At 45.2% G+C, this 257,574-nt stretch overlaps 2 protein-coding genes across 2 annotated transcripts; both read left to right on the top strand.

Moving 5' to 3' along the window:
• The first annotated feature begins 21,014 nt into the window (after positions 1–21,014).
• LOC145407183 (queuine tRNA-ribosyltransferase accessory subunit 2-like) lies at positions 21,015–144,633 on the top strand. The gene is made up of 10 exons (XM_080278215.1): positions 21,015–21,234; positions 34,485–34,647; positions 56,186–56,308; positions 56,760–56,878; positions 81,216–81,372; positions 81,652–81,849; positions 82,430–82,599; positions 106,197–106,409; positions 142,735–142,860; positions 144,194–144,633. The coding sequence occupies exons 2-10, from the start codon at positions 34,504–34,506 to the stop codon at positions 144,342–144,344; spliced, it is 1,401 nt and encodes a 466-aa protein (XP_080134341.1). The 5' UTR covers positions 21,015–21,234; positions 34,485–34,503; the 3' UTR covers positions 144,345–144,633.
• Positions 144,634–174,748: 30,115 nt separating this feature from the next.
• LOC145407070 (uncharacterized) lies at positions 174,749–176,413 on the top strand. Its single transcript, XM_080278094.1, has 2 exons — positions 174,749–175,167; positions 176,170–176,413. Exons 1-2 carry the CDS (start codon positions 174,749–174,751, stop codon positions 176,411–176,413), a joined length of 663 nt encoding a protein of 220 aa, XP_080134220.1.
• Positions 176,414–257,574: the final 81,161 nt, after the last annotated feature.

The raw sequence follows: 257,574 nt of genomic DNA, 5'->3' as shown, positions 1-257,574 counted from the left end.
ATAGACGTTTCCCTTATTGTGATCGGCGCTGTGCTGGCGCAAGTCCAAGAGGGCCACGAGCACATCATCGCCTGCACCAGCCATACCCTCAATCAGGCAGAAAAAAATTATGCCGCCACCAAGATGGAGTGCCTGGGCCTCATCTGGGCACTTGAGGACTTACGGGCGTATCTATCAAGGACCCAAGCTACCATCATCACTGATCACCAGTCCCTCAAGTGCCTGCGGAAGTCTGACACCCACAATGCCCAGCTCATCCAATGGTGCGAGATCCTGAAGGAGTTCAACTATGAAATCTTGTACCACTCCAGCAAACTCCACACCAACGCGGACGTTCTCTCTCGGCTCCCAATCCACACCGCCCAGCCAGAGCCAGATCTCCTCCAGCAGTGGCATTGCAAGGAGCGACTCCCCTGGATCCCCTAGCACCTTTTCAAAAAATTGTATCGCCAGGGTGACCACCTGCTTACCCCGTCCGGGCATATCCTCCTAGACCCCAACGCCACCCTCAATACCCTCCGACACCTGCACACCCACAACGGCATTCACCTGAGCACGAAAAAACTCCTGCAGGATTTTAACGACACTTACTGGGCACCCAATCCTTCTGCCCTCGCCATGGAAATTATCCAATCCTGCCGAGCATGCGCCCTAGGTAAAGACATCAACCATACCGCTGGTCCATCGGACCAGATTACCGCCCACAAACCTTGGCAGCTATTGGCGATCGACGTATTGGGACCCTTACCCCTGAAATCAGGCTATAAGTACGTGATCACGTTCGTCGACACATACTCCAAATTCGTCGTAGCCTGCCCAGTGAAGGAACATCACGCTGTCGCAGTGGCTGACGCCCTGATTCAGCACATATTCCTGTACTTTGGTACCCCACAAGTGATCCACTCAGATAACGCACCCAAGTTTACTAGTAAGATCTGGGAGGAGCTGGCCCACATATTCAGCAATAACATCTCCCACTCATCCTCTTACTGGCCCCAAGGAAATGCCATATGCGAGTGAAGCCATTGTACGCTGATGATTCAACTCCACACCCAGATAGAAGCCACCAAAGACGATGACTGGCCAGCACATGTAAAAATCATGCAATGGGGCATCAACTCCTGCCCCCAGGAAGACGGAATTTCACCATACGAACGAGTGTTTGGGGAAACACCCCTCCTTCTGCCCCTTCAGCAGCATTTGCAACCCCCCACTTCAACCCCAACGTCAGACCCATTACACCATCTCAAACGTCGGCTAACCCACCTCCAAAACAATCAGGACCTCCACCCCGACACTGCCTCCAACCCCTACAAGCCGGGCGACGCTATTATGATAATGCAGCTCCCCATCCCTCACAAGCTCGTGCCGCGCTTCACTGGGCCCCACACCATCATCCGCGTCCCTAACCCCTATCAGGTAATCGTCGAGTACCATGGCACTCCCCGCATTCTCCGAAACCAGCATGTACACCCTTTTCGCACTCCTGCCCCCACCGCCCCGGCCCTGCGCCACTTCCCTCTACCTCCTACGATTGCTACATCTCCCCCTCGCCGTCTCTCTCTCCCTCCCCCTCCCCCGCTGCCTCCACCTCACCTTCCGTCACACTGCATCGCACTTCACCTGACAACCCACCGACACCACCAACTCCCCGCCACTCCCCCACCTCCTCACCAGCCGCCACCTCCTCTCCCATGCCCAGCACCACATGTCCCGCCCACATCCCCTCTGCCCACCACACCCCCTCTGCCCACCACACCCCCACACCAACTGTCACCCACCACTGCCACCGCATCTCCCAGCCTGCTGCCCCCACACACCCTCTCGACCCTGCCTGCCCTGTCCCCTGCCCCCAACTCCACCTGCACTGCCCACGTCCCCATGATGCCACCACCCACTCACCCTACACCCCGCTCCCCGCGCCGTGCCACCCATACTCCTACCACCCCACAGCTGCCCTTGCGTGCCCTGCGCACCTCACACACACACGCCGACACTGCACAGCCACATCACCACCTCCACCCACCCTTAAAACAACCATCACACGCTCCAGCTGCCTCTCCCGCCCACCCACCTGATACACCCACTCTCCCACCCCACCCGCCTCACTGCAGAATCACACCCCTATCCCTGCCCTAAATAATCTCACACTCATGATACACCAGGCACAAATCCCGGCCACCTACACTCCCCAAAGACGCCACGCCACATTATCCTGGCATAAATTCCCACACTCACCATCCATCTCCAGCATTCAACACAGCCCTGCACATTGGATAACACCTAGCGCCATGAAGATTCGACGAGCCATATGGGCGCCACCCTTTGGATGGAAACAGGACCCCACCACCTCCTACGACTCCTCTACCGACTCATCCACCCTCTTCATCACCTGTGACAAGCAGCTAGATGAGAACTCAGCCACCACAGCCTGGCACGCCCTCCTCCAACACCTACAGCCAGTCTACCACACCTACGACACCAAAGTTTACCGCCTCCAGTCACAGGGATGTGACTTTTTCCCAGCAGACGGTGTTAAAATGCAGCATAGTGCCACGGGGGGCGACCTAACACCCCCAGAAGGAGCCCACATAGGAGCAACAACAGCGCACTGGGACTCAGGGTGACAATGATATAAGTCCACCCGGGCTGCGTGCCCCTATGACCCGGAGCTCGCCCGCCGCCACCATAGCAGGAATACAAGACTACCTTCCGGGTGAACCTTCCCCAACCAACATCAGGGTGGAGCTGTTACTCCAGCTCCAGTCAGCACCCCTGAGACGGCCGGTAGCCGCTCAACCCTCCTGAAGGAGACGGCCTGTAGCCACTCTGAGGGAAAACTGGAGACGGCCTGCAGCTGCTCCTGCCTTCGTCAGGAGACGGCCTGTAGCTGCTCTGAAGGTGTCCTTTCCGAGACGGCCTGTAGCCGCTCAACCCTCCTGAAGGAGACAGCCTGCAGCCGCTCTGAGGGAAAACAGGAGACGGTCTGTAGCTGTTCTGAAGGTGCCTTTCTGAGACGGCCTGTAGCTGCTCTACCATCTTCAAGGAGACGGCCTGAAGCCACTCTGAGGGAAAACAGGAGACAGCCTGCAACCACTCAACCCTCCTGAAGGAGACGGCCTGTAGCCGCTCTGAGGAAAATCAGGAGATGGCCTGTAGCCTCTCTTAGGTGCCCCTGAGTCGGCTTGTAGCTGCTCCCTTCCCCAAGCCATGGCCAGTAGCCGGGCCTTAGCGACGGCCTGTTGCCGCGCCCCTAGAAGGCCACAGACAGTAGCCAGGCCTTAGTGACGGCCTGTAGCTGCGCCCCTAGAAGACCAAGGCCAGTTGCCGGGCCCTATGGCAGGGGACGGCCTGTAGCCGCTCATTCATCAGATGCTGACTCCTGTTCACCAACCTACGACTCAGAGGGAGTTCCCAGCCTGGAGGAGTACTGGAGAGGCCCCGTGACTTCCCCTGGCCTCTTCTCCCTGCAGCTGGATCTGGAGAGGACTCACCTGACAGACCCCACCGTAGGCCGGTGCCGCAGCCCCTTCCTGACGGCACCACCGAGCACTGGGTACTGCAACCCTCAGGACCCCCAGACTGCCTCCATGACCCCCAGGCGGGACCTCCCTGTACCCAGACACTGGAGATCGTCCTCTGTCTCTGTCAGGTGCCTGAGCGAGAAGTTCAGGCAGTTATTCAGCCCCAGCCCTGAGGGCTGTACTCCCACCCCAAGCCCCAAAAGCGTGGGGCCTTTCGCCACCCACAGCCCCGGACGACAGAGGACGCCCCTGAGCGTGATCCCATGGCCCCTGAACACAGAGGCCCCCGGCGTAATCCAGCCCCGTCAGTAGTGAGGGTGGGTCACTTCCGTCGCCCTTGTACCTTACCACCACAACAACCAGACCTGAAAAGAATGATAGTGAAAGCACGGTGTCCATAACTTAGTGGTGTGAAGCCAGAGCAATGAATTAACCATATAAAGGAAGTCAGTGAGAGAAGCACCAGTGACCATATAAAAGTGGTGGAGTGAATAAAAGTAACAGTGAAACCGTGAACACGGCCAAGCAGTGAAATACGGGTCTATTACAATGAATATTCTACCATCTGATAATGCCGCATCATACTAAAATCATTCACAGACCCCAGTGTTAAAGTAATAATTGCCAACAGTGAAATAGTGCCACCCACTCCACAAATGTATAAAACTTGAACTTCCTGCAATAATAGTATATAAGCCTCTGCCCTAAGTGCTATTCACCTTGCCTGACCTTGACCTGGGTAGTATCCTGTGCGATACTAATAACCCATACCTAGGCCTTCCAACAACTCAAGGACAAACTCGATTCCACCCCAGTTGTGGCCTTCCCCGACTACTCCCTCCCATTCCGACTCTACATCGATGTCTCCTTGATTGCAATAGGCACTGTGCTAGCCATGAACACATCATCGCCTGCTCCAGCCGCACCCTCAACCAGGCAGAAAAAACTACGCTGCCACAAAGAGGGAATGCCTGGGCATCATCTGGCCACTAGAGCATTTCCGGGCATACCTGTTGGGGACTCAAGTCACCATCTTTACTGATCGCCAGTCCCTGCAATGGCTGCAGCAGTCTGACATTCACAACATCCAGCTCATCAGATGGTGCAAGACACTAGAGGAGTTCAAGTATGAGATCTCCTACCGCCCCAGCAAACTCCATACAAATGCAGAAGCTCTCTCCTGGCTCCCAATCAGTGCCGTACAACCAGAGCCAGGTCTCCTCCAACAGTGGCATTGTACGGAATGACCCCCCTGGATTCCCCAACACCTCTTCAAAAAGCTGTATCACCAGGGCGACCATCTGCTCATTCCATCCGGGCATATCATCCTCACCCCCGACACCGCCCTTGACACCTTCCGGCACCTGCACAACAACGGAATCCACCTGGGCACAAAGAAACTCCTGCAGGTCTTTAACAACACTTACTGGGCGCCCAATCACTCCACCCTAGCCAAGGATATTATCCAATCCCGGCGGGTGTGCGCCTTGGGTAAACACATCACCCGTACCACCGGTCCATCAGGACACATTACCTCCCACAAACCTTGGCAGTTATTGGCGATTGACGTAGTGGGACCCTTACCTCCGAAATCAGGCTTTCAGTACGTCATCACTTTCTTCGATCCGTACTCAAAATTCATCATAGCCTGCCTGGCAAAAGAACACCATGCTATTGCAGTCGCTGATGCCCTGATTCGGCATGTTTTCCCCTACTTTGGCATCCTACAGGCAATCCACTCTGACAACTCACCAGAGTTCACCAGCAAAATCTGGGAGGAGCTAGCCCAAATCTTTGGCTACCACATATCACACTCGTCCCCTTACTGGCCCCAGGGAAATGCTATCTGTGAACGAAGCCATTGTACACTAATGAACCAACTCCGCACCCGGATAGAAGCCACCAAAGATGACGACTGGCCCGCCCATGTCAAAATCATGCAATGGGGCATAAACTCCTGCCCCTGAGAGGACGGCATTTCACCCTACGAACGAGTGTTTGGGGAAACACCTCTCCTCCTACCCCTGCGACAACACTTACAGTCCCCCACCTCTTCTCTCACATCTGACCCCCTCCACCACCTTGAGCGGCGACTATCCCACCTTCAGAATAACCTGGACCTTCGGCCCGATACCGCCTCTAACCCTTACATGCCAGGCGACACTGTCATGATAGTGCAGCTCCCTACCCCCCCCACAAGCTCACACCACGGTTCACGGGACCCTATGCCATCACCCACGTCCTCAACCCTTACCAAGTGATGGTTGAATATCACGGCACCTCTCGCACTCTCAGAAACCATCACGTACGCCCATTTCGTGCCCCTGCATCACCCGCCCCCGCCCCATGCCCCACCCCACCCATTGCCCCCACTCCATTTCCCTCTGCCTCACATGACTGCTACATCTCCCCCTCACCGTCTCTCTCCTCCTCTCCCCCCCGCCGCCTCCACCTCGCCCCCCGCCACGCCACCTCACACCTCACCTGAAGATTCGCCAACACCACCAAGCCACGGACTTCTCCCTCCACCCCCTTGCCACCAGCTGCCCCATCTCCCACACCCAACACCACATGTCCTGCCCACACACCCACACCCCCTCCAACTGCCACACCCCCACCCCAACCATCGTCCACAACCACCCTCAACCCACCTTATCTGTCTCTTTCTCCCACCCCCTTGCCCCTGCCTGCCCCATCCCCCGCACCCAACCCTGCCTGCACCACCCACACACCCACGACACCACCACCCACCAGGCCTACACCCTGCTCAGCACCTCGCGCCACCCCCAACCCCGCCGCCACACGTCCGCCCCCATACACCCCACCCACCTCCCAAATACACCAACACCGCATGTCCACATCACCTCCCACACCCACCCTTAAAACAACCATCACTCGCTCCGGCTGCCTCTCCCGCCCGATACACCCACACTCCCACCTCACTGCAAAATCACACCCCACCTCCTACCCTAAATCATCTCACATTCATGCTACACCAAGCACAAATCCCAGCCACCTACACTCCCCAGGGACTTCATGCCACATCACTCCGGCATAGAACCCCACACTCGTTGGCCATCTCCAGCATTCAGCACAGCTCTCTACAGCAGACAACACCTACCACCAACCCATCCACCCTCATCGTCACCTGCGACACCCAGCTGGATGAAAACCCTGCCACCACAGCCTGGGACGCCCTCCTCCAACACTTGCAGCCAGTGTACCACACCTAGAACACCAAAGTCTACAACCTCCAGTCACAGGGATGTGACTTTTTCCCCGAAGACGGTGATAAAATGAGTAGTTTTGCTGAGGGCATCTCATCACCCTCAGAAGAAGCCTACGGAGGGGTAAACAGAGCACAACCTGACTCCGGGTGACAGGAACATAAGTCCGCCTGGGCCACGCGCCCCTGTGACCCGGAACTCACCCGCCGCCGCCAAAGCAGGAAAAAGAGACTACCTTCTGGGCAAGCTGACCTCCAACAGGATCGGGGTGGAGCTATTACTCTAGTTCCAGGCAGCACCCCTGAGACGGCTGGTAGCCACTCAACCCTCCTACAGGAGACGGCCAGTAGCTGCTTGACCCTCCTACAGGAGATGGCTGGTAGCCGCTCTGGAGGTAATCGGGAGATGGCCGGTAGCCGCTCCCACCTTCGTCAGGAGACGGCTGGTAACCACTCCCACCTTCGTCAGAAGATGGCCATAACCCGCTCCGAAGGGGCTCTACAAGAATGGCCAGTAGCCGCTCGACCCTCCTGCAGGAGACGGCCGGTAGCTGCTCTGAAGGTAATCAGGAGATGGCTGGTAGCTGCTCCCACCTTCGTCAAGAGACGGCTGGTAGCCGCTCTGAAGGTGCCCTAGAGACAGCCGATGGCTGCTCGACCCTCCTACAGTAGACGACCGGTAGCCGCTCCGGAGGTAGTCAGGAGACGGCCAGTAGCCACTCTGAAGATGCCCTCGAGTCGGCCTGCAGCTGCTCCCCCACACAAGCCACAGCCAATAGCCGAGCCCTTGCGACGGCCGGTAGCCGCGCCCTTAGAAGGCCATAACCAGTAGCCGGGCATTAAGAGAGGAGATGGCCGGTAGCTGCTCCTCCATCAGGTGCTGCCTCCTCTCCACGCGACTACTACCCAGAGAGAGGTCCCAGCCTTGAGGACTGCTGGAGAGGCCCTGTGACCCCCACCGGGCTCTTCTCTCTACAGCTGGTCCCTGTTCGCCTGACAGACTCCGATGGAGGCCAAAGCTGCAGCCAGCTCCTGACGGCATCACCGACCACCAGAGACCGCAGCCCGCAGGTCCTCAGGACCGCCCCCAGGACCCCTGGGCAGGACATCCCCACACCTCGACACCGGAGACCCTAGTCCTTCATCAGGCGCCTGAGTGAACGATTCAGGCAGCTATTCGGCCCCAGTCCAGAGGGCCAGACTCCAGCCCCGAGCCCTGAGAGCGTGGGGTCCTTCACCGCACTCACAGAACATAAAGGGATTAATCCCCAAGCTAGACTTCATCAGATCATATAGCCTTGCTAGGGTTACAAGAGAGCACTACCCCTCCCAGCACAGCAGCCACCAGGCAGGGCGCAAACTCGCAACCTCACGATTATGAGCCCAACACCCTACCAACGAGCTACCGCGCTCCCTTTGCCACACACAGCCCTGAACGAGAGAGGATGCCCCTATGAGTGATCCCGTGGCCCCTGAATACAGAGGCCCCTAGCGGAACTCAGCCCCGTCAGTAGCGGGGCTGAGCTGTTCCCTGCCGCCCTTTTCCTGGCCGCTACTATGCCCAGTCCCGATAGTGAATGACAGTGAAAGTACAGTGATAGTGATACAGTGAAGCGAGGGCAGAGCAGTGAGTTACTAGAAACATGAGGAGTCAGAAATAAAACCTGTCAGTGTTAATGTAAAACAAAGGTAACAGCGAGACAGTGAATGTGGCCAAGCAGTGAATAAAGTGTCTGTAATATGCACACCCCTGCAGCCGGACCCCCCACCCTGCTGCCAAGCTGCAGCCCTACCCCCACCCCAGGAGGACACCACGGTGAGCCAGGTGAGTGCGGGACTGGCCCAGAGCAAGATGGGTGCTGGGGCACCCCGACCTTGTGTCCCTCTTCCCCTCAACCTACCCAACCACGACGTCACAGGAATGCCACACTACTTCTTGGCCGGACCAACCCTCGTCAGGATCGGGGTGAGACTCCTTCAGATACAGTCCCAGGCGGCACCACGGTAATGGCCACTGTACATACCAGGGAGGGAACGGCCACTGTACATCCCTCAGCTGTTTCCCCCTGCAGCCCGGCGATGACGGCCACTGTACTCATCGGGGAAGGAACGGCCACTCTATGCCCTTCTGATGCAGCCACATCTGGAGACCGCCTCAGTGTGGTAGCTATTGAGCACACACCGACAGGCAAAGGCAGGAGTGGAGCCGCGACGATGGCCACTGTACGCGTCAGGGAGGGAACAGCCACTGTATGTCCCTCCTCCACTTCCTCCTCCTCCACGGGAGTAGCCCCGCGGCAACAGCTACTGTATGTGCCAGGGAGGGAACGGCCACTGTACATCCCTCATCTGCCTCTTCCTCCTTCGGGAGCAGTGCCGCGGTAACGGCCACTGTACATACTGGGGAAGGAACGGCCACTGTACGTCCTTCTGCTACTACCCCAAGGGGCTGTGGAACCGCGACAACGGCCACTGTATGCCCTTCATCCACAGTCTCGAGGGTTCTCCCGGAGGGGAAGGTCTCTTGCATGACCAGCTCACTACCTCTCGACTGAGTGGGACGCCCTTCTCTCTCTCCCTCCAGGTATGGTTCCCTGGAGTTGCTGCCATCCCAGGAGTCGTGGCGAGGTCCTGTTTCTGAAGGCAGGGTTCACGCCCTACAGTCTGCCCCTGGACGACGCCGGATCCTGACGGACACCCCCCGGGAGAGGTGCCGCAGTCAACCCCTGATGGCACCCCAACCTAGAGGCGACCGCAGCTCCAGGCCTCCCAGGGCCAGCCGCGGACCCCAGGGTGGGACCGCTCCGGCCCCACTCTCCGTCAGCCCTCCACCAGGAATAAGAATCGGCAGGCCCGACTCCTGACACTGTTTGGCCCCAGTCCCAAGAGCCCCTTACCAGGTCGAGGCCCACACAGGAAAGAGCCTCCCTGCACCCCAGACCAGACACGTGCCCGGGCCACGACGCCCCCGAGAGCTGTCCCTTGCCTTCTACAGGAGGGCTCCCCAGAAGGACCCCCTCCCACTCCTGGGTGCCATCTCAGTTAAACCCAGGCCTCTGTAGCCCAGTGACGACGCCTCCAACTTCCAGAGTCGTGCTAAAGACTTGAACAGTGAAAGTGACTGTAAGTGATACAAACAGTGAGACAGAAACAATACACAAAGATCTCTACTCTAGATTATTCAAAGTACTGTGTTTATGCCTAAGCTCTCCTGAACCAGGGTAATGTACTAGTGTGCGGCCAAGAGACTTACCTAAGTGCAGTCCAAAAGACAGGGTATGTGAACAGTGTCGCCACGGCTATGTGATATTCCCTCGTACATTGACCCAGGCATAATTACCGTGCCCATGTGATATGTTATGCTAGTATTGATTAACTTGTCACTTTACCCTATTCGTGTTCAGTGTATCTTGATATGTATATTGAAAGGAAATTGTGCACTGACTCAGGCATCAATACCGTGCCCATGTGACATGTTATATATATGTATTGAAAGGAAATTGTACACTGACTCAGGCATCAATACCGTGCCCCTGTGATATGGCATGCTAGCATTAGTCACCCTGCCACTTTACCCCATCCATATTCAGTGTATCTTTGTATGTATATTGGAATAAGATAGATGTGTTAAGGTATACTGCTGAGTGTAATGCTAGGTGTTTTAGGTTAGGCTTCCCGTTCCTTAAACGCCTAACGTGTAGCGGGGTTCTCTTTCGAGACCGGGGTTTAGACAAATAAGAGAGAGGCAGGACACAAAAACTCCAGGCAATAACCTTACACGTGTATTACTCAGTCAGACAGGGGAATCAGCAGATGTTACAGACACGATATACTGGGCGATTATAAACTCTTATAACTAGACAGGGTTAATAGTATCTCGCAGGATACTGTTTGGGAATACAGTGAAACCAACACTTGAGGCAGAGTATTCTAAATTGGTATAGTCCAGGGTCTCTAAGCGAGTGGAGATGCTAGAGCTATTTCTCACTGGGGGGGGGGGTGTAAGGCACTGGGATCTAATTATGATTATGGTAGTATGAGGTAGAGTCTAATGGTAGCGTGTTCACTTTGTTATTTTCTACTCATAGGTTGCTTTTGATCAATTACTGTCACTCACTCCACTGCTTTGGTGTATATCTTATTACTGCATGGTAGTTCACTGTGTCTATTCTTCTCACTGACACTTTGGTCTATCACTGTTAGTTCACTATTTCGCCTCATCACTGCTTGATTCCTATTACTGCACAGTCACAGTCACTATGGTTCATCTGGCGCCAAGGGTGAGGCTGAGGGGCAGCACGGCTCCGCTACTGACAGGGCTGGGCACCACCAGGAGACTCCATGCTCAGGAGGCATGGGATCACGCACAGGGGCGTCTGCTCTCATCCGGGGCTGTGGGTGGCGAAGGGGCCTGTACTCTCAGGGCTAGGGACAGGAGTGCAGCCCTCAGGACTGGGGCCGAACAATTGCCTGAACCGGTCGTTCAGGCTCCTGACGGAGGGGAAAGTCCTCCGCCGTCGAGGTGTAGGGAGTTCCCGCCTGGGTGTTCTGGGGAGGGTCTGGGATCCCGAGGACTGCGGTCCCCAGGGCTGGGCGGCGCTGACGGAGGGGCTGTGGCACCGGTCTACATCAGGGTCCGTCAGGTGGGTCTCCTCCAGAGCCAGTCGTAAGGAGCAGATGCACGGGGAGACTACAGGGCCTCTCCAAAACTCCTCTATGCCCTCTGTGCTGGGGGTCGGGGAACAGGCGTCAAGCTTAGGTGGGTGGCTCTCAGCCACTTCCTGCCTTAGGGCCCGGGTACTGGCCGTAGCTTCCTAGGGGTATGGCTACAAGTCGCCAAGGCCTGGCTACTGGCCATAGCCTGAGAGGGTGAGTGACTACCAGCAAACCCAGGGAAACCTTCGGAGCGGCTACAGGCCGTCTGACGAAGGCGGGAGCAGCTACCGGCCATCTCCTCATTACCCTCAGAGCGGCTACCAGCCGTCTCCTTCAGGGGGGGTGAGCGACTACCGGCCGTCTCAGGGAGAACACCTTCGGAGCGGCTACAGGCCGTCTGACGAAGGCGGGAGCAGCTACCAGCCAACTCCTTCAGGAGGGGTTTGGAGCGGCTACAGGCCGTCTCAAGGGGAACACCTTAGGAGTGACTACAGGCCGTCTGATGAAGGCAGGAGTAGCTACTGGCCGTCTCCTCATTACCCTCAGAGCGGCTACCAGCCATCTCCTTAGCGAGGAGCAAGCGGCTACCGGCCGTCTCGGGGAACACCTTTGGAGCAGCTACAGGCCGTTTGACGAAGGTGGGAGCTGCTACAGGCCGACTCCTTCAGGAGGGGCTTGGAGCAGCTACCCGCTGTCTCCGGAAGGACACCTTCAGAGCGACCACAGGTCATCTCTTGGTGAAGGCGGGAGCGGCTACTAGCCGTCTCCTGATTACCCTCAGGACGGCTACTGGCCGTTTCCATAGCAAGAGGCGAGCGGCTACTGGCCATCTCAAAGAGGAAAACACCTTCATAGAGGCTACTGGCCGTCTCCTTTGGGGTGCTGGCAGAAGCTGGATAGGCAGCTCCACCCCATAGCTGGTTGGTGAAGGCTTGCCCAGAAGGTAGTGCAGTATTCCTGCTATGGCGACGGCGGGCGGGCTCCGGGTCATAGGGGCATGTGGCCCGGGCTGACTTAGGTCGTTGTTGCACTGAGTCCCGGCGCGCTGCTGCTGCTCCTCCGTGGGCTCCTTGCGGGGGTGTCCAGGAGTTCATGGGGGCCCTATGCTGTATTCCTTGTGGGGGTGGCTGAGTGTTCCAGGGGCCACTATGCTGTATTCCTTGTGGGGATGGCTGAGTGTTCCAGGAGGCACTATGCTGTATTTTACCACCGTCTGCTGGGAAAAAGTCACGTCCTCGTGACTGGAGGTGGTAGACTTGTGTATCGTGTGTGGTGTAGATCGGCTGTAGATGTTGGAGGAGGGCGTGCCAGGCTGTGGTGGCGGCGTTGTCATCCTGCTCTGCGTCACAGGTGAGGAAGAGGGTGGATGTGGTGGTGGAGGAGCGAAGGAGTTGGAGGAGGTGGTGTGGTCCTCGGACTCGTTGGTTGCATCTGAGTGACGGTGCCCATACAGCTTGCCGTATCTTCATGATGGTAGTTGTTGCCCAAGGTGTGGTGTGGTGCTGAATGCTTGAGACGGCTGGTAGGGGTCGGGTTTTATGCCGGGATAATTGGGCATAGTGTATCAGGGGAGTATAGGTGGCTGGGATTTGGGCTTATAGCATGAGGGTGGGATACTTTAGGGCATGAGTGGGAGTGTGATTTTGTGGTGAGGAGGGTGGGGTGGGGGAGTGGGTGTATCAGGCAGGTGGGCGGGAGAGGCGCCCGGAGAGGGGGGGTGGTTGTTTTGAGGATTGGTGTGGGTGGTGACGTGGGTGTGCGGGGTTGGTGTGGGCGTGAGGCGCATGGGGCACGTGCGGTTGGGTGGGGGGTGGTTGAGGCAGGGTGGGGGGAGTTAGGAGTGAGGGAGTGGGGGTGCAGTGGGTTGGAGGGGGTGGGGGCGGTGGTGGATGAGGGCGGAGGTCGAGGTGTGGGGGTGAGGGCGGGACATGTGGTGGTGGGCGCAGGGGAGGGGGTGGTGGGTAGGGAAGGGGTGGGGGAGAGGCGGGGTGTTGGTGGTGCAGGTGAGTTGTCAGGTGAGATGTTCTGTGGCGTGGGGGCCAGGGAGGCAGAAGTGGCAGCAGAGGGGGAGAGGGAGGGGAAGGGGGATGGGGAGGAGATGTAGTATTCATAGGTAGGAGGGCGGGGTGGCGCCGGGGTAGGGGCGGGATGGGGCATGAGGCCGGGGCGGTGGGGGCAGGAGCGCGGAAGGGGCACACGTGCTGGTTTCGGAGGGTGCGAGGGGAGCCGTGGTAGTTAACAATGACTTGATAGGGGATGGGGACGCGAGTGATGGTGTGGGGTCCTGTGAAGCGGGGTGCGAGTTTGTGAGGGGTAGGGAGCTGGGCGATCATGACAATGTTGCCTGGTTTGCAGGGGTTGGATGCTGTGTTGGGGCTGAGATCTAGGTTGTGTTGGAGGTGGGTCAAACGGCGCTTGAGGTGGTGTAGGGGGTCCGTCATGGGAGCGGAGGTGGGTGGTTGCAGATGCTCCCGAAGGGGCAGCAGGAGGGATGTCTCTCCGAATACTCGCTCATATGGCGAAATTCCTTCCTCTCAGGGGCAGGAGTTGATGCCCCATTGTACGATTTTTACATGGGCGGGCCAGTCATTTTCCTAAGTGGCTTCTATTCGTGTGTGGAGCTGATTCATGAGGGTACGATGGCTGCACTTGCACACTGCATTTCCCTGTGGCCAGTAGGGGGAGGAGTGGGAAATGTTGTACCAAAAAATATTGGCTAGTTCCTCCCAGATCTTACTGGTGAATTCAGGCACATTATCTGAGTGGATCGCTTGGGGAATGCCAAAGTAGGGAAAAACGTGCCGAAGAAGGGCGTCGGCTACTGTGACAGCATGGTGTTCCTTCGCTGGGCAGGCCACGATGAACTTGGAATACGTGTCTATGAACGTGATGATGTATCTATAGCCCGATTTTGGAGGCAGAGGCCCTACCACGTCAATTGCTAACAGCTGCCAGGGTTTGTGGGCTGTGATATGGCCCGAGGGTCCTGTGGTACGTGTGATGTCTTTACCAAGGGCGCAGGCAGGGCAGCTTTGGATGAATTCTTTGGCTAGGGCGGAAGGGTTGGGCACCCAGTAGGCATCACTGAGAGCTTGCAGCAGTTTTTTTGTACCCAGGTAAATGCCGTTGTGGGTATGAAGGTGTTGCAGGGCGTTGAGGGCGGTGTCAGGGGCGAGGAAAATATGACCGGAGGGGGTCAGGAGGTGATTGCCCTGCCGATACAGTTTTTTGAAAAGGTGGTGAGGAATCCAAGGGGGTCGCTCCTTGCGGTGCCATTGCTGGAGAAGGTCTGGTTTCAGCTGGGCTGCGTGGATGGGGAGCCGAGAGAGTGTCCGTGTTGGTATGGAGATTGACAGGGCAGTAGGAAATCTCATAACTGAATTCCTCCAGGATTTCACACCATCTGATGAGCTAGGCATTGTCGGTGTCGGACTGTCGTAACCACAGGAGGGATTGGTGGTCCATAATGATGGTGACTTGGGTCCTGGAGAGATATGCCCGGAAGTGTTCAAGGGCCCAGATTATGCCAAAGCATTCTAACTTGGTGGCGGCATATAATTTTTCTCCGCCTGATTCAGGGTACGGCTGGCACAGGCGATGATGTTCTCGCGGCCCTCTTGGACTTGTGCCAACACAGGGCCTATGGCAAGGAGGGAGACGTTGGTATAGAGGTGGAAGGGGAGGGCATAGCCGGGAAAAGCCACGATGGGGGCAGAAATGAGTTTGTCTTTAAGCTTCTGGAAGGTAGATCGTCTCTCATCCGTCCAAAGGAACGGTTCCCCCTTATGGGTCAGGTCGTGGAGGGGTTTGGCATATAGGCAAACCCCTTTACAAGATGGCGGTAATAGGACATCAAGCCGAGGGAAGCTCTGATGCCGTGAACGTCCTGCGGTGGGGTATATCCACGATGGTGCGGAGTTTGTCAGGGTCAGGAGATATTCCTGCCTGGGAGATGATGTGCCCCAGGAACGAGACGGTTCTGGCGGCTAGGACGCACTTGGTGGGCCAGAGTTTGAGGCCTGCCTGTCGGATCCTGGTAAAAACCGGGCAGAGGTACTGCAAGTGGTCGGTCCAGGTTTGGCTGAAAACAATGACGTCATCCAAGTTCGCGAGACATATTTCCCACATGAGACTGCTGAGGATGGACTCCATCAACCTGGAGAAGGTGGTGGGGGCATTGCAGAGACCGAACAGCAGGACTTTAAGCTCGTAATGTTTCCCGTTGCTAGTCAAGAAAGCAGTTTTGCCTTGATCTTCCTGTCGCATGGGGACCTGCCAATACTCCGACTGGAGGTCCAGGGCAGAGAACCAGGATGCTCCATACAGGGAATCCAGGGAATCGTCTATACGTGGGAGTGGAGTGGCGTCTTTGGTAGTTACGTCGTTAAGTCGGCGGTAGTCGACGCAGAACCGCATCGTGCTGTCCTTTTTTACGAGGATGACAGGGGAGGACCAGGGGCTGGTGGAGAGGGAGACAACTCCGGCTTCGATCATCTCCTACACCTGGCGGTCTTCCTCTTCCTGCTGTTTGGAATTCTTTCGTTGGGATGGCTGTCAAATCGGCGGGCCTGTCATACAAATTTCGTGAGCCAGGTAGATGGTGTGTCCGATGTCCACTGGCCCTGCCACAAACAGATCCTGGAAATCCAGGAGGAGGGGGCGGAGGGTGTCTGACTGATGGGCGGAGAGATGGTTGGGAATGGGGGGGAGGGGGGCAGGGGAGTAGGAGGGGGAAGGGGCACAGGGCTCGGCTTCCTCCATCCCTCTGATTACAAGGCCTTTAGGGAGGGTGAGGGGTGAAGGAGCAAGGTTGGGAATTTGTACTGCCATATGATGCGGGGGGAGGAAAGTCGGAGCCAGAAGGCAGGCCGAGAGGGTTCCCGGTGGCAGGAGTGGGGAGAATAGGCTGGAGGGGCCGGAGGGCCTGTTGAAGGGTACCCAGGCTTCATGATGGGAATGGTGACGGCAGTGGAAACGGTGGTGGGAAAAGAGGGAGAGGGGGGTGGTGGGGCGAATGAGGGGAGGGGGGGAAGGGGAAGGAAGGGGGGGCGGAGTCTTCCGGCCGGGTCCGTGGCGTGCAGGTGCAGACAGCCCGAGGGGGAGGGTCGGGCAGTGCACGGAACTGGAGCTGTCTGTTGCAGCAATCTATGGTGGCCCCTAGCTTCTGCAATAGGTCCAGCCTCAGGTACCCGTCATAATTCCGGCAGGAAGAGTGGAAAATTATAATCTGGTGCTTGGTTGACACCGGTTGGTGTGTGTTGACTCTTATGGCCCGTGTCTCCCCATGGATGGGCAGGGGGGCCATCCCCCGCGTTCACAAGGTGAGTAGCTGTGGGGCGGAGCGGGCCAAATGTCGATTTGTGGCGGAAGAAGTAATGGCTATAAACGCAGGATCTGGCAGCTCCCATATTGACCAGAAGTCTGGCTTTCACCCCATTCAGCTTCATCTTGTGGTAAACTGGGGGGCAATATTTGGGGGAAATGGCCCCCGCCACCGTGGGATGGTGTGGGGGCGGGCCTAAAAATCCAGCTTTCTGGGGCCTCCTTCTTCTTGCTCCAGCTCCTGTTCCCCACGATCGGTCTCCTCCACAGGTGGAGGTTCGTCCTCTGTTGCCTTGTCCTCTAGAGAGGAGACTTTGTGCTGGCCTGGGGTGTTAGTTTTCCGACGTGCAGCCTTCAACTGGTCCCGGATATCGTGCAGTGGGCACCTGGAGCTGCATGCCGAGAATTCCCAGGGATTCACTAGGATAAGGTTGGGGTTCTCCCTGTGAGCGGGGCGCCGGTGTGTGGGGTGTGCCCTGGGTGGGGCACTGGGGTGGGGCTGGTGCAGGGCATGGGCGGACGTGGCTTGACTGGGGGAGCCGGAATTTTGGTGGGAAACTTTTTCACCACATTGATCTGCTGGGGTGCAAAGCAGGAGGTCAGGAGGCGCCATATTAGTTGAATGTCTATCCATGTCTCCAGTCGGGTCATGGATCATAAAGTGTTCTTTTACAACACTAGGGAGCACTCTCAGGAGAGTGTTAAAGGTATGTTGTTCTCGGGTTTCGTCATCTGCCTCCGGGTTGGGAGCGGTGACCAGGCGTCTTGCCCGAATTAGGGTATCGTCTAGATTCCCGTCGAAAGTCAAACTATCCAGTTGGGATAGTGCCACCACTTTCCCTAGTGATGGGGTGATGGCTTGGATCACTAGTTTCGTGAAATTCTGCCGGGTGAGCTCCGGAGCGATTTTTGGTGCTATATTAGGCACCGCTTTGCCCAACAGTGGAAATGTAACTGCAATCTTTTGTTGGTCATTTTCAAAACCGATATCTAGTAAAGGTTTGATGATCGCCAGATATGTGTGAACATCGTACTGTTTGGGGTCGAACTTAGGCAATTGCACGTGCGATTTGGTTGCCAATTTTCCGGTATTTCCTGACTACCTCTGTCGTATGCCCGGGTCAAGAACCATCACTGTCCATCAATGTAATGCTAGGTGTTTTTGGTTCAGTTTCCCGTTCCTTAAACGCCTAACGTGTAGCGGGGTTCTGTTTCGAGACCGGGGCTTAGGCAAATAAGAAAGGCAGGACACAAAAACTCCTCGCAGTAGCCTTACACGTGTATTACTCAGTCAGACAGGGGAATCAGCAGATGTTACAGACACGACATACTGGGCGATTATAAACTCTTATAACTAGACAGGGTTAATAGTATCTCGCAGGATACTGTTTGGGAATACAGTGAAAACAACACTTGAGGCAGAATATTCTAAATTGGTATAGTCCAGGGTCTCTAATCAAGTGGAGATGTTAGAGCTATTTCTCACTGGGGGGGTATAAGGCACTGGGGTCTAATTATGATTATGGTAGTATGAGGTAAAGTCTAATGGTAGCGTGTTCACTTTGTTATTTTCTACTCATAGGTTGCTTTTGATCAATTACTGTCACTCACTCCACTGCTTTGGTGTATATTTTATTACTGTATGGTAGTTCACTGTGTCTATTCTTCTCACTAACACTTTAGTCTATCACTGTTAATTCACTATTCCGCCTCATCACTGCTTGATCACTATTATTGCAGTCACAGTCACTATGGTTCACCTGACGCCAAGGGTGAGGCTGAGGGGCAGCACGGCTCTGCTACTGATGGGGCTGGGCACCACCAGGAGACTCTGTGCTCAGGGGGCACGGGATCACGCGAAGGGGTGTCTGCTTTCGTCCGGGGCTGTGAGTGGCGAAGGGGCCCGTACTCTCAGGGCTGGGGACAGGAGTGCGGCCCTCAGGACTGGGGCTGAACAATTGCCTGAACTGGTTATTCAGGCTCCTGACGGAAAGGGAGGTTCTCTGCCGTCGAGGTGTAGGGAGTTCCTGCCCGGGCGTTCTGGGGAGGGTTTGGGGTCCCAAGGACTGTGGTCCCCAGGGCTGGGCGGCGCCGGGGCTGCGGCACTGGTCTGTGTCAGGGTCCATCAGGTGGGTCTCCTCCAGAGCCAGTCGTAGGGAGCAGAGGCCGGGGGAGACTACAGGGCCTCTCCAATACTCCTCTATGCCATCTGCGCTGGGGGGGTCGGGGAACAGGCGTCAAGCTTAGGTGGCGGGGTGGCTCTCGGCCACTTCCTGCCATAGGACCCAGCTACTGGCCGTGGCTTCCTAGGGGTGCAGCTACAAGCCGCCAAGGCCAGCTACTGGCCATGGCCTGAGAGGGTGAGTGACTACCAGCAAACCTAGGGACACCTTCGGAGCAGCTACAGGCCGTCTGACGAAGGTGGGAGCAGTTACAGGCCTACTCCTGCAGGAGGGGTGCAGAGCAGCTACAGGCCAACTCAGGGGGAACATCGGAGCGGCTACTGGCTGTCTGACGAAGGCGGGAGCGGCTAACGGCCGTCACCTCATTACCCTCAGAGCGGCTACTGGCCATCTCCTTCAGGAGGAGTGAGTGGCTACCGGCCGTCTCAGGGGGAACACCTTTGGAGCAGCTACAGGCCGTCTGATGAAGGCGGGAGCTGCTACAGGCCAACTTCTTCAGGAGGGGTTTGGAGCGGCTACTGGCCGTCTTAAGGGGAACACCTTTGGAGCAGCTACAGGCCATCTGACAAAGGCGGGAGAAGCTAATGGCTGTCTCCTCATTACCCTCAGAGCAGCTACTGGCTGTCTCCTTAGCGAGGGGCGAGCAGCTAGCGGCTGTCTCAGGGGGAATGCCTTCGGAGCGGCTACAGGCCGTCTGACGAAGGTGGGAGCGGCTACAGGCCGACTGCTTCAGGTTTTGGAGCGGCTACTGGCCATCTCCGGAAGGACACCTTCAGAGCAACCACAGGCCATCTCTTGGCGAAGGCGGGAGTGGCTACCGCCCATCTCCGGAAGGACACCTTCAGAGCAACCACAGGCCATCTCTTGGCGAAGGCGGGAGTGGCTACCGGCCGTCTCCTGATTACCCTCAGGACGGCTACTGACCTTTTCCTTAGCGAGAGGCGAGCGGCTACTGGCCCTCTCAAAGAGGAAGACACCTTCAGAGAGGCTACTGGCCGTCTCCTAATGAAGGAGGGAGCGGCTACTGGCCGTCTCCTTTAGGGTGCTGGCAGGAGCTGGATAGGCAGCTCCACCCCTTAGCTGGTTGGTGAAGGCTCGCCCGGAAGGTAGTGCAGTATTCCTGCTATGGCGACGGCGGGCGGGCTCCGGGTCATAGGGGCGGTCGGCCCGGGCTGACTTAGGTCGTTGTTGCACTGAGTCCCGGCGCGCTTCTGCTGCTCCTCCGTGGGCTCCTTGCGGGGGTGTCCGGGAGTTCAAGGGGGCACTATGCTGTATTCCTTGTGGGGGTGGCTGAGTGTTCCAGGGGGCATTATGTTGCATTTTATCGAGTTTTTAAGCCCAGTTCCTTTGTAAGTGTTCTACTTTCGGTCTAGAAAGAGGACCCCGCTCAGCCGCTGTTGTCTATAGAGCGAGAAGTCGGTCTAAAAACATCCAGCATAACAGTCTGAGTGAACATAATTCCATCACAGTGACGTAGCCTCACGCTAAGACCAATCGGGGCTCCCAGAACCAAAGTAATGATTAATAACAGTGAACTCAAGTAGACAGCCCAACAGTGGTAACATTGCCTCAGCCCCAGTGAAAATGAGCTCTGGTTCAACAGATTAAAGTCTAGACTTCCCACGAGCGACTGATTGATTTCTTGGCCCTAGGACTCCTGGTATTAAATAATGTGCTATTCACTTTGTGCCTGATCTTGTCCCGAATAATATCCTGCGTGATACTACTCCCCGCACTCTGGACATATGGTTTATAATTGCCTAGAATAATTACTCTTGTGACATCTGCCCGTTCCACTTGTAGAATTTGACAATACACGTGTAAGGTTGTTGCCTTGAGTTTTTGCTTTTTGTGTCCTTCCTCTGTCTTATTTGTCTAAGCTCCGGTCTAGAAAGAGAACCCAGCTGCACAGTAGGCGTTAGAGGGACGGGAAGCCGACCCTAAAACACCTAGCATTACAAATCTTTTGTATGCAACTTTAATGTGGTTAATGATGATGTCTAAAGGTTTATATAGGCAGTGTTAATTGACCTACCTCACTACTTAGTAACCACGTAGTCCTTGCATGAAAGCGTGGCTGCGTGGTGTCAAATGTAAACAAACGCTGCAATAATAAGCGTGGTCGGTGACACAGCACTCAAACCTGCATCAAGGCTATGACCAATATCAAGAGTGTAAAATATATTTTAATGGATTTCTTCTACCTTAAGGACTGACCAGCTGTCTTGACTTCAACGTTTGACACGACTTCCTCACTTTTGAAATCGTAAACTTCAGAGCCTCATCACATAGCTAAAGCATCCAAGAAACTCCTCAGTCCACTGTAAGTAAAAGACTGTTTGCCAAAGTGATTGCATACCTAAGTGATCGTAAGAGGCAAGGGAGTCTGTGCTCAAAAAGGGGTGCCTCTTGTCTGTTCAGCAGTCATGCATGCTGGTCGTATCTTAGACTACTCATTCTGGCTAACTTTGTCTTTTTCATTGGTTAACTATCCTAGCGTCTAAGAAGTTGTTCCTCTTGGCTGTTCTGTGCCCGATCTTGAGCTGTGCCCTAGTTATAGATTGATTATTTCGGGTAGACATTTCAAGATGTTTTGTAAGCATCATTGGGCATATATCCAGGGAAATATATCGTATAAAGAATAAACATGGTGTCCAGTATGGAAAGTATTTTATCCAGTGGCAGTTTCATTTTCATGAAAATTAGGAACAATTATTGGAGCAGGAGATTGCTCCTTAAGAAGTGGGTGGATGGTAAACTAAGCTTAAGGAGACATAGCACCACTTAATTGTGCATGTTTTTTTTTTTTTTTTTACCTTCTCATGGGATTCTCTGAGTGTTTTCTGATTGTATTTTCAAGTTTTGTGTCTTTATTTCTTTTAAAAGTACTGAAAAGCATGTAAAAAGTGGTGTTTGTTACAATCCCAAATGGTACCAGAGATATACGGATGCCATCTTGTGGTGTACCTATCAGTACCTGTTTATCGACACTTAACCTGAATTTTCAAAGCTTAACCCAACCTTATTTATCCTAACCGAAACTGTTTTATGCTAATCTAACCAAACTTTTCTAACCTAATCTAACGCTTTGTTTTCCATGATTATTGATGAATCCTCTTCAGTCTTCATACATGAAAATGCACTTCTGTACACATTTACAGTCACTGAATCAGTCTTTTTTTTTTTTTTTTTTTTTTTTTTCCACAAGGATTACCAGGTAAATCCTCGAGGGGGCACAAGACCACCATATTTTGCAGTTTTCTTCACTGTTTACCAATTCCTTCATATGATTCTTTGTGTACTGGTATGGTATTTTCTGAGTGTGAACCGAAGTTTTGATGTTTTTTTTTTTTCTACTATCTGTCTCTCTATTGACAGATTTTCCTTTACCTTATCTGCCTCTATTGCCAGATGCCTTAATCCCATAAGGGGTGGCCACAGACAAATCTTTTCCATGTCACCCTGTCCCCTGCCATTTCACTGCTCTCCCCCCAGTTCACATTCCTCTCTCTCATATACCTCTCCACTCCATCCCTCCACCTCATCCTCAGCCTCCCCCTCCTACCATCCACCTCACTCACATACACTTCTTTTTAGTTTCTCGCCCTCCATTCTCTTCAGATGGCCAAACTACCTCAGTGTATTTCTCCTAACACTTTCTAACACATCCACACCACAATGCTCCTCCACTTCCTCATTTGTCAAGTCTGTCTCTCCATGTAGCTCCACATGCTTGTCTCAGATAACTCATTTCCACTGCTCTCACTCATGACTTATGTCCTTCCAATAAAGTCCAAGCTTTGCTTCTGTACATCAGGGTTGGTATTACAATACTGTCATACAACTCACTTCCCTGTTTCTTATTAATGCTTTCAAAGAACCAGCAACCATTCTTCCCTGTTGTACCCTTTCAGGCATTTTGTCCTCCAAGCTTCCATCCTTAATCATTGCACCACCCAAGTACCTAAATGCACTCACATTTTCCATTTCCTCATCATCCAACCTCACTCTACATTCAGTGTCTTCATTTCTCTCGAAGACCATAACTTTACTCGTCGATACATTCGCCTTTAGATTCATTTTGTACACATTCCCCAACCTCATTCACCAAGCCTTGCAGTTCTCCCTTCATCTTCACTTAACAGTAGGTACAGTATCATATGCAAGGAACAGGACAGGAAGTTTCCAAATGCTGCTCACTCTCATTAGGGCTACTCCACCATCCAGTGCCCTACCTAGTATGTACCGGTATCTATTTTATAACCCCATCCATATGCTGATTGAACAGCCTTGAAGACGTGACACATCCCTGTTTCATTCCAACATTAAGATAGAAAAAAAATCACTCAGCTCACCATCCACATGCACTGCAGTCTTAGCACTGTCATACATACTCTTCACAGCATTGTGCAGCTTCCCATTTATGTACTTCATATAGCTACTCTTAATAAAGTGAATATTGATGAGATGCAGTTTGGGTTTATGCCAGGTATGAGGACCACTGATACCATATTCATTGTTCAACAGCTTCAGGAAAAATATATTGGTAAGAAAAGGGATCTGTATTTTGTTTTTGCAGATTTGGAAAAGGCCTTTGACAGAGTCCCTAGAGAGGTGGTGAAGTGGGCAATGAGAAAGCTTGGCTTCGAGGAGTGGCTGGTTAGGGTGGTTATTGCTGTGTATGTGGGTGCTCACACCCAGGTAAGAGTGAATGGAGATTTGAGTGAAGAGTTTTCCGTGAACGTTGGTGTGCATCAGGGGTCAGTTTTGAGTCCCATGTTGTTTATCGTGGTACTTGAAGCCCTCTCACATGACTTCAGAAATGGACTTCCGTGGGAGATGTTGTATGCTGATGATTTGGTGTTGATTGCAGAGAACAAAAGGGAGGCAGAGGAAAGAGTTAGGAAGTGGAGAGATAGTATGGGGCACAAGGGCTTAAGGGTAAATGCAGATAAAACAAAAGTGATGATATCTAGGGTTGGTGGTGGTACTGTCAAAAACGGGGGAGAGTGGCCATGTGCAGTTTGCCACAAGGGCGTGGGAAGTAATTCCATCTTGTGCGGTGTTTGTGATAAATGGGTGCACAAGAGATGTAGTGATATCAGAAGTAGACTGCGAGATAATGCTGATTTTATGTGTATGGTGTGTCGGGGAGAGCAGGTGGAGATTGTCAGATGTGAAAGGATTGAACTTGCTGGTGAATCTCTTGAGTGTGTAGAAGAGTTTTGTTATTTGGGAGACATGTTGTGTGCTGGAGGTGGGGCTGGAGCTAGCTCTGTGGGTAGGGTGAGAAGTGGTTGGAAGAAGTTTAGGGAGCTGTTGCCTCTCCTGACATTGAGAGGACTCTCCCTATGTGTTAAGGGGTCTTTATTTGCAGCATTTGTTAGGAGTGCAATGCTGTATGGTAGTGAAACCTGGGCAGTAAAGGAGGAGGATATTCGCAGGCTCAGACATACAGAAATGACAATGATTAGATGGATGTGTAGTGCATCCCTGTGTGCAAGGTCTGGGGGGGCTGGGTTTACGATGGAAGAATTGAGAGGTAGGATGGGACTCGAGTGTTTTGGTGTTGTGATGAGGAGAGGTAGATTGAGATGGTTTAGGCATGTGGAGAGGATGGGGGATGATAACTGGGTGAGGAAGGTGAGAAGTGTTCATATTGTTTGTGGGGTTATGAGGGGTAGACCGAGAAAGACATGGGACGATGTCATTAAGTGTGACCTCAGGGTTAAGGGACTAAACAGGGAGGCTGCAATGGATCGTGCAGCATGGAGAGCCACCATTAGGTGACCAAGGCCAACGCATGCAAGCATGTTGAGCCTTTATAAACGAAACAAATTCCTTGTCTACTGGTATCCACTCTGTTACATGCTTTCTCCAAACCCATGAAGGCCACATACAACTTCTTTCCCTTCTCTACAAACTTTTCCATTAAAGACCTAAGGATGAATGTCTAATTTGCACAACCTCTTTCCTTCCTAAAACCTCCTTGTTCTTCTCCACCTAATTCCACTGTTTTTTTCCTAACTCTGTCAAAAAATATCGTACAATATACTTTTCCTGTTACACTAAAAAGACAAATGCCTCTGTGATTACAACACACTTCTTTTTCCCCTTTTCCTTCGTACAGGGGAATAATTATACCTGATTTCCAATCCTTCAGAACTCTACCTTCTTCCCAGGCCAAGCTGCACATCTTCCATATCCATTCTACTACTACTGGTATCTCCCCCCCATGCTTCATCATTTCACCACACACTCCATCAAGTCCGGGGGTTTTCCCCATTTTAACTCTCTTCATTGCTTCCACTACTACCATCCTGCTGATCTCTTCCTCCCTTCTCACCTCCCTCCATCTCCCAGCCATCCTTTGGCATTACTTTCATTCTCTATGTTTAACAGTTCCTTAAAGTGTTTTCTCAATTTGCTTACTTTTTCTCCCTTCACTGTCAGTCTACCGTTTTTATTTTCCACTCCCCTGCCAACTTCTTTATCACCCTGTCTAATTTTCCTTACATCATTCCAGAACATTTTCTTGCATTCCCACAACTTTACACTCAAATTCCTTCCAAATTGCACCACAGTTTACCTCTTCATTCCACCATGCTGTTTCATGCACCCCCTTTCATCTTCTCTTTACTCCACATACCACTTCACATGCTGTATAAAATTTCTTTTGTGAATATCTTGCACGCACCTTCCACCTCTCCCATCTGCTCCAAATCATATTCACTCAATCACTTCACTTCTCTCTTATATTCTGCCTCTTTTCCATCCTCTTGCAACCTCTCTGTATTCCTTGTATGGACTAGTTCCTCATGTCCTTCTCTCCTTCTGTTCATCCATTGCATTTGTACCTTGACTTTCACCTCCACTGAGTGTTGGTCAGAAAGTCCACCCCCTGAAACTCTGTGTGCTCTTTCACTCATGACATACCTTCTCATTCTCTCATCCACACACACATAATCAGTCATTGCCTTCCGTTCAATCAGTTCACCACCCACCCTTCTCATCACCCGCTACATACTGTATATGGTACCTGTGGATCATTTTGAGCCTAAAGAAGGTAGTGGCTATCACCAGCCCCCTCCCTGCACAAATGCCGGTATCTGCTAGAGCATTGCTATTCACATCTACTTGTGCAGTCACACCCCATTCACCAACTGATCCATCCACCTTCACATTTCCCACTTTTCCATTCATATTTCCAATCAAAAACACTCTCTCATTTCCCTCAAATTTTTCCATGCATGCTTCCACATTTGCCCAGAACTCTGCTTTCACTCTGCTTGCATGATCTCGCATTGGATGAGTTGTCGCCAGAAAAGCATATAAATAGAATCATTGGAGGCACTTATGGATTGCTGACCAGCATGAGAGTGGCTTTTATTTATATGGACGAGGAAATGCTAAGGGAGTTCATAGTGACCATGATAAGACCAAGACTAGAGTATGCAGCTGTGGTATGGTCACTTCATTTGAAGAAGCATATTGATAAACTGGAGATTGTTCAGTGGATGGCTACAAAGATGATAAGGGAACTGACCTACGAGGAGAGATTGGGAAAACTGAAGGTACAAACACTTCGTGAGAGAAGGGAAAGAGGTGACCTGATCACGATGTTTAGAAATGTAAGAGAACTGGAAAGGGTGGATAGAGAGGATCTTTTTGTGTTGGATGATGGTAGAACAAGAGGTCGTGACTTCAAGTTGAGGAAAAGTAGATGTCTTAATGATCTTAGTAGGTTCAGTTTTTCGATTAGAAGCATAGGTATTTGGAATGATTTAGATGAGGAGGTGTTGCAGGCAAAGAACATTCATTTGTTTAAAACTAGAGTGGATGAATGTAGATAAGGAGACAGGACAACACTAGCATAGCTCAGTTCCTGTGTACTATAGTAGGTACCTAAATCATCATCATCATCAGCCATTGCAAGTCCACTGCTGAACAAAGGCCTTCCCCAACCTTCTCCACGAACTCTTTGACTGAGCCAATCTTTGCCACGTTTTCCCTGCAAATTTTTCTATCTCATCTCTCCACCTCCTGTCTGGCCTTTTTCTGCTATGCTTACAGTCTCTTGGTATCCAATCAGGCAGCCTCTTGCACCATCGGTTATCCCCTGTCCTTGCTACATGGTTTGCCCTCCTCCATTTCTGTTATCTTATAACTTCTATAATATCTTTGACTTTAGTCTGCTCTCTCACCCAGGTTGATCTCTTCCTGTCTCTTAAAGATATTTCCAACATTACTCTATGAGAACAGATCAACCATACGTCATAGCTGGAATTATACATTCATTATATACTTTTCGTTTCATACAAACTGGCAAGCTGCCGGTACTTTTCATAATGTCTCTGTGTTTACCGAAAGCTTTCCATCCAATTGTAATGTGTCTTTTTATATTGCTGTCATGATCTTTTGTTAATTATAGGATTTGCCCTAAGTAATTGTACTCCTCGACATCTTCAAGAGTTTCTTTGCTTATCCTGATGACGCTCTTTGGTGTTTTATTAAACATTGCTTTAGTTTTACTCCGGTTCATCTTTAGCCCTACTTTGAGATGTTCTCAGTTCAGGTCATATAACATAATCATCATCACTACCAAAACCAGAATCACCCCAGCTGGCCACAAACACACATAGCCATAAGAGAGCCAACTGGGAGGCCTTTGTAACTGAAACAGAACAACATCTCGAAACACTAAACAGTACACCCATCACAAACATCAACATCGCTGTGCACACTTTCAATACAATTATACAAAACACAGACAAAAGACACATCCCTAGAGGCAACAGAAAGAGACACAACCCCAACTTCACACCAGAAATTCAAGGCCTCATCAGACAACGGTACACACTGCAACACTCCCCAACACCCCATACACAAGACAGCATACAGCAAATACAAAAACTCGACACTCAGATAAACAATAAAATATTAGAACAGCAAACACTAAACTGGAAAAACTACCTCCAAACACTTGACCACAAAACAAACATCAGCAAACCCTACAAAACACTAAACAGCATCACACTTTCCAACAGCAACACCACACAATCACACGCTGCTAACAACAACAGACACCATACCCTCCAACAAACAACAAGCAAACACTCTCATCAATCACTTTTCACAAGTCAGCAATCTAAACCCCCATCCCGATGACCGACGTATCATCCGACGTAAGAGACAGTTCCCCACACACCCAGACTATTCACCTTTCACTTACAACCAGACGAAGCACATCATTAACAACCTCAAGCACTCATCTGCCTGTGGACCAGACAACATAAGCAACATTCACCTTAAACACCTACGACCACAAGGCATACAAGCACTCACCAACATATCAAACTACAGCTACTCACACAACATAATACCCAACATCTGGAAACATGGCAATATCATCACTATCCCTAAACCCAACAAGGACCCCACGTTACCCTCCTCACACCGCCCCATCACACTCCTCTGCACCCCTTCTAAAGTCATTGAACGACTGGTACTACAACTAGTCACACCTCGCATTCCCCTAGCACAGTCACAACATGGCTTTAGGCCACTACACTCCACAAACACCCTTCTTACAGACCTTACATAGAGAGTTTTCAATGGCATGAATTCAGCTAGACCACCACACAGAACACTCCTAATCACACTAGACATTAGCAAAGCTTTTGATGCCATCCCCTGCCACAACCTCACAAACAAAATACTCAACACAAACATGCACAATAACACAAGAAGATGGCTGTCAAACTACTTAGCAGGCAGATGTGCACACGTAACATTTGCCGGTCAGTCTTCTAACATCAGAAACTTCACAAACAGCGTCCCCCAAGGATCTGTTTTGTTCCCTATACTCTTTAACCTATACATGCATGATGTACCCACACCCCACACACCACAGATACACATAGCTTCCTATGCAGATGATATAACACTTACATGTACGCACCAAAACGCAAACACAGCTGCACACATCGTTCAACCTTTCCTCAACACACTACACGAATGGTTCACCACAAACAGGCTCAAAATAACCCCAGCCAAATCTACAGTGACTCTTCTCACAAACTGGACAGCAGAACACAGTCACATCCCACACCTCACCATAAACAACACACACACACACACACACACACACACACACACACACACACACACACACACACACACACACACACACACACACACACACACACACACACACACACACACACACACACACACACACACACACACACACACACACACACACACACACAAATCCTTGGTGTAACATACAATACATCAATGTCATTTAAACAACACATCACAAACATTAAAAATAAAATAACACCAAGACTCAATGCCTGGAGTCACTTGCCCATACAACATTCGGACACAACAAAGAAACCACCACCACAGTATACAAACAATACATACTTTCAGTGATGAATTATGCAAGCCCTGCCTGGACTTCTAACCTCACCAAAACACAGTACAACACTCTACAGACCATACAGAACAAGGCCATAAAAATAGTCACAGGCTGAATAGCTACTACACCCACAGACCACCTACATCAAGAAACCAAAGTCCTCAAAGTCAAGGATCACCTTGACATGAGAGGCACCCAGTTTCTTGCTGCAGCCTCCACAAACCCACGGTATCCACTACAGTACATGGCAGCACATCCACCCACACCAAGGAACATCAAAACAACACCCAGCACACGATACCATACAAAAATACTGTCATCTCTCCCCCCTCGCCCACTTCAGACCAGCTTCCAGAAGCATATCCACACCCAGATCACTGGCCGCTCCATTCAGTCACTTAAAGACAACACACAGGCCCCACCTGGCCAGGCTGAGATGTGGGCACCACCCAGCCCTCTTAAGCTACCAGAAGAGGCTGGATGACTCCGTCACTGATGCCTGTCCAGGATGCAACACAACACCCCATACTATTAAGCACATTGTGGAAGACTGCATTGCACACAATCACCTACCCCAACAACACAGCATACACTCTTTGAGAGCTCTGTGGGAAAGCCCGGTCTCGGCCATGGCCTTCCTAAGGGACTCGGGGCAGTTCGGCCAGACTGCCTAGGGAACAACTACTACTACTACTACTACTTCCGTACATTTCTTGCAAGGTCTCTGCTGTTTGAGATTTGGACAGTGTCATCTGCAAATCATAAATGGTTTAGCTTTTCTCCATCTATGTTCATTCCTTTGTTTTCCCAGTCTAGCTTTCTGAAAATAGCTACTTTCTAGGCATGCTGTAAATAATTTTGGTTAATTTGTATCTTCATGATGCACACCCTTCTCAATCTTAATTTTTTCCGAGTTTTTATGTAATTTAACTCTAGCACTTCCATGTTTATGTATGCTTTTTTAGCAGTGTTACAGTGTTTTCATTCACTCCTTGTTCTTGCAGTGAATTTATAATTGCTATGTGCTCCACTGAGTCGACAGCCATTTCGTAATCAACAAAACCTAAGCACAGTGGTTTATTATATTCTGTAGTTTTCTCAATTAGCTGATTCATTGTGTGTAGATGATTAGTAGTCGAATACCCGCTTCGGAATCCTGCCTGTTCACGAGGTTGGTTTTCCTCCAAATTTGTTGCTATTCTGTTTGTCAGGACACTTGCTTCACTGAGGGTGGCACAGTGGATGCCGACGTTACCCTGATTTTCTCCTCATTTTTCCTTTTGTACCACACTGTGCTCTTGTTAACATTAAATAATTTCCCAACACCAGCATAGTTCATACCCTCCCTACATTTGTATAGCAATATCACCTTCTCCTCCATGCTCATTACTTTCCGTGCCCGTTTAGGGGTGGGCTCACCACTAAGGGATGTGGGATGCTTGGGGTCCATGCTTGCGGGACAACAAAGACACAAGTGGGACAAAGGTATCACAAGTAAATCGCACAGTTGGGAGGTAATTCACTCACAGATTTGCATAGCAGTGCCCTTCTTACCTTTGAGCACACGAAAGCACAATTATTGGGGACAATACCATGATCAAGGGAGGTTTGGCGTTGCAACGTATATGCAGCGAAATGACTGTGGCAATGGCAGGACACAGACTGAGAGGGAGACAGAGGAGCGCAGGAGCGCGATGGTTTGGTGCTGGCCTGTTTTGGCGTGAAATGACACACGAGCGTCTGCACAGTGACACTTTGCAGCTGCGAACAAAGTCTTGACTCCATAGAGAGACAGTCCGTGAATGTTTGAAGCCTGCGAAAGTTGAATCTGTGAATGTGGAGGGCCAGGTGTAAATGTAGAAACAAGTAAAGTGATGGTTATTCAGAGAGAAGGTGACTCCCAGTGTGATGTTACAATGAATGGAAAGAGACTGGAATTGGTGAGAGCTCAAATACCTGGGTACAGTGATAGAGAGGAAAATGTGCAGAAGTGGAAAGTCGAGTGACGTAAGGAAGGAAAATAGCTGTTGCTATGAAGGTCTTGATATAGAGGCATGTTGCAGCTGCACGAAGCTTACATGAAGGAGTGTTAGTATCAACTTTAACATACGAATTTGAGACTATGTTGTGGCATGAAAATGAAAAGTCAGGAATAAGATCAGTGGAGATGGGACTGCTGAGGAATATATGTGAATTATGGAGAGTGGATAGGATACGGAATAATGTGATTCGTGAAAGATGTGGAGTGAGGAAGTCTGTGGACACCAGAATTGAAGAGAGTGTACTGAGATAGTATGGACATGTGAAGAGAATGGATGACAACAGAGTCGTGAGAAAGGTATATCGTCACCTTCATAAAGAAACTAAGTCATTTTTTTCTACTTTTCGGGAAATCAAAAGAAAACGGTCTCATTTTCTTAATTTTCAGTGGCTTAGGCGAAACTTGAGGTGCATTTTAGACCATTCACACCCTAGACCTGGCAAAGGCAGCTATACCAATACGTGCACCACGTGATGAAGAATTGATGTAAGCAAAATCCAGAAATCGCTGAAACATGACATAGGGAGTTTCTTTATGAGGGTGACGATATGTGAACAAGTTTGAAGGAGGGAGGAGGCGAGTTAGACCAAGAAGAAGGTGGTGGGATATGGTGGATGAGTGTGTGAGGAAGAAAGATACGGAAGTTGGTGAGCTAATTGACTGACAAGAGATTGAGGTGGGTGGGTGAATTTTGTGCAGATAAGTGCATGACCAGGGATTTGGCATCCCCTTTTAACGTGACATCATTCGGATTGGCTCAGTCAGATAGGTATAGCTGTGTGAAGCTACAGAACTTGGTGAGTTTTTTGGCCTATCAGATGGAGCCAGGATTTCGAGGGCTGGAATGATGAGTGATTGGAAGTGTGGCCCATTGAACTGGGCATTGAACTGGGCAAACTTTGGCTGTCTGGATGTTGCTACTCCACACCCTGCCCAGGGGTGGGAAAGGAGGTCTGGATAATGATAAAGAATGAAACCTTTGTCAAAGTATTCGAATACAAATGTGAATGTAGTGCCTTGATATGTAATAACAATTATTTGAATAATCATAAGTAACGTATTTGAATGTTTGAATGCAAATACTGTAATTAATATGAATACTCCATCCCTGATCATGCAGGAGTGACTTTCAAGTGATTTGTGACTGTGATGCCCTCTGTCAATCTTCTTGGTTGCAATTTCATGCTGTGTCACCTCCAGTCAATCTTCTTCAATGAATCAATCAAGTTCAGTAGATGGGAGAAGCATGACTAAAAAGCTTTAGTCAATTGGTGATGACATTGACATACCCTGGACACATTGGGTGCGATCACCCTTTTCTGTGAGAGCAAGCTCATCTTTTTCAGACACATCGGAGATGTGTGAAGGCTATGCTCCTGTGCAGTGGGACATAGTTCAGTGTTATGAAAATAACCCAGCAATCCTGAGAATTTTCTGTGCTCACAGGGTAATACCTAGTGAAGTCAAATGTTCAGAGTGTAATAAATTATGCTGGTACAGCAAGGATGAACACAATTGGGGGTGTAATAACACTGCTCTGCTGTACAAACCATGTGCGCACCAGGCTGCGTGCAGAACCCATCCCCTTTGAATTGAATGCCTCTAAATGGATGAGCAAGACAAAGTTGCAGTAGCTTCATAAGGTAGGTGTCTGGCCAAGTTTTGAGTGGCTTTCAGTAAGTTTTGTGGCAGACTGGATGGGTAATAGTAGGGTCAGGGAGTCAAAGCCCTCACAGTTAGGTACCCAGTTTTGGTATTCACCAATTTTTTTAATGGTTTCTTATGTGTTTTGTTTGATTTTATTATGGTCACTGTTGGAAATTCCAGTTTTTGCTGTGGGAGGGGGGTAAAAATGGCAACACGGCATTTGCTGTAAAAATTATCATCAGTAACACTTAAAACATTTATAAAAAATCAAAGATGAAAATCAAACCTAAAATAATGGAATGATTAAAAAAAAAAAAAAAAAAAAAAAGTCTGCCAAGTTGTATTTTCCAAACCCAGTCATACTGATAAATGTTTGCTTCCAGTAAATTGTATTCATCAACTTCTTCTATGGTCTTTCCATTTGAAATTGGTCTGAGGTGATTATTAAACAGTGGAAGCGGGGGGAGCAAAGCCTCCCTAGTTGGGTGTCAAATGCATTAGAAAAAATGTCAAAATCAAACAATGTAGAAAAAATTACCATAACAAGAAGAAAAATGGAACAATCAAATATGAGCACTTAACAGTCAAATTTGAACACATAACAAGTGAGAATGAATATAGAAAATTTTACTTAGAGCCTTCCTAGTTAATTGTCCAGCAGAAATGGATGGCAGAACCAAATTCATCACACAGTAAACCATAGCAGTGTGACAGTTTTATTTTCTAAATGAGCTTGATATAAAGGTGAAAATTTACTTAGGAATTAGCCAGACATAAAGCCATATCCTTTAATTATGATTGTGGTGGTAGGTAGGGGCACTTACCATCCACTCACTCGATGAAGTGCTGCTTTTGGTGTCTGCCCTTTCCTCTCTTCCTTCCTTCCTTCCTCTTCTATCTTTCTTTCCCTCATTTTCCTATGGGTGGCTTTACACTCCCTCTTCTGTCTTTCTTTCCCTCATTCTTTCCTTTTCCTTCTGCCTATGGGTGACTGTACACTGAGTGACAAACCAAATGGTTTCCTGTACACCAGGAAACCATTTACCACACTGGATGGTAACCATATAACCAAATTATTGCTTCTGGTGGTTTAGTGGGTAATTAAGATGCTCCAAGCAGATTGAGCCTGTGTAGGTTTATATTCAAGGGATGGTTGGGGTTTATTGCTCACATAATGCCACTCAGGGATGAGTGAGGCTGGTCACTGTCATCATAAATGTCAGGTCCAGGTTGCCTAGCCCTGGGGTACTACTTTCCTCATGGGATGGCATAGGATTGGATGATGGATGGATGGATGGGATCTTCGTGGTGGAAATCCAAAGCAAGACAGAACCAGTTTTGTCTCCATAATGTTCTTACTTTCCTCAGAATATTGCTCAGTGTTAACCTTTCACGTATATTAACACTATCTGAATGCCCTGGCTAACCCTGCCCATGTCATAGAGTTGTTGTTTTTCAGGGCAAAGTGAAGAGAGAGGATGAAGTTTGTGGTTGAGAGAGTAAGTAAAAGCGGTGGTCGTCTTGGGCAGTTGAGTCAACTGCGCAGCCAGCCAGGAGTCACCCACCGCACACCCTTGACTCTGGTGGCCACGGCAGCAGGCAGCCCACATCATCTCACACAGGTACATACGTTACACTATTGTAATCTGTTCACTTGATTTATGGCTGAATCATCTATAGTTGAAGATGTAGAAAAAATGCACAGATATTATCATATGGTAGATAATTCATGTTATGCTGGTGGTGAAATGCATGTACCGTACAGTACCAGTGTAGTTATCTATCTATCTATCTATTGCCAGACGCCTCAATCCCGTTTGGGGTGGCCACAAACAAATCGCCTCCAAGTCGCCCTGTCCCCTGCCATTTCACTGCCCTGCTCCCAACTCACACCCCCCTCTCTCATATACCTCTCCAGTGTAGTTCTACCCATATATTTTTGTACAGTAGATTCTCAGATGTAGACACTTTTTCTCTCCTCCCTTCCCTTTCCTCTCCTCCCTCCTTTCCTTCTTTCCTCTTCTGTCTTACTTTACTTCATTATTTTTTCATCCTTCTGCCTATGGGTGACTTTACACTCCTTCTTTTGTCTTTCTTTCCTTCATTCTTTCCTGTTCTTTCTGCCTTTTGGTGACTCAACACTGAGTGGCAAGCCTAAGGGTTTCCAGTACACCAGGAAACCATTTACCGTGCTGGGTGGTAACTATATCACCAATTTATGGCACCTGGTGTTTTAGTGAGTAATTGAGGTGCTCCAGTCGAATTGAAGCGGTGAAGGTGTATATCCAAGAGGTGGTTGGGGTTATTGCTCACGTAATTCCACTCGGATGAGTGAGGCTGGTCACTCTCATCTTAAATGTCAGGACCAACTTGCCTAGCCCTGGGCTCCTACATTCCTCATGGGGCAATTTAGGATTGGATGATGGTTGGATGGATGGATAGATAGACACTGTTTGGAATTGTAAAAACCATGCAATATTTAAGCCATCCAAGTTTAAATGGACTTTTTATGGAGAAATATAGGTTGGCGCTAAGAGTCACAACACAAACAAATGGAATAATGTCTCTGCTTGACTTTCATGTCTTACACCTTCCTTTGAACATGGAAATGCAAACAAAATTATAGCTTGCCACATCTACTACATTTCATTTTTTTTTTTTTTTCGTTTATAAAGGCTGTAGCATGCTTGCATGAATCAGCCTTGGTCACCTAATGGTGGCTTTCCATGCTGCTTAGTCTCTGGCAGCCTCCCTGTTCAGTCCCTTATCCCTTAGGTCCCAGGTCTTTTTTGGTCTGCCTCTGGCAACCCTACTCCCAGTGTTTACACTTCTCACTTTGTGCACCCTGTTGTTGTCCCCCATCCTCTCTACATACCCAAACCATCTCAATCTACCTCTCCTCATCACAAAACCAGAACACTCCTGTCCCATCCTTTCTCTCAGCTCTTCTATCGTAAATCTAACCCCCCCATGCCTCGCATTCAGGGACACACTGCACAGCCACCTAGTCATTGTTATTTCTGTACTTTTGAGCCTACGAATATGCTCTTCCTTTACTGCCCAGGTCTTACTACCATACAACATTATACTCGTAATAGACACTGCATCCAAAGATCTCTTAGCATGGAGGGAGAGCCCTTTCAGTGTCAGGAGAGGCAGTAGCTCCCTGGACTTCTTCCAACCATGCCTCACTGTTTTTTTTTTTTTTTTAATGTATCTGACTGGGCATAGGCTTCACAGTCTGCTCCCAAGCCCCTGTAGTCCTCCTACTCACCAAACACTTCTACACATCACCACTTCGGCACTACCACCCACTGTCCATATTGAATACATGCTAGGGCTGTCTCATACAGGACTGGTGTATTGGCATTAGCAGGGGTATTTTTACGACATGTCGGCGGGTCTTCTGGTAGATCAGTAAAGTCTTATTTTTTTAAATTCAAATCCTTAAACTGTTCCCTGCCCCAGCCGGGATTTGAGCTTGAGTCTGGTAGGACTGCAGGCCACCATAGAGCTAGCTCCAGGCTCACCTCCAGCACATAACATCCCTCTCAAGTAACAAAACTCTTCCACACACTCAAGATACTTGCCAGCATGATCAACCCTTTCACGTGTGACAATCTCCTCATGCTCTCCCCGACACACTGTATGCATGAAAGCACCATTATCTCCCAGTCTGCCTCTAATACCACTACATCTCTTATGCACCCACTTATCTCAAATACTTCCCATGCCCTTGTGGCAAACCGCACTTGGCCACTCTCCTTCTTCCTTGACAGTGTCGCCACCAACGCTAGATAGTCACTTTCGTTTTATCAGCATTTAGTCTCAAACCTTTGCATCCCAGACCATCTCTCCACTTCCTAAGTCATTCATCTACCTCGCTTTCATTCTCTGCAATCAAAACTAAATCATCAGCATACATCTCCCAAGGAAATCCACTTCTGAAATCACGTGCGAAGGCTTTAAGCACCATGATAAATAATGAGGAGCTCAAGACTGACCCCTGACGCACACCAGTATTCAAGGAAAACTCATCACTCAAAACTCCCTTCACTCTTACATGGGTGCGAGCACCCACGTACATAGCCATAACCACTCCAACCAGCCACACTGTCACGGTGTTTTTGTGTTTTTAAAAATTAAATAATGGTTATGTGTTTTGCTTGAAAATGAAGACAAAGAATTGAGTTGTGAAAATCAAGCAGAAAGTTTTATTTTATGCCGGCTTACTTCGCCGATTCTCAAAGGACGAGAATTTATAAACTTTCTCAACAGTACACAGCAGAGACTAATTACTCACATGTGCTCTTTGTTAGTACTGTTAGCCTCTGGAGAAAGTGACTCCACCCCTGACAATCAATAACTAATGCTATTAATGATAAGCAGGTTCTTGCCGGTGCATTAACTCCAGGCTGGCACAGCGGATTTAAGCTTAATACCAGAGGACTGGCCTAAGTACCAGTTATGATTAATACAAAGCATTAGTGCCAACTAGAAGCGGCAACTAATATAAGCTTAATGTGGAGAAATAAAACACGAGATTACATTACATTAAGCTCAAGAAAAAGAACTGTAAATTTATTAATTACAGTGAAATAAATTTTACGTTACATGAGTCAGATAAATTCAAAATAAGGAGAACACACTCACTCACTCAAAAGCTAAACTCTTAAGCCTAGGAAAAAAAACGAAAGGGAAAAAATACTGGTCAGTAGGGTGGGCTAAGGGGAATGACGGCGTCAGCACGTAGGACGGACGCTGCAACTACTACGCTGAACCTCTACGCTGATTCACACTGAGTGGAGATTTCCGGGACTCGCCTTCTCTCATGACGTTCCAATCCTGACTGACTTCAACTTATAAGAGAGGGGCGAGGTCCGGCCACGCTTGGTAATGGTCAACGGAAATAATGTGAGCGATACACACTCACAGTGAATCACTCAGCGAAGGTGCTTATGTCGCGCGCAAGGATGATCACTTATGAAACAGTGAAAAATGTTCTGAAAACCGTCCCAGTCGAGTAAATGCGTGGGTGGTTGAACTGAGTGATACTTATTGGGAATTCTACTAGAATTCGCAGTTTCCCACCAAAATACAATGTCACGACTTTGTTTAGACACAGAATCGCGCGAAGTCATGACATTATGCCCCATCAAAATCAAATTTTTCTTACGAAAATTTTTACGGTATGTACATACAGTACATATAAATCCTAACTCAGTCACACAAGATTCACATTGTGGTGTGTGTACTACCCTGCTACAGGAGAAAATCACAGTCGCCCATGAGCGTAAAAACCTAGAAAAAGCTTGAGGAAAAAACTCCGTGACGACTGTGAAAAATCCTGTACTCAGGTCAACTGAGCTACATTTACATTAACAACTAATTGTTATATAGTGATGTATGTAATACACGGTGTAGGTGTGACAGTTGTGGTGTAACTGTACCTACGTGTAGAATTGCATAATACAAATCAATAGTAAATAATGACGATGAGGCAGAAGAGAAGAGGTGGCAACATGTGTCAGGGACGATCAGCTGATCTGCATGACAATGCTGCACCCGCCAGCTGCACTTGCAAAAGCAATCAGGGTGGAGCATCAAAAGTGTCATTTCTCTCTCTCTGCCTAGCAATCAGTACTTATGTTACAAAAAGTACACTATTTACATTATTAACCAGGAAACGTAGTCAAACTGAGCGAAAAGACTGGGCGTCTGTGCAGGACATCAGACGCTGCAATTCGCTAAGCCAAAGGACCCGATTTCCTGGTTAATCCCTAAACCTATTTAGCGAAAAGACTGGGCGTCTGTGCAGGACATCAGACGCTGCAATTCGCTAAATTAACCAGGGAAAGTGGTCAAGAACAAAAAGACTGGGCATCTGTGCAGGACATCAAACGCTGCAATTCGCTAATGGGACCCAGTTTCCTAGTTAAACCTTGAACCTATTTAGCGAAAAGACTGGGCATCTGTACAGGTCATCAAATGCTGCAATTTGCTAAATTAACCAGGGAACGTGGTCAAGAGCGAAAAGACTGGGCGTCTGTGCAGGACATCAAATGGTGCAATTCGCTAATGGGACCCAGTTTACTGGTTAAACCTTAAACCTACGATATACATGTATGTACAGGACCTGGACATAATACAGTATGTCCTGTGAGGCCAATGGACGAGACGTCAGGTCTTACTGGTACACTAATAGCTGGGAACCAAGCTAATCCTTGGATTGCGTAAATCTCTGAGAATGACTGTCTTACAGAACCCAGTATACAACAGTTGCCCATGTTAATTATCAGTTAGCAGGCGAGACATCAGATCTGCGCCTACATTGTCACTTCCGTTGATTTATCTCACAACAAAGTTAATCTATCTATCTATCTATTGCCAGACGCCTCAATCCCGTTTGGGGTGGCCACAAACAAATTGCCTCCACGTTGCCCTGTTCCCTGCCATTTCACTGCCCTGCTTCCAACTCACACCCCCCTCTCTCATATACCTCTCCACCCCATCCCTCCATCTCATCCTCGGCCTCCCCCTCCCTCTTCCCCCTTCCACCTCACTCACATACACTCTCTTCGTCAGTTTTTCACCCTCCATCCTCTCCACATGGCCAAACCACCTCAGTGTGTTCCTCCTAACGCTTCCTATCTCATCCACATCCACACCACAACGCTCCTTTATATCCTCATTCGTCAGCCTGTCTCTCCATGTGACTCCACAGGCTCCTCTTAAATAACTCATTTCCACTGCTCTCACTCTTGACTTGTGTCCTTCCAACAACATCCAAGCTTCACTTCCATACGTTAGAGTTGGTATCACAATACTGTCATGTAGTAACTTTTTCACTTCCATGCTCACTTCCCTGTTTCTTATCACTGATTTCAAAGAACCAGCAACCTTTCTTCCCTGCTGTACCCTTTCAAGCACTTCACCCTCCAAACCTCCATCCTTACTCATCACACTACCCAAGTACTTAAACATACTTACATTTTCCAATCCCTCACCATCCAACCTCACTGTACATTCATTGACTTCACCTCTCTCAAACACCATCATTTTACTCTTCCCTACATTCACCTTTAGATTCCATTTCTTACACACTCTCCTAAACTCATCCACAAAGTTAAACTGCTGCAAATACAGTGTCCAGCGTGTCAGTCTTGCATTAGCTGTCTTGATTGTGCTGAGACTAGTGAGTGGCATATGATCAGTTTCCAGAGTGAATGGTGCTCCATATAAATAATAGTAATACAGTAATCCCTCCACTATCCGATGTAATAGAGCCAAAGGCACGTCCGGAAAGTGGTCCTGTCCGGATAGTGGACACCAGCCTCCTGGACTGGTACGTATAGACCCTAACCCAGCCTAACTTTGAAAGTCACTTAAATAACTCCCTACCGAACATGCATAGTACCTATTTAAACCTATTTAAGACCCTATTCACATCAATAATGGACATAAAACATGAAATAAATGAAAAGGAACCAAAGGATGAGGAATTAGAAGTGACTGTACCTCAGCCAGGGTACTTACATCACCTTTGTGGCTGCCTTTCTAAGGTTTTGGCAGTGGTGAAAATGCTCTTGAAGCACGTACAGTAATCCAGTGTTGTGCTGCACTTAATTCTTTGCACTGTGAGTTATTATTGTTTAACACTGCACATTGTTCTTAACTGCACCACTGCAGTTCTAACGGCCAGATAAACTGCCAATTTGCACTCCACAGTTGATCCTTTGCACTCTAAGTTCAAATTTCTTAACACTGCACAACACTGTAAATTCCCATGTGGTCTAGAGGCGAGGTATTGCTGTATATTCACTGTTTATTCACAAAAAATGAGCACGTGTGGCTTCCAGTGCGATAAGGATCTATTCATAATCGAAGTTTGGGAGTAACTGTTGATGTCGGAGAAACAGAGTTGCCAGATCGCAACAGCTACATTACCAATCTCCTCAACTTTCATTACGAAATTTAACTTTTCATTACCAGATTCATAAAGCTAGCATTTATTCTTCACTAATTATATATACAAGTGGAAATACATGTAATCACTCTCCTTATAATTAACAGCATGTTGATTATTTTCACGCTATGTAGGGTAGCAGATTAATCTGAGAGAGCAAACAATCCACCATCTCCATCCTTTGTGTCCTCATACATGTGAAAAATCCGTTTGGTAATGCATTATTCTGATTCATTACCAAACGAATTTTTCAATACCAAATTGGCCCACATTTGGTAATGAAAAATAACAAACGGTAACCCTGACAGGGAAAGGGGGAGGGAGGAGGAAGGAAGAGGTGAAGGGACCATGGTGTAAGCAGCTGTTTGGCACCGCACGGCAATTTCAAATTATGGGTGGGATAAAATTCAGATTTTGGGGGGAATTTTTTCTTTTTTTGGCCATTTTTTGGTTCCGATGGTCCAGACCCACAATGTCTGGTAAGTGGGGATGTCCAGAAAGTGGGCGCCTAGAAAGTAGAGGGATTACTGTATTTCTTAACATCATCAACCACGGCCAAGAGTTCCTTCTTAACGGTACTATAATTCCTCTCGGCGGGTTTTAGCTTACGGCTGTGGTATGCCACTGGGAAGATTCCACCTTCTGTTTTTTGCATTAATACGGCACCTACTCCATCTTGTGAAGCATCAGTGCGCAGTATGAAAGGTTTGTTGGAATCAGGCAAGTGCAAGATAGGCTCCTTACACAGCATATTCTTAAGGGCGGCAAAAGATCTCTTTTGCGCTTCTCCCAATTCAGTGGTGTTTGGAGCATGTTTTCAAAGCACCTCGTACAACAGTTGGGCAATGAGAGCAAAGTTGAGGATAAAACTCCTATAATACCCCACTAGGCCAAGGAATGCCCTAACCTGTTTCTTGGTCACGGGTCTCAGGGCTTCTCTAACCTTCCTGACCTTGTCACCCTGACACCTGCAGCGATTGTTACCAAAAATATGTCCGAGGAACTCCACCTCACTGTGAGCAATTATACACTTGCCGGGCTTCACAGTCACGTTGAAACTCTGGAGTCTACTGAAGACAATTTCCAATAGTCTGAGGTGCTCCTTCAACGTGGCAGAATGAACGAGGACATCATCAACAAACATCTCTACTCCTACAATACCATGGAGCACTTGTCTCATGGCACGATTGAATACTGCTGGGGAATTGTTAAGTCCAAATGGGAGGACTTTATACTGATACAACCCCCTAGGAGTAGCAAAGGCAGTGAACTGATGGCTCATGGGGTGAAGGGGAATCTGGAAGAATCCCTTCGCCAAATCGAGCTTTGTGAAATATCGTGACCCTGCCAGCTTGGAGAAGATGGCAATATGGTCACCCACTGGCTCAGCATCCACTTTGGTGATTGCATTTAGCCTCCTATAGTCGCCACAAATCCTGACTCCGCCATCCTTCTTGCGTAGTACTAACATTGGACTACCGTAAGGAGATGAGGATTCTATAATACCTGCAGTCTCCATTGTCTACTGCGTCCAGTAGTCGCATGGGAATCGGATATGGCTTAACCTTTATGGGAGTATTGCTGGTCAACTCAATTTTGTGACAATCAACCTTTGCGAGTCTAGGTTGGTCAGAGAAGACATCAGCATACTGACAGAGCAGTGACCTTATGGCATTCTGATCACCTAATGCTAAGTCAGTGTTAAGTAAAACATCTCCAACAGTCTCCTCCTGATGGGACTGAACGGTTAAGGGCTTGTCATCATGGTCATCAGCTGGGATCACCGTGGCTGCCCCAGTTTCTTCCAGTGACTGGTCACTATCATCAGCTACTCGTAGGCCAGTCTCCTCGGGGTTTGACTCATGATAAGCCTTCAACATGTTAATGTGGAACTCTTTACGAAGATTCCCCATCTGAATTATGTAGTTGAGGTCTGAAATGCGCTCTACTACATCAAATGGACCCTTCCACTGTGCCAACAACTTGTTCTGGGCAGTGGGGAGTAACACCAAGCACTTATCGCCTGGACAAAACTTTCGAAGTTTTGCCTTCTTATCATAATAGGTTTTCTGAACTTCGCACGCCTTGATCAATTATTCCTTAGCTAACTCGCACGTCGACTGGAGGCGGTCAGCTAGATCAAGGACGTAGGTGTAGGTGGTCTTGACTTCAGGGTCAGGTTCTTCATCGTCCCATAACTCGCGAAGGACTTAAAGTGGTCCACGGACCGACCTTCCATACACCAGTTCAGAGGGTGAGACTTCAAGGAATGCTGTGGGGCTTCTCGATAAGCAAATAGAAGAGGAGCAATGAACCGCGGCCATTCCTTTGGCTGTTCGGCGGCCATGCACTTTAACATCTTCTTGAGAGTCCCATTGAACCTCTCACACAACCCATTACACATGAGATGATAAGGCTTAGTTCGCAGGCCTCGGATGGACAACAACCTGAATGCTTCGTTCATCATTGTCGAGGTGAACGCAGACCCCGGTTGCTTAAGACCTTTTTGGGGATACCTACGCGACAGAACACTTCAATCAATGCCTCAGGAACAGTGACGGCCTCTATATTCTTAACCCTTTAAGTCCGGGTCGGGTCTTAAGACGGGTTCTCTTGATGGATTCCGGGTCGGGACTTTTGAGTAAAAGAGCCTCAGGCAACGGGTGGCATCGTTTGATACCCCCAACCTTCCACGTTGCACTCAGAGGGGTCTGGGCTCTGACGTCATATGTAAACAAACCTGCTGGTACAAATGTACCGGGTTTTAGGGTGGATTTTTTTTTTTTTTTTCGCATTTTATGCTCAAATAATTACCTAAAAATGACTCATAAACCATAAGATAATTTTCTACAAACAAATATATGCCTAAAATCCTTCAAAAATATGCTATAATAACAGTACATGTGACCGATTTTTTTTTCACGTCTGCAACGCGCGGAGGTTAGGCAGCGCGATTGTGCGTAGCGTGGAGTTAGAGGGAAGTCTTCACTTTTCGCCCTCAGCACAGTATTCAGATGAGATGGCAGAACCGGACAGCAATTTGCAGAACTCTGAAGTGACTAGTAGACTTGATGAAGAGAGGGAAGTGCATGACATCACCGATTTTGAAGGATTTTCCGACAGTGATACACAAACTCCGTCAACCTCAGGGGTATCAGTGAGTAGCGCTGGCGTGAAACGTAAGTTATCGCCAGGTTTGGAGTACGATAGTGATGACCAGGAGAGTGGTAGTGACAGTGAGGGGATGGCACAGGAGAGTGGTAGTGACAGTGAGGGGATGGCAGACAGTGACAGTGATGGATTTATTCCCGTGAGTGACGAGAGTGATGATGATTCAGACCTAAGTGATGATGATTATGATCCCAGGGTGTGTGACCCTCCCCGTAGGCCTGGTGGTATTGGTAGTGCTGGTGGATCTGGGTTTATCTGGGCAAATGGTGATAGATTCATACCAAATTGCTATAGATTTGATGCAACTCACAGTGGAGTGACAAGGGCTGCTGGAGTAGACAAAAACAGTTCTGAAATGGAGTATTTTCTCCTGTTTTTTGATGGTGAAATTCTTGATTATTTGGTACAAGAAACCAATAGATATTATCAGTTCATGAAGGACAAACATCCTTTTTCTCCACACAATAAAATGAAACGTTGGTATGATACCAGTGTACCTGAAATGTACACATTTCTTGCACTCACTCTTCTGATGCCACAAGTAAAGAAGCAAAATGTTCGTGACTACTGGAACCGAGATCCACTGATTCATACCCCAATATTTCCCAAGTACATGCCCAGGGACAGGTACCAGCTACTCATGCGATTTATTCATTTCACAGACAACAACCATCCCAGTACTGATGACCGCCTTTGGAAGGTTCGTCCAGTAATTGAAAAGATAAGGGAGCGTATTCGCTCCTTCTTTGCACCCTATCAGAAACTTGTTATTGATGAAAGTCTCATTCTGTTCCGTGGCAGACTTATATTCAAGCAATACATTCCCTCCAAAAGACACAGATTTGGAATAAAAATTTTTGTTATTTGTGACTGCCTAACTGGCATAGTGTTAGACATTATAGTGTACACTGGCACTGATATTGATGTACCTGCAAGAGATCCCCTAGGATTTTCTGGCTCTGTGGTAAAAAAATTGATGGCACCATTTCTGAACAAGGGACATGTTTTGTATACTGATAATTGGTATACTTCCCCATCCCTGTGTAGTTTCCTTCATGATCATAACACTGGTAGTTGTGGGACAGTCCGGAAGAACAGGAAATATCTTCCAAAGTTTGGAGGACGTAGTGCTCGAGGAACCTGTGAGCTCTACAGAAGTGATCCTTTGCTGTGTGTCAGATGGACAGATAAACGGGAGGTTTGTATGCTGAGCACCTTCCATCGTGGCAACTTGATTCCATCAGGAAAAGTGGACTATAGAACAAAAGAACCAGTCCTCAAACCGGACGTAGTAACTGATTACACAAAAATATGAGACTTGTTGACAAGTCGGATGCCCAAATAGGTACTGTGGAGTGTATCAGACGTACCGTAAAATGGTACAAGAAGTTATTTTTTCATATGGTTGATTTGTCAATGCTGAATGCCTACCATATGTACAAGGCAGAAACCCAAAAGAAGAAGTCACTGAGGCACTTTGTTCTGGAAGTGGTGAGACAACTGCTCACCAAGTATGGAACACTGAACAAAGACCGTCCTGGACGCCACTCTGAACTAGCTGCTGACAGACTTGTAGCAACGGGATTCGCCAATAGGCACTATCTACAAAAGCTGCCTTCAACACATACCCGAAAGACTGGACAGCGATCATGTCATGTCTGCCTTCATTCTGTGAGAAAGCCGCGGAAGAACAACCGAGTGAGCACCTGGTGTAAAGAATGTGGTGTTGCACTATGTTTTGAGTGTTGGCGTGACTACCACACACTTGCAAAGTTCTAGCCAAACAGAAGTAATGGATAACAAGAAGAAAAGTTTTGTTGAATGAGAGGAAATAAGTTCTGTTCTGATTAGTGGAAGCACAGGTAAAAGTTCAGAAGTTGAAATTAGTTTTTTGAATATGGAAACAAGTTCTGTTTTGAAAATAATTGTACACAGAAGCAAGAAATAAGTTTTTCTAATAAGAAAAGAATGTTCTGTTCAAACTATAAGAAGAAGAAAAGTTTTGTTGAATGAGAGGAAATAAGTTCTGTTATAATTACTGGTAGCATTAGTAAAGTTCAGAAGTTGAAATTACAATTTTTTGAATATGGAAACAAGTTCTGTTTTGAAAATAATTGTACACAGAAGCAAGAAATAAGTTTTTCTAATAAGGAAAGAATGTTCTGTTCAAGCTATAAGTGAAAACACCAGATAGAAAAAAGTTGTTTGTTTACTTTCTGCGGCATCCTCATGGATTACCCATACTGCATTCATCAGCTTCATCAGCTGTAATTTCAGTAATGGGTAGGTAAAATATATTTATTTTATTATTTTTATTGATATTTCATCATTATCCATCATCCCAAACACATAAATCATAAAAATATGACATGTCAAATTTCCCAAAACTTTTGCCTCCCGGGGCATGTCTGCGGATTCTGAATTGCCTCACAGAGGGGTTAAGGGCCATGGCTTCAGGCCACCATGTGCTGAAATCAACAATGGTGAGGATATACCTAGATCCATTACTTGCCCTAGGAGAGATTGGCCCAACAATGTCAACTGCTACTCTCTCGAACGATTCAGAGATTATACTGTAGGCATTGGTTTCAGTGGCGCAGGACGGACACGTCCTCGGTCAGTGGTACGCTGACACACATTGCAGGAACCCACAAGCCTTTTTATTTCCTATCCCATTCCTGGCCAGAAAAAGTCAGCATGGATGCAGTCAGAGGTTTTCTTTTGGCCCATGTGACCTCCCATCACTGAACAATGACCTAATTCAAACACTGCCCGGCGATACTTCGCGGGAACGACGAACTGCAGTCGAACCTCGCCCTGGGGTGTTTGTGACTTACGGTATAGCCGTCCTCGCTTGCGAAGGAACCTGGCTTGACCTCCCCGTGAATACTTAATCACTTTACCTTCCAGCTTCTTATGCACTGAGGCAAGTGTCGGGTCAGACTCTTGTTCTTGAACAACATCTTGACTACAAATCAAATCTTGCGGTGTTGCGACGGTCATCGGGGTGACATGATTCGGAGCCTTGGCCATGGCTCGTGTTACTGCAACAGCCGAAGTCTGAGTAGCAACATCTACGGCACAACTGTTTTTGACGCCCAGTATGTTGCCGATAATGAGGTCAAACAAGGGTTCTAGAATGACAACAGCAGCTGTCAAGCCAGTGTAAAAAGGAGATGTCACCTGGATACTTGCCTCAGGGAACAATCTCACTGATCCATCAGTAAGTCTAACTTGGATCTGCTTACCCGTGTACTCGTCGGGCCGAACTAAACTTTGCTTGACAGAGCAACCTGAGGAACCATTATCTCTCAGGATATTTACAGAAACACCTCCCACAAACCCTGGCTGAACAAGAAAGGCAATGTTACTGGTGGAAGGGTCTGAGGAGGTAGCAGCCAGTCATTGGTGAGACTGCGGAAGCTGCATTTGCATCCTGCCTCCGATGCACTAAAGCTGATTGTCCTGACTGAGGATTACGTGGTTTGTCCTTGCCCTGCTGCTGTCAGCAATTTCGTGCTTGAAATAGTTCAGCAGGCCACGACTTTTCTAGCTGCGTGCGCAGCATAAGGTCAATTATCCCCTCTCGCATGGAAGAAGTTTCATCTTTCTCCATCCACTCATCTAAGTAAGCAGTAAGCCGGTCAAGAAACTGAACGGCAGTCTCTTTTTCTTGTAAACGCGCCCTCATAAACTGATTCTTGGCATCGTCAACTGTGAGACCATACGCTTTGACTAGTGCGGCCTGCATCATCTCATACGTGAGATTGTCTGCACGAATTCTGTGGAGAATATCGAGGGCAGGGCCCTCAAACAGGCTAAGAAACTGAAGCTGCTTAGCTGCCTCATCCAGCTGGTAAAGCTGAGCCATGTCTTCAAAACGAGCTGTGAATGGCTCGATTCGCTCGCCTTCCTTGTATGGAGGAAGCTTGATGTGTGGGGTCCTCAAAACGTGTGCAGGGAGAGCGCTTGTGGAGCTTGGGCCAGCTGTACCAGATGTGTCTGAAGCCAAGGAATCATGCTTGAGCTTCAACATTTCAGGTTCATGTTTTTCACAGGCCTCATGCTCGGCACGTTCATGTTCTCATTATTCTCGCTCGTATTCACGTTCTCTCTCTCATTGTTCTAACTCGAGTTGACTTTCTCTCTCACTCTGTTCTCGCTTGTATTCGCATTGTTCTTGCTCTTGTACTAACTCGAGTTCGCGCTGTTTTTGCTCGTATTCACGTTGTTGTCGATCGTGTTCACGTTCTCTCTCATGTTCCTTGCATTGTTTTCGCTCGTGTTCATGTTCTCTTTTGCGTTCTTTACGAGCATCTTTCTCACGTTGTTGCTTGTAATTAAACCATGAGAGGACGTAGTCTTGGATTTTTTCGGGGTCGCTAAGCCCCATATCTCTAGCTTCCTGTACATAGACGTTGGCAGCCATGATGCTAACTCAGTCTGAGTGAACTAAAGACTAAGTACTGACTGCTATTTTGGAGAGAAATGCCAATAATCAAGAGTAAAGTATATAGGCACATGTTAGTGGTGGCCAGTTTTATTTAGTTAAACTGGTAAAGAAAAAAATAAATAAATAAATAACTGACTGTGGATTACATGAAATTAATAGAAATGAATCATTAATCACCAGTAAGATAGTGCCTATAGACTTTAATGATAAATACCTAAATATGAGTGAGTGAGTATTATCTCGTTAATAGCTTTAGAAGTAGGAGTTAATATCCTGGAATGAGGTTGCCAGATGTCACGGGGTTTTTGTGATTTAAATATTAGAGAATACCTTAATTGTTAACTTGTCAATAGAGACAAAGAATTGAGTTATGAAAATCGAGCTGAAAGTTTCACTTTATGCCGGCTTACTTCGCCGATTCTCTAAGGACGAGAATTTATAAACTTTCTCAACAGTACACAGCTGAGACTAATTACTCACACGTGTTCTTTGTTAGTACTGTTAGCCTCTGGAGTAAGTGACTCCACCCCTGACAATCAATAACTAATGCTATTAATGATATAACTGGTTCTTGCCAGTGCATTAACTTCAGGCTGGCACAACGGATTTAAGCTTAATACAAGAGGACTGGCCTAAGTACCAGTTATGAATAATACAAAGCAGTAGTGCCAATTAGAAACGGCAACTAAAATAAGCTTAATGTGGAGAAATAAAACACGAGTTTACCTTACATTAAGCTCAAGAAAAAGAACTGTAAATTTATTAATTACAGTGAAATAAATTTTACGTTACGTGAGTCTCAAATGAATTCAAAATAAAGAGAACACACTCACTCACTCACTCAAAAGCTAAACTCTTAAGCCTAGGAAAAAAAACGAAAGGAAAAAATACTGGTCATTAGGGTGGGCTAAGTGGAATGACTGGACGTCAGCACGTAGGACGGACGCTGCAACTACGCTGAACCTCTACGTCGATTCACACTGAATGGAGATTTCCGGGACTTGCCGTACACGGACCTTCTCTCACGACATTCCAATCCTGACTGACTTCAAATTATGAGAGAGGGGCGAGGTCCGGCCGCGCTTGGTAACGGTCAACGGAAATAATGTGAGCGATACACACTCACGGTGAATCACTCAGCGAAGGTGCTAATGTCGCGCGCAAGTATGATCACTTATGAAACAGTGAAAAATGTTCTGAAAACCGTCCCAATCGAGTAAATGCGTGGGTGGTTGAACTGAGTGATACTTATTGGGAATTCCACTAGAATTCGTGGTTTCCCACCAAAGTACAATGTCACGAATTTGTTTAGATACAGAGTCATGCGAATTCGTGATATACACCTTGATCCCAAGCCCCACCAGCTCCTTAGGGACTTTGTCAAAGGCCTTCTCCAAATCAACAAAATCAAAGTACAGATCCCTTTCCTTTCCTGTATAATTTTCCTGAAGCTGTTGAACAATGAATATGACATCAGTAGTCCCTTTGCCTGGCATAAACCCAAGCTGCATCTCATCAAGATTCACTCTTTCTCTGATTATACTCTCTAGAACTCTCTCCATTACCCTCATAATCTGGTCCAGAAACTTTATGCCTCTAGAATTTTCTTTTTCCAGGGCATCACCCTTTCTCTTGTATACATTTACAATCACACTCTTCAGCCAGTCATCTGGGACAACATGCTTGTATATGATTGTATTTATCAAATCAATAACAACCCCCTCTGCTGTGTCTCCTGAAGCCTTCAGCATTTCAGCAGTCAACCCTGACAAACCTGCTGCCTTCCCCAACTGTATCCTGCCTATTGCCAAGCTCACAGTAGCAGCGTCCATCAAAGGCTGAGGACCAAACACTGGATCCGCCAACTATAAACCTTCCTTGTTCCAGTCAAACTCCTCATTCAGCAACTGGTTATAATGCTCTCTCATGGTGTCCTTAATATCCTTACTGTTCACCATTACCTTTCCATCATCATTCTTCACACATTACTCACCTGTAATATCCCATTTTCCCTCTTCATCTGATTTGCCACCTGAAATATCTTATTCTTCCTTTCAGCGCTATTTAGGTTATCCAGTAAAAGTCTCTGACACTCAGATTTTGTCCTGTATATTACTTTTTCTAACTCCATGCTTGGCAGCCAAGTTTTCCTCTTTGTTACCATCACTTTTCCATTCCTGGAAAAGCCTTCTTTTCTCCTTCACTGGAGCCTCTGCACCCTCATCCCACGACCATGTTACCTTATGTCTTTGGTGGGTCCCTTGTCCATCAACACACTGAATCAGTTAATCTCAGGAAATTGTTCTTGAGAGCTCTGTATTGTTCATTAGCACTACTGTCAACAGCTTTCTGTTCAGCCAGCCACTCAACTCATCTCACATACTGGTATGCTTTGTTTTTCAACTTCCATATTTTCCTCCTAGGGTCATAGGTCTTTGTCTTTACCACCCACTCCTTAAGCACCATGCCACATATCAGTAAATTTGTGTTGCTGCACACACTTTTCACTCCCTACAACTTTAACATCCCTCACCAACGTCCAGTGAGCCCTCCTGACCAGGAAATGGTCTGTGTGACTAGTATTCCTCTAAGACTTGTATGTAATCAACCTAATCCCTCTCTTCCTTAAATGTGTGTTGCACACAGTCATTCTCATTGCCTCCCCAGATTTTAGTATTCTTTCCCCTTTCACATTCCTCGTACCATATGCACGTCTCCCATGTACCCCTTATGTCCTTGAGTGGCCTCACCCACACGACCTGTTAAGTCCTCTCCGAAAACTACAATCTTGTCATCCCCCATACCACTTACTATACCTATCAAGTCCAGACATGGGGTCTGTTACTGGGTTTCTATTACTATTACTGTTACTCTTAATTTCAATTGCTCTCTGTTATATTACTATTATAAGTACTTTAGTGGTCATCTATTACTGTTACTATTACTATTACTTGGTCATCTATTAGTATTACTATTACTATTAATATATTATTTATGATAACGGTATTAATTAAATTGAAAATTGTTTTTATTGTCATTATCGTTGGGAGGCTGTTCCACGGAATGCGCAAGTATGTCTAGATCATATGATGGCCTGTTGACCACTCTCCATTCTGCACGGTCTCCTGTGGTGTACCTGCAGCTTGGAGAGCAGCCAACTGGTAAAAGGTGAGAAGGCTGTTTTTATTGATTATGGTAAACAGTGTTAATGAAGCGTCTAATGGGAAAGTAATTTACAGTTATCTGTTACTTTGCCATCTGTTACTTTTACAGCCAGGATCTTGTGATCTATTACTATTACTATTACTGGGTACTATTACTTTGAAAACCCTGTAATAGTCTATTACTGTACTATTACTACTACATATTACCATTACCCCATGTCTGATCAGGTTGTTCCAGAATCTCTTTTTCTACATCATCCAAGCCAGCCTGTGAATCATATGCCAGTATAAATGAAATTGTGAGCCTCATTTTGCATCATTTCGTTTTTGAAGGCTTCGTTTTTGAAGGCTCCAGCATGCTTGCATGTGTCGACCTTGATCACCTAATGGCTGCACTCCATGCTGCTCGATCTTTGGCAGCTTCCCTTTTCAATCCCTTATCCCTGAGGTCACACTCAATGACCTCGTCCCAGGTCTTTTTGGGTCTGCCTCTCGCAACCCTACCCCTAACACTTCTCATTTACTGCACACAATTATCATCCCCCATCCTCACTACATGCCCAAACCATCTCAGTCTACCTCTTCTCATTACAACACCAGTACACTCCAATCCCATCCTACCCCTTGACTCTTCCATCATAAATCTAGCCCCCCCACCCCCAGGCATCACACTCAGGTATGCACTGCACATCCACATAATCATTGTCATTTCTGTACATTTGAGCCTGCGATTATCGTCTTCCTTTACTGCCCAGGTCTCACTACTATACAACATTACACTACCAACACATGCTGCATACAAAGGTTCCATAGCATGGAGGGAGAGCCCTCTCAGTGTGAGGAGAGGCAACAGCTCCCTGAACTTCTTCCAAGCACTCCTCACTCTAGCCACAGAGCTAGTTCCAGCCCCACCTTCAGTGCATAACATGTCTCCCAAATAACAAAACTCTTCCACACACTCAAGAGACCTACGAGCAAGTTCAATCCTTTCATGCCTGACAATCTCCACCTGTTCTCCCCAACACACCGCACACATGAAATCAACATATCTTGCAGTCTACCTCTAATACCACTACATCTCTTATGCACCCACTTATCATAGACATTGCTCGAGGTGGAATTACTTCCTATGCCCTTGTGGCACATGGCCACTCTCCATCTTCATCGACAATGCCACCACCAGCCCTAGATACCATCACATTTGTTTTATCCGCATTTACTCTTACGTCCTTGTGCCCCATACCATCTCTCCACTTCATAAATCTTTCCTTCACCACCTTTTCATTCTCTGCAATCAACACCAAATCATCAGTATACAATATCTCCCACAGTTCATTTCTGAAGTCATGTGAGAGGGCTTCAAGTACAATGATAAACAACAAAGGGCTCAAGACTGACCTCTGGTGCACACCAGCATCCATGGAAAACTCATCACTCAAATCTCCATTCACCCTTACCTAGGTGCGAGCACCCACATACATGGCCATAGCCACTCTAACCAGTCACTCCTTGATCCCAAGCTATCTCATTGCCCACTTCACCACCTCTGCCTTTTCCAAATCAACAGAAACAAAGTACAGTTCCCTTTTCTTTCCAAAATATTTTCCCTGAAGCTGCCAAACAGTGAATATGGCATCAGTGGCTCCTTTCCTGGCATAAACCCAAACTGCATCTCATCAGTATTTACTTCATCTAATCATACCTTCAAGAACTCTCTCCATTACTTTCATTATCTGGTCTAATAGTTTTATGCTGCTGTAATTTCGTCATTCCAGGGCATCACCCTTCCCCTTGTACACATTTGCAATTACACTCTTCAGCCAGTCATCTGGGACAACACTATCTATCTATCTCTCTATTGGCAGATGCCATAATCCTGTAAGGGGTGGCCGTTTGACTTTGAGTTATTTGTTTTACGGGGAGGGGCACTAACCCTTCACCAACCCACTTACTGACACGTAGGGAGCACGTATGGTTTGGTTATATGGTTACCACCCAGCGTTGTAAATGGTTTCTTGGCTTACAGGAAACCATTTGGCTTGTCACGCAATGTAAAGCCACCTGTAAAGGAAAGAAAAGCAATAAGAAGTAACAGGAAAGATGGGAGAAATAAGAAGACAGGAGGACAGGCACAGAAAAAGAATGATAAAGGTGAAGGAAGAAGCAGGACTACATCAAGTGAGTGGATGATGGTCGCCACCACCTACCACTAAGACACTCATAAATAATCGGATTTATCAGGTCAGTGACTATTCTCACTTCTGTATCTCCTGAGGCTTTCAACATTTCAGCAGCCAACCCAGACACACCTGCTGCCTTCCCTACCCGCTTCCTGCCTATTGCACCGTGCATAGTAGCAGCGTCAATCAAAGGCCAAGGGCCAAACACTGGATCTGCTGGCCCCAAGCCCTCCCTGTCCCAGTTAGACTCCTCATTCAACTACTGGCTGTAATGCTCTCTCCATGTGTCTTTATTATCCCCTCTGTTCACCACTAACCTTCCTTCATCATTTGTCACACACTGCACACCTACGATATCCCCATTCTACCTCTTCATTTGGTTTGCCATCGAACAAACTATTCACTACTATAATCCTTGCATCCATCCTCATTACATTCATATTATATTCTACACATTTTTCCTTAACCAGCACATCCAAACCACCATACTTTTGTCTCCTGTAATTTTTAGTTATCATGCATTATCTTCTTTTATTTTGGCTCTTGTCACTAAGCACAACTATTTTCAGTGAAACTTGGATTAGGTAATTCAGTTGATTTCTTAAATTCATGCCATCTTGAAAGAAGCCATTACTGACTTGGTTAGGATCCTTTGTCCTGGTTCATGTCTGATGGCACATAAATGCATTTCGTTGTAAAAGGATGAGTGTTCGGTCAGCGAGTATGCCGGATTTCAAAGCAATTTTCCCCATAAGATACTGAAGAAAAGCCAGAAATGTGTTCCAGGCCCAAACCCAGACTCTCATATACCTTAATCAATGGAGACTGACATAGAAACACCATCGGCAGTGTTATTAGCCTCATAAACAATACTGTTGCTAATAAAATGGGACAGCAAACATCATATGCAGGAAGGTGAGGTGGTGGGAGGGCAACTGACAGGCAGTGAGCTACCCAGGGTGGGGGAGGGCAGGGAGACAGGGAGGGAGACAAGCAGGAGTGGGGGAGGATGGGAGGACAGGAAGGGAGATTAGAAAGCCAAACTGCCCTACTACTCCCCACTCCCACCACATCTCACTCACTTATTCTCACTCACACATTCTCTCAGTCACTCATTCTGTCACTCACTCATTCTTACTCACACATTCTCCAGTCACTCATTCTCTCTCTCTCTCTCTCTCTCTCTCTCTCTCTCTCTCTCTCTCTCTCTCTCTCACACACACATACACGTTATGGCAGTTTACTGATGACAGATGAAAAGTCTATTAACAAAAAGAATATTTTCCTGCTAGGCTGTTGCCAGGGAGTGTGGAGCTTGCTCAGCTGTTGCCTGGGAGTGTTGGCCTGGTTCAGCTGTTGGCATGATGGTGGTTTGGATGTGCACATTTCAAGCCTAGGGAGCAACGGGTGTCGGGCTAGCGAGGTGACGGCTGTTCAGAGTGTTTGGGTAGTGGGAATGTTCCCCTATTTCTTTTGTTTGGTCCATCGATTCATTGATTATCGATGCGTCGGAAATTGGGGTGTGGGTGTATATAGCCAATTCAGCACAGATAATGGGAATGATCTTTTCGTCAAATGATCTTTTACTTGATCCATGTTTACGTTTTGATTGGTGGCTGTAATTTTTCAGTTCTGTGTAGCCAAGCTGTGTTCGGGGACAGAAACCAAGCAGCCGTAGACATGTTTTGAATCCCAAACTCTAGCCTCAACCCATCAAAAATTGCGAGTTTGTAGTACTGTAGAAAATTACAACATAGGAGTTATTTTCTATGCCTTCGAAAGTCAAGGTGTCCAGACTTAATCACACGAAATTTGAGAATCTACTGTAAGTTTGTATATGTACCTAAGAGGGAAAGTCTGAGGTGGAAACCTCACTACTTGGGATGCAAAGTACTCTGCCACACAAGGAGGGATTGAAATGTAACTTGGAGTCTCATCTCTGGGTCATGTCCCAAAAGAGATCATAAGTAATCATGTGAAATGTGGAAAAAAAAACAAGTGACACCCAAAAGTCTGTTCCAGAAGTTTATATGACAACTGTGCATTAATGATCAGCTGTGTATTATGCTTTCATAGTCTTGGTAAACTGTTGAGGATGTTAATGATGATTGGTCTTTTTTTTTTTTTTAATCTGTGGCAAAAGTAGTCCCCCTCCCCCCAGTTTCCTTTCCTTCAGCAGCAGGTAGTGAATATACATTACATTGTACACTATGATTGTTATTGCAGGATGTGTTCCATCTGGTGGCGAGAAAAGACACCCCGCTTGTTGTCCCCGCCCAACACTTCTGCCAGTATGTCGACACACTCCAGAGCTACAAGAAGGGGGTTGCCTCCTATGCTGCTCTCCAGGTGCAGCATATTAAATCACTTAGTTTTGATCATATATATTCTTGCAAACCAGCGTATCAGCTAATTTTGGATACTTGAGTTTTTAATAATCAGAATTGCTTGATTCGGCATAATTTGAGCACCACACAAGTCGGGTCTTTCCATTTGCATTAGATATCGTATACAGATAGGCTTTCATTTTGATCTTGATATATGCAGGGAGTATTCTCCCAGTATTATAGTGGGTGAGCATTCCAACCAGACATAGCCTAAGGTGTTTGGGTTTATTTTTTTGCTCAAGTACAGTAATGCCTCTCATGGGCAAACAGCAAATCAGTCTTGCCTTTAGTGTCTGAACTATGTAGCCTAGCTCTGGGCCACTGCACTCCTGATGGAACAGTAAAGGATTACATTATTGGCAGCTCACCCTGATCTGCCCTTTACCTGACCATTCTGATGTTGACCTCCACAGGGCCACAGTGTTTGTGTGACAGTGCAGGATGCAGGTCAGGCTACACCTTGTGGCTACAATGACAAACAGGGTGTCTCCACCTGGACCACTGCTGGCAGAAAAGTCTTCACACCAGAGTCGTCAGTACATTACACGCATAGTAAATTTTGTTGGCGTAATTCAGATCTCTCATAATTTTTTTTTTTTTTTTTTTTTTTCTGAGGGGAGATTTCTTAGTAATACAGTTTATGTGTGAAAAAATTATTAAAATGTCTTTCTGGTGCTACTTTGCATAAAAACTCATGCATATTGCAGTAGTTGAACAGAATTCACTTTGATCACCTGGGCAGTAATGGAAGAGGATATTCACAGGATCAAACTTACAGAAATGACAGTGGTTAGGTGGATGTGCAGTGCTTCCCTAAGCGCAAGGCCTGGGGGTCTAGGTTGACGATGGAAGAGTTGATGGGACTGGAATGTATTGATGTTGTGATGATAAAGCAGATCTATTCGCTCAGACTTTCTCCTCCAGTTCCACCTTAAATGATTCCGGTGCTGTTCCTCCATCACTTCCCCCCTCTGACTTCCTCATGGCTGACATTAAAATTTCTTCAGCAGATGTATTTTCTGCCATCACTGGGCTCAATACTAACAAGGCATATGGGCCTGATGGAGTCCCTCCAGTTGTCCTCAAGAACTGTGCTTCTGTGCTTACACCCTGCCTAAATAAACTCTTTTGCCTTTGTCTGTCGTGTACCTTTCCCTCTTGCTGGAAGTTTGCTCTCATTCAGCCAGTCCCGAAGAAGGGTGACCATTCCCAACCCTCTAACTATCGTCCAATTGCTTTAACATCCTGTGTTTCAAAAGTTTTTGAGTCTGTTCTTAACAGAAAAAGTTTAAAGCATCTTTCCTGTCACAATTTTCTTTTTGATCGTCAGTATGGGTTCTGTCAGGGACACTCCTGGTCATCCTTCTTTCGGGACACTGGCGAAAGCTTTGCCATTGCACTTGACATCTGAAAGGCATTCGATCGAGTCTGGCATAAATCTTTAATTTCCAAACTCCCCTCTTACGGTTTCTATCCTTCTGTCTGTGCCTTCATCTATAGTTTCCCTTCTGGTCATTCTGTTGCTGCTGTTGTAGACGGCCATCATTCTTCTCGTAGATCTATCAGCAGTGGTGTTCCTCAGGGCTCTGTCCTATCACCAACTCTCCTTCTTTAATTCATCAATGATCTTCCAAGCCGTACATCTAACTCTGTCCACTCGTACGTTGATGATTCCACCCTTCACCTTTCCATTTGGTTTCTGCAACGTCCAACTCAGCAGTTACTTCAGCAAACAAGGGATGAGGCTATGGCACACCTAATGTCTGACTTGGCTCGTATCTCTTACCTGGGTAAAAATAATCTTGTTATTTTTAATGCATCAGGGACTCAGTTTTTACACCTATCACCCTGTCAAAATCTTCCACAGGAGTACACACTAATGTTTAATAATATCTAGCTCAGTCCTGCGTCATCCTTGAACTTGCTTGGGGTTTCGTTCACTCGGGACTTATCTTGGAAAGATCATATTGCATCTCTTGTAAAATCTGCTTCCAAGAGATTAGGTGTGCTAAGCCGACTCCGTTCCTTCTTTACCCCTGCACAGTTGTTGACTCTATACACGGGTTTCATTCGCCCTTGTTTAGAGTACAACTCTCATGTGTGGGGAGGCTCCCCACTTACAGCTCTTCTCAGTGGGGTGGAGTCAAAGGCTTTTCATCTTATCAACTCTCCTCCTCTTACTGGCTCCTTTCAACCTGTCTCTTTGCCACACTGTTGCATCTTTATCTCTTTTCTGTTGCTACTTCAATGGTGACTGCTCCTCTGAACTGTCCCTCCACCTCTACGACGAACCAATGCAAGAGTTAACCGTTACTCCCAGTCCTTCATTTATGCAACAGGACACTGAGTGACAAGCCAAATGTTTCCTGTACACCAGGAAACCATTTACTATGCTGGGTGGTAACCATATAGCCAAATTTTGGCACCTGGTGGTTTAGTGAGTACTGTACAGTAAATATTGCGCTCCAATCGGATTGAGCCGGTGAAGGTTTATATCCAAGGGATGGTTGGGGTTGATTGCTCATGTAATGCCACTCAGGGATGAGTGAGGCTGGTCACTCTCATCTTAAATGTCAGGACCAGCTGCTTAGCCCCGGGCTCCTATGCTCCTCGTGGGGCAATGTACAGTAGGATTGGATGATGGATGGATGGATCAGCTCTGGAACTGTCTTCCTCTGTCTGTATTTCCTGCTTCCTGTGATCTCCAGTCTTTCAAACGCAGGCATCTTGAAATGAACGGCTCTTGAATTTGGCTTACTTTTGTATTGTTTTTGTCTTTTTTCTTGGAAGGAACTGTTAATCTGGGCTTAGCCTTTGGTTCCTTCTTCCTCGCATAAAAATAAAACAATTGGGTGCTGAAAGTAAGAAGCATTAATATTGGGGATGGGGTTGCGAGGGGTAGACCAAAAAAGATCTGGGACAAAGTCACTAAGTGTGATCTCAGGGTTAAGGGACTGAACAGGGAGGCTGCCAGAGATCGAGCAGCATGGAGAGCCACCATTAGGCGACCAAGGCCAACGCATGCAAGCATATTGGAGCCTTGAAAAATGAAACGATCACTGTGTAAATGGCACACAGTGTAGAGTATGCATGTAGCACATGTACCTGGTACTGTATCTTGTCAATACCATCAACTTTGGCTTCAGTTTTCAATGGATATTGATTTCTTTTGTATGCATGTTGCACTTTATTGGATAAATTAATGGTTCTTAAATAGAGCAGACCCTCGTTTTTTGATGAAGCATTATGCAGTGAATAGCCTAACTTAGACAGTATAATGTCTAAAAAGTTAGAACCCCATTTCAAGCTGTCTCTCCTTTGTGTTACATAACTTACATAGCTAGTTGCCTGCTTTTAGTTCAACTAACATCCATCTATCCATCTCACTCTCACTTTTGATAAATAATAAAATATTCATAGTGTCTGTAGCACCTTGTGAGGAAAATAATAAAATGTTAAAGAAACCATACACACAGACGCTTGGTGTCAGGCTATGTTGACACGTCACTGCGTGTGACTCTGGACTCTCAGTGCACAGCAGACCGTGTTTTGGGGGGCACCAAATTAGAGATTTTACCACTTAAAGATATTTTTCCTGTGTAACAAGAATCAGGGTAGGATTTATCTCTCCTCGTAAATGGTAAAAATCGCAGATGGAAGGCATATCTTTGGCCTCCCACCCAAGAACCTCAGCCACCTCATTTCTAATTGAGTTGCACTGATTCCCAGTAAAGGCTAGAATTGAATTTAAACTGTGTCTTATTGCTTTCAAGATTCTTAAGTTTGGCAAACTAAAGTATCTTGCTGACATGTTACAACTTCCATTGGCACACCCAGGTGTGATGTTAAGAAGTGAAGATGATTCCTTGTACCTTGATGAACCCATAGGTGTTCTTCAGTATCTTTTTCTGATTGATTTTTCTTCTGTACAGCCCCTAGTTATCACCCGCCTTTAGCAAGGCGGAGCGATAAAGTTTTTGCCTGTGTGTGTGTGTGTGTGTGTGTGTGTGTGTGTGTGTGTGTATTTACCTATTTGTATTTACCTATTTGTAGTATACAGGAATTGAGCAATGCTCGTGTTGTCCTGTCTCCATATCCACATTTATCAAGTCTACCTTTACACACATGAATGTTTTTCTCATGCACCACCTCTTTGTCTAAGTCGTTCCAAATATTTAAGTATTTACCTAATATACCTAATTGTGATATACACGGAATGTACTATGCTCGTGGGTTTCCGTCGCTGTTTCTCAATAAGTCGAATTTAACTTTAAACTCGTTTAAGTTTTTAGACTGGATGATCTCTTTGTCCAGGCTATTCCATAAGTCTATACTTCTGTAAGGAAAGCTATATTTCTTGATATCCTTCAAGCAGCTTGACTTTTTCAATTTCATTCCATGTCCTCTTGTTGCTCTCTTATCCCATACAAACAGATCTTCTTTGTCAATTTTATCTACTCCCACCATGGTCCTGAACACCGCAATCATGTCTCCCCTCTTTCTCCTTTCCTCTAACGAAGGCAAATCCAGTTTTTCCAGCCTCTCTCTGTATGACAGGTCTGTCAGACTGGGGACCATCTTGGTTGCTGTTCTTTGTATTCTCTCAATCTTGTTTATATCTTTCTTTTTGTGTGGGGACCACACTACTGCTGCATATTCTAACCTGGGGCGGATCATGGCCACTATCAATTTTTTCATCATTTCCTCATCCATATAATGAAATGCTACTCTAATGTTAGTCAAGAGTTTATAAGTCTCTCCAACTATCTTGTTAATGTGCTTTTCTGGTGACAAACTATCTTGGACCAGCACTCCCAAATCTTTCTCTTCTCTCCTTTTTGTGATTTATTCATTACCCAAAAAATAATTCAGTGATGGTCTCCTGGTACTTTTACCCATTTCCAATATTTTACATTTCTTTACATTAAATTTCAATTCCCACGTCCGGCTCCAATTGTGTATCCTATCCAAATCCTCCTGCAGTATTTTACAATCCTCCTCAACCTCTGTCTTCCTCAAGATCTTTATATCATCAGCAAACAGACTTGCATAACTGTTCACTCCATCTACCATATCATTTATGTAAATCAGGAACATTACTGGCGCCAACACTGAGCCTTGAGGGACTCCACTTGTTACTTCCCTCCATCCAGACATCTTTTCCTTTATTACTGTCCTCATTTGTCTGTCTCTCAAAAAGTCTCTCATCCATTCCAGAAGTTTCCCCTTTAGTTCTCCTATATATTCTAGTTTCCACATTAGTCTCTTATGAGGTACCTTGTCAAAGGCCTTCTCTAAGTCTAAGTACACACAATCCACCCAACCATCTCTCTCCTGTACCACATCAATCGCTCTTGAGTAAAAGCTCAACAAGTTAAAAACACATGACCTTCCACTTCTGAATCCAAACTGACATTCAGCCAAAATATTCATCACTTCCAGATATTTTATCCATCTGTCTTTCAGGATTCTCTCACACAATTTTGCGACCATGCTGGTTAGAGACACTGGTCTATAATTCAGGGGTTCTTCCCTGTTTCCTCCCTTGTAAATTGGTACCACATTTGCCCTCTTCCATTCTTTTGGCACTTTCCCCTCTTCCAGTGAGCATACAATTAAGCTGTGAATTTTATCCGCCAGTTGTTCTCTGCATTCCTTCAGTACCCAATTAGAAATTCCATCAGGTCCTGGGGCTTTCCTTACATCTTGAGTTTCCAGTAATTTATACAGTTCCTGTACCTCCACTTTTATATCTTTCATCACTGGAACATTTCTAATCACTCCCTCCCCTTCCACAAGCTCCTTTTCTTTAGTGAAAACTGACTGGAAACGTTTGTTCATTATTTCTGCTTGCATTGCCGCATCCTTAAAGACCTCTCCTTCTACTTTCAGCTTGGTGATTCCTTCCTTTTGTTTCAGTTTGCCATTAACAAATCTATAAAACAGTTTGGGTTCATCCTTGCATTTGTCAATTATACCTTTTTCAAAATTCCTTTCTTCTTCTCTACGTATTCTTGTGTATTCATTTCTTGTTCTTTTATATTCTTCCTTTGTTCTGTCATTACCTCTCTTTCTCCAATTGTTCCATGCCTTATCTTTCTCTTTTTTTGCTGTCATACACCTTCTATTAAACCACTCCTTTTTCCTGTTTTCTTTCCCTCTTACTCTTGGTACAAATTTTTCCACTCCCAAATTATAGAGGTCTAGAAAGATATCCCACTTCCTCTGTATCTCTCTTGTTTCTCTGAATTTTCTCCAATCCGCATTTTCAAAGTTTCTCAATCCTGTAAAATTTGCTTTCCCAAAGTTGTATCTTCCCTGTCTATGAAGCTCGTCTCTTGGCTCGACGTTTCCTATTACATCTGGAACTCAGTGACCACATGATCACTTTTTCCCAAAGGACACAGATATTCCAATGATTCTATTACATCGGGTTCTTTGGTGGACAGTAAATCTAACCTTGCTGGTGTGTCCTCACCTCGAAACCGTGTCTCTTCTTTGACCCATTGCATCATCACATTATTCATTATTATAATTAATAACATAGTGCCCCACGAATCCTCGCCGCCTCCCGAGTACCATTCCTCCCAGTTCACCTCTTTACAATTAAAGTCACCCACCAAAATTATATTATTGCTTTTCTCAATTATTTTTTGCAAGTAGCTAGCCATATCTGACAACATCTCATGGTATTCGTCATCCTTCCATGCTCTCGTCTTTTGGGGAACATACAGTACACTACCGCCATATCTCTCTTAACATTCTCTCCAGTTTCTAATTTCATATATATCACTTCAGCCCTGCCTTCTCCCATTTCCACAGTATCTACATTTATGTTGTTCTTCACTGCTATCATCACTCCTCCTCCCTTTTTTTCTTTTCTGTCTTTTCTCCACAGCTTGTATTTACCATCTCCCAAATGAACATCAGTATCTTCTCTTAATTTGGTCTCTACAAAGCACATGACATCAGGTTCATGTTCTCTCAAGAAATCATTAATTTCGATCCTTGTCGATATGAAACCATCAACATTAGTATATATCACCTCCAAATTATTTTTGACATTATTAATACCCTCTTCTCTCCTACTCTCTGTCCGTACCACTTCCCCAACTTCTGATCTTTCACAACCATCCCCCTTAGTTTCCTTCACTTCTATTTCCTTAAATACCATTTCCTTACTTTCATATCCAATACTCTCCAAAAAAAAGTATTACATTCTTCCTCTGTCCTCATATCATTTTTTTCCTTTACTTCTTCCTTTAATGATTTTAAAACTTCTCTTTCTTCTTCATTCAGATCTTTTCTTATTATAATATTTTCCATCCCCGCCTCTTTGCTTAATTTCCAGGTCACTTTAACCCGTCACGTCCCGAGGTTTTCCGCACCTCCGACATCCCCCAGTCCCGAGGTATTTTCAATTTTTTTTTTTTTTGGCTAAAACCTTCGCTTTTGGTGAGAAACATCGAAAATTCATAGTGAAATCGCTCACCTGAGGTTTAAAATACCCAATCCAGGTAGCAGTTCCTCCTTACCTGACTGGGTTTTCTAACATGCTGGCACCAATGAAAACGAGTTCTATGGGAGGGTAACTATTTTATCCACTCATGAACGGTATTTATTTATTTACTTGGTACGAATGTATATGTAGTATGAGAGTATATTAGTTTTCAAGCAGTAATAAAGGCATTATAAGCATTGTTTCACTCACTAACTAATCACCATACCTGACCTTTTTTTGCCACTTTACCTGATCATTATTTCTGGCTGTTTCTTCTTCTAATGCTATGTAAACATTGTCCTCCACATTGTCATCGATTGGGGAATCACTCTGGCCCTGAATATCTTTACTAGCCAGGTCACTGGTAACAGGTCCTTTGCCAAGACAATGGCGTGAGGGGGGGAGAGGGGAGGTTATGCGGTGTAAGGCATTGTCCCTGCTTGGCATCTTGTAGAGGAATAGAGGAAGGTGTCCCGTGTATACATATGAAAAATCACGCGCGAAAATTGAAAATTGTGCAAATTAGGGACCTTGCAATTGCACGACGTATTGGTACGTCGCCGGGACTGGCAAATGCAAATCGTTGCAACGTACCCATACGTTGACGGGACGGGGCGGGTTAAGTATCTCATTTATTACACTTTCTGATGTAAACTTGACTCTCATTGGTCTTGTTTCCCCTTTCTTGTAAGGCCCTATCCTCCTTACTTCCTCAATTTCCTTTACCCACTTGTCTCCTTCGGGGTCAATCTTGCCTAATATTCCTCTCACCATGTTCGTGTCTCTCTCGAGTCTTACGAACCTAACCTTTTGTTCCTCTTCCCTGTTTCCAAATACTACCACACATCTGTTCCTTTCTACAGTTTCTCTCACTATTTTCTCTTTTTTCTTCAGTATTTTCACTACATTTTCTTCCATTTCTTTCTTGTTCATTTCCCTTTCTTCCTGGATGATCTCTCTTAAGCTGACCACTTCTTTCTGTTCTTCTTCTACGTGTGCCCACTTTGCCTTATGTTCTTCTAATACATTACTCACCTTCTCCGTTTTATTAGTACTCTCTTCTAGTTTCCTCCTCAGTTCAACATTTTCCCGCTTCAAATTCCTAATCTCTTCATTGGCTGTTTCATTGGACTGGATCAGACTCTGTATGGTGGTTTCCGTATTTACTGACACATCCTTTATCACTAGATTCTCTACTTTCTTTTCGAGTTCACTAATCCTCATAATTAATGTTTTAACCAGGTCCATGACATTGGTATTAGCATCAAATCCTTGAAATTCCAGTCCCTCATTGTTTATATTTTCGGCCATGTTTGATGTTGGTTAAATACCAAAGCAGCTGTTACCGAAAAAAAACTACAAACATTCATGTACAATCTAGTCAATAAATCTTTACATTTTTGGTAGTTTATTAACTTTCATTATTTTGAATTTAAAGCAAGACCTTAGGAGACAGGACAGACAAAATTCCTGAAACTACTTAAGGTTAGCGTCGATGGCTGGGATGTCTGCTCTCTCCGGCTGTGTGTGTGTGTGTGTGTGTGTGTGTGTGTGTGTGTATTTACCTAGTTGTACTGTATTTACCTAGTGATATACAGGAAATGAGCTACTCTCGTGGGGTCCTGTCACTGTTTCTCAATAAGTCAGATTTTGCTTTGAACTCGTTTAAGTTTTTAGACTGGATGATCTCACTGTCCAGGCTATTCCATAGGTCTGTGCATCTATAAGGAAAACTATATTTCTTGATATCCTTCAAGCAGCTTGGCTTTTTCAGTTTCATTCCGTGTCCTCTTGTTACTTTCCTATCCCATACACACAGTTCATCTCTGTCAATTTTATCTACTTCCGTAATGGTCCTGAACATTGCAATCATGTCACCCCTCTCTCTCCTTTCCTCTAAGGAAGGCAGATCCAGCTTTTCCAAGCCTCTCTCTTTATGACAGATCTGCCAGGCTAGGGACCATCTTGGCTGCTGTTCTTTGTATTTTCTCAAGTTTGTTTATATCTTTCTTTTTGTGTGGGGACCACACTACAGCTGCGTATTCTAACCTGGGGTGGATCATAGCCACTTATCATCTCATCCATGTAATGAAATGCTACACTTATGTTAGTCAAGAGTTTATACATCTCTTTAACTGTCTTGTTAATGTGTTTTTCAGGTGACAAACTATCCTGGACCAGCACACCTAAATCTTTCTCTCCTCTCACTTTTGTGGTTGGTTCATTATCCATCAAATAATTCAGTGATGGCCTCTGGGTACTTTGACCCATTTCCAATATTTTACAATTTTTTGCTTGAATTTCATTTCCCACATCTGGCTCCAATCATGAATCCTATCCAGATCCTCCTGCAGCATTTTGTAGTCTTCCTCAACTTCTACTTTCCTCAAGATCTTTGCATCATCAGCAAACAGACTTGCATAACTCTTCAATCCATCTACCATATTGTTTACGTAAATCAGGAACATTACTGGCACCAACACCGAGCCCTGTGGGACTCCACTTGTTACTTCCCTCCATCCAGACATCCTGTCCTCATTCGTCTGTTGCTCAAAAAGTCTCTCATACACTCCAGGGGGTTTCCCTTCAGTCCTCCTATGTGCTCCAATTTCCACATCAGTTGTTTATGGGGTACCTTGTCAAAGGCTTTCTCCAAATCTAAATACACACAATCCACCCAACCGTCTCTCTCCTGTAGCACGTCAGTCGCTCTTGAGTAAAAGCTCAACAAGTTGGAATGATATGACATTCCACTTCTGAATCCAAACTGACTTTCAGCCAGAATGTTCGTCTCCTCCAGATATTTCATCCAACTGTCTTTCACAATTCTCTCGCACAATTTTGCGACCATGCTGGTTAGGGACACTGGTCTATAATTCAGGGGATCTGCTTTGTTTCCTCTCTTCTAAACTGGTACCTCATTTGCCCTCTTCCATTCCCGAGGTACTTTCCCCTCCTGCAGAGAACACACAATTAAACTGTGAATCTTATCTGCTAGTTGTTCTGTGGATTCCTTCAGTATCCAAATAGAGATTCCATCCAGTCCTGGGGCTTTCCTTATATCTTGAATTTCCAGTAATTTATACACTTCCTGCACTTCCACTTTTATATCTTTTATTACTACATTTCTAGTCACTCCCTCCCCCTCCACAAAATCCCTTTCATTAGTGAAAACTGCCTGGAAACATTTGTTCATTACTGTATTTCAGCTTGCATTGCTGCATCTTTATTGACCTTTCCTTCTACTTCCAGTTTGGTGATTCCTGCCAGTTGTTTAAATTTTCCATTGACAAATCTACAAAACAATTTGGGTTCTTCCTTACATTTGTCAATTATACCTTTTTCAAAGTTCCTTTCTTCCTCTCTGTATATCCTTGTGTGTTAATTCCTATCCATCCATCCATCCATCCATCATCCAATCCTGTGTCGCCCAATGAGGAGCGTAGGAGTTCGGGTCTAGGCAGGTTGGTCCTGACATTTAAGATGAGAGTGACCAGCCTCACTCATCCCTGAGTGGCATTACGTGAGCAATAAACCCCAATCACCCATTGGATATAAACCTACATAGGCTACATCCGACTGGAGCACCTTGATTACCCACTAAACCACCAGGAGTCGTAATTTGGTTATATGGTTGCCACCCAGAGTAGTAAATGGTTTCCTGGTGTACAGGAACCACTTGGCTTGTCATTCAGTGTAGAGTCACACACAAGCAGAAGGAAGAGGAAAGAAAGAATGAAAGAAAGACACAAGAGGGAGTGTGAAGTCACCCATAGGCAAAAGAAAGAGAAAAGAATGAAGGAAAGAAAGACAGAAGAAGAAGGAAAGAAGAGAGGAAAGGGCAGACACCCAAAGCAGCACTACATCAAGTGAGTGGATGGTGAGCATCCCCACCTACCACAAGTATATTAATTTCTAGTTCTTCTATATTCTTCCTTTGTTCTGTTATTATCTCTCTCTCTTCAATTGTTCCATGCAATGTCCCTCTCTTTTTTGGCTGTCATACATCTTTTGTTAAACTATTCCTTTTCCTCTTTTCTTTCCCACTTACTCTTGGCACATATTTTTCCACTCCAGAATTATTAAGGTCTAGAAAGATATCCCACTTCCTATGTACCCCCTTTTGTTTCTCTGAATTTTCTCCAATCCACATTTTCAAAAAATTTTCTCAATCCTGTAAAGTTTGCTTTCCCAAAGTCGCATCTTCCCTGCCTATAAAGCTCGTCTCTTGGCACCACGTTCCCTTTTATCATCTGGAACTCAGTAACCACATGATCACTTTTTCCTATAGGACACAGATATTCAAAGATTCACTTACATCAGGTTCTTTGGTTAGCAGTAAATCAAGTCTTGCTGGTATGTCATCACCTCTGAATCGTGTCTCTTCTTTGACTCACTGGGTCATTACATTACTCATTGCCATATTAACAATATAGTGCCCCACGAATCTTCGCTGCCTCCTGAGTCCCATACCTCCCAGTTCACCTCTTTACAATTAAAATCACCCATTAGAATTATATTGTTGCTTTTCTCTGTCACTTTCTGTAGATAACTAACCATGTCTGACAGCATCTCCTGATATTCATCGTCATTCCGTGCTGTTGTCTTAGGGGGGACATATACTACTGCCATGTCTCTTGCCATTCTCTCCAGTTTCTAATTTCATATTTATCACTTCAGCCCTACCCTCTCCCATTTCCATGTATCCACATTTATGTTATTCTTCACTGCTATAATCACTTCTACTTACATTTTTTCTTTTCTGTCTCTTCTCCACAGTTTGAATTTACCATCTCCCATATGGATATCAGTATCCTTTCTTAACATGGCCTCTACAAAGCACATAACATCTGGTTCTTGTACCCTCAAGAAATCGTTGATTTCTAACTTAGCTGATGTTAAACCATCAGCATTAGTATATGCCACTTTCAAACTTTTTTTTGTTGTTTTTATTCCCTCTTCTCTCCTTATCTCCGTTGGTACCACATCCTTAGTTTCTAATCCATAACTCTCCAATAGAACACTGTCTTCTCTTCCTCTGTTCTCTGTTCGTTTTTCACCTTTGCTACCTTTACTAACTCCTTTATTTCAGCTCTTTCTTCCTCATTTGCATCTCACCGTATCCAGACATTCTTGAACCCCTCTTTGTCTGATAATTTCCATGTTCTGTTGATGATTTCATTTACCATTACCTGAGACTTAAACTTTACCCTAAACGGCCTTGCCCCTCCTTCCTCGTACATTCCTAACCTAAACATTTCTTCAATCTCCTCTTGAGCTTCATTGTTACCGTCCATAAATACTGATATTATCTCTTTAACCTTACTCAGTTCTTCTCTTTCCCCATTCTGATCTTACTGTCATACGTTTTTGTTTTACTCTTGAAATTATAGCGCAATTTTTCTTATCTGCTACATCCCTGACGAAGGATTCTCTACTTCTCAGTACCCTAACCACTTCCTTCTCCACCTTTTCCTTGCTTTGTTGTTCTATAATCTCTTTCAAATTTATATTTCCTTTCTCTTGAATTTTCTTCCACGCCTTGTGTTGCTCCTTGATTTCCTTAATGTGCTCATCTTGCATCCTTGATTTTGATTCATGCTCATCTGGTTTACTTTTCATCCTGTCCCTTTCTTCTTCCAACCTCTTATTTTCCCTCTTGATCTGTTTTATTTCATTTGAGGCAGATTTGTTACTCACTTTTAATTCTATAACTTCTCTTTCTTGTTCAGCACTGTGTGTGCATACTTTTTCCAACTTATTCTGCAGTACTTTGATCTCATTCTCCTGTTCTAACGTTTGTTCCTGCAGCCTCTAATTATGGACCATACCTTTTCTAGCTCTTGGACATTCCTCTCTGCCATTTTCACTATTCCTGCTACTCTTGTTTGGTTCAGTTTAGTACTTCCTTTACCCATATCTTCGTCGGAGAAGCCTGCAAATTCCCCACCACCAGATGTAAACAATGAACTATCCCTCTCCGCCATGGTGCAACCATACGGAAACTTTGCACGTCCACTGTGTCTTTACTCTTTATGACTGAAACCTGCATTTTTTTTTTTTTTGCTAATATCCGACGGGACTACCACACACGCACTCATTCACATAATCACAATAGGCTGGGCTCCTTTTCGACGCTGATTGAGTGATTATTTCCCCATGATCCACAAGGAGCTCTATCTCTGTCAGTGACCTGTGTGTGTGTGTATTTACCTAATTGTATTTACCTAATTGTGATATACAGGAAATGAGCTACGCTTGTGGGGTCCCGTTTCTGTTTCTCAATAAGTCAAATTTAGTTTTAAACTCGTTAAGTTTTTCGACTGGACGACCTCTTTGTCCAGGTTATTCCACAGGCCTATACATCTATAAGGAAAGCTATATTTCTTGATATCCTTCAAGCAGCTTGGCTTCCTCAGTTTCATGCCGTGTCCTCTTGTTACTCTCTTATCCCATAAAAACAGATCTTCTTTGTCAATTTTATCTACTCCCATCATGGTCCTGAACACTGCAATCATGTCGCCTCTCTTTCTCCTTTCTTCTAAGGAGGGCAAATCCAGCTTTTCCAGCCTCTCTCTGTATGACATCTGCCAGACTAGGGACCATCTTGGTTGCTGTTCTTTGTATTCTCTCAGTCTTGTTTATATCTTTCTTTTTGTGCGGGGAGCACACTACTGCTGCATACTTCAACCTGGGGCGAATCATGGCCACTATCAATTTTTTCATCATCTCCTCATCCGTATAATGAGAAGCTACTCTTATATTTGTCAGGAGTTTAGACGTCTCTCTAACTGTCTTGTTAATGTGTTTTTCAGGTGACAAACTGTCCTGGACCAGCACACCCAAATCTTTCTCTTCCCTCGCTTTTGTGATTGGTTCATTACCCATCAAATAATTCAATGATGGCCTCTTGGTACTTTTACCCATTTCCAATATTTTACATTTCTTTTCATTGAATTTCATTTCCCACATCCGGCTCCATTCGTGTATCCTATCCAGATCCTTCTGCAGCATTTTGCAATCCTCCTCAACCTCTACCTTCCTCATAATCTTTGCATCATCAGCAAACAGACTTGCATAACTGTTCAGTCCATCTACCATATCATTTATGTAAATCAGGAACATTACTGGCGCCAACACCGAGCCCTGTGAGACTCCACTTGTTACTTCCCTCCATCCAGACATCTTATCCTTTGTTACTGTGCTCATTTGTCTGTCTCTCTAAAAGTCTCTCATCCATTCTAGAAGGTTCCCCTTCAGTCCTCCTATATGCTCTAGTTTCCACATTAGTCTCTTATGGGGTACCTTGTCAAAGGCCTTCTCCAAATCTAAATACAGTACACATAATCCACCCAACCTTCTCTTTCCTGAAGCACGTCAATCGCTCTTGAGTAAAAACACAAGAAGTTGGAAACACATGACCTTCCACTTCTAAATCCAAACTGACTATCAGCCGAAATATTCATCACTTCCAGATATTTTATCCATCTATCTTTCAGAATTTTTTCACACAATTTTGCAACCATGCTGGTTAGGGACACTGGTCTATAATTCAGAGGTTCTTCCTTGTTTCCTCCCTTATAAATTGGTACCACATTTGCCTCTTCCATTCTTGAGGCACTTTCCCCTCTTCCAGAGAATACACAATTAAACTGTGAATCTTATCTGCCAGTTGTTCTCTGCATTCCTACAGTACCCAATTAGAGATTCCATCTGGTCCTGGGGCTTTCCTTACATCTGGAGTTTCTAGTAGTTTATACACTTCCTGTACTTCCACTTTTATATCTTTTATCACTACATTTCTAGTCACTACCTCCACTTCCACAAACTCCTTTTCATTAGTGAAAACTGACTGGAAATGTTTGTTCATTATTTTTGCTTGCATTGCCGCATCTTTATAGACCTCTCCTTCTACTTTCAGTTTGGTGATTCCTTCCTTTTGTTTCAGTTTGCCATTAACAAATCTATAAAACAGTTTGGGTTCGTCCTTACATTTGTCTATTATACCTTTTTCAAAATTCCTTTCTTCTTCTCTACGTATTCTTGTGTATTCATTTCTAGTTCTTTTATATTCTTCCTTTGTTCTGTTGTTACCTCTCTTTCTCTAATTGTTCCATGCCGTGTCTCTCTCTTTTTTTGCTATCATACACCTTTTATTAAACCACTCCTTTTTCCTGTTTTCGTTCCCCTTTACTCTTGGCACAAATTTTTCCACTCCCGAATTATACAGGTCTAGAAAAATATCCCACTTCCTCTGTATCTCTGTTGTTTCTCTGAATTTTCTCCGATCTGCATTTCAAAAAATTTTCTCAGTCCTTTAAAGTTTCCTTTCCCAAAGTTGTACCTTCCCTGTCTATGAAGCTCGTCTCTTGGCTTCATGTTCCCTGGTATCATCTGGAACTCAACGACTACATGATCACTTTTTCCAATAGGACACAGATATTTCAAGGATTCTATTACATCGGGTTCTTTGGTAAACAGTAAGTCCAGTCTTGCTGGTGTGTCCTCACCTCAGAACCTTGTCTCTTCTTTGACCCAGTGCGTCATCACATTGTTCATTGCTATATTTAATAATATAGTGCCCCACGAATCCTCGCCACCTCCTGAGTCCCATTCTTCCCAGTTCACCTCTTTACAATTAAAGTCACCCATTAAAATTATATTGTTGCTTTTCTCAATCAGTTTCTGTAAATAACATGCCATGTCTGACAGCATTTCCTGGTATTCATCATCACTTCATGCTCTTGTCTTAGGGGGAACATACACTACTGCCATATCTTGCTTGTTATTCTCTCCAGTTTCTAATTTCATATTTATCACTTCGGCCCTGCCTTCTCCCATTTCCACGGTATCTACATTTATGTTGTTCTTCACTGCTATCATCACTCTTCCTCCCATTTTTTCTTTTCTGTCTCTTCTCCACAGTTTGTATTTACCATACCCATATGAACATCAATATCTTCTCTTAACTTGGTCTCTACAAAGCACATAACGTCAGGTTCATGTATCCTCAAAAGATCGTTGATTTCTAACTTTGCCGATATTAAACCATCATCATTAGTATATGCCACCTTCCGATGATTTTTGATGTTTTCTATGCCCTCTTTTCTCCTTCTCTCCGCCGGTACCACTTCTGTAACTTCTGATCCATGACTCTCCAATAAAACACTGTCTTCTCTTCCTCAGTTCTCTGTTCGTTTTTTACCTTTGCTTTCTTTACTAAGTCCTTTATTTTAGCTCTTTCTTCCTCATTTGCATCTCTCCTTATCCAAACATTTTAAAACCCTTCCTTGTCCAATAGCTTCCGTGTTCTACTGATAATTTCGTTAACTGTTGCCTGGGACTTGAACTTTACCTTCAGTGGCCTTGCCCCTCCTTCCTCGTACATTCCCAGCCTAAACACCTCTTCAATCTCTTCTTGAGCTTTCGTTGTTTTCCTCCATGACTATTGATATTATTTCTTTAACCTTACTCAGTTCTTTTTTCTTGGTCTGATCTTATTGTCATACGTTCTTCTTTAACTCCTGAAATTATTATACATTTTTTCTTATCTGCTACATCTCTAACTAAAGATTCTTTACTTCTCAGCACCCTAACCACTTCCCTCTCCACTTTTTCCTTGCTTTATTGGTCTATAATCTCTCTCAAATTTACATTTCCCTCTTCCTGAATTTTCTTCCACCCCTTATGTTGCTCCTTGATTTCTTTAATGTGCTCTTCCTGTATTCATGATTTAGATTCATACTCATCTAGTTTGCTTTTCATCATTTCCCTTTCCTCTTCCAACCTCTTATTCTCCCTCTTAAGCTGTTTTATTTCATTCGAGGCTGATTCATTGTTTACTTTTAATTTAGTAACTTCCCTTTCTTGTTCGTCACTACGTGTACAGATTTTTTCCAGTGTACTCCTTAAACTTTTGATCTCGTTTTCCTGCTCTATGGTCCGTTCCTGTAACTCTTTAATTACTGCCCATACCTTTATTATCTCCTGGTCATTCCTCTCTGCTGTTTTCTCTACACCTGCTATTCTTGTCTGGTTCATCTTAGTACTTCCATTTCCCACATCCTCTTCACAGAAGCCCTCAAATTCTTTCTCACTGATCATAAACAATGCACCGTCCGTTTCCTCCATGATTCAACCATATGGAGACTTTCTGTTTTCACTTTATCTTGTCCCTTTTATGACCGAAACCGCGTTTTTCTTTTTTATTACTGTCTGACGGGACCACCACTCACGCACTCATTAACACAGTCACAATTAGGCTCAGCTTCCTTTCGTCGGTGATTCAGCTATTATTTCCCCACAATCCTGGAAGAGGTCTGTCTCTGTCGGCGACCCGTGTGTGTGTGTGTGTGTGTGTGTGTGTGTGTGTGTGTGTGTGTGTGTGTGTGTGTGTGTGTGTGTGTGTTTCCATTTTATCTCATGAATGGCTTGAGCTATCATTGTTAAACCTTCAGGGTATCAAGATATGGCCAAAATCTTGGACGAGTTTAAAAATGGACACTCGGGGTCAAGGTCAAGGTCACCAAAATGGCTGCCAAAGGTCAGCTAGCTAGTTTTTATTGCCTGGCTTTAGCACCATTATATCTCATGAATGGCCTGAGCTATCAACATGAAACCTTCAGGGTATCAAGATATGGCCAAAATCTTGGTTGAGTTTGAAAATGGGCACTTGAGGTTAAGGTCAAGGTCACCAAAATGGCATCCAAAGGTCAACTAGTTTTAATATGGATCGGCATTTTGTGACACGCAGTGACTGAATTCCATAGAGTTTTGCAAATTTTCTTCACATTAGATTTGTAAGTAGCTCGTAACTTGGCCAACAGCTTATTGTGGCAGGCAATTAGCATTTAGCTCACGAATGCGTTTCTCTCAGTTATATAAGAAATTGCCATTATTCATGAGGCAGTTGACTTCTGTTGAATCTTTTAAAGGGCCGCTCAAAGCCTCTCACTTCAGGAAGCTATGATCTGGGAAGAGTTGTTGTGACGGATGGTTATAGAGTTTAATTGCTGTCACATTTTTAGCTGATGAAGTCTGTATGTTCATGAGTGATGTTACAGTTCTTGTAATCATAAGTCAAATAAGTATCAAGCACTAGTGAAATCCCTGGGAAGAACTTATCTATCTATCTATCTATAGCCCGACGCCCTAATCCCGCAAAGGGTGGCCGCAGACAAAACACCTCCAAGTCGCTCTGTCACCCACCATTTGACTACCCTCCCCCCCTCCCTCTTATGCTTTTGAGAAATAAAGAGTAGATTGTTATTATTACTGATGGTAGATGGGGGAGCTCACCATCCACTCACTCAATGTAGTGCTGCTTTGGGTGCCTGCCTTTTCCTCTCCTCCTTCCTTCCTCTTCTGTCCTTCCTTCCTCTTCTGTCTTTCTTTCCTCTTCCTTCTGCTTATGGGTGGCTTCATACTCTCTCTTCCGTCTTTCTTTCCTTCACTCTTTCCTCTTGCTTCTGCCTATAGGTGACTCTACACTGAGTGACAAACCAAATGGTTGTCTGTACACCAGGAAACCATTTACTACGTTAGGTGGTAACTGTATAACCATATTATGGCGCCTGGTGGTTTAGTGGGTAATAAAGGCACTCCAGTTGGATTGATCCTGTGTAGGTTTGTATCCAAGTGGTGGTTGGGGTTTATTGCTCATGTAATGCCACACAGGGATGTGTGAGACAGGTCACTGTCATCATAAATGTCTAGACCAACTTGCTTAGCCCCGGGCTTCTATGCTCCTTATGGGGCAACATAGGATTGGATGTTGGAAGGATGGATGGATTATTATTTTTGTTACTAGGTCCTAGGGGTAGGTGAAGTCATTCCCCATCCACTCACTGAATGTAGTACTGCTCTTGGGTGACTGCCCTTTCCTCCCTTCCTTCTGTCTTACTCTCCTTCCACTTCTGTCTTTTGTTCCACACCAAGTGACAAACCAAATGGTTTCATGTAGACCAGGAAACCATTTACTACACTGGGCGGTAACCATATAACCAGATTATGGCACCTGGTGGTTTAGTGGGTAATTAACCCTATCCCGTAAAGGGGTGAGCGTAAATTCTGGCTGTGGCATGTAACTCTTGCTAGAGAGCTTTCAGAACAGTCGCGTAGAGACATTTTACTTCTAATGCTCATAGGAAAGTTACTATTCATCATAGAAAGGCCAGTTTGGTGTCATTTTGAAGATGAAGACTTTTGCTCTGTCGTACATTGTTCAAAAAGACAATATATACAAAATAAAATGCAAAAAAAGTTAGTAGTAGTTAGCTGACATGCTAAAGAGTTACACTCCTTTAAAAAAATATTTACCTCAAAAAAACTATTCAAGAAGTAATAATATTTTTTGCTTCAATACGTAGCACCCCCTGGGGGTAGGGTTTTTTTTTCAAGAATACTCCCCCAGTATCCCTGCTTGTCGTACAAGGCGACTAAAAGGGTTGGCGGAGGTTTAGTGCCCCTCCACGGAAAACAACTAACTAAAAAGACAAACAAGAAGCCTCGGACAAGGACTGACCGGAAGATGACGACCAAGGACCGGTCAAAGGACATGGTAATCAGACTGTGGAATGTAAGAGGTGCGAATGATGAGGTGAAAGAGAGATTGTTCATGTGCTTGAGGGTGCGAAAGTTGATGTATGTGGAATAACTGTAACTAAATGGAGAGGTGAGAATGTGAGAGAATGGGAGTATGGATGGGGTATATGTGCAGGAGTAGGTGAGAATGAGGGCAAAAGAAGAAGTGTGTATAGTTGTGAGTAAAAGATGGAAGAAGAACATAAGAGAGTATGGATCAGTTGGGTCAAGGATTGTGTGGGTAAGATTGAAAGTTGGAATACAAATGTGGGCGATTGTGTGCGTGTATGCGCCAACGCAAGATCGTGCAAGCAGAGTGAGAGGAGTTCTGGACAAATGTGGAAGTGTGCATGGAAAAGTTTGGAAGGAATGAGAGAGTGTTTTTGATTGGTGATATGAATGGTAAAGTAGGGAATGTGAAGGTGGATGGAATAGTTGGTGAGTGGGGTGTGCTTGCTGAGATATATGAGAATGGCAGTGCGTTAGTGGATATTTGTGCTGGGAGGGGGTTGGTGATAGCCAATACCCTCTTCAGGCACAAAATGATCCACAGGTATACATGGCAAGTGATGAGAAAGGTGGGTGGTGAACTGAATGAAAGGAAGGCAATGATTGATTGTGTGTGTGTGGATGAAAGGATGCGAAGATGTGTAATGGATGCAAGAGCTTATAGAGGTTGGGGGAGTGGACTTTCTGCTCACAACTTGGTGGTGGCCAGAATCAAGATACAAATAAGATGGAGTAATAGAAGAAGGGAAGGATGGGAAGAAGGAGTATTTGCAAGGAGAGTGGAAAGGTTACAAGAGGATGAGAAAAAGGCAGAATATAAGAGAGAAGTGGAGGAACGATTGGGCAAATGTGAATTGGAGCAGATGGGGGACGTGGAAGGTGTGTGCAGGATATTCACAGAAGAAGTATGTGCACCATGTGATGTGGTGTGTGAAATGATGAGAAGACGGAGGGGGGTTCAAGGAACAGCGTGGTGGAATGAAGATGTGAGACAGGCTGTAGCACAAAAGAAGAAAGCATACAATGAATGGATGAGAAATAGGGGCATTTAAGAAGTTGAGAGGCGGAAGAGAGAGTTATATGTAGAAAGAAAGAGAGAGGTGAAAAAATTAGTAAGAGAGAGTAAGAAGAGAGTGGATGAGGAATTTGGAAGGAATTTGAGTGTAAAGTAGAGGGACTGTAAGAAAATGTTCTGGAAAGAGGTGAAGAGAGTAAGACAGGGTGGAAGTGAAGTTAGCAGGGGCGTGAAAGATAAAAATGGTAGATTACTAGTGAAGGGACAAAAAGTGAGCAGATGGAGAGAACACTTTTAGGAATTGTTGAACATAGAGGATGGAAGTGATACAAGTTTAAGTGGCTGGGGAATGGCTTCAAGAAGGAGGAAGGTGAGAAGATAGGAAGAAATCAGTAGGATAGAAGTTGTGGAAGCAATGAAGAAAGTTAAATTGGGGAAATCCCCAGGAATTGATTGAATGTGTGGTGAAATGTTGAAGCATGGGGGAGAGATAGTAGTAGAATGGATGGGGAAGATGTGCAGATTGGCCTGGGAGTAAGGTAGAGTTCCGGAGGATTGGAAGTCAGGTATAATTATTCCCTTGTACAAAGGAAAAGGGGAAAAAGAAGTGTGTGGTAATCATAGGGGCATTTGTCTTCTTAGTATAATAGGAAAAGTGTGTGGTTGGATACTTATTGACAGAGTTAGGGAAATAACAGAGGATTTAGTTGGAGGAGAACAAGGAGGCTTTAGGAAGGGAAGAGGTTGTGTAGATCAGATATACATTCTTAGATCTTTAGTGGAAAAGTTTCTAGAGAAGGGAAAGAAGTTGTATGTGGCTTTCATGGATTTGGAGAAAGCATATGACAGGGTGGATAGACAAGGATTGTGAAAAGTATATGGGAAGTTGTTTAATGCTGTGAAGAGTATGTATGATGGTGTTAAGGCTGCAGTGCATGTGGATGGTGAACTTAGTGAATTTTTCTCTTTGAAGGTTGGGTTGCAACAGGGATGTGTCATGTCTCATGGTTGTTCAATCTGTACATGGATGGGGTAATAAAAGAGGTGCAAGGTAGGGTAGTGGATGTTGGAGTGGCCTTGGTGAGAGAGGGTAGTGTTTGGAAACTCACTGTACTGTTGTTTGCAGATGATACTGTGTTGTTGAGTGAAGACGAAGGGGAGCTGCAAGGCTTGGTGGATGAGTTTGGGAGAGTGTGTAAGAAATGGAATCTAAAGGTGAATGTAGGAAAGAGTAAAGAGATGGTCTTTGAGAGAGGTGAGGCCAGTGAATGTACAGCGAGGTTGGATGGTCAGGAATTGGAAAGTGTGAGTACGTTTAAGTACTTGGGTAGTGTGATGAGTAAGGATGGAGGTTTGGAAGTTGAAGTACTTGAAAGGGTACAGCAGGGAAGAAATGTTGCTGGTTCGTTGAAAGCAGTGATAAGAAACAGGGAAGTGAGCATGGAAGTGAAAAAGTTACTACATGACAGCATTGTGATACCAACTCTAATGTATGGAAGTGAAGCTTGGACATTGTTGGAAGGACAAAAGTCAAGAGTGAGAGAAGTGGAAATGAGTTATTTAAGAGGAGCCTGTGGAGTCACATGGAGAAACAGGCTGACAAATGAGGATATAAAGGAGCGTTGTGGTGTGGATGTGGATGTGATAGGAAGTGTTAGGAGGAATACACTGAGGTGGTTTGGCCATGTGGAGAGGATGGAGAGTAAAAGACTGACGAAGAGAGTGTATGTGAGTGAGGTGGAGGGGGGGAGAGGGAGGGGGAGGCCGAGGATGAGCTGGAGGGATGGGGTGCAGAGGTATATGAGAGAGGGGGGTGTGAGTTGGGAGCAGGACAATGAAATGGCGAAGGACAGGGCGACGTGGAGGCGATTTGTTTGTGGCCACCCCGAACGGGATTGAGGCGTCTGGCAATAGATAGATAGATAGATAGACGTAGCAGAATAAATTTCCTTTTCAATAATGCATCATTTGTTGTATTTTCTTAAATAATAATGCTGCATATATACGTGAGAAAAAGGAGCATAAGTGTTTGGCGGGAAGTCAAGAGGTGTACATCCTACCTGTGAGGAACCTCACACCACACTGAGCAGAGCAAACCAAGTGAGCACGCACTCACCAGCTGTGGCAGGCTTAGCCCTGCCCACTTTTGCCCGTCATCCAACAAAAATGACACCATCCTAAAGATTTCTCTAGAGCTTACATCGGATGACGGGCAAAGTCGTTATACTGACGTCAGAGGTTGACAAATGCATGACGACCCAGGTCATCATTGGTAAGTCTAATGATTAAGATGCTCCAGTCGGATTGAGCCTGGGCAGATTCATATCCAAGGGGTGGGTGGGGATTATTGCTCATGTAATGCCACTCAGGGATGAGTGAGGCTCGTCACTCTTATCTTAAATGTCAGGACCAACTTGCCTAGCCCCGGGCTTCTACACTTCAATGGGGCAACAGAGGATTAGCTGATGGATGGATGGATGTTATTAGGTCATTAAACATGGTGTTTATTATAGCTGTACTTGTTGGTGATGTTACTAAATTCCATGAGCTTGGTTACCTCAGCAACAAGCATCGCAACTTTCTACGACAGAGTGTGTAGCAGTGCTACCCTTGTCAGATGAGGCTGATATCACCAATTCATCTTTGTTCACCCTGAGCTGTTGGTTACAATTTGACTTCCTTAACTCAGCTAAAGACATGACCATGATAAACACTAGCTGGTTTTCATCTGTGACCAAAGCACAGGATTTAGTAGTTTGAGCTTCAGTCCTGGCAGGTCAGCCTGTGCAGAATGAACAGTGCTACCACAAACATTTCATAATTTTGGAATCTTTGGTTGACTATTGTAGCTTTAGGTTGTCACTTATGCCATGCAGTTAGTGAATGTCAGTATAGACAGCATTGCTGAAAATGGTAGCTTAGCAGCGGGCTCAAAATGCAGAGCTCCTTCCACCAGCTTTCCTCATGGCGGCCATGTTGACACCCACACATGCATGCATGCACACGTAGGCATTTTATCAGCTCCTCATTTAGTTTTTCCTTATATTGCCACCTTGCTGTGGTATTAACATTTACTTGGGTGCAATCTTTAAAGTTATTTAATTCATGATACAGTACAGAGAAACATAATACTAATAAGTGCATGTTTTTCAGGTATTTCTGAAGTCATCAGTCCCTTTTTATTGATTAATTCTTTACTTACTGTCCTGATCACTTAGCATTATTTTTTTATATTAGTTCATCTATTGTCGTTTGGTAATACACATTTCATAATGGTATCAGAAGATCAGATGTTTATTACTAGAAAATAAATTGTATGGGACATTTTTCAGTCTTTACATTTAAAGGAATGGAACATAAGCACCACATGAGAAATCTGTTCAGTTTTTCTGCAACATGTCTATAAAAAAAGAGTTGTAGAATAATTATATATATTTTTTTTGCATAGGCCTCATGCAGCATCCATTGGAAAGGCCTTGGCCTGATGGCTTTCTAAACGCCTCAAGGCTAAAGGCAAGACCTCAGCTTGATGCCCAACACATACAGCTCTTCAAAACAGAGTGAAGTCAAAGACTTTTCATCTCTTCATTGCCCCTCATCATACTGATCCCCTTCAAGCTCTTTTTCTCTTTCTGCCACAGTGTTGCTTCCCTCTTCCCTTATTGTTGCCATTTCAGTGGTCTCTGCCTTTTTTAACTGTCTGAAATAACCTACTGAAAATAGAGTATCTTTAGTTCAACCTGTCAACTTTTCGTCATCCAGGTATATAGAACTGGTTGAGGCACTGGCACCAGACTGGTATGAGGTCCTGAATGATGCTGACACACCACACAGTGCAGCAAAGAAGAGGCTGGCTAAGGCTACAGCTGCATCCAAGGCATATCTTACTCAGTGTCTCAAGTTACACAAGGAATCAGAGGTATTGTGATCTTGGTACTGTAGTTGAGTATGATCCAGTGCTTACTAGTTAATCCACTCACTGCGGTGATGTCTTTTTAATTTAAATCAGGTTAATGCTCGATCAATTATCTTACAAAGGGCCTTCATTACTGAAGGGGTTAATGAAGGCTCTGTTTAATCCCTCATGTTCTGAAAGTTTCCCAAGCTGAATAGAATTGGCAGGAGATGGCACTCACATATTAAAGCAAATTATGTGCATAGTATCACCATTATAATCCAAATGTTTGCTTCCCCCCAGGGTCTACAGGGGGTTGGTATGCTGGTGCCACTTTTAGGAGGCCACGATCAAGCAGAACGGAGGCGATGGTCCAAGTGGGTGGCGGAGCAGGGTGTGACGACAGCAGGTGGGTACGCTGTCCTTGGCCTCCACACCAACGGACCGGATGTGGAGCAGGTGGAGGCAGGGGCAGTGTGTGGCTTGGTGGAGGCTTCCTTGGTAAGTGTGTATAGAACTATATTCTCTTTACTTTGTCTTGTATTAAAATTACCATCACTCTTCTTAAATACTGAGTTACAACAGTAGATTAAGATGAGAATATGATACTAGCCACAAAGAAATGCCATGAAAAGGATGTAGAACCATAGTACTGTCTTATTCTCCCATTTGACTGTGTGAAATAAGCTGCAAGAGAACAAAAATCTGAACCAGGTTAAGGTATAAAAAATATAGTTAGGTGGGCATGGAAAGTGGATGACATGGTAACCAGAGCACTACCCTATTCAGCTTGGCAAAGGCCTGTCACATTGAAGGAGTAAATAAGGCTATGTCAAACCCCACCACTTGGAAGGGCTGTCTCAAGCTTGAATGAAATTGTCTAGAGACCTGGAGATAGCAGGATTGTGTTTATATATCACCAGCCAGTCTTTTCATGTCCCATCAGAATTACATCCTTTGTTTGAATGAGGTAAAGTGGATGGAACTCTGGTGGCATAAAGAATTAAATAAATGCAGCAAAATGAAGTCACCATACTGGAGGAGTTAATATCATAATACTTTAAATCTTCCCCCAAAATAGGAGGCACAGCCACAGGAGCTGCCACGGCAGGCCAGTGGTGCCTGGAATCCTCTGACTGTGTTGGGTCTGGTGGGTAGTGGGGTGGACATCTTTGACTCCACATTCCCCTGTCTGGTCACTGAGAGACGTGGTGCCCTCACCTTCCCTCACCGCCTCATGGGATCACACTCGTATGTACAATACTAGTATAAACTTCTCTGTCATTAATTCTTCATCTGCACCATCATCATCTATCTATCTGTCCATAGCCAGACACCATAATCTCATAAGGGGTAGCCATGTGTCTTTGAGTTACTTGTTTTACGAGGAGGTGCACTAACCCTCTGCCAACCCACTTGTTGACACGTAAGCAACACTTGTGGGTTGGTGACGTGGTTACCACCCAGCATTGTAAATAGTTTCCTGGCTTGCAGGAAACTGCTTGTCACTCAATGTAAAGCCACCTGAAAAGGAAAGAAGAATACCAGTAATAAAAAGCGACAGGAAAGATGGGGAAGAGAGGCGGGGGACAGACACAGAAAAGGAATGGTAAAGGTGAAGGAAAAAGTCGGTAGCACTACATCAGGTGAGTGGATAATGGTCACCGCCATCCACCAATATAATTTTTTCTTAACCCTTTAACCGCGGGTGTCATTCCAGAATGACGTTGCAAAAACTGGACCAAACCGCGGGTGTCATTCTCGAATGTTTGTGAATATTTTGAATACCCCGCGTTTTTTCCGTGCGCCAATTGTTTCAAGGGAGAGTAGCTATTAAGTTCTTTCACTCCAGCCGACCCCCACCTCCCTCTTCCCCCCCCCTGGGGCCCCACCTCCCACCCCCTGGGCCCCCCACCCCACCCCTGACCAAGCGCGCATCAGTATCTGTCCAGCTGTGTGAGTGACAACACATGTTGATGTGGCAGTGAAGTGCAGGCAATTACAGTGCCTTTTACCTGTCTCAGTGAACACAGAGTGGGTGTTTATCGTATGTGCAGTGTTCATATATGTTTATAGTATTATTATCAGAATGTGATTGGCATTTGGTAATGGTGTGTGAGCGAAAAATAGTGATTACAACACCGCTGATGTGGCAGTGAAGTGCAGGCAATTACAGTGCCTTTTACCTGCCTCAGTGAACACAGAGTGGGTGTTTATCGTATGTGCAGTGTTCATATATGTTTATAGTATTATTATCAGAATGAGGTTGGCATTTGGTAATGGTATGTGAGCGAAAAATAGTGATTACAACACCGCTGATGTGGCAGTGAAGTGCAGGTAATTACAGTGCCTTTTACCTGCCTCAGTGAACACAGAGTGGGTGTTTATCGTATGTGCAGTGTTCATATATGTTTATAGTATTATTATCAGAATGAGGTTGGCATTTGGTAATGGTGTATGAGCGAAGGTAATGATGTGTGAGCGAAAAATAGTGATTTTACACCCCTCACTTCTAACGGCACTGCCCGTCCTGTGAAAGTCAACAAAGTCATGAAGCGTACATCAATGGAAAGCTGAAGGTTAGTACTTTCTAATGGTACCTTATTTTTTTCTCTAGCTTTATTCTGTGCAGAGTTATTAAGGTTTAAAGGTTTGTTTACATTTGGCTGAAACCCCCGCGGGAGAGGACAGTCAGACCAAAACAATACCCGCGGTTAAAGGGTTAATTCAATTATTATCCTTCTTATCATTATGATGGTCATCATCATCACCATCATTATCAGCCTTTTCATTGTCTTAATTGACATTTTTCTTGTTTAATGGTCCATAGCCAGACCATCATGCTTGTGGCACATTGTTACTCAGTTAAAAGCACAATGGACACTCATTTATGACTTCAGTGCAGCTTTGTAATAACTCATGTTCATTTCACCTATCAACTTCATCATCATCATCATCATCATCATCATCGTCATCATCAACATCATCATCATCATCATCATCATCATCATCATCGTCATCATCAACATCATCATCATCATCATTGTTTTTGTCTATAAAGGCTCCAGTATGCTTGCATGTGTCAGCCTTGGTCACGTCTTGGCAGCTCTCCATGTTGCTCAATCTCCGTCAGCCTTCCTGTTCGGTCCCTATTCCTTGAATGCCCTTGTCCCATTGCTTTTTTGGTCTCCCTCTTACCGCTTTATCCTCAGAGTTAACATTTCTCACTTTCTGCACCCAGTTGTCATGCCCTGTCCTCTCCATATGCCCAAATCATCTCAATCAGCGTCACTTCATCACAGTACCAATACACTCCAGTCCCATCCTACCTCTTAACTCTTCTGTTGTAAACCTAGCCCCCCCCAGGCCTTGCATTCAAGAACACACTGCACATGCACCTAATCATTGTCATTTTTGTACATTTAAGCCTGCGAATGTCCTCTTCCATTACTGCCCAGGTCTCACTACCTTACAGCATTACATTCCTGACACATGCCACATACAAGGATTACTTAGCATGGAGGGAGAGCCTTTCTCAGTGTCAGGAGAGGCAACGGCTCCCTGAACTTTTTCCACCTACTCCTTGCTCTAGCCACAGAGTTAGCTCCAGCCCCACCTCAAGCACATGACGTCTCCCAAGTCACAAAATCCTTTCACACACTCGAGAGACTCACCAGCAAGAGCAGTCCTTTCATACCTGGCAATCTTCACATGCTCTTCTTGACACGTCGCACACATGAAATCAGCATTATCTCATAGTCTGCCTCTAATACCACTGCATCTCTTATGCACCCACTTATCACAAACACTGCACAAGATGGAATTATTTCCCATGCCCTTGTGGCAAACCGCATATTGCTACTCTCCTCTTCTTAACAGTACCACCACCAACCCTAGATACCATCATCTTTGTTTTATCTGCATTTACTCTCAAACCATTGTGCCCCGTACCATCTCTCCACTTCCTAAATCTTTCCTCTGCCTCCCTTTCATTTTCAGCAATCAACACCAAATCACTGGCATACATCGATCTCCCATGGGAGTTATTTCTGAAGTTACGTGAGAGGGCTTCAGGCACCGTGATAAACTAGGGGCTCAAACACTACCAAAACCAGAATCACCCCAGCTGGCCACAAACACACATACACTAATTATAAGAGAGCCAACTGGGAGGCCTTTGTAACTGAAACAGAACATCTCGAAACACTAAACAGTACACCCATCACAAACATCAACACAGCTGTGTACACTTTCAATACAGTTATACAAAACGCAGACAAAAGACACATCCCTAGAGGCAACAGAAAGAGACACAACCCCAACTTCACACCAGAAATTCAAGGCCTCATGAGATAACGGGACACACTGCGACTCTCCCCAGTACCCCATACACAAGACACCATACAGCAAATACAAGAACTCAACACTCAGATAAACAATAAAATATCAGAACAGCAAACACTAAACTGGAAAAATTACCTCCAAACACTTGACCACAAAACAAACATCAGCAAACTCTACAAAACACTAAACAGCATCACACTTTCCAACAGCAACACCACACAATCACACGCTGCCATCACAACAACAGACACCATACCCTCAAACAAACAACAAGCAAACACTCTCATCAATCACTTTTCACAAGTCAGCCATCTAAACCCCCATCCCGAAGACCGACGTATCATCCGACGTAAGAGACAGTTCCCCACAGACCCAGACTACGCACCTTTCACTTACAACCAGACGAAGCACATCATTAACAACCTCAAACACTCATCTGCCTGTGGACCAGACAACATAAGCAACATTCACCTTAAACACCTAGGACCACAAGGCATACAAGCACTCACCAACATTTCAAACTACAGCTACTCACACAACAAAATACCCAACATTTGGAAGCATGGCAATATCATCACTATCCCTAAACCCAACAAAGACCCCACGTTACCCTCCTCACATCGCCCCATCACACTCCTCTGCACCTCCTCCAAAGTCACTGAACAACTGGTACCACAAGTAGTCACACCTCACATTCCCCTAGCCCAGTCACAACATGGCTTTAGGCCACTACACTCCACAGACACCCTTCTTACAGACCTTACACAGAGAGTTTTCAATGGCATGAATTCAGCTAGAACACCACACAGAACACTCCTAATCACACTAGACATTAGCAAAGCTTTTGATGCCATCCCCCGCCACAACTTCACAAACAAAATACTCAACACAAACATGCACAGTAACACAAAAAGATGGCTGGCAAACTACTTAGCAGGCAGATGTGCACACGTAACATTTGCTGGTCAGTCTTCTAACATCAGAAACTTCACAAACTGCGTCCCCCAAGGATCTGTTTTGTCCCCTACACTCTTTAACCTAAACATGCACAATGTACCCACACCCCACACACCACATATACACATAGCTTCCTATGCAGATGATATAACACTTACATGTACGCACCAAAACGCAAACGCAGCTGCACACATCTTTCAACCTTACCTCAACGCACTACATGAATGGTTCACCACAAACGGGCCCAAAATAGCCCCAGCCAAATCTACAGTGACTCTTCTCACAAACTGGACAGCAGAACACAGTCACATCCCACACCTCACCATAAACAACACTCCCCTACCACACACACACACACACAAAATCCTTGGTGTAACATACAATACATCAGTGTCATTTAAACAACACATCACAAACATTAAAAATAAAATAACACCAAGACTCAGTGCTTTGAGGTCACTTGCCCTTACAACATTCGGACACAACAAAGAAACCACCACCACAGTATACAAACAATACATACGGTCAGTGATGAATTATGCAAGCCCTGCCTGGGCTTCTAACCTCACCAAAACACACTACAACACTCTACAGAACAAGGCCATAAATATAATCAGAGGCTGCACAGCTACTACACCCACAGACCACCTACATCAAGAAACCAAAGTCCTCAAAGTCAAGGACCACCTAGACATGAGAGGCACCCAGTTTCTCGCTGCAGCTTCCACAAACCCACAACATCCACTACAGTACATGGCAGCACATCCATCCACACCAAGGAACATCAAAACAACACCCAGAACACGATACCATACACAAATACTGTGATCTCTCCCCCCTCGCCCACCTCAGACCAGCTTCCAGAAGCATATCCACACTCAGATCACGCGCCGCTCCATTCAGTCACTTAAAGACAACACACAGCTGCATGCACGGCCTCCTGACATCCACCCTTCTGAATCCTATCTTCCTCATGAGGACAGGGTCCACCTGGCCAGGCTGAGATGTGGGCACCATCCAGCCCTCTTAAGCTACCAGAAGAGGCTGGATGACTCTGTCGCTGATGCCTGTCCAGGATGCAACACAGCGCCCCATACTATTAAGCACGTTATGGAAGACTGCATTGCACACAATCATCTACGCCAACAACACAACATACACTCTTTGAGAGCTCTGTGGGAAAGCCCGGTCTTGGCCATGGCCTTCCTGAGGGACTCGGGTCTGTTTGGCCAGACTGCCTATGGAACAACTACTACTACTACTACTACTACTAGGGGCTCAAGACTGACTACTGATGCTTACCAACATTCACAGAAAACTCATCACTCAAATCTCCATTTACTCACCTGGGTGTGAGCACCCACATACGTAGCCATAACCATTCTAACCAGCCACTCCTTGATCCCATGCTTTCTCATTACCCACTTCACCAGCTCCCTAGGGGCTCTGTCAAAGGCCTTCTCCAAATCAACAAAACAAAGTAACAGATTCCTTTTCTTTCCTATATCTTTTTCCTGAAGCTATCAGACAATGAATGTGGCATGATTGTTCCCTTTGCCTGGCATAAACCCAAACTGCATCTCATCAGTATTGACTTTCTCTAATTATATCTTCTAGAACTCTCTCCGCTACCTTCATTATCTTGTCCAAAAGTTTTATGCCTGTGTTATTTTCTCTTTTCAGAGCACCACCCTTCCCCTTGTACACATTTTCAATCAACACTCTTCAGCCAGTCATCTGGGAAAATACACTCATATATAATTGTATTTATCAAGTCTGTATCTAATACCACTCCTAAATCTCCTGAGGCTTACAGCATATCAGCAGTCAACCCAGACACATCTGCTGCCTTCCTCACCTGCATCCTGCCTATCTCCCTGCATCCAGTAGTAGCACCAATCAAAAGCCAAGGGCCAAACACTGGATCTGCTTCTATTCTGAAACAAGCAGCTTCGAAAGGACCACAAGGTCTGTTGCTGTTTGCTTTCCTCCTCCTCCTCCTCCTCCTCCTCCTTTTTCTTCTTCTTGCTCTTTTATTCTAAAGTGAGGTGAGGTAGAGTTTGGAAAGCCAGAAAAAAATTGATAGGAGATACTAACCAAAGTTTGCCCAGTTGAATGAGCTACACTCCCAGTCACTCACCATTCAAGCCCCCAGAATCCTGGCTCCACATGAGAGGTAAGAAAAACATTCCCCACATAGCTTCACACTCACCTATCTGAACAAGTCAGTCCAATGACTGTCAAGTTAAAAGTGGATTCCAGACTCTGGTCATACACTTTTTGCACAAAATTTATTCACCCAGCTCAGTCATCTGTCAGTTCCCTAGTCTTGTTAGCTCCTATACCTCTCTTTCACCCACACTCATTTACCCTATCTGTCTACCTTTTTCTAGACTAGACATACCACATCTTCTCTCACCTGCAGATTTACTCAGATTTACGCTTTTCACCACGCTAATCACTTCCACTTTTTCCACGTCCCCATACCGTCTAAGCATACTCTCAGCTCTAGCATTTTCAGACTTCCACACTTGCATCTTTCACGAATCATCTTATTCCTTATCCTGTCCTCCGTGCACACTCCACACACATTCCTCAACAGTCCCATCTCCACTGCTTACTCTTGACTTTTCATTTTCACGCTATATCATAGTCTTGCACCTGTATGTTAAAAGCAGCTGCAAAAACTTTCATGCAAGTCTCTTGCAGCCACTACACTCAGACTTCTGCATCTTTTCAGGCCTTCATAGCATTAACCACTTCCCTTCCTTGTGCCACTCTTTTGCACATTAACCTCTCTTTCTTGTCACTGCACCCAGGTACTTAAACTCTCACCAATATCAGTCTCTCTCCATTCACCATAGCATCACACTGGGAATCACCTTTCTTAGCAACCATCACCTCACTCTTATCTGCATTTATCAGGGCACACCACTCACAGATACCTATATAACTCTGCATCAGTGCATTAAGCTCTTGTCTAGTATTTGCAAGCAGCAGTGCTTCATCTGCATACATCAGATTTGAGGTATCCTATCTTTCACTATTCATTATGAATGCCATCCCTCTTTCCATTACGCATGCATTTACCTCTCTCATTACTATCTGTCTGTCAACAGCCAGATTCCTTAATCCCACAATGAGTGGCCACAAACAATTCAACTCCATGTTGCCCTGCCTCCTGTCATTTTGCTGCCCAGTCCCCAGCCCACACCCCACTCTTTCACTTATCTCTCTGCTCCATCCCTCCATCTCATCCTCAGTCTCCCCCTCCCTCACCCCTCCTCCACGTCGCTCACATACACCCTCCTCTTTAGTCTGTCGCTCACAATCCTCTCAACATGGCCAAACCTCCTCAGTGTGTTCCTCCTAATGCCATCTATCACATCCACACCACAATGCTCCTTCACTTCCTCATTTGTCAGTCTGACTATCCATATACAGTAACTCCATATGCTTCTCTTAGATAACTCATTTCCACTGCCCTCACTCTTGAGTCCTTCCAAGAAGGTCCAAGCTTCATTTCCATACGTTAGAGTTGGTATCATAATACTGTCATGCAGTAACTTGTTACTTTCATGTTCACTTCCCTATTTCATATCACTGCTTTCAAAGAACCAGCAACCATTCTTCCCTATTGTACCCTGTCAAGTACGTCATCCTCTAAACTTCTTCACTCATCACACTACCCAAGTACTTAAAAGCACTTAACATTTTTCCATATCCTCACCATGCAGCCTCATTGTGCATTCATTTACTTCATTTCACAACTTTACTCCTCCCTGCAATTACCTTTAGATTCTGTTTCTTACAGACTCTTCCAGACTCATTCACCTAGCTTCGCAGTTCCCTTTCGTCTTCACCTAACAATACAACATCATCTGCAAACAACAGAACAGGAAGTTTGCAAATGCTGCCCTCTCACATTAGGGCTGCTCCAACATCCACTGTGCTACCTTGTATCTCTTTTATAACCTCATCAGTATACAGATTGAACAGCCATGGAGACATGACACATTCCTGTTTCAATCCAACATTCAAATAGAACAATTCACTTAAGTCATTATCCACGTTCACTGCAGCCTTAGTCCCCTCATACATACTCTTCATGGCATTCAACACTTTCCCATTTACTCCATATATTCTTAATATCTTCCATATTCCTTGTCTATCCACCCTGTCATATGCGTTCCCCAAATCCATGAAGGCTGCATATAACTTCTTTCTCTCCTCTAGAAACTTTTCCACTAAAGACCTAAGAATGAATATCCAATCTACACAACCTCTTCCCCTCCAAAAATCTCCCTGTTCATCACCAACTAATTCCTCTGTTATTTCCCTAACTCTGTCAATAAATATCCTGCCATATAGGTTTCCTATTTCACTAAGAAGACAAATGCCCCTGTGAATACCACACACTTCATTTTCCCCTTTTCCTTTGTACAGGAGAATGATTATACAATACATCCCCCTAGTACGCGAGTATGTGGGCGGCAGAGGACGTCGCGTACTAGGAATTCGCGTATTGTGAATACATAAACTTTTGGGAAAAATTACATATACGTGGCACCCCCCTTGATGGGCAACCCTTGAGACACCTTTCAGACCTAAGTATTGTACTATACAGGGAAACTGTCTAAGACATATTACTTAAGATAAAGTAAACCAACAAGATTATGGCTTTACTAGGTAATTCAACAAGGATATGGCTTAACTAAACCAACAAGAATATGACTACTCACCTTTACCCAAGAGGACAACAGGCGTGATGGAGGTAAGAAGAGGATCTGAGGCAGCATGAGGCACCTAGCGTGCATCTCCTGCATACTCACCACACCACCTGACACACCTCCTTCCTCACCACTTTCGTCACCAGCACTTTCGACACTTTCACTAGCTAATGCATTCACTTCATTCATAAACCCTTCAAAGACTATTTCTGACACCTCAGACATTGAATCAGTCTCTTGATCCTCCTCAGGATATGGCTCTTCTGATGTTGAAGGGAGTGATTCCTCTTTTTGTTCAAGCCAAAGGTAACGGGTGATGAGTGTTTGCTTCCGTCTGTTTACTTCCTGGTTGTACTTGTCGGTGTAGTAACAGAAGGTTTTGTCCAGTGAAGACATCACCTCCTCCACTCATAACTGAGAGCGTTCGATGTCCTTGAATTCTTCCTTGAATTTATCAAGGGCGCACAGTACCTGGCTGATCTCCGTCATGGAAAAATCTTCACTCTCCATCACTGGTGTTGCTGGCTTTTCTGCTGCTATCTCCTGCACTGCTTCGGCCTCGTCCACTCCTTGCACGATTTCCTGGGGACCCTGCTCTGCTGCTGCCGAATGTAAACCCCTGATCTCCTCCAACGAGACGGCCTGAAATCCGGGCACAGCTTGTGCACTTGTGAGAGTGGCTGCCTCGGCAGCGGCCAGGGACTGAAAGCCGCTTCCTGGTGCGATTTCACACAGGTGCGTTACGAGGAGGTGCCAAGCATGGTTAATTGTTGCAGTGGTTATATCTGCCCAAGAGGACAACAAAAGAGTGATGGCATCCTTGAGGTTGAATGACTGCCAAAAAGCCATAATAGTCTTACCAGGAGTTGAAGTTGTTTGTGCGGGTGCTGTGCGTGGTGAGGATGAAGCAGGTGAAGCGGGTGGCGAGTCCAAACCATCCTTGGCGTCCATGACGTCACTCCCAACTGTGTTCAAGTCAGAAATTGCCTGCAGTTCCTTACAGCTGTCGGTCTTGCTGCAGAGGTGATCTTAGAGGTTTTGGTGGTATAGCTGCTTGACCGTTGCAATCAGCTCCTGGTCTAGCGGTTGGATGAGAGAGGTCGTTCTTGGGGGCAGAAAAACGATCTTGCATTCCTTGCTGAGGTCTGCTAGCCAAGTTGGATGACTTGGGGCATTATCGAGGATGAGAAGCACCTTGAAGGGGATGCCAAGTTCCCGGGATTTTGCCTTAGCATCAGCGATGAAATGCCACAATAGCCACTTGGAAATGATGCTACTCATCATCCAACCATTGGAGTTGCTGTACCAGTATACTCCGCTGTCATCCATGCAGCGCAGATTCCTGTAACATCTGGAGTGTGCTGCAGTATGCACCACAACAGGACGCATCTTGTGTGAACCTGATAAGTTCATGGTGAACATAACTTATCCTGCTCTTGTTGATTTTTCTGCCGCGGGCCTGGCGCTGATGCTTACTAATATAAGTACACATCGGCATAGCCTTGTAGTATAGGGCTGTTTCATCAGTGTTATAAATTTGGTCCCTGCTGTAGCCGCTCTCGTCAATTATCTCCTTTACGATGGCTGGATAATCCCTGGCCGCCATTTCATCCACTGATGCACGCTCCCCCATGAGACGAATGTGACGCAGCTCCTTCCTCTTCAGAAAGCGGCAAAGCCATCCCACGGAGGCTTTAAATGGTTTCTTTACAGCAAGCTTCAGAGTTGTAGCTTTGTAGAAAATCTTGGCCTGGTTCTTGATGTAGCGAGCATTCATGGAATTCCTTCCTTCTCCTTCCTCAGGATAAAAGTAGCCAGGTACCGCTCCAGAAGAATCATAGCCTGGTTGGTCAGCCTGCCTTTCCTGTCCAATGCCGCTGTCCCATATGTCTTCACAGTCTTCTTTATGGTCTCCCTGTTAGCCCATATAGTTCGCATGGACGATTCTGCCAAGCCTAGTTCCTTGGCAATGGCCGTGTTGCCCTTTCCATTCTCCTTCCTAATGACTTGCATCTTCATGGCATGGGTGATGCGCTTCTTCTTCCTGGAGGAGGGAGCAGCCATCCTGGCTCACAAAAAAAATAGCCTCAGAGTGTATGGGGATGTACCTGGAACAGTGACTGTACACTCTGTGTGCATGTGTTTCCTCTGCTGGGACTCTCACCTCACCACCCTCCAAGCGGCGCATATGGGCATCATGTGATGAGTGAGCAGCATCGACGTCACAAGGTGGGCGGAGCGTAAGTAACCGTTATCGCTTCTTGGGGGGGCAATGTCGCATACTCAGGGTAACCCCGGATTTGGGCCACTCTTTGTTGCCCGTCTCGCTTACAAGGAGTTCAGTTCGCGTACTAATAAAAAATACACTAAAAAAAAAAAAAAGAAGGTCCTCGCGTACAGGGGGGATCGCATACTCGGAATTCGCGTACTGTGGGGATGTACTATACGTGACTTCCAATCCTCTGAAACACTACCATCCTCCCAGGCCAGTCTGCACATCTTTCGTATCTATTCTAATATTCTCTGTCCCCTGTGCTTCAGCATTTCACCACATACTCCATCCGTTCCTGGGGCTTTCCCCATGTTGAGTGTTCTTTTTTTAAATAACAACAAAGGAAGGAAGAACAAATGACCAAAAACAAAAAACAATCCATACACCAGATTACTGGCATCCACCATTCATAAAATATCTGTAACAGTTGGACTTGAAGACCTGTAGGTTGAAGTTTGGGGGGAAACAACTCCGGGGAAGCGAGTTCCATAGAGAATCAGTGTGGGGAATAAAAGAATTCTGATACGTAGAAGTTCTGCTATATGGCTGTGTGACATTCCAGTCATGAGTGCTACCAGATGCCCGTCTAGCATAAGGGAAGACATGGAGAGGTGGCACAATGGACACAACTTCATCTAAGCATTTGCCATAAAAATATTTGTAAAATAATGCAAGAGAGACAACATTCCTTCTTGCTTGTAGGGGAGATAGTTTATTTATAATAGCAGGGTTATTAATAATTCCAACAGCTTTTGTTCTGAATTTTTTTTAGTTTTTTTTGTGCAACCTCTCCACATCCATTCCACGAGGGTGAGCAATATTCAGGCTGAGAGCGCACATGACTCTTATATTTTATAGCTAACTGCACGTCAGTGAAGAAGTTACGGACTCTGTACAATAATCCAAGTTTCTTTGAGGCGGTTTTAGCAAGTGAACTGACATGAGAGGTCCAGCTGAGGGCATTGTTAAGTGAGACACTGAGAATTTCAATACTTTTGGAGATGGGAATATTAGTAGCATTGAAGGTAATATATGAATCTGGCAGTATCTGTCTGTTAGTAAATTTTATATACTATATTTGGTTTTACTAGCTTTAAATGAGACAAGGTTGTTTTGTCCCCATTCATTGACTGTAGATAAGTCTTGATTTATGGAGATGGCTGTACTGAGTTGAGAGTTAGAGATAGTAGACTTTGTAAATACTTGTTTTAAGGGTGAATGAACTGTGAAGTGTTGAGTCATCGGCATATGAATGGATGGGATTGTGGGTGACAGGTAAGAGATCATTAATATGAACCAGGAACAGGGTTGGCGCCAGAACTGATGCCTGTGGCATGCCAGCATTAATTGAGTGGAAATTGGAATATACATCATCTACTTTTACTCTTATTTTTCTGTCACTGAGATATGAGGAAAGCAGAGGAACAAAAGGCATTAGTCCATAGCAAGGGAGTTTGGACAGCAGGGAATGGTGCCACACTCTGTCAGATGCTTTAGAAATATCAAGGGCTACTGCATGAGTTTCTCCATGTTGGGCAATTGACTGATGGATGGTATGAGTCAGGAGATTGAGAAAGTCGATGGTGGATCTTTTGTGGTGAAAACCATGTTTTCCATCACTAATTAAGTTGTTGGATTGAAGATGTTTAACCATGTGCATATTAATTAAAATATCAAATACTTTACCATGAGAGGATGTGACAGCTATTGGTCTGTAATCAGAGGGGTCAGAGGAACTTCATTTCTTTGGAATTGAATGGATATTGGCTTCTTTCCTTGAATTAGAGAATGAAGAAGTAAGAAGTACATATGATTAGTCTGAATAATTTAGCTAGAACAGAGGCAAGTTCTGAGGAACACGTTTTCAAAACAGTTGGAGGAATTCCATCTGGGCCTGGAGCTTTGTTGGTTGGTAAGTTGTCTTGGATGGATTTTACATATCTTGTCTGTATTTTACTGATCTCATCCTCCTTTCTCATCTCCCTCCTTTTCCCAGCCATTCCCCATCCTCTTATACTCTCATTACTCTCATTCTCTATGTTTAACAATTCCTGAAAGTGTCCTCTCCATCTGCTTATTATTTCTCCCATTTCCACTAGCAATCTGCCACTTATACCTTTCACTCCCCTTACTACAGTAGAAGCTTGATTAACCAGAATGTATGGAGATTCTTCCATTCCGGATATGGAATTTTCTGGATAATTGAAAGTTACTCTTAGAAATTTTCTGATAGGCCAGACAAATGAAATACAGTAGCACCAAACTTGGAACTTTACTTCATAAAGTACACCCAAAAGCAATAATCGTTAGCCCCCCTAGTTGCCGAAGCCAAAGGAAGGATAGACCAGGGGAAACAATGAGGCATATAGTTCCCCCGGCCCTCTCCATTGCACCCCTCTCTACCCAGCTCCCGTCTAAACGTTGCCAGGTAGGTTTGTAACATTCGTGGCTGATGTTATGTTTTGTCCATGTCTACATGGATTAACATTCACGTGAGTTACCACTAGCATCTGGAAATAGATAGATAGATAGATAGTTAATAACGTACCATGAAGTAATGTGTGATAATGTGTTACCAGCTGGCATATGAATGTGGAGAAGCAGTGTGAAATATATAAAGGCATGAGTATGAAAAAAGCTGAGCGAGTATTATAATAATATAGTCTTATGGTGGCAACCATCATCCACTCACTTGATGTAGTGCTGCCTACTTCTTCCTTAGCCTTTATCATTCTTTTTCTGTGCCTGCCCTACTCTCTTCCTATTTCTCCCATCTTTCCTGTCACTTCTTATTGCTGTTCTTTCCTTTACAGGTGGCTTTACATTGAGTGACAAGCCAAATGGCTTCCTGTAAGCTAAGAAACCATTTATAACGCTGGGTGGTAACCATATAACCAACCCATATGTGCTCCCTACGTGTCAACAAGTGGGTTGGTGGAGGGTTAGTGCCCCTCCCCGTAAAACAAATAACTCAAAGTCAAATGGCCACCCCTTACGGGATTAAGGCGTCTGGCAATAGATAGATAGATAGAAATAATTTTCCCATTTCAAGTGTATAAATCTGTTTCAACCACATTTACGATATCTGTTACCTTCCAGCGGTGCTCCAGGTTGTTAGTCATTCAAAAATGTTTTCTGGTTATTTATATTTATATACAGACACAAAAGCAGCTACGAATAATATTCCCTTTATATATGAGACTTTGCTTCAGAGATTTGAGTCATCCTTTGGCATGGATTACACACACACACACACACACAAAACTTGTTGCATAATTTCACACATACATATGCACACAGACCTGCAACAAAATGTCAGTGCATAGCCGCTGGATCTGAAGATGAGGACTACAGTCCTGTTATTTACTGAATCAGTTATCTCTTCCCCCATCATCGTATCCTTCATCCTAATCACAGTTATAATTACATCAGCATGTGTAAGTGTAATGACTGCACTGTGGGATCGTGTTACTTTACAGCAAATGGTTAAAGTGCTAGTCTGATGAATAATTTTGTTTGGCCGCTCCAGTAATGCCTAGAGCAAAATGAGTCTTCTTTGTCTCTCATATAAGTGTTAGATTTACATGTGGCAAATGCCAAGTTGTTTCCTATAAAGACAGGCAGCATACAAAGGTCGTAACCCCCATGCAATCTGCTAGCAGTACACAACTTTATGGCCATGTGACACTGACATTGGAAATTGCTGGGTTTATTTCACCTACCAGTTTAAACCAGAGAACTCACTCCTATACTGTATGGTATCATGTCCACCTGATTTGCAATATATATGTTTATAAAATGTGTGCTCAAATTGTGTTAGATGTTTTGTTCATGTTCTGGGAGTTGTTGGTTTGCACTGCGGTGAAAAAATTGGGGAATGCAGTGACAGACTAACAGATATCGTAAATGTGTGTAAAATAGTTTCATACACTTGAAATGTGAATATTATTTATTTGTTATTAACCCTTTCGCGCACGATAAGTTTCAGTAAGTTTTCCGGCGCACCACTTTTTTTTGCGAAGCTGCCCGGCCCGGCTGCCCGCGTGCAGCAAATAACACGTATTCTCTATTTATTTTCGTCACCCAAACATCAATATAGTGCCATGAAACCTATGTCACCTTTTTCTTTGAAGTTTGTTGTAGCTGATAAGCACCACAAAAAAACAGGAAAACACGAATAAAACAACATTAGGCGGCCGTGAATAAAGTTTCGCTACGTCACGTTCACTTCCCAACATCACCATTCGAATGTTTTCCATCATACAGGAAAATGTTATTAGAAGTTTTGATAGAGAATTTCATCAGCTTTCTAAGGAGACAAATCCGGTGTTGATACAATTTGTAGTTTTCGAGAAAATAGCCAAAAACTGAAAGCCATTTTTGAAAAAAAATCAAGGAGCTCTAATATGGAAATTTTCTTGCAGATGTTATTTTTTATTGCATAATATTATGCAGAATTTCACCAGCTTTCTAATGAGCACCTCTTGGTTTCCATATGCCTCATAGTTCTCGAGTAAATCGCCAAAAGCGACTGGGAACTCACGTCCGTACGTCACTTTCGTGATGTGCGCACAGCATACGCAATATTCCCGCTTACGTAACAACGAATTCTTATCATAGATATTACATTGTTATGTCGTGTACATACGTAGAATTTACTGCTCTTTATCTTGGTTCATATAGGAAATCAATATGTCCAATAGTTTTCAAGTAATTGGCCGACAAAGTGAGATTAGTCCTCCGAGTGCTTTCGACTTTACCGAAAGTCTGTTCCCCTAACTTTTCCAACAGAAAATTCTCCCAGAGGCGTATATTCTGCAAATGAACATATGTAGAATTTACTGCTCTTTATCATGGTTCTTACGGGAAATCGATACGTCCAATAGTTTTAGAGTAATTGGACGACAAACGTAGAATACTCTTCCTCACCCACACGTGAGATAAAAAACACTCTTTCCCTACCTCACCCACGGCAACATATTTTCGCTTGTTATGTTTTATTATTTTCTTTTTTTACTCAAAATATACACGTAAAATATCATAAGGTTTTTGATAGTGCTGTCAGAAACTCGACATGACCACTAGTCTTTTTGCTAGGTTCTGACAAAGAAGCTGAACTTTCATCCATCTCATATGTGTGTATGTAAAAAACATTATTTATTTGTGTAAAAATATTGAACTATAGAAATAGGTCAATATACAGATCAACAAAATACGGATAACTCACTTCCTCCAGAGGTGTTGAGATGCTGGCAGTACTTGAAGATGAGGAGTTTTGTAGTGTGTGAGCGTGTGCGTGTGTGGGTGAGCGTGTGCGTGTGTGGGTGAGCATGTGCGTGTGGGTGAGCATGTGGGTGTGGGTGAGTGTGTGTGCGTGTGTGTGTGTGTCTGTGGCTGCGACATATTTTCTTCTCTCCTTGCGATACATTTGCCTAAAACACATGCAATCCACACAATAGATTTCTCCATGAACATTCGCTGCACGACATACGTATGTATATGTGGCTGTGGCATATTTCTTGTCTCTGACACTTGTGCTTTGTTTTAGCTAAGTCAGTCAATACATGAAATATTTCTCTGTGAACACTTGCTGCGACTCTATTTTATTGGCACACACGACGCTCCTTCACGAACACCCGCAGCATGTTTGATGTATATTTCACACAATTCCATACTCATTTTCACTATCAGAATCACAATAATTCCATCACTAAACACCTCTAATTCTTCCTTCCCGACTATAAAAACTGTACGTGATGCCTGCCCCATTTCACACTATGGTTCCTTAATTTTACCAAGCCAGCCACAATATCTTTCACACAAAATACACTTTAGGCATTGGCTTCATTACATACGTATTTGTAATCATGCCATGGGCCTTGGGGAGGGCGAGAGGCGAAACCCCGCAACAGTGAACACGCATATCGGCTCGTAAGCCTAGCGCTTCTTAACGGACTTAATTCCATTTCGTGACATATATCTGTGTTCCATCGACAGTATCACATACAAATATGCTCACAAATATTGCATTATCACACTGAGTCCATAGGGGCTTCGGCTTGGGCGGGAGGGGGAGAATTAGTAGGAGTTTAAACGGCCTGAAGACACAACGCAACCGTCCGCCTGGCTGCTTGGAAGAGACTGAGGTATATCGCTACGTGCTGGGCCCAGTGAGGCAGCTCAGTGTTGCCAATGCCTTACCATTGGAAAGAGCAGTAGTCGCTACAATGCGTCAAAATTTGACGCGATTTCGCCAGAAACTTTTTTTTTTGGCTAATTTTTTTGTGCTTAGAAACGTGATTTGAGTGACTGATTATCTTGAAATCAATCCCCATGAAATGCGAATCGCGTGACTGTGCCTGAGAGGGTTAATATGAATGTATTATTAAAATGCAGTAAAATTATACTCACTCCACTTTTTTCATTCTTCCACCTCTATTTACATCACATTGCTTCAGTTTACTGTGCTAGCTAGTAACACATAATTTCACATTACTCCATGGTATGTTATTAATGCTAATGGTAACACACGTGTCAAGTCATGTAGAAATGGACACAATGTAACATCGCCAGCCACGACTGTTATAAACCTACCCACAACGTTTAGACAGGGGTTGGGTAGAGAAGGGTGGAGTGGGATGGGGTGGGGGTGGCGGGAGGGGGGAAGGCCGTGTTCGTTCGCCTGGTCAATCTTTCCCATGGCTTCAGCTACTAGGGGGTCTACCGATTATTGCTTTTGGGTGTACATTATTCAGTATAAGATACAGTACAGGTACACTGCAATTCACAAAAAAAGACAGCAGGAGTAGTTGTACAGGACTGAACTCAAACCAGCAAACATTACCAAAAATAATTTTTAAAAAATGTAGCATATGTTACAGGCCAAAATAATTTTGAAAACTTAGCTGTGTACACTACTTTATCCTGTACTGTAGAACTAATCAAGAATTATAGGGAGATGACTGGTATCCGGAATATTTTTGATCCCATGCCTGATTGAATTTGCGTTCCGGTTATATGGATGTGCCGATGCATCGGGTGCCGGTTAATCGAGCCTTTACTGTACCTTCTTATCGCCATGTCTAACTCTTGTCACCTTCTTCCAGAACATTTTCTTACATTGCCTCCACTTTACACTCAAATTCCTTCCAAATTCCTTATCCACCCTCTACTTACTCTCACTTTCTAATATTTTCACCTCTCTCTTCCTCTTGACACAGCCTCTGCTTCCCATCCACTCACTATATGCATTCTTTTTTTGTGGCACAGCTTGTCTCACCTCTTCACTCTGCTATAGTGTTCTTTGTGCCCCCCTTTTGCCTTCTCTTCACCCCACACACCACCTTGCATGCTGCACAGATTTCTTCTGTGAACATCATGCACACACCTTCAACCTCCTCCATCAGTTCCAAATCATATTTACACAGTCACTCCGTAACACCATCCATATATAGTGAACAACCATGGGGACTTAACACAACCATGTCTCACTCCAACGGTGATCTTGAATCATTTGCTTAGATATCCACCTACCCTGATGCATGCTTTACAACCTTCATAAAAGCGTTTAATGGCACTCAGCAGTTTGCCATGTACACTGTACATGTGGATTGCCTTCCACAGTTGTTCTCTGTTTACTGTGTTGTACATTTTTTCTGGATTCATAATTGCCACATATACCTTATGGTCCTTCTCACAAGCCATCTCAACTGTTGTATATGCCTCATTGCAAATACAATAGACCCTCTATACCTGATCAGTTGGGGGGAAGCCTGATCTGATAAAGCCAATAATCCAGTAAGTCCGATGGTACCCCTCTGAAGTGCGATTTCAAGCACATAATGGAAAATAAAGGAATGAAATAGCATATTCTAATACAGAAATCCCCCATTTATCTGACGTAATTAAGCCAAAGGTATGTCTGGAAAATGGATCCATCCAGGTAATAGACTTTTCCCCTGGCCCCCCTTCATACATAATCTTACTTTGAAAGCCATTGTAAAAGGCCACTACAGTACATTGTACAACACTTGTTCTATCCATCCATCCTTCATCCAATCCTATGCTGCCCCATGAGGAGCGTAGGAGCCTGGGGTCCTGACATTTAAGATGAGGGTGACCAGCCTCACTCATCCCTGAGTGCCATTATGTGATCAAGAAACCCCAACCTTCCCTTGGATTTAAACCTACACAGGCTCAGTCCGATTGGAGCGCCTTAATTACCTATTAAACCACCAGATGCCATAATTGGTTATATGGTTACCATCCACAGTAGTAAATGGTTTCCAGGTGTACAGGAAACCATTTGGCTTGTCACTGAGTGTAGTTTCACCCATTGGCTGAAGGAAGAGGAAAGAGTGAAGGATAGAAAGACAGAAGAGGGAGTGTAAAGTCACCCGTAGGCAGAAGGAGGAGGAAAAAATGAAAGAAAGAAAGACAGAAGAAGAAGGAGGGAAGAGAGGAAAGGGCAGACACCCAAAGCAGCACTACATCAAGTGAGTGGATGGTGAGCGCCCAAACCTACCACAACAGCACTTGTTCCGTTTGTTGTACACTACTCCGTCTGGTCAGGCAGACCCATAAACCACAGCCAAGCACTTATTGTGGTCAAGCAGACCCATTGAACAGTTGATGTCGGCATGCCGTGAGAAGCCCATAGCCTTCCATTCAGCATTGCGTCTGTCTGATTCGCGCCTGTACTTCTGATAGGAAGTTAAGTGAGACGTTTGGGGCATGGTGACAGCTACGCTTTCCCATCTCATTCATGTATATATCCCCTCTCTCTCTCTCTCTCTCTCTCTCTCTCTCTCTCTCTCTCCCTGCACTGGGTACTTCCACATACATATTTACTTCACATTTTCATCTTTGTCATCACTTTCATCTTCCCTTTCATTTTTACCTCCACTTTGACATTCACTTTGACATTCACATCACTTTCATATTTACTTCCATGCCCATTTTGACTCACATTCACCTTTACACTCACTTTCTCTGTTACTTTCATTTTCAGTTTCACTTTTACTGTCATTTGCATCTTTAATTTCTCACTGTCACATTTACCTCTACAATTGCTTTCACTCACCTTCACTTTCATCATCCCTTCTTTCACTTTCACGTTCCTCTGCACTCACCTTCACTCTCACATTCACCTTCATGTTCACCTTCATTTTTGCTTTCACCTTCACTTTTACATTCCCCATCACTTTCACCTTTGCTTTTACCTTCACTTTCATCTTCCTTTTTATATTATCCTTCACTTTCACCTTCACATTTACCTTTACACTCACCTTCACTTTCACATTTCCCATCACTTTCACCTTCATTTTCATCTTTACCCTTCACTTATATTCCCCTGCGCTTTTATATTCCCCATCACTTTCACCTTCATTTTCATCTTTACCCTTCACTTATATTCCCCTTCGCTTTTATATTCCCCATCACTTTCACCTTCATTTTTGCATTCTCCTTCGCTTTCACCTTCATTTTCACTTCTGCCTTCACTTTCACCCACTCTCTCTCTCTCTCTCTCTCTCTCTCTCTCTCTCTCATACACACACACATAAAACACAGTCAGATGTACACATACAATCTTTTCCTCACTACATACATACACACGCATGTACAATTACTGGGAATAGCTGAGGGGGTCTCTAGCGGATGCTGGGTGAACTCCGAGCCAGACAGTGTGGCGCCACTGGGCTATTCCCGCCGGGGCGGGCGATAATGTTCGTGTCGCCGTAATTTCAATCCAGACACAAGCATTTTAGCCAGATAAAATGGAAAAAATGTACATATAATGGTTTAATACAGTCAGATCACAGCATCCAGGTTATGGATCTAACGGATAATGGACATCTGGATTGATGGGGGATTACAGTACTAATAATGAAAACTCTACCCATTTTACACTTTCTTGGCACATAATTTCACACCGTGTCATAGCACTTCTTCATGACTAGTGCAGGTGGGTGGAAAAAACTGCCCCAAGTGTTGGTAACTGCATTCTGAATCACCTCACACACTGGAAGTGATCTGGTTTGATCTAACTAGCCATAGTTCTTTGGAAGGTCTGTGTGGCTTTTCACATTTACCGGATGGTAGCCGGTATGTAAGATGGTTTGACTGGAGACTTCAAAGTGCTCATTAAATCTGACATCTGGTCTGGCAGGGTAAGGTAAAGCGAAAGTTTACTATATTTGATTCACACAGCCTCTACTACTTCTGAAGCCATCCTGTTTGTCACTCACCAGGCATTCTGTTATATCCCATGCTTTCTCTGTGATTATTCCTTTCCTGCAGCACTTATTTTTTTTAATGCAATGCAAGGAAGGAGCCAAAGGCCAGGAGCCCACAAATTATTCCTTTCAAGAAAAAACAAATACAAGATAACAGAAAGCCAAATTCAGGATCTGTTCATTTTGAGATGTCTAGACACACTGCATTTGAAAGACTGGAGATCACAGGCAGTAGGAAGTACAGACAGAAGGAGACAGCTCCAGAGTTGGTCTGTTGGATACATGAAGGACTGGGAGTAATGGTTAACTCTTGGATTAGAGAGTTGGACAGAAAAGGGATGAAAGTTTGTTGCTAGATGGGTGCTATGCTCCTGCTGTAGTGGTGGAGGGATGCAAGCAGACAGTTCAGAGGAGCAGTGGCCATTGAAGTAGTGATAGAAAAAAGATAGAGATGCAACAGTGTGGTGAAGAGACAGAGGTTGAAGGGAACCAGTAAGAGGAGGAGAGTTAATGAGACAAAAAGCCTTTGACTCCACCTTGTTGAGAAGAGCTGTATGTGGGGAGCCTGCCCATACAGGAGAGCTGTTCTCCACACAGGGGTGAATAAAACCCTTATAACAACTCTGCATGGGTAAAGAAGGCATGGAGTGAGCACATATACCTAAACCATGTTCCCATTCTCTCACCCTTTCACCTTTCCATTTAGTTTCAGTCAATCCACATATATCCACTTTTGCATCCTCAAGCACCTGAACAATCTCTCTCTCTTTCACTTCATCATTCACTCCTCTCACATTCCACGTTCCCACCCTAAGAATGTCCTTTGTCCGTTCCTTAGTCGTCAGCGTATGGTCTGTCCGGGTCCGAGGAGCTTTATTCACTTTTTTAGTTAGTTCTTTTTACGGGGTGGGGCACTAACCCACCACCAACCCTTTTAGTCACCTCGTACAACAAGCAGGGATACTGGGGGAGTATTCTTGAAACCCCCCTACCCCCAATACATAATAAATTAGGCAGTTCCAGGTGAATGTAAATATCACTTAGGCTTCTCCCTTCCTTTCTTATATATATTTGTATTACGAGAAGAGATTATATGGCATATTTCAAGGGGAAATAAACAGCGAAAATTAGCGAACGAGTGCACTTGAGGTGTTGTCAGGTGATAATTAGCCAATTCCAGGTGATTGGCACTATCACTTATATACCTTATTTCTTTTTTGTATATATTATTTGGTATAAGAATAGGGCATAGGGCTTATTTCAATGGATGAAATCAGTGGAAAATTCCGGGGAAGATTTACTTAGCGCAGCACGGCTGGGCAGGCGAGAGGAGAGGGTAATGGAGGGGAGGTAGGGAGGGAAGTCAAGAACGGGGAGAAATGGCTAAATTGTCAACAATGGATGGGAGTACAGATGAGATAAGGAGTGCTGACCAGTGTTGGACATTGGCAGTACTGATAGATGATACAAGCCACCACTTGAAAGCCCGGGCGAATTCAAAATAACACAGAATCACAAAAGTGATGCCCTGCGGTATGATCCCTTGCTCCCAAGCATCATGAAAGTGATGCCCCGCAGTGAAGAGGTTAAGAATAGACTTACTTTGGTTGCCATTATTTTTGCACAAGGATATAATCATAACTTTTTCCACTCTACTGGTACAGTTTCACTCATCCATGCCCTCTAATGTATCTCAAACACTTCATTCCACTGTGTCTACTACACTGGGTCTCTGCATACACCTTGTTAACCCCCACGGCTTTCCAATTCCTCAACAGCTTCACAGTATTCTTCATTTCTGCCATTATTACATTTCCTGGCCCTACATTCCTTCTCTGCACATCACCAACTTAATAATGAAAGAAATTTAAATATTGTGTGTATGTTAGGTGGTACTTGTTATGTGTCCTACATCTTTCTTGGATCAAATTAGATATGTGCAGAGAGTTTTGACTATGTAGAGCCAAGATATCAGAGGTTTGAATGATTATGTGTCCCATTTTTGGGACACTGGTAGTTCTACTTTTGTGTTTTCTCTTTCTAATTGTGAATACTGGCACTACTCACCTCATTGTTGATTGGGTATTGGTTGGGATGATGATGATGATAATGATGATGATAGTGATGATGTGTTCATTTAGGATGATGATCTGTTCATTTAGGATGATGATGATTTGTTCATTTAGGATAATGATGATACTGTATTTAGAATGATGATCATGATGATACTGTATTTTAGCATAAAGAGACTTGTTACTTAAACCTCACCTTTGTTAGATTACACCCTAATCTTCTTTCCTGCCCTTCCAGAGTGGCTGATGAAGACACACCAAAACACCAGGTTAAGAGACTCAGAACAGATTCAGAGGAAGCAAAGGAGGGGGTAGGAAAGACACAGAGGCAGGTGGAGAAGCAGAAAAAAGATCAGAAGGAAGGACAGGAGATAGATGGCAAAGATATGAATCACAGCCATGATGCAGAGGCGATTACAAGCCTCTATGAAATCAGCTTGAAGGATATAAGGTAAAAATAATTGAACAGTCTCTTTAAGGTAGGTTGTACATTTTTTTTTTTTTAACCCTTTGCTACATTGCGCATTTATGGTCGAGAGAGAGGGGGAAAAAAAAAAAAAAAGCCCATATGCCTTAACTCGACTGTAGTCCACTTTCTCTGTTTTTTTATAACCTACGTGACTTTACTCTGCCACTCTTGGGTGAGTGTGGCCATGACACTAGTTGCTGTAGCTGCCACCGGCATCGGGTGGCAGCACTTTTCGTGTAAACATCCAACCTGCCTCGACTTGTGGCTGACCACCCTCACACCACCTACGTGCTCGAGTTCTGCAATGGACCCTTTTTTTTAACCTTCTTCAGGTAAGATTTATGCTAGTTATCTAAATAACATCAAGATCAGTGCATACAACTGACCTTCAATATATGTGCAACGCCAGAATAAAGCGCCAATACATGAAATACGAGTGTTTTCTGTTGGGATCTGATCAGGTGTTTCTATCTATTATCGTTGTCTCACTGTGTTTCACATATCATCTGTCTGTTGGAGGTATACAGGTTTATATATACGCAAGTTATTGTAGCTCATTCTGTTTGAATTTATACTAGAAAAAAAGTGTACGTGGGTGATAAAGTTATTGTGAATAGATCGTTTTTAGGTGTAGGCCTAGCATGGGAAGAGCGGTGTTTTTTCCCCTCTGTCGTACACATCTCTCAAGTGTGATTAGAGGTAAACCGCTGTGATGATGCCCCAGAAATCGGAAGACTGGATAAACTAACTAAGCATTTTGTATTCAAATTTGAAAACAAGAAACATAAGCCAAACTGCTGTGTACTAAGTATTGAGCCCTCAGAGTGTAAGCTGAAATGTAAGGGACAGTGTAAAAGAAAACAAATTTCATACTGTTGCAATGAATGTATCAGTAAACCTGCATTGTGTCTCATCCCCTGTTCCAATATATATCACACTCAGAAGGTGTACAAGAGGGTATGTCAATGTTAGATGGGGTAAATAAACTGTAGTTACATTATTTCTAGTTTTCAAGGAACATGATAGAATGTGATCCCATTATAATTATATTTTTGATTGTTTAGATTTGCCAGGAGGTCATCATTTATTTTTTTGGAGTATCACATTATTATTTTCCATGGAAACTTTGGCTGTTCAGTATACTTTTGTAGCTGTAACACAATAAAGCATGGATAATTTATATTTTTCAAGTAACCTGACAGAATGTGATCCCATTACGATTATATTTTTTACTGTTTAAATTTGCTAGGAAGTCCTCATTTTATTTTTTGGAAAATCACATCATTTATTTCCATGGAAACATTGGCAGTATACTTGTGTAGCTGTAACACAGTAAAGCATGGATAATTTGCAGCCTTTATGATGAATTAGACTACATATACTCCAAAATTAATATTTTTAATGAATTTTTTAAAATGCAGTTTTATGTAATAAAAAATTCAATTTTGTCAAAACTTTCAGCTTTCAAGCATTTCTAATGCTAGATACAAAAACCGTATATATACATAAAATCAAAACACTGGAAAAGCATTTTCATTTTTGGCTGTAAAAATGCCTCCCAAAGGGGGCTGTGCCAAAATTGCCAGCATTAGCCAGAGGGTTAATATATATAAGGTCTGTTTAGAAAGTATCCAACCATAGGCTTTAGAAAATAAATAGCTAACCTGTTGAGCTAGAACACTAACCCTTCTCAAAGTAGGCCCCTTCTGACTTGACACAAGTAGCCCAGTGTTCATCCCACTACCTGAAACATTTTTCAAAGCCAGTTTTTGGTATCTCCTGCGGGTGCTTCATCACATTCATCACGATCTCTTCTCTCGTCTGAAATCGGGAACCTTCAGCGGAGTTTTGAGCTTGGGGAATAACCATAATCACACAAAACCATGTCTGGTGGGTAGGGAGCCTGCCAGACCTGTGGGATGTTGTGTTTAGCCAAAAATTCCTGAACCAGTTGAGAAGAATGGGCTGGGGCATTGTCATGGTGCAGCTTCCAACTTGCCACTTTCCGAAGGTCTGGTCTCTTCCCCTGAACTGCGACATGGAGATGACAGATAACGTTGAGATAGTAATGTTTGCTGGTAGTCTGACCTTCTGGTGCGTATTCGTGATGCACAACACCGTGGTGGTAAAAAAAAAACTGACAACATGCGAGTGCATTTCACCTTGCTGCAGACCGGTCATGCTTTTTTTGTCTGAGGTGACCCTGCATGCTTGCACTTTGGATTTTGGGTTGTACCTATAGTCCAAGTCTCATCTCCAATGATGACATTGTTCAGAAAGTCTGGATCATGATTTGCACAGTCCAACGTATCTTGAGCAATGTTCATCCAAGAGAAGAGATTATGACGAGTGCGACGAAGCGCCTGCAGGAGATACCGAAAACCGACTTTGAAAAATGTTTCAGGCAATGAAGGAACACTGGGCTACATGTGCCAAGTCAGAAGGGACCTACTTTGAGGGGGATTAGTGTCCTAGCTCAACAGGTAAGCTGTTTATGTTTTTAGAGCCTAAGGTCAGATACTTTCTGGACAGACCTCATATGTTTTTGCTTATGTAGACAGTATCCTGTACTGGAGAGGTGTGATCAGAGGCAGTATTTAACAGACTGATAAAGTCAGGTAGGTATAAGTTAAAATCTCCTAGTCAGGGTGGTAGGCTTATCATAGGTTCAGTCCTAGAGGGTGACTGGAGGTTTTTCAGTTGTGTAATGCCACCAAGGGGAGTAGGCTGGTTATCCAACCCTTAAATGCACTAGACTTTGGTAACTTAGCCTCAGGCACATATGCCTTAATGTATTAAATGAGATTGAATGTTACTGTTTGTAAATGAAGTAAGAATGAGAGTTTTTATGCAGAGCAAGTGTGGGTGTGTGTTATGATTTGTGAAGATGGGATTGAAGGAAGAGCTGAGAGTTACTGAATGAGAAGATAATTAGGAAATTGTCATGACCTTGGAGATATGACAAATAGTACTTAATCCAGTTTTAAATGATAGATATAAAGATCTGTATCTGGTGTGCTGTTGCACAAAGCTTGACCATTTAATTTACCATTTGTTATTAGAAAAAGATACTGTATTAGCAACTATTCTTACCGTTCTCCACCTTCACTTGGTGTGCACCGTTAGTACCCTCAGCATCTGCACAAGTGGAACCATAGCCCATTCCCACCTTCATATGGTGTGCACCATAAGTACACTTAGTGTTTGTGCAATTGGAACCAATTAGGAGGGGGAATGCTGTTTAACCCTAGACAGGCAGACCCCCCCCCCCCTGCCAGTGGTTGAGTTTAGGCAGACCAGGGCCTATGAGACCCACACATTTTTAAAAAATAAAAAAAAAATAAATTATAGATATTATAGATTAAGAAGATTGTTGTATTTCATGTTAAAAAGTAACCTTTTCTGTGTAGTTTAAAGTGTTCAGACATGAAAATATATAGTCATGGGTTTGTGTTTGCATGTAAAACTAATGAGGTTGTGTTGCTGACATCTTCAAAACCACACATTTTATCTATCATAATGATAATTAATATACTCAGAAAAAAATACAGTTGTAAATTCTGTGTATGGGGGCTCTCCTGCAGTTTCACCACATGTTGGACTTTTTTTTTTTTTCCTACCCTTATTATTATTGTTTACAACATTGTAGGGATTTTTGTGCCTTGAATCAAAATTCTGTCTGATGCAAATAATTTTCCCTGTAAGGTTTATTATTTGTAGTACAAAATTAGTCCAGTATGGAAGTGTCATCTGATGTAATTACAGTCAGGTATTGATATATGAGGAGTCTCGTGGACAAGGGGCGAATGCGCCACCCCCATCAAAAATGAGTTATGCATGTTTTCCGATAGATGGAAGCACTGAAAATCTCGTGGTGAAGAGCGTTTTCTGATTCCGACCCATGTGGGTTCAGAATTCTAGGTTCAATCTCCCTTGTTTTGCACACATGGAGGGGAGGAGGAGGAGGGTGGGGAGGGTCTGTGATTTCAGAGCTGTAGTGGCGAATGTCGGCACGCGCCCAGCCAATGGGCGAGCGGCTCCCTCTGTCAGAGTTAAAGGGCCGCCTCTCAGCCAATCAGACGCGTGCTAGCACCCCCGCTAGTCATCCCGCCAAGCACGTGAATGAAGCCTGGCTTTGTTTACTCTCCAATGACGTCCTCAACTACTAACCATTAGGCCCCCCCCCCCCCTCTTCATCTTGGTGTGCGGTTGGAGTTGTAAATAGTTGGTGAGTATTATAACTTCATTGTGTCAGTCATTAACAATATAATGGTTATCATACACACAATAAAACAACCTGTTGCCGATAAGGAGGTGAAAATATTTAATTAATAATTATAGGAAAAATATTAATTATGGGAATTTTTTGGCTGAAAATTTCACAGTATCTTAGTTTCATTTACATCTAATACAGGAATGAATTTCAAGTTGATTGAACAATAATTACTATATGCTGAAAAAACACCATCGCGTGTTTTACTGTGTGTGTGTGTGTGTATTTACCTATTTGTATTTACCTATTTGTAGTATACAGGAATTGAGCAATGCTCGTGTTGTCCTGTCTCCATATCCACATTTATCAAGTCTACCTTTACACACATGAATGTTTTTCTCATGCACCACCTCTTTGTCTAAGTCGTTCCAAATATTTAAGAATATACCTAATTGTGATATACACGGAATGTACTATGCTCGTGGGTTTCCGTCGCTGTTTCTCAATAAGTCGAATTTAACTTTAAACTCGTTAATGTTTTTAGACTGGACGATCTCTTTGTCCAGGCTATTCCATAAGTCTATACTTCTGTAAGGAAAGCTATATTTCTTGATATCCTTCAAGCAGCTTGACTTTTTCAATTTCATTCCATGTCCTCTTGTTGCTCTCTTATCCCATACAAACAGATCTTCTTTGTCAATTTTATCTACTCCCACCATGGTCCTGAACACCGCAATCATGTCTCCCCTCTTTCTCCTTTCCTCTAACGAAGGCAAATCCAGTTTTTCCAGCCTCTCTCTGTATGACAGGTCTGTCAGACTGGGGACCATCTTGGTTGCTGTTCTTTGTATTCTCTCAATCTTGTTTATATCTTTCTTTTTGTGTGGGGACCACACTACCGCTGCATATTCTAACCTGGGGCGGATCATGGCCACTATCAATTTTTTCATCATTTCCTCATCCATATAATGAAATGCTACTCTTATGTTAGTCAAGAGCTTATAAGTCTCTCCAACTATCTTGTTAATGTGCTTTTCTGGTGACAAACTATCTTGGACCAGCACTCCCAAATCTTTCTCTTCTCTCCTTTTTGTGATTAATTCATTACCCAAAAAATAATTCAGTGATGGTCTCCTGGTACTTTTACCCATTTCCAATATTTTACATTTCTTTACATTAAATTTCATTTCCCACGTCCGGCTCCAATTGTGTATCCTATCCAAATCCTCCTGCAGTATTTTACAATCCTCCTCAACCTCTATCTTCCTCAAGATCTTTACATCATCAGCAAACAGACTCGCATAACTGTTCACTCCATCTACCATATCATTTACGTAAATCAGGAACATTACTGGCGCCAACACTGAGCCTTGAGGGACTCCACTTGTTACTTCCCTCCATCCAGACATCTTTTCCTTTATTACTGTCCTCATTTGTCTGTCTCTCAAAAAGTCTCTCATCCATTCCAGAAGTTTCCCCTTTAGTCCTCCTATATATTCTAGTTTCCACATTAGTCTCTTATGAGGTACCTTGTCAAAGGCCTTCTCTAAGTCTAAGTACACACAATCCACCCAACCATCTCTCTCCTGTACCACATCAATCGCTCTTGAGTAAAAGCTCAACAAGTTTGAAACACATGACCTTCCACTTCTGAATCCAAACTGACATTCAGCCAAAATATTCATCTCTTCCAGATATTTTATCCATCTGTCTTTCAGGATTCTCTCACACAATTTTGCGACCATGCTGGTTAGAGACACTGGTCTATAATTCAGGGTTCTTCCCTGTTTCCTCCCTTGTAAATTGGTACCACATTTGCCCTCTTCCATTCTTTTGGCACTTTCCCCTCTTCCAGTGAGCATACAATTAAGCTGTGAATTTTATCCGCCAGTTGTTCTCTGCATTCCTTCAGTACCCAATTAGAAATTCCATCAGGTCCTGGGGCTTTCCTTACATCTTGAGTTTCCAGTAATTTATACACTTCCTGCACCTCCACTTTTATATCTTTCATCACCGGAACATTTCTAATCACTCCCTCCCCTTCCACAAGCTCCTTTTCTTTAGTGAAAACTGACTGGAAACGTTTGTTCATTATTTCTGCTTGCATTGCCGCATCATTAAAGACCTCTCCATCTACTTTCAGCTTGGTGATTCCTTCCTTTTGTTTCAGTTTGCCATTAACAAATCTATAAAACAGTTTGGGTTCATCCTTGCATTTGTCAATTATACCTTTTTCAAAATTCCTTTCTTCTTCCCTACGTATTCTTGTGTATTCGTTTCTTGTTCTTTTATATTCTTCCTTTGTTCTGTCGTTACCTCTCTTTCTCCAATTGATCCACGCCTTATCTCTCTCCTTTTTGGCTATCATACACCTTCTATTAAACCACTCCTTTTTCCTGTTTTCTTTCCCTCTTACTCTTGGTACAAATTTTTCCACTCCCAAATTATAGAGGTCTAGAAAGATATCCCACTTCCTCTGTATCTCTCTTGTTTCTCTGAATTTTCTCCAATCCGCATTTTCAAAAAAGTTTCTCAATCCTGTAAAATTTGCTTTGCCAAAGTTGTATCTTCCCTGTCTATGAAGCTCGTCTCTTGGCTCGACGTTTCCTATTAACATCTGGAACTCAATGACCACGTGATCACTTTTTCCCAAAGGACAGAGATATTCCAATGATTCTATTACATCAGGTTCTTTGGTGAACAGTAAATCTAACCTTGCTGGTGTGTCCTCACCTCGAAACCGTGTCTCTTCTTTGACCCACTGCGTCATCACATTATTCATTATTATATTTAATAACATAGTACCCCACAAATCCTCGCCGCCTCCCGAGTACCATTCCTCCCAGTTCACCTCTTTACAATTAAAGTCACCCACCAAAATTATATTATTGCTTTTCTCAATTATTTTTTGCAAGTAGCTAGCCATATCTGACAACATCTCATGGTATTCGTCATCCTTCCATGCTCTCGTCTTTGGGGGAACATACACTACCGCCATATCTCTCTTAACATTCTCTCCAGTTTCTAATTTCATATATATCACTTCAGCCCTGCCTTCTCCCATTTCCACAGTATCTACATTTATGTTGTTCTTCACTGCTATCATCACTCCTCCTCCCCTTTTTTCTTTTCTGTCTTTTCTCCACAGTTTGTATTTACCATCTCCCAAATGAACATCAATATCTTCTCTTAATTTGGTCTCTACAAAGCACATGACATCAGGTTCATGCTCTCTCAAGAAATCATTAATTTCGATCCTTGTCGATATGAAACCATCAACATTAGTATATATCACCTTCAAATTATTTTTGACATTATTAATACCCTCTTCTCTCCTACTCTCTGTCCGTACCACTTCCTCAACTTCTGATCTTTCACAACCATCCCCCCTAATTTCCTTCACTTCTATTTCCTTAAATACCATTTCCTTACTTTCATATCCAATACTCTCCAAAAAAAAGTATTACGTTCTTCCTCTGTCCTCTTATCATTTTTTTCCTTTACTTCTTCCTTTAATGATTTTAAAGCTTCTCTTTCTTCTTCATTCAGATCTTTTCTTATTATAATATTTTCCATCCCCGCCTCTTTGCTTAATTTCCAGGTCACTTTAAGTATCTCATTTATTACACTTTCTGATGTAAACTTGACTCTCATTGGTCTTGTTTCCCCTTTCTTATAAGGCCCTATCCTCCTTACTTCCTCAATTTCTTTTACCCACTTGTTTCCTTCGGGGTCAATCTTGCCTAATATTCCTCTCACCATGTTCGTGTCTCTCTCGAGTCTTGCGAACCTAACCTTTTCTTCCTCTTCCCTGTTTCCAAATACTACCACACATCTGTTCCTTTCTACCGTTTCTCTCACTATTTTCTCTTTTTTCTTCAGTATTTTCACTACATTTTCTTCCATTTCTTTCTTGTTCATTTCCCTTTCTTCCTGGATGATCTCTCTTAAGCTGACCACTTCTTTCTGTTCTTCTTCTACGTGTGCCCACTTTGCCTTGTGTTCTTCTAGTACATTACTCACCTTCTCCGTTTTATTAGTACTCTCTTCAAGTTTCCTCCTCATTTCAACATTCTCCCTCTTCAAATTCTTAATCTCTTCATTGGCTGTTTCGTTGGACTGGATTAGACTCTGTATGGTGGTTTCCGTATTTCCTGACACATCCTTTATCACTAGATTCTCTACTTTTTTTTCGAGTTCACTAATCCTCATAATTAATGTTTTCACTAGGTCCATGACATTAGTATTAGCATCAAATCCTTGAAATTCCATTCCCTCATTGTTTACATTTTCGGCCATCTTTAACGTACCGATCAAGTACCTAAACAGCTGTTACCAATAAGCCACAAACATTCATGTATACTATTGCCAACAAATCTTTACATTTTTGGTAGTCTACCAACTTTCATTATTTTAAATTTAAAGAAAGACCCTAGGAGACAGGACAGACAAAATTCCTGAAACTACTCAAGGTCAGGAGCGATGCCAGGGACGTCCTCTCTCTCCGGCTGTTCGTGTGTGTGTGTGTGTGTGTGTGTGTGTGTGTGTGTTTTCATTTTTTCCTGCAGTATAAATTTGCCTCTTCCAGAGGATTCTAGTGATATATAATAACATGCTATTCTATAATATTCTATGTCCGCCACCTATTCCTGAATTTTAAACGCTCATAACAAAAAAAAAAAAAAAAAAGGGCGCATTCGCCCCTTGTCCACGAGACACCTCATATGTCAGTCTGGTATCCGATAAATTGATAAAACAGTGAACTAAACGTTATGCCTAGTTTCACAAAAATGATGGTGAAATTCATTGTCTGGTCATCTGTCTGCAGTATCTATCTACCTATTGCCAGATGCATTAATCCTGTAAGGGGTGGCCACAAACAAATTGCCTCCATTTTGCCCAGTTCCCCGCCATTTCATTGCTCTCCTCCCAGCTCACACCCCCCTCTCTCATATAGACCTTTTCCAGCGACATCACGGAAATCACGTGATTTTGTTTACGACTCCATATTGGACGCAAACTCCTCACAGTAATGGCTGTCCAGACAGCGCTGTCAGAGATGAAACTGTTGCATATATGCAGAAATCTGAATCAACACCACCAAGATCTGTACAGGAACAAGATAAAATGTTTGGGGCTAGATCCTTACACCATTTCTCGGGAGAAATTCACCAGTTTCAAAGATTGAGGACCGAAACCAGATCTCTGATATGGCGGTCTCTATCACTGTTTGGTAAACACTCCATCAAAGTTCACTGGGGCATTCTTCAAGGTAAACAGACATGTCATATTGTATATGCACAATGTAGATAGCTGGAACTAACATATGGTACCTGTAAATCATCTTGGTAATCAGTAAATTATTGACATGGGACCACTGGGGGAGGAACTGTATACACTGACTAATCGAAATGAATGGAATAGGTTTCTCAGTAAGGTACCCTAGTTGCTGCCCCGTAGTTAGAAAGTTTCAAGCATAGGCTAGATAAGTGTATGACAGGTATGGGTTCCATACAAAATTTGTCATTCTTGTAGTCACACTCCTGTGAGAGCTGCCTAGCATGGGCCTGTATGGGCTATTGTAGGGAGGGCAAATTAGTCACACTCTTATGAGAGCTCTCTAGCATGGGCCTATTAGCCCACTGCAGTTATCCTTTCTTCTTAGTCTTCAAGTTAGGTCCTACGTTAGGTTAGGTTGGTTGGGTTAGCTTGGTTTGGAATTTAAGAAAGTAATTTCCGACAGAAATAAATATCAGATTCAATTTAATCACACTATAAAACATTAGAAAATTAAAATTTTAAGCTTCAGGGTGAGTTGGGTGTAATTCTGGAAATTTATAAAAAAAATTATTTAGGAATTTTCAGTAATTATAGGCCTAGATACACACAGTGTATATACTGTATGTTTAAAGTAGTTTTACATAAAATGCATAATTGATAGTATACTGTATGCCAAAACTGTCAAAATTACTCTTGAAATTAACTTTTACATTACAACTGAAACATAACATTAGCACAGATTTAAATTAAGGTAATTTATTTCATGCTGATGAGTAGGCTACCACAACATAAAACTAAAAGACTTCAGCAATATAGTTTTAATGATTTTACATTTTATGTTAACAAAAAAATCTTAGTAGCTACATACCTGATAAAAGATAAATAGAGGAGGCTATTGATATAAGTACAGTACATTATTTATCCTCTTATTTGTAATTAAAGTATTTTTGTACTAAGTGAAAAATGTATATTCAACTGGAGCATGTATATATTGATAGTTTTGCTTTCTGTGGAACAACATTCATTTTTAAATAAAATAGAAAATTATAAATAGTAGTACTAGTAATTATGCTTCAGTTGTAATTGAAACACTGTTCAGCACACAGGCTCACAGTGGTGTATAGCAGTTTTATACTGAAATGTTGAACATTGTTCTGTACTGCTCTATTATTAAAATTATCCACCATGACACAAATATCAATTTCAAATGAATCACACTGAAAAACATTGAAAAAATGAAAATATAAGCTTTAACCTAACTTAACCTAACCTCCTTACCTAACCTAACCTGACTTCAAGTATGACCTAACCTATAATTTAATCGGTTTACTGGCATCTAACATCCTTGACCATCACTGCTATATCCGATTTGGTTTGGGTGAAACTCTGGAATAAAAGCAAAACAAGGCCTGTGATGTGGACCCTCCCCCTCTTTTCCCATGCACACACATGGCCATGTGGGTCTTTTGCTCTGTGACGTTAACATAATCAGGATATCCCATGACACCTACAACAGCTAAGAATGGTAAATATGCCCGTGTCTGCTCACAAATCATTGGCTCACCTGATATGATATGCTTACTACAGAGGCGGGAGTAGGCCGTCGGCTGCCAATTTTCCCTCTTCATGGCAGCTGTTCAATTCTGTTGCCTTTCCTCATTGGCTAGAAACTGGTAGAAGTGTACCCCACTTCCAGTTTTCTACCTTGCCTTACAGCCGAAGACAAAACAGTGGAATATCATTGTGGATTCTGCAGTTCTCTCTCTCTAGACGTCCGACAATTTGCTGTCCAATGTGGCACCGTAAACAAAAGTCACATGACTCGTGACGTCACGTGGAAAAGATCTATACCTCTCCACTCCATCCCTCCATCTCATCCTTGGCCTCCCCCTCCTTCTCCCTCCCTCCACCTCCCTCACATCGTTAGTCTCTTGCTCTCCATCCCCTCCATGTAGCCAAACCACCTCAGTGAATTTCTCCTAAAGCTTTCTGTCACATCCATATCCACACCAGAACACTCCATCACTTCCTCATTTGTCAGTCTGTCTCTCCATGTAATGCCACATGCACCTCTCAGATAACTAATTTCCACAGCTCTCACTCTTAACTTATGTCCCCTAACAAGGTCCAAGCTTCACTTCCATATGTCAGACTTGATATCACTGTACTGTCATGAAGCTACTTTTTTACTTCCATGCTCACTTCCCTGTTTCTTATCACTGCTTTCAAAGCACCAGCAACCTTTTTTCCTTGTACCCTTTCAAGCACTTCACCATCCAAACTTCCATTCTTGTTCATCACACTACCCAAGTTCTGAAATGCACTTACATTTTCCATTTCCTCAGCATCCAACATCACTGTACATCTAGTGACTTCATTTCTTTCGAAGACCATAACCTTACTCTTCCCTACATTCATCCTTTGATTCTGTTTCTTACACACTCTTGCAGACTTATTCACCTTGCCTTGCAGTTTCCCTTTGTCTTCACTTAACAGTACAGTATCATCTGCCCTGTCTCATTAAAGCCACTCCAACATCCACTGTGCAGCCTTGTATCTCTTTTATAACCCCATCCTTATACAAATTGAACAACCATGGAGACATGACACATTCCTGTTTCAATCCAACATTCAAATAGAAAAATTCACTTAATTCACTCTCCACACGCACTGAAGCCTTAGCTCCCTCATACATACTCTTCACGGAATTCAACAACTTCCCATTTACTCTATATATTCATAACATATTCCACATTCCTTGTCTATCCACCCTGTCATATGCTTTCTCCAAATTCATGAAGGCCACATACAACTTGTTTTCCTCCATCTAGAATCTTTTCCACTAAACACCTAAGAATGAATGTCTGATCTACGCAACCTCTTCCCTTCCTAAAACCTCCTTGTTTCACCAACTAATTCCTTTGTTATTTACCAAACTCTGTCAGTAAGTATCCTACCATATACTTTTCCTATAACACTAATAAGACAAATGCCCCTATGATTACCACATGCTTCATTTTCCCTGATTCCTTTGTATAGGTGAATAATTTTACCTGACTTCCAGTTCTCCGGTACTCTTCCTTCCTCCCAGGCCAATCTGCACATCTTCCTTATCCATTCTATTACTATCTTTCCCCAATCCTTCAGCATTTCACCACACAATCCATCTGTTTCTTGGGCTTCCCCCATTTTGACTTTCTTCATTGCTTCCACTACTTCTATCTTCTCTTCACACCTCCCTCCTTCTTTAAGCCATTCCCCAGTCACTTAACCTGGCATCACTTTCATTCTCTGTGTTAAACAGTTCAATAAAGTGTTTGCTCCATCTGCGCACATTTTCTCCCGTCTCCACCAGCAATCTACTATTTTATGTTTCATTCCCCGACTAACTTCTTTATCACCCTGTCTTATTCTTTTTACCTTTTTCCAGAACAATTTCTTATATTCCCTCCACTTTACACTCAAATTCCATTCAAATTCCTCATCCAGTCTCTTTTTACTCTCTCTTAATAATCATTTCACCTCATTCTTCCTCTCTACGTACAACTCTCTCTTCCGCCTCTCAACTTCCTTCATGCCCCTGCTTCCCATCCAGTCATCATATGCATTCTTCTTTTGTGCCACAGCTTGCCATACCTCTTCATTCCACATGCTGTTCCTTGCACCCCACTTTGTCTTTTCCCCACTCACCACCTTACATGATGCACAGATTTTTTCTGTGAATATCTTGCACACACCTCCCACCTTGCACATCTGCTCCATATCATATTTACCCAATCGTTCCTCCACTTCTTTCTTATATTCTGCCTTTTTTCCATCCTTTTGCAACCTTTCTACCCTCCTTGTATGGACATCTTCCTGCCCTTCCCTCCCTCTGTTCCTCCATTGTATTTGAACCTTGACTTTTTTTCACCACTACATGATGGTCAGAAAGTCCACTCCCCCAGCCTCTGTATGCTCTTGCATCCATTACACACCTTCTTATTCTGTTATCCACACACACATAATCATTCTTTGCCTTCCATTCACTCAGTTCACCACCCACCCTTCTCATCACTTGCCACATATACCTGTGGATCATTTTGTGTCTAAAGAGGGTATTGGCTATCACAAACCCCCTCACACACAAATGTCCACTCGAGCACTGCCATTCTTATCCATTTCTGCAGGCACACCCCACTTACCAACTACGTCATCCACCTTCACATTCTCTTCTTTTCCATTCATATTTCTAGTGAAAAACACTCTAATTCCTTTCAAACTTCTCCATGCACCCTTCCACATTTGCCCTGAATTCATCTTTCACTCTGCTTGCACGATCTTGTGCCCACATTTGTAGTCCTACTTTCATTCCTACCCACACAATCATTGAGCCAACTGATCCATATTCTTGTATTCTCCTTCCATCTATTGTACACAACGATACATACTCTGTCTTTTGCCCTCTCATTCTCACCTACTCCCATGCATATACTCCATCCATACTCCCACTCTCTCACACTTCCACCTCTTCATTTAGTCTCAGTTATTCCACATATGTCCACTTTTGCACCCTCAAGCACCTGGACAATTTCTCTTTCACCTCATCCTTCATGTCCCATACATTCCATTTTGCAATCTGGACCGTGTCCTTGGGTTGGTCCTTAGTTGTCACCTGTTGGTCTGAGGCTTCTTTTTTGTATTTTTAGTTGGTTGTTTTCCGGGAAGGGGCACTGACACTCTCCCAACCCAATTGCTGTCATGTGGGGAACACGTGTTGGTTGGTTATGAGGTTACCACGCAACGTTGTAAATGATTTGGAAATCATTTGGCTTACTACAGGAAATCAAATGGCTTACTACTCATGGTGGAGCTACCCTAAAACAGAGTACCACTACACCAAGTGGGTGGATGATGGGCACAAAATTCTATCTCTCTCTCTCTATTGCCAGACGCCTCAATCCTGCACGGGATGGCCACGAACAAATCGCCTCCACGTCGCCCTATCCCCCCTCCATTTCACTGCCCTGCTCCCAACTCTTACCCCCCTCTCTCATATACCTCTCCATTCCGTCCCTCCATCTCATCCTCCCTCTCCCCCCCTCCACCTCACTCATATACACTCTCCTCATCAGTCTCTCACCCTCCATCTTCTACACATGGCCAGACCACCTCAGTGTGTTCCTCCTAACGCTTCCTATCACATCCACATCCACACCACAATGCTTCTTTATATCCTCATTTGTCAGCCTTTCTCTCCATGTGACTCCACAGGCTCCTCTTAAATAACTCATTTCCACTGCTCTCACTCTTGACTTGTGTCCTTCCAACATCCAAGCTTCACTTCCAGCCGTTAGAGTTGGTATCACAATACTGTCATGTAGTAACTTTTTCACTTCCATGCTTACTTCCCTGTTTCTTATCACTGCTTTCAAGGAACCAGCAACCTTTCTTCCTTGTTGTACCCTTTCAAGCACTTCACCCTCCAAACTTCCATCCTTACTCATCACACTCCCCAAGTACTTAAACGTACTCACATTTTCCATTTCCTCACCATCCTGCCGCACTGTACATTCACTGACTTTACCTCTCTCAAAGACCATCACTTTACTCTTCCCTACATTCACCTTTAGATTCCGTTTCTTATACACTCTCCCAAACTCATCCACCATGCCTTGCAGCTCCCCTTCATCTTCACTTAACAACACAGTATCATCTGCAAATAACAGTACAGGGAGGTTCCAAACACTACCCTCTCTCTCTAGGGCCACTCCAGCATCCACTGTCCTGCTTTTTATCTCTTTTTATTACCCCATCCATGTACAGATTGAACAACCATGGAGACATGACACATCCCTGTTTCAACCCAACCTTCAAAGAGAAAAATTTGCTCAGTTCACCATCCACACGCACTGCAGCCTTAGCACCATCATACATACTCTTCACAGCATTCAGCAATTTCCCATCTACTCCATATATTCTTAATATTTTCCACAATCCTTGTCCATCCACCTTGTCATATGCTTTCTCCAAATCCATGAAGGCTGCATATAACTTCTTTCCCTTCTTTAGAAACTTTCCACTAAAGATCTAAGAATGAATATCTGATCAACACAGCCTCTTCCCTTCCTAAAGCCTCCTTGTTCTTCTCCAACGAATTCCTCCGTTATTTCCCTAACTCCGTCAATAAGTATCCTACCATACATTTTTCTGTTACACTAAGAATACAAATGCCCCTATGATTACCACACACTTCTTTTTCCCCTTTTTCTTTTACAAGGGAATAATTGAGGTGCTCCCAGCCAGAGAGGCGACCGTGCATTTTGCCTATTTTCGGTAATTAGTTGTTAAACTTTGACATGGCTAATTATACAATGGTAAAATTATACTTATATGCATTTTATTTCTTAGCTTGAAAGTGCTAGCCAAGACAATTAAAATGGTAGTAAACATGACATGTTTAAAGTATATTATAGGTTGGTAATTAGATTTTAAAGCAAATAAGCAAAATGCACGGTCGCCCCTCTGGCTCGGAGTGCCTCAATTATACCTGACTTCCAATCCTCCGGGACTCTATCTTCCTCCCAGGCCAGTCTGCACATGCTTCAGCATTTCACCACACGCTCCATCAATTCCTGGGGCTTTCCCCAATTTGACATTCTTCGTTGCTTCCACAACTTCTATCCTATTGATTTCTTCCTGTCTTCTCACTTCCCTCCTTCTCCCAGCCATTCCCCAGCCACTTATACTCGCATTACTTCCATTCTCTATGTTCAGCAGTTCTTTAAAGTGTTCTCTCCATCTGCTCACTTTTTCTCCCTTCTCCACTAATAATCTACCATTTTTGTCTTTCACTCCCCTGCTAACTTCACTTCCGTCCTGTCTTACTCTCTTCACCTCTCTCCAGAACATTTTCTTACAGTCCCTCCTCTTTACACTCAGATTCCTTCCAAATTCCTCATCCACTCTCTTCTTACTGTCTTACTAATCTTTTCACCTCTCTCTTTCTTTCTACATATAACTCTCTCTTCCACCTCTCAATTTCTTCCATGCCTCTATTTCTCATCCATTCATTGTATGCTTTTTTCTTTTGTGCCACAGCCTGTCTCACCTTTTCATTCCACAATGCTGTTCCTTGCACCCCCTCCCTCTTCTCTTCACCTCACACACCACATCACATGCCACACATATTTCTTCTGTGAATATCTTGCACACACCTTCCACGTCCCCCATCTGCTCCATTTCATATTTGCCCAATCGTTCCTCCACTTCTCTCTTATATTTTATCTTATTCTCATCCTTTTGCAACCTTTCCACTCTCCTTGCAACTATTCCTTCTTCCCGTCCTTCCCTTCTATTTTTCCATCTTACATGGATCTTGATTCTGGTCACCACCAAGTAGTGGTCAGAAAGTCCACTCCCCCAAACTCTATAAGCTCTTGCATCCATTACACATCTTCTCATCTTTTCATCCACACACACATAATCAGTCACTGCCTTCCTTTCATTCAGTTCACCAGTCACCCTTCTCATCACTCGCCATGTATACCTTTGGATCATTTTGTGCCTGAAGAGGGTATTGGCTATCACCAACCCCCTCCCAGCACAAATGTCCAGTAATGCACTGTGTATGATAATCTCATGCAGTTGTGGTGACGTACGCAAGCTAACAGTCAGATGTTTGATCCAAGATGGCCGCCCAGTGTTTACATGCACAGAATTCCCATCTCTGGCTTCTGTGCATGCAGCTTCTTTTGCTCCACTCTTTTAAAGACCCCATCTTTCCTGTCCACTTGCTCATATGTCCTACAGCTGCGATCATCTTCCTTGTGCTTCCTGTTGTACTTTACTAATCTTGTGTATGCAGGGCTAGAATAACACTATTTTTGTTGTCTAATAACAGTACAAGTGTGCAATGAATAGTGCAGTGTGTGATAATAACTGGAGACATGAGTTTGTATGAAATAATGAAATTTGTGACTTAGAAATTGTCTGCTGCTACCCCCAGTGGAGAGCATTGTGCTGCTGAGGGCAAGGCTAAAAGGGTAAGACATAGCCTTTCCCTTGGTATGATACTGGACATTATTAAGCACCATAATGAAAGGCAGAGGGCAAGCAAAATCACCAAGGTTGTAAAGGTGTCCCAGTCTATGGTCTCTTCAATGATTTAAAAATCTAATGCTCTCCAAGCAGCTTCGCAGGATATTCGTACCCTGGTTGCTGAACACCTAACAAAAACTAGGGTACCCATTATGTTGGAGACGGAGCATTTCATAGTGCTGTTGGTTAATGAACTTACCAGAGCAAAGCAGCCCCTGCATCATAGCTTCATTTCCACGAAGGCTGTCAATCTGTGAAAAGATCTCAAGGAAAAGAAAGGAATGGATGCAAAGGAATACAAAGCTAGCACAGGATGGTTTGAGCAGTTTAACCCGTACCGTGCTGGGCAAAAAAAAAAAAAAGACTGATGCCCCTCTGTGCTGGCCGATTTTGGATTGTCTTTTTTCTGGCTAAATGGTCTTAATACATCAGTATAAGATCCCTGACACTAATAAAAGTAATCACTAAAGCCAGGTAGTTGGTTGAATCGAGTCAGGTTGGTGCCACTCTACCTCTGAAATCTTCGTGGTTAATGAGAGAGCAGAGCGGCTGTGAGCTTGTGAACCGATTTTAGATATTTTTTTCTGGCTAAATGGGCTTAATACTTTTAAGATCAGTGGCACTAATAAAAGTAATCGCCAGAGCCAGAAAGTTGGTTGAATCGAGTCATTGATGCCACTCTACCTTAGAAATCTTCATGGTTACTGAGAGAGCAGAGCATCTGTGAGCTTGTGAACCAATTTGGGATTTTTTTTGTGGGTAAATGGTCTTGATACATCAGTATAAGATCCCTGGCACTAATATAGGTAATCGCCAAAGCCGGAAAGTAGGCTGAACCGAGTCAGGTTGGTGCCACTCGACCTTCGAAATCTTCAAGGTTACAGACAGAGCAGAGCGGCTGTGAGCCTGCTAACTTCGAAATCTTCAAGGTTACAGACAGAGCAGAGCGGCTGTGAGCCTGCTAAGACTCACTTGCTTCCCATGATCCTTAATCAGTGTTGTAAGCATAGCGGAGAAATGTCTGAAGTTAGCGAGATACGATATTACCTTCCATTTACTTCAGTTGCTTGTAATGACTTCTCAGTGATGCAGGACGTAGATCTATGTCACTGGCGTTTTTGAAGGAGATGTAGATCTACGTCGGTAGCATGGTACGGGTTAAGGCCCGTGCTGGCCAGTAGTCATATGACCATGCATGGGGAGGCTGCTAATGCTGACCATGTGGCAGCTGAGGCATTCTCTGTTATGCTGAAGGCAGTCATAGTGAAAGGAGAATAATCTCCACAACAGGTCCTGAGTTTGATGAGATGGGCCTGTTTTGGAAATGTATCACCTTTAAGACCTGCATAAGCAAGGAAGAATGATGTGCACCAGGCATGTAAGGCAGCTTAGGACCACCTCACCCTCCTTCTTGGTGTGAATGCAAAGGGGGATCTTAAGCTGAAAGCTGTGTGTGTATATAATTTGGAGAACCCCTGGGTGCTAGCAGGGTATGTGAAGGAGAACCCAGGGAGTTATTTGGAAAAGTAACTGCAGGGCATGGCACTCTGCCGATCATACATGGCAAGTTACCTGTCCCCCTGCTTGTATGGCTATGCCAGTTGGAGCAATCTGGCAGACCACTCTTCCACCCTGGTGGCGTGGAGGACTGAATGGATAATATTAAGGTGGTTTACCTGCTTCCCAGCACAACATCATTACTGCAACCCATGGAACAAGGTGCCATCGCAACCTTTAAGCCCACTACGTCCACCACATCGTGGAGCAAATAGAGAGAGTAAGCGACTTGAAGGAGGCTGATGCATTGTGCCTGTTTAGAAGAAACTGTAACATAAGGAACGCTATCGATAACATCATGGTGACATGGAAGGAGGTGCAGCCATGTACAGTGAATGCTATCTGGATGAAAGTATGGCAGACATGTATTCACTCCACAGGGTTCCTGGTGGTGGAGAACATCCACATGAAATCCTCAACCTCTCACACAAGGTGGGGTTTGAGGAAGTCGACAAAACTGATGTGCAAGAGGTCCTGGAGAGCCACACTGAGCAACTGTTGACAGAGGAGCTCATTGAGTTAGGGGAACAGGTGGTGGAGATGCAGGAATGTGGCAAGGATGATGGGGAGGATGAGCTTATTCATGTTCTGGTCATCAAGATACTGATGGAGTCTCTTGCAGAGTTGGACGAGGCCATTTCATACATCCAAACAAGGACCCAAAGCTGGCAAAGAGTGACACAGTGATGTATGGCATAGAGCAACACTTGAAGCCATATAGGGAGCACAGCAGACCACCATCATCTTCTTCCCCCTTGTGACAACCACCAACACCAAGGAAGTCAAAGTCATTGCCGAGTGGGGAAATCCTGCTTCATCTGCCTCTGCCATATCTGTCCTGTCTTCATCACTGCCTGGCTAACCCCTGTGCTCCCCTGCTACCATACTGTCACACTCTCCCTCGCCTTCAGCGCTACATTCTCCCTTGGCCTAACTGCTTCGCCCTTCCCTTCAATCCTCACCTCCCCCTGAGGACCTGGAGTGATCATCCATGCCCTCCAGCTCTCCCCAAGCTGTGGGGATGACTTTTGGTGACAGCTCACACCAGCCTAGGACTTCAGATGGGTGGCAGAGGTGGTTTTTGAGCTTTTAGGTTAGTGGCCCTTGATTCCCAGTGTACCCCCATTGACAGTTTTATCATCCTCACTATATTATAAATCATTGTGCAGTGAGTTTTCACTTGATGTAACCCCATCGCATTCTGAGGCATGACCATCATACTGGACATGGGGTCACTGTAAGTTTTCCTAGGCCTGCTGCCAACAGTCTGAGTGGAGATGTAGCACTCATTTACACCGTGGCACTCACAAATGTTTTGTACATGAATTATGACTTTATTTCATCTTCATTTGAACCAATAGAAGTCCATCAGCAGACTTAGAATTGCAATCATTTATTGACCAAGCCATCCTGGCACATATCAAAGCTTTATGGAGGAGTTTGGGCAGTTCCAGAAGAATTTTTTCTTAATTCTGGTGAACTGATCATTCGTGATGATTTCAATTTTTGGACTGACAGCGCACAGTTAAAACCTTTTTTATGAAGTTCCTTGAACTGATTGGCCAAAATAATTTTTTCAGTAATATTTTATCAGCTGACTCACATCTTATCCCCGTTGATCATATCCCCGTTGATTGCAGTTGCATATTAGATGTGGAGATTGATTCAGTTGATCTCTGATCTCTGACCATGCTTTGCTTATTTGGGGGTTTGAAATCCCAGAACCCTCTTCTTATAAAATGGTTATTAGATTTAAAAATTACAGGAATATTGACCTTCATCTGATGTGTTTTAGAGTTGATCACCATGTAAGCAACACCAATTCTTTCCATCTTTCTTCCGACGATTTGGTGAACACTGTATACAGTGAGTCTTCGAAATATGAAAACCTGAAGTATGAATTTTCGATGGTACGAAAGCGATGAATATAGGACAAATTCCACAATACGAAAATATCTGTCTCGACGATACGAAAATCGATACAAAAGGAAATACTGTACAGAGATAGCTTGATTATCCAGACTATATGGTGTGAGGGGGTGCCTGAATAGTCCGAAGTCACGATTAATCCAGTGGAAACAAAACACAAGTACTGTTAGATTGATTTATTTACCAATAAATGTACACTGGAAGCAGCAGAAAGACAGTACCAATTCATAATCCTCCAGCTTGTTCCTGTAATTTTCTGACAACTTTCAGTTTGGCAAATTACTTTTTCTTGTTGAAAAATTTCTATCTATCTATCTATTGCCAGATGCCTCAATCCCGTTTTGGGTGGCCACAAACAAATCGCCTCCATGTCGTCCTGTCCCCCGCCATTTCACTGCCCTGCTCCCAACTCACACCCCCCTCTCTCATATACCTCTCCACCCATCCCTCCATCTCATCCTCAGCCTCCCCCTCCCTCTTCCCCCCTCCACCTCACTCACATACACTCTCTTCGTCAGTCTTTCACCCTCCATCCTCTCCACATGGCCAAACCACCTCAGTGTGTTCCTCATAACACTTCCTATCACATCCACATCCACACCACAACGCTTCTTTATATCCTCATTTGTCAGCCTGTCTCTCCATGTGACTCCACAGGCTCCTCTTAAATAACTCATTTCCACTGCTCTCACTCTTGACTTGTGTCCCTCCAACAACGTCCAAGCTTCACTTCCATACGTTAGAGTTGGTATCACAATACTGTCATGTAGTAACTTTTTCACTTCCATGCTCACTTCCCTGTTTCTTATCACTGCTTTCAAAGAACCAGCAACCTTTCATCCCTGCTGCACTCTTTCAAGCACTTCACCATCCAAACGTCCATCCTTACTCATCACACTATCCAAGTACTTAAATGTACTCACATTTTCCAATTCCTCACCATCCAACCTCGCTGTACATTCACTGACTTCACCTCTCTCAAAGACCATCACTTTACTCTTCCCTACATTCACCTTTAGATTCTGTTTCTTGCCCACTCTCCCAAACTCATCCACCAAACCTTGCAGCTCCCCTTCATCTTCACTCAACAACACAGTATCATCTGCAAACAACAGTACAGGGAGTTTCCAAACGCTATCCTCTCTCGCCAGGGCCACTCCAACATCCACTACCCTACCTTGTACCTCTTTTATTACCCCATCCATGTACAGACTGAACAACCATGGAGACATGACACATCCCTGTTTCAACCCAACCTCCAAAGAGAAAAATTCACTTAGTTCACCATCCACACCCACTGCAGCGTTAGCACCATCATACATACTCTTCACAGCATTCAACAACTTTCCATCTACTCCATATATTCTTAATACTTTCCACAATCCTTGTCTATCCACCCTGTCATATGCTTTCTCCAAATCCATGAAAGCCGCATACAACTTCTTTCCCTTCTCTAGAAACTTTTCCACTAAAGATCTAAGAATGAATATCTGATCTACACAACCTCTTCCCTTCCTAAAGCCTCCCTGTTCTTCTCCAGCTAATTCCTCTGTTCTTTCTCTAACTCTGTCAGTAAGTATCCTACCATACACTTTTCCTATTATACTAAGAAGACAAATGCCCCTATGATTACCACACACTTCTTTTTCCCCTTTTCCTTTGTACAAGGGAATAATTATACCTGACCTCCAATCCTCCGGGACTCTACCTTCCTCCCAGGCCAATCTGCACATATTCCACATCCATTCTACTACTATCTCTCCCCCATGCTTCAGCATTTCACCACACACTCCATCAATTCGTGGGGCTTTCCCCAATTTAACCTTCTTCATTTCTTCCGCAACTTCTATCCTACTGATTTTTTCCTGTCTTCTCATCTCCCTCCTTCTCCCAGCCATTCCCCAGCCACTTATACTCGCATTACTTCCATCCTGTATGTTCAACAATTCCTTAAAGTGTTCTCTCCATCTGCTCACTCTTTCTCCCTTCTCCGCTAGTAATCTACCATTTTTATCTTTCACTCCCCTGTTAACCTCACTTCCACCCTGCCTTACTCTCTTCACCTCTTTCCAGAACATTTTCTTACAGTCCCTACACTTTACACTCAAATTCCTTCCAAATTCCTCATCCACTCTCTTCTTACTCTCTCTTACTAATCTTTTCACCTCCCTCTTTCTTTCTACATATAACTCTCTCTTCCGCCTCTCAACTTCTTCCACGCCCTATTTCTCATCCATTCATTGTATGCTTTCTTCTTTTGTGCCACAGCCTGTCTCACCTCTTCAGTCCACCATGCTGTTCCTTGAACCCCTCTCCGTCTTCTCTTCCTCCCACACACCACATCACATGCTGCACATATTTCTACTGTGAATATCCTGCACACACCTTCCACGTCCCCCATCTGCTCCAATTCATATTTGCCCAATCGTTCCTCCACTTCTCTCTTATACTCTGCCTTTTTCTCATCCTCTTGTAACCTTTCCACTCTCCTTGCAGCTACTCTTTCCTCTTGTTTTTCCCTTCTTCTATTCCTCCATCTTACTTGTATTCTAATTCTGGCCACCACCAAGTAGTGGTCAGAAAGTCCACTCCCCCAACCTCTATAAGCTCTTGCATCCATTACACATCTTCGCATCCTTTCATCCACACACACACACACACACATAATCAATCATTGCCTTCCTTTCATTCAGTTCACCACCCACCCTTCTCATCACTCGCCTTGTATACCTGTGGATCATTTTATGCCTGAAGAGGGTATTGGCTATCACCAACCCCCTCCCAGCACAAATGTCCACTAATGCACTGCCATTCTCATCTATCGCAGCAGGCACACCCCACTCACCGACTATTCCATCCACCTTCACATTCCCTACTTTAACATTCATATCACCGATCAAAAACACTCTCTCATTCCTTCCAAACTTTTCCATGCACACTTCCATATTTGTCCAGAACTCTTCTCTCACTCTGCTAGCACAATCTTGCGTTGGCGTATACACACACACAATCGCCCACATTTGTATTCCAACTTTCAACTTTACCCACACAATCCTTGACCCAACTGATCCATACTGTCTTATGCTCTTCTTCCATCTTTTACTGACAACTATACATACTCCTTCCTTTGCCCTCTCATTCTCACCTACTCCTGCACATATACCCCATCCATACTCCCATTCTCTCACACTTTCTCCTCTCCATTTTGTTTCAGTCATTCCACATACATCCACTTTTGCATCCTCAAGCACCTGGACAATATCTCTCACTTTCACCTCATCATTCGCCCCTCTTACATTCCACGTAGCCATTACCAAGTCCTTTGTCCGGTCCTGGGTTGTCATCGTTTGGTCAGTCCTTGTCCGAGGCTTCTTGTTTGTTTTTTTAGTTAGTTGTTTTCCGGGGAGGGGCACTAACCCTCCGCCAACCCTTTTAGTCACCTTTTACGACGAGCAGGGATACTGGAGGAGTATTCTTGAAAAAAAAACCTACCCCCAGGGGTAGAAGAAACTCAACGTGCACAAAAGTGGATATCTTTTCCCAGTTTCCCAACTGGAGGTTAGGTTAGGTTAAATTATTAGGTACAGATAAGCTCGATTAGGCCAGGTTTAAACACTTAGGGAAGAATGGTCCTTTCCGCCGTTATGTTAACGAAATAAACAAGAATTGTCACACCAGAACAGCTAAAAATGACGGGGAAACAGATTTAACAAGAAATGTTTATTTACCAACCCAGAAATAATCTGAAAAATATAACAGACTATCAGAAAGGATTGGTTTGGTAATGTGCTTTTATTGCTTAAAGTAAAGTGTATGTGTAGCTCCCTCAGTGGCTGTGGGTTCAGATACTTGCGTGCTCCCATGGTCGGCCTCGGGACCGTTTTTTCAAAGTTCTAAAATCAATGTCTTTTTCTTACATACAGTAGGCTCGGACAGTGCGCGAGAGATTGGGCAGTCCTGGTCCTCGTGCACTGTGAAATCGGGCACTGAGAATACATAATCTTATGGGAAAAATAACATGGGTGGTACCCCCTCATACCTGGATATTTTTTGGCCCTTAGAGACACAATATAGGTCAGATTTTTCAGACATTGTACTACAGATATAGCTACAATAACAAAAATATGGGCAGTCACCTTAACAACAGTAGACAGCAGGCATGATGGACTTAAATAACAGGGATTCTGAGGCACGGCAACACACTTAGAGTGCCCCTGCCGCCACCCCTGCTGCACCATGCTTGTTTAATGGTTGCCAATGTTGTATTATTCCAGGGTTTGATGAAGAAATTTATGGCCTGTTGAATGTTACATTTCTTCCAGAATGCAGCAACAGTCATTATGGTGGGGGTTGCAGGTATGCCAGGTGAAGTAGGCGAGTCAGGTGGGGCAGTGGAGGAGGAAGGGATGGCGGCAGGCAAGTCAGGGGAGGTGGTGAGGGAAGGATCCTCCATTCCTCCTCGCTACTGCTCACATATTCGGGAATTTCCTTCATCTCTTCTTGCTTGTTTGTTTCATTCCTCATCTTGTTATGAACATATTGGCACTATAACAACTTTGTATTCACAAAATAACTCTCATTATTATAGAAACAGGGTATGTATTCTAATTTACTGTTATTGCCGAAAATGTTATTGTCGAAGTTGTTATTGGCGAGATCTTACTGTAGACTCCTCTTGAGCACCTTCCCCATGAGCCTCTAGGTCACTATTGGCGTGTTGTGTGTGAGGGGGTCGCATACTAATAGAAAATGGCATTTTTGAGCCACTCCTTGCCTCTGCCTTGCATTCTATGAGGTAATGTCGCGCATTCAGGGTTTTTGGTTATGATTTTTGGTCACTCGCACACAATGCGATTCGCCCACCGAGCTCACACAGTAGGGGAGACCGCTGTATGTGAAAAGACTCATCTGGCACACCTGGCTTTTTCTTTTATTTTTTCCCTTAAACCCATCCTTTGATTTGCTATGATTTGTGAAAGAATTAATAAAATTAGGATGCGTGTTATATTAGCACGTAAACATCGGCAAAAACATTCGGGATGAAGTGAACTGTGAATGCCTGACTGCTTGGGATGGTAGAGTAGGGTTGTGTTAACACACCAGTGACCTTCGTTCCCTTCCCATAATTGCTTGCAGTTTTTTATAGCTTGCCCTAACTCAGCATCACTGACACCAAAACAGTGAAGTGTTGTTCATGGCCGGCAGCTATGAAGGAGTTAATGGAATACTGTATGAAAAATTCAAAATGGGCACGGTGCACAGCACTGTGCTTGCTGGCCGAGAGAAAAAGAACTAACCCCTCTCTGGTTAACAAATTTTCTCACGCTTCTCAGCTGAGTCCATGTCCCTCCTCTCCTCGCAGCTTTGCTGTACGTGAGGATATTTTCGGAGCTCTTCACCTTTTCGTATTGTTTCGCCATGCCTCCCAAGCGCCCTGCATCATCTCCAGCATCGCAGGAGCCCGCTGCAAAGAAGCAGCAGCACCGTACTCTAACTCTGGAAAGGAAATGGAAATTTATAAGACACCATGAGGAGGGGCAGGGATCCTTGGAGATTGGGCGTGCTTTAGGCCTTGCAGTTTCCACCGTAGGGACTGTGACAAAGAAAAAGGAGATGTACAAGAAAATGACCACCTCCTTCCCTACAATTGTATACAGGTATTGCTTACTTCAAAATAGGGAGGGGGGGGTAAAATTTAGGTGGGGGGTCCAAGGGGGTCCTGGGATGCATCCCCCCATTTCTATATACTGTATACTGTATTTCAATGGGGAAAATCGTTCCGATATACGAAATTTTGAATTACGAAAGGTTTTTTGGTCCCTATCCCTTTCGTATATCGAAGACTCACTGTATACAGTATACAGTACATAAAAATCAGCTTGGGCCTGTCTTTGACCATCATTGTCTTGAAATAGAGAAGACAATCATTGTACAGTAAAAGCCATCTCATTCAGCATCTTCAGGACCAAGCAGGTGCCAAAAGAGCGGAGACTGCCGAATGACCAGGAAAACCTGCCAAAAAACAGTTTTAGCAATCATGGCCGGTTACCCCAATGCAATCATAGTGTCTGGCAAGTATTATTGGTCAACGCTAAGCACTAAATATATAAGAAGCAACTTATATTTACTGTATTTAATGATAAATAAACATGAACTTACCTTAACCTAGGTGTATTTACATATGTACATCGTAAAATAGCACGACAGAGTTTCCAGACTTTCGAAAGGTCCCACTCACAAAGCCAGACACTCACAAGTCATGATGGCCGACTGCGCATGCAGTGTTGGCAAGCAGAAATCTTCAGAAGTGCTGAGGTCAACTTTAAAATGTGCTGAGCCAAAGGTGAACTGTTCAAATTTTCACACTAGATTGGACTTCAAAATGCACTAGATATAGAAGAAAAATCTAATATTTATTGGCATTAAATCATTATGAAAAGCGCTAGATCTAGCATCAACAGTGCCAAATTGGCAGCTGTGGGTGCATGGGTACCAGTGACGAGCTGGCGACCCCGTCATGGGTGTTGATCAGCTCAGCATACGTGCCAGAAGAGCATAGAACTTTCGTAATAGGACTATTTATGAAAACCACTGAAAGACCGGAAATACCATTAAGTCCAGATGCCAAATGAGGGGACTTTTACTGTACATGATAATCTCTGTGGTATGGTCCTTCTATCAGTTCTTTGCGTAGAGTGTTTGAGAGCAGATCATATGAATTGCACTTGCATTGGACCAAACAGAATCATTGCTTTGCGTGTTGGCTAGAACGGTTGTTGTCCATACTGTAAAATCTCAAAAGGCAAAGTATGATCAAGAGAAAGTTGGCTTATGTGTAGCAATTTAAAAAAAAAAAAAAAAAAAAAAAAAATGGTTGCATTTATGCATATGATCAGCTGAAGGAATCTGATGAACCAAATTCTGCTTCTGATGCCCAACTGGCATCTGATTTTATTTTATCCTTCACAACTAAGATACCTCACATACAAAATGAATTAGACAAAATTAGACAGTGCACCTTTCAATGAGAAATTCTCACGAGTTCAAATCACAGTGCACAAGAGGTTATCTGCTTTCATCATTTTATCCACTGGATGTTAAGTTAATGGTTTATCAGGACTCTTAACAAACATACTGTCCATTTCATCCATTCAGTGTCTCACAGTTGCCACATGTGTAAGAAAATGCAGCAGACTTATTTGTAAATTAGTAAACATGCATCTTAGAAAGTACAGTGACTTTGTGCAGTCTAAGAAACATGCCTTGCTCCAACCCCTACTTGAGGAGCACGATCTTGATGTTGAGAGCATGTAAACTATCATCCTGTCCCCAGCTTGTCATTTTTGTCAAAGATTTTTGAGTGGCTGTGCTAGATCAGCTCGTACCATTATTGAAACAAAACAGAGTTTTTCCTCCCATTCATTTGGCATATAGGAAATACTTCTTAACTGAAACTGTACTAACAGAGATTCATGATGACTTGGTTCTGAACACCTGCAGCAGGATGTCCACTCTCTTGGTTCTGTTGGATCTGTCCTGTAGCTTTTGACACAGTAGATCATGAACAACTGCTAAATGACTTGCATATTAATGGAGTCTGTGATGATGCACTTTTGCTCCTTAAGGTGGTAACTCTGACAGATCTGAGAGAGTAGTTGTGGACAACACTTGTGTTCAGTTCCCCTTCCGTTTGGAGTTCCTCAAGGATCAGTTTTTGGTCCTGTTCTGTTCACGATTTATACATGGTGCACATGATGTACCTTATTTTTATGCTGATGACACTCAGCTGTATATTAAGATGACAGATATTAATGATACCACGAATAAACTGGAATTCCTGACTACTGATATTAAAAGCTGGATGGCAAGGGGACATGCTGATTGACGATAAAACAAAAATCCTCATTATTCGAGGAAACAGGAGGGATGGTGACACTGATAATACCTTGACTTTAAAGATTGGTGAATCATGCCTTCATTTTGCAGGTATTGCCCAAAAGCTGGGTGCATATTTTAATTCAAAAATAAATTAAAAAGAACATATTATTCAAGTTGTCAGAGGTTATAATCTGCATACCAAAAACCTGTATTCTATGAGACAGCTGCTGAATAGTCGTTGCCCTGTAACACTGGTCCATGGTCTTGTTTTCATTATTATAATTCATTATGGATTGGCCACCTGAATACAGTTATCTGTTAAAGAAGGGTCAGTCGGTGTTGAGGAGAGCAGCAATGCTTATCTTTGGCCTCCCCCTAAAAGCCACAATCACTTAATTTCTATTTGAGTTGCACAGATTCCTAGTAAAGGCTATAATTGAGTTTAAACTGTCTTATTCCTTTCAAGATACTTAAGTTTGGCAAACCAAAGTATCTTGTTGAATTGTTAAAACCTCAATCGGCACACCCAGGTGTGATGTTAAGAAGTGAAGATGATTCCTTGTGCCTTCATGAGCCCATAGATGTTCAGTAAATGATGAGGTGTAAGAGAGAGAGAGAGAGAGAGAGATTGTCCAGGTGCTTGAGAGTGCAAAAGTGGATGTATGTGGAGTAACTGAAACTAAATGGAGAGGAGAAAGTGTGAGAGAATGGGAGTATGGATGGGGTATATGTGGAGGAGTAGGTGAGAATGAGAGGGCAAAAGAACGAGTGTGTATTGTTGTGAGTAAAAGATGGAAGAAGAACATAAGAGAGTATGGATCAGTTGGGTCAAGGATTGTGTGGGTAAGATTGAAAGTTGGAATACAAATGTGGGCGATTGTGTGCGTGTATGCGCTAATGCAAGATTGTGCAAGCAGAGTGAGAGAAGAGTTCAGGACAAATGTGGAAGTGTGCATGGAAAAGTTTGGAAGGAATGAGAGAGTGTTTTTGATTGGTGATATTAACCCCTTAAACGCGGCCGTGAACAGTCGCCTCCCCCCGAGTGGCGGGGTTGTATCGCGGTCTGAGTACCTGTAGGAAAATATTAGCCAAAAATCAGAGATTAACCCTAGAACAATATACTTGGTATGGCAGATAGTACTTACATTCAGCTTTCTCCAGAGACAGGTGTTGAGCCTTCGTGGACTACCCCAGGACTTTTGGAGACTTGCAAAGTTGGGTAACCAAATCTTCACTTTCACATCTCCAGCAGCCCGGTTTCCCCTCTACCACAGCCTCATTCTGTCACAGTAAACTTTATACTACAACGTAAAGGTAGTTTGGAATCCGTATTTGTACAATAAGCACTGAAACTAAGGCTAAAAGCAACGGAGCGTACGGCTGACATGCAGCACGGCGTTGGTCTTCCCGTCACTCAACAAACATTTCCATTTTCACAGCTAAAAACATGTATACTACATTATTTTTAATCATATTACTTCCCAAAAGATCACCGCGGCTCGCTTTTTATTCTGCCTTACGCCCGTCACTTTATTCTCGTTCCTGTCGGCCGCTTGCACTGACTCGGAAGAGCTAGAACTCGCCATAATGTCACTTTGAAAGCCTGCGGTAAACTGACGCTAAACAGAGGCAAACCGTGAGAAAAACAGCTAGTGTTACAACTGGGGAAACAAATGTTTCCTATTAGCATAAATGCTTGTGAGAGGAGAGCACAGATTTACAGTTCTGAGCACTCAGAGCGCTCCCATGTATCACAGCCAGGCTGGCAGGGGCCGTGGTGGGGGGGGGGGGACGGGGGAAAAACGCGATACTTGGCAACGACGAAGGTCAGTGGTACAAAGGTCAAGTGTGCTAAAAGTAGCTAAAAAGTGGTGGTACTGATAGACAATACCAGCTGGAGCCTGCCTGCCCGCGGTTATTCAAAATTTACTAGAATTGCAAACGCGACGCTCCGCCATTATGTCCTTTTCGCCGAGCGTCGCAAACGCGATGATCCGCGTTTAAAGGGTAAATGGTAAAGTAGGGAATGTGAAGGTGGATGGAATAGTTGGTGAGTGGGGTGTGCCTGCTGAGATAGATGAGAATGGCAGTGCATTAGTGGACATTTGTGCCGGGAGGGGGTTGGTGATAGCCAATACCCTCTTCAGGCACAAAATGATCCACAGGTATGCATGGCTAGTGATGAAAAGGGTGGGTGGTGAACTGAATGAAAGGAAGGCAATGATTGATTATGTGTGTGTGTGGATGAAAGGCTGTGATGATGTGTATTGGATGCAAGAGCTTATAGAGGTTGGGGGAGTGGACTTTCTGACCACTACTTTGTGCGGACCAGAATCAAAATCCAAGTAAGAAGGAGAAATAGAAGAAGGGAAGGACGTGAAGAAGGAGTAGTTGCAAGGAGAGTGGAAAGGCTACAAGAGGATGAGAAAAAGGCAGAATATAAGAGAGAAGTGGAGGAATGATTGGGTAAATATGAATTGGAGCTGATTGGGGATGTGGAAGGTGTGTGCAGGATATTCACAGAAGAAATATGTGTAGCATGTGATGTGATGTGTGGAATGAAGAGAAGACATAAGGGGGTGCAAGAAACAGTGTGGTGGAATGAAGAGATGAGATAGGCTGTGGCACAAAAGAAGACAGCATACAATGAATGGATGAGAAATAGGGGCGTGGAAGAAGTTGAAGAGAGTTATATGTGGAAAGGAAGAGAGAGGTGAAAAGATTAGTAAGAGAGAGTAAGAAGAGAGTGGATGAGGAATTTGGAAGTAATGTGAGTGTAAAGTGGAGGGACTGTAAGAAAATGTTCTGGAAAGAGGTGAAGAGAGTAAAACAGGGTGGCAGTGAAGTTAGCAGGGGAGTGAAATATATAAATGGTAGATTACTAGTGGAGAAGGGAGAAATGTGAGCAGATGGAGAGAACACTTTAAAGAATTGTTGAACATAGAGGATGGAAGTAATGCAAGTATAAGTGGCTGGGGAATGGCTAGGAGAAGGAGGGAGGTGAGAAGACAGGAAGAAATCAGTAGGATAGAAATTGTGGGAGCAATGAAGAAAGTCAAATTGGGGAAATCCCCAGGAATTGATGGAATGTGTGGTGAAATGCTGAAGCATGGGGGGAGAGATAGTAGTACAATGGATGTGGAAGATGTGCAGATTGGCCTGGGAGGAAGGTAGAGTCCCAGAGGATTGGAAGTCAGGTATAATTATTCCTTTGTACAAAGGAAAAGGGGAAAAAGATGTGTGTGGTAATCATAGGGGCATTTGTCTTCTTAGTGTAATAGGAAAAGTGTATGGTAGGATACTTATTGACAGAGCCAGGGAAAGAACAGAGGAATTAGTTGGAGAAGAACAGGGAGGCTTTAGGAAGGGAAGAGGTTGTATAGATCAGATATTCATTCTTAGATCTTTAGTGGAAAAGTTTCTAGAGAAGGGAAAGAAGTTGTATGCAGCTTTCATGGATTTGGAGAAAGCATATGACAGGGTGGATAGACAAGGATTGTCGATAGTATTAAGAATGTATGGAATAGAGGGGAAGTTGTTGAATGCTATGAAGAGTATTTATGAGGGTGCTAAGGCTGCAGTGCATGTGGATGTTGAACTGAGTGAATTTTTCTCATTGAAGGTTGGGTTGAAACGGATGTGTCATGTCTCCATGGTTGTTCAGTCTGTACATGGATGGGGTACTGAAATACAGTAGGTACAAGGTAGGGTAGTGGATGTTGGAGTGGCCCTGGTGAGAGAGGGTAGTATTTGGAAACTCCTTGTACTGTTGTTTGCAGAAGATACTGTGTTGTTGAGTGAAGACAAAGGGGAGCTGCAAGGCTTGGTGGATGAGTTTGGGAGAGTGTGTAAAAAACGGAATGTAAAGGTGAATGTAGGGAAGAGTAAAGTGATGGTCTTTGAGAGAGGTGAAGTCAGTGAATGTACAATGAGGTTGGATGGTGAGGAATTGGAAAATGTGAGTACGTTTAAGTACTTGGGGAGTGTGATGAGTAAGGATGGAAGTTTGGAGGGTGAACTGCTTGAAAGGGTACAAGAAGGAAGAAAGGTTGCTGTTTCCTTGAAAGCAGTGATAAGAAACAGGGAAGTGAGCATGTAAGTGAAAAAGTTACTACATGACAGTATTGTGATACCAACTCTAACCTATGGAAGTGAAGCTTGGACGTTGTTGGAAGGACACAAGTCAAGAGTGAGAGCAGTGGAAATGAGTTATTTAAGAAGAGACTGTAGAGTCACATGGAGAGACAGGCTGACAAATGAGGCTATAAAGGAGCGTTGTGGTGTGTATGTGGATGTGATAGGAAGCGTTAGGAGGAACACACTGAGGTGGTTTGGCCACGTGGAGAGGATGGAGAGTGAGAGACTGACGAGGAGAGTGTATGTGAGTGAGGTAGAGGGGGGGAGAGGGAGGGGGAGGCCGGGGATGAGATGGAGGGATGGAGCGGAGAGGAATATGAGAGAGGGGGGTGTGAATTGGGAGCAGGGCAGTGAAATGGCGGGGGACAGGGCGACGTGGAGGTGATTTGTTTGTGGCCACCCCGTATGGGATTGAGGCGTCTGGCAATAGATAGATAGATCTTTCTCTGATCAGTTTTCCTCTTATACAACCCCAGTGTTATATAATAAATTGTCATTATTCATGAGGCAATGAGCTTCTTTTGAATCTTTTATAGGGCTGCTCAGAGGCTCTCCGAGAAGCTATAGTTTTGGAATAGGTGTTGTGACAGAAAATTGTAGGGTTTAATTGTCCTTTTTTTTTTTTTTTTTTTTTTTTTTTTTTTTTTTTTTTAAAGTGATGTTTCTTCTTGTAAAATTGTAAATGAGTGCTGAGCACTAGTGAGTTCCTTAGGAAGAACTGACTTTTGAGAAATAAAAGATCAGATTGTATTATTATTATTATTATTATTATTATTATTATTATTATTATTATTTTTATTATTATTATTATTACATTATTATTGTTATTGTTATTATTATTATTATTATTATTATTATTATGAAAAGATCAGTCAGTAAGAAGAGAGTGGATGAGGAATTTGGAAGGAATTTGATAGTAAAGTGGAAGGACTGGAAGAAAATGCTCTGGAAGGAGGTAAAGAGAGTTATACAGGGTAATAAAGAAGTTGGTAGGTAAGTGAAAGATAAGAACGTGAGATTGATAGTGGAGAAGGGAGAAAAAGTGAGCAGATGGAGAAAACACTTCAAGGAACTATTAAGCATAGAGAATGAAAGTAATGTGAGTATAAGTGGCTGGGGAAAGGCTGGAAGGAGGGAGGTGAGAAAGGATGAAGAGATCAGTGGGATGGAAGCAATGAAAAAAGTCAAAATGGGGAAAGCCTTAGGAATTCATGGAATGTGTGATGAAATGCTGAAGCATGGGGGAGAGATAGTAGTAGAATGTTTGTGGAAGATGCGCAGATTGGCCCAGGAGAAAGGTAAAGTTCCGCAGAATTGGAAGTCAGATATACTGTAATTATTCCCCTGTATAATGGAAAAGGGGAAAAAGAAGTGTGTGGTAACCATAGGGCATTTGTCTTCTTAGTGTAATAGGAAAAGTATATGGTAGGAAATTTATTGACAGAGGTAAGGAAGTAACAGAAGAATTAGTTGGAGAACAGGGAGGTTTTGGGAAGGGAAGAGGTTGTGTAGATCAGATATTCATCTTTAGGTCTGTAGTGGAAAAGTTTCTAGAGAAGGGAAAGAAGTTGTATGCAGGCTTCATGGATTTGGAGAAAGCATATGACAGGGTAGATAGACAAGGAATGTGAAAAATATGAAGAATATATTATGGAGTGAATGAGAAGTTGTTGAGTGTTGTGAAGAGTATGAAAGAGGGTGCTAAGGCTGCAGTGCAGGTGGATAGTGAACTGAGTGAATTTTTCTGTTTGAATGTTGGATTGAAACAGGGTTGTGTCAGGTCTCCATGGTTGTTGAATGTGTATAGGATGGGTTTATAAAAGTGATACAAAGCAGGCTAGTGGATGTTGGAGTAGCCCTAATGAAAGAGGGTATTATTTGGTAACTTCCTGTACTATTGTTTGCAGGTGATACTGTATTGTTAAGTGATTATGAAGGGAAACTACAATGCATGGTGAATGAGTTTGGAAGAGTGTGTAAGAAACAGAATTTAAAGTTGAATATAGAGAAGAGTAAAGCTATGGTCTTCGAGACAAATGGTTGTTGAATGTACAGTGAGGTTGGATGATGAGGAAATGGAGAATGTGAGTGTATTGAAGTACTTGCGTAGTGTGATGAGTAAGGATGGAAGTTTGGAGGATAAAATGCTTGAAAGGGTACAACAAGGAAGAAAGATTGCTGGTTCATTGAAAGCAGTGATAAGAATTAGGAAAGTGAACATGGAAGCAAAAAAGTTGCTGCCTGATAGTACTGTAATAATGCTGTTGGAAGGACACAAGTCAAGAGTGAGAGCAGAGTAAATAAGTTAGATGAGAGGAGCATGTGGAGTTACATGGAGAGAGAGACTGACCAATGAGGAAGTGAAGGAGCGTTGTTGTGTGGATGTGGATGTGATTGAAAGTGTTAGGAGAAATACATTGAAGTGGTATGGTCATGTGGAGAGAATGGAGACCGAGAGACTAACAAGGAGAGTGTATGTGAATGAACTGGAGGTGGGGAGAGGGAGGGGGAGGCTGAGGAGGAGATGGACGGATGTGGTGTAGAGGTATATGAGAGAGGGGGGTGTTAGCTGGGGGGAGGGCAGTGAAATGGCGGGGGACAGAGCGTCATGGAGGCAGTTTGTTTGTGGCCACCCGTTATGGGATTATGGTGCCAGGCAAAAGGTAGATAATTAGATATTATTATTATTATTATTATTAATACATGACAGTATTGTGATACCAACTCTAACGTACGGAAGTGAAGCTTGGACGTTGTTGGAAGGACACAAGTCAAGAGTGAGAGCAGTGGAAATGAGTTATTTAAGAGGAGCCTGTGGAGTCACATGGAAAGACAGACTGACGAATGAGGATATAAAGGAGCGTGGTGTGGATGTGGATGTGATAGGAAGCGTTATGAGGAACACACTGAGGTGGTTTGGCCATGTGGAGAGGATGGAGGGTGAAAGACTGACGAAGAGAATGTATGTGAGTGAGGTGGAGGGGGGGAAGAGGGAGGGGGAGGCCGAGGATGAGATGGAGGGATGGGGTGGAGAGGTATATGAGAGAGGGGGGTGTGGTTGGGAGCAGGGCAGTGAAATGGCTGGGGACAGGGCGACTTGGAGGCGATTTGTTTGTGGCCACCCCAAATGGGATTGAGGCGTCTGGCAATAGATAGATAGATTATTATTGTTATTATTATTGTGTTTATGACTTCCTGCTTGAAGGTTCCACCACTCTGTCTTTGCCACCCCAGGTACAGGACGGTGCAAGAGCCTTTGGTTGCTGGGTGTGAGTGCTACACCTGCTGTACCTTCACTACTGCCTACTTGCATCATCTCACCACTGTTAACGAACTCCTTGCACCTGTCCTTCTTTCTATGTACGTACACGTATATCCACATCAAGTATTTTAGTTTTTAATTTGTGCATAATAATGATTATAGATAAATTGATAAGATAGTTACTGATAGACAGGTGGGAAATATCTTGACTGGTGATAATGATGATGATGATGATGATAATGGTGATGATAGATATATTGATTAGATAGTGACTCTGATAGTTAGATAATGTTCAGTACTGACAGAGCTGATAGTGATGATACTAGTGATGGATAACTTGAGAAGGTAGTGACTGTTAGAGAGATAGATAATGGTGCTGACTCCACATATAATGGTGTTGAGTCCACGTATGTCCTCCTTTCCAGTCACAACTTACACCACTGGCTAGGGTTCTTCTCCAGCTTCCTTGTATATGAGGTGCCATCCAAAATTTTTTGGACTAATGCTGTATAAAACTGAAAACTCACCATAGCTCCTATTGGCCACCATCACCCTTGATGTAAGTTCCCATATGCATTGATACACCAGTCCCGGTGCTTCCTCCATTGCAGGAATGCTTCCTGGAAGTCTGTTTTGACGAGTGTTGAGTACTGCCTGTGTTTCCTTCTGGATCTCCTCAGTGGTATCAAAATGATGCCCTTTCAGGTTGATCATTTTGGGGGAACAGATAGAAGTCACAGGGAACCAAATCCAGTGAGTAAGGAGGATGGGGGATGATAGCCATGTTGTTTTTGGCCGGAACCTGCTGGGTGTTAAGCGCACTGTGAGCCGGAGCATTGTTATGGTGAAGCAACCAGTTGTCTCAACCACTTTGAACCGCACATGCCACTGAAACACCTGTGTCCGACCAAGAGATTGCCCACCAAACACTTGTTGAACCATTGCCAGGGTCCCTGTAGCATTTTTCCTGAGATGCTCATAAAATCTGGTGCAAATTTGCTGTTCCTTTTTTATAACCATCTTGAAGTTTGCTTGACGACACTTGCACGACGGCAAACAAATGAACGTCACTGATCCACACGTTTGCCTAGCTTCATGCCGCATGGCACACTGACTCACAGTGTATGCTAGTACTGCCACCGAGAGGCGCATCGTGGTACTACAACCCATTTAGGCGCTGTGATCCCAGTCTGGAAAATTTTGGATAGCACCTCGTATAGATTAGAAAGGTAACCGGCTTATGTAAGTAGGAATGATAGATATTGATAAATAGAGAGCTAATTCAATAGGTAATGAAACTGACACTCTATATCCTCCCCCACAGCCACAACCTACACCACTGTTTAGGATTAAGGTAGGATAGGTAAGGTATAATGACAGAGATAGATAAAATTAGAAACATAATGGTACAGACTGTTTTCTTCTTACCAGTCACAACCTACACCACTGGCTTGGATTTTTCTCCAGCATCAGAGCAGCCATTAAGACCGACCGTTTACCTGACCTGGAGCAGCTTATCCAAAATTCCGTCATACTGCGCCACCACCACCATGACACGCACAATGACACTAACAAGTCATAGCAGTCTTGTACGACAAGTGTCTTGTTCTTGCCTTTGAATTTTTTCAAGTGGGGAGGGTGTGAAGTACAAAAAGAAGAGATTTTTTGTAGATTCAGGAAAAAGAAATAAGTACAAGAGCATACGAACTCAGGACTTTCTCCACAGTATCATGCTAGAATCAAGTTTGTTGTTAAGATGGTAGATGTACAAGAGATCTGTTGCACACGGAATTACAGGCTTTAGCCAACTCTGCTGAATGGGACCACAGTTCATAACATTGCATTGTATGCAAGTTTTATCATATGTAAACAGCTGCAGCAAAAAAAAAATAAAAGATACCTGTGTACTGTACTGTAATTGTTACTTTCCCCTTAAGAAATCTCACCTAAGTTGAGTAAAATTGTTTGGCAATACCCAGAATAGAATAAAGACCGGCATACTGATGGGATTCACGAAGAGTTTCCAACACTTGTGCTATGGGAGGTGGTGTTTAAACTGAGCAGTGTATTATCTGGTGGTAGCCAGAATAAATAACTAGCTTCCACTTATACTTATTCAATCTTTTTTTTATTTACTGCTTTTAAATGTTTTTATGTAATGTAAGGGTGGTTTCTAGTTATAAAATAAGTGTATAGCTAACCCCTTAAGCTCAAAAGGTCTCTCAGAAGCTGAATAAAATTGCCTGGCACTGTTAAGGGTAAAGTACAAAGTAATGTCATGAGATTGAAAGGGTTAAGGTGGAAGAGAGATTTGACTTTTGAGTTGTTTGAGTTACATTGCACATATTTTATATACAGTAATCCCCATACTATCCAGACACCCATTTTTCTGGACATCCCCACTTACCGGATATTTTGGTCCTGGGATTCAGTATTCCCAAAATGGGCCAAAAATTGCAAAAAATTAAAAAAAAATCCGATTTCCGCCCGTAATTTGAACTCGGTGCACGTGGCGCGGACCAGCTGTGTTTTTGTGCGTAGTTCCGCCGCCGTCCGCTAAAGCGCCCCTGCATCCTCCCCACTTACCGCTCGTCTCTTGTGAGTGCACGCTCGTGATCATGGCCACCCACGTGCTCGCTTTTGTAGTGGTGCCTTACCTGCTGCAGGCTCTGCTGCTGCTCTCGTGCCTCTTATTAGTGTGTGTGATGATGGCCCCGCCGCCTGAGAAGAGGAAGAGAGTGGTTTTGACTCTGGAGAAGAAGAGGGAGATATTGGACAAGGTGGATGCAGGATGCTCTACCTCATGCACCCTTTGTGAATTCTGTCCCAATCTACTTTGTTTGATATCAAGAGATCCCGCGACAAACTCATGCAGTACACGGCTGACTTCTCGTCTAAAAACAAACGCAACGTGGAGAGGAAGATGATGTTTACTCCCAAGTATGCTGAAGTCGACCGCTCCACGTTGATTTGGTATCGACAGCAACGTGCTGCTGGTGTGCTGGTGCATGGCACGGAGCTGAAGGCTGCTGCTGAGTTCGCAAGGCTTCATGACGCCCCAGACTTCAAGGCATCCGAGGGTTAACTCTTCGCGTTCAAGTTACGACATGGTCTTACCAACTGTAAGGCCCATGGCGAAGCTTTGGATGCCAACGAGGATGGAGTAGAGGAGTTTTGGCACGAGGTGAAGCTCTTGATTGACAAGGAGGGCCTCACTCTCAGTCAAGTCTACAATGCTGACGAAACTGGTTTATTCTATCGCTCTTTGCCAATGAACGCTCTAGATGAGGAGGCGGAGAAGCGTGTACCTGGCCGCAAGCTCTGCAAGCAACAGATATCTGCTTTGTGTTGTGCCAATGCTAACGGCATGCACCGGCTTAAGCCCATTATTGTTGGCCATGCAAAGCAGCCTCGGTGTCTTCGTGGGGTGATGGATGTCCTTCCTGTCGTTTGGTACCACTCTTTGAAGGCATGGTTCACTGCCCAGATCTTCGAAGACTGGTTCCACTGCCATTTCATCAAGGAGATCATCCTTTACCAGACGGAGAAACTGGGAATCCCAAGCGACCAGGTAAAGGCCCTCCTTCTCCTTCACAATGCACCTGCTCACCCGTGCGACAAGGACTTGGTGGCTGAGAATGGGCGCATTAGGTGTATGTTTTTGCCACCTAATACGACTGCTCTCATCCAGCCAATGGACCAAGGAGTGATCGAGGCAACAAAGAGGCTGTACCAACGGAAGTTCCTGGATAAGGTGATGGTTGTTCTCGAGGACGAGGATGAGCGCAGGGAGGGACGGGACACACGAGGCCAGCGGACTTTGGAAAACCTTCACCGCTACAACATCAAGTCTGCCATCTACAACTGGGCCAGTGCATGGAAGGAAGTCCCTGTCAAGACTCTAGAAAATGGTTGGTCTCGTCTGCTTCTCGGAACGGATGTGGAGCACAATTTCCTACGTTTTGACGAGGATGCCTTCCATGCACTTCTACGTGCACATGGGAATGATGTTGATGTGGACGAAGTGCATGAGTGGTTGGATGATGACGAGGGCGATCCTGGGTATCAGACACTGTCTGATATCGAGATCGCATCTTCAGTTGCAGGTGTCAGTACCCAGCTTGAAGATTCCGACGAGGACGGCGAAGATGATGCGGACTCCTCTCAGCATGACACTACTCCAGCCATCCCCAAGCTGAGCGCACTCTGGGAACACGTAGAGTTCGTTCTCGACTACCTGGAACACCTGGACTGCGACAGGGAGATGGGGCCCTTGGGACTTGTGGAGGAAGTGTGCACTTTCAGGCAGCGCATCATTAATCGCCAAAATCGTCGTTATTTGCGTCAATCAACCATTGACAGCTTTTTCAGACCCGTGACCCCTGCTGTGCCCAGCCCTGGCTCCACTCCATTGCCTCCCCAAGACAGGCCCTCATCCTCCGAGCCACAGCCGAGCACATCAGGCATGATGGAGTCACCACTTGACGTGAGTTTGCGCCTCTCTTCAGAGTCGTCTGCAGTGGGTACTCCATCACCGCAACCCAGCGACGCACCCCTAGGCCACCTGCATCAGCTATTCTCAGACTCTGACAGTGATTAAACAGCAAGAACTTCTCCACTAGACCACACAGGAATTTACAGTGTTGTGCAGTGAAAAAAACAGTGCTAAGTGTTAAGAAATTAGAATTCTGAGTGCAAAGACTAAAGTGCAGAGTGCAACACTGATTTTATTGACTTTCAATGGAGTGCTAATTAACTAGAGTGTGTTATGTTTAGAAAATGGATTTATGAGTGCAAAGACTTTAAGTGCAGAGTGCAACACTTATTTCATTAAGGTACAATGGAGCGCAAGTAAGACAAGAGTGCGCAGTGTTAAGAGAATGGAATTCTGAGTGCAGATGACTAAGTTCAGTGCAAGACTTTATGTACAGTGTACTGCAGGTGCTTCAGGTACTCCTTTTTACTGTCAGAGTCTGAGAGGAGGTGGGTTATTCATCGAGATGACCAGGGACTTGCTGTAAGTACCCAGAATGTTTCATATTGTACTGTATTTTCCATACTTACCTCTAACACCTCATTCCACTCCTTTATGTCCCTTATTGGTGTGAATAGGGTCTTAGGTGCTATGCATGTGCAGTAGGGAGGTGTTTTTCTGAGTTAGGCTAGGTTAGGGTCCATAACTACCAGTCCAGGAGCCAGGGACTTGTAAGTACCCAGAATGTTTAATATTGTATTTAACCACCTCTAAAACCTCATTCTCTGGTTCTTTTGCTTTTATTTCATTCTTTTATGTCCTTTATTGGTGTGATTTGGGTCTTAAATAGGTGCTATGCATGTCCAGAGGGAGTTGTATAGGTGTTTTTCTGAGTTAGGGTCCATAAGTACAAGTCCAGGAGGCTGGGGCCCACTAGCCGGACGGGAACCACTTTCCGGACATGCCTTTGGCTCTATTACATTGGATAGTGGAGGGATTACTGTACAGTAATGTATAAAAGTAATGAAGACCATAGTGTCTCCAATAAGAAAGTGGCAGATGCTGTCCTGTACCTACCATTTTTTAAAACAGGAGTGAGTATGATGGCTGGAAGAGAATTGCATGTTACATTCTGTCAGAGTTAATGGTTGTACTGTAAAAGCTATGAGTTTTGGCAGTCAAATGGTGAGACATTCAATAATCAGACGTTCCTGAGCGCCATTCATCTTTACCATGAAAAATATGGACCATCAGCCTTGGTGAAACCCATTTCATTTGAATTGCAACCACCTGATTGGGTGAGAATACTAGTTCAGTGAGCACTAATGGCGCACAGATTTTTAAATTGTATTTCTTCTGCTTCATAAACCAGACACATATTAACCTATTTCAAGTTACTGCTTTTCTGTACAATATATGCAGTGTACAGTTGATTCTTGCTTTTTTGTATTCAGCTAGACCAGATATTGGATTTGACAAACACTTTAAGGGACCCCAGACAAACCACTGTACATATTGGGTACCATTCAGTAAATGGGAAAAATCATGCTGACCCACCAGACAACTCTGGGCCCACCAGATGCTATCCATTATATGGAGTGTTTGACACAGGCCTATCAGATCACTTCCCTAAGCTTAGGGTGACTCGGAATGCAGTTACCCACACTGGTGGCAGTTTTTCCCAACCAACAGTGACGATAAATAACAGTTAACTCAGTCTACAACATAAGAGAAGGATAGGAGTGGGAGCAATCTGCATCCATCTGTACAGGCATAGTGTACAATACATGAGTTTCCAACCTGTTGTATCCCAACCTGGCCCCGGCTTCACAAACGTCCACAGGACGATTGCATCCCACGACGCCACAGAGGATCCAACGATGACCCCTGGCTTAAGGGCTATTTGCGAACTCTGGCTTCCATGTTTTTCCCACAGCGAGCAGGGAATCTGATGGGAGAAATTTGCTCGACCAATCAGCAGGCACCGATAAATCTATCTATCTGTCTATTGCCAGATGCCATAATCCCGTAAGGGGTGGCCATTTGACCTTGAGTTATTGGTTTTACAGGAGGGGCACTAACCCTCCATCAACCCACCTGTTGACACATATGGAGACCGATAAATCACATGACTGAATTTAAACAGACCGTGCCCTCCCCCATTTTCCTCCCTCCCTCTCTCCACTAACACATACATCTCTGCAGGTAATCATGTACTTACTTAACAACAAAATTACTGTATCCCAAGGCGGACTTAAGTATTTATGTCCATACATATGCACATACGTAAGTAAGCACTCCTGGAAGCACGTACATACCTGCGTATGTAATTATGTATGCAGGTAAGTACATCGTTAAGTACAGTACTTACATGAATGCATAAGTTTGCACATGGGTGCATACCTATGTGCATAGGTGCATACATAAGTACATATATATGTACATAAGTATGCTTATAAGTGTGTATGTAGGTATGTACTGTACACCCAAGGAAAGTTCCGTGTTATACACTCGCTCACCACTTCGAAATAGTAAATGTGGGATAAGTGGTAGCGAAGCAGTAACCAACATTCATGTATCTGGTAACTGTGTGAGATGGATGGGGATGGAAGAGGGATGTGTAGGAACTATCAGCTCCCCCAGCCTTCCCCCTCTTTTGACCTCACCCCTCTTACACAGTGGTACCAGACATTTGAGTGTTTGGCTACTGCTTTACTAGTGGTTGTCTCACGCATAAAGATCTGAACTGGCAGGCAGGTGTATAAGGCGGAACTTTCCTTGGGTGTACATGGGTGCATACGTAGGCTGCATACGTAAGTATGTACATGGTTACATACATAGGCTGCGTATGTAAGTACATACATGGGTGAGTACATAGGCTGTGTGCAAAAGCATGTGCAGTTGTGGACATATCAAACAGAGACGCCTCGTCCACCAGCAAGGTGGTGTAATGCTTTCCGTATCTGTTAATTATGATAGGTGTTGAAATACCCACCCAACGGAGCAACCCCAGCACACTCACCCCAAGAGAAGAACATGGGGAGGTGACACCCACCCCAAGAGGAGGCCATGGGGAGGCTTACAAGGTGCCCTGCACCACACTGGCCAATGTCCCCAGCTACCTTATGCCCCTCTTCCACTCAGCCTGACCCACGAGAAGTGCATCATCCAGGTGCATTACCCTCTGACGAGGACAGCACTCACCAGACTTGGGATGGGACTTGTTTGGATACAATCCCAAGTAAGCCCTCGGTAGCAGAGTCCACCGGACCTGCCATCACAAGAGGAGGAGAGACCACCAGTCCTCGTAGTCCTACTTACCCCCAGGGGAGCAGTGGCGCAGTAGAGTTCATCAGATCTGCTGTAGGAGGAGAGTCCACCGGATCTCCTTCTGCTACCCACCTTTGGGAGCAGGCGTCTCAGACTGTCCACCAGACGACCCTCACCTGCAGTCCCAGGGAAGGGAGCAGAGCTGTGGAAGAGTCCACCGGACCTACCACAGAGGGAGAGACCACCATTTGTCCCTCAGCTGCAACTTTTCCCCAGCAGCAGGAGAGCAGTAGAGTCCATTGCACCTGCCTTGGGAGCCAGAAAGTCTGCTGGACTTCCTCCTCCTGTTGTCCCTGGGACAAGTGGTCCCCTGACAGATTCCACCGGACCTGTCAGACCGAGGGAGAATCCATCGGACCTCCTTCATCCACAACCCCTGGAGGGAGCCTGGTTAGAGTCCATCAGACCTGCCAGGCGGAAGGAAAGTCCACCGGACCTCCTTCCTCTGCCCCAGAGTGGAGTTCTGGCAGAGTCCATCAGACCTGCCAGGCTGAGGGAGAGACCGCTGGTTGTCCCTCCTCCACTACCCCAGAGGCTCCCTATGAGGGTGTCACATCTGGCTTAGCCTTCCCCTCCAGAGGCCAAGCAAGACGCCCCTCCTGCTCCCCCTCCACCTCAAAGGGCGGACACTACTTCCCAACAGGACTCCTGTTGGAGAGTGTCTGGAGTGGACCTGATGTGAGCCTGGGTGTCCTGTCCCTGCAGCCCAGCCCCCGATGCCCCCGGCAGCTGATGGACACTCCAAGGGCAAGTGGCCGCAGACAACCCCTGATGGCCTTCCCCTCTCGGTAAGACCGCAGCACCCAGACCTCGAGGGGCACCCCACAGCCAACCCCAGACCCAGACCAGCCCTGGCCCTTCTCCAGGACACCCACCACGGCCAAGGGCAGGCGCCGTGCAGCATGCCTCTTAGCCCTGTTTGGCCCCGGTCCCGTGGGGCACCACACCCCTAAGGCCCCCTCCAGGAAGGGGCCGCCCACCATGCCACCCTCCAGCTTACACCAGACCCCAGAGTGTGCACCCCACGAACAGGGCCTCTATCGAGAGCGAACCCCTGATGGCCCTCCTCCCACCCTAGGCCGTCACCTGCACTTACCTGTGACTACTCTGTGCGCCTCAGTGTCCCACCTACAGTGTTATCGACTCTGTGCAACACTTGTGCCTCGTCCATAGTGTTATAGACTCTGTGTAATATTTGCGCCTTGTCCATAGTGTCATGACTCTTGTATAATACTTGTGACCCCTCTATAGTATCATGGACTCTGTGTAACACTCGTGTCCAATCCATAGTGTTACAGACTCTGTGTAATATTTGTGCCCCGTCCATGGTGTCATGACCCTTGTGTAATACTTGTGACCCCTCTATAGTATCATGGACTCTGTATAACACTCGTGTCCAGTCCATAGTGTTACAGACTCTGTGTAATATTTGTGTCCCAAGCCCTGTGTAATACTTGTGCCCCAGTTGTAGTGTCATGACCTCCGTGTAATACTTGTGCCCCATCTATAGTGTCATAACTCTGTGGAATACTGGTCCTCATTTATACATAGTGTTGTGAGATACACCACACTTATGCCTCATATACTGATTGTGTAAAGTACACTGTATCTGTTTGTAAGGTAATATACGTGTAAGACTGGTTAGCCTGTGTTTGAGCCCTATCCCTTGTTTGCATGCTCTAGCCCGGTCCTGAATAAAACAACCTAAGTCCGTGCTCGTATATGAGTTCAAGGAGTTGGACCAAGAATACAGAGCATAACATGTGTTATGCTAGGATTTTCCTATTCCAGTGGGGTTCTTCTAAACAGGGAGGAACACCAAAGCAGCACTCGAGACACATTAAGAGTACAGAGTAAACGTAGAAACTCCAGATGGCAAGGCAAAAAATATATTACACCAGCTTTTACACACAGCTTTACATCCAAGATCGTGAGATATATCTGAAGGAAATGGCCAATTGGGGCGAATAAGAATTGGGGAGGGGCAAACCTGGAGGGAGATGTCCCGGATATGACACTTACACTCGTGACCAGGGTATTCTCTGGAAAAGGGAGGGGGACGGGGTTAAACTCTACGTCTGTACAGGAGTTGTAGTGCGATGTCTTAGTGGTGATAAGCTAAAGGGGAGAAAGGCTACGACCCTGGCTCTGGAAAAGTGAAGGCCCAACGACTGACTCTTACTCCCTCTTAGTCTGGTGATAGGGTTATGTGATTTGTGTCTAGAGTGGGTCAAGCAGTGAAGTTAGAAGGAACTTGAGACAGTCGGGACAACAAGTTTGTCACAAAGACAGATATTCCTTTTCTAGGGGTAGGAGGGCACTGTCTACCTGTGGGAGGGGATGTGTGTGTGTGTAGGCGGGGGGGTACTGGCTCCAGCTTCAGCGTCATGTTGGGGAAGCCTGCCGGACTCCAGGGAGTGCGTGGTCCGGAATTCCTTCTGCATTGTCAAGCCGCCTCCAGCAAGGTCAGGGGTGCTGCATCTGTCAAGCACACTGGAACACAGGACTCCTGCATTGCCAAGCCACCTCTAGCAAGCTTGGGCGTGCCGGATCTACAAGCACATCGGAACACTGAAACTCCTCCTGCGTTGCCAAGCTACCTTTATCAACCTTGGGGGTGCCGCCTCTAGCAAGCACACTGGAGCACTGGAACTCCTTCTGTGTCGCCAAGCCACATTTAACAAGCCTCTAGCAAGGACTAAGTTGACGAGCTCTCACCACTGCTGGTATTGGTGGTGATATGGGCAGTGTGGCGGTTCCGGGCTAGAGGGACTTCCGGCTGCGAGGGGTGCCAGCTCCCTGTGTCCTTCTTGGGCGGACACTCGTACCACCGAGACTTGGGTGTGGCTGCACATATTTTCTCCTGCCCCCTTTTTACCCAGAATTGTGGTAGATCTTTCGACCTGTCGTGTTGAGGCCCTGGGTATTTTACCACCCCCATCGTTTTATAAGCCACGTCCTCGTGGCAGGAGGTTGAATATTTGCTCTCAGCTGGTGACGGTGGTTGGTTTGAGCTTGAGGAGGAGGCGGTACCAGGAGTGGGATCGCTCATCGGGTTCTCTGGTGGGGTTTTCGTCAAGGATCAAGGAGCTGGGGTGGGGATAGCTGGTTAAAGAACGGGGCAAGTATTGGGGCTTCTGAATTCTTTTTTGTTGCCCATCTGAGAGACCCAGAAGGGATATCAGACAAACATGCTGACTTAGTTCGGCTGTGGCTGGAGCGAGGAGATGGAGGTGATGGTAGTGGCTGTAGTCGTGACATGGAGTCGGATGGTGACCTCTGACCTGGGGACTGATTTGTCATCCGTGGAAGCGGATGCCAAAGAACTTCTGTGAGGGGGGGAGGTATTGACGTAGTAGGGTAGATGTGAGTATGTGTTTGTGAGGGACTGGATTTCGGGGGTTTGTGGTGTTGTACGGACTGGAGGAGTGGCGGTGGGGGTTGGTGGGGATGCCGTGGGTGGGGTTGCGTGGTGTGGTGGTGTTGGGCTGCATCTATCTGGAGGTCGTGATTGCCGGCCTGATCTGGTGAAGATTGGAATGCAACTCCGACAGTTGATCAAGAGGGAGAAGGAGGACGTGGAGCAGGAGGTTGAGCTGGGGGTATGAGGGGATGGAGATGGGATTGAGGAAGGTCGTGGGGGCCGTGAGGAGGCAGATGGGGTGGAACTTGTGGTGAGGGGGGAGGAAGAACCCCTGGATGGAAGTACAGGGCAGGGTGGAGTGATGGTGAGTTGAGACGGGGATGCGGCGGTGCTGGAGGGGTTACGGAAGGGGTGGGGATAGGGGGTGGTTTTGGGGAAGGGATGGGGTAAAGGGGTGGTTGGCAAGGAGCATGAGGCTGGGTATCTGGGGCTGGTTGGTGTGAGTGGGTGGCTGGGGTTTTGTGGAATAGAAGAGCTGGTTGGGGGTGAGGGGATCATAGGACTATATGTTGGCGGGGTAGATGGGGAGACAGGGAGTGAGGTGGTGGTGGCTCCTGGCGGGAAGGGATGGGGTGAAAAGTTAATGGGGTGTGTGGGGATCAGGCTTGGTTGGCGATGGTGTTGGGAGACAAAAGGGTTTTTCACTTTGCTAGGTTCGGTGTTGGTCTGGCCGTTCGGAAGGGGGTTGTGTATCGTCTTATATGCCAGTTGCAGTAGACCCTCGCTTCTCCGTGAAAGTCAACGATGACCTGGTAGCAATTTGGCACGCGTGTAACTTTGAAAGGGCCCAAGAGTTTGGTTTGCAATGTGTGGTCGAGGGGCATCATAACAACCACGACTCTCTGGTCTACTTGATAGGGGTTGTCTGGTGGAATTTCGTCCTTTGGTAGCTCCTGGCAGGATTGCCTGCGGCGGAACTGGTTCTTGAGGTGCCAGGGTGGATCTCGGTTGGTGGAGCTGGTAAGTGGTAGGGCTAAGTGTCAAAATGGGAGTAGCAGCGGGCGCTCTCCAAAGATGCGCTCGTCGGGAGTGGTGCCATCCGCTTGGGGGCATATGTTCATTCCCCATTGTGTGATTTCCACTTGGGAGGGCCAGTCCTCGATATCCAGGGTAACCAGCTGGGTCCAGAGTTGGTTAGCGAGGTTCCAGTGGCTTCTCTCACAGATGGCGTTTCCCTGGGGGTGGTAAGAAGAGGGGTGGGAGAGGAAGTACCTGGACAGCTGGGACAGTTGTTCCAAGACTTGGCCTGAGAATTCCAGGGCGTTATCCAAATGGAGGGCCTGCGGAAGGTCGAAGCAGGGAAATACATCAGCGATGAGAGCCTCCGCGACTGCTGCAGCGGAGTGGGACTTGGCAGGGCAGGCAACTAGAAAGTTGGATTAGATGTCTACAAAGGTAATTACAAATTGGACCGCAGTTTTCGATGGAAGAGGGCCCATGATGTCCACGGCCAGCAGCTGCCAGGGTCGGGTGGCTGTTAATAATCTTGTGGGTCCCGGAGTTCGAGAGATATCCTTCCTTAGGGCACAGGCCCTACAAGCTTCTATGACTCGTTTGGCAGCACCTGAAGGATGTGGTGTCCAATAGATGTCTCTAAAAGTTTGTAAGAACTTTTGCTGCCCGAGGTGGATTCTGTTCCCGTGGTGACGGTGGGTCAGGAGATCATCCACTTCTGAGTCCACTACGACATGACCAGAAGGAGTATAGAGGTAGTCTCCTACCCTCGCCAGCTTTGGTTAAGATATGGTGGGGCATCCACGCCAGTTTTTGGCTAGTCTCTCATTGTTGCATTAAGGTGTTCTGTGGTGTGATGTCTCGTTTTCTGTGTTACGGGGGGCGAATTAAGGGAAGCCTCGACAAGGCATCGGTGTTAGTGTGGTGTTTGCCGGGGCGATACAAATGTCAAAATTGAACTCCTCCAAGGCTTCCCTTCATTGTACTAAGAAGTCATTGGTAGTCTGGGATCGTCGCAGCCACCGTAGGGATTGGTGGTCGGTGATGTTGGTGAGTGAGGTGCCCAGCAGGTAGGATCGGAAGTGCTTCAGTGCCCAAACACGCTGACACACTCGCATTTCGTGGAAGCATAATTGACGTCCGATGGTGTCAGTGTCTACTGTGCTCCTTGCCCTCCCGGACTTGCGCAAGGACGACGCCAAGTTCGACTAGGGAGACATCGGTGTATAGTTGGAAAGGCTGGGTATAATCTGGGAAGGCGACTATTGGCACTGTGGTGAGGTAGTGCTCGAGTGCCTAGCAAGTTTCCAGCCTCTGGGTAGTCCACTGGAAGTCCTCTCCTTTCTTCATCAGGTCGTGTTGGGGTTTTGCAATGGAGGTGAAATTTCTGAAGACTCTTCTGTAGTAGAAGGCTAAGCCAAGGGAGGTACAGACTCTGACGTCTGTAGGTGGGGTGTTTGTTTTACAATGGCTTGCAGCTTTTCCGAATCCGAGGCGAGCCCTTTGAGTGAGATGACATGGCCGAGGAAAGTGATGGACTCTTGGGCCAGGTCACATTTAGACAGTCTGAGTTTAAGCACCATTGTCTGTATGCAGTGTAGCACCTGGCCTAAGCGGTCGAAGTGTTCCTTCCAGGTGCGTTCGAATGTGATCACGTCATCCAGGTAAACAAGGCATATCTCTCAGGTAGGCCCTAGCAAGACTGACTCCATGACGTGGGAGAAGGTGGCCGGTCCATTACACAAGCCAAAAGGGAGGACGTTAAATGTGTACAGTTAGCCGCCACATGTGGAGAAGACAGTTTTGTTAAGGTGTTTGGACTGAATGCGTAACTGCCAGTAGCACGACTGTAGATCTAAGGTGAACCACTGTGCGCCACATAGAGAGTCTAAGAAATCGTCGATATGAGGAAGTGGTGTGGCATTTTTTTTTTTTTTTTTATAAATAACAGAACGGAGGAAGGAAAAACAAATGAGTAAAAAAAAAAAATCCATACACCAGATTACTGGTGTCCTCTGTTCATAAAATATCTGTAACAGTTAGACGTGAACAGTTGTGGGTTGAAATTTGGAGGGAAACAACTCTGGGGAAGTGAGTTTCAGAGAGATGCAGTTCGGGGAATGAAAGAATTCTGATAGGCAGAAGTTCTGCAATATGGCTGAGTGACATTCCAGTCATGAGCGCTACCAGATGCCCGTGTAGCACGAGGGAACGCATGGAGAGGTGGCACCATGGACGCAACTTCGTCTGAGCATTTGCCAAAAAAATATCTGTAAAATAATGCAAGGGAGGCAACATTCCTTCTTATTTGCAGAGGAGGTAGTTTATACGTAATGGCAGGGTTGTTAATGATTCTAACAGCTTTGTTCTGAATTTTGTCTAGTTGTCTTAATGCAACCTCTCCACAACCTGCATTCCACAAGGGTGAGCAATGTCCAAGCTGAGAGTGCACATGACTTATAAATTATAGCTAACTGCTCATCGGCGAAGAAGTTACGGACTCTGTACAATAATCAAGTTTCTTTGAGGCGGTTTTAGCAAGTGATCTGAGATGAGAGGTCCAGCTGCGGGCACTGTTAGGTGAAACGCTAAGAATTTCAATACTTTTGGAGATGGGAATATTAGTAGCACTGAAGGTATTGTACGAATCTGGCAATATCTGTCTATTAGTAAACTGTATATATTTAGTTTTACTAGCATTAAAAGAGACAAGGTTTTGTCCCCATTCACTGATTGTAGATAGATCTTGATTTATGGAGATGGCTGTACTGAGTTGAGAGGTGGAGATATTAGACTTTGTAAATGGATGTCTGAGTGTGAATGAACTACGTAGTGTTGAGTCATCTGAATATGAGTGAATGGGATTGTGGGTGACAGATAAGAGATCATTAATATGAACCAGAAATAGGGTTGGAGCCAGAACTGATCCCTGCGGCACGCCGGCGTTAATTGAGTGGAAATTGGAATATACATCATCTACTTTTACTCTTATTTTCCTGTTACTAAGATATGAAGAAATCAAAGGAACACAAGACGTTAGTCCATAGCAAGGGAGTTTGGACAGCAGGGAACGGTGCCATACTCTATCGAAAGCTTTACAGATATCAAGAGCTACTGCATGAGTTTCTCCAAAAAAGATCAATTGACTGATGGATGGTATGAGTTAAGAGATTATGTCAATGGTGGATCTTTCGTGGCGAAAACCATATTGTCCATCACTAATTAAGTTGTTGGATTCAAGATGTTTAACAATGTGCTTATTAATTAAAGTTTCAAATACCTTACCAAGAGAAGATGTGACAGCTATTGGTCTGTAATTGGAGGGGTCAGACGAACTTCCTTTCTTCGGAACTGGGTGGATATTGGCTTCTTTCCATGAATTTGGGAATAAAGAAGTACGTATGCATAGTCTGAATAATTTAGCTATGACAGAGGCAAGTTCAGGGGAACACTTTTTCAAAACAATTGGCGGAATTCCATCTGGGCCTGGAGCTTTGTTGGTCGCATCGTTAAGCTGGTGGTAGTTGTCGCAGAACCTTGTAGATCTATCTTTCTTCTTTACTAGATCTATGGGAGAAGACCAGGGTCTGTTGGAGGGTGCTACTATCCCCACTTCAAGCATTTCTTGGACCTGGTGGTCTTTCTCTTGGCATTGCACCATTTTCTTTTTCTGCACGATGGCTGACGTATAGGGGGTCCCGTGGTGTGAATGGGGTGGTGTAAGACCTCTGTCTGGTCCAGATTCCCCAGGTGAGAGGTGAAGGCCTCTTGGTACTGGAGGAGTAGTTGCTCCAGGTCCTGTTGGTACTGTTGGAGAAGGTGAAAGAGAATGTGGGACAAGGAGAGGGTGTTGGGGTCTGGCATGCCTGTCGCGACTGTCGATTCTGGAAGGGCATTGAACGTGTCCAGTTCTTCTATGTCCAGTGCTTTGGGGAGAGTGAAGGGTTCGTCGGAGACGTTCGTGACTCTGACAGCACTAAGGTGAGGAGGAACAATGACTGGGGGAAACAAGCAGCTAGTAGCAAATAGTTGGTCCATCTGTGGTGAGAAGAGCAGTGGTTGCTGGGCTGAGGTATTCAGCAGTACCCAGGCCTGGTGGTAAAGGGGCAGGGTGGTGTTTTTTTTTTTTTGTGTGTGTGACGGCCTGTACTACCATGCGTAGGCCAGCTGCATGCCCGTGGCCCCCGAATCGGAGCCATCTGTGCTGGCAGTCTATGATGACTCCCAGTTTTTGTAGTAGTCTAGCCCCAGGTAGCCTTCGTAAGCTGTACACTTGGAGTTGAACACTATGAATGGATGGTTAGCGTGGGCAGACGGTTCCTGGGTCATTACTACGAGAAGGCAGGTTTCGTCCCTCACAGCCAATGGTTCGTCCCCTGCCCTAATGAGGTTGGTGGACGAGAGTTGAAGGGGCTCGAAGGCTACCTGATTTTTGTGGTAATACCGCGTGTACATGCAGGAATGTGCAGCGCCTGTGTCTACCAGGAGCCAGACAGGGACTCCTTGGTGTTTGAGCTTTGTATAGACTGGTATTTTGAGCTGGCTGCTGGATGCCCCCGCCAGGGCCAGGACTGACGGGGGAGGGGGGGAGTATAAAAAATCCAACCCAGCTTCGGAGGTGTTCATCTCTTCCAGGGGCACCTCCTCGTCATCGAGGAGAGTAGTTGGCTCCATTTAACTCTCGAGTTTTACCTGTGTGTTTTCTGTATGGGTGCCATTGTTGGCTGCAAAATGTTGGATGATGTGGGGTGATGGGGGTGGGGCCCATCTAATTGGCCAGTTCTGTCAGGCCTTAATTTGTTCCCGCATGTCGTGTAGGGCACAAGACGCATTGCACTCCTTGAACTCCCAAGAATTGATCAAGATTAAGTTGCCTTGCTGTGGTGGTTTATCCTGTGAGATAGAGAGATACGAGGATAGAAGGGGCGGTTTGTACCTTGCCACTCTTCGGTCTTACAGTTTGGCTGGGTCGGGATACAGCGCACGGCTCAGATTGGCTTTTGTCTCCCCACATGTGGTGCTAACAGCCATCGGATTGTTACTACAGGTATGTCTCTATTGAACCCTTGGGTGTCGTGGATGGTGAAATGTTCCTGTACAGCACTGGGTAGGGCACATATCAGGTAGGCGAAAACGTGCTGGTTACGTGCTCCTCCACAAACTGAGCATATGCGAACATTATGAATTTGCACAGATCTGTTAAGGCAGCATCCATGTCTCCGTAGAACTTTACGCCATTAAGTTGGGACAGTGAGACAACCGTCCCGAGGGATGCTTGGACAACGTCAATAACTATTTGTCCGTATTCTGCCCATGTTAGGGCCGCGTTCATTTTACCGAATACCGTACCAAGGCAACTGACTTCCCTAAATGGGGTGGTAATACCGCGATCTTTTGCTTGTCCTCCTCATAGACCAAGTCCAGCACCAGTTTGACCATTTCCATATGAGTACTGATATTGTACAGTTCGGTGTCATACTTGGGGATGGGGAAGTAGGGTTTCAGCGCTGCCATGTTGGCATCTGTACCATGTACGTACTTCCGTGACCGAAACTCCGCTTTGCCTTCCCTTGGTATTTAGAACTACCCCTGCCACCAGCGTTATACTAGGATTTTCCTATTCCAGTGGAGTTCTTCTAAACAGGGAGGAACACCAAAGCAGGACTCGAGACACATTAAGAGTACAGGGTAAACACTGAAACTCTAGATGGCAAAGCAAAAGATTAATTATTACACTAGCTTTTACACACAGCTTTACATCCGAGATCGTGAGATCTATCTGGAGGAAATGGCCAATTGGGGCGAATAAGAATTGGGGAGGGGCAAACCTGGAGGGAGATGTCTCGGATATGACACTTACACTCGTGACCAGGGTGTTCTCTGGAAAAGGAAGGGGGCCGGGGTTAAACTCTACGTCTGCACAGGTGTTGTAGTGCGATGTCTTAGTGGTGATAAGCTAAGAGGGAGAAAGGCTACGACCCTGGCTCTGGAAAAGTGAAGGCCCAACGACTGACTCTTACTCCCTCTTAGTCTGGTGATAGGGTTATGTGATTTGTGTCTAGAGTGGGTCAAGCAGTGAAGTTAGAAGGAACCTGAGACAGTCGGGACAACAAGTTTATGTCACAAAGACAGATATTCCTTTTCTAGGGGTAGGAGGGCACTGTCTACCTGTGGGAGGGGATGTGTGTGTGTAGGGTGGGGGGTACTGGCTCCAGCTTCAGCGTCATGTTGGGGAAGCCTGCCGGACTCCAGGGAGTGCGTGGTCTGGAACTCTTGTGTTGCCAAGCCGCCTCTATCAATCTCAGGGGTGCTTCATCTGGCAAGTACACTGGAACACATTAACCCCTTCTGCACTGCCAAGCCACCTCTAGCAAGCACACTGGAATTAACTCCTGCATTTGCCAAGCCGCATTTAGCAAGCCGGGTTGTGCTGCCTCTAGCAAGCACTAAGTTGACGAGCTCTTGCCGCTGCTGGTACTGGTGGTTCGATCGGTGATATGGGTGGTGCTGCGGCTGTGGGCTAGAGGGACTTCCGGCCGTGGGGTGCACCGGCTCCCTGTGTCCTTGTTAGCCGGACACTTATATCTCTGCAGCTCGGATGTGGCTACATGTATTTTCTCCTGCCCCCTTTTGAGCTGGAACTGTGGTAGATCTTTTGACTTACTGTGTTGGGGCCCCAGGTATTTAATAGGTGTGGAACTTTTGTTTGGTCGCTAGGACGAACCAAACGTAGTTCATCATTCCCGCTGTGAGCAGTTATTGGTGGTATATAAACAATGTCCAGCCTGACAATGTACTGAAAATAACAAAGCTTTGTGAAAATGGTAATAAAATAATTTCACACCATACCTATTCGTATTTTATTCACATGAAACACACAGGTTTGTGGTTTCGTATATGTGACTTTCAGCAAACATCGTGAACCATTGAACATTTACTGACGGCCAGCATACAAATCATTATAAAATTAAGTGCATTCCTGCACCTATCATAATTATCACAAAAACACTGTGAGCCCCCTCTTCCCTGATCGTGAACCTGAAACTGGTAGGCCTCTAAATGCAATTTCATTTGAGGTGGTGCCACGTGGAGGAAAGGCATGGTGGGGCGCCTGTCAGACAGGAGGAGGGAGATGGATAAGGAGCGGGCAATAGTGGTCTGGCTGGTGGAAGGAGACGCGTGATGGGGTAAGGAGAGTGGGCTGTGGCAGGAAGCTAGGATGGGATACGCTGGTGACATGGTGTCAAATCAGCTGTAGTTTAACGTTGATTTTGGAATTTAATCATCAGGCCGTTAAACATTATGCAGACTTTGACACGTTTCACAGTCTACCAGCATGTTTCATTACATCGCCATTCGGACGACCTACTTCCCAGGGGGTGGCACTAAAATGCCAGCGGTGACAACACAAGCCGCCACCACACCCCCAGGAGGACACGGAGGGCTGGACAGCACGCGGATTGCGCCCGGGCAACAGGGCCATAAGATCACCCGGACCGCGTGCCCGTATTCCCTGGAACTCACCCGCCACCACCACCTTAGTCAAAGTACATTACTTTCCGGGTGAGCTGACCACCGACAGGATCGGGGTGGAGCTGGCCTAACTGTCCCAAGTAGCCCTCCAGCCACGGCCCGTAGCCAGGCACCTGAGACTGTCTGTAGCAGCTCAGTTATTAAAGAGACGGCCTGCAGCCACTCACGAAAAGAAAGGGCCACGACCTGTAGCCGGGCACCAGAGACAGCTTGTAGCCACTCACAAAAAGGAAGAGTCACGGTCTGTAGCCGCTCACAAAAAGAAAGGGCCACGGCCTGTAGCCGAGCACCAGAGATGGCCTGTAGCCACTCACAAAAAAGGTCACGGCCTGTAGCCAGACCACTAATTAGGAGACGGCCTGTAGCTGCTCCGCCTAGTGCTGGTGCTCACACCCCCTACGGAAACCAGCGACGGCCTGTAGCTGTGCTGGGGAGAGACAGGTACATCCCCTCTCCTTCTGTAGTTGCCTCAGAGGGCGCACCACCGGCAATGGCCTGTAGCCACGCCTGTAGGGAGGAGATGGCCTTTATCTGCTCCTCTCCTGCATGGCGCCTTCCTTGCGGGACCTCGGTGATGGCTGGTAGCCACACTGGCAGGCAGGCGAAGACCTATAGCCACACCTCGCCTGAGTGCCCGTTAGGGAGCCGGACCCCAGCAATGGCCTGTAACCATGCCGACAGCGAAGGGATGGCCTGTAGCCGCCCTCCGTCTGTTGCCCAAGGGAACCTAGTGAAGGCCTGTGGCCACGCCAGGGAGAGTTGCCAAAGTCTCTCACCCTCTGTGACTCTGCAACGAAATGGTGAGCTGTGCTCAGTCCTGCCTTTCAGCAGGAGCACAGGTTACCCGCTTGTCCACCCAGACCAAGGCAACCTCCAGGAGGAGAACCGCTGCTCAGGGGATTAGTGGAGTGGCCCTATACTGTCGCTGGGGTTGTTCTCCCTCCATCCAGAGGAAGAGGACGCCTACCTGATGGACTCCGGCCGAGAGCGATGCTGCAGCCCAGCCCTGACAGCAGCACCCCCAGCAGAAGACCGCAGCCAGCACCCTTTCGAGGACGTCTCCCGGACCCCCGGGCGGGCCCACTCCCCACCCTGACAAAGGCGACACCCGTCCTCCACCAGACGCTTGAGTGAGCGCTTCCAACGCCTGTTCGGCCCCAGTCCCCAGCCCAGACAGTGAGTGGCCTTTTGCCACACACAGCCCGAGCCCCAACAGAGAGACGACGCCCCTGAGAGTGGTCCCATGGCCGCAGGACGAAGGGACTCCCACAGGGCCTCCGCCCACCCTGGGCCAAGAGTTGTGAACCCTGGACCTTCCCTTCCCCCAGTGAAACCAAGTGTGCACGAAAAGACAGTGAATTTATAGTGAACAGTAAGACCGGCACTAAGAGCACAAAAGTGAGTTTACAGTGAATACAGTGAGGCCAGAAAAGACCGAGACAAGTGAATCAAGAAGAACAGGAGCCCTAGTGGATTCCAGTGTACAGTGGGGCCAAGTAAGACTCTAGAATACAAAAGCATAGGCAGTGAATATTATGAGCAGTATTACCCTTGCCCCCTTGTATCGACACATGTAACTATTCCCCTCCCTTGTGCAAGTCAGTAACACCCTGCCCTGAATTCAGCCTATAGACTCCTGTTCAAACAGTATCATGTGCGATACTCGACCCATTAATGCCAGCCTATGTATTGATTTTTGCCTATGAATTTGTGTAAGATTGTCTACCCGTTCCACATCAGTTGAATTTGTCAATATATGTGTAAGGTTGTTGCACTGTGTTTTTATGCCCTGGCCCTCTCTTGTTTGTCTAAGCTCCGGTCTAGAAAGAGAACCAAGCTGCACTCTAGGCGTTCTAGGGGCGGGAAACCGCCCCTTAAACACCTAGCATAACGCTGGGGGACAACGGTGGTTCTTGACCCGGGCATATACAGAAAGGACCAACAGGGTAATCATTCAAAATGGCAACAAAACCTCACGTATAATTGCCCAAGTTCAACCCCAAACAGTACGACATTCACACATATCTAGCAATAATCAAGCCATTCTGGACATTGGGTTCGAAGATGACAGGCAGAAACTTGCTGTCACATTGCCACTGCTGGGAAAAGCAGCGGCCAATATTGCACGAAAAGTCGTCCCTGAACTCACATGGGCAAACTTTACAAAAGCAGTAATCCAAGCTATCACATCTTCATTGGGAAAGGGAGTAGCACAATTCCAATTGAACAGCATACGACCGCAACCTGGACGACACTTTGATCCAGGCCAGGCTACTTATCACCGCCGCTTACCCGGAAGCAGACAATGAAACTGTCACGGGGTTTTTAAATAAATGCAAATGTTAAGTGATAAATGTTAAATAATATTGAAGAGCAGGGACAATGATTGTCTTGCTAAATCAAGCAACGATTACTTTACACTGGCTTGCTTCGCACGATTCTCTAAGAACGAGAATTTATAAACTTTCTCAACAGTACACAGCAGAGACTAATTACTCAATTGCTGTTTATTAGTACTGTTAGCCTCTGGAGAAAGTTACTTCACCCCTGACAATAAATAACTAATACTAACAATAGTATCAGGTTCTTGCTGATGCATAACTCCTAGGAGGCACAACGGATTTTAAGCTTAATACACAAGACTGGCCTAAGTACCAGTTATGAATGGCAAACGTTTATGCAAGCTAGGAGCTATAAGAGAAATAAGCTTAATTGCGGAAAAATGAAACAAGAGTTTACATTACATTAAGCTCAAGAAAAAGAACTGTTAAATTTATTGATTACAAAATAAATTTAACGTTACATTTCAAATGAATTCAAATAAAGAGATTCGTACTCACTCACTCACTCAAGAGCTAAATTCTTACGCCTAGGAAAAACACCTTAACTAAACTCTTAAGTCTAGGAAAACGAAAAGAAATACTGGTCAATGAATGCTGTGTATCACCAACGAAGAGTGGGAGTCTGGAGAACTGTAGTTTAGTGGAGTCTGGGTGCTAGCTGACCTCTCTTCTCTCACACTGCTGGAGCACAGAACCTCTCTCTGTCACAACAAACACTGGACTGAGTAACTCGTGGGAAAAAGGAGAGAGCGCTAGGCCGCATTTTTTTAACGGTCTAGAGTGAGCGAAACGCGCCCAAAACAAATCGCTCAGCGGAAGCGCTAATGTCGCACACAAAGACGATCACTTATGACACTGAAAAATTGATTTGAAAGGACTCCCGCCGATGAGCGGTTAGCTGAACAATAAACTGGGATTCCACTTGAGTTCGCGGTTTCCCACAAAAGCCATTGTCACTAGCCGACTCGTGACATTACGCCCCATCAAAATCAAATCTTTTTTCCTTCAGAAAAAAGATTTCAATATGCATACATATAAATCCTAGCTCAGTCACACAAGATTCACACTGTGGTGTGTGTGCTATCCTGCTACAGGAGAAAGTCGCAGTCGCCAGTGAGCGAAAAAAAACTCGTATTTAAGTTAATAGAAGCAAGCTTGAGGGAAAAAACTCCGTGACGACGGTGAAAATCCTGTACTCAGGTCAAACTGAGTGAAAAGTCACTACATTTACACTGACAACTAATTGCTGTGTAGCGTGGTGTATGTAATACACGGTGAAGGTGTGACAGTTGTAGTGTAACTGTACCTACGTGTAAAATGACACAGTAAATAATAACATGGCGACGACGAACGCAGAGGAGAAGAGGCGGCAGCGTGCGGCAGACGATCAGCTGGCCCGCACAGCAAAACTGCTACGCCCATTGCTGTACCTGCAAAATCAATTGAGGTGGAGCATCCAAAATGTCTATCTATCTATCTATTGCCAGACGCCTCAATCCCGTTTGGGGTGGCCACAAACAAATCGCCTCCAAGTCGCCCTGTCCCCCGCCATTTCACTGCCCTGCTCCCAATTCACACCCCCCCTCTCTCATATACCTCTCCACCCCATCCCTCCATCTCATCCTCGGCCTCCCCCTCCCTCTTCCCCCCTCCACCTCACTCACATACACTCTCTTCGTCAGTCTTTCACCCTCCATCCTCTCCACATGGCCAAACCACCTCAGTGTGTTCCTCATAACGCTTCCTATCACATCCACATCCACACCACAACGCTCCTTTATATCCTCATTCGTCAGCCTGTCTCTCCACGTGACTCCACAGGCTCCTCTTAAATAACTCATTTCCACTGCTTTCACTCTTGACTTGTGTCCTTCCAACAATGTCCAAGCTTCACTTCCGTACGTTAGAGTTGGTATCACAATACTGTCATGTAGTAACTTTTTCACTTCCATGCTCACTTCCCTGTTTCTTATCACTGCTTTCAAAGAACCAGCAACCATTCTTCCCTGCTGTACCCTTTCAAGCACTTCACCCTCCAAACTTCCATCCTTACTCATCACACTACCCAAGTAATTAAACGTACTCACATTTTCCAATTCCTCACCATCCAACCTCGCTGTACATTCACTAACTTCACCTCTCTCAAAGACCATCACTTTACTCTTCCCTACATTCACCTTTAGATTCCGTTTCTTACACACTCTCTCAAACTCATCCACCAAGCCTTGCAGCTCCCCTTCGTCTTCACTCAACAACACAGTATCATCTGCAAACAACAGTACAGGGAGTTTCCAAACACTATCCTCTCTCACCAGGGCCACTCCAACATCCACTACCCTACAGGGAGTTTCCAAACACTATCCTCTCTCACCAGGGCCACTCCAACATCCACTACCCTACCTTGTACCTCTTTTATTACCCCATCCATGTACAGATTGAACAACCATGGAGACACATCCCTGTTTCAAACCAACTTTCAAAGAGAAAAATTCACTTAGTTCACCATCCACACGCACTTGAGCCTTCGCACCATCGTACATACTCTTCACAGCATTCAACAACTTCCCATCTACTCCATATATTCTTAACACTTTCCACAATCCTTGTCTATCCACCCTGTCATATGCTTTCTCCAAATCCATGAAAGCCGCATACAACTTCTTTCCCTTCTCTAGAATCTTTTCCACTAAAGATCTAAGAATGAATATCTGATCTACACAACCTCTTCCCTTTCTAAAGCCTCCCTGTTCTTCTCCAACTAATTACTCTGTTCTTTCTCTAACTCTGTCTATAAGTATCCTACCATACACTTTTCCTATTATACTAAGAAGACAAATGCCCCTGTGATTACCACACACTTCTTTTTCCCCTTTTCCTTTGTACAAAGGAATAATTATACCTGACTTCCAATCCTCCGGGACTCTACCTTCCTCCCAGGCCAATCTGCACATATTCCACATCCATTCTACTACTATCTCTCCCCCATGCTTCAGCATTTCACCACACACTCCATCAATTCCTGGGGCTTTCCCCGATTTAACTTTCTTCATTGCTTCCACAACTTCTATCCTACTGATTTCTTCCTGTCTTCTCACCTCCCTCCTTCTCCCAGCCATTCCCCAGCCACTTATACTCGCATTATTTCCATCCTCTAAGTTCAACAATTCCTTAAAGTGTTCTCTCCATCTATTCACTTTTTCTCCCTTCTCCACTAGTAGTCTACCATTTTTATCTTTCACTCCCCTGCTAACTTCACTTCCACCCTGTCTTACTCTTTTCACTTCTCTCCAGAACATTTTCTTACAGTCCCTCCACTTTACACTCAAATTCCTTCCAAATTCCTCATCCACTCTCTTCTTACTCTCTCTTACTAATCTTTTCACCTCTCTCTTTCTTTCCACATATAACTCTCTCTTCCGCCTCTCAACTTCTTCCACGCCCCTATTTCTCATCCATTCATTGTATGCTTTCTTCTTTTGTGCCACAGCCTGTTTCACCTCTTCAGTCCACCACGCTGTTCCTTGCACCCCCCTCCGTCTTCTCTTCCTTCCACACACCACATCACATGCTGCACATATTTCTTCTGTAAATATCTTACACACACCTTCCACGTCTCCCATCTGCTCCAATTCATATTTGCCCAATCGTTCCTCCATTTCTCTCTTATACTCTGCCTTTTTCTCATCCTCTTGTAACCTTTCCACTCTCCTTGCAACTACTCCTTCCTCTCGTCTTTCCCTTCTTCTATTCCTCCATCTTACTTGCATTCTAATTCTGGCCACCACCAAGTAGTGGTCAGAAAGTCCACTCCCCCAACCTCTATACACTCTTGCATCCTTTACACATCTTCGCATCCTTTCATCCACACACACATAGTCAATCATTGCCTTCCTCTCATTCAGTTCACCACTCACCCTTCTCATCACCCGCCATGTATACCTGTGGATCATTTTATGCCTAAAGAGGGTATTGGCTATCACCAACCCCCTCCCAGCACAAATGTCCACTAACGCACTCCCATTCTCATCTATCTCAGCAGGCACACCCCACTCACCAACTATTCCATCCACCTTCACATTCCCAACTTTACCATTCATATCACCAATCAAAAACACTCTCTCATTCCTTCCAAACTTTTCCATGCACACTTCCACATTTGTCCAGAACTCTTCTCTCACTCTTCTAGCACGATCTTGCTTTGGCGCATACACACACGCAATCGCCCACATTTGTATTCCAACTTTCAACTTTACCCACACAATCCTTGACCCAACTGATCCATACTGTCTTATGCTCTTCTTCCATCTTTTACTCACAACTATACATACTCCTTCCTTTGCCCTCTCGTTCTCACCTACTCCTGCACATATACCCCATCCATACTCCCATTCTCTCACACTTTCTCCTCACCATTTTGTTTCAGTTATTCCACATACATCCACTTTCGCACCCTCAAGCACCTGGACAAGCTCTCTCTCTTTCACCTCATCATTCGCTCCTCTTACATTCCATGTACTCATTAACAAGTCCTTTGTCCGGTCCTGGGTCGTCATCGTTTGGTCAGTCCTTGTCCGAGGCTTCTTGTTTGTTTTTTTAGTTAGTTGTTTTCCGGGGAGGGGCACTAACCCTCCGCCAACCCTTTTAGTCGCCTTTTACGACGAGCAGGGATACTGGGGAAGTATTCTTGAAAACCCCCTACAATTACTGTACTCTCTCTGCCTAGCAGTCAGTGCTACGACGTACATTCGAGGTCGCCATTACTCCCCTTAACCTACAGTACTTATATTAGTATTGGGGAGCTGAGAATCCTTGTGCAAACTCGGGTCTTCCATAGCCTCGAGTCGCCTCTGCAGAGTTCTCTCTCGAACTTCCCCCTTAACCTACAGTACTTATATTAGTATCGGGGAGCTGAGAATCCTTGTGCAAACTCGGGTCTTCCATAGCCTCGAGTCGCCTCTGCAGAGTTCTCTCTCGAACTTCCCCCTTAAACTACGGAACATAATATGTATGTACAGGCCCTGGACATGATGTGTCCTGTGGGGCCAATGGGCGAGACGTCAGGTCTGCACCCACTTCACCACTACCCTGTCTCTCAACTGACTCAGAGATTACAGGTGTGGTTACGAACGGCACAGGAAGGACATGTCCCTGATTAGTGGTGTTACTTTGACACACACTGCAGGAACGGACAAAACTATCTATGTCTCGTCCCATCCCTGGCCAGAAAAAGTCAGCTCGGATACGGCCCTGGGTCTTCCTTTTGCCCATGGGACCTCCTGAGGCTGAACAATGACCCCATTGTAACACTGCTAGGCGGTACTTGGCGGGAACGACAAACTGCAGTCGAACCTCGCCCTCGGGTGTTCGTGACTCACGGTAGAGCCGTCCTTGTTTGCGAAGGAACTTGGCTCGACCTCCCCATGAATACTGAATCACTCGACCCTTTTGTTTGTTCCGCACGGCGGCAAGTGTCGGGTCAGAATGATGTTCTTGTACAACAAGTTGACTACACATCAGATCTTGCGGCGATTCAATGATCACTGGGGTGACACAGTCTGGAGCCTCAGCCATGGCTCGTGTTACCGCAGCAGCCGAAGTCTGAGTAGCGTCATGTTCGGTGCAACTATCCTTGACACCGGGAATGTTGCCTACTATGAGGTCAAATAAAGGTTCTGGTATGACAACTGCGAGTGTCGTACCAGTATAAAATGGAGATGCCACCTGGATACATGCCTCAGGGAACAATCTCACTGATCCATCAATAAGGTTTGCATGGATCTGTTGACCTGTATACTGCTCAGGCCGAACTAGACTCTGCTTGACAGAGCAACCTGAGGAACCATTATCTCTCAGGACCTTCACAGGAATGTCTCCCACAAACCCTGGCTGAACAAGGAAGGTACTGTCACCTGTGGGAGGGCCTGTGGAGGACGCAGCTAGCCACTCATGAGGCTGCTGAATTGATGCAGCAAACATGGTGCCTTGTGAATTATAAACTTGAGGGGTCGTACTCACTGCCTGTGGAGATGGAACATTGGCCATCTGTGGAGGGGGGTTCACTGTCACTGTGGGACTAGTGAACTGTGGGGGAGTACCCGTACTGGTAGGGACTTGACCACCGTGCTGCTGCTGAGGAATGAAGGCTGCATTCGCTTCCTGCCTCTTTTGAGCTGGTGGTGAAAAAGTTTGTCCCGACGGTCGGTTGCTTGGCTGATACTGCTGCTGATTAGGGTACCTGTTGTACCTCTTCCACTCAGGTTTCTGAGTGTTTTGCCCCTGTTCCTTCCACTGCGGTTTTGGACCTTGGCCGTTATTCTGAGAATGGCCTTGTTGCTGGGGTTCAGTCTGAGACGGCTTCCCGGATTTATCAGGTTTTCTGTTCCAGGTGTTTTGCTTACGAGTTTGGTACCCGTATGCAGTAAAGAATGCGTCAGCCTTTTCTGCCATTTGGCTGGCATCTTTCACCTGGCAGATCTTAAGCTGTGCTATGAGCTCAGCAGGCCACGACCTCTCTAGCTGTGTACGCAGCATAAGGTCAATTATCCCCTCACGCGTGGAAGGAGTTTCATCTTTCTCCATCCACTCATTTAAGTAAGCAGTGAGACGATCAAGGAACTGAACAGCTGCCTCCTTGTCTTGGAGACGAGCTCCCATGAACTGAACTTTGGCGTCATCTACTGTGAGACCATACGCCTTAATGAGTGCAGCTTTCATCATCTCATATGTGAGATTGTCTCCACGAATTCTGTGGAGAATATCGAGGGCAGGGCCCTCAGATAAACTAAGAAATTGTAGCCGCTTAGCTGCCTCATCCAGTTGATACATGTCTGCCATGTCCTCAAAACGAGCTATGTACAGCTCGATTCGCTAGCCTGCCTTGTATGAAGGAAGCTTGATGCGTGGGGTCGCCAGGACATGTGTAGGAAGAGCGCTAGTGGAGCTTGGGTTAACTGCACCAGATGTGTCTGAAGCCAAGGAATCTCGCTTGAGCTTCAGCACTTCAAGTTCATGTTTTTCGCGCGCATCTCGCTCGGCACGTTCGTGTTCTCGTTCTCTCTCTCGTTCCTCACGCTGTTCTCGCTCGTGTTCTAAGTCGAGTTCGCGTTGTTTCTGCTCGTGTTCGCGCTCCTTTTCGCGTTCCTCACGCTGTTCTCGCTCGTGTTCGCGTTGGATTCTACGCTCTTCACGCGCATCTTTCTCACGTTCTTGCTCGTAATTAAACCGTGAGAGAACGTAACTCTGAATTTTCTCTGGGTCTGTGAGGCCCATATCTTTGGCTTCCTGTACATAAGCACTGGCTGCCATGATGCTAGCTCAATTTAAATAACTAGCGACTCAGTACTGACTGCTACTTCGCAAACGAATGCTAATAAACACAAGTAAAGAGTACAGACGCAAGCTAGTGGTGACCAGTCTTATCTAGTTAACTGGAAAAGAATAAAGCAAAAATGCAAATAACTGAGAAGACTCAATAATTAACACAATGGGTACGGCGGCTACCCAAGAGCGAATAAAATCGTCTAGCGTTACCAAAAATAAAGTACTAAATAGAGTTAAGTACTCTATGGATTAATAAAGCAAAAATTCACTTGCTAAATTAACGGTAAACACCAGTAAACTTGTGCCTATAAACTTTAATGATAAATACCTAAATATGAACGAGTGAGTATTATCTCGTGAATAGCTTTAGAGCTAGGAGTTAATATCCTGGAATGAGGGCGCCAATTGTCCCGGGGTTTTTTAAATAAATGCAAATGTTAAGTGATAAATGTTAAATAATACTGAAGAGCAGGGACAATGATTGTCTTGCTAAATCAAGCAACGATTACTTTACACTGGCTTGCTTCGCACGATTCTCTAAGAACGAGAATTTATAAACTTTCTCAACAGTACACAGCAGAGACTAATTACTCAATTGCTGTTTATTAGTACTGTTAGCCTCTGGAGAAAGTTACTTCACCCCTGACAATAAATAACTAATACTAACAATAGTATCAGGTTCTTGCTGATGCATAACTCCTAGGAGGCACAACGGATTTTAAGCTTAATACACAAGACTGGCCTAAGTACCAGTTATGAATGGCAAACGTTTATGCAAGCTAGGAGCTATAAGAGAAATAAGCTTAATTGCGGAAAAATGAAACAAGAGTTTACATTACATTAAGCTCAAGAAAAAGAACTGTTAAATTTATTGATTACAAAATAAATTTAACGTTACATTTCAAATGAATTCAAATAAAGAGATTCGTGCTCACTCACTCACTCAAGAGCTAAATTCTTACACCTAGGAAAAACACCTTAACTAAACTCTTAAGTCTAGGAAAACGAAAAGAAATACTGGTCAATGAATTCTGTGTATCACCAACGAAGAGTGGGAGTCTGGAGAACTGTAGTCTAGTGGAGTCTGGGTGCTAGCTGACCTCTCTTCTCTCACACTGCTGGAGCACAGAACCTCTCTCCGTCACAACAAACACTGGACTGAGTAACTCGTGGGAAAAAGGAGAGCGCTAGGCCGCATTTTTTTAACGGTCTAGAGTGAGCGAAACGCGCCCAAAACAAATCGCTCAGCGGAAGCGCTAATGTCGCACACAAAGACGATCACTTATGACACTGAAAATTTGATTTGAAAGGACTAGCGCCGATGAGCAGTTAACTGAACGATAAACTGGGATTCCACTTGAGTTTGCGGTTTCCCACAAAAGCCAATGTCACTAGCCGACTCGTGACAGAAACCCGTGAACAACATACCTTCAACACTTTCCTCAGAGCACGGTCAAAGAACATTTCACTATTTCACTATTCACGACCCAATGGGAGACCTCGAACGAGACATCCAGCTGATACGACGACTCCTAACCTCCCGCTCCGCCCCTCAACAAATTAACATGGTCAGTAAATTCCCCACGAACAAACCCACACCACACAAACCTCGACCACCGCTAACTCAGACCAGCAAGACACCTGCACCTCACTTGCAGCCCATCTCTCATCGTGGCAAGACCTCCCAGCGGGACCAGCTCTCCACAGCAGCAGTATCAGCCGAGGGACGGGCCCATCGTTTCTATCTGAGGGAGTGCCCTGGTCTGCCCACCAGGAGGTCAAGGCTCCTCCGCCCTAGACTACCCAGCCGATGACCCTCCCTCTGCCACGACCTGGACCGGGGCTGTGGAATCTGTGATGACCAGGACCGGGCCTCCCCTCTGTGCTTCCACCTGCTGCTGCTGGAGAGCTGGGCTAGTCTTTATTGCTCTTTCCATTAGGGACGTGGGGGTTGAGGGCAGCGACATGGCGGTTTCCACCTGAGCTCGTTGGCGCCTCCTCCATCGGTGCTGCTCTGTCTACCCGGCTCTCGTCCCGCCCTGCCCTCATCGAGACCATCGTGCAGACGGCCTCACCATCTACCATCAAGCCCCGCCCTGACTCGTCGATCATCGGCCAGCCAATCTCACCACCAACCATCGCACCTTCCCCTACCTCTGCTGCCTTTCCCTCTCACCAGTTTGGTGTCCCTGCCATGCTCTAATTGGAGAGCTTGCTCCTGCATTTTCCCTGACGGGCTCTTCTGTTTGCCCATGCCCCAACAAGTGTGGGGCAAATATTTCAACACAACAGCAACCTGCGTCTAGTTTACCCAAGGCCCATCCCACAAGAAAGCGCCCCAGTCACAAGAACCAGAACCTTATCTCAATCAACCCCTGGGAGTTCTCCGCATGCAGTCACCGATGTCCCCTGGACGACATCCGTGAACAGCTCAAAGCTGCCAGGTCCAAACTCCCCACTCCTGGACGACGCAAGGTGTCCTCCTTAGAAAATGAGGGCCCCGAGGATGAACCTGCACCCACGGGAGAGACCGATCCCGGGGAGATGGAGCCGGAGGAATAGGAGCCCCAACAGCAGCTGGATTTTTAGGACTGCCCCTGCACCTCCCCATGGTGGCGGGGGCCACCTCTTTCAGATACCGCCCCCCAGTCTATGACAAGATGAGGCTGAACGGGGTAACGGCGAGGCTTCTGGTCGACACGGGAGCAGCCAGATCATGCCTGTACAGTCATTACTACTCCCGTCATAAGTCGGCTTTTGGCTCGCTTTTCCCTATGTCAGCCCATCTCATAGAAGTGGGGGATGGCCCCCTACCCATCCGTGGGGAAACCCGGGCCCTACTCACCGACACCCACCAGCAAGCATCAACACAACACAGGTTCATAGTTTCTGACTCCTCTTGTCGCAATTATGATGGATACTTGGGCCTGGAGCTGCTGCAAAAATTACAAGCCACCATCAATTGCTACAAGCGGCAGCTCCAGTTCCAGAAACCCCCGACCCCCCCCTCCCCGATCCCCCCAGGGCAGTGTGCATTTGCACGGCGTCCCCCCCTCCCCCTAGTCCTGTTCCCCCCTCCCCCTGCCCCATCCTCTCCCCCCTGCAGACCCTCCCCCCCACCTTCCCCACCACCACCACCACCACCGTAATGATCCCCACTCATCATGAAGCATGGCTCCCACTGAACAGGCCAACAGGAACATCCATCCTATTCTCCCCTGACCTGCTGCCTGGACCACTTTCGGCCTGCCTCCTGCTCCCCCCACCTTCCTCCCCCCACATATCGAGGCAGTTCGGATCGTGAACATCACCCCGACCCCCCCTCTCACTACCTAAGGGGCTCATAGTGGGAGACATGGAAGAAGTTGAGCCATGCACCCCCCCTTTCTTCCCACGCCCCTCTACCCCCCATCCCTGACCACTTCTTCCCCCACCAATCAGACACACTACGCCATCTCCTCCTGGACTTTCAGGACCTCTTCGCATCAGGACCCTCGGATATCGGCCACACCACCTACCTGACGCATGAAATACACACCACAGGACCACCAATCCGTCACCCCTTCCGGTGGAAGAACCCCAAACAATGAGCTGAGGAAGGTCGGCAGGTCCAGGACATGCTCAGTGCCGGCGTTGTTTCCCCCTCCATCCGCTCCTTTTCCTGCCCCGTCGTCCTTGTCAAGAAGGACGGCACCATGCGTTTCTGTGTGGATTACCGCCACCTCAATGACGTAACTATCAAGGATGCCACTCCCCTCCCCAGGATCGACTACTCCCTCGACTCCCTATACGGTGCCTCTTGGTTCTCCACCCTTGATCTCCAGTCGGGGTATTGGCAGGTCCCCGTACATCCAGAGGACAGAAGAAAATACGCCTTCTCCACCAGCAACGGGAAGCATTATGAATTCAACGTCCTGCTCTTCAGGCTCTGCAACGCCCCCGCCACCTTCTCCCTACTAATGGAGTCTGTCCTTAGCGGCCTCACCTGGGAAATCTGTCTGGCATACCTGGACGACGTGATTGTTTTCAGTAAGACTTGGGCTGACCACCTTCAGCACCTCAAGAAAGTATTCCATCGAATCCGCCAGGCTGGCCTCAAGCTCTGGCCTGCTAAGTGCGTCCTGGCCGCTAGAACTGTTTCTTTCCTGGGGCACGTGATCTCCCAAAACAGGATATCCCCCGATCCAGACAAACTCTATGCCATCGCGAGTATTTCCCTACCACGAGACGTCCACGAGGTCCGAGCCTTCCTGGGCCTCACCTCCCACTACTGACGCTTCGTCAAGGGTTTTGCCAACATTGCCAAGTCCCTCCATGACCTGACCCAGAAGGGAGACCCTTTTACCTGGACAGAGGAGCGATGAGCTGCCTTCCAAGAACTGAAGACCAAACTCCTAACAACCCCCATCATCGCCTTTCCCAACTACTCCCTGCCCTTCCAATTGTGTACCAACTTTTCCCTAGTAGCGATTGGCGCAGTCCTTGACCAAGTCCAGGGGGGACGAGAACACATCATCGCCTGCGCCAGCCGCCCTCTGAACCAGGCCGAGCGAAATTATGTCGCAACCAAACGGGAGTACTTGGGTATTATCTGGGCCCTAGAACACCTGCGGGCCTATCAATTGGGGACAAACGTAACGATCAACACGGACCCTCAATCACTCCAATGGCTCCGGTAGTCGGACACTCACAATGCACAGCTCATCCAGTGGTGAGAGATCCTAGAAGAATTCAACTATGAGATATCCTACCACCCTGGCAAACTCCACACCAACACTGATGCCCTATCCCGGCTCCCCATCCACGACATTCAACACGACACGGAGCTCCTACAGCAGTGGCAGGACAAATACAGGCCCTCTTGGATCCCCCCCTACCTATTCAACAAACTCTACCGTCAGGGCGATCATCTCTTTACCCTGTCGGGGCACATCACCCTCAATCCTGACACCACCCTCGGTGCCATGAAACACCTCCACTCTAACAACAGCATTCACCTGGGCACGAAGAAGGTTTTTCCAAATATTTAATGACACGTATTGGACCCCCCAACCCTCCAACTTGGCCAAGATGATCATCCAATCCTGCCGAGCTTGTGAACTAGGCAAAGATACCACCCACACGGCTGGCCCGTCAGGACGACTCACTGCCCATAAACCCTGGGAACTCCTCCTGGTGGATGTTGTAGGACCCTTGCCACCCAGGTCTGGGTACCGCTACATCATCACCTTCATAGACACATATTCAAAATTCATTGTCGTCTGTCCCGCCAAGGAACATCATGCTGTGGCTGTAGCCGATGCCCTGGTCTGACACGTCTTCCCCTACTTTGGGATTCCCCAAGCCCTGCATTCCGATAACACCCCGGAATTCACCAGTAACATCTGGCAGGAACTCTCAAATTTATTTGGATATCGCATTTCCCACTCCTCCCCCTACTGGGCTCAGGGAAACACCATTTGTGAATGCAGCCACCGATCCATCATGAACCAAATCCACATGTGGATCGAGGAAACTAGAAACAAGGACTGACCGGCCCACGTAAAAATTGTTCAGTGGGGAAAAAACTCCTGTCTGCGAGAGGATAGTATCTCACCCCATGAGCGGGTATTCGGGGAAGCGCCACAGCTCCTACCCCTACGACAACACCTACAGCCGCCCGCCACACCACCCACATCTGATCCTCTCCACCACCTCAAGAGGCGACTCCATCACCTACAAAATGGCCTGGACCTCCAGCCAGATGCCACCCACAACCCCTACAAACCAGGTGACACCATGATGATAACTAAGCTCCCTGTACAACATAAACTCTCCCCCCGTTTCATGAGCCCATACACTATCACCCATGTCCCTAGCCCATATCAAGTCATCGTAGACTACAACACACCCTGCGCTCTGAGGAACCGCCACGTGCGTCTCTTCCACCCCACAACCGCCCCAGCCTCTGCCCCACACCTCCCCGCCCTCCCTCACCTCCCGCCCCCAGCCCCGCTCCCCCCTCTGACTCCTACAACTGCTACATCTTACTCTCACCCTCTCTCCCCATTTCCCCCACCCCCTCTCCCCCGACCCCGCTGCCCAACATGCCATATAGAACCTAGCAGCTAGAGTCACCTGCACCAACCCCGCCATCTGTCATGCCACCTCACACCTCACAGCTAGACTCCCCTGTGCTGCAAATTCCTGGCCCATCCTCCACCCCATCACCACCACCACCTGCCACGCCCATTCACGCCCATAAACCAGCCCCCTCCACCACCAGCGCCACCTCCCCTTCCACATCCCACTCCACCTGCAAGACACCCCCTCGGACACCTCCACCCTTACCCACTCCCTCCCACACCACACCATCTGCACCCAGTGCACCCAGGCATTGCACGCCCACCTCACCACCCACCCCTATCCTCAAACCTACGATCACTCGCTCCGGCCACCTCTCACGCCCTCCCGCAGTATACACCACCACCCCCACACCCCCAGCCTCACCTCCACATCCAGCCACTGCACCCCCCTCCCTTCACACCCCCAACATGACCATTATCACATTCATGCTACCTCAAACCCAAATTGCTCCATCCCTGACCCTGAGGGAATCTGATGGTGCATTACACTGGCATAAAACCACCACCATAGCCTCAGTGTCCAGCATTCAGCTCAATCCTCTGCACAACTCAACAACTCCCAATGTGAGACTACACCGCGCCACCTGGGCACCTGCCCTAGGAAGGCAGCACCATGTCCGAGGCCCTCACCACCTCCTACAACTCCTCCTCACAGCCCACGAACCCTTCACACTTTTCCTGACTTTCGATCCACGACTTGACGAAAATCAAGCCACATCGAGCTGGACTACCCTCCTGCAACATCTAACACCGGCCCTCACCACCAGCACCACCAGGACCTACTACTTGTAGTCATGGGGCGGTGACTTTTTCCCCAACGACAGTGGTAAAATGCTGGCGGTGACAACACAAGCCACCACCACACCCCCAGGAGGAGGACACGGGGGGCTGGATGGCGCGCGAATTGCACCTGGGCAACAGGGCCATAAGATCACCCAGGCCACGTGCCCGTATTCCCTGGAACTCGCCCTCCGCCATCACCTTGGTCAAAGTGCACTAGCTTCCGGGTAAGCTGACCACCGAGAGGATCAAGGTGGAACTGGCCTAACAGTTCCGAGCAGTACCCCAGCCACGGCCTGTAGTCAGGCATCTGAGACGGCCTGTAGCTGCTCACAAAAAGAAAGGGCCATGGCCTGTAGCTGGGCACCAGATATGGACTGTAGCTGTTCACAAAAAGAAAGGGCCACGGCCTGTGGCTGGGCACCAGAGACATCCTGTAGCCACTCACAAAAAAGGTCACGGCCTATAGCTGGAGCACTAATTAGGAGACGGCCTGTAGCCACTCTGCCTAGTACTGCTCACACCCCCTACAGAAACCAGCGATGGTCTGTAGCCACACTGGGGAGAGACAGGTACATCTCCTCTCCTTCTGTAGTTGCCTCAGAGGGTGCGTCACCAGTGATGGCCTGTAGCCACGTCCGTAGGGAGAAGACAGCCTGTAGCCGCTTCTCTCCTGCACGGCGCCCTCCTTTTAGGACCTCGGTGACGGCCGGTAGCCGCACCGGCAGGCAGGTGAAGGCCTATAACCACACCTCCACTGAGTGCCCGTTGGGGAGTTGGGCCCCAGCAATGGCCTATAGCCGCGCCAACAGCGAAGGGACGGCCTGTAGCCACCCTCTGTCTGGTGCCCAAGGGAACCTACAGACCGTCTGTAGCCGCGCCAGGGAGAGTCGCCAAAGTCTCTCGCCCCCTGTGACTCCGCAACAAGACGGTGAGCTGTGCTCAGTCCTGCCCTCCAGCTGGGGCACAGGATACCCACTTGTCCACCCAGACCGAGGCAACCTCCAGGAGGAGGATCACTGCTCAGAGGATTGGTGGAGCGGCCCTGTACTGTCCCCAGGGTTGTGCTCCCTCCATCTGGAGGAAGAGGACGACTACCTGACGGACTCTGGCCGAGAGCGACACCGCAGCCCAGCCCTGATGGCAGTGCCCCCAGCAGAAGATTGCAGCTGGCACCCCTCCGAGGACATCCCCTGGACCCCCGAGTGGGCCCACTCCCCACCCTGACGAAGGTGATACCTGTCCTCCACCAGGCGCTTGAGTGAGTGCCTCCAATGCCTGTTCGGCGCCAGTCCCGAGGGCCAGACCCCAGTCCCCAGCCCCGACAGTGAGGGGTCTTTCGCCACACCCAACCCAAGCCCCAGCAGATAGACGACGCCCCTGAGAGTGGTCCCATGGCCGCAGGACGAAGGGACTCCCACAGGACCTTCGCCCACCCCGGGCCAAGTTGTGAGTCCTGGACCTTCCCTTCCCTCACTGAAACCAAGTGTGCACGAAATGACACTGAATTTATAGTGAACAATAAGACCGGAACTAAGAGCACAAAAGTGAGTTTACAGTGAATACAGTGAGGCCAGAAAAGACCGAGACAAGTCAATAAAGAAGAACAGGCACCCCAGTGAATTCCAGTGTACAGTGCGGCCAAGTAAGACTCTAGAATACAAAAGCATAGACAGTGAATATTACGAGCAGTATTACCCTTGCCCCTTTGTAACGACACCTGTAACTATTACCATTCCTTGTGCAAGTCAGTAACACCCTGCCCAGTATTCAGCCTGTAAACTCAGTGTCAGAACAGCGAATGCCTCACGACAGTACCCCACCATCACGAACAGTGTAATAGTGCCTTTGACCTCCTGAACCAGACTTAGACTCCTGTTCAAACAGTATCCTTTGCGATACTAGACCCGTTAATGCCAGCCTATATATTGATTTTTGTCTATGAAATTGTGTAAGATTGTCTACCTGTTCCACATCAGTTGAATTTGTAAATATACGTGTAAGGTTGTTGTCCTGTGTTTTTATGCCCTGGCCCTCTCTTGTTTGTCTAAGCTCCAGTCTAGATAGAGAACCCAGCTGCACTCAAGGCGTTCTAGGGACGGGAAGCCGCCCCTTAAACACCTAGCATAACAGGCACATTACACAAACCCTGCATTATTAGTGCATGGTGACGGCTGCGTCATCAGATGGCGATATATGAAACGTCCCTAGAATGTTTGATGTTACACCTGTTGTCATAGCAACTGGGAGCTATTCTTGTTGCGTTTACGTAGTAACATCATGGATGAAAACTGTGATACCGAAAGCCGAGGAGGGGGAGGGAGGAATCAGCTCTTACCACAACAAATAATAATTACCGGTAGTGCTTCGTACTCCTGATTCTTGTTAATATCTCTATGGCAGCGATATAAACGAAAACGTTATTTTCTAGGGGGGGGGGATGGACTGGGTCCCAGAACATTGGTGGTGAAAATGGGGTGGGCTAATAGATGGGTAGAGAGGTGCCATATCAACTGTATTACATGACCTTTATGTCGGATTACTGTTAACTCAATACTGATAGAGTAAATCGTGGTATGAAGGATGTGTAACTGTTAAGCAATCTGATACACAACCTCAGTATCCTATTGACTGTCTTCCCGACAACTGCGTGCACTCAGATATGGGAAATGGTCGTAATGAGCGCTACACCATGAACAGCAAATCGCATGTTTATACATCACCGACAGTGGTTCAGTTGTCTTCTTAAATGGATTGCAATATTCACCATTACTTAGCTAGGGCAACAGCTCCATGTTCGGACACTGCAGAGATGTGTGGCTCAGTAGTTACTCTCCGTGAACAGGGCAATCGTCCTCGTACTTATCTTTGTAATGCTAGGTGTTATGGGGTCGGCCTCCTGTCCCTAGAGCACCTAGTGAGTAGCTGGGTTCGCTTTCTAGACTGGAGCTTAGACACATAAGAGAGAGGCAGGACACAAAAACTCAAGGCAACACCTTACATGTGTATTACTAAATCTTCCACAGGAACGAGCAGATGTCAAATACAAACAAGCTGGACAATTATAATTCTTGGGCTGCAGATATGGAATAATAGTATCACGCAGGATACTGTACAGGACCAGATCGGTTTGGGGGAACGACACTTGAGCTAAACACTTATGTTGGTGGGGGAGTTTAGATTTCCTAGGCCGGTGGTGGTTGTCTCGGTTTCCCAGGGTAGCGTTAATATTTTACACTGGGCCTAAGCGTGACCTTATCGAGACGTGCCGTCACTGTTGAACAGAGTGTTCACTGTACCTTGGCTCGTAGATCACTTTTACATTACTCTACTATGTACCCGGGTGGAGCTGGTGGTACTGGAACTTCAACTCAGGGGCCTATATATGATCTTCACTATCTTACTGCAGCACTGTACACTATGTAAAATACACACCGCCGCCGCCGCTGGACCAACCACCCCACCACCTCCCATCCCACTCCCAACTCTCAGCCCCACCACCACCCCAGGAGGACACCATGGCAAGCCAGGGCAAAGTGAGCCTGGACCAGAGCAAGAAGGGCTCTGGGGCGCCCCCACCTTGGGTCCCTTTTCTGCGGAACCAACCCAACGGCGACCATGCAGGAAGAGGGAATGACCCTGCAAGCGGGGCAGCCTTCACCAGGTTCGGGGTGGGACTGCTCCAGAAACAGTCCCAAGCAACACCGCGGATATGGCCACCAGGGAGGGAGCGGCCATCGTACGCCCCTCAGTTGTTTCCCCCTGTAACACTGCCAACACGGCCATCATACGTGTGGGGGAAGGAGCGGCCATCGTACGCCCTTCGGTTACAGACCTATCTGGAGATGGCCTCGGTGGAGTAGCTATTGAGCACACACCGAGAGGCAAAGGTAGGAGAAGTGGAACCGCGAACACGGCCATCGTACATGTCGGGGAGGGAGCGGCCATCGTACGCCCCTCATCCAATTCCTCCTCCTACGGGAGTAACACCACCAACACGGCCATCGTACGTGTGGGGAAAGGAACGGCCATCGTACGCCCTTCAGTTACTTCCCGTCGGGCAGGCAGAACTGCGGACACGGCCATCGTACGTGCTGGGGAGGGAGCGGCCATCGTACGCCCCTCATCTGCCTCTTACTCCTTTGGGAGCAGCACCGCCAACATGGCCATTGTATGTGAGGGTTAAGGAGCGGCCATTGTTCGCCCTTCAGCTGCTATCCTCAGGAGCTGTGGAACCGCCAACACGGCCATCGTACGTGTGGGGGAAGAAGCGGCCATCGTACGCCCTTCATCTACAGTTCCTAGGGTTCTCCCAGAGGCGAAGGTGCCTTCCGCAGCTGGCCCCCTACCTCTCGGCTGCCTGGGACGCCCTTTTCTCTCTCCCTCCAGGTGTGGTTCCCCGGAGGTGCTGCCGTTCCTAGAGTGGTGGAGCGGTCCTGTTCCAGCCCTGCAGCCAGCCCCTGGACGACTCTGGCCCCTGACGGATGCCCCACGGAAGAGGTGCCGCAGTTCCTTCCTGACGGCGCCTTGCCATATAAGCGACCGCAGCACCCGGACCTCCAGTGCCGGTCAGCAGGCCCCTGAGCAGGGCTGTCTGGGCCCCACTTCCCCACGGCCCTACGCCAGGAGCAAGAGGTGGCAGGCCCGACTCCTGGAGTTGTTTGGCCCCAGCCCCAAGGGCCACCTACCAGGTCGAGGCCCCCAGACCGGTGGGCCTCCCTGCACCCCACCGACAAGGCTCCTACATGAGGGCTTCTCACCAGGTTGAGGCCCCCAGAGTGAAGGGCCTCCCTGCACCCCCCGGACGAAGGAAGTCCGGGAGACGACACCCCTGCGGGTGATCCCCTGTCTCCTGCAGGAGTGTTCCCCTGGAGGACCCCCTCCCATGCCTGGGCGCCACCTCTGCTAACCCAGGTACCGGGTACTCATGGCGATCTCAACGCATCTCGCCCGTAAAGTGTATCAGAGACAGTGACAGTGAAGCAGTGCGGAAGTTAATGTAAAGTAATACACTGTAGTGACGAACCTCAAGGCAGTAAATCAGGGTCAGAGAACATACAGATAAAGTGACTAAATGTAGAGAAACTAATTCAGTGGTGAGAAGATCAGAAACCAGTATCACAGTGTCGCCGCGGCAAAGTGACAATCCCTGAGGACGTGCCGCGTGCTAGAACAGATATATGCAAATATAAGCCAACCAGACCCGTTGTTCCAACCATATACTGTGCATCTTGTCTAGAACACCAAATGACAGTTATTCACTATTCATAATACCGATGCCATGCTCTAGTGATTGTTAACCTGTAAGATACGTATGAATTTTGCCTTTGACATTCTTGTGTGTATAGTGTGTGTAAGTAAACCCGCTCTGTCTTCCTGTTCATACCATATCCAGTGTCTCTCTGTTTCTATATTGTAAGGTGCATTGAATTAGTATAATAGCTGTGTTTAGGTGTTCTGCCGAGTTTTTATGCCCTGTTCCTTTGTTGGTGCTTTATTTCCGGTCAGGAAAGAGGACCCCGCTCAGTCGCGGGAGTTTTTAGGATGAGAGGTCGGACTAAAAACACCCTGCATAATACTATGTTAGACCCGTCCTTCACTGTCTTACTGTTGCACTATCTTTTTCACCACTTTCTTTTATGCTCTAACCACTGGCCCACTTTACTCTGTCACTCCTACATTGTCTGTATGCTGCGTGTGTTCACTTTCACTCACTGTCAGGTCGCACATCTCACAGTCAGGCACAGGGATGGCGGCGGAGTCTCAGCCCCCCTACTGACGGGGCTGGGATCCGTCAGGGGCGTCTAGGTCCCGGGGGCGGGGGACAGCGTGTAGGGGCGTCCTCTCTCGCCCGGGGCTGGTGGGGGCATAGGGGCCCGAGGCTTCTGGGCTCGGGGTGGGAGTCCAGCCTTCTGGGCTGGGGCCGAACAGTCACCTGAACTTTTGAGTCAGGTGCCTGACAGAGGATGAGGATCTCTGGCATCTGGGTGCAGGAAGGTCCCGCCCGTGAGTCTGAGGGGCGGTCGGGAAGCTGCAGTCCCCGCAGGTCGGGGACGCCATCAGGAGTGAGCCGCGGCATCGGCAGGCGCCGGGGTCCGTCAGGGGCGTCTCCACCTGCTGTAGTGAGAAGAGTCCAGTGGTGGTCACAGGTCCTCACCAATACTCCTCCAGGCTGGGGGCTCCCTCCAAGTCGTGGGTAGGTGGACTGGGTTCAGCACCTGATGAAGGAGTGGTTTCAGGCCATCTCTGGTGGTAGGGCTCGGCTACTGGCCGTGGCTGTCTTGGGATGCCTTCGGAGCAGCTACCGGCCGCCTCCTGCAGGAGTGTAGAGCGGCTACAGACTGACTCTCCGGGGGCACCTTCAGTGCGGCTTCCGGCCGTCTCCTGATGAAGGCGGGAGCGGCTTCCAGCCGTCTCCTGATGAAAGCGGGAGCGGCTTCCGACCATCTCCTGATTGACCTCCAGAGCGGCTTCAGGCCATCTCCTGTAGGAGGGTGAGCGGCTACCAGCCGTCTCTCCAGGGGCACCTTCAAAGTGGCTTCCGGCCGTCTCCTGACGAAGGCGGGAGCAGCTACCGGTTGTATCCTAATTAGCCTCCAGAGCAGATTCAGGCCGTCTCCTGTAGTAGGGTGAGCAGCTGCAGGCTGTCTCTCCGAGGGGCACCTTCCGAGCGGCTTCCGGCTGTCTCCTGACAAAGGCGGGAACGGCTTCAGGCCGTCTCCTAGTTTCCTCCAGAGTGGCTTCCGACCGTCTCCTGTAGGAGGGTGAGCGGCTATCGGCTGTCTCAGGGGTGCTGTTAGGAACTGGAGAAACAGTTCCACCCCGGTCTGATCTGTGGGCAGCTCGCCTAGCAGGTCGTCTTGTATTCCTGCTATGGTGGCGGCGGGCGAGTTCCATGTCATAGGGGTGCGTGGCCTGGGTGGACTTCAGCTGTTTCCGCCCAGAGCTCATTCACGCCGTGTACACTCCTCCGTGGGCTCCTTCTGGTGGCTCGTTGTGGTCTGTTTTGATGTCCTGCTGCATTTTACGACCGTTGGCTGTGAAAAAGTCACGGCCTCGTGACTGGAGGTGATAAACTCTTGTATCGTAGGTGGCGTAGAGTGGCTGGAGGTGTTGGTGGAGAGCGTGCCAGGCTGTGGTAGCAGGATTTTCTTCGTGCTGTTCATCACAAGTGATGAACAGGGTGGACTGGTCAGTGGAGAAACAGAGGAGGCGTAGGATGTGGCGAGGTCCTTGGACACGCCATTTGTGCCTGAAGGGCGGTGCCCATACAGCTCGGCAGATCTTCATGGTAAGTGTCATCTTGGGTGTTGGGCTGCGCTGAATGCTGGAGATGGAGGGCAAGTGTGGAGTTTTGTGCTGGGATAATGTGGTGTGGAGTCTCTGGGAAGTATTGGTGGTCGGGATCTGAACTTGGTGCATCATGTATGTGAGAGGGATAAAGGTAAGGGTCGGTGTGAGAATTTGCGGCGAGGCGGGTGGGGTGGGAGAGTGGGCGTATCAGGCGGGTGGGAGGGAGAGGTGGCTGGAACGGGTAGTGGTGGTTCTGAGGGTGGGTGTGGGCGGCGATGGGGGCGTGAGGTATCGGCCCGATTGTGATGGGCACAGGGCACGGGCAGTTGGTTTGGGGGTGGTTGGTGGGTGGATAGTGCAAGGCGGGGAGCGGAGGGTAAGTGTAGGGGTTGGTGGTGTGGCGGGCCTGTGGGTGGCTCTGGCGGAAGCAGGGATGGAAGTTGGGGTGGGTGAGACCAAGGAGGTGTGGGTGGGCAGCGGTTGGTGGGTTTGGTTGTCAGAGGGGGGCGGAGGTTGAGGCGGGGGTGTGGTGGGCAGCGAGGGTGTGGGGGCATGGGTGGGACACTTGGTGTCGGGAGTGGTGGCCTGGGTACTAGGTGGTGATGGGGTGGGGGAGGTGCGGGGGCTCGGTTATGTTGGTGAGCTGTCAGGTGAGGTGCTGGATGTGATGGGGGGCGAGGTGGGGGCAGCGGGGGAGGGAGAGGGAGAGAGAGAAGGGGAGGGGGAGATATAGCAGTTGTAGGAGGTAGAGGAAGGGGATGGGGTGGGGCACTGGGCCGGAGCCTGGGAGGTGGGGGCATGGAAGGGGCGGACATGCCAGTTTCTGGGGGTGTGGGAAGTGCTGTGGTATTCTATGGTCACCTGGTAGGGGTTAGGGACATGAGTGATGGTGTGTGGCCCCGTAAAGTGCGGGGCAAGCTTGTCGGGGGTGGGGAGCTGCATGATCATCACAGTATCGCCTGGCTTGTAGGGGTTGGAAGCGGTGTCGGGGCGGAGATCCAGGTTGTTTTGGAGGTGCGTCAGCCGTCGTTTGAGGTGATATAAGGGGTCGGAGGTGGGGGTGGAAGCGGGGGGTTGCAAGTGCTGCCGAAGGGGCAGGAGGAGGGGTGTTTCTCCGAACACTCACTCGTAGGGCGACATGCCGTCCTCTCGGGGGCAGGAGTTAATGCCCCATTGCACAATTTTTACGTGGGAGGGCCAGTCGTCGTTTTTGGTGGCTGCTATCCGGGTGTGGAGTTGATTCACTAGTGGACGATGGCTGTGTTCGCACACAGCATTTCCTTGGGGCCAGTAAGGGGATGAGTGGGAGATGCTATATCTGAGAAGATGGGTGAGTTCCTCCCAGATTTTGCTGGTGAATTCTGGTGTGTTTTCTGAATGGATGGCTTGTGGGGTACCAAAGTAGGGAAAAACATGTCGGACCAGGGCGTCAGCCACTGTGACAGCGTGGTGTTCTTTCTCTGGGCAGGCTACGACGAACTTAGAGTACGTGTCGATACCCATAGCCCGATTTCGGGGGCAAAGGTCCCACTACGTTGAGTGCCAATAGTTGCCAAGGTGTGTGGGCGATAATTAGCCCAGCTGGGCCGACGGTACGGGTGATGTCTTTTCCGAGGGCGCATGCTCGGCAGGATTGGATAATCTTGGTGAGGGTGGAGGGATTTGGGGTCCAATGGGTGTCGTTGAAAACCTGTAGGAGTTTCTTTGTGCCTGGGTGAATGCCGTTGTGGGCATGCAGGTGTCAAAGGGCGTCTAGGGCGGCGTCGGGGGCCAGGATGATATGCCCAGATGGAGTTAGCAGATAGTCGCCTTGGCGGTACAATTTTTTGAAGAGGGGCTGAGGAATCCAGGGTGGCCTTTCCCTCCGATGCCATTGTTGAAGGAGGTGGGCCCCCAGCTGGGCAGCGTTGATAGGGAGTTGGGAAAGGGTATCTGCGCTGGTGTGGAGTTTGCCAGGGTGGTACGAGATTTCATAGTTAAACTCCTCCAGAGTTTCGCGCCACCTGATGAGCTGTGCATTGTGGGTGTCAGACTGTCACAATCACTGGAGGGACTGGTGATCAGTGATGATGGTGACCTGGGTCCCTGATAGGTACGCCCAGAAGTGCTCGAGTGCCCAGACAATACCTAGGCACTCCCTCTTGGTGGGGGTGTAATTCTTCTCTCCCTGATTTAAGGTACGACTGGCGCAGGCGATGATGTGTTTGTGGCCCTCTTGGACTTGCACCAGCACGGCCCCGATTGCAATGAGGGGGACGTCTGTGTAGAGCCAATATGGAAGAGTGTAGTCAGGGAAAGCGACGACAGTTGCGGATATGAATTTATTCTTAAGTTGTTGGAAGGCGGCTCATCTTTCATCTGTCCAGACGAACGGCTCTCCCTTTCGGGTCAGGTCGTGGAGGGGCTTGGCGATGTGCGCGAATCCCTTCACGAAACGGCGGTAGTAGGAAGTCCAGCCGAGGAATGCTCAGATTCCATGGACATCATTGGGTGGGGGAATGTCTGTGATGGCGCGGAGTTTGTCAGGGTCGGGAGATATGCCAGCCTGGGAGATGACATGCCCCAGGAATGAGACGGTTCTGGCGGCCAGAACGCACTTGGAGGGCCAGAGTTTTAGGCCTGCCTGTCGGATTCGGGAAAAAACCTGGCGGAGGCACTGCAGGTGGTCGGCCCAGGTCTGGCTGAACATGATGTCGTCGTCCAAGTACGCCAGACAGATTTCCCACGTAAGGCCGCTGAGGACGAATTCCATGAGTCTTGAAAAGGTGGCAGGGGCACTACAGAGACCGAAAGGTAAAACATTAAATTCATAATGTTTCCCGTTGCTGGTGGAAAACGCAGTCTTGCCTCTGTCCTCTAGTCGCAACGGGACCTGCCAGTACCCCGACTGGAGATCGAGGATGGAGAACCAGGAGGTGCCGTATAGGGAGTCTAGGGAATCGTCTATTCACGGGAGTGGAGTGGTGTCCTTGACAGTCATTGAGCCGGCGGTAATCGATGAAGAACCGCATCATGCCATCCTTTTTCTTCACGAGGACGACGGAGGAGGACCAGGGGCTGGTGGAGGGGGAGACGACTCCGGCATCAATCATCTCCTGCACCTGGCGGTCTTCCTCTTCCCGTTGCTTGGGGCTTTTCTGCCGGGATGGCTGTCATATTGGTGGGCCCGTTGTATGGATCTTGTGAGCTAGGTAGGTGGTAGGTCCTGGAAATCCAGGAGAAGGCGGCAGAGGATGTTGGATTGGTGAGTGGAGAGATGGTCGGGGATAGGGGGGCAGAAGGGAGGGGGAGCAGGATGGGGAAGGGGCACAGGGCTCGGCTTCTTCCATCTCTCCGATTACAAGCCCTTTTGGGAGAGTGAGGGATGAGGGAGCAAGATTTGCAATCCGGACTACCGAGTGATCGGGGGGAAGGGAGGCTGGGGGCAGAAGGCAGGCTGAGAGGGTTCTGGGCGGAAGGAGGGGGGAGAATAGAATGGAGGTACCTGAGGGTTTCGTGATGAGGGGGAATAATGACAGCTGAAGAGGTGGCGGTGGGGAAGGAGGGGAGGGGGAGGGGGGTAGAGAGAGGGGGAAGGGGGGGCAACAGAGGGGGGGAGGTGGGGAGCGGGGAGTCTTCCTGCCGGGGCAGTGGCGTGCAAGTGCAAACGGCCCTCGTGGGAGGGGGGGGAGCCGAGAGGTTTCCGGAATGGCAGCTGTCTATTCTGGCAGTCAATGGTGGCGCCCAGCTTCTGCAGCAGATCCAGTCCCAGATAGCCTTCATAGTTTTGGCAGGAAGAGTCGAACACAATAAATTTGTGCATCGCTAATGCTGGCTGATGGGTGTTGACACACAGGGCCCGTGTTTCCCCACGGATCGGCAGGGGACCATCCCCTGTGTCCACCAGGTGAGTAGCCATTGGGAGTAGTGGGCCAAAGGTCGACTTGTGACAGGAGAAGTAGTGGCTATACAGGCAAGATCTGGCCGCTCCCGTGTCGACCAGCAATCTGGCTTTTACCCCGTTCAGCTTCATCTTGTGGTAAACTGGGGGACGGTATTTGGGGGAAGTGGCCCCCACCACCATGGGAAGGTGCGGGGGCGGTACTAAAAAATCCAACTGTCGGGGGCCTCCTTCGTCTTCCTCTGGCTCCTGCTCCCTGGGTTCGGCTTCCTCTACGGGGCCAGGTTCATCATCCGGCTCCTCATTATCTAGGGAGGAGACTTTACACCTGCCTGGGGTGGTGGTTTTTCGTCTGGCAGCCTTCAGCTTGTCCCTGATGTCGTGCAGGGGGCATCGGGAGCTGCAGGCAGAGAACTCCCAAGAGTTGACTAGGATGAGGTTGGGGTTCTCCTTGTGACTGAGGCGTCGGTGGGCGGGGTGTGCTCTAGGTAGGCTGGGTGCCGGGGTGGGGCTAGTGTGGGGCATGGGTGGGCGTGGCTTGACTGGGGGAGGCTGAGCATTTGTAGGAAACTTCTTTACCACGTTGATTTGCTGGGGTGCAGGACGGGAGGTCAGGAGGTGGCTTATCAGTTGGATATACTTATCCATGTCTCCTGTAGGGTCATGGATTGTGAAATGCTCCTTCACCATACTAGCTAGCACTCTCAGGAGAGTATTGAAGGTGTGTTGATCCCGGGTGTCATCATCTGCCTCCGGGTAGACAGCAGTGACCAGGCATCTAGCCTGGATTAGGGTATCATCCAAATTTCCATCGAAGGTTAGGCTGTCCAATTGGGACAGCATTACTACTTTCCCTAGTAAGGGAATGATAGCTTGAATCATGAGTTTCATGACATTTTGCCAAGTGAGCCCCGGAACAATTATCGGTGCTATCGTAGCTGCTGCATTGCCTAGTAATGGGAGTGTGACTGCGATTTTTTGCTTATCGTCCTCGAATCCGATATCCAGCAGAGGTTTAATAATTGCCAGGTATGTGTGAACATCATACTGTTCGGGGTCGAATTTTGGTAATTGCCCATGCGGTTTAGTTGCCATTTTGATAGTATTACCTGATCACCTCTCTCGTATGCCCGGGTCAAGAACCACCACTGTCCACCAGTGTAATGCTAGGTGTTTTAGGATCGGCCTCCCGTCCCTAGAGCACCTAGTGAGTAGCTGGGTTCGCTTTCTAGACTGGAGCTTAGACACATAAGAGAGAGGCAGGACACAAAAACTCAAGGCAACACCTTACATGTGTATTACTAAATCTTCCACAGGAACGAGCAGATGTCAAATACAAACAAGCTGGACAATTATAATTCTTGGGCTGCAGATATGGAATAATAGTATCACGCAGGATACTGTACAGGACCAGGTCGGTTTGGGGGAAAGACACTTGAGCTAAACACTTATGTTGGTGGGGGAGTTTAGATTTCCTAGGCCGGTGGTGGTTGTCTCGATTTCCCAGAGTAGCGTTAATATTTTACTCTGGGCCTAAGCGTGACCTTATGGAGACATGCCGTCACTGTTGCACAGAGTGTTCACTGTACCTTGGCCTGTAGATCACTTTTACATTACTTAACTATGTGCCCGGTTGGAGCTGGTGGTACTGGAACTTCAACTCAGGGGACTATGTACTGTATGATCTTCACTGTCTTATGGCGGCACTGTACACTACTAGACCCGTCCTTCACTGTCTTACTATTACACTATCTTTTCCACCACTTTCTTTTATGCTCTAACCACCGGCCCACTTTACTCTGTCACTCCTACACTGTCTGTATGCAGCGTGTGTTCACTTTCACTCATTGTCAGGTTGGACGAGTCACAGTCAGGTGCAGGGGCGGCGGAGGAGTCTCAGCCTCCCTACTGACGGGGCTGGGATCCGTCAGGGGCGGCTAGGTCCTGGGGGCGGGGGACAGCACGTAGGGGCGTCCTCTCTCGTCCGGGGCTGGTGGGGGCATAGGGGCCCGAGGCTTCTGGGCTCGGGATGGGAGTCCGGCCCTCTGGGCTGGGTCCGAACAGTCACCTGAACTTCTGAGTCAGGCGCCTGACAGAGGATGGGGATCTCCGGTGTCTGGGTGCAGGGAAGTCCCGCCCGGGAGTCTGAGGGGCGGTCGGGAGGCTGCGGTCCCTGCAGGTCGGGGACGTCATCAAGAGTGAGCTGCAGCATCGGCCGGTGTCGGGGTCCGTCAGAGGCATCTCCACTGGCTGTAGGGAGAAGAGCCCGGTGGTGGTCAAAGGGCCTCTCCAATACTTCTCCAGGCTGGGGGCTCCCCCCAAGTCGTGGTTAGGTGGACCAGGCTCAGCACCTGACGAAGGAGTGGCTTCAGTCTGTCTCTGGTGGTAGGGCCCGGCTACTGGCCATGGCTGTCTCGGGACACCTTCGGAGCGGCTACCGGCCGCCTCCTGCAGGAGGGTAGAACGGCTACAGGTCGTCTCTCCAGGGGCACCTTCAAAGCGGCTTCTGACCATCTCCTGACGATGGTGGGAGTGGCTACTGGCCGTCTCTTGATTGGCCTCTGGAGTGGCTTCAAGCCGTCTCCTGTAGGAGGCTGAGTGGCTGCAGGCCTTCTCTCCAATGGGGACCTTCTGAGCGGCTTCAGGCTATCTCCTGACGAAGGTGGGAGTGGCTTCAAGCAGTCTCCACTTTTCCTCCAGAGCGGCTTCCGGCTGTCTCCTGTAGGAGAGTGAGCGGCTATCGGCCGTCTCAGGGGTGCTGTTAGGAACTGGAGAAACAGTTCCACCTCGGTCTGATCTGTGGGCAGCTCGCCTGGCAAGTCATCTTGTATTCCTGCTATGGTGGCGGCGGGTAAGTTCCGTGTCATAGGGGTGCGCAGCCCAGGTGGACTTAAGCCTTTTCCACCCGGAGCTCATTCGTGCTGTGTACACTCCTCCGTGGGCTCCTTCTGGTCGTTCGTTGAGGTCTGTTTTGATGTCCTGCTGCATTTTACTATCTGGACAACCTGTTTATTCAATAGCCCATTCTGTTCAATGAAAAGAGTCTAGTCTAATGAAAATACTGCACATCCACAACTATGACAACAAAATCAATAGAACTATCAAGTAATTATTGCTGATATTGACAGAAGTATTATCATAGTGTCACTTAATGGATGATTGAAAAGGTACTGAGAGCTTAAAACTTTTCTTTCCAATAAAACCCTAAAGTTCTGAATCTGAAAACAGATAGTCGGCACTGGTAAAATACTTGCTCTATATGATCTTACGAAACAGGATTGTGATTGTTGTTTCCTAGTCTTGGTAGATTTAAGGCATGGCACGAGTGCTTCAAAGAGAGCTTGGCACTGTCATGTGACAGGTGAAAGTTAAAACACTTGGATGAAAAATGCATAGAGCAAATAAAATGCCATGGTTTTTGAAATATCGACCGTGGCAACTGAACACCACTGGGACATAGCGACATCCCCCCAGGAGGCGATCACAGAGGGACTCTGAGGGCGTGCGCATTACCAAGGCAGTATGAACCTATGTCCCCGACTACCTAGCACCCTTATTCCCCAGAATGGACCCAGTGGGAATATTGCAGTTCGAGTAAATTACCCTCCAACCAGACCAGCCCTCGACAGGTTCGGTGAGGGGCTGAAGATTCAGTCCTGAGCAGTATCCCTGTGATGGCCTCTAGCCGCTCAAAACAAGTGGCAGCCTCTAGCCGCACACACAACGTGATGGCCTCTAGCCACACGAGCAAAGTGATGACCTCTAGCCGCACAATAAGATGGCCTCTTGACATTCCAGCACTGCCAACCCTCCCCCTCCTGCAGAAACTAGTGACAGCCTCCAGCCACACACGGGGAAAGGTACGTCCCCTCTCCTTCCGCAGCTGCCTGCAGGAGTAGGACACCGGTGACGGCCTCCAGCTACACCAACAGGCAGATGACGGCCTCTGCCTGCACCTCGACTGCATGTCACTCCCCTTGCAGGACAACAGTGACAGCCTCTAGCCGCACCTGTGATCAGGTGATGGCTTCCTCCTGCACCTCGCCCACGGTCCGGTTAGGAAGTTGGGCCCTGGTGATGGCCTCTAGCTGCACTGACAGGGAAGGGACTGCCTCTTGCTGCCCTCTCCCAGTTGCCCACTGGACCTCGGCAACGGCCTCTTGCTGTGCCAGGGAGAGACACCACCACCAAAGTCTCTCACCCCCTGAGTTTTCCCTGGCAGAGGACGACCCTTGCTCAGCGTACCCCTCATGTAGCCGAGCGGGACTTTCCTCCACTCCTCTCTGCAGAGGCAGCCCCAAGGGGGAGCCTTCCTGCCTGGAAGAAGTGTGGCAAGGCCCCGTGCTGTCCCCAGGAGAGTGTACCATCCAGCCGGTGCCTGTGGGAGACGACCAGCTGAAAGACTCCCGCCGAAGGCGATGCCACAGCTGGACGCCAATGGTGGCCCGACTAGAGGAAGACCGCAGACATCAGACTCCCCGTGGCACCCCTGTAACCTCAGGGCGTGACCTCCCCAGCCCTAGATGACGGCGACCTCCCCAGGGTGGGCGCAGACAAGTGTGTTTACCTGCACTGTTTGGCCCGAGCCACGAGGACCAGACTGTCCAGCCAGGCCCCACGAGTAGAGGGCCTTCCACTACGCACGACTGCAGCCCGCAGTGGACGATATCACCTTTGAGGATCATCCCATATGGCCTTTGAGAGAAGATACACCAGACGGGACCCCTCCAACACCTGGCCGACAACTGGGGACCACCCAGTCCTTGCAGCCTAGCCGGAGTCCTCTGGCCTGCCCAGTGAAACAAGTGCCAGCCCAGTATGTATTGTGATTATAATGCTCGCATTGTATACAGTGCCGAACCAATGCTCTAGTGACTGCATAGTGTGCCGTGTGTCTCTATATTCATATTGTGTACTGTGTCTTACTAGTGCTCCTAACACCGCATAGTATACGGCGAGACATTTGCATTCAGATTAATACTCGAGCCCAAATAACAAACTGTGAGAAATCTACCATCACTTTGTGTACAGCGTCCTTTCGACTGGATAGTATCCCGCGTGATACCAATACCACACAAACCAGTCAGAGCCCTCTAGTCTGTCTCGTACATTTGATAGTGAATAGTGTATCGTGTATAACTCCCATCCATATTGTATGCTGAAGTTTGTAATTTAGATAATACACGTGTAAGGTTGTTGTCCAGAGTTTTTATGTCCTGCTCTTTTCTTTCTGTGTTCTAGCTCCGGTCTCGAAAGAGGACCCTGGGTCTATAGCTGGTGTTTCTAAAACGAGAAGTCGGCCTAAAAACACCTAGCATAACAGTTTTACTTGCTTGACGAACGATAGATCTTTTCTTTTGCAGGAATCTAGCCACTTCCATAATACCTTGTGTTGGTTTCACGGAAGTACATGAAAAGATACAAATTTCCTCCAGTTTCTCGAATTAACTTTGCATGTAGTGACAGCATAACACACCATTGCTACAAAATTATATACAATGTAAACACAAACTGTTATGCAGCGTATTCTGAGTCCCGACTGCTCAGGTTCAGGTACGGTGTGCTTCTGGGTTCTTTGTTCCCGACCGGGTCAGTACAGGCAAGGAGGAAAAACACAAACACCACTGGTCAAAAGGCACACTTATATATTACCAAAAGACAAATACACATACGTTCTATGAGCAAAACTGAGGAACTTACAGTGACTCGAAATAAGGTTTACAACAATCACTTTCCGCCTAGTTCAGCAAGTCTGACCAGTATACGGAGTTACACCTTCCCAGCATAGAGTGATGTCCTCACAGTGTCACAGACAATATACCACAAATATGTCAGGTACATTATGTTCAGTGCACACGGACAATATAGTACAGTATACCCAATATGACATGCACGTGACAGGGGCGATAATATATATTCAAGCCCTTAAGTCTAGGTGGTCGCGTGACAGACGGATTCCTAGCTAGTACAATGCATCCGCGTGACATAGACGATATCCTAGCTAACCTTAAGCTATGTACTCATCACATAGGACGAGAATATATAATGTCCTGCACTGGTCGGGGGGGGGGGAGGAGGAGGGAGGGGTTTGAGTGAGTCTAGGGTGGGTCTGTTCACTGGGGGTGGGGAGGAACTGGGGGTCTGGGGGGGAAGAGTGCACTGGGGAGGGTTATACTGACGTATAGTGTCCTGTGGGGGGGGGGAAACACTGGGGGAAGTTTCACATCTGAGGCCAACCCTTGGGTGGGCGCCACACACTCTGCGCGTACGGTTATGAGTACAATCATATACAAAAGGGGGAACAACACTAGGTCCACCAAGGGGATAGGTAGGGGCTAGTTCACTGGGGTAGGGTGTACGAACAATGGGGAACACAATACAGGGGGGCATGGAGGTAGGGTTCACTAGCACTGGGGGGGGGGGCGCAGAATCGTAGAGTTTTGTACTCAAGGTCCTGGCAGAATGGAGGACATGGGCCATGGGTGGTGAGAGGGCCTACGCCGGGAACCTCAGGTAGCAGCTGGGCGTACGGAGTGGGCCGTCTGGGGTATAGCACGGGGGTAGGTTGTCGGCATGGTAGCCACAAGTCCTGGGGGAGTTGGTGGGCGGTTCCCTAGCCGGAGGCAAGGCTCTCCGGGCTAGGGCCGAAGAGGGCCAGGAGGCGTGCTGCTCGGTGCTGGCCCTTAGTCGTCGTCGGGGTCCTGGGGGAGGACCTGGGGCCGCCCAGGCCTAGGGTCGGCTGGGGGGAGGGCGGCGCCCTGGCTGAGCTGCTGTCACGTCCAGCAGGGGCGGCCGTCAGGAAGGAACTGTGGCCACCTACACTGGGGGAGGTCTGGCTGCTGCAGCAGGCGTCGGGGCAGGCCCGCTGACTCCGGGAACTGCGGTCTCATCTGTGGGAGGAGGCCGTCAGGACTGGACTGAGGCCTCTTATCCTGGCGGAGTCTGTCAGCACCTGGGGAGGACAGGGCTGCAAGTACAGAACACCTGGCCTCGGGGACGTCTCGCCCGGTCTGGTCTCCGATGGGGTTCCTGTAGGGGAGCAGATCCCACCCTCTCGAGGTGAGAGACAGGGAGAGGGGCACCTCGCTCTGCCACAGGAGGGATGGGCAGAGCAAGAGGCGCTTCCCTCTGTAGAAACTTGGGGACTAGCGGCGGGAGAGCGGCCGAGGGATGACCCTCTTACTTGGCAGGCCCGTGAGGTTCCGCCGAAACTCCGGTCTGGGGTTTGCAGGGGAGGTCCAGGGGACGTTCCCTCCGTCAGGCAGCCCCGTTGGGCACTGCCTGTGTTCCTATGGGAGACAGGGGTGTGAGAGGAGTCGGGGGAGACTCCTCCAGACACCTCCGGCACTAGCGGCTTGGGGCAGGCACCTGATGGGCTTTCTCAGCAAAAGCTACAGCTCCAGTGGAGTCTGCACTCCTGCCGCAGGGCCTGGGACTCCTGTCCCATTGACGTCGGGAGGAAGAGGTTGGGCTAACTCTCTCGGCCTAAGCCACAGCTCCAGCAGGACTTGTCCTCTTTCTGTCAGGGTTGGGGCAGCACTGGGAGACGACTGGCATCCTATCCTGCATGCTACCTCTGGAAGAGTGTACCCTAGGGCCCGCCTCCCTCCTTGGGAACACCGGCAAAGGTCATCAGGTGGATGTTCCGACGTGCCGGTTCCCGAAGGTGGTTGGCAGAGGATGGATGACTGGTAGTCTCTCCACCCACAGGATACCCGACGGGTTCTACTGTGCCGCTGCTCCCTTGGGGAATAGCAACCATTGAGGCTCCTCCTGAGTCCTCTGTTAAATAGGAGGCCGATCCAGGGGACTCGGTGTCTGAGGGTTTGCTTGGGATCTTGCCACTGCAAGTTCCACCCCGATTCTGGCTAATGTTCCCTCTGCTGGAGAGTAGTGTAGTTTTCCTGTACACTGCCGGGTGGTCTGGCTGCGGGCAAGAGGGGCGTCAGGTCACGGGAGAGATATGTCGTTCTTGCCTGGACGGTGTGTCAGGTAAGCCAGCCTCTCTGTCATCTCCTTGTGGGGTGGGTATCACCCCCTCATACTCTCCTCCTGGGGTGGTGGTGTTGGGTTCACCCTGCCGCGTGGGTATTTCATAGACAAACTGCCTTCCCGCCATGTGACGTGTGGTAAGGGGGCGGAGCTAGTGACGTCATAACAGCTAGCCAATCAGGACACAGGTAGGACTGCCATATGCTGTTATGTAGAGAATTATTATCATTAATTAAGTGTTACTAGAAGTAACAAGAATAAAACAAAAATTCCTCCACTTTATTTAATTTGATGAAGTGTTTAGTCTACTAATAAACCTTAAAAAGTCCTTAGGAAAAAAGTCATTTTCAAAATGTGTTACAACAGAGCACTTCTCTCTGAAATACCCACCCCAAAGAGAGGCCACAGAGAGGTGCGTGGATGGGATAATGAAACACCCACCCCAGGGGCAGACCATGGGGAGGCGCACAGAGTGTGTAGAGGGCCCAGGCCAGACGGTCCTATATCCCCCGCCACCATGCGCCCCTCTTCCTGTCAAGCAGACCCAATGAAAGGTACGCAGTGTTGGTACACTACTCTCCAGCCAGACCAGTCCTCGCCAGAATCAGGGTGGGACTTGCCACTGCACAGTCCCTAGTTGGCCCTTGGTAGCATCCACCGGACTTATCAGCAGAGGAACATCCACTGGACTGCCCCACGGGGAGCAGCACAGCAGCAACGTCCACCAGAATTGCTGTAAAGGGAGCGTCCACCAGAGCTCCCTAATCTGCCACCCACCACCAGGAGCAGGGGTATGGTAACGTCCACCAGACTTACTGTCCGAGGAACATCCACCGGACTTCCCCCATCTGTCATCCCAGGGAAGGGAGCAGAGCTGCGTTAGTGTCCACTGGACCTGCCATAGAGGGGACTTCCACAGGCTTCCCCTCGGCTGCATCCTTTCCCTGGAAGCAGGGCCTCAGTAACATCCACCGGACTTGCTGCAGACAGAAAGTCCATCAGATTTCCTCTACCTGCCGCCCCTGGGACAAGTGGAGCCTCGGTAATGTCCACCAGACTTGCTAGGCGGAAGGGACGTCCACCGGACTTCCTTCCTCCACTACCCCCGAGTGAAGCCTCAGTAACGTCCACCGGACTGCCAGGCAGAAGGGATGTCTGCTGGACTTCCTTCGTCCACTGCCCACGGTAATGTCCACCGGACTTGCCAGGTGGAAGGAACATCCATCGGACTTCCTTCTTCCACTGCCCCGGAGTGGAGTTTCGGTAACGTCCACTGGACTTGCCAAACAGAGGGAACGACCACCAGCCTTCCCTCTTCCACTACCCCTGAGACTCCCGCCGAGGACAGTGTTCCTGGCTCTGTCCACCCCTCCAGAGGCCAAGCAGGACACCCCTCGCACTCCCCCCTGCACCACTAGGGGTGTAGACTGCTCCCCTACAGAGTTTCTGGTGGAGAACGTCAGGAGTGGTCCCGTCATGAGCTTGGGTGTCCACTCACTGCAGCCATCCCCTCAATGCCCCGAGCCGCTGTTGGACTCCCTGAGTGAGAGCAGCCGCAGGCAGCCCCTGATGGCCTCCCCATCCCGGCAAGACCACAGCCCCCAGCCTTCGAGGGATGCCCCAACGACCCCAGGCCAGGACCAGCCCGGGGACCCTCCAGCAAGACTCCCACCACCTCCAAGGGCAGGCGCTGAGCCGCGTGCCTGCTAGCCTTGTTTGGCCCCAGTCCCAAGGGCCACCACACACCTCAGGGTCCCGCCAGAAAGGGGCCACCCACGACGCCACCCCACAGACTACACCGGACGCCCCACTACGCAGCCTGAGACTTGCGCCTCTTCCAAGAGAGCACCCCAGACGGCCCCCCTCCTACACCTGGCCGTCACCTACACGTGTCTGACATCTAGTCTCCTGTATATCCTTATGTGTCAATAAGTGATTTGTACTGTGCCATGTGTATTATGTAAAGCATTGTATTTCTTTTTGTATGGTATTATACGTGTAAGGCTGGTTGGCCTGTGCTTGAGCCCTGTTCCTTTGTTGCATGCTCTTGACGCGGTCCTGAACAAAAGAACCCAAGTCCGTGACCGTGTTCTGAGAACAAGAAGTTGGACTCAGAACACGGTGCATAACACTCTCTATACACACTTTGCACAGCACATAACCAATGCACAAATATCCATAGAAAAATAAAGGCACCTTGCCTGTCCTCATGTCTTTGTACCCATAGTGTATGGCTAAGCTGTGGTAAGGGGGCGTGGCCAGGGAGGGCCTGAGTAAAAGATGCCAACTATTAAATTTCCATGGACCCACATGCACACACCTCACTTTATACAGTCCTTGGTGCTCTGGGACTGATTGTTTAAATTATATTTTTGGCTATAACTGTTTTAAAGTAGCTGTTTCTTTTTTATACTGACTGGATGTTATATTCTTTACTTTTTATTTTTTGTGGCTCTTATTTTTTTCATAAGTTTTCAAAATTATTTTTATTGAATGAATTTTATAATTTCTTTGCTTTCTACTACATTGTTTAAAAATATATTCTTATCTTTTACTTTTTCTTCTTATATATTTAGTAAGATTTGTATTTTAATCAATATATTTTCTTTTAAACTTCGTTACAGAATTCTTATAATTTTGTATAATTTGCAACATTATTACTTGGCCTCTGTAATAGCATACGGAATTCTTTATTCATCTTGTGCTACATTGAGATTTATTGGTTTTTCATTGTTTTGTTCTCATATTTTTGCACATTGTATAAATCACTTTTATTATTCCGTTTTTTACCGCACACTTATAGACTGTCAGCTTAATTCTGCAGGCTACTATAGAAAAAAAAAAAAAAACTATCTATCTATTGCCAGACGGCTTAATCCCTTATACGGGGTGGTCACAAACAAATCGCCTCCACGTCACCCTGTCCCCCGCCATTTCACTGTCCTGCTCCCAATTCACACCTCCCTCTCTCATATACCTCTCCAGTCCATCCCTTCATCTTATCCTTGGCCTTCCCCTCCCTCTCTCCCCCTCCACCTCACTCACATACACTCTCCTCGTCAGTCTCTCACTCTCCATCCTCTCCACATGGCCAAACCACCTCAGTGTGTTTCTCCTAATGCTTCCTATCCCATCCACATACACACCACAACGCAACGCTCCTTTATATCCTCAATTGTCAGTCTGTCTGCCCATGTGACTCCACAGAGTCCTCTCAAATAACTCATTTCCACTGCTCTCACTCTTGACTTGTGTCTCTTCAACAACGTCCAAGCTTCACTTGGTATCACAATACTGTCATGTAATAACTTTTTCACTTCCATGCTCACTTCCCTGTTTCTTATCACTGCCTTCAAGGAACCAGCAACCTTTCTTCTTTGTTGTACCCTTTCAAGCATTTCACCCTCCAAAATTCCATCCTTACTCATCACACCGCCCAAGTACTTAAATGTACTCACATTTTCCAATTCCTCACCATCCAACCTCACTGTACATTCACTGACTTCACCTCTCTCGAAGACCATAACTTTACTCTTCCCTGCATTCTCCTTTAGATTCCATTTCTTACACACTCTCCCAGACTCATCCACCAAGCCTTGCAGCTCCCCTTCGTCTTCACTTATCAACACAGTATCATCTGTAAATAACAGTACAGGGAGTTTCCAAACGCTACCCTCTCTCATTAGGGCCACTCCAACATCCACTGTCCTACCTTGTATCTCTTTTATAACCCCATCCATATACAGATTGAACAACCATGGAGACATGACACATCCTTGTTTCAACCCAACCTTCACATAGAAAAACTCACTCAGTTCACTATCCACTCGCACTGCAGCCTTAGCACCCTCATACATACTCTTCACAGCATTCAGCAACTTCCCATCTACTCTGTATATTCTTTAATACTTTCCACAATCCTTGTCTATCCACCCTGTCATATGCTTTCTCCAAGAAAAACTGATCAATCTAATTAAATAATAGCGCCGTGATATACTGTACGTCAGCCATAATGTGTCAGTTTAAAGTTGGAGTTCAATGACTACTGCTATTACTGCTACAATGGCTGCTACGTTTTTTAGTTTTTTGAAATGGCAAATTAGTGGATGTTTTTGTTACTAAAAAGAATGTTCGGTCATTATGATGCTTATTTGTAATGCGTATGTTAAATATAAATTAAAGCTGACTGATTGAGTACTACAACTACTACTACTACTGCTGCTGCTGCTGCTGCTGCTGCTGCTGTTGTTGTTGTTGCTGCTGCTGCTGGTACTACCACCAAATAACAATTATAATAATAATCATCATCATCATCCGGACCTCCTTTCCCACCTTAGGGCAGGGTGAGGGGTAGCACGTCCAGACAGCCTAAGTTTGCCCAATCCAGTGGGCCACGCTTCCATTCACCCATCATTCAAGCCCCAGGAATCCTGGCTTTATCTGATACGCCAAAAACATTCATCACATTCTGTAGCTTCACATAAATGTATCCGATAGAGTGAATCCGAACGCTGTCACGTTAAAAAGGGGTGTCAAATCCCTGATCATGCACTTCTCACGCCATTCATCCAGCCAAATCGATCTCTTGTCAGTTCCCTAGCCTCACCGACTTCATACCTCTATTTCTCACACACTCATCTACCATATCCTTCCACCTTCTCCTTGGCCTACCTCGCCTCGTTCTTCCTTCAAATACGCTCAGATATACTTTTTTCACCACTGTATTGTTATCCATTCATTCCACATGACCATACCATCTCAGAACACTCTCCTCGATTCTGGTGTCCACAGACTTCCTCACTCCACATCTTTCATGCATCACACTATTTCGTCTCCTATCCACTCTCTGTACTCCACATACATTCCTCAGCAGTCCCATCTCTGCTGTTCTTACTCTTGAGTTTTCATTTTCATGTCACACCATAGTCTCACATCCATATGTTAAAGCTGGAACTAACACTCCTTCATGTAAGCCTCGTGCAGCTGCAACACTGAAGCCTCTGTTTCTTATCAAGACCTTCATAGCACCAGCTACTTTCCTTCCTCGTGTCACTTGAGGAACCACCTCAAGGTCCGGCTGATTACCACTGGACAAGACCAAAACTTAAGGCCGGGAGATGACACTAGGGTACAAAGTTAAGACAGCTGTTCCCCCCCCCCCACCCCAGCCTAGGGTGTCAGACTCGCTCTAGGTTGAAAAATTAGAGAGGGATTAGGAGGGGGAAAGAGTGTACGATGGAGACTGTTGAGAGGAGAAAAGGTGATGGTGAGACAGTAGGAAGAGGAAGAATGGTGAAGAGAGGGAGAGGAAGTGGAGGCGGACGAAGAGGGAAGATGGGAGGAAGGCAAAATGTACAAAGGAAAGCAAACAGCAACAGACCTGTTGGTTCCTTCTTGGCTATTTGGTATAGGGAAGGTTATAACTAACAAAACCATTCTATCAGCTAAAAACAAGGATAGAAAAGCAGAAAGGAGAAGGAGGAGGGAGAGAGATGGGGAGAGAGAGAAGGAGAAAGAAAGGTGGGGGAGATGGAAGAAATTATGGGAGAATAAAAAGAAGGGGGGAAAGAGTACTGGGGTAAGAAAGTAGAAAAGGAGGAGGAGGAGGAGAGGAAAGTGGAGGAGGAGGAGGAGGGGAGGAAAGTGGAGGAGGAGGAGGAGGGGAGGAAAGTGGAGGAGGAGGAGGAGGAGGATGTCCAATAACCTGTCGAAGGAAAAGAGGAAGATGAAAAACTAGGGGCAAGATAAGAAGTCTACTGGAAGAATGAATGAGAGAATCAGATTGGTTGATATTTGATGGAAAGAGTGGACATGGATGGAGATATTATGAGATAAGAGGAGATAGGATCGAGATAGGAAGAGACAGGAGACAGGAGGAGATAAGAGAAGATAGGAGACAGGAGATAGGAGGTAAGAGGAGATAGGATGGCGGTAGAATGGAGAGAGAGAGAGAGAGAGAGAGAGAGAGAGAGAGAGAGAGAGAGAGAGAGAGAGAGAGAGAGAGAGAGGATAGAATGAAGATAGGAGATAGGAGTAAGATGGGACGGAGATAGGATGAAGATAGGAGGAGAGAGGATGGAGGAAGGAGGAGATAGGATGGCGACAGGAGGAGAGAGGCTGGAGAAAGAAGGATATAAAGATACGTGAAGGAGGAAGCTAATGTAACGATGGTGAGGAAAATGCAGGAAAATTGGCTAAAATATCTAAAAAAAAAATTGAGAAAGAAAAGAAACAGACCTACTAAAGGGTTGGGTCCCATAATTAAGTGACTTTGGGCATTTCTCAACACCTCTTCCTAAGCGACTTGGTCTGCACGTTACACCTCAATATCCCATTGTTTGTTGTTGAAGGAAAGTATGTCGAGAATGAAACCAGAGAGAGAGAGAGAGAGAGAGAGAGAGAGAGAGAGCAGTGTATTTAGGGGGTCACCACCTTCGACATAGGCAGCCCTCCATGGGGATGTGGGGTTTGGGGAAGTGTGTGTGTTCTTACCTAATTGTTCTTACCTAATTGTATCTTTACAGGAATGAGTCAAGCTCGTACTGTCCCGTGTCTTAAACCATATTTATCGTACATATCCTTAAATTTGTGAATTGTTTTGGCACACACTATTTCATTCGGTAGTGCATTCCATTGATCAATTGCTCTGTTTGGGAAACTGAATTTCCTTACGTCTTTTATCACCTCTCTTCTTATGCAGTTTTTTGCAGTGTCCTCTTGCTGATGCTTCCCCATATGTTAAGTAATCATTTATGTCTATTTTCTCCTTCCCTGATATGCATTTATATAGCATTATCATGTCATCTCTTTTCCTTCTCTCCTGTAGTGTTGGTAGATTCAGTTTATTTAGTCTTTTTTCGTAGCTTAGATCCCTTAAGCTTGGTATCCATCTTGTAGCGGCCCTTTGAACTTTTTCAATCTTGTCTACGTGTTTTTTGAGATGAGGACTCCAGACTACTGATGCATACTCCAGGGTTGGTCTAATGAATAATGTTATAATCCTTCTTAGCATGTCTTCATTTATGTATGTGAATGCTATTCTCATATTTGCAAGCAGTGTATACATGTTCCGTACCTTCTCGCTGATGTGGTCAGCCGGAGATAGTCTGTTATTGATAATCACACCTAGGTCCTTCTCTCTTTCTGATGTGTGTAGGGTTTTATTTCCTAATGTATAATCCCAATCAGGTCTTTTTCCACTTTTAAAAAACTTGATTACATGACACTTGTCCACAATGAATTCCATTTGCCATGTATTACTCCATGCATGAAGTTTATTTAATTCTTCTTGTAGCTCTTTACAAGAGTCTGTGTTAGTAATTCTCCTTTGTATTTTTGCATCATCTGCAAACATATTTAGATAGCTCTCATTTCCAGTGTTACTGTTTATATCATTTATATACACTAAAAACATGATTGGTGCCAGCACTGAACCCTGTGGTACTCCACTAGTCACTTCTTTCCATGACGAGTAGTTTCCCCTTAGTACTGTTCTCATTTCTCTTTTTATGAGAAATTCTTGCATCCAACAAAACAGTTTGCCTCAAATTCCTCCTTGATGGTACAGTTTCCATAGAAGTCTTTGGTGTGGTACTGTGTCAAATGCTTTCTTGAAATCTAAATAGATACTGTCCACCCATCCTTCTCTTTCCTGTATTGTGTCTGTTATTCTGTCATAGTAGCTCAACAGATTAGTAACACATGATTTTCCTTTTCTGAAACCAAACTGTCTTTCTGTTATCATACTGTGTTCTTCTAGATGATTTACCCAAGCTTTTCTTATAAGCTTTTCTAATTCCTTGCTTACAACACTGGTCAGTGATACTGGTCGGTAGTTGAGTGGATTTTGTCTATTCCCTTTCTTGAATAAGGGGACAATATTTGCTTTCTTCCAAATATCAAGGATTTCTTGAAAATTAAAAATAATGGTTTATTTAACTCCTTTGCACATTCTCGTAGTACCCAACATGAAATTTCATCAGGACCACTTGCTTTTCCTCTGTCTAATTTACTTAACTCCTCCTGTATTACTTTTTCTGATACTTGTATATATGGTAGTATGTGTGCACATGCATGTTCCACATAGTCCATCTCAAAATTTTTTTCTTCTATAACAACTAATTGGAAATTCTTATTTAGCGCTTCACAAATATCTTTCTCTTGTGTATAGGTGATTCCCTCGTCCATAATGGATTGTATAATATCTTTTACTTTGGTTTTGCTTCTGATGTAGCTGTAAAATAGCTTTGGTTGATCACTACTTTTATTTATTATATCCTCCTCAAACTGTTTTTGGGCTTCCCTCCTTATTCTTGTATAATCGTTTCTTGCCTGTTTGTAATTATTATATGCCCTTTCACTATTGTGTCTTCTGTATCTATTCCACAACAAATCTCTTCTTTCTTTTGATTTTTTACGTTCTGTATTGAACCATTTCTGTATTTTCTTATCTGCTTCTTTGTGCTCTGGGATGTACTTCTGGACTCCTATTTCATAAAATTCACAGAATTTTTTGTGGTGTGGATGTGGATGTGATAGGATGCGTTATGAGGAACACACTGAGGTGGTTTGGCCATGTGGAGAGGATGGAGGGTGAAAGACTGACGAAGAGAGTGTATGTGAGTGAGGTGGAGGGGGGAAAAGGGAAGGGGAGGCCGAGGATGAGATGGAGGGATGGGGTGGAGAGGTATATGAGGGAGGAGGGTGTGAGTTGGGAGCAGGGCAGTGAAATGGCGGGGGACAGGGCGATTTGGAGGCGATTTGTTTGTGGCCACCCCAAACGGGATTGAGGCGTCTGGCAATAGATAGATAGATAGCATTTAAATCTTGTCCTCTAAGCTCATTTTCCCAATCAACTTCTAAGATATACTTCTTTAGGTCTTGATAATTTCCCTTTTTATAGTTTAGGCTCTTTTTGTAACTTTCATTGCTGTTAACTATGTCATATGCTATCCTGAAGTTGTAATTTAGTACTGCATGATCGCTTTTGCCAAGTGGAGGGTGATATATTAAACTGTCAATATCATTTTCTTGCCTAGTAAATATGAGATCTAGCACTGAAGGTACATCGAGTCCTCTTTTTCTGGTGGTTTCCCTCACATGTTGCATTAGGAAAAACTCTTGCACGAGATCGAGGAGCTTTTGGTCCCAACAGCTTTCTTGGTTAATTATATCTAGAGTATTCCAATTTATATTTGTATTAAAATCTCCAGTTACTATAATTCTTTCCGATTTGTCTTCCATTTTATGTAGTATTGCTCTTAAACTCTGAATTGTACTCTCTGCCAAGTCCTCATATTCGTCTCTTTCCCATGTGTTTGATCTGGGTGGCATGTACAAATTGGCGACAATTACTTTACCTTCATATGTGTTGACCTCTACTGCAATCAGTTCTACTTGTGATGGTATATCTAGTTTTATTTCATTGATTTTTAGATTTTTCTTAGTTAGTATTATAATTCCTCCTCCTTTTTTTAAGTTTCTGTCTCTTCTCCATATACTGTATTCTAAGTTTAGTATGTCATTGGGTATCCTTGGTGTTAATTTTGTTTCAGTAAAGCATATTATATGTGGTTCATTTTCTCTGACATAATCATTCATCTCTAGTAATTTAGATACCATTCCATTACATTTGAGTACATCAACTTTATCATCTTGTTTATATACTTGTCATGACATGGTTCTACTACCTTCCTCCTTTTTATTCCCTCCTGTTTGTGTACCACTTTCGTACCGTACCTGCAATCCTATTACTTTGTAAAAAAAAAATTGTTCTTCTCCTCTTCTGATCTTCCCTCATTTTTTGTTTTTGCTTCCTCCCTCTTTTCTTTCAGTAATTCCAATTCCTCTTGTGTTAGGCATCTTTTTATCCATACATTTTTGAACTCCTCTTTTTCTATAAGATTCTTTGCATTTTTTAGTATCTCCTCCACAGTGTTTACACTCTGGAAAGTTACCTTTAGAGGTCTTATCTTGTTTTTCTCGTATTTCCCTAACCTTTTGTGTTCTCGTATTTCCCTAACCTTTTGTGTTCCTATATGTCTTTACTACAGATTTCCTCTGATACTACCTTCAACAAGCTCATTACATTTGCCATCTCCTTTTTGTCTCTTGTGATCTTTTTTATTTCTTCCTCTTCTATACCAATGATTACTATAGATTTGTTGATATCTACTGAATCTCTGACTAACTTTGGGTTGTTTTGGATTATTCTTTTCACTTCCTTTTTAATGCTTTTTTCCTCCACCCTTGTTTCTAAGTCTTTCTTTACTTCCACCATTTCAGCATACGTGGTTTCCACATCATTTTTGTAGCTTTGCACAACCTCATTCACCTGTGTTATCTTCTCCTCAATATCACTGCTCTGGTCTATCAGACTGCTTACTTGCCTAATTGTCTCCGTATGTGGTGGCGACCATCATCCACTCACTTGATGCAGTGCTGCCTACTTCTTCCTTAGCATCAGTTGGGGGCGGAGAGACGTTGGTTACAAGATTGTGAAAACGTCAGGTAAGTTTTACCTGGTCGTGGTGTAGTGGTATGCTGCCTGGCTCTCACCTGAGAGTCCCGGGTTCGATTCCCGGCATATCGGTAATTTCTCTGATGATTTTTCCTGTGTAAAAATACAGGTTCTCTCTCCATGCTTCCTTAGCCTTTATCATTCTTTTTCTGTGCCTGTCGTCCTCTCTTCCTATTTCTCCCATCTCTCTTGTCACTTATTGCTTTTCTTTCCTTTACAGGTGGCTTTACATTGAGTGACAAGCCAAAGGGTTTCCTGTAAGCCAAGAAACCATTTACAACGCTGGGTGGTAACCATATAACCAAATCATACGTGCTCCCTACGTGTCAGCAAGTGGGTTGGTGGAGGGTTAGTGCCCCTCCCCGTAAAACAAATAACTCAAGTCAATGGCCACCCCTTACGGGATTATGGCGTCTGGCAATAGATAGATAGATAGATAGATCATTTTTGAACTCTTCCATAATACTCTCGTGATTGACTACTGTACTTGCCATTTCACTCACTTTTCTCCTAAGTGTACTCAGTTCCACTGTTAGTTCACTGATGGTTGTGTCTTTCTTGTTGACCTCCCTTCCCAGTTTTTCTATTTCTTCCTTTTGCAAGTGCATCTGCTTCTTTATTTCATCAATTTCATTTTTGAAAGCCATTTCCAGTTTGTGTACATGTTCAACCAGTTTATTGTGAGTCTCCATTTCAACCAGTTCTTGGTAGAAATCATCATCTTGCTTTCTACCTTTATCCCTTTTCTTTTCCAAATTTGCTTTACTAAAGTATGTATCCATTTTGCAATACTAAAAGCACAGAGTACTTACATTCCCTGGGGCAGTTGTAGTCTAAACAAACATCAGCTGACTGAGCGCATTCTTTCGGTACTCGGTTCTCTTTTCTGTTTAAACAAGTCTTGTTTAAAATTCTTCTTAATTTTTTTTAATAAAAAAAAATCAATTAGTCTAACCTGGTACAGAGCCCGACTCATATAAAGATACTAATTTAGGTAATGCCACTGGCCGTGCTGGCTCGGTATGGAGCGCTGTCGGCGCACGTCTGTTCTCCTTGGCTGCTGCTGCTGTGTGTGTGTGTGTGTGTGTGAGAGAGAGAGAGGCGGGGGATGACAAATAAAGCAGTAAACATTCATCAGTTCCATGTGAAGGGTACAGAACACACTGGCTCTAATTTGAACCGTATCTCTGCGGTGTTGGAGAGAGGGACGCCTTGGTGTGATGACGCTGATATAACCGAGTGTCTCTGCTGCCCAGTTATACAAGCAACCATCATCCCTCCCTGTCCCCGGATAAGAGGATGGTGAATTGAAGACGAGGGGAAACTTCAACCTGCAGTCCACTGGGTTCACGTTCAGATGAGCCTGGGATCACGAGAACAACAGGTAGAGGCGTGAGTTGATTCCCTCTTACCTTCCTCTCCTCTCGTTCTTGTTCCTTCTGGCACTTCCTGACTCCTCTTTCCTTACTTCCTGATTGTCTTTGCCACCTTTTAAGTTTCCTCCAACTTTCTTCCTTCCTTCCTCCAACTTTTTTCCTTCTTTCCCCTCTCTTTCTTCCTTCCTTCTTTCCTCCCTCTCTTCCTTTTTTCCAGTGGCGGTTTAAGGGGGGGGCTGACTGGTCTGCAGCCAGGGGCCCCCAGTATTTGGGGGGCCCCCAATTCCTACAGTTTGTCAACAGAAAATCTGATACAAAAGGTCACCTAAGGGGAATGCATGATTGAGGGCCCTCCAGGGGGGCCCCTTCCCAATCCCCCATAACAAACCTTCCCTCAGGTATTCCCCCACGGCTACATTAACAATATATTTTGGTTTTCATTATATAAAGTAATAAAAATAACAATAGGCCTACATACAACTTAATTGGACCGGTGCATAAAAATAAAATAGTTACCGGTTGAATTACGTTTGGGCTGTGGTTTTCTTTCATGACTTCGTTATTTTATGCAGATATTTTATACAGATACTCAGGATAATTTCTCCTTTTTTTAGTGAGTTATGTTTAGTACATAATAATTACTATAGTATCTGTGAGACCTAGAAGAGAGAATCAGAATATTATTATTCATAAAGTAAATGCTGAAGTCTTTGTTGACATGACACGCCGGTACTCGTGTGTAGTAGAGGAAATCCAAGACCGTCCTAGGCGGCCAAAATAGCAACATTTAGACTAAGTTTCTCTATTTGATATTTTCATTACTTCTTTTATAAATGGAGAACCTCAAGGATTATTGTGAACTCTACTAAACGCACATCGGCTTGCAGAAGCATTGCACAAAGGTGCAATGCTTCTGCAAGCCGACCTGCCACTTAGCAGCTGTGCAGCATGTTACTGTACAGAGAAAAGAGAAAATGACTTTATCACTATTCCTCACTATGGTGCTATCGATAGGAAGTTCCGGTTTAGGTTTTGTGTTCTATTTACTTAGTTTATTTTTACTAAAGATAATTATCAAGTAGGCCTAATGCCTGACGATTTTTCCCATCAATTTTTATCGTGTTCTTCGAGCTATGAAACACGGAAAGATAAGGTAATTGTAAAAGTATATACCGGTAGTACCTAGTTTGGTATTATAGTTTCATTTTAATAGGCTAAGTAAACCTAATTACCTCCGCCAACGAAGTTGGAGGGGTTATGTTTTCACCCGTGTTGGTTTGTTTGTTTGTATGTTTGTCTGTGAACAAAATTAAAAACGCGTGGGCTGATTTTTTACGAAATTTTGCATATAGACTGGACATGGCCTACTGAACAAATGATTAGATTTTGGTGAAGATCGGGTCAAAGGTCAAGGTCGTGGACGCGAAAAGGTCATACCGTACCCCACAATTTCGTACTCAGAAATGCTTGACGGATTTCAATGAAATTTTGCGGTAGGCTTTGATACCGGTATTGTCCAAGGAAGAGGTGATTTGATTTTTGTGAAGATCGGGTCAAAGGTCAAGGTCACAAACGAAAAGGTGTAACCATTTTTGGCCATAATTTCCTTTCTAATAATGATAGAGACGTTGGACCAACGAAATTTGTTGAAATCTCTCCTCTAGTTTGTCATCAGTCAGCGCTCGGAATTTGAAAGCTATGAAGAAAAAGGAATTAAGTCAGTGGTCAAAGAATACAAAGAATCTTCAAAACGACAAAAGAAGAGGAAGCACCAGTTTGATGAAGGTCCCTCAGCTGAAACAGTATTTTCACCCAGAGAAAGTTTCGAGGTTGAGGTATTTTTACCAGTCATTGACAAGCTAGTTTCAGCTCTCAAAGATCGTTTAAATGCTTACAAAGAAATTGAGGATGATAAGTTCTGCTTTCTTTCCAACCTTACCAAGCTTAGCAATGATTCCATCAGAAAAGCAGCAAATAAATTGATGGAAGAATATTCAAATGATTGTGAAGACTCCTTTCCTTCTGAATTAGTAAAATTTTCAGAACTATTCAAAACTGTCAGTGCCCAAGAATGAAATAAAGCACAGAGCACAAGCCCAGAGTCAAGGATGTTATTGCTTCTGAATAAGTATACTCAATGCTTCCCAAATGTCCACATTGCACTGCGCATTTACCTTTCTATGGCAACTTCAAACTGCAGTGGAGAACGATCCTTTTCCAAGTTGAAAAGAACACAAAATGAAGTTCGAAGTACCATGGGACAGCAGCGACTAAATCAGCTCTCTCTTATGAGTATAGAAAATGATATTGTAGAGAAACTGAGCTTCACTGATTTAATCAATGAATTTGGCTTGAAAAAAGTTCGTAGACGTGCAATGTAAGGGTAGCCTAGTATCATATTTATGAAGTGTTCAAGTTTTTAGGCTTATTATTGTTTTGCAACATTAGAAAGAAATTATTTTCATATAATAAATTTGATACGTTAGAGTTGATATTATTTTATGCTTTTAACTACATTTTTACCTCAGGCTTTGCATATTGATTTTCTTAATGCCTTATTTGAAGGGGGTTTCACAAATCTGCCCTAATTGTGATATCGGTAAAGATAATTTAGCTTTGACTTTGAGATATAGGTGATTTCAAACCCAATCAGTTGGCTGCTGAATACAATGATTTTCGATCTGAGTAATCGAGACTCGCTTCGCTCGCCAACTGTTTGATAAAAGGGCCCCCACCTGAAGTTTAGCCAGGGGCCCCATGCACTCTTAATCCGCCCCTGCTTTTTTCCTCCGTCTTTCTTCTTTTCCTCCTTTTCCTTTCTAGGTCAAAGAAGTAACTACTTTCCTGGTCAATTTCAGCCTCTTGATTACCGACAATTCTCTCTCTCTCTCTCTCTCTCTCTCTCTCTCTCTCTCTCTCTCTCTCTCTCTCTCTCTCTCTTATCGTTATGGTGATGATGACTTCATTTCGTGCAGATTCTTCTTACCTAATTGTTCTTACCAAATTGTATCTTTACAGGAATGAGTCAAGCTCGTACTGTCCCGTGTCTTAAACCATATTTATCGTACATATCCTTAAATTTGTGAATTGTTTTGGCACACACTATTTCATTCGGTAGTGCATTCCATTGATCAATTGCTCTGTTTGGGAAACTGAATTTCCTTACGTCTTTATCACCTCTCTTCTTATGCAGTTTTTTGCAGTGTTCTCTTGCTGATGCTTCTCCATATGTTAAGTAATCATTTATGTCTATTTTCTCCTTCCCTGATATGCACTTATATAGCATTATCATGTCACCTCTTTTCCTTCGCTCCTGTAGTGTTGGTAGATTCAGTTTATTTAGTCTTTCTTCGTAGCTTAGGTCCCTTAAGCTTGGTATCCATCTTGTAGCGGCCCTTTGAACTTTTTCAATCTTGTCTATTTGCTTTTTGAGATGAGGACTCCAGACTACTGATGCATATTCCAGGGTTGGTCTAATGAATGATGTTATTATCCTTCTTAGCATGTCTTCATTTATGTATGTGAATGCTATTCTCATATTTGCAAGCAGTGTATACATGTTCCGTACCTTCTCGCTGATGTGGTCAGCCGGAGATAGTCTGTTATTGATGATCACACCTAGGTCTTTTTCTCTTTCTGATGTGTATAGGGTTTTATTTCCTAACTTATAATCCCAATCAGGTCTTTTTCCACTTTTACCAAACTTGATTACATGACACTTGTCCACATTGAATTCCATTTGCCAAGTACTACTCCATTCATGAAGTTTATTTAATTCTTCTTGTAGCTCTTTACAAGAGTCTGTGTTAGTAATTCTCCTTTGTATTTTTGCATCATCTGCAAACATATTCAGATAGCTCTCATTTCCAGTGTTACTGTTTATATCCTTTATATACACTAAAAACATGATTGGTGCCAGCACTGAACCCTGTGGTACTCCACTAGTCACTTCTTTCCATGATGAGTAGTTTCCCCTTAGTACTGTTCTCATTTCTCTTTTTATGAGAAAGTCTTGCATCCAACAAAACAGTTTGCCTCGAATTCCTCCTTCATGGTACAGTTTCCATAAAAGTCTTTGGTGTGGTACTGTGTCAAAAGCTTTCTTGAAATCTAAATAGATACTGTCCACCCATCCTTCCCTTTCCTGTATTGTGTTTGTTACTCTGTCATAGTAGCTCAACAGATTAGTAACATGATTTTCCTTTTCTGAAACCAAACTGTCTTTCTGTTATCATACTGTGTTCTTGTAGATGATTTACCCAAGCTTTTCTTATAAGCTTTTCTAATACCTTGCTTACAACACTGGTCAGTGATACTGGTCGGTAATTGAGTGGATTTTGTCTATTTCCTTTCTTGAATAAGGGGACAATATTTGCTTTTTTCCAAATATCAGGTAGTTTACCTTGACTCAAGGATTTCTTGAAAATTAAAAATAATGGTTTATTTAACTCCTTTGCACATTCTCGTAGTACCCAACATGAAATTTCATCAGGACCACTTACTTTTCCTCTGTCTAATCTACTTAACTCCTCCTGTATTACTTTTTCTGCTATTTGTATATCTGGTAGTATGTGTGGACATGCATGTTCCACATAGTCCCTCTCAAAATTTTTTTCTTCTGTAAAAACTAATTGGAAATTCTTATTTAGTGCGTCACAAATACCTTTCTCTTGTGTATAAGTGATTCCCTCGTCCGTAATTGATTGTATTATACCTTTTACTTTGGTTTTGCTTCTGATGTAGCTGTAAAACAGCTTTGGTTGATCACTACTTTTATTTATTATATCCTTCTCAAACTGTTTTTGGGCTTCCCTCCTTATTCTTGTATAATCGTTTCTTGCCTGTTTGTAATTATTATACGCCCTTTCACTATTATGTCTTCTGTATCTATTCCACAACAAATCTCTTCTTTCTTTTGATTTTTTACATTCTGTATTGAACCATTTCTGTAGTTTCTTATCTGCTTCTTTGTGCTGTGGGATGTACTTCTGGACTCTTATTTCATAAAATTCACAAAATTTTTTATATACAGCATTTAAATCTTGTCCTCTAAGCTCATTTTCCCAATCAACTTCTAAGAAACACTTCTTTAGGTCTTGATAATTTCCCTTTTTATAGTTTAGGCTCTTTTTGTAACTGTCATTCCTGTTTACTATGTCATATGCTATCCTGAAGTTATAATTTAGTACTGCATGATCGCTTTTGCCGAGTGAAGGGTGATATATTAAACTGTCAATATCATTTTCTTGCCTAGTAAATATTAGATCTAGCACTGAAGGTACATCAAGTCCTCTTTTTCTGGTGATTTCCCTCACATGTTGCGTTAGGAAGAACTCTTGTACGAGATCCAGGAGCTTTTGGTCCCAACAGCTTTCTTGGCTAATTATATCTAGAGTTTTCCAATTTATATTTGTATTGAAATCCCCAGTTAGAATAATTCTTTCTGATTTCTCTTCCATTTTATGTAGTAATGATCTTAAACTCTGAATTGTACTCTCTGCCAGGTCCTCATATTCATCTCTTTCCCATGTGTTTGATCTGGGTGGCATGTACAAATTGGCTACAATTGCTTTACCTTTAGATGTGTTGATCTCTACTGCAATCAATTCTACTTGTGATGGTATATCTAGTTTTATTTCATTGACTTTTAGATTTTTCTTAGTTAATATTATAATTCCTCCTCCTTTTTTTACATTTCTGTCTCTTCTCCATATATTGTATTCCTCTAAGTTTAGTATGTCATTGGGTATCCTTGGTGTTAATTTTGTTTCAGTTAGGCATATTATTTGTGGTTCATTTTCTCTGACATAATCATTCATCTCTAGTAATTTAGATACCATTCCATCCACATTTGAGTACATCAACTTTATCATCTTGTTTATATACTTGTCATGACATGGTTCTACTACCTTCCTCCTTTTTATTCCATCCTGTTTGTGTACCACTTTCGTACCTGCAATCCTATTACTTTGTTAAAAAAAATTCTTCTCTTCTGATCTTCCCTCATTTTTTGTTTTTGCTTCCTCCCTTTTCTCTTTCAGTAATTCCAATTCCTCTTGTGTTAGGCATCTTTTTATCCATACATTTTTGAACTCCTCTCTTTCCATAAGATTCTTTGCATTTTTTAGTATCTCCTCCACTGTGTTTACACTCTGGAAAGTCACCTTTAGAGGTCTTCTCTTGCTTTTCTCATATTTCCCTAACCTTTTGTGTTCCTCTATGTCTTTACTACAGATTTCCTCTGATACTTCCTTCAGTAAGCTCATTACATTTGCCATCCCCTTTTTGTCTCTTGTGATCTTGTTTTTTACTTCTTCCTCCTCTATACCAGTGATTACTATAGATTTGTTTTTATCTACTGAATCTCTGACTAACTTTGGATTGTTTTGGATTATTCTTTTCACTTCCTTTTTAATGCTTTTTTCCTCCACCCTTGTTTCTAAGTCTTTCTTTACTTTCACCATTTCAGCATACGTGGTTTCCACATCATTTTTGTAGCTTTGCACAGCTTCATTCACCTGTGTTATCTTCTCCTCAATATCACTGCTCTGGTCCATAAGACTGCTTACTTGCCTAATTGTCTCTGTGTCATTTTTTAACTCTTCCATAACACTCTCGTGATTGACTACTGTACTTGCCATTTCACTCATTTTCTTCCTAAGTGTACTCAATGCCACTGTTAGTTCACTGATGGTTGTGTCTTTCTTATTGGCCTCCCTTCCTAGTTTTTTTATTTCTTCCTTTTGCAAGTGCATCTGCTTCTTTATTTCATCAATTTCATTTTTGAAAGCCATTTTTAGTTTGTTTACACGTTCAACCAGTCTATTGTGAGTCTCCACTTCAACCAGTTCTTGGTAGAAATCATCATTTTGCTTTTTACTTTTATCCCTTTTCATTTCCAAATTTGCTTTACTAAAGTATGTATCCATTTTGCAATACTAAAAGTGCAAATTATATACTTACAATCCCCGTGTTGTTGTAGTCTAAACAAACCTTTGATGACTCAGCATATTCTTTCGTTTTGTTTTTCTTTCCTGTTTGAACAAGTCTTGTTTAAACTTATTATTTTTTTCCTTTTAATAATGAAAAATCATTTAGTCTAACCTAGTACAGAGCTTGAATCATGCAAAGATACTAATTTAGGTAATGCCATTGGCCGTGTTGGTTCGGTACGGAGCGCCGATGTCGCACGTCCTCCTCGGTTGAATCCCTCTACATGTGTGTGTGTGTGTGTGTGTGTCCGACTCTGGGCATAGGCTTCACAGCCTGCTCTCAAGGCCCTGTAGTCCTCCTACATATCATACACCTCTACATGTCACCACTTAGGCGCTAACACCCACCGTCCATATTAAATACATGCTAGGGCTGTCTCATACAGGACTGGTGTATTGGTATTAGCGGGGGTATTTTTACCACATGTCGGCGGGTCTTCTGGTAGATCAGTGAAATCTGATTTAATGAAATTCAAATTCTTTTAAAATGTTCCCTGCTCTAGCGAGGATTTGTACCTGGGTCCTGTAGGACTGCTGGCCACCTCTCTACCAACTGAGCCACCGCCTCCCCACATGTGGGGGTCTGTGATATGGTGTGAGAAGGTAAAGTTAGGAGCAGCAACAGTGGAAATATAATAACATCATCTCGTCCTTATGCTCCCTCTCTTTCTCCTCCTCTTCCTACTCTTCACTCTGACACACTCTCCTAGTCAATCCCTCTCTTTCTCCTCACTCTGCCACATTCTCCTAGCCAGTCCTTCTCTTTCTCCTCCTCCTCACTCTGATACATTCCCGTCTGTCACTCTTCATTCGCACCACATGGCCACACCGCCTCACAGTGTTTCTTTTGTATTTTGCCCACAAATACAAAACATCTTTAATATGAACCATTTTAGTATGATGACGCCTCCTGTGCTTCATTCTTGCTTTCCCCAGATTTTATGCAGCTTACGAGGGTATATATATATATATATATATATATATATATATATATATATATATATATATATATATATATATATATATTTATGTGTCCGACTCTGGGCATAGGCTTCACAGCCTGCTATCAAGGCCCAGCAGTCCTCCTACATACCATACACCTCTACATGTCACCACTTAGGCGCTAACACCCACCGTCCATATTGAATACATGCTAAGGCTGTCTCATACAGGACTGGTGTATTGGTATTAGCGGGGGTATTTTTACGACATGTCGGCGGGTCTTCTGGTAGATCAGTAAAGCCTGATTTCATGAAATTCAAATCCTTAAATTGTTCCCTGCCCCAGGCGGGATTCGAACCTGGGTCCGTAAGGACTGCAGGCCACCTCTCTACCGATTGAATAAAATTGGCTTAATGGCCTGGACCTTCGGGCCAGACGTTGATAGCGAAAAAAAAAAAAAAAAAAAAAAAAAAGGCTTTTCTCCTTCGACTACAGACTGAGGACAGGTCGCCTCCCGGTGAAGGATAGATTCGTAGGTCCGTTTCAGGGAGTCCTACATTCACGGACGTAAACTGTCACCCACAAAGCAACCTTAAATAATCCCGGTCCGCCTCGGCTCACATCCGAGCACCGTCACTCTAAGGAACACCAAAAAATTATTGTAAGTTTTCGTAAGGAGAAAATAATAATCCTTTGTTAGGTATACTAATATAAAGTAAACCTTTTATAGGTTGATTTATAGTCCACTCCCATATATCGGCCAATAGAATACAGAAATGGCTCAGCTGAGCTCTAGAACGGAGTGGTGCCTAGTGGAACCAGTCTCTGCACGACGACGGATGATCCGTGGGCATGCTCTGTGGCAGCACGTGGGTGAGGCGTCTCGGGTGAAGCGAGGGATGCTTGCTGTTCGCTCTGCGCACGAAGAATAAGGAAGAAGAAAATAATACTGTGAAAGATCCAAGTTGTCAGAGTTTCCTCTCATTACTTTAACCATTTGCAAATTCAAAACTAGTTTATTACTTCATGAAACTAATAATATTAATATATCTTCATGAACTTACTTTACTTTCATATAAAACCTGCTACCAGGTTTAACAGAAATGGTGTTGGACTTCTTTCTGTTTTCGTATAGGAAAGTTGTACGTCCACTGATGTGAACTTTTAAGTTTAACGCATGGATTATACTTCCACACATTTTAATAATTATAATTACCCCATTGTATGCAAATTATATACATTTCATTTACAATACCATTGTCTGTGACGTAAGACAGCAATATTAAATTTCATGTTATTTATATGGGATCATTAACCAACGCTGTTGCTAACTCTTTAGCTTGAAAACCATTTAGAACCATCATTTTTCGATTAAATCATTGGCTTCTGACATATGAAAACCATATTTAAGAGATATGTGTTTACCGCTCACACACAGGACCTCCTAATGAGGGAAAAGCTTCCAAAGGAGGTTTGGTTCCTGGGTGGATGCCACATTTGCATCTCCGCCCAGTCAACAGTAGGCTCCACATCACCACATTGTTTGGTTATATGGTTACCACTCAGTGTTATTATTAATTATTATTTTTTTGAGATACCAGAACAGAGGAAGGGAAAACAAATGAATAAAAGAAAATCCATACACCAGGTTACAGGTGTCCTCCAATCACAAAAAATCTGTAACAGTCGGACTTGAACAGCCGTAGGGCGAAGTTTGGGCGAAAACCACTCTGGAGAAGCGATTTCCAAAGAGATGCAGTTCGGGGAATAAAAGAATTCCGATAGGCAGAAGTTCTGCTATTTGGCAGTGTGACAGTCCAGTCATGAGTGCTACCAGATGTCCGTGTAGTGCGGGAGATGGCATGGAGAGATGGCACAATGGATACAACTTCGTCTGAGCATTTGCCATGAAAGTATCAAAAATGCCTGCTGCCGGACCCCCCACCCCACCACCGGGCCGCTACCATACCACCACCCCAGGAGGACACAACGGTGGGGCTAGTGACCCAGGTCAAGAGGGTCACCGGGACACTACTGTCCTGAGTCCCTTTTCCCCGCACTACCCCGACACCAGGTGACCGGAAAACGCCAACGATCTTGCGGGCAGGACAACCATCACCAGAATTGGGGTGGGACTGAACAGGATTCAGTCCCAAGTAACGTCTTGGCGACCGCCATAGTTACACCCTCAAGGGCAGGAGGCCCTACGCTATGGCCTAACGTGTGCACCAGGGCGCTTGCGCCCTTAGCCACTTCAAGGGCAGGAGGCCCTAGGCTTTGGCCTAACGTGTGCACCAGGGCGTCAGTGCCCTTAGCCACTTCAAGGGCAGGAGGTCCTAGGCTATGACCTAACGTGTGCACCAGGGCGTCAGTGCCCTTAGCCACTCCCAGGGCAGGAGGCCCAAGGCTACGGCCAGAAGAGTGCGCCAGGGCGAGGGGGCCCTTAGCCACTGTAAGGGCAGGAGGCCCTAGAATACAGCTAGAAGTGGGTCACAGGATGAGAAGACCTGTAGCCACGGCTATAGCAAACCCAGGAGAGAGAGTTGCCTCTGTGCTTCCCTCCCTGTACATAGGAGAGGACACGGTCTCCATGGACCCTTTTCCTATCTCGTTCCCCTGTGGGAACTGTTCGTCACCACCCGGGAGTGTTGCCCCGGAGATGTCGCCAGAGTGGTGGCAAGGCCCGAGACCAGACCTGCCTCCCACGCCTGGGAAATCTCTGTCCTTTACAGACACCAGACGGAGACGAGGCCACAGTCCAACCCTGTCGGCACTTCTCCCAGCAGACGATCGCACCCCCAGGACCCCCAGGCGAGACCAGCAGACTACAGGCGAGGGTGGCCCAGACTCCCTCACCCCGCGGAGCTGCAGACGACAGACCCGCCTCCTCCAGCTGTTTGGCCCCAGTCCCGAGGGCCACCTCTCAGGTCGAGGCCCCCAGACAGGAGGGCCTTCCTGCACCCCATCAACGAGGCCCCGAGGAAAGGGCCTCCCCTCAGGTCGAGGCCCCCAGACAGGAGGGCCTCCCTGCATCTCACCGACGACCAGGACCCGGGCAGTGACTCCCCTGCGGGTAATGTGTTGCCCATTGCAGGCAGAGTCCCCCTAGGGCCCTCTCCTCACGCCCCGACGACAGAGTGTACCAAACCCAGGAAACACGGGTAAATAAGTGACGCCCCTTATACTGAGAATCAGCCAGGGGAAAAAGAACAGTGAACAGTGACAGAGTGCGACTAATGTAAAACCAGTGACAATTGTTATTAACCTAAAAGAACTCTATACCCGGCAGAATAGAAAAGTACTTGGACCGCCAATCATAGAAAGTAGAGTAATTATACATGCCCCAGAATAAAAGAACTTTCAGTAATTGTGAACGAAGACCAGGGTGCGCGGGAGAATTAAAAGCCTGCGTAAAGTGCCACCGCGACTAGGTGACTGTGTCAAGTGTCGCGATCCGCACCCTGTCTTCTTTATAGTAGTATTTCCCCCACGGACTCTTAATCTTGTTTATTCCCCTTGTTCTCAAGTGAATATATGTTTTGGCTTTAAATGAAATACGGGTATCTCCATATATGTAACTAAAGACATTGGTATACATGTATCATATCGTGTGTTAAGTGCAACTGTATTTTGTGATATCAAAGTCTAACTCTGTGTCCCTGTATCTTGTATCTTAAATATCACTCTGTGTTATATTGTAACGGTGTAGAATTAAGGCAATAGATGTGTTAAGGTATACTGCCTGGTTTTTATGTCCTGTTCCTTTGTTGGTGCTTTACTTCCGGTCCGGAAAGAGGACCCCGCTCAGTCGCTAGTGTTTTTAGGACGAGGAGTCGACCTAAAAACACTCAGCATAACAGTATCCATAAAACAATGCAAACGATCGAGGCAACATTCCTTCTCCCTTGTTGAGGAGAGACTTTATTTGTAATCGTAGGGTTATAATCAATTCTAACAGCTTTGTTCTGAATTTTGTCTAGTTGTTTTAATGCAACTTCCCTACATCCATTCCACAAGAGTGAGCGATATTCCAGCTGGGAGCGCACATGACTTATAAACTATAGCTAGCTGCCCGTCAGTGAAAAAGTTACAGACCCTGTACAATAAGCCAAACTTCTTTGAAGCGGTGATCTAACATGAGTAGTCCAGCTGAGGGGATTGTTAAGTGAAACGCTGAGAATTTCAATACTTTTAGAGATAGGAATATTAGTTACAGGAAACCATTTGACTTGACATTCAGTGAAGAGCCACCTGAAGTGACAGCAAGGATGGAAAAATAGGTAGAGAGGAGGGCAGACATAGAAAAAGAATAAGAAACATTAAGAATGAGGTAGGCAGTACTACAACTTGTAAGTGGATGATGGGTGTCCCATCTACCACCAAACTTTATATTAAAACTGGAGTACAGTGAAAATATGGACTAACTAAATTATTTTGAAAATTAAAGCTACAGACATAACCGGGACTGTATTTCATACTGAGTTTATAATAAAAAATGTCCCTCACCTTCCCTTCTACCTCTCAAAAAGATGATGCAGTGCAGAAGGCCACCTTCAGCCTGCAGTCCTCGATGTTTACATTAACCTAAGCATGGGTCACAACAACAGCAACAAACTATGGAAAAGGACATTTGAATCACTCTTTATATACCTACCCTCTTTCCTATAAGTACCAGGGAGATGCTTTTAAGCTGAATGATATTGTCTGGCAGTAACAATTTCAAAATTAATAAACATGACATCGTAGGGGACAGGTTAAGTATGAACTACTGTAGTTGTCAGTACTAATTTTATGACATTACAGTTCAGAGAATCTTCATCTTTTTCTATTGTATAGGCCTATTACAGACAGAGGCCGTAGAAATTGTGACCAGCTCCTCTCATTTACTCTTCCAGTGGACTTTTGTTTGTAATGTTGATTTTGAAGTATATACAGCAGACCCTTGTGTTACAGTGAACCGGTATACGATGAACCACATATACCAGGAGTCAGGGAACAGGGGTAAATTACTCCAAATGGGGTAAATCTAAAAATCTGGGGAGTAATGCGTGCGGTATGAGAGGTACTGCGTGCGGTATGTTACTGATTTTTCACAAAAATGATGTAAGTTTTAGTGAACAAGATGTAACCCATGTATCATGTATCATGATATTTGTTGATAGATGATACAAAGACTTTTTTTTTTTTTTTTAAGTCTAAGCTATTGAGAGATGATACAAAGACTTTTTTTTTTTTTTTTTTAAGTCTAAGAGTAATTTCACTTTACTCAACTAAATTTTTGGGTAATACCCTAAAAAAAAGTTCCCCGACCCTTGACTTATACGATGACTAAAAAGTTAGTATCCTTTTCGATATACGATGACGATTTTGCTAATGCAATCACTGTGATCCCATACGAAGCGTCAGTGATCAAGATACAATCGCTGTTCTTGCTTATACGATCTCCGACAAGCATGTTTACAGTCATTTGTTTGTTCCAAGATGGCCTTTGAACTCGGTCACTATCGAGTGTGTTAATTATCAGTGATGGAACAACAATTTAGTGTTGTAGTTCGAGCAAGTGAAGTGCAGTGACGAGAAACAGCTACCGGTTTAGGTGAGTTCGAAACTAATATTTTGACTTCTTTTGAGACTAAGAAGCATGTGAAGTGAGGTGCAGTGAAGTAAAAATAACTACCAGTTCACATGACTAGGAAGCTTGTTTTTAGACTATGCTGGGTGGGAGACGCGTGGCCAAAAATGTATCCCCATTGAACCAATGTTATATAATTATGATCAGTCGTTACGCAGTGGATTTTAACAAACACATCCTTATCGTAAAACAAGGGCACTCTGTATACTGTATATACTGAAATTCTTATTCAGCGTTCTGATATTTTGCTGTGCCATAGCCTGACCTGTAGGTCTGACGACAGTACAATTACCATTTGGCGCTGACTAGAAACCCACACATGGTGGTGCTGTGTACCATGGGTGGAGTGAGGCAGCTGTGGCATCCACCCAGAAGCCACCCCTCATATCTCCCTGCTCCTCGCCGTGGGGAAGGATCCTGATCCAACCCTGGCAAGGCGCTGTCTTCCACACGGGACGCAGGTTCCTTGCATGGTGCATGTTCTGTATTGTACCTGTAGAACAGCCACACAGATGCAGTTGCCCTATCTGTGGTCAACGGGCCATCCTTGCAAGACAAGCAGGTTAAGCAGCAACAACAACTGCCACTGACATAAATAGGTGTCATGGTTTTTAAGTAATTTAGTTGATCAGCTTCTCTAATGCTCAGTTACATATGTTAATGTCCATTCCCTGCCTACTAAACCATCTACTGCTGTCAGACCCAGTTCTTGTTTTTGTTGTTGTTGATGATCAATCTTTGTTTGGCTGACGAAACCCATCAACCACAGGCAAACAACTGTCCCTCCAGAGCCATCCCGTGCTGTGAATCGACGTTCCTTTGTGGTTGACAACGCATTGTGACAGTAAGGCGTGGGGAAAAGTGTGGAGGTTAGGTTCCCGGATGGATGGCGCATTTGCATCGTTCCTCTCAGTTAGCAGGGGCATCATACAAAGCTTCACATCACCCCGTTTTCTGATTATGAGATTACCGCCCAGTGCTGTAAATGGCTTCCTGGGTTACAGGAAACCATTTGGCTTGCCAGTCAGTGTAGGGCTGCCTAAAGAAGTGTGCTGTTAGAGAACAACAGTTGTGTACTATGCAGATGTGCTGGAAAGCATTAGAAGCATCTTAAGATGGCTTGACCATGTGGAGAGAATGGACGAGACTGACTAGGAGAGTGGATATGAGTGATGTGGAGAGAGGGAGGGGGAGGGGGAGACCGTGGATGAAATGAAGGATGGGTTTGAGAAACATGAGAGAGGAGGGTGTATGGCTGAGAGTGGGCAGCCTAATGGCAGAGGACAGAGTGACAGGGAGATGGTTCATCTGTAGCCACCCCTTGCAGGATTATATAAGACATGTGGATATAGATGGAATATTCTTACGCAGTGTGGTACTAGAGACTGTGTATGTCACGCTAGACAGATCATAATAATTATGACATGCAATAATACTGTTATATGATTCTAGATAAGGACGGTGTGGTATTAGTGAAAAACAGTGCAGGTAGCAAGGCAAGTCACTGCTGCAATTGTAAGCATAAAGCCTGACAGTGTACAGTGTATGATGCTGGCAACAGTGACATCCATCAGTACCGGTAGCACAGCAATGAACCAAGCCCTGAAGGTGGTTCTTGGGTCAAAGAGTGTAACTTTCAGATGCAGTGTGACATTAAAGAAAGTGTGTGTGTGAAGATGGGCAGATCATGTGACATACTGTAATACCAAGATGTGATGTCCTATTACAGGAAAATGTGTGGCACGTAATGTGCTAAAGAAGAACAATGTGCTACAAAATTATAGAAAAAGTATGATGGAGAAGTGTGTTAGAGAAAAAATAGTGCTTGAGACTAGACAGTTCAGTTATCAATGTTGCTGTTGCTAGTGTAGTTGTAAGTGTAAAACCTTTCAGTCTTCAGCATATGATCCTTCCAGGCCCAGTATACCATGATACTGCCAACAACGATGTCCATAAGCAGTACAGCCATGAATCCAGCCCAGTTGATGGTTTGGGGGCTTAACTTATACCGTGAGCGCGACTGAACTCGGGAATCGTGGTGCCAGGCAATTTTCATATTGACGTTCATACGTGAGTCCTTGTTTTCCATTATTTTGGTCACATATTCATTTTGCTCAGATTCCTTTTCCTCCTCAGTCTTGATACTTTTGTCAATGCAGCTATGGAGGCAGAAGATGAAGCCGACCCTCACAATGCAGTAAAAAAAGAAAAAATCCACCAGTTTGGGCTGTGGGGCACTAGGCAAGGAGGAAGACAACTGAGAGAAGAGCGAGGCGAGAACGATGAGCAGGGAGAGTGTGACAGTGATGCGGTCAGTGAACTCCTTGAGCTGGAAGTGTGAGAGGGTAAGCTGGGCCAATAAACACAGCACAATGCATGGCAGGAAGGTGGTAAACAGGTACGACTCATATCTCCTGGTAATCAAGAACTGAAGTATGATGACATGGTCCTCCGGGATGGTAAAGCGAGGGCTGTCAATGAAGTACATGGAGACGGAGGTGGAGCTTCCCTGTACCCGCACTCCTTGATCCTCTCGGCTCCACACTGGCTGGCACGAGGGATAGTGTTTGAGGTTCATGGTAAAGAAACATTCCTGTGTGTCGAAGGGAAAGGTGGCGAAGTCATAATCACAGCTGACAGTGAAAGAGTACTGCACATTGCGTGATATTTCTGTCTCATTCCCATTGTACCTCAGCCCTGAAACACAAACAGAGTTTTATCAAACTTTGTACATAATACAGTACCTGTACTTTCTCACTTAACTCCTTGATTCTGGGGTCTTGCTTAAGTTGCATAGAAATCGGTCAGTGGTAGCCAAAATAAAATGTGAAAGTGTAGTGACTAATGAAAATGCTGACTGAGACTGTTGTAATTCCATTACCATTTGAGGGCCTCTTGAAGTAGAATTAAATAATTTGGTAGGAAGCTAGAATAAACTATTAATAAAAACATCGCCCAGATTCAAAAGATTAATACTGTAACCATATTTGTGCAAACTGTCCCTTCAAGCGTAGGTTGTGCTGGAACAAAAATGAATAACCTGCCATTACAACTAAAGCACATTCAGGATCATGGTACCGGTAGACAAGCAAGTCCAACAAGGCAGTATAAATCATATACTGTATAGTACTGTGAAAACCTGCCAGATATAATAATGGGCGTATAGAGGTGAAGTTGCTTCTATAAAAATATGTTGGTGTCACCTTAAATTTCTGGGGCTGAGAAGTGGGCACGGTTGGGGGAACAGCTACTGTATCACAACTGATGGTGGTAAATATAATATACCTCAGAGGTGCATGTGGGGTTGTGGGGTTACCTTGGGAGATGTCCCACTGTATTGTCATGTGCTGAGAGGGCTTTCTAAGACCTTCTCCTTAGTAAGTTATTGTGCATATTAGACCACACAAAGCCTCCCACACTGACAAGAATATGGCTCCTGCTACAGAAGCAGAGACTTAAAAATGTAGATAGGTGTAAGGACCATTGTGAAGGGCATGCTGGTGAGAGTATACACGGTGCCAGAAAAAATTCTGACACGTGATTGTTGTTGGTGAATGTCCATTTATAAATTCTGATTGAGATGAGGTTGCTGTGAGGCAGTGCTAGGGATGTGAAGTATGAACAGAATTTCAGGATGTGCTGACCTTCATAACTGTCATCAAGGAAGGGTGTCCCCTCCACAGTCGGTCTCACTGAGTAAAACTGCTGGACATTAATACCGGTGTGGAGGTGATGGTTGTCCTTATAGTGAGCATCCAGATAGTGGGAGTATGGGACCCAGAGGAGGTTGTAGAAATCGTATTCTAAGTTGTTGGATGAGTTCTGGAGGTTGAGAAAGGTGAGGCGATTATCACGCCATGTTGTGGTGATGGACAGGCCCAGGCCAAGCTCGTTTGTATCCATGGACACAGAGTTGATGACTTTCACATCCACGCACAGTTTCACTACTGGTTTGGCCTCAGGGCAGACAGATTTCCTATAGGAGCTTGGGGGGTCTTCCATGATGTGGCACTTTACCTGTTCATCAGAATGGTCTCTGCACTGGAAGATGCCATTACAGCGAGAGTCAAGTGATACACACTGTCCATCATCACAGGTGAAACCCTCCTTGCAGAAGGAGATTGTATACATCATTGTCATATTATCCTTTGTACTATGCCAGAGTCTGCGGCCAAGAAGTGCCTGGTTATCACCCATAGCAGAGTATTCCCATATCTCACCAAAGGAAATCGACACAAGACTCATCATCGCACTTTGGTTTTTAGGGTACTGGTACCGGGTGATTATCATGTTCTCTGACAGCAGCACCAGCTTACCATTATATTCATTCAGTTTCATCTCCTTTACATGCATACCCTTCTTGTACACAGTCTCGTTAATGGGCAGTATACAAGCAACAACATGGAGAATGTAAGAGCAATCGTACTTAGTAGTGTGGAACATGTGGCCTTCACGTGTGATTGATAACGCAACCCCATGCTTGTCATCTTCTTCCATTTCATTAGTCCACACAAATATTTCTGGATCATCTGTATCCTTGGACCTTAAGATTTCATCAACCATCCTGCTGTAACCATCAGTTTCATTAATAAGGCGACCAGCCATAGAGTCACAAAATATCATGGCACTTCTGTGGTCGTTACACACATCGAATAATGCAACAAACTCCTGCTGCTGTTGTAAGCAAGGTTCTCTGTCCAGTGCCACAGCGGTACGCACATTGCCAATCAAGGCCACCTCACTGGGCACAAGAAGATCTGTTGGCCCAGAGCCACATTTTTGCAGTTCCTCCACCTCAGCCACTGTTAGTTCCCTTTCATAATATCTCAGATAGGAGAACTGACCGGAGTACGGAATGGTGGACTTTTGGGAGCCTAAGTAGAGCGTGGAGCCATTTCTGTCATAAAGAGGCATGGGACACTCCTCCATGTCAGCCACTAGCTGGGTGAATGTGAGGTTGTGGTAGTAGAGGGTGATGATTGTGGGGCTGATGGTAAGACACATGTGCTGCCAGGCCAGTTGTTGTAGTCTGGGTGTCCATAATGCCGTCGGGCACGTCTGGTTCACACTCACTGATATCTTCCCGTCCACAGCTGGCAAGAAGCAACAGTATATCATTTTCCTTGTGACTTGATTGTTGAGAAAACATACACATACTTTTCATCTGAAATTGTTTCATTTCGTCCATCCATTCATTCATCCATTTATTCATCCATTCATCTCCTTGTTGCTCCATTAACAGTGTTGGATCCTGGGACTCAGGTGTGGACTAGTTGTTAGGGTCTGAGGCTGATGCTGCTTAGTCCCTTTTAACTACAGAGACTGACAAACATGCATATAGCTGTTGCAATATGTTGCAGTGTCACAAAACGTAAAAAAGCCACTGTTTTCCACTTACTAAAACTTGATATAATAAAGTATATTGTGCGCTCAGTGCAGCTAAAAAATAATTAATTTGCTATAAATTTAACGACAAAAACAGAGTTATCCATACATGGATTAATTTTTAAATAAAGATCTTCACTTGACTGAGGGCCCCCTACAACCTCGGGGCCTGAGGTTTCAGCCTCATTAGCTTCAATGTAAATGTGCTCCTGCTGAGGCTAGCCTCCTCAGTCCATAATTTAAGGTGAGATTGACCAGTCGCTCTTCCCTAAGCAGCATTACGTTAGCAGTAAATCCGAGCTGTCTCTTGGACTTAAGCCCACATAGGCCACAACCAGTTGGGGCGCTATATCACCCAGCATCTAACTGATGGTTTTATTTACCATCCTTTTATTACTGTTTGTTGTGATAACACCTGTTTTTCACCTTCAGTTCCTTATGAGATGCTTTTGAGTCAGATTAGTGATTTAATTCATCTTTTTAATCTTCTAACCATAAACCTGTACATCACCTGCAACACTTTCACTTCAAGTAGTGTTTTGTCAGCATATGTCCTAGAATCAACCTATTCAGTCCGAGAACATTTTGCCTGATCTGGAGACTATTGTATAGCATCAGCTGCGGTACAATATCAAAATACACGTCCTTAGGGTGAAGTGGAAAAATGAAACTATTTCTTACCCCGTCACCCAGTGATGTCTGTTGTAGGCTAAATAGAGTTGTCTGGCGTCAGTCAGTTGAGTGCAGTACACAGTAAGGCAGTAAGTTAAGACATGAGGGCACAGCAACCTACCCATTCCTACTGAGTTGGTTAAGATCTCCACAAAACATACCCATGGCCTGAAGGGGTCAGTGGAGATTGCTTCTGACTTCATCGTATGTGGTCTTTCCTTAGCTGAATAAAATCATCTGGCATTTACCTGACTAAAATACAATACTTGAGCAAAAGGGTAAGAGACAGAAGTACAATGTCACACACACTTAGCAAGATTTATGGCTCAACTTTAATGGATACGGGTTTGTATCATTCCATACATTTAATGGGTGCACACACACACACACACACACACACACACACACACACACACACACACTTAAAATGGAGCGTTTGACTAACCGATGGTGTACATGGGGTTGTATCTGTTGAGTAGCATAAAGATGATGCTACTGGCTGCGGTCATGAGGGGCCGCACCCACACACACAGCGTATAGGGCAACACCACACGGTCACTCCAGAACTCCATCTTAACCTGCATAAATCAACACATTTTAGTCAATCGTAGCCATAGGTCACAAATAATCTCTCCTTCCATCTATACATATCTCTCTGCCTGTCTCTACAGCTTCACAGTTCCATTACACTTAACAAAGTTTGATATTAACTCCCAACCCAGCACAGTTCCACAAATCAAGACTTATCTGTGCTCACTGAATGGGATCAAAATTAAATTGTCTCATTTAAGGCTAAGAAAACGAAATATATCCAATTTACATATAGACAGATATTCCCTGTTTCTCACATTACCTTCAATGCGACCAATATTCCTATCTCTAACAATAATGGAATTCTTGGTGTTTCGCGTAATAGTATCCTCAGCTGTATCTCTCATGTTAGATCGCTTGTTACAAAGGCCACAGAGAATTTTGGATTATTGCACAGAATCCATAATCTCTTCGGTGATGAGTAGTCAACTATAATTTCAAATTCTGTGCGCTTTCATCTCTAATATTGCTCATATTGTGGAAGGGATGTGGGGAGGATGCCCCCCCCCCAAAAAAAAAAGAAGCAAAATTTAAAGCTAATCAATAAAAATGCGGTAACTGATGACCACAGCATTTACAGATGAACTACCTCCTCTTTCCACGCCTTCCCTTGTGCTACACGGACATCTATTAGCGCCCATAGTTTGACCATCACACTGCCATATCGCAGAACTTCTGCCTATCGTAATTCCTTTATTCCCTGGACCGCTTCTTAGAATTCACTTTCCCAAATCTCCCCCCCCCCCAAGTTCAACCCACAGCAATTCAAATTCAATTGTCGCTCATATATATATAAAAATATAAATATATATATATATATATATATATATATATATATATATATATATATATATATATATATATTGATGCATTCATATAAATGGAAACATGTAGTAAGGTGTATGAAATTGTTTTTCTCTTTGTTCTTTCTTCCTCTGTACCTCTTCAAAAAAAAAAAAAAAAGTCTATCGCATGCCGCACCAACCAAAACAAACAACACACCTTAGTCAGCTGTAGCCATAGCTCATAAACACAGTACTCTGTGCATCTGCTTGTGTGTGTGTGTGTGTGTCCGACACTGGGCATAGCCTTCAAAGCCTGCTCCTAAGGATCAGTAGTCTTCCTACATATCATGCACCTCCACATGTCACCACTTCGGCGCTAGCACCCACCCTCCATATTGAACATCAGCTACGGCCATCTCATACAGGACTGGTGTTGGTATCAGCGAGGGGGTAGTTTTATATGTCGGCGGGTTTTTCGGTAGAACAGTAATGCCTACTATAATAAAACTCAAATCCTTATACTGCTCCCTGTCCCAGCTGGGATCCGAACCTGGGTCCATTAGGACCGCAGGCCACCTCTCCACCGATTTGGCCACCGCTTCCCCCTGTCTATAGGTCTCCATCCATATCTATCTGTCAGTCTATATGTCTGTCTATCCACGTATAGCCTATCTGTATTCATCTATATCTGTCTGTCTAAGCAGATCTATCCATAGCTATATCTACGTGTATTTATGTGTCACGTGGACGTTCTGATATACCATCATCACCTGCTATGGTCAACACATCTTTAGTCACACATGTAGCTGACCAGCAGTCTCTCTTTTATTGGTCTATAGCTGTATATTTCTCTCATGTATCTATCAATTTATCTATCAGTATGTTTGTCTACTATCAGTCTCAGTGCTGGTTCAGACGTTCTGAGGGCTGTAAGTGGATTATATTTGGTAGTCTTCCAAAGGTCCTTCATCTGCATTTTACCCAGTGGCAAATAAACCCATACAAGCATTACAGTGATATAAAGAGTCATCGGTAGTAATAACACTTTACCGTATGTGATCTACAAATAGTTCTTGGTTACACCTGGTAGATATATCAAACGCCACATTTATCTTCTATCATTAATCCCCTACATATATTTTCTGGACTGCATTTGTGGCACAGTAATTTTTTCATGTTGGGGGACTGCGTAGAGATAGCACTGCTTGTATCGCTTGTACCCAGAACTGGACTGTCTACCTATATGTCTAGCAATCTATTTATCCATGTATCAATCCAGACTCTCAGTCACTTCACTCCAACATTGTATTTTATATGCTATCACTGCCACCACCACACTACAGTGTATTCAGCACTTGAGAGATTATTGGAGCTGGAGCGTTAGGTGTTGCCGTCAGTATATCTCCTTCAGTACTAAGGTCGGTGCTGCAAGGAGACACTCTCAAGCGGTGTCACGGAAACAACCGATCAAGGGAGCTGCTTGAAAAACGAAACGTCCCTTCCTTAACTGCCTGCCTATCCCTTGACACGAAGTCGTTGGGCTGCAGCACACCAGCCTGCAGCCTAACAGGTTCACATCCAGCACACCAACCTGCACATCCAGCACACCAACCTGCACATCCAGCACACCAACCTGCAGCCTAACAGGTTCACATCCAGCACACCAACCTGCAGCCCAACAGGTTCACATCCAGCACACCAACCTGCACATCCAGCACACCAACCTGCAGCCTAACAGGTTCACATCCGGCACACCAACCTGCACATCCAGCACACCAACCTGCACATCCAGCACACCAACCTGCAGCCTAACAGGTTCACATCCAGCACACCAACCTGCAGCCTAACAGGTTCACATCCAGCACACCAACCTGCAGCCCAACAGGTTCACATCCAGCACACCAACCTGCACATCCAGCACACCAACCTGCAGCCTAACAGGTTCACATCCAGCACACCAACCTGCACATCCAGCACACCAACCTGCACATCCAGCACACCAACCTGCAGCCTAACAGGTTCACATCCAGCACACCAACCTGCAGCCTAACAGGTTCACATCCAGCACACCAACCTGCAGCCTAACAGGTTCACATCCAGCACACCAACCTGCAGCCTAACAGGTTCACATCCAGATAAGCCTGGGACCACAACAACAACTATTGGCGCCCCTTACTGAAGGTAAATAATAATAATCATCTAGTGGTGACAAGTATATATAGATGGATTTATAGATAGACAAATATTGTATATAGATAGATAGATAAACAGGTAGGTAGGTATGTAGGTAGGTAGGTAGGCTAGATAGATAGACAGATACAGATTTTTCTGTATACTGTATGTACACGCACTGTACGTCTTCGAATTAAAGAATATACCCCGGATCGGGGGGGTAGCCAAGGACAAATTGCCTCCACGTTGTCCCTACAATTTTACCCTGAGCGCCCTGGCCTATGTGATGGTTGTTTTTGCAGGAAAGCCAAGGAAAAGACTGCAGAGATGCAATTCCTATTTCTGTTGTTCCTTCTGCAAAACCTAGTCTTAGCGAAGAGAGCAATTTATTGTGCATAGTACAACTTAATATTGTGTCGTATGTTGCAGTATTTATACGTTTCTCATACCAGCATAAGCTGTGGACTGACGCAACATACACGCCGACACTCACATGATGGGCGATGCGAAGCTCGTGTTCCTCCTCGGGATAGAAACGAAAGGTGGCATTTTCCACGGCCGTGTTGACCTGCCGGTACTCTGTGGCAAGAGAAAACACTGAGAAGGGTAGAATTACAGTGATTCCTTGTTAAAACCTCTGTCTGTCTGTCTGTCTGTCTGTCTGTCTCTGTCTCTGTCTGTCTGTCTGTCTGTCTCTCTCTCTCTCTCTCTCTCTCTCTCTCTCTCTCTCTCTCTAACCTGCTCAGGTGAAGACGTGCTCAGAGCTCTACTAAGACCTCATTAAAATGGCATCTTTTCAACGATTCTCCTGCTGCATGTGTTAGAAGTAGTTTATAAGAGACTTCACGGTGAAAGAGGAAGATGACTGTACGTGTTGTTTGCTTTGTGAGTTGGCAAGTAGGCTTAGTTTAGAAATTAGGAGATACAGTGAAGCAACTGATACGTCAAGCGACAGGTTGAAAGACTGAGAGAATGAGGCTGGAATGGTGAGTGCGAAGGCAGTGCATGTCAAGGAAGTACAACCAAAATTGTTAGGCAAGGTAGATAACTTGGAAACTATGACCAGGCTAGAGTGATGGCTTCCAGTCAGTCAAGGCTACGGTACGTAACAGTGATAGGAGAGTAATAGGTATAGGTTCCAGGTATTAGTGAAGTGCAAAATGAGCCTAGCCTCATACATGTCAGGGATTCGTTGATTAGGCATCAGGAGAAGGAGTTTCGTGCTAAGGGTTCTAGGAGGAAGCATTTTTGCTTTCCTGTGTGTAATATACAGGACGTGACTGAGAGAACTGATGACTTAATCAGCAACGCCTCAGAGGACTCGGTCTTTGTTAATGTGGCAAGGACTAACAATGTTGCTACAGACAGGTCAGACGTGATTCTCAAGAAGTATAGGGACCGTATTGGAATGTTCAAGGAACGTCACTAGATGTTAGTTATTTGTGGCCTGTTAGTACGACTTAATGTTCTGAGAGTTAATAGTGGGTTATGTGTAGAAAGGAGGGTGTGATGTTTGTTGATGCTTGGGACAATTTCAGTCATGACAGGACCTCGTATGGTAGAAGCGGCCTTCGTCTCAATAGGGTAAGAAAAGCTAGGTTAGGTAGGGCTCTGTATGACAGTGTTAGGCATACTTTAGGTAGTGAGAGAGAGGTGGAAAGAGGGACAGTTAATGGCACAGATGTTAACAGTCCAGTCCCTGAGGCCAAGGTGGTAAGGTAAATGAGTTGAGATAGACCACCAGGCGAGTCAGGTAGATCTGACCTCATCTCAGGTACAAGTAAAGAATCAGAGGATTTCTAGGAAGGATGAGAGCATCAGATTAGTGGTTCGTGAGAATGCTGCCATCTTGAAGGAGGATTTAAAGAATTAAATGGGGTTTATTTCAGCATGTCTTAGCCCTACTAGAGCCAGCATATTGTGTATATGAATGTGAAAAGTATTGTTACACCTCATGGGTTCGTTGATACGTCAAGAACGACGCGTAGACAGGCCAGACATTAATCAAAGACCACTGAACAATTCAGTGTTTTATTCCTCCTAGACACAGCTGAGGTACACTTGCAAAACACTGGCTTTTCTCTCTCACGCTGCCTCCGTCCTTTACTGATTACTACTCAAAGTTCTCCCACTGGCTGACTGACTCTCACTTACTGATTCTCTGACTGACTACTCTGTCCTTCACTGATTAACTCTTAATGACTCACCAGCTCTGTCACTGACTCTGTCACAGTCAGTCCATCACTGACTGACTCACTGATTGTTCATTGACTGTCCGTTACTGACTCTGTGACTCTCATTGCCTGACTGGTTCTCGCTCATTAACTGCCCTGCTGCGCAGTAACTCTCTCTGTCCGTTACTGATTAAAACTGAACTGGTTATACAAACTCACTCTGTCAGTTACTCTCTAGGTAACTGCCAGCAAGCAGGGTAGGTCCCTTTAAGTACCCCTCCCTGACTCCTCCTACCAGCACAGCCAGAGCACTCCAGAGCCTAGGAGAGAACTCACATTTTTGTCACACAGTAATGCACTTAAATTAACATTACCCAGTAACAATAATGACAAATACTAATTCCTTTGGTAAGAGAGAAAGAAAATAAACCAAACATGCCGAAATTTCCCGAATGCTCCTTGCATCTCCAGATACAAGCCATTAACTTAGTCCAAAGGCATAACACTTAATTTCTAGAATGATCCTCACATCTCCAGACATAAACCACTAGCCTAATCCTACCAGCATAACAGTGTTATTTCAAAGTGAGATGAATGAATTACTTATGCAACTGCCGAAAATCCCGACATAGTTATATTTATAGAATCATGATTAAGCCCTCATAACAAGTACGTTACTGGAGAAGTATCGTTACAAAACTATAAAACATTCGAAAAAAAATCATGACTGCATAAAACCGGCAGGGGAGTTCAAATACATTAATTAAAAAATATAAAAATTCTGTACAGATCAGTAAATTGAATGTTGATACATACGATTCTTTGCATGTCGAAATTTCCACAGAGTAACAAATCCATTCTTCTCGGTGTCGCATACAGACCGCCCAAAGTTGGATTAGGAAAACGATAAATTACTGGACGACGACATAAAATCAGTCTTAGAAAAGGACACTGTTATTTTATAGAAGTTTAATCATCCGAGTATTGACTGGAAAAAAATCGTGTGCAGAAAAAGGGGACAGGATGTTAGAAGTGGTAAACAATTTATTTTAAGGTCAGTCAGTGAATGCACCGACGCGTTGTAATAATATACTATACCAAGCCCTAGCGATAGACGGTGATCTAATAAATTTGTGTGATGTTGATGAAAAGTTTAGTAATAACGATCATGATAGCAGACTTGAAACAAGTGGTGCTAGGCACAACATACCTCGCCCGACAGCAGTAGTTTTGTTGCTGTTAAGTACCTTACTGCCACTGCTTGTCAGTACACAATGAAAGGCTAAGGTAATGGCGCAGATGTTTTCAAGTTAAGCCCTCTGAAAATCCGTGATCTTGCGTTTGGCATTTCATTCACTCAGGGTCAGAGGCCATGGTGTCAAATGAACGCCCATATCAGACTTTAAACAGCCTGATAATAGTAGGCTAAATCTCTCTATCTTCAACGAGTTCTGAGTTCTAGCCCTCTGAAAATCCGTGATCTTAAGCTTGACCTTTCAAGGTCACTTACGATCAAAGGTCATGGTGCCAATTAAAAACCCATATGGGACTTCCCATATGCTGACAATAGCTATATATCTATCTTCAACGAGTCCCTGAGTATCCGTGACCTTGAGTTTGACCTTTCAGGGTAATTCAGGGTCAAAGGTCTTGGTGCCAAACGAAAGTCCATATTACGAGTCCCTGTAAGTTGTTAGTAGTAAATAGCTCTATCTTTAACCGGTCTCAAGTTAAACCCTCTGAAAATCCGTTACCTCGATTTTGACCTTTCAAGATCACTCGCTAACCTCCAAAATTTAATCTCTTTTGGGACCAGTGGCCACATATCCTGAAAGTTTCATGTAATTTCATACAGTCGTTTTTCCGTAATGTTGCTAACAAATAAAGAAACAAACTCGACCAAAAACAATACCTCATTGGACTCCGTCCGAGTATAAATAACCTCTTAGTGATTCTCAAGTTAATGTTGAAGAAATGTGGAAAATATTGACTAATTGACTGACGTCTGTCGAACGAAAAAATATACCAATAATTACCCGAACACAAATGAAGACATCGTCGGACGTAAGGGAAATCACGATGACTATCTCTATCTATCTATATACCTAGGCTGCTTCCCCCAAGGAAAGGGAGGTAGCCGAGACAGGACGACACACTCCCCATTCACTCATCCATTCAAACACATTCATTCGCATCTTAGCTCCAAAGGGGAGAACGGACAGATCCTCACCGCACCACACCGCACAAGGGTCAACTGCGCAATGCAATCAGTGACATCCGCAGCAGGGCCCGACAGCAGAACTGGTTTACCCCTACCACATCATAACCGTCCCATCCCCTTACCCGCACCTGACCTGACTAGCTGATCAGACCAAATGCGGGAGAATATCCCCTCAGGGCTGCGTCATCACTTATTCATTCACAATTTCTCTCCATATATTTCTGTCACGCACAGCCACTCTTCCTTGCTCAACAGACATCCCTCTCGCATCCAGCGCTCTCTTCACACTGTCCATCCATCCTATTCGTGGTCTTCCTCTCAGCCTTACACCTCTCACATCAGATCTAGTTATCTTTTTCACCAATCGCTTATTATCCATTCTCTCCATATGCCCAAACCATCGCAACACCCTCTGACAGTACCGAATATTTTAAATTACAGCTGCAATGTACGAGAATTATTCGGAAACTAAACGAAATTATGAGATGAATATTTCCTGTGAAACAAAGTCAAATCCTTACATACGTTTTCATTTTGTGAGGAGTAAGGAAAATGCGAATGATAGCATAGGCCCTCTACTGAGCTCAGAAGGCAATCTCGTCCATGATAACCAAACAATAACAACAATACTGAACGACTCCTTTCTTCAAGTTTTCACAAACGAAAACAGCGTATAAAAGTCTCACATTCCACAATCAGTTTTCTCAAGGCCATAAGATGATCAGTTATCAATAAAAGAAGTGACAGGATATGATGTATTAAACTGATATATTAAATCATTAGACGCATGTAAAGTACGCAATAAATGAAATTTCGCTAATGTGTCATCTATCCTTAAAAATGGCGATAAAAATCGAGCTGCAAATTACCATCTAATAAGCCTATTATCAGTACAATGCAAAAATTTTGGGGGGAAAATGTTAGAGATAAAATTACCTTTTTCCTTAATAAGCATAATCTTACGGATACTCAGCACTGGTTTCGTGTTGATAGATCATGTGTTACAAATTTGCCTGGAAATTTTACAAACATAGGCTATACGATAACTTGGACGCAAAAATACCGTCTGATGTCATCAACCTGGCTTTTCAGAAAGCATTTGATAAAGCCCCCTATTTAAGACTACTCGAAAAACTAAAAGCCCGCGGCCTCTGTAACATATTGTGTTCATGAACTGGTGATTGGTTAACGAATCGCAAGCTAGGTGGAATGGCAAATCATCAGATTAACTAGAAATAACATGCAAGGTTCCCCAAGGGTCAGTTCTAGAGCTGACCACTTCTTTTTACTATTTATATAGATGATCTAGAAAATGGGCTTGTTTCTAAGGTAGCAAAATTTGCAGATGACACGAAAATTAGAGGCAGAGTAAATATGAAAGCGGACTGTGAATCCCTGGATAGGAGTGAAATATGGTAGATGTAATTTAATGTAAATTAGTTCAAGGTACTTTGGCGACAAAAGCACTGAATATCGCATGTTCAATATCCCACTGACCGAAGTAAATGGCGAGAAGGATTTATAAGTTATTATCAGGAACGACCTCAAAAAATCAAAGGAGTGTAGGGCAGTCAGTAACAAGACAAACAAAATGTTCGGCTTCATCACAAGGAACTTTGATCGTAAAACGCCCTATGTAATCTCAAAGCTTTACACGTCATTAGTTAGACCACATCTAGAATACTGTGTGCAGCAGTGGTCCCCCAGATCTTATTTGGACGAAGACAGACTTGAGAGAGTGCAGCAGAGCCACAAAGATGATCCTATCGCTGCGAAATTTACCCCGCGAAGAGCGAGTCAAGGAACTAAATCTCTCTCAAAAAAAAAAAAAAAAAAAAAAATCAGATGTAAAACAAGTATTTAAAATTCCTAACAAATCTGACGATGTTAGATATGACAATTTGTTCGAAATACAGAATGATACTGTAACTAGAAATAAACTCAAAAGATGCAGAACTAATATATAGAAAACTATTTTAATAACCGCATACTGGAACAATGGAATAGCCTACAGGAAAGAAGTTAGTGCAAAAACTGTTGATACGTTTATAATTCGGCTGGGCAAACATTTTGAGACTATCGGCTATAACCAGTGTCCCCAGTACGAAAAATAAAAATGTATTCAAAAACTTATCCAAAATTTTAAAACTGTATCCATATATATTAATAGTGTATCCAAAATGTATCCAATTTTTCTTTCATAAAAAAAACTACACTATTAGAGCAATTGGGCAGCTTTTATATATATATATATATATATATATATATATATATATATATATATATATATATATATATATATATATATATATATATTGTTACATAGCCTATGATTTCATCATCCTTTGTGTAATTTTAATGCACAGTATGCTGCATGTTTGATCACGAGCGTGTTCTGCCTCAGTTCCCCCTTCTACCGTTATAGTAGAGTAAGTCGTCCTTTCTGTTGTTCAGAGTAGGATTGTCAGCTCTTTGTCCCCTATGGCTTCATTTGCGCGTCCTTCTTACAAGTTGTATCAAGCTCTGCTGGCCCCTATATAATGAGCTCAGTCTCTGCATTATTGCCACTTAGATCTACTCCTCATTTTGTTCACATCTCTGTCCTCCCCTGTACAGTTATTATTGTGAGTGCTCAGGAAGTCTCCAACCATCTAGCAGCTGTGTAATTTGAGTATAACTGTTATTGCATTTTTCCTTGTGCTGTGTAGCGTGGGGTGTTGATTTGTGGGCCTAGTGAGGTTTTTGTAATTCATGTAAGGTTCTTATTGTTAGCCATTGTTCATAATAGTTTGTATCTGTAATAATTTATCTTGCATTAACTGAGCATTACCCAGTGTATTTTCATTTTATCAAGGCTGACTTAGGTAAATTTACTCTTGCTAATTTCGTGTTAATAGAGGCTATTGCAGTTAACCATATATTTAACCTGTTGTTTTGCCATTACATTATCCTTATGAGTCCTGAATGTTTTGTTGTTAGTTTGAGCATTAAACTTTAACTTGTAATTTTACCTAACTCTTTTGTTTTGAACCTGGAACTTTACGGGACAGTAGTGATTTTTAGTATTCTTACTCAAAATGTACATTATCTTTCTCTGTTCCGTAACATAAATTTGGCGACCTCTTATCAGGATATTCAGGATATTATCATAAGGATATTGCTCGATATTTTGTGACTGTGATTTATTCATGATGTCTACTATTACTACACTTGATGAAGCCAAAGATTTTTTGTCAAATGTGCAAACAGTGTGTGATGTAGAAAACAGAACAAAGAATGAACTTAAGCTTGTTACTCAACAATTGGGAATTGCTGTTCGCTCTCATCATTCTAAAGATCAAATTGTTGGCATGATTAATAAAAGCTTGTTTAATGTAACTCCTCCAAATGAGCAAACGCAGATTGAATTAGCTAAGTTACAGCTAGCCCTGCAGGAGGCTCGTGTTAAGGAAGCTGAATTTCAAGCACATGCTAAGGAGGCTGAGGCTCAGGCTAAGGAGGCTTGTGTTAAGGAGGCTGAATTTCAAGCAAATGCTAAGGAGGCTGAATCTCAGGCTCGGATTCAGGAGGCACAGATACAGGCTCAGGCACAAATTGAACTTGCTAGGATTCAGGCAGACCATGAGTATCGCATGAAACAAGGTGGAACTGGATCATCTAGCTCTGATGATTTTGATGTGGCTAAAAATGTTCGACTTGTCCCTCCTTTTAATGAATCTGATTTAACAAAGTATTTTCAGTTGTTTGAGAGGGTAGCTACAGGTTTTAATTGGCCCAAACAGTATTGGCCAGTACTCCTTCAAACTGTTCTCACCGGTAAAGCTCAAGTAACTTATGCATCTTTGCCTCAGGATCAATCTGATAATTATGATATAGTTAAGAGCTTGATTCTTAAGGCCTATGAGCTTGTTCCTGAAGCTTATAGAGTAAAATTTAGGACAACTTACAAGCAAGATAAGCAATCCCATGTTGAGTATGCAAAAATCAAAGAAGATCTGTTAGAGCAGTGGTTAAATTCTAAGAATGTGGGTTCTGATTTTGACAAATTTAAGCAGATGATTTTGCTGGAGGACTTCAAAAGGTGTGTTAATAAAGATGTAAGCCTATATCTTGATGAGAAAAGAATAGATAATTTGTCTGATGCTGCAGTTTTAGCTGATGAACATGTTCTCACTCACAAGAGATATTCTAGAGAAAAAGGGAAAGCTGAGAGTAAGTACGTTGCCTCTACTCAGAGTACAGGTAACAGGAAAGAGAATAAATATGATGTTTCTCAGGAAGTAAATACCAGCTCCATCTCTAGATTTCAGAAAAGTAAATGTACTCATTGTAGTAAGCTTGATCATACTACGGAGAAATGTTTCAGGAGACAGCGTGATGTGAACAAAAAGGAGTCTTTAAATATTCAGTCAATTGGTCTAGTGTCCACCCTTGAGAGTTCCCAGATTTCTTTAACTGAGTTAACTGAACCTGCTTTGAGGGGTAAATTAAATCCTCATGATGAAGCTCCTCTTTTGAGCAGTGACGTGGGTGACACTCTCAAGAGTTCATGTGCTAATTTCCTGTCTGATGGTTTTGTCAGTCCTCTGGACAATAATGACAGGAAATCAGTTAAAATATATCGTGCTACAGGTGCTTGCCAATCCCTTATGTTGACCAGTGTTCTAGGCTCTAATGTTAATGCCTCTGATGAAACTGTAATCTTACAAGGTGTAGGGAATAATTACTTCTCTGTCCCTCTGTGCAGAGTGAATTTAGAGTCTGGTTTTGCTAATGGTTCCGTTATGGTTGGGTTGGTTGAGACACTCCCAATGTCAGGTGTAACTTTCTTACTTGGAAATGATATTGGTGGAAGTCAAGTGTGTCCAGCTCCTCAGTTGTCTAGTGAGCCAGTGGCTGCGACCCAGGATTGTGATGTCCCTGATGTGTTCCCTGCATGTGCTGTCACTAGGGCTAAGTCTAAAGTTACTGGTGATTTAGAGGATAATGATGATGATGATGTTATCCTAGCTGACACTTTTCTTGTTAATTTGGACCACTCACCAGATGAGGCAGTACCCCGTAGTGTTGATAATTTGTCTCGTCAAGAGTTGGTCGAGTTGCAGGTTGCTGACCCTGAGTTGAAAGGTCTAGCTAACTGCTTGCAGTGAGGAAGAGTCAGCTGGTGCTTCTACTTGTTATTATATAAAGTCAGGAGTACTTATGAGGAAGTGGAGACCCCCAACAGCATCAGCCGACTGTGAATGGGAGGTTGTACATCAAGTTGTCATCCCTCGTGTTTGTAGGCAGGATATCATTAGAGTGGCTCATGATTCCAGTTTGGCAGGACACCTTGGAGTGAGGAAGACTGTGGCACGCATTTTGAAACACTTCTACTGGCCAAGTATCTTCAGGGATGTTTCCTGGTATTGTAAGACTTGTCACACCTGTCAAGTTGTGGGGAAGTGTAATCAGACCGAACAGGTTGCACCTCTAGTTCCCATTCCTCCTTTTGAGGCGCCATTCACCCGTGTGTTGGTGGATATTGTGGGCCCTCTTCCTAAGACTTCTTCAGGATTTTCTTATGTGTTGACCCTGATTGATATGGCTACTCGTTATCCTGAAGCCATTCCACTTAGAAATATCTCAGCAAAGAACGTGGTTAAGGAAATGCTAGGGTTCTTCACAAAGTTTGGTCTGCCCAAGGAGGTACAGTCAGACCGGGGAAGTAATTTCATGTCAAACGTTTTCAAGCAGTCTCTGAAAGAGTTGGGCATCACCCAGATCACGTCTTCAGCTTACCATCCCCAGACCCAAGGAGCGTTGGAGAGATATCATCAAACACTCAAATCGATGCTCAAGAAATACTGTTTGGAACATCAGAAAGACTGGGATAAAGGTCTTCCATTCGTTGTGTTTTGCTGCAAGAGGATGATCAGGGTATTGAACACCCTGTATCTTATTACAGTAAGAAGTTCACTCCACCTCAAAAGAACTACTCAACTATTGAGAAAGAGCTTTTGGCCTTGATTTTGGGTTTACAGCATTTTTCATTTTATTGGTGTTCTGGTTTTGACCCCATAGTCATTTATACCAATCATAACCCACTGAAATTCCTTAGTAAGTTTAAAGATAATAGTCAGAGACTGACAAGATGGAGTCTACTTCTTCAGGAGTATTCATTAGACATACAACATGTCAAGGGGAAAGAAAATGTTATTGCAGATTGCTTATCTAGACTTTAGACAGATTGTTTTAGAGTAATAAGAAATTTCCTTTGTAAATTTCTTTTTCTTTGTGGGGAGGTGTTACATAGCCTATGATTTCATCATCCTTTGTGTAATTTTAACGCACAGTATGCTGCATGTTTGATCACGAGCGTGTTCTGCCTCAGTTCCCCCCTTCTACCGTTATAGTAGAGTAAGTCGTCCTTTCTGTTGTTCAGAGTAGGATTGTCAGCTCTTTGTCCCCTATGGCTTCATTTGCGCGTCCTTCTTACAAGTTGTATCAAGCTCTGCTGGCCCCTATATAATGAGCTCAGTCTCTGCATTATTGCCACTTAGATCTACTCCTCATTTTGTTCACATCTCTGTCCTCCCCTGTATAGTTATTATTGTGAGTGCTCAGGAAGTCTCCAACCATCTAGCAGCTGTGTAATTTGAGTATAACTGTTATTGCATTTTTCCTTGTGCTGTGTAGCGTGGGGTGTTGATTTGTGGGCCTAGTGAGGTTTTTGTAATTCATGTAAGGTTCTTATTGTTAGCCATTGTTCATAATAGTTTGTATCTGTAATAATTTATCTTGCATTAACTGAGCATTACCCAGTGTATTTTCATTTTATCAGGGCTGACTTAGGTAAATTTACTCTTGCTAATTTCGTGTTAATAGAGGCTATTGCAGTTAACCATATATTTAACCTGTTTTTTTGCCATTACATTATCCTTATGAGTCCTGAATGTTTTGTTGTTAGTTTGAGCATTAAACTTTAACTTGTAATTTTACCTAAACTCTTTTGTTTTGAACCTGGACCTTTAAGGGACAGTAGTGATTTTTAGTATTCTCACTCAAAGTGTACATTATCTTTCTCTGTTCCGTAACAATATATATATATATATATATATATATATATATATATATATATATATATATATATATATATATATATTATAATGAGTGGAGGAAGGAAAAACAAAGGAAAAAAAAATAAGTCCATGTGCCTAAAGGCATCCTCCATTCATAAAATACTTATAACAATTGGATTTAAAATTGAGAGGATTAAATGAATGTGGGAAACAACTCCCAGGGAGTGAATTCCAGAGAGTAGTAGTTCTGGGGATAAATGAATTTTGATAAGCAGAGGTTCTGCATTGTGGGGGAGAGAGTGTGAGTTCATGGGCGCTCCCAGCTGCCCGAGTATTTCGGGAGAAAATGTGACGGGGAGGCATAATTGAAGCCAGTTCGTTAGAGCACTTACGGTAAAAATATAGATAAAATAGTGCTGAAGAAGCAACATCTCTACGTACTGATAACGGAGGAAGGTCCTGCGTTATGGCAGGATTATTGATTAATCTACTGTAATGGCTTTATTTTGAATTTTATCCAACTGCCTCAATGCAACAGCTCCACATCCACTCCACAGTGGTGAACAGTATTCGATCTGAGAACGCATATGACTTTTGTATATTGTGGCCATCTGCTCGACAGTGAAGAACTCACGAACTCTGTAGCCTACATAAGTCCCATTTTTTTAGAGGCATTTTTAGCAAGGGATTTAAAATAAGCTAACTGTAGAATACTATAAAAAATAAAAAATAAAGCCACGCAGCCGAACGATAGTGTCTCAGGTCAACATATACGCCTAGCACTGAGGAATGTTTCTACACTACAGAATTTATAAATTTGAAGATTTTACTTGGCACTTCAAGCAGCATTTATTTATATAATGCCAACACACACACACACACACACACACACACACACACACACATATATATATATATATATATATATATATATATATATATATATATATATATATTGAAAAGTAAAATAATGATTTAAAGCACTCTGTGAAAGAAAATACACGTTTCAAAACTATTTAAATCAATAGCCCAAGTTTACGTGACAGATTATAACGTAAAATGTACCTTGTTTCAGTTGCCTACATATGTTTAATTTATCTGAGAAGGAGGCTAGAGCTGAGTCTATCATAGCTGTACTTGGCTGCCATTCAAAGCAACTGATACCACCCATGGCCTTTGCTAAAGTAAGAGGCCATTTACAGACTCTGTGTTCAGTTTATTTCTGTCTGTTTTTATCAGTTTTACTTGGGAGAAAATTCTCTCTACTGCAGCTGAAGACTGTGGCAGTACCAACAAACTTAACATAAAATTTGACAAGTAGGGTAGCAAAGGTGTTCCAACATATTAGTCTTCATTTTTTTTTTTTTTTTTTTTTTTTTCTGAGCACCGAAATTGGGTGGGATTTTCTGAAGCACTCAGTTTATCTTCATGAAAAATAAGTGACCTCCATTCATCATTAAACAAATCAAATTCTGAGTCACTTATTAGTTGCGGAAATTTATTTAGGAATGGCACAAGACTCTTTACTCCACTTACTCTTGCCACAACAGGGCCACAGGCATTTAGTAAACACACCACTTTGTCCTATAAACCTTTTACTGATTTGTCCTGAATGTTCCATGTAGAAATTTAGGCATTTAACTCTGAATCCTTTCATTTCAGATCCCAACTCCTCGGTCACATTTTTGCTTTGCATCGTGTTCTTTATTTTGCTGCCAAAGTACCATTCATTTGTATGCAGAAAATTGGATCGGTTTTGAAATTCAACCGCAAAGGGATTTGACTCTGCTCTAAGGATATCTTTAGGTAATTCCCAAGGATAGTCCTGTAAAAGGCACAGATGCTGTATTACCCTAAGCAATGTGTACCATCACAGTTTCTCTCTGAAATTCTGTTCATATTATTGATAAATATGTAGAATATAACTTAGAAAAGTAAAGCCTGAAAAGAGCATTGGTCAGAGCATTAAGTATAATTATGTGTTGCATATTGAATTTGAAATTCCAAGGTCTCCGCCTGAAAGAAGAGAATGAGAGCTGACCATTGCTCTATTATTCTGTTAACAACAGATTCTAAGGACAGCCATCTAGTCTGACTGGCATAAAGAAATCTGTGAGAATCAACTCTAACAAATTCTTAAAACTCCTTAAATTTCAGTAATCTCTTTTGACCATGGTTTATGTAGCCATGAACATCTCTACACAGTTCTTCAATACATTTTGGGAGTTTGTCACAAGCTGCAGATGAACAAAGATGTAACGAATGAAATATACATCCAGTAACACACAAATGAGGCACTTTTTCTTGAAGTTTTGCTTTTAAGCCTACCATACTCTCCATCATGACTGGGGCATTGTCCGCAGCAAACCCAGAAAGCTGGAACGTGTCTAAAAAATTAAACCCAATGGGAACAAGGTTAAATACTGATATTAATGTGATAATAATAATAATAATAATAAATGATAAGTAAAAAGTATCTAAAAAAAAAAATAACAAAAGGTATCCATTTCGGATTTGCTCATTCAATTTCGTATCTTTGTTCAGCGTCGTAAAAATGTACCAGCGTTATACAAAAAAGTATCCAAATGATACTATCACCCATACTGGGAACTCTGTCTATAACTAACTTGGTGTTATTTATCTGAGTTTGGAGTGTACCCTATGGTGACGACTGTGAGACATTTGTTTAATAATGAACACATATAGCAAGTGTATGCTTCTGTTACAGATCTACTGTATAATATACACTAGAGATTACATAGTGCATTGTTATTCCTTTTCTGCCTCTCCTGTAACATTTCCATACTTCTTTCTAACAAGCACGGTGTTTTTCCCATACATGTTTTTTTCTGACAAGTTAACCGGATAGTGTGGTGGGTGGGGGAGAGCCTTTCTCTTTTCTCTCCCTTTCTCTTACACGTTGGTTAGATCTTAGTAGAATTGGCCTTATTCCAACAGATAACCAAGTCAAAGACCCACAGGCCTCCCGTTTTCTGTACTTCATATATACTCCTGTGTACCCTTTCTCTCTCTCTCTCTCTCTCTCTCTCTCTCTCTCTCTCTCTCTCTCTCTCTCTCCAGGCTACCACCACACAACAGTCATAATACAAATCTCTGGCAGTAAAGGGTTTACTCTTACGGCTGTGTTTATTACGGCCATATTTTGTGTGGGCATCATACACGCGTCATGGATACTGTATTTCACACCCTGACCCGCAGCTCACCAGGAACTAGGTATTTTACTTTGGCCAGCACCACACCATTACTTGCCACGGGAAGCTCCCACACATCATCGAAAGCTTAAGCGTTCTGGCCTGCAAAACTCAATCTTCCCAGTGAAATCTAAATTAGGTCAAGTGTTTGGAGATCGAACTTTGACCTTGATTTCTGACCTAGACCTTTGATTTATATGCGCCACACTGGACTCCCTTGCCTGCCATCCCCCCATGCAGGGTATATGCCAAGCTGGGTCCAGACTAGATTAGCCATTCATGAAAGTTTGGGCCAAATACAGTCGAAACTCTTCTGAGTTTTACTGTTCACACACACACACACACACACACACACACACACACACTCGCTGGTGCAGTGGTAACGCTCTCGCTTGCCAACTGGTGGACGGGAGTTCGCGCCTCGTTCGGGTTGCGAAAAGTTTCACTGACGAAGTGGGTGGTTACTGTCCCCCTTGAGCAAGGGGACGGGTGTGTGCGTGTGTGAAGGTCACAGCCTTGCCCTTAGATCGGACTATATGAGCTCTCAGCTCCCTTCCGGGAGGGTAAAAAGCTGACGATCACGACCATCAGGTGATCCTGACCGACCCGGTGAATTACACACAACACACACACACACACGACTGTAAACCATACATGCCGCTCTATCAAGGGCTGGTGTAAAGACAGCCAAAATCAATATCCATTCTTTCCAGCTGACTCCGTCATTTGGACGTGTGAGGATCGTTACGGTGGGGACACAGAGAAAGAGAGAACGACTGTAGTTTACAGTATATTATGAAATAATTACATAACAGTTACGTAACAGTGCACACGTCGATTGTCATTACGTTCTTGATTAATGTACAGGTTAAGTGGGCAGTAATTCAGGTACAAAAGCTAAGTTTTGACTGAACTAAAGTACAGTGGTGGTGCTTTGTAGTGTTGATTACGTTCTCAGATGTAAGTTGTAATGAAAAATTCTTCTTGTTTATAAATATTTTGTATAGGCATACCTTTTTTTCTTGGGTCTATACCATAGGTAGCTTGTGTGCCTCACCTGGCCATCTGACCTTAGATTAGTCGATTACCATTTCACACAGCTTTAGTTCAAGAAAAATAGTATTAAGGTTCCATTCAGCAGCCAGCCAACGAGTATCTGAAGGTTACTTTCCACCCACGCATATTACATCCTAATTAGCCTATTATATCTAACAAGTTTGATGAATGGAAATTAGATCGATTATTAATCATGCGAAGTGTAAAGAGAAAACACATTTAGGCTCGTAACCCTATGGAGATAATCAAGTAGTACATTATCACCTACACATAATTATATCACAATTAGAAAGTAATATATTGGCTCTCGAATACCAACTGCCACCGTGTCAATTCAACATATGACCGACATTATTTATGAGTCCGTTGATCGTTTACAATTAAGCACGCCACGTAAACATTACACACTTTCACTCACCTTGACTTAGTAATGAACTTACTCTTTGTTTTTTCTTCCATTGTACTTGTTTGTTCGACACTGACGCTTTACTGAGGGAACATGCAGTAATTTTGCCTCCTTATAGATCAGACAGGGAGTTGGAGTCGATACTGGAGCCGCAATTTCCAACATTTAAAAGCTGACAAATGAGCTAACACATCCTATTTAAACGTCTAACAATACATCTCGTCATCTGTTTGGCTGACGAATAAAATGAATGGTTGATGAATAAAATGCCGCTATAACTGCAGTATAGTTTGTTAATTTGAGCTACTGAAGATTTCCGTTTTAATCTTCATCTCTACATATAGATTTACTTCAAAGTACTCGTAAACACCGATATAATCGCCAAATTATAATGCTGACAAACCAAACTGTTGGTGGCCGCAAAGTGGGTGGTGGTGTGCTCTTTTACGGGTGCTTTTTTTGCCCTGCTTAATGGTTTCATTGTGCGGCATTTGGATGCAGTAACACTCATGGATCTTCAGGGCGACTTTTCCGACTCCCTTGTGATACACCAAGAAGGAAATTATGGTATATTAAGGTGAACAGAGCAAACTGGTCTGTGAGTGAATGTCGTCGGCTTTGCAGACAAGTTTTATTTATTTTACATGTATATGGCCCACATCCACACAGAAATGTAAGCGTAGATTATATCCCGATGGAAACCACTTTACCACAATTATGGATATTAAGAAGAACAACAATTCTTAAATTCAACCAAAACTCCATCAAACTTAAATATCGCAAATAAGTAAACACTGCTGGTGTTAATTGATCTAGCGTCGTCTGGCAACTGTCCCAGATCTTTATATGCTTCGAAATTAGCCTAGCTGATACATAGACGAAAATCTCATTTTTAAACAGCTTTACTTATTAAGAAAACACCATTTGCGCAAACATAGCATAACAGGTGTTCTAGTACCGGTTCCAGCGATTCCTTTGGCACTGAGAATCGGAACCGTCGTTCCAATTTTAACGGTTCTTGCCCAGGTGTCACCCTACGCCATGTCATGATTAAAGATATGCATTGGAACAGATAAATAGCAAAACATGCAGTGTATGATGCAAGTTAATAAAAACAAAATAGTACTGTAGAGTAGTGCACCTTTAATATTCTTGTTTCATCTTTGCTCCAACAGATATTTGTCAGGAAGAATACTGTGTTGATTAGCTATCTGTGATCATTGCAGAGAAGTTAGTTATCCATCTCTCTTCCTATTTCTCCCATCTTTCCTTTCACTTTTTATTACCCTTTTTTCCTTGTCTGGTGGCTTTTCATTGAGTGACAAATCTAATGGATTCCTGTAAGCCAGGAAACTATTTACAACGCTGGGTGGTAACCATATAACCAACCCATACGTGTTCCTTACGTGTCATCAAGTGGGTTGGCGGAGGGTTAGTGCCCCTTCCTGTGAAACAAGCAAACTTTGCCCTTGTTGGTAGGTTCATCGGGGTGATGGTATGTGTGATATAAACAAGATTTTACGTATTTCGGTGGTTACAGTGTAAAGATGCCCTGTACCTTTGGTAATCTATGAAGCATAACAAGTAACCTGTGAAAGACCCAACTGAAAATACGGAATGGCCGCGCTCGTTAGGCAAAGTATCTTTTTTTTTTTTTTTTTTTTTTTTTTTTTTTTAGCGTGCTTCCACACCAGATGCTTGCTGGTGTGGGGGCAAGTTTTACATTACTGTAACCCATACAAATGACCCACTGGACGAGGGCGGGTGTGGGCAACAACTTGTACACGCTACAGGGATGCAGAACCAGGGTTGCCAGCTTGGTCTCCTTTGGGCCAAAAATCTTTTTCTTTTTTCTTTTTCTTTTTTTTTTTTTAAGCGCTTGGCCTACAAATACTTAGCTGGGCCCAAATTACAGCATGTGGCTTGTTTTTGGCTTTTTCACGAAGTTTGGCTTACAGATATCCAATCTGGCCTCGTTAAGCTTATTTGGTATGCGTAGCCTATACTGACTTTTTTAATTCCTCAAGACAAAAATGTTTCCCTTACAAATCTAAATAAGGTCTCCCATTAAGTTGAAAAAATATGTTTTCTTTGGTCTTCTTATTAAGGTAATCAGTGACGTGTGGTCAAGCGTCTCACGTCTAATTGGTAATTAGTCAAATCAACCATCCTGCCTGAGTACCCTTGGCCATCGGGTGAACTGAAAGCGATCAGAGATCTCTGTCATATTACAGCAAATTCCTATGCTGTAGTTCTTTTTCCTTAACTTGGTCAAGATTTTCGTGATTTTACATCATATTACACGAAGTTTAATGGCAGGAAAAGACAACACAGTAGCTCTACCTCATTACCAACGCACTTCTTCCTGACTAGCACCGTATTCTAGTGTTGATCTCTTGCTACGACTCAACACTCAAGAGAGAGACGACAGTTTTAGGCTAAATTAGAGTATGCACAAACTGTACCATAAACGGATTAGCCTGGGAATCTCTCTCTCTCTCTCTCTCTCTCTCTCTCTCTCTCTCTCTCTCGACCTATCTATACAATATTATATATATATATATATATATATATATATATATATATATATATATATATATATATATATATATATATATAAGTAATCCCTCGACTAGAGCCAAAGGCATGTCCGGATATGGACGAAATCTGGATATGGAGCAATATCTTCTACTGTACCCCTGTACCCAACCTATGTGTATGGTACCCCTTCTAACTGTGGCGTTCTTCTCCGGTCTTTCAGCTGTATTTAGACATCAGACCACTCATGGGAATATCCAATAAAATGCTAGACACTAAGTAAGCAATGCATAAACGACAAAATTTCACAAATACCCTACCTGTATGTACAGTGCCCCTCCTGATTGTGGCAGTGTTCTTCGGTCTTTCAGCAATGTAGACATCAACATACACATGGGAATACTCAATATAATGCTAGACACTAAGAAAACACTGCATAAACAATAAAAATCCAAATACCCTACCTATATGTACAGTACCCCTCCTAATTCTGGCAGTCTTCTTCGGTCTTTCAGTTATGTAGACATCAAACACACATGGTTATGTCCATTACAATGCTAGGACCTATGGAAACAATGCATTAACAACAAAAATTCACAAAAAATCAATGAAGACGACGGTTTAAAAAAGAGTTTTAACCATCTCGGGACCCATAAGTTTTCAGCAGGTTTCTGGGACACCAACCGACCAAGGAACCCAGCTATGGCTGCTTCTACGCAAAGCAAAACATTTCCACGGCCAAATTTGCCCCTGGAAATTGGATATATTGGTATAAATTGTACACCATCATCTTTGCTGGTGTTTATACTATAAGATAAGCTAATAAAAACACACAAAACGGAGAGTAAACGTACAGAAAGGCAGTGAGAATGAACTTGTTCAAGAGTGAAAACAGCTTCAAATAACTACCCATCATCATAGTGCAAAATTTTGCCCACACCGTGCAAGAGCTAAGCACATGTTTAGACGCAGAATTTCTAGATGTTTCTCATGGTGTTTTCTGAATTTCGATATGACCAATAGTATTCGACTGAATCACCAAAAACAAAAACAAAAAAATAGCTCATGGCAATGCAGGGAAGTAAGTGGTGCGAGGCCAGGCATGCAGCACACGAAGCAGGGGTAGGGGACGGAGGGGAGATGGGGAGGGAGACATGCCTGGCAACCCTTAGCGTGGGGGGGGATGGAGGAGGGATGAAGGGGGAGAAGCAAGGGCGGTCGGGGGACTATGACCATTTGATGAGAAGGCAGACGGGCGTTTTTGCTCTGCTTGTGGGTTAGCGTCTGTATTACTCGCTTGTGGCTGCTATGTTCCTAGTGATCGTGGTTACCGGGAGACTTTGACCCGTTGGTGAAGAGGTTGACCGCCATATTTGCTCGACTTGTGGGTTAGGGTTTGTATAACTCTCACGGAAGCTGGTACAGTACCGTACATTCCCAGTGATCTGGGCAGCCAGGGGACTTCAATTTTTTGGTAGAGAGGCAGACAGCCATTTTTGCTCAGCTGGCGGGTTGTGGTCTATTACCCGTGCGTGGCCAGAGAGGCTGGACAGCCACCCAACTGACTGTATAAATTTGTAGGCCGCACAACTGGCCATGTCGGAAATTTTATGTTCAAATACGGACAAAGAAATCCGGATACAGAAATAACAGAGCCAAGGCCTAGCGTCTGGATACGGAGTATGGCCGGATTTGGAGCGTTTGGATAATTGAGTGATATAAAAGTGGGTGGATTGAGAATGAATGTCCTTGTGTCAGAATAAAAATATATAAATGGTCATTGTGCTGAAAGGAGTTATAATAAGGCTGACTAGTTGTGAGTCATTTGTATTTATCAGTACAATAATTCTTATGCGCTCTCTCTCTCTCTCTCTCTCTCTCTCTCTCTCTCTCTCTCTCTCTCTCTCTCTTACCTGCTGCCATGAGAGCCGTAGGAAGAGTTGCCATGGAAACGGCCCACGCGATCACCAGCACTCCCGACATCACCTGAGAGAGAGAGAGAGAGAGAGAGAGAGAGAGAGAGAGAGAGAGAGAGAGATTTAAGTGAAGTATTTAACGAACTGAAAAAAGATATGCTTGAGACACTTCAGTGGTGGATACTCGTAGAAGTTTTCACGCATCCCTCATCCCTTCCGTATTCTAGAGGCAATTCTTCCTTACCAGTTTATGTTGCATATTCCACTTCAGTATTTCCTTCTGTGTTCTTTTTGTCGTTTTAATTTCGACATACTTTCCATCAGTAACATACATTAAGCCACTGGCCACATTCGTGTTTTGGGCCACAAGAAAGTTGAAAATTTCGACCATTATTATTTTCGTAGTATTAACACAAATTGTGTTGAAAATAAATCTATATATCGTGCTGAAATAGCTTTGACATAATATCAAGTACTCACCTACAGTAATGAACAGCGTTATGCTTCGACTTATATGTAAATAAGGAAAGTACAATGTCGAAGTCCGACCATCTTTTTAGAATGTTTGAGAAATTGTTAAATCCATATTTACAGCTAAATGGATGCATAGCATTATTCAGAAAGTACTTAATATTATGTCAAAGCTGTTTTCACATGATATGTATCCATTTTAAATGAGAGTTATACTGATACTACGGATAATATCAATGTCGATATTTTCAACTTCCCTGCAGGCCAAAAACTGCGCATGGCCAATTGAGGTGTCATGTACAGAATGAATCGCTAAGGAAGAGGTACAACAAACTCTGCAAAGGTACTCAGAATACACGTTTTCCTACAGGCTGTCATGTCTGATTGTTTTAGCCAATCATAATCTAGGTGCAAAGACGGGAACCTAAACATTAGAAGTGGTGGCAGACGCCATGAAACGTTTAGCCGCGGCACTTATCTCCATAGCTTAAGCCTTTGGGCCTGTGGCAGGTTATTTAACTACTATTGCGGGATACAAGGACACTGCAACATCCAAGTTACCACAGTTATCTAGGCACTCATCTTACCTACCAAACCACAAAGACCGAGTGGCACCAGCTATGCCCGAGCTTTAGGATTAGAACCGTGGTGCTAACGGACCAGCAGTTTCGTACCCACCAATACTAATCGCCCGTCTACGTGGCCAGCCTACTATACTTTTTTTCAAAAGAGAATAAGCAAATCTTTAAATTTTTCTGCACAATGACGCCGTTCATATTTCATTCGGGCACACCCAGACAATTCAGGAAGACGTCACGCTGAGGGTTTTCTGATAGTTCCGGCCCCCCATCCACCCCCAGTCGTTTCGTCTCCAGATTCCTAAAGTAGGACATACAGTATACTATCTTAATATAACTTAATCACACTTAGTCTAAATTAATCTAGTTTAACCTAACCTAACTTTACCTAATAACCTAACAATCTAATCTACCTCACCTAACCTTATGTAACAGTCTGACTTAATATAATCTGACTTACCCCTCACCTAGCAATGTAACTTGACCTAACGTAGGAGGACTGTTGTGCCTCAGGAAACAGACTGTTCAGTCAATGCCCAGAGATTGGCGGATTAAAAATAAAAAATAAATAAAAAATAAAGATCCAGCTTAACCGGGTCGAGCTGTGGCCGGCGTCATATGCACGGAGTGACTTATGCAGGAAGTTACCGTTCCCTTCTCTGTTTAGCCTAAATCAACCTAACCTAACCAAAACTAAACTAACCTTAGTGTTGATGGGGGAAGGGCCTGTCACAGTGCTGGTGGTGTTGGAAGCATGTTGGAAGCAATATTAACCTTACCTACACCACCACATCATTCTTGTTACATACATCCTAACCCCACACGATTTTACTTACCTGAGAAGAGACGCCTGGTAGTGCAAAGTTTAGGAAGAACACACCCATTGCATTCATTGACTTAAGCTGCCATCAGAACTATTACCCAGCCTTGGGGAGGTGTCCTGTAATAAAGGGATTACGGTCACCATTCAAATTCTTGTTGTATTGTAGGAAAGAAAGACAAATATTCTGATCACTTGTTTCTGTCCACTCTCTATATATCTATTTACCAATCAAATAGTCAGTCAATCTATCTGTGTCTGCCTGTCTGTCTGTCTGTCCATCCACAACACACTTAGAATTGTACGGGTCCAATTCTATGATCAGGCACGATGACTGTACTTCAGAAATAACGGTATGTTTTGTGTTGTGAATTATTGCGTGATGACTGAATGATGCTGATTGATGCTGGTACTGAAGGCTTGTCAAAAGTATCCTGTGTGATGGTGTGACAGCCAATTTTACACACACACACACACACACACACACACACACACACACACACACAGGCACGCACGCACGCACGCACTCACGCACGCACACACACACACACACACTCACACACACACACACACACACACACGCACACACACACACACACACACACACACACACACACACACACACACACACACACACACACACACATACACATTTACTCACCGCTCTGTACCTGTGTCGCATGACCTGTTGTATTTGGCATAGTTTAAAAAAAATAACAAGAAGCGGTGCCAAGGCACAGGAAACCCTTCCCCGGCAGTCATTTTAGTGCTGACGTACAAACACAACATAATATCTAGTCAAAGATGTCACATATCAAATTTGGAGTAAATCGGGTGAAAATTGACGATTTCATGTCCATTTGAAATTTTATGCCCGACCCACCTGACACTGACCCCATTAGTGCTAACTGGGGGTGACCCCCCTGATGTAATGAGGCATATTATAGGATGCAGATTTGAAAGATGCCTAGTTTGGGCCAAAATTTAATCAGGTGATCAGGTCATAGTCCATCACCCCCGTAATTTTAGTCAAAATCGCACCGGTAGTTTTCGCATAAATTAGTTAACAGATAGACAAACACAGATAAACAAACAAAAAACAAGCAAACAAACCCCTCCAGGGTGGGAACGGGTAAAAATGACTTTCAAACTACAGTGTGTGATATATCCAGGCTACTTGTATGACCAGCTCCTCAGCAATCAGAGCGAACAGAGTCACTTGTCCAGTCAGGAGCATAGCGGCGAAGACTGGGAAATGGCCAGACTACATAAAAGAATGTAAAGTTGTAAAGTTCAGAAGAAATCTCTGAGGAAAAAGTGCCACGAAATACCCAGAACCAAGAAGAATACAAGTGAAATCCGGCAGGGCTGGACCGTAGAGTTAATCGACTTTTGTTCCCTTCATCAGCCATGGATTTGGGAACGGGGGGGGGGGGACGTACGCCCACCCCATTTTCGGCAGAGCAATGATTACCCATACTAGAAGAACAATGTTATTTACCACCAGATATGCAAAAAACATCTGACATGAATGTTATTATAGAACTGCTTCAGTGAAAACAAATTTGGTAATAAACTGAGAGGATACTGGAAATATGTCAGTATGCATTCAAATTTTTGACAATTCTGCTAGAAATCACGTCCCTCCCCCCCCTCTCTCTTTTCGAAAGTGCTGGATGCGGCCCTGTTTCACAACAACTTCAGCACGAGAATGTCATCCCGTATCAGCCGTGCTACCACACTGAGAGGCTGTTCCTCTTCGAAAAGACGTCTATAGCTGCATTGTTTTCGCCTGTCGCAACGAGTCTGCTCTCACTCATTCAGTACTGAGTTGTGGGTGAGTGAC

The sequence above is a fragment of the Coenobita brevimanus genome, chromosome 72 (assembly GCF_032717465.1).
Source record: "Coenobita brevimanus isolate Jiangsu-jjx chromosome 72, ASM3271746v2, whole genome shotgun sequence".
Taxonomy (NCBI): domain Eukaryota; kingdom Metazoa; phylum Arthropoda; class Malacostraca; order Decapoda; family Coenobitidae; genus Coenobita; species Coenobita brevimanus.
Note: the sequence above shows the minus strand (reverse complement) of the source record. Positions and strands in the feature narration are given on the sequence as shown.

Coding starts and splice junctions, on each gene's coding strand:
- LOC145407183 (XM_080278215.1), top strand. CDS start 34,504: ATGAAGTTTGTGGTTGAGAGAGTAAGTAAAAGCGGTGGTCGTCTTGGG. Junction 56,309..56,759: donor CCTCCTATGCTGCTCTCCAG/GTGCAGCATATT, acceptor TGACCTCCACAG/GGCCACAGTGTTTGTGTGAC. Junction 56,879..81,215: donor AAAGTCTTCACACCAGAGTC/GTCAGTACATTA, acceptor TTCGTCATCCAG/GTATATAGAACTGGTTGAGG.
- LOC145407070 (XM_080278094.1), top strand. CDS start 174,749: ATGGTGGCGGGGGCCACCTCTTTCAGATACCGCCCCCCAGTCTATGAC. Junction 175,168..176,169: donor TCCCCGATCCCCCCAGGGCA/GTGTGCATTTGC, acceptor GATTGTTTTCAG/TAAGACTTGGGCTGACCACC.